Raw genomic sequence first — 288,358 nt, forward strand, 5'->3', positions numbered from 1 at the left:
CCCTAGCGTTATTTCTTCCCATGAGATTAAGCTTCTCCTGTCTTTGCCTTTTGTCCTTTGGTTCTGAAACTCAGTGTCACCACTTCAGCAAGAACACACCTGAACATGCTAATCAAGTAGGTACTCTCCAAGTTTCCAAGATTTGAAAATGTGCCAGGCACTGAGCTTTGCAATGAGCCTGTGATTGTGACTGTTGACATGGATTTATCGTGAAAGTGCTAAGGCATAAAATTCAGTGTCCCCTCATCTGCATGAACCTTATCTAAGACTCTTGGAAAAGTCATAGGTATCATCACTGGGTGAGATGTCTTTGCAAATGTGTAACTGCAGTGGTTCTCACAATGTTTTCTCTATGTTCTGGTTTATTCTTTACCAGGATGTCACTAATGATTCCAACTATCCACAGTAATCGCTGTCTGTACAGGTTCTATTTATTTTCTTAAAGAGAACCCATAAAACTCAGACATACGTGGGATGAACAAACCTATCATAGTTCATGCCTTAAAGTATATAACAGTACAGTTTAGTGAGAAAGACATTAAGCAATGAATAATACATATTAGTGCAAAAAATGACTTTGCTGGAGAGGCATATGATAGCATGAAGACTTAAGTAGGAAAGATTAACTAAATCACTTAAATCTGTCAGGTAAACATGAGAAAGATTATCACCAACTCTTTTAAAAATAATGAATCATACATTGAGAATATAGTTCTACTAGAAATCAAAACAATGCAAATTAAAATAATGCCTATGATTTATCTATCAAATCGGCAGGATTGAAGGATAACATTACATATTGGAGATGTAGTTATGTGACACTAGCTCCTAGAGTTGAGAGGACCTTGGCTGTATGCATCATGAACTTTCAAAGATTTTATAGACTATGGGTCTACCAAGGGTTGGAGAGGAATTTATGTGCAAAAATCATGTATTTCAATGTTCTTATTTACAATAGCACAACTTTGATAACTGTGAATTGAGTAATGGAGAAATGGTTAAATAAATTGTGTCAATCCATATGACAGTCAAGTCACATTTTAATTTGTAAGATGAATTAACAAGAGAAAACACACATGATGTTAGACAAAATAAAAGAGATAAAAAATCAACATATACAGGTATGATCTAAGTGGTGAATAATTGCTGGAGACAAGTGTACCAACATGATGGTAGTTATCTTTAGGCAAAGAGATAATGCATTGCCTTTAATTTTCCATTTTTAACTTTCTAGATTTCAAATTTTCTATAAAATATATTATTTATAGATTAGGACACAAACATTGTACCAATATAAGTACCTTACATCCTTTCATTAGAGAAAACATGCTCAGAGGACTTCTTGGATCAAAAGGAATCTGAATCCATTCGAGAAGCAGGGTTGAAAGAAGACAGATTCATCTTGAGGGATAAACCCTCCCTCTCTCTAAGGGGCTCTTCTTTGATATTCAGATGGTGGCTGGCCATTAGCATGATGCTTAAAGATGCAGACAAGACGTTCGAAACAAAGTTTTTGAATTATTAACAAAATTGCAAGGGCAGCATCAAATGATTCAGTGGAACTCAGGATTTTAGAAGAGACCAATAACGAACACTAAATTTTAATGAAGTCCACAGTAACGCTGAAATGCGTCATTTCATTTGCCGTTAACCTTTCTGATAGCTACTCAGAGGTCTTTAAATTCTGAGGACAAGGTGCCATTTAACGACAAGGACAGGTGACTGTTGCATTTAAATGATCACTAACTAAAACATGGCAGACAGAGAAAATCAGGGAGGAATATATGGGAAGAGATATGGGAGATTTAGAGGAAACGATTTGAGGCAACAAAATGCAAGTGAAGGAACGTTTGCCCAGAATTTAGCAAACCAGTGATACTTCTGTACATTTTAGATAGAACATGTCGTTTTTGTTCAGTCACTAAGTTGCATCCAACTCTTTGTGACCCTATGGACTGCAGCATGCCAGGCTCCTTTGTCCTTCACTGTCTCCTGGAGGTTGCTCAGATTCATGTCCACCAAGTCAGTAATGCTAACCATCTCATCTTCTGCCCCCCACTTCTCTTTTTGCTTTCAGTCTTTCCCAGCATCAGGTCTTTTCCAATGAGTCGGTTCTTTGCATCAGGTGGCCAAAGAATTGGAGCTTCAGCATTAGTCCTCCCAGTGAATATTCAGGGTGGATTTCCTTTAGGATTGACTGGTTTGATCTCCTTGCTGGCCAAGAGACTCTCAAGAGTCTTCTCTGGCACCACAGTTTGAAAGCATCAATTTTTCGAACTTTTTAAAAAACAAAAACAGCAATAACATTTTTCAAATGAAGAAGTCTTTTATAGGTATCTGACAGGAAACATAATCAGACTGCATCAAAGTTTCTTCCAGTATTTATTCAAACAAAACCCAACTCTTTTAATATTTCAAGAGATGTCCTGTTTAGGGAGCAATTCAGTGGTGAGATCTGACTCAGAACGCAAATTGTCAGAATCCAGCAGTGTTCAAAAAATAATTCTGCAGCATCTTCTCTAACACATTTCATGGCAACAGAATATTGTGAATTTCAGAGTTACACTTCACAGCCCAGGTTCAGGAACAGCCAGGTGGTATAGTAGGATGATAGATGAATCCCAAACCCTGGGCACTATTCCAGCACCAAACCCACAGTTTTGAGTTGATTTTATTTTTAGCTGTGTAGTTAATGTCCCTAAGAATTCAAAGACAGTGCTTCCAGTTGAGAGGAAAATAAATGTACTAATAACCTTCTCCTCTCCCTGGTCCTCCCAGCCGGCCCCCAGACAGGGCATCTGATCCATTCTCCAAGCCAGGTTCTTCCTAGAATCCAGCTGACTCCATGCAGTGCCTGTCTCCTGGAGCAAGGTTATTTGTTCTGCGTGTGCTGTTTTAAGAACTTTCCACCAATACAGGGGTTGAAAATCACACAGATCCATCACCTTGCAGTTTCTGTAAGTCGGAAGCCTAGTGAGTTTGAGTGGATTCTCTGCTTAGGGTCTCACAAGCGTGAAGGTGGTGTTGGCAGAACTGAGTTTGTCATTGGAGTCTGTCTGGGAATATCTGCTCCCAAGTTCATTCAATCACTGAGGTTGCAGAACTTCAGTCTGATTCTTGTTTGCTGCCCACCAGAGGCCAGTCTTTGCTTCTAGCAATTGTCCCTATGTCCCTTGAGGTTTCCACGTGGCTCTGTCCAAGAATGGGAATAAGACCTTCATGCTTCAAGTCTGTCTGATTTCCCCTTTTGCCTCATCTCTCTGATTCCAACTAGAAAATTCTCTTTCTAAAGACCTTTGTGGAGACCCAGATAATACAGAATAATCTCACCATTTAAAGTCAGTGACCTTAAAAAAATAAAAAAATTAAAAGATAAAGTCAGTGACCTTCATTAAATATGCAAAATTGCTTTTGTCATGCAAAGTAATATATTTGCAGAGATAAGGACACAGGCATCCTTAGGGGGCCATTCTGCTTATTACACAAAGCTGCTGGCTGGGTGCCAGGTAACTTATTACTGACTTTTGTTTTTTAGTGTGTAAACTGAATTTACAAATAGTTAGAATGAATGGATGAAATTCAATCAGTCCTGTAATGCTTTGTATCTTTTCAGAATAGCCTTAATTGCTTGGTCATTTAGGATTTATCACAGCTTTTTAATCATAAATTCATCTTATCAGTCAGAACCACAGGATTTCAGAGAAAATTTATAGCACTTGCTGTTTCATTTATCAGTATTTTGACAAAACCAACAGGCAAATCTACTGTCAAGAATCAATCATTTCTTAGGCACTGCCTTTCTGTCCTTAAATTCAAGAAATCAAGCATATATTGATCCAATATTTTATTAATTTCTCTCTACAACAAAACCTTTTCCAATTGAGTTAAAATATATTAGAAAAATGACTAGCATGTATTCAAGTTTGAAGTTTAAGGCTGCGTTTTTGAACACAGACCATTTCTGTAATAAGCATCTGAGAGCATATATCATGCAGGTTGGACCATATAATTATTCTGCTAATGTAGAAAGGTTTGCCCTTAGCTCTGGAACTGACCCATCTCGGGGAAAATCTGAAACCCTTTGTACCAAGTGTCTTAGCATCAGTTCAGCTTGCTTACCACTCCACCTCTCTATTCTGATAGTAAGTGAGTCCCTGCTATTTTTCCCCTTTGAAGAAGCTATGCCTTCAAACTAAGTCATAAAATGACTAAGATTCCAGAATGTTTGCTCATGCTTGCATCTTACCCACAGAAATTTCCTATCATTGTTAGAGCAAATGACCACCCATGTAGTGACTTAAAATCAGAGTAAATTGTAGTTCTGGAGGTTAGACGTCTACAATGGGTCCCACTGGGCAAAAATCAAATTGTTTGCAGGACTGCATTCTTTTCCAGGGGCTCTAAGGGAAAACCCATTTCCTTGACTTTTCCAGGTCACCCACATTCTTCTGCACGTGGCCCTCCATCTTCAAAGCCAACAAGGACCGGGGATGTGAGACTTCGTCACAAGATATCATCCTGACACTGCCACCCTCTTCCACATCCAAGGACCACTGTGATTATATGGGGCTTGTTAGTATCATTGAGAATAGTCTCCTTATGTTAAGATCAGCTCTTGAGCCACGTTAATTCCTCTTTGTCATGGAACCTAACACCTCCACAGATGCTGGGGATTTGGACTTGGGCAACTTTGGAAAGCCGTCATTCAGCCTTGATACGAATGTTAGAACATTTTCTGATAATGAAATTTTCTTATCGCCATGAATAAGATATTCACCTGTAATAAAAACATGTATTCAGAGAAAAAAACATTAAAAAAATTTATGTTAAAAATCTATCACAATTTAGTACCTTGTTTATGAGCATCTGGAGAAGGCAATGGTACCCCATTCCAGTACTTTGCCTGGAAAATCCCATGGACAGAGGAGCCTGGTGGGCTGCAGTCCATGGGGTCGCTAAGAGTCAGACATGACTGAGCAACTTCACTTTCACTTTTCACTTTCATGCATTGGAGAAGGAAATGGCAACCCACTCCAGTGTTCTTGCCTGGAGAATCCCAGGGACGGGCGAGCCTGGTGGGCTGCCGTCTATGAGGTCGCACAGAGTTGGACATGACTGAAGTGACTTAGCAGCAGTTATGAGCGTCACTGAATATCTTCACTTGTTTTTTTGTTTTGCTTCATTTTTTTCTAGCTTAGACCAGCATCATCCATAAACTACCTCCTCAGTTATGGATCCTCAGCCAAGTGAGGGAAACAGACATTTATCACTCATAAACTTTGCAGATACAATTTTTTTGTGAAAAGATCAAAACTAGGCAGTTGTCTTAATATTTACTCAAAATGATTAAATTGAGCAACTCCCTTGGGAATTTCTTTTTTAATTCTCCTAATCCCAGATATATTCCTTTTTTCTGCCATTATTATCTTTTAAATTCTGAACTACTAGATGTTGCAGTGATCATCTCTCTCTCTCACATATGTCTGTAGCTATTTTAAATCTTATTCTATCAGGGGAGGAAAAAAAAAATCCTTCTAGAACATAGACAGCTCCTTCTCACTGTTAGTAGAGTAAAAAATCAGTATAATAATGTTTTACACAGTCTTTTTGGGATGGGAAAACCTGGTTTACAACGACCTTAGAAATAGGAATATGAAAGATTCATATTTGAACTACAATTCACATATGCATTAAAAATCTAACAATTGTTAAAGTATAAGCCCAGAGCACCTCTGCTACAGATGTGGGTTATTACACACTGCAGAGTCAGCAAAAGACATAATGACACTAAAGTTTCAATAAATTACATTTAACCCATGGTAATCTATCATGGAAAAAGCAAAAATTGAAACATTTTAATGAACATCTCAAGATCAGAGCAAACCCTGAAATATTCAGGAATTCCTAATTTATATCTTCATCTATCCATCCAGTTGTCAGCAGCAAGAGTCACAACGAGCATTCATAGGAGAATATTGATATAGAATCCTCAGGAAACATCTTTAAACACTTCAAAATTATGAACACCTAGTTTAAGTAAACTTTAAAAACTGATTTATTCTTTTTTTCCCTGTGCTATACAGCAGATCCTCTATAATTAACTTTCACTTTTCACTTTCATTCATTGGAGAAGGAAATGGCGACCCACTCCAGTGTTTTTGCCTGGAGAATCCCAGGGACGGGGGAGCCTGGTGGACTGCCGTCTATGGGGTCGCACGGAGTCAGACACGACTGAAGCGACTTAGCAGCAGCAGCAGCAGCAGCAGTGCATATATGTCAATCCACCCCACCCCCAAAAAAGGAAGTACAATTTATAGGACATATATTAAGTTACCCTTTAAAATGCATTCCAATATACATTAGGTACAGACAAACACAATTTGATTCCACTTATACAAGGTACTTAGAATAGGCAAATTCATAGTCAGAAACTATACTGGTAGGTGCTGGGGACCAGGGGCTGGGGGAAGGTGGGATTTGGGAAAGAGAATAGACACTTAGTGTTCAGCGGGGACAGTTTTGGTTTAGGAGGGTGAAACATTCAGGAGATGGATTATGGTTAGAGTTGTATAACAATGTGAAGGTACTGAGTGTCACTGAACTGTATGGCTAAATGTGATTAAAACGGTACATTTTATATTATGTGACTTTTATCACGGTAAAGGAAAAAAAATCTTTTTTTTAAGGAATTCAAAACCAAGCTTAAAAATAATTTGTTTTATATTTAATAAAGAGCCAATGATTATAGTTAATGTTTGTGGATATATTAATATTTTAAAGAACAAAATGAATTTTTGGCCACTTTCTGGCCTGATAACAGGATGCTCCTTGACAGTGGCAAGCAGATAAACTGGAACCCTGAAATAGAAAAGCCCTCATTTGAAACATGTACTTATTTCTATGATGACATATGCTCACCAGGGCTGATTTCATGCTAGCCACATGATCTCCACATGCCATGGCTGAGCAGGCTGTTGAGAACACAGGAAGGCAGTCTGCTCTCCTGAGCGAGCTGGAGCCAGCTCCTGTAAACCCCAGCCTACAGCCAGGTATCATATCTGGAGAAATATTGTTCTGCTGTTAGTGTGTATCCATCACTGTCAAATTCCAGGGTCAGACAGACTTGGATCAATAGTCCTACTTTCTTCTGTGATATCAAACAATTGAACACTGTCTATTAACCAATTAACTCATCATTTAAGGATACCTTCTAAAATAGTTTTTTTTTAATGTAAATAGACTAAATGCTTTAATTATGTAAGAAATAAACTAGATAAATAACAAAGTCCAGTCATAGCTGATTACAAAAGATTCAGTTTAAATGGAGATAGTACAATCAGTTGAGTAGCTCAGTTGTGTCCAGCTCTTTGTGACCCCATAGACTGCAGTATACCAGGCTTCCCTGTCCATCACCAGCTCCTGGAGCTTGCTCAAACTCATCTCCATCAAGTTGGTGATGCCATCCAACTATTTCATCCTCTGTCGTCCCCTTCTCTTCCTGTCCTCCATCCTTCCCAGCATCAGGGTCTTTTCCAATGAGTCAGTTATTCGCATCAGGTGGCCAAAGTATTGGAGCTTCAACTTCAGCATCAATTTTTCCAATGAATATTCAGGACTGATTTCCTTTAGGATTTACTGGTTTAATCTCCTTGTAGTCCAAGGGACTCTCAAGAGTCTTCTCCAACACCACAGTTCAAAAGTATCAATTCTTCAGCACTCAGCTTTATTTGTGGTCCAACTCTCACATCCATACATGACTACTGGAAAAATGATAGCTTTGACTAGATGGATCTTTGTCGGCAAAGTAATATCTCTGCTTTTTAATATGCTGTCTAGGTTTATCTTAGCTTTTCTTTCAAGGAGCAAGCATCTTTTAATTTCCTGGCTGTAGTCGCCACCTTTTCATCTTGTTTATATTGCTGTGTTTGGGGTAGCCTTTCTGTATTCTGGCAGTTGGTGTTTCCTCTTTATTGTGGAGGTTCCTCGCTGTGGGTGGGGTTGGACGGGTGGCTTTTCAAGGTTTTCTGGATATGGAAGCTTGTCTCGGTGTTCTGGTGAGTGGAGCTGGATTTCTTCTCTCTGGAGTGCAATGAAGTGTCCAGTAATAAGTTTTGAGATGTCAATGGGTTTGGTGTGACTTTGGTCAGCCTGTGTATTGAGGCTCAGGATTATGTTCCTGTGTTGCTGGAGAATTTGTGTGGTATGTCTTGATCTGGAGCTTGTTGGCCCTTGGGTGGTGCTTGGTTTCAGTATAGATATGGAGGCATTTGATGAGCTCCTATCAATTAATGTTCCCTGGATTCAGGAGTTCTCTGGTGTTCTCAGGATTTGGACTTAAGCCTCCCGCCTCTAGTTTTCAGTCTTATTCTTATTCTTATTCTTATTCTTGGAGAAGCCTCAAGACTTCTCCATCTATACAGCACCAATGATAAAACATCTAGGTTAGTGATGAAAAGTTTCTTCATAGTGAGGGACACCTGGAGAGGTACACAGAGTTACATGGAGAAGAGAAGAGGGAGGAAGGAGATAGAGGTGACCAGGAGGAGAAAAGGGGGAATCAAAAGGGGCGAGAGCAAGCTAGCCAGTAATCACTTCCCTATGTGCTCTCCACAGTCTGGATCCCTCAGAGATGTTCACAGAGTTACACAGAGAAGAGAAGAGGGAGGAAGGAGACAGAGGTGGCCAGGAGGATAAAAGGGGGAATCAAAAGGAGAGAGACAGATCCAGCCAGTAATCAGTTCCCTAAGTGTTCTCCACAGCCCAGAACACACAAAGAGATTCACCGAGTTGGGTAGAGAAGAAAAGGGGGAGGGGCGAGATAGAGGCAGCCAGGTGGAGAAAAAGGAAAGTCAAAAGGGGGAGAGAGCAAAAGGGAGAGTGATCTCACTCCCAAGTGAAAATGGGTACTGAAGATTGGGTTCTTAAAGGTACAAAGTTGATAACAAATACCAAAAAACAAAGATTAAAAATCTTGAGTAGAGGTTAGATTCTCAAAAATACAGTATTAAAAAACAAACAAAAAAACAAAACAAAAACAAAAAAAACGTACAAAAGCACAGAAATTATAATATATATATATGAAGTTTGCTTTAAAAATAGGTTCTATTTTTTTTGCAAGGTAATAGTAGGTTATAAAAAAGAAAATTAAAAAGTTATAGGGACTTAAAAATAACAAAAAAAATATAAAAAAATGTTTTAATTAAAAAAATGATAATAGTAAAAATATATCTAAGACTTTCTCTGGAGCTGTTGCGGACAGTGTGGGGTCAGTTCATTTTCAGATAGTTCCTTGGTCTGGCTTATACTTCTCATGGTCTATAGGCCCCTTCCTATGTAGTCGGTGCTAACTACAGGGTTTTAATCTATTGCAGGTGTCACTTCCAAAGCAGTTCCCTCTGCTTAGTTTAGCTTCCTCTGTCTGCTGGTCTCTTCAGTATCTAATTTCTGCCCTGACACAAGGGGCACAGTGGTGGTCACTTCTGTTTTGTTTTTTTTTTTTCGGGCGGGGGCTCACTTGTTCAGTCGTGCTTTGGGGAGGGAGGAACACTGCAAACAAATATTACTGGCGTGTGTTCACAGTGATTCAGCCACACTGGGTTTGCCCCCACTCAGCATGTGTGCTTTCCCAGTCTACACTGCTCAGACTCTAGGTTGCTCTGCCAGGAACTGTCTGATGCGGGCCGTGGTTTGCATGCACTTCCAGGTCTAAGCTGCTCAGGTTCAGGTTCTCTGGTACTCCACAAAGGTGCAGACTTGGTTGGGCCTGCGTTTGCACCCGTTCCAGGTCTGAGGAGCTCAGGTGACCAGTTCCTTGGTACGCGTAGTCGCCCCCAGTTGAAGGCTGTGACTTATCCCCTCCCCAGTCCCAGCCGCTGGTTTTCTGGGTGTGTAACGGGCGTGCCTTGTGTCTCTTCTAGGAAGCTGATCTCTGGCTGCGACCCTCCCGGTGGATGTCAACCATCCAGAATCCCAAGAAGTCTTGGTTAGCAACGAAGTCTCCTTGCAGTTTGATATAGGATGCCTCTCTGGGGCCGCGATTGCCCCCTTGTGGCTCTGGCTGCCCTTGCCTGCCTGTCCCAAGTAGGGGATGGGCCGGTCCACAGCAGGCTAGCTCTGCTCAGTGCTTTGTTCTGTGAGTGTGCCTGGAGGTGGTTAGGACTTTTTTTCACAGGATAGCTATCCCACAATCTGGGTTGCTATCTCAAGCTAGTTCCCTCAGATTGCCCTCAGGGTTCAGGCCTGGTCCTTATCATAAACAATGCCGCCTGCTCCTCCCTGTCCCTTCCCTGCTTGCTAGTGGGGGATGTGAGCGTCTGGGCTGTTGCACCACTGGGAGTTGCTGTTAGGCACGTAATCTGTGGGGTTTAATTATTTATTTATTTTTCCTCCTGGTTATTTTGCCCTCTGAGATTCCAAGGCGTGCCACAGACCCGCTGGAGAAAGTGTTTCCTGGTGTTTGGAAATTTCCTCTCTTTTTTAAGACTCCCTTCCCGGGATGGCTGTCCATCCCTACCTCTTTTGTCTCTCTTTTTATCTTTTATATTTTGTCCTACCTCCTTTCAAAGACAATGGGCTTCTTTTCTGGGTGTCTGATGTCCTCTGCCAGCATTCAGAAGTTGTTCTGTGGAATTTGCTCCGCTCTCAAATGTTCTTTCAATGAATTTGTGGGGGAGAAAGTGGTCTCCCCGTCCTATTCCTCCACCATCTTAGGACTGCCTCCCTAAAATAGTTTTGCTGTGCAGGTTAAATTACGTAACATAGGTGAAGCATAATATCCACAGGTGCATAACAAATATTTATCAGTGTTGTTACAGATATGTTGTTATAGACATGTCCTAGAGAAATGATGTAGCCTCGGATTTAACATGCTAAAGACAAATACCGCAAAGTAGAAGAGTCTCTTAACATAGCATGATATAAAGAAAATTCCTGTAGCTTTGAGACTAATATACACTCAGGTACACAAACCTTAGCACCTTCAGAAGAACCGCTATGCAAGTGCCTCTAGTTATCAGCTGCTTTCAACACTCCGACATAGAAAAGGATGATGAACATAGTTATTTATAAGCATCTTATTTCTTACTAGGTCATTTGAACTGTTGCTCTAAAACATATGAAAGCTTTACTGAGCAAAAGATACTTGGATTAAACCATTCAGAAATGGTTTTATAAAAATCACTAAAAGGAATAAGATGTGAAGTTTTTTGAAAATCATCTTTTATGTGAACAATCTGAAGCATACATAATCCTATGCTTGAAAACATAGACTACATTTCATGAATTTGAATAACTCACTTTGCTTGAAAGCAATCTGCATTTTGTTTTGTGAAAGGAAGAGTGTGACATTTGCAATAACCCCTATTTGAAGTTTGGGGCCACATGCATGCGTATAGTTATAATATGTAAAATATGTTACGTATTAATCTAAATCTATATAAATATATTAATTGGATTCTATATATATGATCATCATATGTAATCATAATCTGGGTGCTACAATATGATACCATACTAAAATGGAATACAATAAGCATAAGAGAAACAGTACAAATACTTATTTGCTTATAGATGAAGTGGGAAAAATTTGTTGTGTTTTTTTTCTGGAATCTCATTTCATTGGTCTACATTAATTTCTTCTCTAAAAAATTTAACATGACTTGTAAGATTTATTTCATTCCAGAAGGACTAGTCCTGATACTGATTAATGAATAAAGCATAATATCAATCCTTTACAAATTTTCCCAATATTCTTTTTTATTTTCTTATTGGAGTGTAGCTTCTTTACAATGTTAGTTTCTGCTGTACAGCAAAGTGAATCAGCTATATGTATATACGCATCCCCTCTTTTGTGGATTTCCTTCACATTTAAGTCACCACAGAACACTGAGTAGAGTCCCCTGTGCTATACAGTAGGTTCTCATTAGCTATCTATTTTATAAATAGTAGTATATATATGTCAATCCCAGATTCCCTATAAATTCTACTCCCCCATCCCTCTCATTGTGTCCATAAGTTGGTTCTCTGTCAGTATCCCTAGTTCTGCTTTGCAGATAGGTTAATCTATACTATTTTACTGCTCTTCCCTAGTGGCTCAGAGGTTAAAGGGTCTGCCTGCAATGCAGGAGACCTGGGTTTGATCCCTGGGTTGGGAAGATACCCTGGAGAAGGAAATGGCAACCCACTCCAGTATTCTTGCCTGGAGAATCCCATGAATGGAGGAGCCTGGTGGGCTACAGTCCACGGGGTTGCAAAGAGTCAGACGCGACTTCATTTTCACTTTCCTTTCACTTTCATACCATTTTACTAGATTACACATATATGCTTTAATATATGATATTTGTTTTTCTCTTTCTAACTTCACTTTATTGGACAGTCTCTAGATCCATTCACACTTGCAAACAGCACAGTTACATTCCTACTTATGGCTGAGTTGGGCTTCCTGATGGCTTAGCAGTAAAGAGTCTGCCTGCAGTGCAGGAAATACAGATTTGATCCCTTGGTTGGGAAGATCCCTTGGAGAAGGAAATGGCTACCCACTCCAGTATTCTTACCTAGGAAATCCTATGGACAGAGGAGCCTGGCAGGCTACAGTCTATGGGGTCACAAAAGAGTTGGACACTACTTAATGACTAAACAACAATATTCCATTGTGTGTATATGTATATACATATATACTACATCTTTTTTATCATTCTTCCAGTGCTGGATATTTAGGTTTCTTCCCTGTCCTGGCTACTGTAAATAATGCTGCCGTGAACATTGGGGTGCATATATCTTTTCTAATTATGCTTTTCTCTGGGTAGATGTATCAGGATTGGGATTTCTGAGTCATATGGTAGTTCTGTTTTTAGTTTTTAAAGGAATCTCCATACTGCTCTCCATAGTGGCTGCAGCAATTTACATTCCCACCAACAGTGCAAGAGGGCTCGATTTTTTCCACACTCTCTCCAGTATTTATTTTTTGTAGATTTATTGATAATGGTCATTCTGACCAGTGTGAGGTGATACCTTATTATAGTTTTGATTTGCATTTCTCTAATGATTAGTGATGTTGAATATCTTTTCATGTGTTTATTGGTCATCTTTGTGTATTCTTTGTATAAATGTCTATTTAGATCTTTTGCTCATCTTTTGACTGGGTTGTTTGATTTTTTGATATTGAGCTACACGAGCTGTTTGTGTATGTTGAAGATTAATCTTTTGTCAGTTGTTTCATTTGCAGATATTTTCCCCTATTCTGAGGGTTATCTTTTCATCTGTTTATGGTTTTCTTTGCTGTAAAAAAGCTTGAAGGTTTAATTAGGTCCAATGTGTTCATTTTGTTTTCATTTTCATTATTCTAAGAGATAGGTGATATGTGATTTATGTCAAAGAGTGTTTTGCCTATATTTCCCTCTAGTTGTTTTATAATATCCAGCCTTACATTTAGGTCTTTAATCCATTTTGAGATTATTTTTGTGCATAGTGTTGGGAGTGTTCTAATTTCACTCTTTTACATGTATTAGTATTAGTATAGTATTAGTCTCTCAGTCGTGTCTGACTTTTTGCGACCCCATGGACTGTAGCCCGCCAGGCTCCTCTGTCCATGGGATTCTCTAGACAAAAATACTGGAGTGGGTTGCCATTTCCTCCTCCAGAGGACTTCCCAAATGTACATAAAGGAGACTTCATTAATTACATGTAGCTGTCCAGTTTTCCCAGCACCACTTATATTCTTATAGCAACAATATAAATTTGTTATATTGTTATAACAATATATATTTTGTTATATTGTTATATAAATATGTGTATCCATCACAATCTGAATTATTCCACCTCAAAGTTTGATTAATGAGTTCAAATGGTCTATTTAGATTATAGAGAAAATTATTTCATTAGTGAGACCTAAATATATCAAGCAATTCATCTAAAAATGTACTTGATTCAAAATTTGAACAGTGATTCCTGAAACTTCAGTTAATAATAATAATAACCCTTATTATTACTTGCTAGTCAACTCATGCAAAGAGTTGACTCATTGGAAAAGACTGATGGTGGGAGGGATTGGGGGCAGGAGAAGAAGGGGATGACAGAGGATGAGATGGCTGGATGGTATCACAGACTAGATGGATGTGAGTTTGAGTGAACTCTGGGAGATGGTGATGGACAGGGAGGCCTGGAGTGCTGCGATTCATGGGGTCGCAAAGAGTCGGACACGACTGAGCGACTGAACTGAACTGAACTGAAAGGCTCTTGAGAAACCCATATGCAGGTCAGGAAGCAACAGTTAGAACTGGACATGGAACAACAGACTGGTTCCAAATAGGAAAAGGAGTACATCAAGGCTGTACATTGTCACTCTGCTTATATGCAGAGTACATCATGAGAAACGCTGGGCTGGAAGAAGCACAAGCTGGAATCAAGATTGCCGGCAGAAATATCAATGACCTCAGATCTGCAGATGACACCACCCTTATGGCAGAAAGTGAAGAGGAACAAAAAAGCCTCTTGATGAAAGTGAAAAAGGAGAGTGAAAAAGTTGGGTTAAAGTTCAACAGTCAGAAAACTAAGATCATGGCATCTGGTCCCATCACTTCATGGGAAATAGATGGGGAAACAGTGGAAACAGTGTCTGACTTTACTTTTCTGGGCTCCAAAATCACTGAAGATGGTGATTGCAGCCATGAAATTAAAAGACACTTACTCCTTGGAAGGAAAGTTATGACCAAGCTAGATAGTATATTAAAAAGCAGAGACATTACTTTGTCAACAAAAGTCCATCTAGTCAAGGCTATGGTTTTTCCAGTGGTCAGGTATGGATGTGAGAGTTGGACTGTGAAGAAAGCTGAGCACTGAAGAACTGATGCTTTTGAACTGTGGTGTTAGAGAAGACTCTTGAGAGTCCCTGGGACTGCAAGGAGATCCAACCAGTCCATCCTAAAGGAGATCAGTCCTGGGTGTTCATTAGAAGGACTGATGCTGAAGCTGAAACTCCAGTACTTTGGCCACCTCATGTGAAGAGTTGACTCGTTGGAAAAGACTCTGATGCTGGGAGGGATTGGGGGTAGGAGGAGAAGGGGATGACAGAGGATGAGATTGCTGGATGGCATCACCAACTCGATGGACATGAGTTTGTGTAGACTCTGGGAGTTGGTGATGGACAGGGCGGCCTGGCGTGCTGCAGTTCTTGGGGTCGCAAAGAGTCAGACATGACTGAGCAACTGAACTGAACTGAAGAGCTTCCCTGGTGGCTCAGATGGTAAGGAATCTGTCAGCAGTGCTGGAGACCTGTGTTTGATCCCTGGATTGGGAAGATCCCCTGCAGAAGGGAATGACTAGCCACATCAGTATGTTTGCCTGGAACATTCCATGGTCAGAGGAGCCTGGTGGGCTACAGTCCATGGAGTCACAGAGTAGTACACAACTGAGCAACACTTTCACTTTATTACTTCTTATGTGCAAACACTCTGTTAAATACTTTGTATCATTTAATTCTCACTGGAATCTTATGATTTAGTGATTATACCAGCACTCTGTTATAGATAGAACAACTATAGTGGAGCAAGGTGAAATACATTTTTCTTCAAAATACAAATAACACATGACAGAGCTATGTTTCAATCCTTAAGTGTTTGTAACTTCAAAGTCCATAATATAAAACACATTGCTAAGTTGTCTGTAGTTTCATCTGAGAGCCTGTGCTAGTGCATTTTGTGACATAACCCAATAGATCCACATCATATGTTAGTATTCATCTATTCTAAACTATCTTCTAACTGCTAACTATGCAACAATTAGTGCTTAATTATATTTGGCATAGCACCTGCTCTTCAGATGCTTGGAACAAAGTATACAGATAACTGACAAAGCCAAGTTGCAATGGCAGTATCTTGATCAGATGTCAGAGATGGTTCAGAAGTCTCCCAAAGGACTTTCAGCTAAGCTTTGAAAGATAAAAAATAAGCAAGGAAGTCAGGGTAGGGGGCCATGAGGTAAACGAAACAAGAAATACAAATCAGAAATGTTTGAAATGACCTGACTCATTTGCAGATGGTTTCTACCAAAGAGTCATAAAAACAGAAAGCACACTAGAAATTTCAGGTAAAATATTATTTAATGTGGAAAATAAGAGAATTACAAAACTTTGGAAGACCTGAATGAGCTTTCAGCAGGGCTAATACAGGAAATCCAAACATCATAATATTTGCATGAAATTTTGCGTGAAACTAACACGAGTGACTTCAAGTGAATTCAGCACTTCAGTGGGTATCTATAGCGGATATGAGAGTCACTGTTAAATCTCTATTGTCTACTGAATGTCACACATCTGCCGGTCTACATTAGAGGACTTGATGTTCCTCCTTGTATTCCTCCAGTCCAATCTTGTGCCAACCTCTTACACTAACAGTTTCCAAATGGTGGGATCAGAGAAGTGTTATTTCTGGCCTCTGAGCTATAGAGAAAGGCCTGATTACAAGTGTGGGCATGACACTCAGTAACAATGTAACATTTTCAGTGCATCCAGCACAGAGGTTCAGGGTACATGCAGAGTAGTGGTGGGAGAAGAGGTGGAGAAGCCACTCATGTGGCTACTTCACCTATTAGTCTCTTGTGTATGAAGAGGTTTTATTTTAGCACGGAAATTATAAAAATCTTTTGAAGGATTTTATGCAGAAAACTGCCACGATCAGATTCACATTTTAGAGAATCATTACGGAAACAGATTTCAGGTTGAATTGCTTGGGCTGGAGTTTGGGAACAGATTGGATATAGGAAAACTCATCAAGGTGTTATTATAGTAATAGTCATTTAATAGATAAGAAACTAAAATAAGATATAATTCCTGATTCTAGATAAAAGTCAAATATATATATATATTCCAGGTCTTATCAAGAAAGAACATATCCTACCTGGGGATTTGGTGGATGAAAGGAAGACTCTCTGGCAGCCCCGGTTTTTAGGCTGTGTGTTGGGTTCAGCTGTGTTCCACGTCTCTCTCATGCAAGTTGTCAGCCCCAAAGATGCTGTGGCTACTGGGGCAGGTTCTCTTGACTAAGTGAGCCACTCAAGCCTATTTAAAACCTCTGCTTGTATCAAGTCCACTCATATCACACTGGCTAAATGAAGTCATGTGACTAAAGCCTTAATTAATAGTTGGTTTATACATACTTCTCCCATTTAGTGAAAAACCCTGCAAAACCACAGGGAAAAATTAAAGATGCAGAATTCTACAGGAAGAAAGTGAAAGGTTCAGGAAAATAATCTGATAAAGCCCGTGCGATTTGCTCTGTAAAATAGCGACTCTGTTCCACATGGCCATGCCCGCAGACCTTACAATACTTGGCACATCAGTCATATTTTTTAACAATATGAAGAGTATTCATTGAAATCTACGTATATTAACAAGGCTTTTTTGACCGAAAATTAGTTGGAGTAACCTTCTGACTCCTCTTGATCATTTTTGTTTTGTATTCTAAATATTAGATGTTCCTTTACTCAGATATGGATAGATCACCCTCCAAAATGGCCAGTCTTTAACACTGTCTACACTGTTCTTTTAAATAGATCACTTTGCATTTGATTTACTCAAACGTATTTATTCTTAGCTTTATGTTATAAGGTTTTTATTTTGGTTTTGGTCTTGTTTAACCTGTTCTTTACCAGTGTAGAACACAATGACAATCTTCTTAAGGGGTTATTAGCTCTATAGTAATAGTTGTCACGGTTCAGTTCCTGTCTCTCTGAAATCAAGAGAAAGGATTATGTTTTCATTTTTTTCCTTTTAACAAATGAGTTTTCCCTGAATATGTAATACTTCAATCTTTCCTTTTGATTTGGGGTCACTTTATCATAAACTGAAATGTAGTAAACTTATATTATTAAATCATATCTGTCACTCTTCTGATTAGACCCTCCTAAGCTTTTATATAGTTTAAATGGTGGATTCTTTACTGTGGAATTTCTTCCTTTATTTATTCCAAAAGCATTAGTTGAACTTCTGTGTGTTAAAACTGTGTGTTAGAATTAAGTACTCTCTCTGCCTTTGTGAACTTGAATTATGCTACATGCTAATCTGTTTCATGATTCCTGTGTATCTAGATATAGGTTCCATACTTAGATAAATAAATCCATATTTATTTAACCATTTGATTTTCTACAGAGCGGTTAAAAACACCCCTTTTAAGTGCTAAATGATAGGACTGCATAGGATTACAAAAATTATGAAAAACATTTTGAGGTTGAATTACTTTTAAAAAAGCTTAACTATGAATACTATTTGGCCCTTAATAAATTCCTGTGGTAATAATGAATAGGATAAACAGGGCAATGATAATTCAGAAATCATGGAAGGTATATAATGTTAACAGATATTTGAATCCCAGGGCCAGACATAAGTGAGAACTCATTTATACATTATTTTTGAGCTTCGTACTCTGTGTGTTTACAGTTTAGATGCTGAGAGACATACGTCGATAAGTCAGCCCCATGTATCCCTTAGCACCTGCTTCTCTTTCCTTCAGTTGTTTCCTCTGCTCAGCGGTAGATCAATTGCTACTCAGTTCAAACAGAGAATCAAGCACCAAGGGACCATGACTACCGTGCAGTGTTAAGAGGTCAGTGTGAATCATAGCAGCTGATTTGGACCTCCACACATGAAAACAGAAAAGATAGACAACCTATCCATAGTTTTCATATCATACCAGAGTGGAGGATTAACAAGTATAGATAGGTATTTGATGTCATGCCAAGCATTTATTTTTCATCTCCATGAAATTTCGTATAAGCATAAGTGAAGATAACATTTTCTGTTGCTATGGCGGTCTTTGGAGAGCAGTATGCAAAATGCGAAGAGCTGCCAAGACGTACACCGGAGAACTGAACTCATGCCTTTAGAGGAGGAGAGGTAGGAGACGTGCCCGTTGGCCAGAATCAAGAATATATGAGATTAAAAAGACAGAATTGAGGTTTTAGAGACTTAAGCCTGCAACGGCATTCAGGCAGTATTAATTCTGAAGTGAGAGTAAAGGAGAAATCCAGCCACTGGCATTATTTATACATCATACATGAAGAAATAGAGATAATTTATAGTGGTTAAAAGAATATTTGTGCTAAAGTCTAACATGAAAACCAGAGGACGTGAACTGAGATGGGAAGAGTGCTCCAAGAATGTGAATATTTTTCTTTTCAAATGGGAGCAGCCAACCTGTGATGGAACTGACTAGAAGCAATTAGCATAAAGAGTTTTCAAATGCTGTTAAATGATCATAGTATTCGAAGGAGTCATAAAGGTTTGATCATTATAAGGACTATATACCGCACTTACATATTTTCAATGCACTTTATGGTCATTAACTAGTAATTAGCAGAAAAGGTTTCTCGCTCCAGGGAAATACACTGAAATACATTCTGCACCTTCCTTACCATATAGCATCTCCCATGTTATTTCTCTTAGCTTGTAGTGTATTTAATTTCTTGTCTCTCTCAGTATTTAGTGGAGATCTAAACCTTTATGATTTGTAGTAGTGTATTTACAGATGACTTAAAACATCCTTAAGAAGTTATATTCAAACATCATTAAATATTTAATACTAAAGGGATCTTAAAAGTTATCTTCTGTTCTACAAGAGAAGCCTAAAAAAAGCACAGCAAAATTTATTAAAACTGTAGAATGAGAGCAGAACCAAAGTGACAGAATCAAAAATTCAAATCCTTGTCTCACAGAAGACCCTAGCCAATGAAATATACTAATCATGGTCTTGCAAATAAACTGCTTTTATTGCAAAGCATATAAACTCACCACAGGAAGTACCTGAGGATTATAGTAAGGAGAAAAACCAACATGAACATTTCATCTCACAGTAATAATTTATTTATTTATTTATTTTTAAATATAAATTTATTTAACTGGAGGGTAATTACTTTACAGTATTGTATTGGTTTTGCCATATATCAACATGAATCTGCCACAGGTGTACACACGTTCCCCATCCTGAACCCCCCTCCCACCTCCCTCCTCATACCATCCCTCTGGGTCATCCCAGTGCACCAGCCCCGAGCATCCTGTATCATGCATCGAACCTGGACTGGCAATTCGTTTCACATATGATATTATACATGTTTCAATGCCATTCTCCCAAATCATCCCACCCTCACCCTCTCCCACAGAGTCCAAAAGACTGTTCTATACATCTGTGTCTCTTTTGCTGTCTCGCATATAGGGTTATCGTTACCATCTTTCTAAATTCCATATATATGCATTAGTATACTGTATTGGTGTTATTCTTTCTGGCTTACTTTACTCTGTATAATAGGCTCCAGTTTCATCCACCTCACTAGAATTGATTCAAACGTATTCTTTTTAATGGCTGAATAATACTCCATTGTGTATATGTACCACAGCTTTCTTATCATTTAAAGTTAAGTATTATTACATTGATTTACAGATGGAGAAACGGAGACTGAGAGGTTAACTGAATAGTGTGAAGGAGAGAGTGCGGCTTCCCTGATGGCTCGACAGTAGAGAATCCACCTGTAATGCAGGAGATGCAGGTTCGATCCCTGGGTCAGGAAGATCCCCTAGAGTAGGAAATGGCCATCCACTCCAGTATTCTTTCTTGAAAAGTTCCATGGACAGATGAGCCTGGCAGGCTACTTTCCATGGAATTTCAAAGAGTAGGACACGACTGAGCTCAAAGCACAAACAAAAAAACTGCAAGGAGAGAGTACATGGATGTCAGAATAAAGATTCTAAGTTCATCTGATTTGAAATATCATAATTTTTTCACTGCATCTTTTCTACCATTTTGTTATGTGCATGAACAGTGTCTAACGCTGTCATGCTCTAAGGATTCTGTGCTCTGAAAAAAATGTCATGTCTCTAAATCCTCTTAATACAAACTACAAAACAAGTATTTTCTAAATGAGTAATGGAATAAAGAGGGAAAAACAGAATTCTATTGCTGTTGAGAATTCAGCCTTGTGGTAAAGCATAGTGATTTTTTTTTTATCGTATTTTGTGCTGTTTATACAGACAGGAAGACAGGCACGTGCAAATAGAAAACTGGGATATTATACGGTGCTTTGGTAATGATTTGAAGAAGGAAATGGCAACCCACTCCAGTACTCTTGCCTAGAAAATCCCATGGACGGAGGAGCCTGGTGCCCATGGGGTCACAGAGTCAGACACGACTGAGCGACTTCACTTTCACTTTCTTTGGTAATGATTAGTCATTTGCCAACAGTAATCCACATCTATTCATTCTTGAAGTGCCTCCCGATTGGCTTAAGTCTTATTGTTGTTAGTGTATGTTCATGCTCTTGACATGTTGATCAGAGTTCCCATTTATATACCTATCATTTCTCAGTATATTGAAAGCCACTAAGTATTAGAATCAACTGTACTGACTTTACAATTTTATTACAGTATCTTGAATTGGATTCTTTGAGATTATTTCCAAATCGTAAAAGGAATAAATATAAACTATGTCTGAGATGTAAAGAAAAGTTAGTGGATTTACTTTAAATTGAAGTTTTCAGCATTAAAGTTATTTCTAAGTTGGTATTTACATACACTCTATAGGTTGATGACTAGCTAAGGAAAGCAATTAATATTAGGATGAAAATATTAGCCCATTCACTGGCTTAAATTTTTTTAGGAAAAACCCATTTAAACTGATTTTGCAAAACATAATATTTTGCTATGCCCTCATGTACTTATCCTAAATTTGATATCATGCAAGTTTCCCATTCATAATGATTTTGACCCTGTCTTTAAACAGGATTGATCCAAAGAATTTTGTGTAGGGCATCAGTTGGACAGACTCACAAGACTAGTATCTGAATGAAACTAATTAGTCAGTGGTAGACATTTGCCTAGGTATTTCATTTTATGGTCATCTCAGACATTTGGAGTAACAAAGTAAGACTATTTATAGCAATGGTTCTCAGTTTGGCTTGCTCAGAATCACCTGGAAGGCTGTTAAAAGATGGTTGGGATAAATCGTAATGGAAAAGAATATTTTTTTAAAAAGAACTTATATATGTATAACTGAATCAATTTGCTGTACAGCAGTAATTAATACAACATTATAAACCAACTACACTTGTATAAAAACATTTTAAATGAAAAATAATAATTTAACCTGAAAAAAAAGATTGTTGGGTTTCACATTCAGATTTTCAATTCTATAAGGTCTGAGTGAGTCTGAGCAAACTCTGGGAGATGGTGAACCATAGGGAAACCTGGCATGCTGCAATCCATGGGGTCGCAAAATGTGGGACACGACTTAGCGACTAAAGAGCAACAATGAGGGGATTGAAGCAGAATTTGAATCTCTAAGCAGTTCCCTGCAGAAACTGTTTCTTCTGCAAGTGACCATACTTTGAGAACAGCTATCTAGAGAAAGTTACTGAACGTGTTCAGCCATGGGAGTATTCCGTAAAGTATTCCATAACAAAATATGCCAGACCTGTCATAGGAAAGTAACTGTGAACCCATATTCAAAGCTATTCTGTTTTAATGAATAATTTATAATCCACATGTAGTTATTTCAAAAGACTTTACCATTAGGTGAAGACTTTTCATGATGTGAATGTTGTTAGTGGAAGTGATGTGAGTGTATCATTTAAGTATTCTTTGAGCTGATCACACAGATAAATCTATTCAGGCCATAAGATAAGCTAGACCTAATTTATTTAAATTAAACAATGAGGCTGAAACATTGGGATGCGTGAAACACAGAAACCTGAGTTGTATTCTGTTCAACCTTTCGTCATTATGGGAAAAATAAAAGTGATAGTTGTTTATTTCAGCCTCTCTGAGATGCTTTATAACCTTATAGCCTGACAAATTTTGATCCTCTGTGACCTCTTGTATGAATCACCCACTTCAGACCACTCCTTCATGGGAGATAAAAATGGTGGAGTACAGAAAATAGATCAGACATCAGTGATAAGCAGACTCTTCCCTCATATATATTTGACAATGATCAATATGACAGGATTTGATGAAAGAAAACTTTCTCAGCTTATCTGTGTTAAAACGGAAGGAAGTGATATGGAAACATAACAAAAGTGGCTCACTAGGGAAAAATATTAATTTGTAATTCTATTGCCTTAAAGTGAACTTATACAGTTTATTTTTGCTTTGAAACTCTGGAATGGCAAGTTAATGAAAGAAACCTGATAAAATCATAATTCAGCTAAAGGTGAATGAAAAACATGAAAATTCCCTTTGGCCAAATAAAAGGCAAATTATGGGTTAATTATACAGAAACCAGACCCCAAACAGGAAAAACATGTTTAGGGCACAGAACACAATGTATTGCTGCTGTTGTTGTTTAGTAGCTAAATCATGTCCAGCTCTTTGTGACCAAATGGACTAGATAGAGCCCACCAGGCTCCTCTGTCCATGGGAATATCCAGGCAAGAATACTAGAGTGAGCTGCCATTTCCTTCTCCAGGAGATCTTCCTGACCCAGAGGTCGAATCTGAGTCTCCTGCATTGGCAGGCAAATTTCTTTACCATTGATCCACCTGGGGAGCCCACTTAATGTATAGTTGGTCAATATTGTGGGAAATAAATTTAACACCCTAAACAATGTATAGTTAAGAAGCTTCTGGTTGATTTTCTTTTACTATTGTATTCTCCTCTTCCTGCTACTGGTAATGATCAGTTTTAAAGTTTGCAGTTGTAGATATGAATTCATTTCCTCAGGATCACCCAGCTCCCTTTCTATATAGTCTATATAGTCTTACAGTGTGAAACCTTGACTTACAGGGATAAAGGGGAACAGTTAATAAAACATTTGGGACCTCCAATGAGGTATATCTATGGATTCACATATATACATATATATCTCTCTCCCCTGAGTTGAGGTGGGTCATAGCAGATTAACCATGGATGCTAATTATTAATCCCCAATCATTTTTTTTGGACCACATGGGAATACGGTCAACTATGGAAAATGTCAAACTATTCAAGTGTAGTAATTAGAGAAGACAATCAATGACTTGAAACAAATGCTAATTATAGTCCTGTGAATAGATCCAAAGTTGGCATCTGGGGAAATGTGTGCAGATGCAGTACAAATGTACAGGGTGACAATTGCAGCAGTATTAGAGTAAATCCATGTCTTTAGTGGCAGAGAAGCTTAAATGTAGAAACCACAAATGAATTTATTTATATCTCAAGTCTGAGAAAGTGCATCAGCAAAATAAAAACATAATACCGCCTGTAGAAGGGGACAGCCCATGAGACCTTTTAGGTGGCAGGGCTGAGAAACACGTAAGGCAAAAAGTGTGTGTGTGTGCGCATGCTCGGTTGTGTCCAACTACTCTTTGTGACCCCATGGGCTATACATGCCAGGCTTCTCTGTCCATGGGGTTTTCCAGCCAAGAATACTAGAAAATGAAAGCACTAAAATGCTTACTTAGTTCTAAAGGACTGCTATGTAGATAAAATATACGTGTATTCATTTCATGGCAAGAAGGATAAAAATTGTGCAGATAAATCTTCTATATCTCACAAGGGAGGGGACATATGTATATTTATGACTGATTCATCTTGATGTATGGCAGAAACCAACACAATATTGTAAAACAATTATCCTTCAATTAAAAATAAATAAATTTTAAAAACTTCTATGTCTATGAACATGTGTCATTTTGAATTATGGTTTGCTCAGGGTCTATGCCCAGTAATGGGATTTCTGAGTTGTATGGTAGTTCTGTTTTTAAGAAACCTCCATAATGTTCTCCATAGCGGCTGTATCAATTTACATTCCTACAACAGTGCAAGAGGATTCTTTTTTCTCCACCCTCTCTCCAGTATTTATTGTTTGTAGATCTTTTGATGATGGACATTGTGACAGGTGTGAGGTAATACCGCACTGTCGTTTTAATTTGCATTTCTCTAATAATTAATTGGGTCATTTGTAGAGATGTGGATGGACCTGGGTCTATCATACGAATGAAGTGAGTCAGAAAGAGAAAAACATTAACACATATATGTGGAATCTTAAAAAATGGTACATGTGAACCTATTTCCAGGGCAGGAATAGAGACACAGACACAGAGAATGGACATGTGGAAACAGGAGGGGAAGGAAAGTGGGAGACGAATCCAGAGATTAGGACTGACATATATATATAAAATAGATAGGTACTGGGAACCTGCTGTATAGCACAGGGAGCTCAGCTCGGTACTCCGTGATGACCAAGAAGGGTGGATGGTCAGTGGGGTAGAAGGGAGGTTGAAGAGGGAGGGGGGATATATGCATATATATATATATATATATCAGATATATATATATATATCTGATTCCGGAGAAGGCAATGGCACCCCACTCCAGTACTCTTGCCTGGAAAATCCCATGGGCGGAGGCGCCTGGTAGGCTGCAGTCCATGGGGTCGCTAAGAGTCAGTCACGACTGAGCGACTTCACTTTCACTTTTCACTTTCATGCACTGGAGAAGGAAACGGCAACCCACTCCAGTGTTCTTGCCTGGAGAATCCCAGGGACAGGGGAGCCTGGTGGGCTGCCGCCTATGGGGTCGCACAGAGTCCGACACGACTGAAGCGACTTAGCAGCAGCAGCATAGCTGATTCACTTCATTGTGCAGCAGACACTAACAACACTGTACAGCAATTATACTCCAATAAAATCATAAATTAAAAAAAAAACTGCTTCTGATCAAAATGAATAATAGTAGTGACTAGATTCACTCTCTCACCTGAAACAATTACAAAATCAAAAGTGCAAATTAAAATCACAATGAACTCTTACTGTGCATTATTTAAATGTCTAACCCTGAGAAAGACTGACCATACCAAGTATTGGTAAGGATATGGAGCTCCTGGAATATTCATCCCCTGCCAGGGATTATGTAAAATTGTAACACTATTTGTAAAACAATTGGCGTGCATTGGTGCCCAGTCATGTCCTACTGTTTGTGACCCCAGAGACCGTATCCCACCAGGCTCCTCTGTCCATGGAATTCTCTAGGCAAGAATACTGGAGTGGGTTGCCATTTCCACCTCCAGGGGATCTTCCTGACCCAGGGATTGAAACTGTGTCTCCTGCATTGGCACGTGGATTCTTTATCACTGAGCCACCTACCACATGACATAGCTATTATACTCTTAAAGAAGATGAAAGCATATGTCCATATAGGCGTTTATGCAAATGCTTGTAGCAGCTTTATTTGCAATATCCCCAAACCAAAAATATCTAAGATGTCCATCCTCAGGATTATGATCTATTGGTATTATAAAACTATATTCAACAATAAAAGAAAGAATGTATGAAAAGACACAGTGACATCGGTGATCATTCAAAGATTTATGCTGAATGATAGAAGCTTGATAAGAAATGAGCCCATAGGGACACCAGTTCTCTAAAAAAGTTGATAGATTAGTAACTGCATATCCCTGTTTGAGGGGCTTCCCTGATGGTTATCCAATCTTGGGCTTCCTTTGTAGCTCAGTCAATAAAGAGTCTGCCTGCAATGCAGGAGATCTGGATTTGATCCCTGGGTCAGGAAGATCCCCTGGAGAAGGAAATGGCAACCCACTCCAGTATTCTTGCCTGGAAAATCCCATGGATGGAGGAGCCTGGCGGGCTACAGTCCATGGGGGTCACAAGAGTTGGGCACGACTTAGTGACTAAACCACCACCTAGAGGCTAAGATGGTAAAGAATCTGCCTGCAATGCAGGCAGGAGACCTGAGTTCAATCCTTGGGTCAGGAAGATCCCCTGGAGAAGTGAACAGCTACCCATTCCAGTGTTCTTGCCTAGAGAATTCCATGGGGTCACAAAGAGCCGGACATGACTAGTGACCAACACTTTTACTTTCATCCCTGTTTGAGAAATCTACCATTGGCATTGCAAAAGACTTGTATATCAGCTTTTGAACTAATAACAATTTTTCCAGTGCTTTAATATAGTTATATACAAACCATGATCATAAAAGTGTCAAAGTCTAAATCATAGGCTAGAGCTAAGGAACAATGACACTTTTTTACCCTATGCCATTTTTATGTTTTTTGCAAACAGATAAAATACCTTCAAAGCAAGTGCAAAGATTTTGGGTGCTTGTCAATGTGCTTGCTTAGGAAACCCTTTATATTTACAATCCACTATTTTTGAAATCCAAGAACATATACTCTGAAGCACTGCGTTCACAGAGGTATGGAAGAGAAGGAAAAGACTTATTCAGAATAAATAAGTAATTGCTGTTGACAGCTGCTGATATGCCCACCATGAGCTAAGATCATTTTAAAAGTGTGAACACATTGATGCTAATAATGGAACAAGGTCATTAAATAGAAACATTTATTCATTGAAATCACCAGGCAATAAGAAGTCTCCCAGGAATAGCAGGTCTCAACAGTAAAATTTCTGATGGCTGAAAGTTTTCTTTACTGTTAAACTGTTGCCAACTTTTTAATCCTATTTTTTCTTAGAAATAACCCTTCTGAATCCCTTAGGGAGTCTTGTTCTTATCTTTTAGTTATGTATTTTCTGCTACTTTTAAAATGTTGTTTTTGAAGCCCTGTTCAGTTTTAGCCAGGGAACAAGAGAGCCTTAAAGTTCTTTGTTATATATCTGAAACCCAAATTTAAATAAAAGTCTATATTTTATCTGCTACCCTAGTTTAGAAAAGAAGCTGCAAGAAGGGTAAGAGAGACTGAGTGTGGAAGACTGATGTCATTAACGCTTCACATCTGTCTTTGTCAGTGACCTTTCTCTGTGATTTTGGTGTTTCACTGATATGAGCAGAATACATTTCTTCCTCATGTGACCCTCTATTATCAACAGGATGAAGTAGGAACACTGGGGCTACCGTACAGAGCCCATGCATCAGAAGCCTGTCTGTTTCTGTCTCCTCTCTTGTGTCTTACACATCACCATGAAGACACACTGGAGAATGGCAGATTGGAGCTAAGCTGAATCTGCTAGGTGGTCCCAAGTGAGGCCCACCCAGATCACCTGACAGCCAGGTGATCCCAGATATGGCAGCAACCCCGGGAAAGCTCACGGGGAATGCCAATCCAGAGGCCGTGTGTCATCAGGCTCTAGGGAAGGTATGTGGTGGTTTGGCACACAGCTTCCCTGGTGGCTCAGATGGTAAAGTGTCTGCCTGCAATGCGGGTGACCCGAGTTTGATCCCTGGGTCAAGAAGATCCCCTGGAGAAGGAAATGGCAACCCACTCCAGTATTCCTGCCTGGAAAATTCCATGGACAGAGGAGCCTTGTAGGCTACAGTCCATGGGGTCACAAAGAGTTGGACATGACTGAGCGACTTCACTTCACTTCACATTATTGTGGCAATAGTAACTTGTACACTGGTTTATAAAAAATCATATCCCTGTCTAAGGACTTAGAGCATCATTCCATAAATAATGACTCACTAGGGTCATGGAGGTAAAAAATGGAGGGGACTACTTCTTAGATTTGGGGATATCTATGATGAAATAACAAAGACACTCCCCCTCCCCAATCTAGACTTTGTTTATTTAACTTTTATTGAAACTAAAAAAAAAATCACTTATTTCTTTCACCCTCTGTCTCTTGTCACCACCAATCTATTGTCTATATCTATGAGCTTGTTTTTATTTTGATTTTTTTAAGAACCCATGTACAAGAGATTATATGGTATTTGTCTCTTCGTGTGTGATGGATTTCACTTGGCATAATGGTCTCAATGTCTATTTGTGTTGTGGCAAATGGCATGATGTTTTTATGACTGAGTAATATTCCATTGTATATACATTTACTCACACCACAATTTCTTTATCCATTCATCCATCAGTAGACACTTGATTGTTGCTGTATCTTGGTTGGTATAAATAATGCTGAAATGAACATATACACATATGAACATATATATCTTTGCTAATTAGTGTTTTTACTTTCTTTTGGTAAATACCTATAAGTGGAACTGCTGGATCCTATGGTAGTTCTATTTTTACATTTTTAAGGAACTTCCGTTGTGTTTTCCATAGTGGTTGTGCCAATTTACATTCCACCAACAGTGTCAAGGATTTCCTTTCTCTTCGTATCTTCATTGCTATTTCTTGCCTATTTGGCAGTGGTCATTCCAACAGGTATGAGATGATATCTTACTGTGATTCTGATTTACAATTCCCTACTAATTAATTATGTTGAGCATCCTTTATATACCTGATGGCCACCTATATATCTTCTTTGGAAAATGTCTATTTAGATCTGCTCCTTTTTTAAATTGGGTTGTTTGTTTGCTGTTAAGTTGTATGAATTATTTATATTTTTTGGATATTTTATAGACTTTGAAGTTGTGAAAACATTCCTAGGTAAAACAGAATTTGGTGTCATATTAGATAATGAAGTTAAGTAAAATAAGGAATTGCAGTCAAAGTAAAGGACTTCATCTTTGATTACATGAATGAATGGTATTGTCATTAACTGAGTTAGGAAAAAAAGAAATAAGCTTGGGGCACAAACATTTATGAAGTTAATATATTTTTCAAAAGAAATTTTCTATCTGAGATTTTTATTTCAACAGCCAAATTCTCTCTAGTTTGATCTACCTTTCTGTACCTTCAAATGACTTTTCATGTATTTCTAGACTGTGTTACTGTTATCTATAGGAAGACTTCCTTGACATAAACTATTCCCCTATTACAGAAATGGAAGTCCTCATTTAGTGCTGTACACATTATTGCATGGATTAGAATTTTAAGAACATATAACAAAACAACATTACCAAATATCTCTAGCCTGGTATTAGGACTACTCCATATATACAATGTGAAATTAAATGTGTATGTGTATTTATTAATATGATGTTTATATTAATTCTGGAATTCACTCCTTTGATATTCAGATTTGAATGAATTTTTAGTCATTTAGAATTTTTATTCAAATTATGTTAATAGCCTCACCTCTTTCTCTGCTAGGTTGCTGGTTCAAAAACGATAAACTTCAGGTATATGCTACATGCAACTTAGAAGTATGTCATCATGCTTACTTAGTGCAACAGATTACAAAAGAAGGCATCTTCTTTTTCCTAAAGAAGTTTGTCATGTAGCTGAAAACATCAAAACGGGTTAAACCAGCTTTCAGATTTTTTAACCCAAATAAAATGTATTGTACAAGGAAAGTGCAAATTTATTTGTCATAAGGTTTGTAAAGGGTACAATTTCTATCTTAAACATATTATTCCATCTTCTCCTACTCTAAATTACTTTTGAAACTAGGACTTTTGAAGACCACTCACTACTTTCAATAAAGTAAGTTTAGGATCCATGCAAAAGATATATTGAAAAACCCTTTTTAAATTGAAATGAGGACTTCAACTTTTTGAAACACATTTATAGAAAATTCTCAAGACCACTGAATTGGAAATTCACATTTTGACATATTCTGTTTTTTCTAAGCTCTGTGGATACATGTGCATCTCTTAATAATGTGTATATTTGTGTGAAGAAAGAAGAGAGTGTAACCTATAACTTCTATGGGTTTATCTGTTGTCTAACATCACAATTATCTTGATTTTTTAAAAAAAGAAACACACTTCTACTATGCATTTACCTTTTGCACTATACCTAGATACTTAACTGTTGTTGCATGGTGATTATCATAGAGCTAAAGCATTTGCATGGACAAATGAATTTAAAATATTCCATCCAGAATTGAAATATACCTGGTGGATATAGCGAAATCTATAGAACACAGTTTTCTACTCTAAATAACGGACTCTCTGGGTACTTCTAACTATTCTGTGTACAATTTTTGTCATTATTCTTCAGGTTGATGTGAATTTCTTCTACATGATTATCTAATTTGTTGATACTGCACCATCAGAATGTAAGCACAGTTTCAGAATGCAATTTGCATCACACACCAAACTCCATTCCTGTTTAACACATTTTATAGCATGAACATCAGATGTATTAATTCAGCTTTTCGCTGACTGGAGTGCAAAAACCTCATATAAAAGGTGAAAGAGCACCAGACAGAGCAAAAGAATGATGGGTCGTGTGAACCACTGTATATTTTCAACTTTCTAAGCGGACAGGCAGCCTTGTAAAACTAGCGATTGCCCTCGAAATGGTCTCTTTTCATCCCTCTGTGTATTTTATGCTTATTTTAGAGGCTCAAAAGAGTTGGATTTATTTGCTTGTAGAATACAATTTATATTTTAGTCTCCTGTGTTCAATTTTACATTTTCCAAAGTGCACTAAATTTAATAAATCTAAGTTAACAGTTCTCCAATGAATAGAGGCAATTGCCAACACAACATCCTATTTCTGAGCTGTTCAGAGGTTATGGCACAAACTCTATGACACTGGGCTGTATAAACACATTATTTAAAATGTCTTTCTGTTTCTGGAAAGCGAAGTGCAATTAAAAATTAAATTATTTGAATTTTTTTTTAGTTTTAAGTATAATGCTTGGAAAAAATACAAAGAACATGTAGATAATGAAGGTCAAAAGCTAAGGATACCTGCAGAAGTACTCAAAAAATATTGTACATTTTGAAATACCTCTAGAACCCCTGGATTAAATCTTGTTTTTCTGCAAAAAAATAATAGGTACTCTACTATAGACAGCATGTACTTTATATGGAACAGAAACATTTAAAAGAGAGCCATAACCACAGCTTCAAAACAAACTTGAAAAACAAAAACAGAGGAGTTCCTTTTGTATTAATATAGAGAAAGATTGAAGGCAAAAGGAGAAGAGGGCGGAAAAGGATGAAATGGTTAGACAGCGTCACCAGCGCAATGGACATGAAGTTGAGCAAAGTCCAGGAGATAGTGAAGGACAGGGAAGCCTGCTGTGCTGAAGTCCATGGTGTCACAAAGAACTGGACATGACTTAGCAACTATAGAGAAGTCCCTAGAAAAACAAAGATTCACTTAAGATCATTCAGTGTGGTATGAAATTTTATGCCTAAAGGTATAAAAAGTCCTTAATAAAAAAGTTCATTCCATGAATGCCATTAGATAAATGTCTTTTTTAGGAATAAAAAATACCAAGATATCTTCAGGGAATTATTAACAAATATTGTTTACATATTTCCCTTTATACTCATGGGACCCAATTCAGTAAATAGGGGTGTGAGTTTGCTTTATTCTTCCTGAATGATAAACACTTATCTTAGTAGTTTCCAAAAGAGTGATAATATCCTATCCTGTACAATATTCCATTGCTTACTATTCAAGACTTGACTCTTGTAATCCAATTTTAGTATGCTGCTGCTGCTGCTAAGTTGCTTCAGTCGTGTCCGACTTTGTGTGACCCCATGGACGGCAGCCCACCAGGCTCCCCCGTCCCTGGGATTCTCCAGGCAAGAACACTGGAGTGGGTTGCCATTTCCTTCTCCAATGCATGAAAGTGAAAAGTGAAAGGGAAGTCTCAGTCGTGCCCGACTCTTCGCAACCCCATGGACTGCAGCCCACCAGGCTCCTCCATCCATGGGACCTTCTAGGCAAGAGTACTGGAGTGGGTTGCCATTGCCTTCTCCAAATTTTACTATAAGGACAATGTAAATACATAAACAAGTATATACCAACACATATACATACATACATAAGGAGATAAATATTTGACAGCTAGCTTCTTGCCATCCACTAGTAATTCAAGCACTATTTAAAACTCTTAAAAACTTTCTAAATCCCAGTGGTTTGCACAGTCTAATATTGCTAAAATAGTGCATTGACTCTTTAAGTATCTGTAGGCTACCAAAGTAAAACTAATTCGCAGTGTTAAATATTTGAAATAACTTTAAGTTGCCTTTGATTTCTTTATTCAGATTATATTTCCTATCTTTAATTTGTTTTTCAGAAAGGTACTTTTCTATAGTTTAGAAAATAATTCTTTTTTCCTGAAGACAATCTCCTAAGCTCACGTACTCTCAGAGTGTGAAGTTATTAAATAATTATCTTTACTCCAAGATTTCAACTTAGCTATCTAATTAAATCTATATTTATTCTGTATATGCAAAAATGAATGACTGATTATCAAGAAGCTTAAAATAATCATACTTTGGTCATCATCTCTAGTCTTGGCAGGGCAGTTGGTATAGAACACAAACAGACCTTGTTCAAACTTTTATTTGTTCTTGAAAGAAAAAGAATGTCTTAATTTCTATACAATTCACAAATCCTTACAGTGTCCTTGACTGTAAAATGCAATGTAATATCACACAAGGTAACTTTTATTTCTCTGTGGGTATTGCCTGTAAAGCAAGGCAGAATTCTTTGAGAAGCAAAGGAAAGCTTTGAATGGCGTTTTTAAAGTTAAAAGAACTCCATCACTAATACTTCCCATCGAACATATCTCCAAAGAGAGAGGAAGATCAGTGCAGTTAAATGCCCTGTCATATTTTAATAGAAACTTATTTCTCCTGGGTGGATTTCAGTTCTTCCTGTGAAGTTTCCTGGCAGTTCTCAGGCTCTTTTCTTGGTCTTCCTGCTTTGCTTCTGAAATAGATGAACTTAGACCACTTTAATTACTGCCATCTCCAAATACCTTCTTAATAAAATTATCACACAATGGTTTACTTCTTTCAAGAAGATGTATATATTTGGAGTGCCAGAGTCAATAAAATCCCTAAGAGAAATCATTTCTTTTAGAAGTCTGGTTATTTGAATTTTTATAGATTTGAGAAGAAAGAAATTTCATTCTATAGATCTGGTCTTTCAAGATTTCACAGAATCCATGAACACAGATTGTTAAAACCTTTAGCCATACAAAAACAAATACTTAAGCCCAAAAGGCTTTAAAAAAAGTATCTCAACAATTTAAAATGCAATATTAAACCTGGAATAGTCAGACAATGATGAGTAGTAATCTGGGCTTTCACATTGGGGCTGTCTTTTGATAACTCAAAATAATTTTTAAAGACATGTCAGTAGATATATGCAAAATAATAAATTCTCCTTGGGGCTTAATTTTGGTAGTGGGTGTTGCTAGTTTTTGGACAATACCATCTCAGAATTTTGATCTCTCTCTGATAAGGAGACAATAAGCTATTTTTAATCTTTATAATTCACCAAATATCTAACATATTAATAACTACTTTATTATTGTCTGGAGCTGAAATTTTTTTCAACTTTTCAAACATGTTTCTATCAATACTTTTCTAGATATGTTTAAAAAAAAACGATGCAAAAAAAAAAAAAAAACCGATGCAAGAATATTTGGGCCAATGGAAAGAGTTCTTTCATTCATAAATGGCTTCACAGTGAAATGATGTAAGTCACTCAAATTGCTAACAGTGACCTAGTCCACAAAGACCGTCCCAGATGACCACCAGAAGTAATCCTGTTGCTAAATAGGCCATGAAGAGATGTTCCTTTTATTGGTTCACCCATTTGACTTTTTCCAGGCAACTCAGGAAAATAATGATTTCAGTTTGGTAAGATTTCTATCTATTTAACAAGTGAATCATTAGCTGATGTTCTAAATGCTTTATAAGCATTGTCATATTTAACTCTTTTTTTTAGCATCTATAAAAGTTGATTGTATTGTTATGGTCACTACATACATGAAAACCTTGAGCCAGAGAGGCAGATCTCTTGCCCAGAATCACTCAGGTAATTGGTCCCCTAGTGGCTGTGCCAAGTGGTGCCACCCTGTCTCTCCTGACTCTGAAAAATCCATCCCAAGTTGTGTGTGTGTGTGTGTGTGTGTGTGTGTGTTAACAACTTGATAACCTTAGTAAATCAGGAATTACAAGGTTGATATTCATCTTTGTTTAAAAATTATATTGAGTTTGCTGGGGTTTGGGTAAACAAGAACAGCTTTGTTTGCTTCCTGGTCATGATCCATAAGGTCAAAGGTATTGAATCCTTACTGCTGCCAGAGTGCATATCCCATTTCTCTAACCCTCTCCATTTTCCTTCTCCCTAGAAATATACCTCTTCTCTCCTCAGTCATCAAGATGTCTCTCCCCCCCCCCTCATTTTCTGCTGATGACTCCACCCTCTGGTTCTGAAAGAATAGCAGCAATTAGATGAAAACTCCTATATATTTCTGCTACACCTCTATCAAGCTACCTATGTTGGTATCAATATGCCCAGTTTCCCCTCATAACATTATTTATGGACTACCTTATTCCCTGTCTACGGCCAAACTCTATGTACGTGACCACTTTACCTCTCACCGCAGAGATATCACTTAAATTATCTCTCTTGTATCAGATGACACATAGAGTCCACTGAAGTCCCATCTTTGAAAACTCTCCCTTGACCCTACATTCTCTTCCAACTACTTCCTCATTTCCCATCATTGTCTGCAATATAAGCACTATTAAGCATAACAGCCAAAGACCACCAGTAATAATCCTTTAGTTCATCAAAGTTGGGTTTAATTACTCATTACAAAGGAGAACACAGAATTCAGAGCTGTTGAGCATATCAGTAAGAGAATATCAGAAAAGACATTACTGGAGTTTGTTTGGGACAAGTTCAAGAAATCTGGGATTTGCTATTAATTAGATTCTGTCAGTGAGAATAATTCTAGGATTGAATATCTTAATAAATATTATCTAAGGCATGAGTAACAGAAGTTAAGCCATTGGGTACATTTTACATAGGCTTCCACATAGATCTACCACATAGATCAGTGATAAAGAATCCACACTGAATATCTTAATAAATATTATCTAAGGCATGAGTAAATGGAAGTTAAGCCATTGGGCACATTTTACATAGGCTTCCACACTGATCTACCACATAGATTAGTGGTAAAGAATCCACCTGCTAATGCAGGAGATGCAGGTTTGATCCCTGAGACGGGAAGATACCCTGGAGGAGGAAATGGCAACCTACTGGAATATTCTTACCTGGAAAACTCCATGGACAGAGGAGTCCAGCATGCTAAAGTCCTGTGCATGCTCAGTTGCTTAGTCATGTCCAACTCTTTGCAACTCAATGGACTGTAGCCTGCCAGGCTCCTCTGTCCATGGGATTCTCCAGGCAAGAATCCTGGAGTGCGTTGCTATTTCCTCCTCCAGGGGCTCTTCTCAACCCAGGGATCAAACCTATGTCTCTGCACTGACAAGCCGATTCTTTACCACTGAGCCACCTGGGAAGCTAATGCTACAGTCCATGGAGTTGCAAATAGTCAGACTTAACTGAGCATGCACACACGTTATGTATATTGATAATGTAAACAAGGATTAGGAGATAATTTAAGCTTCAGGGGAAATGTTTAACGTTATTAGTACTAATTTCATATAAAATCATAGTTGTCTTTCTTTTACCAACCATTAAAACAGATAAAGCTGAAACTCCAGTACTTTGGCCACCACATGCGAAGAGTTGACTCATTGGAAAAGACTCTGATGCTGGGAGGGATTGGGGGCAGGAGGATAAGGGGACGACAGAGGATGAGATGGCTGGATGGCATCACCGACACGATGGACATAAGTTTGAGTGAACTCTGGGAGTTGGTGATGGAAAGGGAGGTTTGGCGTGCTGTGATTCATGGGGTTGCAAAGAGTCGGACACTGAGCAACTGAACTGAACTGAAAACAGATAAAGTATGGAAACACCCCCCACATACTCTTTATTGTATTTTGTTAGTGTGTACTTTGTCAATTTTAGCCTCTGACTCTATAATAACTTAAATTTTAAAAAGTATTTTAATACACAAAATGCTTCACTCACTCTATCAGATAATTAGGAGAGCTTTTGACAGCAAACTAAACACCTACTTAACAATGGTTTAAACCATTAGAACATTTGTGGTTTTTTTTTTAAGTGTAATGAATGATAAATAGACCATCATCATGTTTGTTAGGGCAGCCATAGTTCCACAGTTTAGCATTTTCTAAAGAAAAATTATAATCTTAATACAAAAATTCCCACTAAGTTAATCTTAGATACTCTGTCATTCACATCATAGGGGAAAAAAAGTGATAACACTTGTCATCAACTTTATACAGACACTTGAAAAATTAATGGATTTATAGGAAAATTAGCTATTGCCAACTCATTCTATTGGTGAATATAAATATAATGTATCTTTTAAGATTTTATAACAAAAAATACACGGTCATATGGAAAAGAAAGTAGTGATTAGCAACAGTTTGGCAATTCGCATAGAAACTAATTGCAAGCTGGCACTGATGTATTAGCATTGCCCTGTACCTGTGCAAGTCTCTTAGTAGGTTTGATTCAATTATCTATTTTATCTTGGGTACTAGATAATGCCATCTCTATTTAATATTCTATTTCTATTGCTATCAAAGATTCCATTTGCCATTCACAAAATGCATAAAAAGGATTTCACTTTTTGGTCTGGCAGGAGCTGCATTGGCCTTCAGGTTATAGTTACATAAGAATATTTGAAAAAATGGCCTTCTAACTGTGAAAGTAGATGCATTACATTTGCATGTCTTTATTTTCCTTTAATCTGGAACATTCTCTAGCTTTTTAAAAATTTGTTGATCTTAACATTTTTGAAAAATATGGATTCACTGTTTTGGAAATTATTTCCTGATTTGGGTTCACACCATGTGTCTTCTTGATTATAAACAGGTCATTCATATGTTGGGATAGAGAAAGCAATGGAACCCCACTCCAGTACTTTTGCCTGGAAAATCTCATGGATGGAGGAGCCTGGTAGGCTGCAGTCCACGGGGTCGCTAAAAGTCAGATATAACTGAGCGTCTTCACTTTCACTTTTCACTTTCATGCATTGGAGAAGGAAATGGCAACCCACTCCAGTGTTCTTGCCTGGAGAATCCCAGGGATGGGGGAGCCTGGTGGGCTCCCATGGGGTCGCACAGAGTCAGACACGACTGAAGTGACTTAGCAGCAGCAGCAGCATATGTTGGGAATGACACAGAAGTGATGTTATAGCTTCAGCGCACCATATCAAGTGGCACTGGATGATAATCTGTTCTTATGTAATGTCATTGGAGAGATCATTAGCTCGTTAAGGCAATGTGTCCTAGATTCTCCACTGTAACAGTATTACTTGACCTTTGTAATTAATAACTATCATGTGAAGAAACCTTGAAAATATGTAAATAATGTTTATTATTCTAGTTTTAATATCCATTTATAACTTCTCGCTTCTTTATCCAGTCAATATTTATTGGTTGTCATTCTACTGCCAGGAAGTACTTTTCTTTATGCCTGATTTTATTCTGCATTCGTTTATAACAGCAGGGACTCATGGATTTTATTTTATTTCATTCAGTAGTTTATAATTCAAATTATTGGCAGTTATTTTAACATTCAAATTCCAAAAGACAAATTACAAGGCTTCAAAACCTTCCTCACCCTTTAGCATCCACATGTGAAGAATAAAACTTGTCGGTCCCCATGCTGGAGAATCTGATGGAGGTGTTGTTTGTACCCTTGACATTTCAGAAGCTGGTATCCTGTAATGCAAAGGCTGTCACAACCAGAAATTCTCATCGTGCATCCTAAAGCCTGTAGGAATAAACTTTCTTAACAAGAATGCCACTACTTAGTAAGAATGGCTTACTACAGATTAGATAATGCAGGAGTCACATTCAGAGAAGACTGTCTAGCAGATGTTAGTAATGCCTAACTCACTGTTCTCTGACCACCTATCCCATAGCAGACGCTAAGTAAGCACCTCGAAAATGAACGGATGATTAGACTTAGGAAAGTTGAATTGAAGAGGGGGAGGAATTTTGACTTGAATTTTGGCTAATTTGAATAATAATTTTTAACCAATGCTTGTAACAATTTCTGAACCTCTTCTTAATGGTATTAGAATGGATTCAGGGACTGTAAACATCTTTGCCTATTTTTTGTGTATTAATAGTCTTCAAGGGGATTTTAATTACAAACATGTATTAAGGCAATTATTGTAACTAAACTATCTCTTGCCTATTACTGGTAGTGGAACTTGTTTTTAAGTTGATATGTTCAGTACTGGATTAGAAGTCATAGCTTCTATGTCATAGCTTTTAATTAGAAGTCATAGCTTCTCATTCTAGCATCTATCCATAACACTTTAGTCCTTTACACCTCGCATTTCCAACTGCCCAAATTACTAATGTCAGGAAGTCCTGTGCAGTCCTCTTTGACTTGTGATGTAATAAAGGTGAGAAAATAATTAAAACTTAACAAAGATTTCCCTTCATGACTGTGACTATAATCCCATTTCACATGTTTTCTCACCCAGATTAGAGCTAAGGATAGTTTTAAGGATTTTTCCCCTCTGATCACATAATAATCTGGTGGTAAATTAATAAGCTTTAATTATTGATGATGTTTCCTTGGATAAGTTACAATTGTTCTGGGCTTCATTTTTTTTTTTTTTTTTTTTCCATTAAAAAAAGGTACACTATTGTTTGCCTCTCTTGGGTAATCACTGGTTTTATAAGCAACTTGAAATCACATACTGGATTGGATTGCTCTGAAAGTTAAAATGACACATCCACGAAACATTTTTCTTAAGATGATTTTATATAAAAATCAGTCACTCAGAAGGAAACATGAAATTTTCATTACAACAGGACTCATTTCCTGTACTAAGTTGTCAGAAGGTATAAACTGGAAGCCACGTTGGCATTGACAGTCACAGTTGAGATTCAAGATGACAGAAATATCCACTACAGGGTCTCTTGGGTCTTTTGAGTTGTTAGGTTTTGGGGGGCAATTTTTTTTTTTTTAATAATTTAATCTGCAACAATGTTTCTTAACTTTTTTAACATAACAAAGCACACATCTAGAAAACATGTCAACAACCTGAGCATATATCACCCTGTGGTTTTCTGACTTGATTCATACTTGTTATGCACTTTGTATATACAGATACACACCAGTATCCTTCTGAAACAATACTTTATTTCCTCTATCAGCTAAAAAAAAAAAAAAAAAACTCAAATCCTTAGTACTCTAAGAGAGTGTCTGCCTGAAATGGAGTGCTTGAGCTGAACAACAACCATCTCTTCAGGTTCTGACATAAACGCAGACCTCCAGTTTTTTCTTACTGATTCATTCCCAAGGTTAAGTCAGTTCAGTTCAGTCACTCAGTCATGTCCAACTCTTTGCAACCCCATGGACTGCAGCATGCCAGGCCTCCCTGTCCTTCACCATATTTCAGAGCTTGCTCAAACTCATGTCCATTGAGTTGGTGATGCCATCCAACCATCTCGTCCTCTGTCATCCCCTTCTTCACCTGTCTTCAGTCTTTCCCAGCATCAGGGTCTTTTCTAACTGGATTTCCAGGATCCATTTTGCAGTCAATCGAATTAGCAGTTTTGACACTCTTATATCTATGTATTCAAGTAACTCATTTAAGCAGAAACACTGCAGAAAATAAATTTTTTTAACATAATTATAATAGAGCCTCAAAAATACACAATAATAGATTCATTGAAAGTTATGCTTCATACTTTATATAAGTGAATTGCTCATCTCTAAATTTTGAGAAAGAAATTCTGAAATCTATGGTAAAGAGCATCTATATCGATGCACAGTATTCTTTTAACACAGCCACATAATTTAATTGTAGACGGTGGATCTGACAGTCATAATTATCTTTAAAAAAAAAAACTAAATTTTAAATGCCATTACCTTCACTTTAACTTTTAGCCTCAAATTATGTGTGTGCAATGTGTATGTGAGTATGCTCAGTGTATATAATGTCCAAGATATGTAATATATGCAATTTGAAGTCTAACATATATTAAACTTGGGTAGTTAGTTCTTTTTCCTTTGCGTTTTTTTGCTTTTGTTAGGTAGTTAGAATAAGAAAATGAGTCCAGAATGGCAGTGGCTAAAAAACAAAGGGCAAAGCCTGAGAAAATAGAACAAAGGAAGGTCCGAGGACTGGAGTGAGGACCTCAGGTGAAGCAAACAACCTCCTGGCTAAACTAGTTTACATAGGGCATGCTGAGAAGGAGGAGAAAAAACATATAAAAAGTGGAGCCAAAATTGAGCCAGGGGCTTCTCTTCTCTTCGCGTCTTTTGGGTCGGCCCACCCTCACTCCGGAGAAGGCAATGGCACCCCACTTCAGTACTCTTGCCTGGAAAATCCCATGGATGGAGGAGTTTGGTGGGCTGCAGTCCATAAGGTCTCGAAGAGTCGGACACGACTGAGCAACTTCACTTTCACTTTTCACTTTCATTCATTAGAGAAGGAAATGGCAACCCACTCCAGTGTTCTTGCCTGGAGAATCCCAGGGATGGGGGAGCCTGGTGGGCTGCCGTCTATGGGGTTGCACAGAGTCGGACACGACTGAAGCGACTTAGCAGCAGTAGCAGCAGCAACCCTCACTCCTCGAGGATATATTTCCCTTTGCTTGTCAAATAAAACTGTGCTGTAACATGGAGCTGCCAACACTGGCCCATATTTCGCTTCACGTTTTTGCTGCGACCAAGGAAATTTACACAGGGCTGTAACACTGGTCTGTCCATTGCTTCAAATTTTTGCTGTGGCAAGACAGAAACGAGGAAATTACACACTCCCCTGACATATATGTGAAAGTGAAAGTGACTTCCCTGGTGGCTCAGATGGTAAAGCGTCTGTCTACAATGCGGGAGACCCAGGTTCGATCCCTGGGTTGGGAAGATCCCCTGGAGAAGGAAATGGCAATCTACTCCAGTACTATTGCCTGGAAAATCCCATGGACAGAGGAGCCTGGTAGGCTACAGTCCATGGGGTCGCAAAGAGTTGGACATGACCGAGCGAATTCACTTCACTTCACTGACATATATGGTGCCGTTTCTTGGATTTAACCTGGCTGAAATAACCTTGGCTCAGCCCCTGCAAGGCAGAGGCCAAACACAGCAGAAGCCCAACTATGCAAAAGCTCCAGCGGTGGAAGCTGAACATGAAGAAAACCCAGCACAGGGGAAGTGACAAGAAACCCACTGTGCTGGAAACTGGGACAACACACACAAACTTGGCAGAAAGCTTACTCGGTTCAGTCTCAGATCCCAGGGGACCTCCGGTTGGGGTAGGAAGTCCTCACCCCTGTGGCTGGAAGGACATATGGCTAACAAAATCTTAATTCCTTTACAGTCTCTTGTTTCTTGTTTCCCTGAACCCCCCACAAACAGTTGAGCAGTAGTGGGTGCAATTGAGGGACTCTGGAAAGGCTACTCCCCAGTGTGTCCCGAAGGCTCCACTTTCCTCTGCTGTGCCCCAGTAGCTGTTGCCCAAGCAGGTGGGGGTTCTTCTGTCCTTAATCTTCTTTGTGCCAAGGATCAGGCCAATGAAAACTGTGAGCACAGGTCAGGTATTATTTATCTGGCAGGTTACGAAGGGGATTCGCTGGCATGTTTTCCCCCCTGCTTTTTCTTCCTGTCCTTCAGCTCCTCTCTTTTGGGACTTGAGCCCGGACAAAACCCATGGCACCTGGCTTCAGGACCTAATGAAACTCAGGCTCTGATGTTTCATTGCAAAAATTCAGTGAGAGACACAGTGATAGGTAAGAGGTGGACTTGTTTGGATTCAGGGAGGATCACACTCCACAGGGTGTGGGCCATCACAGAGGAGAGTGCGGTGGCCATGGAATGTGGTGTGGTTAGTTTCTGTGGGCTGGGTGATTTCATGTGCTAATGAGTAGGAGGATCATTCCAACAATTGGGGAACCACCCACTCCTCGTCTTTTGACAGTGCCTTGGACCTGTCCTGGCACCTCGGGGTGTGTCATTTAGCTTGCAGATTGAGGATCCAGGTTTAGTCGAATTTGACTTGTCATCTTGGACCCATTTGATTTTAATTGGTTATGTTATGCCCTTGGGCTATGTCGTTCTTTCAAAAGTTGAGCCCTGCCCCCTTCCCTCCTGTTTGCTCTTCTGAGCACAGCCACCCAGGCCCACAATGATGCCTCCACAATCTTCTTGAGGGACAACCAGAAAATAAATGGCCCTTGGGGGAGAAATACTGTATAATATCCAATCTTTCTAGATATTCAGGCCTTCATCTTCCATGTTTCTTACAACATGTGCCACAATAGCATCTCTCAGTGAACCCTAGAGGGCGGGTAACAGGCACACAATGCCTGTTAGAAGTCTATCTGGTGGCATCCCCTCAAGGGCAATTGGGCTTCCAGGGATAATGTTTGACACTTTGGGAATCAGCCCTGCAGGCCGTTTGGGCCCAAACCCTTACCATCCTTCTCCCAAAGTTACAAACATACCCCTACATCAAATCTCCACTCCACTTTTATGGAACATCTGGTCTGTTGCCTCTTACCAATTTGTTCTTAAACCACTTCCTAAATCCTACAACCAGGACCCTGCCTCCTTGTAGGCAACATTTTTCCATGCAGCTTATTATTAAAATACCCCTAATGCCCTTAACAGGACCAAATAACCCACTCCTTTGTCATTACCTCTGTTATTACCTAAAGTGGGTCTATAACAATGAAATTTTCACCATTGGAAACACCCTAAGCTGTTCTTTTGGAGGACTAGGGAAGGAAATCAGTGGTTTACATTCCCTCAGAGCAATAAGAGGATGAGGCTTATGGCTGTTTCAACAGGTTCCCAGCCTCAGGGCACAGACTTGGATTGTTTTTCATCATGATATCTATTCCCATCCTGGTGGACAAACCAGTAATGAGTTAAGAGTACAGCCCCTTAATCCTACCCAGCATTGGTCATGTTGGAGGCCTTGGGGATGCCCAACTCCAGTCCGGGGGTCCCAGAAAGTTGACCTGCCTCAATCTGCCTAGGGATCTTGTCCTCAAAAAGTTGTGATGCATCACCCTGCTCAGGGATCTGCCAGTCCAGGGGTCCCAGGAGGTTGTCATGCTTCAAGCTGCCTGGGGATCTGCACCGTGACCCGGGGACTCCTGGCTCTCAGGTTGCAACAGTACTGGGTAGGATAAGCTTCAGAAAGACTCACCCCTAAGGAAGTCCACCCATGGAAATAGAAGGAAGCCTATTAGTTGTGGGATTATGCCCAAACTCAGCAATAACTTAGGAGTGCAATGGGAACCACATTGCCTTTCTGGAAAGTCTAAAAGAGGCCCTCCAAAGTGTGATTTTAAAGGACAAATTTCTGTCTCAATGTGCATCAGACATCAGGATAAAATTACAACAGCTACAGCAGCAGGACCTATCTGCCTCTTCAGATGAGATCGTCCAGACAGCCACCAATACCTTTTATAACAGAGAATAGGAGAGGGAGGCCAGGAGAGGCCAGGCCCAGGAGAGGGAGAGAAGGAAGGAGACAAGGCATGCCCAGATGCTGGCCACCCTCCAGGGAAGCCCTAAGGCAAACCCCAAGTCCTTGAAGGACAAAGCATGAGGCAAATGCCTAATCTTTAGACAGGCAGGACATTGGGCCAAAGAGTGTGCAAACCATGGAAAGTCTTCTAAAACAGTTTGCTACAAATGCCATCAACTGGGGCTGTGGGTGGAACTCTGCCCTCGGAACCCGTGGGCCTCAAGGTCAAGTGCCAAGTCTCCCCTCATGATGGTTCAACAGGACTGAAGCCCATTCCAGCCACCCCGCCTTTCACAGATAACCATCACGGGGCTGGAGCCAACTGGATGTGGTAGGTAGGTGCAAGAATTTCTTAGTTGACTCAGGGGCTACCTACTGTGTTCTAACCTCCTATTCCAGAGCCTTCTCCTCCCAAATCTGTACCATTTGGGGTGCTACAGGAAAAACACTAACAAAAAGACTTACCTGAGCACTTCTTTGTTACTGGGATGAAAAATATTTCCCACAAGTTTCTGGTGGTCCCTGAGTGTCCTACTCCCTTATTGGGAAAAGATTGTTCCCTGCCTTCTAAATCTTCCAGCTATTGATGACTTGATAGAAGATGCTTTAAAACTCTCTTATGGGGGCAAACTATTTTTACCAGCAACCAAGTGAAACAACTCCTGAATGGGAGAGGCCATTTATGGATGTCTGAACAAAGAATCCTCAGATATCAAGTAGAACTAATGGAAAATCTAGGCCTGACTATATCCCTTTGTGTGGTTCTTAACCCAGCTAGCCTCCTGTGTACCCCCGAGGGCTCTCTCCCCTTTCACTCTTGCCTAGAAACTTTGGACCACTGGACAAAACCCCGAGAGGGGTTGTCAGAAGATCCTCTGACCAATCCTGAGGAAATCTGGTACACTGATGGAAGCATTTCTCTTGGATGGGAAAAGAAGAGCTGGATATGCAATAGTCTCCAGTTTTGAGACCATAGAGGCTAAACCTTTGTCACCAGTTTACTTCAGCCCAATTGGCTGAGCTCATAGCCCTGAATCAATCTTTAAAGCTGGGAAAAGGAAAAAGAGTAGCCGTTTACACTGCCTCCAAGTATGCCTTTCTGGTGCTACATGCACATGTGGCTATTTGGAAAGAAAGAGGCCACTTGACCACCCGAGGGTCCCCAATCAAATGTGGTGATCAAATCCTTAGCCTCTCAGAGTCAGTCCATCTGCCCACTGAGGTTTCAATCTCCCACTATAAAGGACACCAAAAAGGGGGCACAGACGTGGCATGAGGGAACCAAGCAGCTGATGAGGCAGCTAAGAGAGCAGGGTTACAGAACAATGATAAGGGCTGGCACCTTGGTTCCACAGACTAATTTGCCAGAAACTCCTTCATATACTGAAAGTGAGACTTTTTAAACTAAGAGTGAGGGTTTTCAAGAAGATTGTATGGGGTGGTTCCAAAAGGAGGGACTCTTTTTTCTGCCTGGGAACCTCCAATGGAAGTTGGTTAACTCCTTACATGCCGCCACTCATTTAGGGAAGAAGGCCCTCCAAAAATTACTAGAAAGGTCCTTCAGAGGAACAGGCCTCCAAACAACTATAAGGCAAGTGGTCTCCTCTTGTGCCACTTGCCAATTAAACAACCCCCAAGGAGCTCAAAGACCCCAGCTGGCCCAGCCCGTCCAACAACATGGGATCTACCCAGGAGAGGACTGGCAGATGGACTTCACCCAGATGCCAGTTTCTCAAGGGTACAAATACCTATTAGTTGTAATAGATACAACCACAGGATGGATTGAAGGCTTTCTTACCTAGACTGGGAAGGCTGAGGAGGTGGTAAAAAACTGCTCCATGAAATCATTCTGAGATTTGGTCTGCCAAGGTCATTACAAAGTGAAAATGGGGCATCATTTCCTTCTAATATCACCCAAGGTGTCTCTAAAGCATTGGCCATTACTTACTATCTTCATTGTGCCTGGAAGGCTCAGTCTTCAGGAAAAGCAGAAAGAGCCAAAATACAAAAGTTACTCAGTTGTGTCCAACTCTTTGCGACCCCATGGACTTAGTCCATGGAATTCTCCAGGCCAGAATACTGGAGGGGGTAGCCTTCCCTTCTCCAGGGGATCTTCCCAACCCAGGGATCAAACTTAGGTCTCCCACATTGCAGGCAGATTCTTTACTGGCTAAGCCACAAGGGAAGCCCAAGAATACTTGAGTGGGTAGCCTTTCTCCAGGAGATCTTCCTGACCCAGGCATTGAACCAGGGTCTTCTCATTGCAGGCAGATTCTTTACCAACTGAGCTATGAGGGAAATTACAAAGAAAGAGCCAACCAATTCTTAAAGTCCGTGATAAAAAAGATAACCCAGGAAACCTCGCTGGGATGAAAGGAAGCTTTACCAATGGTTCTCCTTTGCACTTGTATTGCCCCCAAGGAACAGGTTGGTCTTAGTCCTTATGAGATGCTATATGGGAGACCTTTTGTTTATGTCAATGACCTCTTCCTCGATCCAGAGCCTCAGTCCCTCTGGTCTTAAACCATGGCCATTGGGCAATTCCAACAGGATATATGCTTGTGGGGTGTCAACCAGGACCCAAAAGATTCTAAACAGCCACCAGTATATTCTCCAGTAGTCCTTTAAAGTCTGGAAAGATGGGTCCCCAAAGGCTCAACACCAGCCTACATGGAAGGGCCCCTACCCTGTAAAACTTTCTACCCCCACAGCAGTCAAGGTACCAGGACATGACTCCTGGATTCACTATTCACGAGTCAAGCCATGGAAGAAAACAGAAGAGGACATTCAATACACCTGTGAGCCCCTGAGAGAGCTCAGATACCTATTCAGGACTACAAATGAGTGCCACTCTAATGAATACCCCCATAATTAAGTTTGTGGGATAAGATTTCTCAGGACAGCTCTAAGGAACCAACACAGCTTGGCAGGAGTTGCACTCCAAAATAGACAGGAGATAGATCTCTTGTCCTGATTCCTGAACAAGGAGGGCCTTGAGCCATCTTGAATGAGATGTGTTGTTTCCGGGCAAATACCTCCAGCTAAATTAAAGAAAGCCTCACAGTACTCAAGAAAAACATTCAGCTCCTACAGGATCTCAAGAACGAGCTAGAGAGTCCTCGGGGGTGGCTACAGTCTCTCTTTGGGGGATCCTTCTCCTCAGTTCAGTCACATCAGACTTTGCAACCCCATGGACTGCAGCACACCAGCCCTCACTGTCCATCACAAACTCTTGGAGATTACTCAAACTCATATTCATTGTGTCAGGTCAGGGATGCCATCCAACCATCTCATCCTCTGTCATCCCCTTCTCCTCCTGCATTCTGTCTTTCCCAGCATCAGGGTCTTTTCAATGAGTCGGTTCTTCACATCAGGTGGCCAAAGTATTGGAGTTTCAGCTTCAGCATCAATCCTTCCAATGAATAGTCAAGACTGACTTTATTTAGGATTGACTGGTTGGACCTCCTTGCAGTCCAAGGGACTCTTGAGAGTCTTCTCCAACACCACAGTTCAAAAGCATCAATTCTTTGGCATTCAGCTTTCTTTATAGTCCAACTCTCACATCCATACATGATTACTGGAAAAACCATAGCTTTGACTAGACAGACCTTTGTTGGCAAAGTAAGGTCTCTGCTTTTCAATATGCTGTGTAGGTTGGTCATACTTTTTTTTTTTTTTCCAAGGAGCAAGCATCTTTTCATTTCATGACTTCAGTCACCATCTGCAGTGCAGTGATTTTAGAGCCCCCCAAAATAAAGTCTCCTACTGTTTCTATTGCCTTCCCATCTATTTCCCATGAAGTGATGGGACCAGATGTCATGATCTTTGTTTTCTGAATGTTGAGTTTTAAGCCAACTTTTTCACTCTCCTCTTTCACTTTCATCAAGAGGCTCTTTAGTTCCTCTTCATTTTCTGCCATGTGGGTAGTGTCATCTGTGTATCTGAGGTTATTGACATTTCTCCCAGCAATCTTGATTCCAGCTTGTGCTTCATCCAGCCCAGCATTTCACATGATGAACTCTTCATAGAAGTTAAATAAGCAGGGTGACAATATGTAGCCTTGACATACTCCTTTCCTGATTTGGAACCAGTCTGTTGTTCCATGTCCAGTTCTAACTGTTGCTTCTTGACTTGCATACAGATTTCTCAGGAGGCAGGTCAGGTGGTCTGCTACTCCCATGTCTTTAAGAATTTTCCACAATTTGTTGTGATCCACACAAAGAGTTTGCTGTAGTCAATAAAGCAGAAGTAGATGTTTTTCTGGAACTCTCTTGCTTTTCGATGAAACAGTGGATATTGGTTATTTGATCTCTGGCTCCTCTGCCTTTTCTAAATCCAGCTTGAACATCTGGAATTTCACTGTTCATGTACTGTTGAAGCCTGGCTTGGAGAATTTTGAGCATTACTTTGCTAGTGTGTGAGACGAGTGCAATTGTGTGGTAGTTTGAACATTCTTTGGCATTGCCTTTCTTTGTGATTGGAATGAAAACTGACCTTTTCCAGTCCTGTGGCCACTGATGAGTTTTCCAAGTTTACTGGCATATTGAGTGCAGCACTTTCACAGCATCATCCTTTAGGATTTGAAATATCTCAACTGGGATTCCATCACCTTGACTAGCTTGTTTGTACTGATGCTTCCTAAGGCCCACTTGCTGTGGGGAGACAGAACCAAGGAAATTACACACTCCCCCAACATGTTTTAAATTATTACAGACAAAATGCAATTGCTATGTAGTTATCTGATCTGTTGTTTAAAAAGTTGATTTCTTTTGAAGAACTGGTCATATTCAACAAACTATACATTCCATATCTTGAGATACATAAACATAGTATTTATATTCATAAAAAATATAGCATGTAGCAATAAGATAGTGAATCATATAATTTTTCCTGCTTTTAAAAATATCAGTCATTAGCAGCATAATTTCATCAGTTAATGCAACAAAAATGTAAGAGTTAATTTGAGTGTATATTGTAGCAACATTCTTAGTAGTTATATAGCTACTAATGTATTTATTTATAATGCTTGTTCATGGGAGCTTTGAATAACCAGATAACTAATTCCTGAGTAGAAGATTTTGGCGGGTACTCTTTCTGCCCCCTTCTGATGCCTATGTCAGAAGCTTTCTCTATCTCCTTTATACTTCAATAAAACTTTATTACACACACACACACACACACACAAAGAAGATTTCTTAATGCTCATTTTATGCGTAGACTAACATATCAGTAGTACCTATGCATATTATTTTTTAATTTCTGATGGCTTCTTCATTTATAAAAGGCTATTGGAAGATATTGAAAATGCTTTCAAGTCATCAAGAGTACAGAATGGTTTTCATATTAAGTCAGTATTATTCTACTCTAATTCTTTGAAGTATATAAATGATTAATTACACAAGCACCAGTCATGACTGACAGAATTATTGAATTCTCTATCAGTATGCCCATGCTGATTTGCTTAACTCTTATTAGCAGTTAAATTAGTTTGGTTTGGATCTCAACCTGCAAAGACCTTATAAGTTCAGTTCAGTTCAATCATTCAGTCGTGTCTGACTCTTTGCGACCCCATGAACCACAGCACGCCAGGCCTCCCTGTCCATCACCAACTCCTGGAGTTTACCCAAACTCATGAAAGACTTTATAAAATACCTGTTCTAAAGTAGTTGCTTCAATTAATAATATCAATTGTGTCTTTTCCCAACTTAGGATATTAATTGCATGTTTTTTCCCTTATTGCATATTTCCCAAGCCAGAAATTATCCATGTTTACCACTAAGAGGAAATATAATCAATCTTATTACATAATTTCCATAATTTTCCATAATAAAGCCTTACATTTTTACAGTGCTTTACAGTTTACACAGCATTTTCACTTAATCATCTCACAAGCTTCTAAAACAGACAGGATGGTAATTAACTCAGTTTTAATCACAAAGATATAAAGGTTCAGAGAATTAGAGTGGTATCCAGGGCACAGCCAAAATGTGCTGGAACTGACTTCTACCCAGATTTGATAACCACGGACAAGGGGTGCTTCCTCTTACACCAGTGATGCTCAACAAGCCAAAGCCTGGTGACAAGTCACAATAAATAATTCACATTCCACACTCTGTGTTGACAATGAGATGGCATCTACACAATAAAAAGAAAACGAGGAAGACAGTTATCCAGATAGTTCAGCTAAATGCTGTCCCCTTAACACCACAATCCTTTCCCAATTTAGATTCTTAAGCAAACAAAATATTGCTCCCTTGAATTTATCAGACTTTGTCTTATTGCTTAATAGGCATTTGCCAAATGACAATAATACACTGGAATTAACAAGATAATATTAGGTTATTTTTTAAGGTCGTTTCAGACATACTTTCCAATGTCACTCAATCATACACACACACCTGTTCTTTTAAGATCCAAGCCAGTACAAGGCAGCATAATAATGAAAAAGTGTCAAGAATGTTGCACACACAGGCTGTCTCCTTTTTGCTTGAAAAATTACTCCTGGAATTATACTTTATAGTACCTGCCAAGTCACAGCCTCAAATAACTCCCATTTTTCTTAAGGGCTAATCCCACTCTTCTGAAACAATTTCAATTACACTGAAAATGGAAATGCTATTATTCCTTTCTTGTTCTTTTGATTATGATGATGATTTGTTACTTAATCTTATTATGTTAGTTTTCCTAAACTTTCATATACCATGGAATATATACACAATATATGTTAATAATTTAAAAATAATTGACTATAGAAAAGGAAAGATATACCCATTTGAATGCACAGTTCCAAAGAATAGCAAAAGAGATAAGAAAGCCTTCCTCAGTGATCAATGCAAAGAAATAGAGGAAAACAATAGAATGGGAAAGACTAGAGATCTCTTCAAAAAATTAGAGATACCAGGGGAACATTTCATGCAAAGATGGGCACAATAAAGGACAGAAATGGTATGGACCTAACAGAAGCAGAAGATACTAAGAAGAGGTGGCAAGAATACACAGAACTATACAAAAAAGATCTTCATGACCCAGATAACCACTCATTTAGTGTGATCACTCACCTAAAGACAGTCAACCTGGAACGTGAAGTCAAGTGGGCTTTAGGAAGCATCACTACAAACAAAGCTAGTGGAGGTGATGGAATTCCAGTTGGGCTATTTCAAATCCTAAAAAATGATGCTGTTAACATGCTGCACTCAATATGCCAGTAAACTTGGAAAACTCATCAGTGGCCACAGGACTGGAAAAGGTCAGTTTTTATTCCAATCCCAAAGAAAGGCAATGCCAAAGAATGTTCAAACTCCCACAAAATTTCACTCATCTCACACACTAGCAAAGTAATGCTCAAAATTCTCCAAGCCAGGCTTCAACAGTACATGAACAGTGAAATTCCAGATGTTCAAGCTGGTTTTAGAAAAGGCAGAGGAATCAGAGATCAAATAACCAACATCCACTGGATCATCGAAAAAGCAAGAGTTCTGGAAAGGCATCTACTTCTGCTTTATTGACAATGCCAAAGCCTTTGACTGTGTGGGTCACAACAGACTGTGGAAAATTCTGAAAGAGATGGGAATACCAGACCACCTGACCTGCCTCTTGAGAAATTTGTATGCAGGTCAGGAAGCAACAGTTAGAACTGGACATGGAACAACAGACTGGTTCCAAATCAGGAAAGAAGTATGTCAAGGCTGCATATTGTCACCCTGCTTATTTAACTTCTATGCAGAGTACATCATGCGAAATGCTGGGCTGGATGAAGCACAAGCTGGAATCAAGATTGCCGGGAGAAATATCAATAACCTCATATATGCAGATGACACCACCTTTATGGCAGAAAGCAAAGAAGAACTAAAGAGCCTTTTGATGAAAGTGAAAGAGAGAGTGATAAAGTTGGCTTAAAACTCAACATTCAGAAAACTAAGATCATGGCATCTGGTCCCATCACTTCATAGTAAATGAGGAAAGAATGGAAACAGTGAGAGACTTTATTTTGGGGGGCCCTAAACTCACTGCAGATGGTGACTGTAGTCATGAAATTAAAAGACGCTTGCTCCTTGGAAGAAAAGTTATGACAAACCTAGACAGAATATTAAAAAACAGAGACATTACTTTACTAACAAAGGTCCATCTAATCAAAGCTATGGTTTTTCCAGTAGTCATGTATGGATGGGAGAGTTGGACTATAAGGAAAGCTGAATGCTGAAGAATTGATGCTTTTGAACTGTGGTGTTAGAGAAGACTCTTGAAAGTCCCTTGGACTTTAAGGAGATCCAACCAGTCCATCCTAAAGGAAATAAGTCCTGAATATTCATTGGAAGGAATGTTACTGAAGCTGCACTATTTTGACCACCTGATACAAAGACCTGACTCACTAGAAAAGCCTCTGATGCTGGGAAGGATTGAAGGTGGGAGGAGAATGAGACAAAAGGATGAGATGTTTGGATGGCATCACTGATTCGATCGACATGAGTTTGAGTAATCTCCAGGAGTCTGTGATGAACAGGGAAGCCTCGTGTGCTGCAGTGCATGGGGTCGCAAAGAGTCAGAAACGCTGAGTGACTGAACTAAACTGATAGATTTAAGTTCAAATAAACTACCTAGACAAACAGAAAATGAATTTTCTTATGTGTTAACTGTCACATACGTTCCATTTGTCCCCAGACATCCCTGATCAGAAACAGTTTAGAGTAAGTCCAAGCTTTCTTTCAATCAACTTTAATTAGATCTGCTGCTGCTGCTAAGTTGCTTCAGTCGTGTCCGACTCTGTGCAACCCCATAGACGGCAGCCCATAAACTTTCAAATAATGATTTAGAAACAACTTGGGTAGTTAGAACAGTTTGAAAGTCAACTTTTGTTGTTGTTCAGTCACTCAGCCATGTCCAACTCTTTGTGACCCCATGAACTGCAGCACGCCAGGCTTCTCTGTCCTTCACTATCTCCCTGAGTTTGCTCAGACTCCTGTCCATTGAGTTGGTGATGCCTGTTGCCCCTTCTCCTCCTGCCTTCAGTCCTTCCCAGCATCAGAGTCTTTTCCAACGAGTCACCTCTTCTCATCAGGTGGCTGAAGTCAAAAGGTGTCAAAATAACATGGAAAATTTGATGCTTAATATTTGTAAGTAGTACTTAACAATGTTAAAATATTTAAACAAGATGCTTTTTGCCTCTTGCAGTATATCTAACTTTATCTTAAGCTCTTTTGGATTTTATATTTGAATATGATGCTAACACTTTATTTGCATGTAAGTTCTTTGAGCATGTGCACCATACCACAAATACAATTCCTACCTTATACAACTATGCCATTTACATGAGAATAATTGCCGAAGACTGCTCGTCATCCAGTGTGGTAGATGTAATTGTGCGTGAAGTTAAAATAAATGTAAGACATTTTCAGAGGGCAGAGTGAATAGGCGGGTAGCAAAACCCTCACATTATTATTTCTTGCCTAACTGTAACTGCAGTCAGCCTCAGCTGAGCTTCCCACCAAAGGAAAAAGTTGACCAGCTTCATCTAGATGACTGCTTGTAGAAAGATCTACTCATTGCCTCTGTACAGCATCTTGTCTTCTTCTCTCCTTCCTAATTTTGGTCTGCAACTGACTTTGGAATATTGCTTTAGCATAGTGCACATCCGGAATCATAATTTAGGCTTGATCAGCAAAATTCCACTTTCTTGATAAGGTTTAGCTTTCCTATTCTTTATGCTGACTTAAAATTATCCAAGAGTAATAATCTAGAGTAGAGGCCTGAGTTTATTTCTTTGAGTTGGAAGGTAACAAGTTAAATGCAATTAATTTTAAGAAATGAAATTGTCCAAAATATGCATTACTTTGTATACCTTCAGTTTCTAATGGTGCCCCCACAGGGACAAATGGAAAATATGTAAAGTTGTTGACTTCCCAACCATTTTCTGCATCCCATATGAAGCGGGTCCCCTCCTTTCTACCTGTAGCTCCAAGGATCTGAAACTAGGAAGTCACGACTACATGAATCTGTATTTAGTAGTAGAACAGGGCACATATTGCTCTCATGTCATCATTTGATATTCTATTCATTCATACTGTATTTACAACTAGATTTCCTTTTATAAAGCAAGCAGTGAAGTGTTAGTAAACAGCTACCAACTATTAACAGTTCTCAAAAAAAGAAAAGGTAGTGTTTGCTTATTTCTGTGAAGGTCTATTACCACCATGGCTGACCTACCAAGATATTATCACTAGAAGCAGAATCGGGAAGAAATATGCAGAATTGGTACTTAGGAGCTGTTCCGAGCTGGCTCCAGTCCACCACTGAATTTTAGTGGTTAGATGATATAACAGGTATTTATTTAGACGCTTTTGGAAAATTCTGTAACTAGCTCTAACACTGATTTTTGTTCATTGACTATTCTCTGGGTTTACAACAGAGCCTCTCTCTCAAGCATGTCAGATAAACATATATAACCCTAGATTTCAGAAGAAAAAAAAGAGAACTAAAATAACATTCACTATCATTAAAAGAAGCTTAGCTAGAATACTTCATATAAATTCTCTATTAGGGACACACTTGCAGCCATCTCAAGATTTCTTTTAAACACCAATGAATCAAGTTCAATACCGAATTATCATCATCTTTCACACACAAAATGGCAATTGAGTATATGCAAGAATTTCAAATCTTTATTTAAATTAAAGCCTTCCCCCCAATCATTTACTGGCAAATATGAAATTTTTTTTGAAAAAAGAAGAAAATATATATACTTTAAAAGGAGAGAAAGCAAGATGAATGGTGTGATGTTCCTTTTCTAAAGTACATTCAAACTTCCATTTATGCAACAATCAGCAGCTGTGACATCATAACCCAAATGTACTATCTTCTTGTGGACAAGGGGATTATTATACAATCATATTCTCAGCACCTTGCTGACTTAACATTTATATCATTCCTGCCCTGCATTCTGATTTTATGGACTTGGGTGAATGTACTATGCTTTACTTTTGTAATCTGAAAAACGTATGTGATTAAAAGTCATGAACAGTATCCTTTACTCTGTTATACAATTGGTTTTGCATATGCATATGTGTATTAATACAGCAAGAAGCATGTCTAGTCATGAAACAATGTCTATAAAACTATTCAAATGAAAGAACTGTTTACAGATAATCGTATTTATTGAATTATTTATTTTGATGAAGCTGAAGGCCACTTTCACATACTTCATTTCTAAAGGTGGGCTGCAATTTTACAGAATCCTACAGAGTTTCTCCTCATGTAATCAAAATACTGATACTCTGGTTCCAGTGTTTGTCTTTCAGAAAGCACTTTTAGAAACACAATTTCCTATACAATGTCCACTATCTGTAGATTTATTAGAACCCATCAATAAACCCTTTTTAAAAGGTAAAAAGAAAAAAAAATTCATTCTTACTTGACTATATTCACATTAAACTAGTATTAACCTAGAAAATAATGTTAGGTAGAAATAACACTTTCGTCATAAAATTCTTTTTCTCAAACACATGTGATTACTTGAATTTCCTCTGCTCACTTTGGCACGTCTAAACTGGTACAGAAAGTATACACTATTTGGATAATTCTTGAGGAACATATTTGCATCAGAATTGAAAGATGGATTTTGAAATTTATAACATTACATTGTTTAAGATATATTCAAAAAAATCTGTCCATATTTTTACAGCAAAGGAGGAGGGGAAAACAAATTCTCAAAAGTTTTTGGAGCTTCTAGAACTTGTTACCTTGAAAAATAAATCTTGCATCAAAGAAAATCTCAATTCTCTCTGAAATCTTCCTTCTATAATACACTTCCTTCCAATGTTCTCTAAATTCTAATGGCTCAGACAGACAACTTCTATGTCCTTGTAGCTGTGTTCCTCTCTGAGATGTGAACAGTATTAAGGGCTCAATTGCTCAACCTTTTTTTTTCTTTCTTTCTATTTCTATGCTTCATTTCCTTCATGTAGCTCAGAGTGGAAACAAATCAACATGTTCTGATGAGCTTAATATTCCGAGGCAGGAAGATGGACCTGAATTGAGTGGAGATTGGAGCTCCAAAATAAATATAACACCATGTGTCAAATAAAAAAAGAAAAGGTAGTCTCCTGTACAAATCAGAAGAGATAATAAAAAAAAAAGGCAACGAATAGACAGCAACTTTTTTTCATACCTACACAAGTATCTCAAAAAGATTGCCAACTTTAAGAATGATTTACCTGTTGCTTATTTGGAACACTTCTGGATTTATCTGCTAAACAACGGTTTATGTTGCCTTAAACCAAATTTTATTGGCTTGTATTGGAGGACTGGGGAGGATTTTCTGAGAATTTTTATATTGCGAAATAAAATATATTTGCTAACCCACAGCAATAAAATTCTGCTGGATGCTCTAATCTAGCAAGCAGAAAGCATCACTGTAAATTAAATTTGTCCCAAGTTTTGATATGCAAGAAGTTCCAGGACTTTTTCCTGGCATATGGTGTATTACTCCCTCACTGCCGATACCATCACTGCACTACTCACTCAGAAGGCTGGGTGCCTTTGCAGGTATCTGAGAGTTGCTGTCTATTCACAAACCACTGAGCATTTCTTTTTTTTTTTTTTTTTTCCATCAAAAAAGCTTTCAAATGCTCAGAGTCTGTGGTCAGTGCAGTCCCTTGGACAAGTCTAATGAAGATTTGCTTCACCAAGGCAGAAACCTAAACAGTTAAAAATGGAGGAATATTTACAACCATTTCCCTTTAGCAAGCGGAGTTCTTGTGTTCTGCACGTCTTTTGTTTGTGTTGCTGTTTTTTTTTTTCTTTTTTTTTTTTGCCTTTACTTTTCCTTCAGTACCTTTCAAACGAAGGTCTCCAGGGCTATGAGTACAAGCTCTCCTGGCCGTTTCCATACATGTCTGCGAGGCGTTTAAAACGCGGTCCCCAGTCACTAAGGTAGTCATAATTCTGATCAGAGTTTGAGCTGATGGAATCTAGGGAGCTGAGAGATTCCGCCACCGAGCCATTCCCCTCGAAGGCGTACGTCTGCAAGGAATCATAAGGCGGGGCGCAGGGATCCACGTCGGCTTCTTTCAGTCTCTCCCAAATAAATTCCCGGAAAATGACATTATCCGGGATGCTTTTAAAAGTCGGTCGACTCAAAAACTGGATTTCCGGGGTCACATCCCTCCGGGTCTTGGTGTCTCTCATGACGTTGAGGTTTCTGAGCGCGGCCATGTCGAAGGCTTCCGTGTCTTCCTCTCCCCCACCCTCGTCGTCGTATCGGACGATGTTTTCTCTGATATCTCTCTCTTCGTCGAAAATCAGGGGCTCTTTTTTCCGTCTTCTCATGGTGACGATCAGGAGGATCAGCACTATGACAAGGAAATAGCAAAGGGACAGTTTCAGTCAACTCACCGGTTACCCCCTCCATCCTGGGGAAAGTAGGTCTCTGGTGTTGATTTCAGGTGTTTGTCCTTTAAAGGGAAATGAATGGGCTGCCTACTTAGGCGGGAACTCACAGCAGTAGATGCGCTCAAATTGCTAAAACGCCTTTAATATCAAACACTTTTTATACATCAAGAAACCCTTTCCCACACCAGTTCAGAATGATGCCACCCTCTTGAATGTAACCTCCAAAGCATTTGACAGAGCTCATGGGAGGACCAGCTCAGGATTAACATAATAATTTCAAAGCCATGAAACACAAAGGGACCTTTCTTTCTTTTTTTTTTTGGAACTCTTTTAATTGCTGGAAAGGCAAAGCGACATTCATAAATGTTTGGGGTCTAATTTAACAACTGCCGTTTCCGAGGGAAATGGATTATAGCATTTGGCTGGGTTCTTTGAAGAAATGCCTAGTACTTGTCTAGGAAACTCAGCTGTTAAATAAAATCCAGTACGTCAGACCCTATACAAACATTAAAAGCTTCCCTCTAATAGAGTCCCACTTTCAGCATGAAACACTGAACTGAGTTTTTAATGTATTATGCCTACAGGTGTTATGCCTACAGGTTGTAAGGTTTTAGCAGTAGCCAAAGATTGGTGGAAGAAATCAATCATTTCTTTAACATTAGGAGTTTTTCTTTTATCAAAACATGCATAATAAAGGAGATGTTTGCACTGGAAAACAGAGACAAACAACTACACTGGCTATACTTTTAAACAAACTGAATATACTTTTTGTAAGTTAATTTTTTTGGAGTTTAGTCGCTTTACAATGTTGTGCTAGTTTCTGCTGTATAGCAAAGTGAATCAGCCATATACATATATCTGGTCTTCTCTGGATCTCCTTCCTATTTTGGTCAACCCAGAGCATTGAGCAGAGTTCCATGTGCTATACAGTAGCTTCCTGCCAATTAATCCATTTTATACACAGTATCCGGAGAAGGCAATGGCAGGCACCCCACTCCAGTACTCTTGCCGGGAAAATCCCATGGATGGAGGAGCCTGGTAGGCTGCAGTCCATGGGGTCCCTAGGAGTCGGACATGACTGAGAGACTTCACTTTCACTTTTCACTTTCATGCATTGGAGAAGGAAATGGCAACCCACCTCAGTATTCTTGCCTGGAGAATCCCAGGGACGGGGGAGCCTGGTGGGCTCCCGTCTATGGGGTCGCACAGAGTTGGATATGACTGAAGCGACTTAGCAGCAGCAGCAGCAGCAGCATGCATAGTATCAGTAGTGTATACACCAGTCCCAATCCATCCTATCCTCCTCTTCCCCCTTGATGTCCATACATTTCTAGTCTATATCCGTGCCTCTTTCTCCTTTGCAAATAAGATCATCTACCTCGCTTTTCTCAAACTGAATGTGCACTTTTGCGCCTCTTAAGAAATACAGTTGGCCTTCTGGATCGGCAGGTTCCACATCCAAAGATTCAACCAAACTTAGATTGAAACTTTTTTTTTGTTTTTCAATTTCAGGAAGTTCCAAAGAGCAAAACTTGAATTTGCTTCACTTAGGCTACAATTTATACAACATTTACGTTGAATTTGCAGCTACTGACATAACGTTTACATTGTATTGGGTGTTAGAGATGATCTGAAGTAAAGCGGAAGATGTACATGGGTGATATGTAAATATTACACCATTTTACGTAAAGGACTTGAGCGTTCTTGACTTCGGGAATCAGCTCCCCACAGATGCAGCTGGACAACTGTATACACGAATGATGACTGTTGCTCTGCTCTGGCTACGAGTTACTTAATGCTGCTTGACTTGGGAACATATTAGATTTCATGGCCTACGAATTAAAATGAAGTAGAAAGGCATTCTTGGATTTTAGAATTCAAAAATATATAATCATTAGTGAAAGTCAGTGAATTATCTTTGGCTACAAAAAAGATATCCTTTTAACAATTTTAATCACAAGAACTGTTTTCCTGGAAGGTCTGGAAGTCCCAAAATATATACTGAGTGGATTACTGTTTGAGGTATATTACTCTCAGCAGTTTAAAAAGAAGTTTATATTTAAAATACCCTTTAAGGTTTTTCTTTGGCATTAAGAACACATTTGAGAACAAAAATATAAAACTAAGAAAGACATCAAAGTAATTTGGAGTAATTAAAGGTAATGAGTAGGGGTGAAGCATATTCCAGCCTTCACCCTCAATTTGTTTTAAAAAGCAAAATCTAAACATGAATTAATTTTAACCATTTTGTTATCGTCAATGAAAAGTATATGCTTTCTTAGGCATGTGTTTGCTATTTGTTTTCCATCATCAGTAGGAATGTGACTGACAAAAATAATCTTACTGGGGATCTTTAGAAATAGGGGGAAGCCACTTGCTTATTGCAGTACTTTTTTACTTCCTTTACTTCCTTTCCTGTTTGACCCTGGTTCCCCCACAACTGTAGGTTGCTTTACCTGCAACCTACAGTTTAGGAACTGATATACATTTCTGAGCTTTCTGCCCACTTTCTCCTGTTGCCATGGCACATAAATGCTTTTCTCTTCATCTTTCTTTCATCTTATTTACTACACTTGAATGTTTTCAACTGGCTTCATCAAAGTAGCAGATGTGTAATTCCAAAACCCATGGTTTTGAAATGAATGAGGCATCATTCATTTCCTGTCTATTCCCATAAATACTCTGCTGTGTAGAGTATTTGCTCTTTGCTAAGTAGATTCCCAGCCCTGTCCCTTTTTGTCTTCTGAATATTATCATGTCCACCACTCCAGAGCCTTTTAGTTTTCAAGCTCCATGCCAGAATGCTACAGCAAAAACATGTTCACAAAAGATCAATATGTTTCTGTTGTAACATTCTGGTATCAAACTTGAAAATTAACATATAGCTTTGGTGTCAAGCAGGCCTTTGATAAAAGTCCATTCTTTCCTGATATTAGCTGCGTGATATTTGCCCAGTAGTTACAACTTGGACAAGTCACTTAATCTGAACCTAGCCATATGTGATAGTGATAGCCAACTTCTGTGCTCACAGTGGGGACTAGAGAGATCAAAGAGATTCGGGAATCATGTACGGAGATGAGCAACAGGCCAGGCACTTGCTGTTGTGCAACAGAGATGTGTTCATAGTTATCCTGTGACCTACAAGAACATTCATGCAAACTTCTGTGAACACAGCAAGTGAAGACGTTGTGTTTCTCCCCTGAGGGAAAACCAAGAATGAAGTTAGGTAATAAGCAAAGTAGAAGGCATATCAAGCTTATGGCAAGACCTATGCCTAACAATGAAATGGGAGAGAAAAAAAAACAGTAAAGTAAGATGATGGTCTGAATGCAGAATATCAGCTGACCTTCCCAGTAATTCTCTGGAATAAGTCTTTTCCCACTAGCAGATTATCTCAGACACGAAATAATCTCTCTGTGGTCAACATGATAATCTGGGTTGAGTAGTACTCCCATCTATCTTCAAAGCCTTTGCACTTTCTCTCATGCTGTCAGCTTAGAACTTCATAGACGTTCTAATAGAGATAAAAGCTGAGAACTCAGGTAAAAGTTGCTAGAACCCAGAAAGACACATCAGGAAATTTAGATTTATATACTTTAGTTTCTGAAACTTTTTTATATGGTCTGCTAGAAACAAAAATAATTGCAGCAGAAAGTTTAACCAACAAAGACTTCTCATTAAGAAGTCAAACCGAGTTAAGACACAGAAAGCAAAGGTGAGTATCCAAAGAATTGTGATGGGTGGACTGTTGGAAGCAGTTGAAAATGAGAAATACGCCACACAAAGTGGGGCGCTGGGATGGAGCAAATGTTCAACTGAGCACAGAAGGATGGAAGAAGTGACGGCATAAGAGTAATGAGGGTATGAAGAAGGGTAGAATTAGACGTAAGAATTAGATGTTATTTTCATTTAAGTCAGTACCTTAGAAGACAAAATATTTCAAAATTCTCAATTCTCTTTCTTTCATATAAGTACAATGGATCTTGTCATATATTATCTACATCTTACAATTATTTATTATGCTCTGTTGTAAATGTATTTTCAAACTTGCCTTCTGACCTTCAATTACAGTGTTTAGGAAAAGTGAAACCTGAGAACCCATGGGTGCCTCAGCCCATGGGGACAATACCCATTTAGGATATTAATATCTTATGAAGTTTGTTGTATTTCCCAGTCTTGCCTGGGGCTGAGAATAAATGGAAAGTCTTTTAGAAGGTTAGACAGTTTAACATTTCAATGACTTGGGAGAATATTAATTTCTAACTACTTGAGCATGTATAAAAAATAAATTTTAACCTTTACGGAGAAGAAGTATTAACTGCTCTTCAGTGGCTATGGAGATAATCCCTGTATTAAAAGGAATATTTTCTGCCTAAGTAAGCACAAGATTATATATTTTAAAATGCTTTATCACATGTCTTTCTGTCATATGAACTATACGTCTGAGTGGAGACAAAAGAAAAGATTTAGGCCTAGTTGGAGCCTAGACATGCACATGTATCGTGCTTGTTCATGAATTTATACTCCACTTCACAAATATGAGTTAACCATTTAGTACATGACTTTGACATAGTTATACAATGTTGTGCATACAAGTAAACATACATTTCCTCATGGAACTTAGAATTAAAGTAAAGTGAAAGTGAAGTCACTCAGTCATGTTCGACTCTTTGCGACCACATGGACTGTAGCCCACCAGGCTCCTCCGTCCATGGGATTTTCCAGGCAAGAATACTGGAGTGGGGTGCCATTTCCTTCTCCAAGGGATCTTCCTGACCCAGGGATAGAACCCCGGTCTCCTGCATTGTAGGCAGATGCTTTACCATCTGCTCCACCAGGGAAGTCCTTAGAATTAAATGGGTGGACAAATATTCATCAAATAAAGACAACTGTATGTAAAAGAAAAACAGTGATAATTATTCCAAAAGAGGAAAATATGATCTTACAAGGATATATTAGAGCTTCCTCGTGGCTCAATTGGGAGAGAATCTGCCTGGTAATGCAGGAGACCCAGGTTCAATCCCTACGTCGGGAAGATCCCCTGGAAAAGGAAATGGCTACCCATTCCAGTATTCTTGCCTGGGAAATCCCATGTACAGAGGAGCCTGGCAGGCTACCATTCACAGGGTTGCAGCAGTTAGACACAACTTAGTGATTCCACCACCACCACCAAGGATATATTAACCTATTAGGGGAAACAGATCAGAAGCAGAAGAAGTAACAGGCTAACTGAAGCCTGAGGGTCAAGAGGTGAGATGAAAGAGTATTCTGGGCACAGTCAACCAGCGAACAAAAGTGTGAGACCAACATAGGGGAAGAGTAAAGACAGACATGGGAGGAAGCCAGGAGACGTAGGCAGTAGCAAGGGTTAAGGAGAGCATGGTATGATCAGGTTTGTTTCTAGAAGAAAAGTCATTCTGATTAGACTAAGGAGGCAGGGAAGAGTAGATGTGAGAAAGGAAGTTGGAACACTCTTAGAGCAGAAAATGTGTCATGTTGACCTACATTTCTGATTGTAGAATTCAGTTTCCTAACATTCGATTTCAACATTTTCCGAGTATCCCAGTGTGTAGGAAATAGTGCTGGGTACTGGCCAAATATAGCAAGAGTGATTCCCACATCCCAGCAGCTCCCTGTGGAGGCTATATATACACATATAAATATAGTACAAATCGTCATGCGACTCGCTGTAAGAAAATACAGGCATGCATGGGTGCCAAGAAGCAGGCGGACCGGGAGAGTACCAGTCTCTAAAGATGTAGAAAAATTTAGAAGTTCACACTGTAAGTTAGTAAACTCTTCTTTTTCTAATTTTTTTTTTTTTTTTTTGTATTGGGGTGTAGCCGATTAACAATGCTGTGATAGTTCAGATGAATAGAGAAGGGACTCAGCCATACATATACACGTATTCATGCTCCCCCAAGCCCTTTTCCCATCCAGGCTGCCACAGAACATTGAGCAGAGTTCCTTGTGCTATACAGTAGGTCCTTGTTGGTGATCCTTTTTAAATACGGCAGCGTGCACATGTCCATCCCAAACTCCCTAACTCTCCCTTCAGTGAACTCTTTTTCCAACCTTCACTGTGGTGTGTGTCAGATACACATCTAGATATTTAACCTGGAACATGGTTTTTATTGAATCACCTTGGCAGTATTTTGGTCCTACTTTTCTAACCCACTTCCCACAGGCTAACAACAGAATTATTTGCCCAGAACTTGATAGAATTCTGCAGATGTAATCTGATGACCACAAAATAGTACTAAGTTCTAAATAAGGCTACTTCTACTAAAGAACAACGTTTTCCATTCACGTATTAACATATTAAACATTCAGTCTGGGGCTCATTTTAAACCACAGTCATGTAAATTACCTTCCAGTCGGTTTTCCCCATGCTTAAAAATCTGTAAAGGATTTTTAAGGTGCATATGTAAAGCAGTTAACTATCACTTTCTTAAGTGTACCCCATTGTTTATAGACTACTTCCAAAAAGTAAATGTCTGAGTATCACTTAATTCAACAATAATTTTTACAGAGCACAGATTTTCTAAAGCTATAAGCCCTAGAAGGGCAGTGATGCTGTTCCACACAGATATACCTAAAGCAAAAGAACAATACTCGACAGTATGATTTCAATAAATGTTTGTTAAATTGACAAACAGGTAAGATACTATGGTGATATGCAGATAGCTCTTGCCATTAAGTTCAATAACTTAAATAAGAAAAAGCAATTATTATATAATGCAATAGTTACAGAGCATTATAACATATGCTAAGAATATATGGATGGAAACGTTTAGCCAGGATGCTCAGAGAATGCCTCACAGAAGAGATGACAGTAAGGTAAGAGGTGATGGATGAACCAGCCTTCACCAAGAAATATTATTTGCTCTATGGTCTTTATAAACATTCAGAATGTATTAGTCATAAAAGGCTGTCTGAATCTTCACTACTCAATGCGGCAGCCACGGATGGTGAATGAGTATTTGAAATGCGGCTATCACTATTTCAGATTGCTCTAAGTGTAAAATGTACATGTGATGTTAAAGACAATTTTTAAGTAAAATATAATAATAACTGATTACATGTTAAGATTACAATAGTTTGTTCATACTGCTTTAATATATTGTTAGCATTTATTTCACTTTAAAAACTATTTTTTCTAACGAGGTTCCCTTGAAAAGTTAAAATCACACATGTGATTCACATGTGTTTCTTCTGGACAGTCGATTTAAACAAAAGATTTGAAAATACCAGAAAAATCGTAATTGCATATGGTCTTATGATTATAGTAGGGGATTTAATTACCAAATGACATATTGAATAGTGAAATAGCTATCATACTACAATTATTACTCTATTAGGTATAAGTGAAAAACAACCTAAATGAAAAATTGTTATTAGCATAATCAGAATACAAGTTCAGTAATTAATTATAAATAATTATTCACATCAATGGGCAAGTAGAACTTAGCTTTTTAATAACTTCTACCTCCCCCTACTTCAAGTTTCCTTCTCTCCAAAATGGAGATAATATTGAAAGAAAGTATTTCACAGTAACTTTATGAAGATTAAGTGAATTTATATTTGCATCATGCTTAAACAGTGCTACACAAAGTAAGCACTATCTGATTTGGTTTAAAATGTCATTTTTTCTGAATTTCTATAATAAATTCTTACACACTCCAGTTCCTATTTCTTTGGTCTTGCTAAAATTTGAATCATATAACTGATGCACAGAATGAAACATACACTTTACCATTCACACACATATGATTTTGATAACCCTAGTTAATTTAGTGGATGTGTTTGATTAGCTACTCTCTTCCATTTAGTGGAATAACAGATACTGGGCCTATTCATGAAGAGCATAAAATGTAAAACAAATGTAGTAACATAAGTAGAATGCAATAAGTACTATTCACCAGTTCACCCCAAAATATTTTTTCTTCTGGGTGCCCTATGCTAGGCTTTGAGAACATAATGGTTTTACAAAAGAGAGATTAAGATCATTACTTTCAAGGTTTTTTTTTAAATTTGAGCACGATAAACATTTACCAACTATGATACCCACTACAAAGGAAACACACTGGTTTTGTAATAAAGAACTGTGGGCATGAGGAGCACCTAATTTAATCAGGACATTCCCTCTTTCAAAGTAATACTGAACTGGGGCACTAAGAATAGTAAGAATCCAACAGTTAGAGGAAGCTGGAAGAAGGTCTCAGGAACAGGGTGGCACATTTGAACTTCATGGAAAGAAAGGCCAGGTGGTTCTTCCTACTGGGTGAGTGAGGGATCAGTGTAATGTCATCGAGACATGAGCAGGTGTCAGAAGGTGCCTTGCTTTGTGGGCTTGAGGAACATCTGGATTTTATGTAAGTATATTTAATGCTTCTGAGATGTTTCAAGCAATGAAATAATTTGTTTTAAAAAGTGATATGACAGGAAAAATACAGGGCTACTAGTGAAGTCAGGCTGTGATCACAGAGAGATGTCATTGGAAATGACACCTAAGAAAAGATGGAAAGGATGAGAGAAGTCAGCTTACCACTTTGTCTGGATCTATGTGCTGTGTAATCAGATATATGCAGATTCCCAGAAGAGAGGGCCCACGTTTGGATTTGCACTTATGAACCCACACTTCCCAGGTAGCTCAGTGGGAAAGAATTCGCCTGCCAATACAGGAGACACGGGTTCGATCCCTGGGTCAGGAAGATCGCCTGGAGGAGGAAATGGCAACCCACTCCAGTATTCTTGCCTGGAGAATCCCATGGACAGAGGAGCCTGGTGGGCTACAGTCCATGGGATCTTAAAGTTGGACACGACTGAGCTTGCATGCATACGCACAGCCTAGGCAGAGTCACCTATTACTTATACTCACAAACAATAAAGAGCTGTAATTAATAAAATCCAAGTGTATGATTCAGATAGATATCAAACATAGCATTTTTAACTGAAATTTAAACTGCATTTTAGCAAAGCTTCTATGAAATCTCTACTACAATAATTTTTTTTTTTTCCTCTTTAGGCTGGATCTCAAATAAAGGCCTCAAACTGTAGAATATTTTGAAATGGGAATATTCAGGTCCAACAGAAATACAAATTAGGGATAATGACAAAAATCAAATGTTCTTTTCTACTACTGAGTACACCCAAACACCCATGGATTCATTTGGTATCATGTATGATATATGCCTTGTCTATGTCAGATCACGATTTTCTGAGATGCTACATATATACAATGATGAAACACTGCTCAGTCATTGCCTCCAAAAGCAGGAGTCCACCAGACGAGATAGATGAGTAGACAATCTGGTTTGCATTCATCAGCCAGGAAAGATGCTTTAAGATTGTTTTGCTGCCTTAGGAACAGCACCCCACTTGGACTCAGGAGCAAAGCAGGTTAAGTGCTGAATACAAAAAGGAGTTACTGCTTGTTGGATTCCGGGGAGAGGTATTCCAAGCAAGAGAACAAAGCTTTTAAGAAGACATACAAAACAAAAGAGGATGAGTCTGACAAAGTGCTGCTCTGCAATCTGACTAAAGTACACTGTGAGTGGAAAGAGAGAGGTTCACCTGAGAGGGAGCAGTCAGGTCATAGAAAGAAGGTGATTCTAGTCTGTAGGCAATGGGGAGCCACAGAAATTTTAAGCTGGGCGTGTTGCAATCACATCTGCTTTTAAAAAGCTTACTCTGTGTTTCCATTAGGTTGGAGCTGATAGAGACTAAGGGAGCTGCCATTAATTCGGGGGGTGGGCGAGGGGAGATGGACCCTGGCCAAAATCAGGTAGAGTATTAAGGGAGCGAAAGACACAGATTCAAGAATCAAAGTGAAATTAACAGCACTTAGGGGCTGACTGGCTACAGAGGATGGGACAGAAGAGTGCAGGCTGACCAATTCCACTCAAAAAACACACAAGTAGGGACCAAATCAAGAGAAGAGGCAGGGACACAGGAAGATTGTTCAGTGCATGATAATTTCAGACTTCTTGTGTCAGCAGTCTGGCAGAACAATGTTCTAGTTCTGTTTAAGATCCAAGCCAGAGATTTGCAAATCATCTGCATATATGAGATACTGCCTTCCAGGCCTCACGACAGGAAGAAGTCTAATCGCAACTGAAATTGATCTTACCATTCCCTAAAACAAGTATCACAAAGTTCCTCTCCATTAACTATGTGAGTTAGAATTATTTCACTTAAGGCTCATGTGAGACAGAAAAACTGACCTAAGTACAATATTTACCTAAAGACAGCTAGTGTATTTTGGTTGCCATGAAGAATAAGCTCACATTTAACATACTCCCAAGCTTGAGAGAACACATTTAAGATTGTCTAAGTGGAGGACACTTTAAATTAGACAGAGTTCACCAAAGCCCTAAAGCCACTAGGCGAAACAATCTAAGATAGACCTGCCATATATACAGATCAACAGGTGGTTCCCAGAGGCATGCAAGTCTTTCAAACTAGAAAATACTTATGGAAAAATATCTTATAAAGGATATCCCCAAGGAAGTCTGGGCTGTGTTTAGGTCTTGGCTCTGACACCTTATAATGTTGTGTATGTCTCCTCTAATATACATATAATTTTCTCATGCAAAATGTAGGCATGGTGGTGGCTTAGTTGCTCAGTTGTGTCCAATTCTTGTGACCCCATGGACTGTAGCCTGCCAGGCTCCTCTGTCCAGGGGATTCTCCAGACAAGAATACTGGAGTGGGTTGCCATTCCCTCCTCCAGGGGATCTTCCTCACCCAGGAATCAAACCTGGGTCTCCTGCATTGCAGGCAGATGCTTTACTGACTGAGCTACGAGTGAGCGCTAACGTCTAGCACTTAGTACCATCTCATTCAATGAGATTCTTTTTTTAGTATGTTTGCACTTGTTTGAAAGAGGAACACAGCTGCTGCTCTAAGTAGGCCACTGGAATCTGCCTGTTATTATCACTACGTCTGCTACGTTGTTATGTTTTATCTTTACAGATCACAATGCAGATTCATCTTTTACATATAGTCCTCACTTTTTTCTTTGCAATTTAATATTTTTACTTAAGTACTACTATCATTTATAAAGCCAGGAAAATATTTTATTATTGTACTAAATTATGAGTGGTCTCCACAGTTAAGAGCAGAGGAAAATACTGTTAAGGTCTTTTCAAGGAAGAAAAGTGAAAAGAAGCATGAAACCTAAACATCCAGCTGCCAAACCTGGACACACTGGAAGAGCACTAATTTCATGAGGTGGACAGTGATTTCCACAAATGCCTTCTAAAAACTAAAGGTGGGCCAGTCTAACTAATCTCCGTTGTGTCTGAGGAACCGAGAGCTAGAAGGGATGTTATAGAACTTGAGGTTCTTGGACCTAAAGATCCAAATAGGGAAAAAACAAAAAGTAATATAAATGCATATAACTTAATATAAATATAAGCAACTAACAAGGGATTTAATCTCCAAACAGCTCAATCAAAAAAATGGGCAGATATAAATAGACATTTCTCCAAAGAAGACATACAGATGGCCAAGAGGCATGTGAAAGTCAGACAAATATCAAGTAATAGCACTTACATGTGGAATCTAATTTTAAAGTGATGCAAATGAACTTATTTATAAAACAGACTCACAGATCTCAAAATCAAACTTATGATTACCAAAGGGGAAACACAGGGATAAGGGATAAAATAGGGGATTGGGATTAATATATACACACTATAAAAGAGAGAACCAACAAGGACCTACTGTACAGCACAGGGAATTCCGCTCAGTATTCTGTAATAAGCTATATGGGAAAAGAATCTGAAAAAGAATGGACATAGATAGATGTAAAAACTGATTCGCTTTGTTATACACCTGAAGCAACATCGTAAGTCAAAAAAACAGTACTCCAATAAAATTAAAAAAACACACATGAAGGAAAATATTTATCTTCTAGGTTATCCAGCTACTATAAAATAAACATACAAATTACCTTTTATTAACATGTTTTGAAATCTGGTAAAGAAATAATAAGCAGTTTGCAATGGTCCAATCTTTTTCAAAACTGACTCTAGTCCTTTACATTATATTCAGAATTTAATTGGGAGTTACTTGCCATTTCTAATGAATTTCTAAGTTTTGGCCATCTATATGAAGCTATAGGGAAAAAATAGCTAGTGCTCATCTAGATTTGGTTAGCTGAAGGTAATAACTTCCATTTTCATGAGATTATTTCCACAGTGTATTAGTAAGTAGGTCTTACCTTGGTTAATAGGTTGAGAACTTGCTTTATCAATAATACTTAAAATTTACTGAATGCTCACTAGATGGTTGGCATGTGAATTATCATTTAATATCCACAACAGCCTTATGAGTTTAGCTATATTATTTTCTCCTTTGAGATTAAGAAGCTAGCCTTAGAAGAACTAATGCTCCCCCTGGTGAAGAGCTCGTATATGTTCAATCAACCAGTTGAGTCACTCAGTTCTGTCTGACTCTTTGCGACCCCATGGAATGCAGCACGCCAGGCTTCCCTGTCTATCACCAACTCCCAGAGCTTGCTCAAACTCATAGTATATGTTGGAGGCAGGCATAAAAGCTAGGTTTTACCTAACTTCATAAATCTTGCTTTTAAATGTTATACAATTATGATTCTCATTGCTAAATTCTGCTTTTACAAAACTATAAATGAATTTACAAATTATATTAAACCCCAAGAAAACACAAGAGTACAGGCTCAGATGCAATATTAAATGCTTACTGTCCTTGCTGTAGGTAACTATACTTTGCCTTCACAGAATGTAAAAGAATAAATCCATTACCCAATGCCCATGTTGGACACCTTCCAATTTTTAAAAGGATGCTGCATAATCTCTTATAAAACTGCAATTCTAATATGAGTTATAAATCAAGCTTAACCACATAATAAAGTAATCATGGAAAAGTACAATTACATATGTAAATTCTTCTTGGGAAATTTTGCATTGCTGAAATTGCAATCTTTTAAGCTTTGCAAATAATAAAATGTAATTTAAATCTTTTCTGAAAAGAGGCAGGATGTAAAGTCATCATTTCTTTTTTTTATGCCCTCATATTCATTGGTCTTTTAAAAAAAATTATGACGTATTTCAAACACACAGGTAAGAATAAAGACTAACATAAAGAATGTTCATGTCTTAAGGAGTTAAGTATTAGATTCCACTGAAGGCCATGATTTCTAAAATAAGCATATTGTCAAAATAACATAGAAAAGATTCTCTCTAGTCTAATAGAGACTCCTGAACTCTAAAATAAATAGGCTGGAGCATATGGCAAATGTTTTTTAAAATCTTAAAAAAAAAAAAAAAAAACATTTTAAACAGAAGCCATTTATCTTCACTGGTGTTTACAAAATAAAAATTGACAATTTCAGTTTTAAACATATCACTGGGAAGTGTGGCCAATGGTCATTCCTCTGTGAGCCAAACACCATGGGTTAGAATATCTGCGTGTATCCTCAGAATGTATGAAAAGTTCTGACCACTGGCAGTTGTGACTGCTCTTACAGAAAAAGCATCGCAAATGGTACCTACCCAATAAGGTCAAGACACAGGCCAGAATTGCGATCAGCGCTCCGGTGCTGAGGCCAGCAGGGAGGACGTAGGCCTCAGCGTTGCAGGTCTGGGCGACCCCGTCTGCGTCACAGTCACAGACGCGGATGGTGAGGGTGTTGGTGCTGCTGAGTGAAGGCGACCCGCTGTCCACGATGAAGATTGGCAGGTAATAGACAGACTGCTCCTGTCTCCGGAAACCATTTCTCCTGGTAAGAATTGAGGCTGTGTTGTCTACAGTGAAGAGAGCAAAAGTATAGAATACAAGATTTCTGATGGACCCTGTCCTACCAAATTTCATCTGACTTAAAGTCACTCTCTTTAGCTTCTTTTGAGCCGTATTTCCAAATACTGGTTCATTTGGATACATTTTTTAAAACTTACAACGTGCTACATGGTTAAGACCAAAGAAACAGTTATAAAGTAAAACTGAACAGAAAACTGTTTATACATCATTTATCATATTAAAAGTGTATACTAGATATAATTTTTACAATCTTAAATTTCAAACCATATGCTTATAGAAAGGATAATAATGATTAACAGGGTAAATACTTTTTGCAATGTCATTGAAGAAATAGGTGAAATTTTCAATCCACCCTTTCTTTGACAATTTCTAAGCCCAATACAGAAACAAGTAAAATAAGCCACTCTTATTTTAATTAAAAAGAGTATGCAAAGATATTCAAAACAGAAATTGTTATATAATTTTTAAAAATCTATACGGTCCATAGCATTACCAAAACATCATGTATATAACATTTTATCAGTCATAAATTAGGCCATTTGAAATTAATTTATATTCAGTATTTTATTTCATCTAAACAATTAGTTACTATGAAACTTTTAACAGTGGTAAGTCTGAATGACATAGCTGTATGATATAATTTTAATTTCTACATCAGAAACAGACTTTAAGTTACCTTACCTTAATTAATAAAGGAATTTCTGTGGTTTTAAAATTTATAGCAATTAATTAAAATACAATGGAAAAGAGGGAATGCCAGGACCAGAGTTTTATCTACTGTGCTTTAATATACAGTGTTATCAAAGAATTAACAATACTCTAATCAAAGAGCCAGCTGACATCTACTATCTCTAACAGCCCAGAAGAGCATACACTCATGAGACTGGAATTACAAATGTAGCAGGAAGAAAAGTGTTTGGTGTTCAGCTGGTAGGTTTCTATATAAACAAATCTTTTATTTTAAAATGTATGAATTCAAGAGCGTTCATTTAAAAACACATGGAGTTGAAGGATATTATGTTGAGCATGTTTCTGTAACTTAACACACACACACCTCTAGTCTGCCTCCCAACTGATCAGATGTTATACATATTTATGACTCGATACACAAAGGTTTTTCAAAGTTGTAGATTTGTAATCTAACATGCCTGGCATCAAATAACACACACACAACAAATTGGGGAGTACATGCTAAAATGTCCAATATCTGATATGTGATTTTTAAATTTATAGTAATGTTCCTATGATTGGGAAAGAGATCATAAAGTTCACCGTGTTCTCTATGTACCCTCTAAAATGCAAGCCAACATATGAACCGCTGTTCCTTCTTCCTGGTCCTTATGTTTTCCTCCAGGATTCCCATAAGCAAGGGCTTGACTTGGGAAAAGCTTTTAATTGTGTGGCTGGATGAATTCCTGGAAAATCCAACCCTTTTCGTTCTGTGCTGGTCCACAATCATGGTGGTACTGGCTGATGACATGTGGGGGAAATATTTAAGGCCCTCTGAGGCCTAAACTCCCCTCTGTGCAAGTGCTGAGAATGGCCTTTTCCAACTATGATGAAGGCAGAGAGTCTGGGATTACCCACACAGAGAATGTGCTTCCTTTTATGTTGCTAACGGGAAAAGGCAATATCCTCATTAAGCAGAGAGCAGCATCAGAAAAAATATTTTCAAGAATTTTTGAGGCCAAAGCTGAATTTTCTCCAGTTAAACAGTTGGTGGCTTCAGATAAAAGCACTTGCAACGTCCATTGTCTGAAAGCAAGTCTTTTTACTAAGTCAGATTGGACTAACACATTCTACGTTTGGTTTTTCTGAAACTTGATTCACATGTTAAAACTGAAAAATTACATTTTCTGTATTGTTGGGGTATATACTCCTCTCTGGTGGCTCAGACAGGAAAGAATCTGCCTGTAATGTGAGAGACCTGGGTTCAATCCCTGGGTTGGGAATATCCCCTGGAGAAGGAAATGGCAATCCACTCCAGTATTCTTGCCTGGAGAGTCCCATGAAGAAAGAAGTCTAGCAGGCTATAATCCACGTGGTTGCAAAGAGTTGGACACAACTGAGCAACTAACACTTTGAACTTTTGATATCTCCTCTCTCTGTTTACACACACACACACACACACACATCAAAGTTAGATAATAAATAGCAAGTTCTCATACTTCCTTGAAAAGTTTTTATGATTGTCTATATACTATCTATTGGAGAAGGAAATAGCAACCCACTCCAGTATTCTTGCCTGGAAAATTACATGGACAGAGGAGCCTGGCAGGCTATAGTCCATGGGATCACATAAGAATCAAACACAACTTAGTGACTAAATACACTATCTATATGGTTATAAGTGTGTGTGTTTATATAATTGAGCAAAACCAGAAACTAGCTACAGATGTTTGAAAACTATTTCTATAATGACCTTTATAAAACTGCTTTTCTTTGAAGCAGAGAAATGGGATTTGGAATGACAGGGAATTCGTTATTCCTTTTAAATTCTGTATTTCTTTGCATTAAGAGTATATTGTTTCCATGGATTACTTTTATGCTAAAAATGAAACAGTAACTGATGTTGACACTGAAAATACTATGTCAAAGGTGATTTAGGTTGAAATGTGTTAAGTCCAATTACTTTTCTAATGTCTCAAGTTATGCCTAGGTAATATAATCCTTACTAAGGCATTTAGCTGACCCTCAACTGATCAGATACTCTGGATAAAGAGCTTTGTATACAAAAAGGAAGCAAATAGCCAGAAATAAAAGACAGAGATGAATCCATCTTCTCCCCTCTTTGGATTTAGGCCTAAAATGATTTAAGTAGCAGTTTCTTCTTCATGACAGAAAATCCATAGATAAAAATTACTTGAGGGGCTCATTTCCCTTTAATTAATGTCCTTGCTGTTATGAAAAAGAAAAAAAAAAATCCCCATCAGCATTCCTGAGTGAGAAAAAGCCCTCTTGTTCAGAAAGCTCCTACCTGTTGCTTCCTCTGGTGACAACAGTTAAACCTTACCTTTGTTGTCTTTCAGTGAAAAGTTGTGGTTGTTCGTTGCATCCGTTGTTAAGCTGAAATAAAACTGGTGGCCGTTGGCTGGCTCGTCTTTATCGACAGCACTGACTTTCTGGATAACCTAGGAATAGACAGTGTAAAGCATGACAGCATGCTGTGCGCTCTGTGTTCTAAGCAGAGAACAGAGCAGCTTAACACTGGTGATAAATACCATCCTGCACAGTGAGCTGGGGAAGGGTCAGGAGTACTGAAATGAGGACTTCCCTGGTGGCTAAGATGGTAAAGAATCTGCCCACAATGTGGGAGACCTGGGTTTAGGGAAGATCCCCTGCAGAAGGAAATGGCAACCCACTCCAGTATTCTCACCTGGAAAACCCCATGAACAGAGAAGTCTGATGGGCTAGAGTCCACGGAATCGCAAAAAGTCAGACACAACTGAGTAACTAACATACATACAGATACGAATGCAATCTAAAAAGGGCTCTGAAAATCAACTCATGTTCTTTTCAAAATTCGTATTTGAACTGACTTTTGTGAACCTCAGAAATAGCTGGTTACCTTATCAGAAACATCACAAGACACTGACAATATGGATAAGCAGACCAAACCACAAGGAGCTACTACTACCACTGCGAAGTTACTTCAGTCATGTCCGACTCTGTGCGACCCCATAGACGGCAGACCACCAGGCACCCCCGTCTACACTCCACTAAATTCATGGAACTTCAAAGTATGTAAGCCCCGCTGTGTAACGTGGGAAATGGCCCAATCGAGCTTCACATGCTATATTTCTCTTTAAAAAAGCCTAAGCCCTTAACATCTACCATGGCTTTTACAATGCTTGCCTTTCTTCTGGAGGAATTTTTTCATCATCCCAATTAAACCAGAATTTGAAAGTTCCTTTAATATTAGTTTATACTATACATCAAAGTGTTAGTTTTGCTGAAACATGCTGATGATATTTCATCTTAAAGCTGGCAGGATTTCAAAGGCAAGTACCACTGGGTATTTTTAAAGAAATCACGAACAAGGAGGCTGGTATTCTGAAGCCTCTTACCTGGCCTGGCTGGGCGTTTTCACAAACAGTGGTCTCATAGTCCATGGCAAACTCAGGGGCATTGTCATTGATGTCAAGGATAGTGATTGCTACGTAGCCTCTTCCCACTTGAGATGGATTCTCTAGTAAAGAGGAAAAGATTTTCTCATTTACAGGCACACCTAGTTCTATTGTACTTTGCTTTGAATGTGCTTTGTAGAGATTGTGTGTTCTACAAGTTGAAGGTGTATGCCAACTCTTTTTTTTTTTTTGCACTCAGACAATTCATTCAGTGGATTTACATTTATATATATCAAAAAATAGTTTTGCGTAGCTTCAGAGTTCCAATACATTTTTTTGTCAACAACTCTGTTCAGAACACAGTTTATTAAAAAAATATTTTTTGAACCAAGGCTTATTTTGTCATCTCCAGATCTCCAGAGGAGAATGAATCTGATAAGAGGATTGGGTTATATCCTCTGGGTATATGAGTGAAGCACAAGACTGAGTCACAATCATGTCTTACCAAGTGATTGGGTACACCTATTAACAACTTTTAGGCTAGAGAAATCTATTCGAAATTCGTGCCATCATTTTCCCATTTCTAGTATGTTATTAATGCTTCTTTTTTCTTACTTCATTATTTTATTTTTTTTATTTTATACTTTTTTTATTTTATAAGGTGTATGCCAACTCTTCATCAAACATGTGCATCAGGCCCATTTCTGCAATAATACTGGCTCACCTACCTCATGTCTCTGTCACATTTTGGTAATTCTCAAAATATTTCAAAACTTATATTTATTATGTGTTATGGTACAGATGATACCACCCTTATGGCAGAAAGTGAAGAAGAACTAAAGAGCCTCTTGATGAAAGTGAAAGAGGAGAGTGAAAAAGTTGGCTTAAAGCTCAACATTCAGAAAACTAAGATCATGGCATCTGGTCCCATCACTTCATGGCAGATAGATGGGGAAACAGTGGAAACAATGGCTGACTTTATTTTTCTGGGCTCCAAAATCACTGCAGATGGTGATTGCAGCCATCAAATTAAAAGACACTTACTCCTTGGAAGGAAAGTTATGACCAACCTAGAAAGCATATTCAAAAGCAGAGACATTACTTTGCCAACAAAGGTCCGTCTAGTTAAGGCTATGGTTTTTCCAGTGGTCATGTATGAATGTGACAGTTGGACTGTGAAGAAAGCTGAGCGCCAAAGAATTGATGCTTTTGAACTGTGGTGTTGGAGAAGACTGAGAGTTCCTTAGACTGCAAGGAAATCCAAGCACTCCATCCTAAAGGAGATCAGTCCTGGGTGTTCATTGCAAGGACTGATGTTGAAGCTGAAACTCCAATATTTGGCCACCTGATGTGAAGAGCTGACTCATCTGAAAAGACCCTGATGCTGGGAAAGACTGAAAGCAGGAGGAGAGGGGGATGACAGAGGGTGAGATGGCTGGATGGCATCACCGACTCGATGGACATGGGTTTGGGCAAACTCCAGGAGTTGGTGATGGACAGGGAGGCCTGGCATGCTGCGGTTCATGGGGTCACAAAGAGTCAGACGCAACTGAGTGACTGAACTGAACTGAACTGATGGTGACCTCTGATGTTGCTAATATTCTTACATCTGAAGGTTCAGATGACAGCAGTCTTTAGCATTAAAATATTTCTTAAGGTGTCAGCATTGTTTCTCTAGACATAATGCTATTTATTGCACACCTTACAGAGTACTGATTAGTATAAGTGTCATATGCACTGAAAAACAAAACGTGACTCATCACTGTAATACTCACTTTAGTGCACGTGGCTGGCATTGAACCTGCAACCTCTGATCCCTGCTTGTGCTTAGACTAAAGCTATTACTCCAATGCCATCTTTCTTAAACTTATATTATGAACCATTAGAATCAATCAAAAATGTCTGCCTCTAAAGCACAAATCTAATAAGGAAATGACCATGTTTCATGTAAAATCTAGAATCATACATTGCAGATTTTAAAGGCAGCAAGAGAAATTCTGATCCAAATGTCATATACACACAGAGAGTGACAAAGAAGCCATGAATTTAAATATTATTCAATGTTAGAGCTCCTTTTGTATGAATATGTCTATAATATATACATATTACCTGTGTGTGTGTGTATATATATATATACACAGACATCATATTATAAACATGCATACAATGTATTTGTGCATTGTTCTCAAAGTTTTTCTCATCAAGGACCAAAATTAGTTTAATATGAGAATGCACAAACTTGAGTGTCTGGTTAGAGACCAGTTGACTATTTTTGTAAGCTCCTGGACTAACTCATGGCAGCATAGATGCAGCAATGAACTGTGACCACAAGACAAGAAGAAAGCGTCTAAGGGTAAATTAGGCCCATTATTTTATGGTAACTTCATTCCATTAACTTTCTAAGTATTAGCAAACCAAGTTAGAAAATGTAAATATATTTCACACCTTGAAACCAGGGAGTTTCACAATTTTACTGAATTCAAACAAGTATCTAGTAAAATTCAAGTTGAAATTATAAACTCATGGCAGCCCATTCTCCACTCTCAATGTCCTCCATCCTAATTTAATGTTAAACCTTACAACTTACGGCTCTCCATTGCAAGGACTGTGATATTGTGAACAGCGTTTGTCTCTCGATCCAAAGATTTGGCGGTTGTAATAACTCCACTGTTGGCATCGATATTGAAGTATCTCTCCAAATCTGTGTTTCTGTCAATTGAATACCTAATATTAAAAAAAAATAAAAAAGCACTTCAATATTTATGTCTGATTATAATTTGCTCTATTTATTTTGTTAATTGCACATCAAATCACCAAATTCTGCTGACTCCACGATCTGTCACATTAACATAGAATATGCCTAGTTTAAAACTGCATCAGTGTTCTAGTTGATTCATCATCTGCTTGTCAGTAACCTCTGCTTTTCTGTCCAACAGTGCAAAATAAAAACAATCATATAATTAGCATAATTATCTTCAAAGTAGATTTGAATATGCCATTATAAACTCTAAATAGTGGTTCCTAAAAAACATTTACAACATATTTTAGTATCCCTGTTCATGATTAGAGGTCCCTCTAAAATGACATGTATGTAGACAACTCACCCATTCACATGTACTGAGTAACATCTTGTGTTTTAATAACTCCAGCCTGATCGTAACCTTTCTTCTTTTTGTATCTCTTACTCAGGGACCACAGACATGTTTCAAAGCAGAACTGTGCACCGTGCAGAAAAGGGAGCCCTGGTACACTGTTGGTGGGAATGTAAATTGATACAACCACTAGAAAAAACAGTATGGAGGTTTCTTAAAAAAAAAAAAGAACCCACTCCTGGCCATATATATGGAGAAAATCACAATTTGATAAGATACGGATACCCGATATTCACTGCAGCACTATTTACAATAGCAAGACATGGAAGCAGCCTAAATGTCCATCAAAAGAGGAATGGATAAAGATGTGGTGCATACATTCAATAAAGTATTAATCAGCCATAGAAAAGGACAGAATAATGCCATTTGCAGCAACATGGATGAGGCTTAGAGATTGTAATACTGAGTGAAGTCAGATAGACAAATATCAAATGATACAGCTTATAATCTAAAAAAAGTATAAATGAACTTTTATAAAATAGAAGGTAGAGTCACAGATGTAGAAAACAAACTATGGTTACCAGGGGAAAAGCATGGAGGAATAAATTGAGACACTGGGATTGATATATACACAATATTATAAAATGGATAACTGAGTGCCGAAGAATTGATGCTTTTGAACTGTGGTATTGAAGAAGACTCTTGAGAGTCCCTTGGACTGCAAGGAGATCCAACCAGTCCATTCTGAAGGAGATCAGCCCTGGGATTTCTTTGGAAGGAATGATGCTGAAGCTGAAACTCCAGTACTTTGGCCACCTCATGCGAAGAGTTGACTCATTGGAAAAGACTCTGATGCTGGGAGGGATTGAGGGCAGGAGGAGAAGGGGACGACAGAGGATGAGATGGCTGGATGGCATCACTGACTCAATGGACGTGGGTCTCAGTGAACTCCGAGAGTTGGTGATGGACAGGGAGGCCTGGCGTGCTGCGATTCATGGGGTCGCAAAGAGTCAGACACGACTGAGCGACTGAACTGAACTGAATAAGGACCTACTATGTAGTACACGGAACTCTACTCAAAACTCTGTAATGGTCTACATGGGAAAAGGATCTAAAGAAAAAAAAAAAATTGGATATATGTATAACTGAACCACTTTGCTATATATCTGAAACAACACTGTAAATCAACTATAATCCAATATAAAATAAAAATCTTTAAAAATACCTCAAATTACATAAACATTTTGGTGTGTTAAAGCCTTTTCTCAAAATATCTGCAATCCAAACATTAGTGAAAAACTACTGCTCTACTTGTATTCTTATTCAATTATGCTTTTTTTTTTGTTCCATATACAAAATTCACCCTTTTCTCATTAATGACTATCTTCAAATGCACTCACAGTCTTTCTACTTGGGTGAAATAAGGACTGTCATTTAAAAACAAATGAATGAACAAATAAACACACACCCAATTTCAGAAAGTATTCTACGTTTCCTGAGTACTTTATTGGTGACTATTAAATAGAATCATGTACTACTACTCAGCTCTATAACAAGATGCCAGGAACATAAAAAGGAAAGAGAAGACATCAAAAAATGTTAGCAAAAAATTGACCACAAACCAGCAAACATTACTGTCTTTAGGCAGCAACAGGTATTTGGGTATTCAGAATATTAGAAAGCTATCTAATGGATCCGTTTTGTTGATGGCATAGGAGACAAGATTACCAGCTAAGAGAGAAAGGAAAAGGTAGTTTGAGGAGGAGAGAGACAATTCCTTTTCTTAGAAGAGACCAAAAATACATATACTAGGGAGAGTATCAGAGAAGGCAGTGGCACCCCACTCCAGTACTCTTGCCTGGAGAATCCCAGGGGGGAGCCTGGTGGGCTGCCATCTATGGGGTCGCATAGAGTCGGCCACGACTGAAGTGACTTAGCAGCAGCAGGGAGAGCATAATGGAATAAGCTACACATTGTGGATTGCTCCTTTGAGACTTATGTCCATTAATTTAATGTGAAGCCAGTCATCCTATTTGTCTGTCTTGCTTGTCTGAAGATGTATGTAAAGGAGAGGGTTGGGTTTAGCCAGTTATCAACAATCAAAGGAGAAGAGGAGGATAGACTCAGATATCTACATAGGAGGAATGATAAAGAAGACCCACGGTCTCTAAACTTGTAAGAGGGAACTGAGGAAATAAGAGAAGGCAGACTGCCATGACATGGTAGCATCACCAAGCGGGAGGACTTTCTCAGGATCCAGAATTGCTGCAGTGGGAGGTAGTGGACAAGAGGGTAGATGCTTGAAGTAGATTTTCAACAGCAGCTCAGGTTAACAAGACAAGGGTATGTTCATAAGAATCTATGACAAAACTGGGGCAAAGAAACAGATCATTAAAGTCAAAAAGACTAAGAAAGTGAGAGGCCAGATACTAATCATCATGCCAAAAGTGATGGTAGAGAAAGACAAAATAATCTGAGTACTAAAAGACTCAACAAATCAGTGTGATTACTGTATATCTGGTGGTGGATAGCAACAGGAAAGGTTTTGAATCAAGTGTGGTGATGCATTCTGCCAAGAGCTGGGAGTTTGGAAGGGAAAAGACAACTACTTTGCAAATGGTAATGGCAGTACAAAGGGTACTCACCCTCACCTCCAGGATCTGTGCTACATGAAACATGAGAGGAAAACTGCATCTCAACTGAATGTCCTTATACCCTCTACTTACCATCTATTTATTGCAGCTAAGTGTCAAATCAAGACATTCTATTTAACCTGTCTGTCCTATCTGCTGACCTCAAGAACATTTTTCCTTGGGTTTGGATCCTATTCTATGTATAAAGCTTTACTGGCAGTACTGTTTATAATAGCCAGGACATGGAAGTAACCTAGATGTCCATCAGCAGATGAATGGATAAGAAAGCTGTAAGCTGTGGTACATATACACAATGGAGTATTACTCAGCCATTAAAAAGAATACATTTGAATCAGTTCTAATGAGGTGGATGAAACTGGAGCCTATTATACAGAGTGAAGTAAGCCAGAAGGAAAAACATCAATACAGTATACTAACGCATATATATGGAATTTAGAAAGATGGTAACAATAACCCGGTGTACGAGACAGCAAATGAGACACTGATGTATAGAACAGTCTTATGGACTCTGTGGGAGAGGGAGAGGGTGGGAAGATTTGGAAGAATGGCATTGAAACATGTAAAATATCATGTAAGAAACGAGTTGCCAGTCCAGGTTCGATGCACGATACTGGATGCTTGGGGCTAGTGCACTGGGACGACCCAGAGAGATGGTGTGGGGAGGGAGGAGGGAGGAGGGTTCAGGATGGGGAACACATGTATACCTGTGGTGGATTCATTTTGATATATGGCAAAACTAATACAATTATGTAAAGTTTAAAAATAAAATAAAATAAGAAAAAAAAAAAAAGCTTTACTGGACTCAAAAACATGTGTTTTTCATTAAAAAAAAAAAATTCTTCCATTTGTGTCGATTTCTTTTTGGGCCTCCATTCTGTCAAATCCATTGTTGCTTTCTCTCTTCTTACTTTCTATGTCATCCAAGTTTCCCACAATTGACCACTGACACCTCCTTAAAACACATTTTCCTTTTACCTTTATTAATATCATGTATTCTTTGGTTTTCTCCTACATTACTGCCTGCCCTTTTCAGGACCTCAGTTGGTTTACCCTCTCCTCCGTGATCTTTAATTACTTCCCCCAAAACCTTTCCCACACATCCCCTTCTCTTTGAAAAAAAACATTTTTCCTTCCATCTTATATGGCCCTGTAGATTAAGTCAATTCTATAATTTTGATGACCTGTACATTTATATAAAAATCTCCTTGGCCAACCAGACTTACTGAATTACTTGCTTAGTAGAAGCAGACATAAATAAACAATGTGAACTGAAATGTGACATTCTCAGACTGCTTTTCTGTCTCCTAAGGTCTCCCACATCACCTCCTCCCTCCCTCTTTACCACCTGAGCAAATGACATCACCTGTCACGTGGATGCTCAAGCTAAAAACATAGATTTGTTTCTCTCTCTTGTCCCTGCGTCAATTTGTCAGGATCTACTCTCAAGTGCAGTCATTCCAAGCTACCACATACGAGCTTAGATTCTGCATCATTCTACTTTTTATCAGCGTACTTCCATTCTTACCGTCTCCAATCTACTTTCCACACAACGGCCATGCAAACAAGAACAGACAAATTTTCTGTTACATAGAAAAGCCAGATCTTCTCTGAAATGTTGCTTTAGTCAAACCAGTTTATGCCATTATTTCATATTATTAATATATTCTCTATATATACCTGCGACCATATACACATATATTATATATCTAATTCAATGATAATAGAATAATTAATATTAATGTTTGACAAAAGAATATAACTTAATATCCATGCATCAATGGAGTCAATACTAAAAACCCTGAATTGTTCATTTTTTTTTTCAGTCAGCTGTGATAATGTTAGCATATTCAGGAACAAAGTAACTTCTAGATTCTTACAAAGCAAAAAGGCCTTGAACTTGCCACATAGCTCTCTAAATGAGTTCGTGTAATTCCTCACAGACTACAGTTAATAACTAAAACATCTGGCTCTATTATCAATAGTCTCAAAGCTTCCCAGGTTTAGAATAAAGGACATTAAACTCAAGAATTCATTTAATATGTAAAATATCTCCAATTTCTGTTCACCTCATAGAAAAACCCCTAAATCTTTCAGGAACAGAGTTATCACCTATGCCTCTATAAGTTTGGAAAGAATGGGTACTAGAGTTTCTATTATCCAAATATTAATCATTTCTAAATCATAAACTCTGTAGCTTCCACTTATAACTGTGTGGTAGCTCTAGTTTTAACTCACATCTGTTGTTATTTAGTTGCTCAGTCATACCCGACTCTTTGATCAGATGAACTGTAGCCACTAGGCTCCTCTGTCCGTGGGATTTCACAGGGCAAGAATACTGGAGTGGGTTGCCATTTCCTTCTCCAGGGGATCTTCTCTACCCAGGGATCAAACCCACATCTTCTGCATTGGCCAGTGGTTTCTTTACCACTGACCCACCAGGGAAGCCCTGTAACTCTCATTTAGCTCTCACTAAATAGCCATACACACACACACACACACAAATATATATGGTATTTGATAATTTGTGAATCATTTGGATATTCTTATGTCTCCCTTTCACTCATTCACATATTCAGCAATTAATCTGGAGAATGTGCCTGTGATAGTCTACTTCAGGAAATATGGTATGTAAGCAAAATATTTTGAAAGACAGCAATTTAAAAGAAGTATTCAGGAGGAAAGCAACAAATTGCTGTGCTCAAGTAAGATGAAGGGAACGAGGGCAAGAGTGGGGAACAGAAAGAGGAATTAACTTGAGAAGAGATGGAGGACTCTGGCAGGGACCAGGAAGAGACAAAGAATAGTTATTCTACTTCTTAACCACAAGGACTTGGGATCCCCAGCATTAAAGGGGCCCCTAGTTTCTACCAGCCCCTCTGGATATGCAAAAAGCAGGAGTTTCTGTATGAGACATTAGTTAATGATAAAGTTACCTAAGGAAAAAAAAAATTCCTTAACCAAGAGAAATAAAATATAGCACTTTTTAGAGTGAGTGGTACAAATTGTCTCTGAATAAGTCTGGGAGGGCTGAGTGAGGCCAAGAGAGAAAAAAACACTCTGAAGAAGTTCAGAGCCACACGCTCTTTGTAGCTCCGGATCTACTGGTTTGGGGACAGAGAAATACAATTGCCAATTAGAGGCTGAACGGGAAAGGAAAGGACTGGTGTTTCTCTAATCATGACCCAAAGTTATCTTTAATGCAACTTCTGCTGCAGTTAGTGGTGACTGCACATTCACAATGATCCTTCTAGTTTCTATAAATTACAGCCGAAAATACTTGACCTCCTTCACTGGAGGTTGGAGCGACCAATTAAAGAGATCGCTTCCATATTTTTGCAGCACCAGCAGTTAAGGTTGTGCTCTCTGTATTTATTATGCAGACGCCTCAAAAATCTCAATATCCAGTTTCAATCCTTTTCCTGAGATTTCATAAACTACCCCAAATACCGGCAACATCTTCTGTTAAAGGTCAGTATATCCAAAAGCAGATTCATTAACTTTTCCCCCAACAGTCCCTCCCCCTAAATAGACTAAGAATTTAAAATATATACATTGTTTCCTAATCCTCAAACAGCTATGTAAGGTCATGTAACACACTTTCACTTGCATGCCTAATGTTCACCTGCCCTTAATTCTTATTCATAGAAACCTGGTTATGTCAGAGGCAGGCATGTGTCCAGCTGAAAAACTATACTAGCTAGCCGCCCTGTAGATGCAGTATCCTTACATCTGTGGGCTGACCATGGCTCAGACAGTAATGAATCTGCCAGCAATGCAAGAGATCCAGGTTCGATCCCTAGGTAGGGAAGATCCCCTAGAGAAGGGAATAGCTACCCACTCTGGTATTCTTGCCCGGAGAATTCCATGGACTCTTAGCAAATGAGATGCAAAAGAAAATTTACAGGTTGGGCATCATTCCAAAACTCCTTTAAGGATAGGAGACAACTGCTAATTCACCTGGCATTTGATTTTGCCCCTTCCCCTCTATCTCACCTGGGATACGAACACACTAGAGAGCAATCCAAAAAGCATCTTGTAAATACAAGGTGATGAGTGCCTGGTATAAAAGGCCAAACCCTTGATGACATTATCCTGCCTATTTGTCATTCTTTGATTGCCTGGTACCAGACTTCTCATTGATACGTCATTAGTGTTAAGCTTTGTTCCTACCAGCCAAACACAATTTCTAAGGCAAGCAGGTACCATTACTGCTGTAGTTAAGGACTGGACTTTAAAGTCTCACAGCTGATTGTTGATGGAGCCAAGATTTAGAACGGTGTTTGTCTGCGCCATCTTTCCAGTAAGTACCATATTGCCTGTAGATGAGCTGTTAGTCTCTGCTACCTACATTTCTAGAATTCAGCTTTACATTATTTTTGTCCACTGCTCTACCTAAAATTCTAAGATAGCCACACTGATGTATTAATGGAATAAATGACAATATAGCGTGTATCTCCATTTCGGTGACTTTCCTCGTGTAGGTCCTTCTTTACTCTGATCTTTCCTCCTTCCAATTATTGCGCTCCTACTATTCCTTGATGAAAATCCTCAGGCAGTAAAGCACCAAGCCACCCCAATTATTGGATTGGCCAAATGTTTATTTGGGTTTTTCTGTAAGATGTTACAGAAAACCCAAACAAACTTTTGGGCCAACCCAATACTTTAGAAATCGCGCCTTTTTAAGGCTTGTGGTATATATGACTCAGGAATTTCACTACAAGCTCTCTGTGCTATTTATATATGCCGCCATGAACCACAGACTGGGCATTTAAAAGGTAATATTTATAGCCAGGACCCTGCCACAAACCTATTGTATCAAGTTGGACTTTTCATTCACCATTTGTATTCTTTATCTGCAAAATGAGAATATTTTAAAAAATGGTTTCTCATTTCCAGATTTAACATTGGAATTTTTTTCTAAGTTTTTGCTAAGATCTCTCCTCCTGCTAGATAGCAAGTGGGCTGGGGTTGTGTCTTCTATATCTGAATATCCCCAGTGTTCTGCACATCTGCGACAATATCAATCCTAAAAAAATGCCTGTAGTTATCGGTGCTGCTGTTCAATAAGCTATGGAGATCGATTAAAATGGTCCTCTCCGTATTCACAAGCAGCATGGTTGTCACCCAGCTATTGAGATGCACATTGATAGTCACAAAGGGAATATGGAGGTGAGCAGGCTGGATGAGCACAAAGGCTTCCGTGCTACTCCCCGGGGGGAAAAGGTAACATAATAAATAGGCATCGACAAATCTGATCAATAGAAATAATTGAATCGTTTGAATTGAAGCCTTAATCTCTTAATTTACACATGCATGTGCATGCATGTGTGTGTGTGTGTTGCTGCCAGCAATGTACAGGTTTTGATACAGAACCTGCTAAAATCTTAGAACCACATTTTCTAACTGTGTGACTGGAGTCATGTTTGTTTATAAACTGTGGAATGTTAATGCTTGCCTTCTAGGGCTTTAATGAGAAATAAATTACTTCAAGATAAGTTGTTGTTGAGTTCAGTACTTAGCGATGCCACTGTTTGCAGCCTCCTCCCCATTTTCTAACAAAGGTAACTCAGTTTTCCTTCAGGAATTTCAACCTTCTCAATCTCATGCAACCTTGATGGGCCTCACAATGAAGAAGTCCAGGACTTCCTGGATAAGAGGACACATGTCCTAAGACAGGACCTCCCATAAAAACTTTCTTAAACACAGCCATGAGGGGAAAAAAAGCGGCCAATGTCTCATCCTCTGTCACATTCGTAAGACACTGTCCGCGCATTCTTGCTACTCATAAAGAAACCTTCCTCCTCTCTTTTCGAAAGACTGGCTGTTCAACTTTCCCTTTAATTCTGTGAGAAATTCACATGTAATTTAGATTAAAATAATATGTACAAATATATGCATGTATACAAGCCACTGAAAATACAGTGAATTATTCAAACACCCAACTTGTGCTCAGACTAGTCACACTACACACTGTAATATCTGATACTACTTTATCACCTTTTATCAGAGGGAATATCAAAAAAGCCTGCTGGTGAGTATTATTATGATCCTTGAACATAAATACAACTCTAGTTCTGTATTTGGATTGTTAGAAATGCCCAAAATGATCCCCATTACTTTTTTTCTTAAGCCGGGGTATAGTTGCTTTACAATATTATGCTCATCTGCTGTACAATGAAATGTATACATGTATCCCTCTTCCTCTGGGACCCCCTCTCCCACCCACTCATCATCCCCCCAGCCAGGTCATCACAGAGGGCTGGGCTGAGCTGTACAGCAGCACCCCACTAGCTATCTATTTTACACATGGCAGTGCACACACGTCAATCCCAATCTCCCAATTCATGCCCCTGCCCTGTCATCCATTTCTCCTTAATCACACTTGTTTGCATCTGATCTTTGTAATATCATGTTTCAATTCATTGGCTATTTTAGGCAGAGGGATTTTGGGCTTGCTGAACTGCCTGCAGCAATAAGTGCTCGTTTCATAGTATAGCATTAGACTCTAAGGATATAGCTACCTAAAACATGGACTTCCCAGGTGGGCCAGTGGTAAAGAATCCACCTGCCAATGCAAGGAGACACAGGTTCGATCCCTGGGTTGGGAAGATCCCCTGGAGAAGGGAATGGCAACCCACTCCAGTATTCTTGCCTGGAGAATCCTATGGACAGAGGAGCTTGGTGAGCAGTCCTAAAGACTCAGGAATAACTGAGTACACACACAAATGCATACCTCAAACACAAATAGACCTTACATAATATTTTTGGCTTGTCCAAATCCTGCCACCCCTCGAAGTGCAGCTTAGGCTATCAATCCTTCAAATGAAGTCTCATGTTCAGTGAACTTGGAGTGATTAGTATTTTTCTCACAATTAGCCCTGTGAAAGCTCTGGTACTTTCCCCACCATGTACTGTTTAACTTCTATGGAATCTTATTTCTTCAACAAGATTGTAAGTTCCTTTAGGTCAGAGGAAATGTTTTATTCATCTGTGATTTTTTGTATTTTTCCAGTGTCGTGCACAAAGCAGGTTCTTAATGTATGTGATTCATTGATCAGTCTGTGAATGCTGACATGAAGAATTAATAGTCCATTAGACACTACACTGCTCTTACAGTTTTTCCCATGTTACTGATGAGAAACGCAGAAGCGAAGCTTTTACTATTCTGAAAAATGATCAGAATCAGCAGAACACAAATCAGTCTTTCTGAGTTCAGTAGATAAAGCCTGATATTTGGTACTTGGGGCCAAAATTTACAAGAAATGGTAAGCCACTACGTAAAAACAAAACATCAGAAACATTCTGGCCCTCGATTACCCACTTGTGTTTTCCAAATTTCTCTTTTTTTCCTAAGTAATCTCAATCACCTAATGTCCAGTTCTGGCTTAGTTTTCATATCAGGAAAGAGGAAACAAAGTATGCACGCAATGGTGAGCCGGGGAAGCCCTCTGGATGCTGTGCAAGCTGTAACAGACATAGCAATCCACAAAGCTGCTGTACTGTAGCCAATCACTGGGCTCCGGGCTCATTCAGTCTTTCACCCTGTTGTTACTATATGGCTGGATGGCATCACTGACTCGATGGACGTGAGTCTGAGTGAACTCCGGGAGTTTGTGATGGACAGGGAGGCCTGGCGTGCTGCGATTCATGGGGTCGCAAAGAGTCGGACACGACTGAGTAACTGAACTGAACTGAAACAGTTAGAATGGTAAGTTTTCAGTAGTAACATAGATGCCCTGATATTCTTTTAAGGAAAGGGCAGAGCTTTTAAGTTGTTACATTACTTGAGTTGAGTTCAGTCGCTCAGTCGTGTCTGACTCTTCGCAACCCTATGAATCGCAGCACGCCAGGCCTCCCTGTCCATCACCAGCTACTGGAGTTCACTCAGACTCACGTCCATCGAGTCAGTGATGCCATCCAGCAATCTCACCCTCTGTTGTCCCCTTCTCCTCCTGCCCGCAATCCCTCCCAGCATCAGAGTCTTTTCCAATGAGTCAACTCTTCGCATGAGGTGGCCAGAGTACTGGAGTTTCAGCTTCAGCATCATTTCCTCCAAAGAAATCCCAGGGCTGATCTCCTTCAGAATGCACTGGTTGGATCTCCTTGCAGTCCAAGAGACTCTCAAGAGTCTTCTCCAACACCACAGTTCAAAAGCATCAATTCTTCGGTGCTCAGCCTTCTTCACAGTCCAACTCTCACATCCATACATGACCACTGGAAAAACCATAGCCTTGACTAGACGAACCTTTGTTGGCAAAGTAATGTCTCTGCTTTTGAATATGCTATCTAGGTTGGTCATAACTTTCCTTCCAAGGAGTAAGCGTCTTTTAATATCATGGCTGCAGTCACCGTCTGTAGTGATTTTAGAGCCCAGAAAAATAAAGTCTGACACTGTTTCCACTGTTTCCCCATCTATTTCCCATGAAGTGATGGGACCAGATGCCATGATCTTCGTTTTCTGAATGTTGAGCTTTAAGCCAACTTTTTCACTCTCCACTTTCACTTTCATCAAGAGGCTTTTGAGTTCCTCTTCACTTTCTGCCATAAGGGTGGTGTCATCTGCATATCTGAGGTTATTGATATTTCTCCCAGCAATCTTGATTCCAGCTTGTGTTTCTTCCACTCCAGCATTTCTCATGATGTACTCTGCATATAAGTTAAATAAGCAGGGTGACAATATACAGCCTTGACATACTCCTTTTCCTATTTGGAACCAGTCTGTTGTTCCATGTCCAGTTCTAAGTGTTGCTTCCTGATCTGCATATAGGTTTCTCAAGAGGTAGATCAGGCGATCTGGTATTCCCATCTCTTGAAGAATTTTCCACAGTTTATTGTGATCCATACAGTCAAAGGCTTTGGCATAGTCAATAAAGCACAAATATATGTTTTTCTGGAACTCTCTTGCTTTTTCCATGATCCATTGGATGTTGGCAATTTGATCTCTGGTTCCTCTGCCTTTTCTAAAACCAACTTGAACATCTGGAAGTTCACGGTTCACATATTGCTGAAGCCTGGCTTGGAGAATTTTGAGCATTACTTTACTAGTGTGTGAGATGAGTGTAATTGTGTGGTAGTTTGAGCATTCTTTGGCATTGCCTTTCTTTGGGATTGGAATGAAAACTGACCTTTTCCAGTCCTGTGGCCACTGCTGAGTTTTCCAAATTTGCTGGCATATTGAGTGCAGCACTTTCACAGCATCATCTTTCAGGATTTGAAAGAGCTCCACTGGAATTCCACCACCTCCACTAGCTTTGTTCGTAGTGATGCTTTCTAAGGCCCACTTGACTTCACATTCCAGGATGTCTGCCTCTAGGTCAGTGATCACACCATCGTGATTATCTGAGTCATGAAGGTCTTTTTTGTACAGTTCTTCTGTGTATTCTTGCCATCTCTTCTTAATATCTTCTGCTTCTGTTAGGTCCATCCCATTTCTGTCCTTTATCGAGCCCGTCTTTGCATGAAATGTTCCCTTGGTATCTCTACTTTTCTTGAAGAGATCTCTAGTCTTTCCCATTCTGTTGTTTTCCTCTATTTCTTTGCATTGATCGCTGAAGAAGGCTTTCTTATCTCTTCTTGCTATTCTTTGGAACTCTGCATTCAGATGCTTATATCTTTCCTTTGCGCCTTTGATTTTCACTTCTCTTCTTTTCACAGATATTTGTAAGGCCTCCCCAGACAGCCATTTCGCTTTTTTGCATTTCTTTTCCATGAGGATGGTCTTTTCCATGAGGATCCCTGTCTTCTGTACAATGTCACGAACCTCATTCCATAGTTCATCAGGCACTCTATCTATCAGATCTAGGCCCTTAAATCTGTTTCTCACTTCCACTGTATAATCATAAGGGATTTGATTTAGGTCATACCTGTATGGTCTAGTAGTTTTCTCTACTTTCTTCAATTTAAGTCTGAATTTCGCAATAAGGAGTTCATGATCTGAGCCACAGTCAGCTCCTGGTCTTGTTTTTGCTGACTGTATAGAGCTTCTCCATCTTTGGCTGCAAAGAATATAATCAATCTGATTTCGGTGTTGACCATCTGGTGATATCCATGTGTAGAGTCTTCTCTTGTGTTGTTGGAAGAGGGTGTTTGTTATGATCAGTGCATTTTCTTGGCAAAACTCTATTAGTCTTTGCCCTGCTTCATTCCGTATTCCTAGGCCAAATCTGCCTGTTACTCCAGGTGTTTCTTGACTTCCTACTTTTGCATTCCAGTCCCCTATAATGAAAAGGATATCTTTTTTGGGTGTTAGTTCTAAAAGGTCTTGTAGGTCTTCACAGAACCGTTCAACTTCAGCTTCTTCAGCATTACTGGTTGGGGCATTAGTGGAGTAGGTTAAAAAAAAAAAATGCTGGGTAAGGCATGGATCATACGGGAAAAAGACCTCCATTTACTTGATGGAGGCAGGTGAATGCATTTCTTTTTAGAATTCTAATTTCTTGCCCCATATATCAGAAAATATTCCAAACACAAACAGCATATGCTATATTTCAGTATCACACTACAAAGAATGTCAATGAATTCAAACACTAATTATCCACTTTCCCATACTCTTTTACAATTCAAATATTATCTGGCCTAATGTTAAACAATTATGAGGAAACAAATCCTGCTTTTCCATTCCTCTGAGAACTACAATATCACTAAAGGTACAGGAGCACAAAGTTCACAATTGAAGAGTCTCCAGCTTCCATCTCAACCTGGAGATTCACTTTTCCTAGGATCTCAGCAGACTGTGGAATCCACTCGTCCACTGGCATCTGCAGAAGAGCTTATATTTTGATAATTACTTGAGCGCCCAATGCAAATATATGTTTATGTCCATTAAACAACTATGTAATATTTACTACAATATCTTGGAAAATATGTGAATACAACACAACCTTCAGTAGATTGCCGATATAGTTCCTTGTAAAATACGTCTCCCTTCATTGACTTTACTGACCTTGAAATAAAAATGGCATGAAAACAATAAACTATAATAATAGTAATGTGCAGGGATACTACTTCCTAATATTTCAGTAATGATTGACAGTTTAAAAGCATCAGTTACTTTCCCTCTCCCTTAATGTTCAAAATCTTTGGGGTAGGGCAAGGACTGCAAGTGCTGCTTTTCCTTTTTATTGGGTTATATGGAAATCTCCCCTAAAGGCACTCGGCAAACAGCAGAAGAAAACCAATCTTCTAGAGAATATTATTTCTAGAAGTTCCCCTCAACTCGCTGAACTACACAATGAGGAGACTGGCCTCTTAAAGACTATCATAAATGGACCAGGAGAAAGAAATATGTGAGAGAGATGTCCAGAAACAAACAAACTATGAGGGATTATGCTGACATTAAAAAAAAAAAAAAAAAGGAGTAAGGCAAAGCAATGTTGCAAGAATATGTGCATAAATCTAAGTCAAATTACTTTTCAAAAAGCAAAAGATATATTCACAGGCACACACAAAATAACATTTAATTCAACTTTGAACAAAATGCTTATTTGTGAGATTTAGAGATTAGAAAAGGATGTAAGAAGCACTGACCTAAACTTTCAGGATCACCTTTATTAGTTTTAAGAAACTAAAAATGAGGTAAAAATGCAGTGCTGATGAGCTGATGGAGGACACAGAGGTCTTTACTTCCAAATTCAGCAGAGTTCACCCTCTGGCCTTTTCTTTCTCTGTGCCCCAGGGAACAGACATGGAACTCACTTCATCTCTAACTCAAGTCACTACCCACTTGGTCCTACTCTCCCTTCTCCTTCCCCAAATTATTATATGATACTGCATTTTTTCAAATAAAATATTATTAAAAGTGAAATATTTACTCTAAAAGGCTCTAACAGAATGATACACAAGGAAATGGATAAAGAAAAAAATTATAAAATACCAATAAACCAAAATTTTCTTAAATCCTCTCACTAGCTTACGTAGTGAACTATCATGTATATTACTGTCTATTTTTCCAATCCTCAATTTCATGAAAGCCTTCTCTCTTTCTCCCCATTAAATTAAGTGATTTGAGCATCAGTCAGGCTCTCCTGAGCACCTGATCTATGACTACGATTGTACTGTGGTTGTTTGTTCACAGGGGAAGAAGACAAGTATGTCACTAGCATTGTGATGCCATAACAAAGCCCAAATTCACGTCTGTGCACATTAATAGGACTTAGTGGATGGAGCTGAACTTAAATCTGGGAACTTTCTGACAATACAGGCTGGGCTTTTACAGGGAAGAGAAGGCTTATTCCATCTGAGTGCATCTGGAACTCATAGATATTCTAGTGCACAGAAGGTTATATTCTTAGAAATGCTTTATGATCACTGTGTTAAAAATAATACAGCTACTACATAGCCTGAATTTGTTATATAGACAGAGAAGCAATGAGTATGACTTCACTTTTGAAATAAGTTATTTTATACAATTCTTTACTAGACTATGATATTCATGTCAAACAAAAGAGAAGGAAAAGAGAGCACTAATTACATATAACCTCTCTCTATATATATGCTGATCATTATTTGTATATTAATGATAAATTGATATTTAATATCATTAAATGTGTAATAATTTACTTATATAAATAATAAGGTTAAGCCTATTATTTTAGGGAGACAGAGGATTATGAGCTCTTAACTAAAAATCATTGTCTAATGTGTAGATGTTTTTCATGACACTCTGCAGTCAATGTCCAGACTTCTTTCGTAAGGTAGCTCAAGAGCGCTTAGCATTATTAAATATCGGTTACACCAGAGGTTCAATCAGTGGTTAGTTGAACATATCTCAATATAAAACCTTCACTAATTTTTGTGAAACGTGAAAGTACAAGTTGCTCAGTTGTGTCTGCCTCTTTGGAGCCCCATGGACTATACAGTCCATGGAATTCTCCAGGCCAGAATATTGGAGTGGGTAGCCTTTCCCTTCTCCAGGGGATTTTCCCAACTCACGGATTGAACCCAGGTCTCCCGCATTGCAGGCAGATTCTTTGCCAGCTGAGCCACAAGGGAAGCCCAAGAATACCAGAGTGGGTAGCCTATCCCTTCTCCAGGGGATCTTGCGGACCCAAGAATTGAACCGGGGTCTCTGGCATTGCAGGTGGATTCTTTACCAGCTGAGCTACCAAGGAAGCCCACTTTATAGATTTTATAATCAAAATCCAGATCATGAAATAAAAATGTGTTACTTATGAACCCAAATTAAAACATGAAATACAATCTAATTTCTAGTATATTCTATATAATCACTTAGATATTAAATATTTACTTGAAAAAAAAACATTTTACCATATGTATATGTATGTAGCTCTTAGATTATAAGACTATAGGTAAAAGGTGTGACCTGTAATGCTGTGATATTTTGGGATGCTTACATATCATTATTCTGTTAGTCCCACAGAGTTGGTTATAACAATGTTTCTACTCTCTATACAGGCCTATTGAAAGAATATTTTAAAATAGTCCTTGTATATAAATAAGGTATTATTTTATTTTTAATAAGTCGATTAGACTAATAAACACATACTATCCATACAGACCAATATATAAAAGGATCTGTTGAGAAATTAATCCCCAATTTAAATTGTTTATAAAATTAGTTTTCTAACATAAACACTTATCCTACAATGAGGACACGCATCACTTTCTCTTTGATCACAGTTTGTGTTGCAAAAGTGCTCAGGATAATGGGCCGAACAGGAACATCAGCTCTGCTTGTGGATGACAACGGCGCCTAAAGACGGTTTTGCAGGACTTCCCTGGTGGCCCAGAGGCTAAGACTCCATGCTCCCACTGCAGGAGACTGAAGTTCAATCCCTGGTCAGGGAGCTAGACCCCACATGCTGCAACAAAAAGATCCTGCATACTGCAACCAAGGCCCGCCAGAGGCAAACAAATAAATAAATATTAAAAAAAAAAAGATACAACATTGCCACACAATAATGACCTTGGATAATCAGGTGACGTATTTTGGAATTAGTAAAATGTTGAGCGGTTCTGATCCTGTTTCACTTCTGCCATGATGGCTCAATACATATTCATAACTGGTTTCTATTTGCTATAACCCCAAAGCTTCCCCAGCAGCTCAGTGGTAAAGAATCTGCCTCCAATGCAGGAGCCACAGGGAATGTGGCTTCAATCCCCGGGCTGGGAAGATCCCCTGAAGGAGGGCCTGGCAACCAGCTCCACTATTCTTGCCTGGAGAATCTCATGGACAGAGGAACCTGGCTGGCTACAGTCCATAGGATTGCAAAGAGTAAACCAGACACAATAGAAGCAGCTGAGCACTCACGATCCCAAAGCATCATAATGTAGAGACATGAGTTGTCAACAAGGGCACACTGTTACAGAATTATTGAAAAGGACAGCAATGAGCTCTTACCTCACTGGGCTGTTGGAAGAATCTGGGTCGTGAGCTGCTACGGTGCCAATAATATTCCCAACTTGGGTAGCTTCCGACACCTCCATGGGGTAAAGCGGTGCGGAAAACACAGGGGGCTCGTCCACGTCTTCCACGATTATCTTCACAGTTGTCGTGTCGCTGAAGGGTCCCAAGCTCAGAAAGCGGGGGTCGGCATCTTTGTTTGCAGCTTCTATCCGTAGCGTGTAACTTGTTTTGGCTTCAAAATCCAAGTCCTGTAAAGAAAGTTGTTAGGAAAATTAAATTGCCCATTAAATACTCAGAAAAGCAGAGCCTTTTCACGTATGCATGTCAATTAGCATAGTATGGACTCTACCAGGAAAATGTACCATCAGCATTCAAAAACAATAAATAATAATGCCAATCAGACTCCTTGTGGCTTTCTGGCTCACAGACAATGGTAAATGCTTTTGAACTAACTTAATCCACTCTGTGTAGTACACTGCATAAGTAAATGCAGGTCTTTAGAATATTACTGGAACAACTGATATGATATAAAAATCCTTTCCAGCAGGGACCTCCAGGTAGTATTCATCAACCATGTAATATCACTGCACTATCCAGGAATGCATGTTGAAAAGGGGGAAAAAGATAACTTTCAGTTGAATTTCTCATTTACAAGGTCATTTTCATTGATGTAGGGGACTCCTTTACAATCCCAAGACTTCCCAGGTGGCGCTAGTGGTAAAGAAGCCGCCTTCAATGAAGGAGATGCAAGAGATGTGGGTTCAATCCCTGGGTTGGGAAGCTCCCCTGGAGGAGGGCATGGTGGCAACCCACTCCAGTATTCCTGCCTGGAGAATCCCATGGACAGAGGCGCCTGCACGGTCCACAGGGTTGCGAAGAGTTGGACAAGACTGAAGCGACTTAGCACACACGCTTACCATCCTAAACTTGCGAGTGTTCCCAATGCAGCTGAAGCAGAAGAAGTGGCATACTGTAGTTATACAGCCAGAAAACATAGCTGATTTTCATTTTTTTTAACTTTTTATTTTGTACTCAGGAACAGCGATTAACAATGTTGTGATAGTTTCAGTTGAAAGGACTCAGCCATACGTGTACCTGTATCCATTCTCCCCTAAACTCCTTTCCCATCCAGGCTGCCAAGTAACAGAGCACAGTTCCATGTGCTACACAGTAGGTCCCTATTGGTGATCCATTTTAAATCTGGAAGTGTGTACATAGCTGATTCTTCTTGATGAAGCACCCATTCTCTCTTCAATATTCCACAATCACTATACTCAGTCTCTATTTATATTAAACAGTTGACAGTTATAATCTCTCTTCTATAATGTTTCAACAGGATTAACATGCTAACATTTTTCTCAAATACAGTGACCCAAGTCAAACCATATGGTAGCTTTAAAAATGTTTTAAGGACAGTTGCGTGTACTTGTAAAGCACCATCTGTGAAAAAAAAAAAAAAAAAAGAATCATATGCCCGACATGTGGAAGCTGTCTATGACAGTAGTATGCTTCTCTTTCTTCAAGAGGTATAGAGAGCTCCAGCTTGTTGGGACTTTCAATCTATCTCGCCACTGAAACACTGTCCCAAAATAACTGCTACATTTAATGTATAAAAGCAAAAATTTTAGAAAGAAACCAACAGAAATCGCAGCACATATATAAAATAATGTACTGTAAAGCAACTATACCCCAATTGAGAAAAAAAAACCCACAAACCTTAAAAATATGTATATATTTGTCATTTTACATGTTATTTAATTTAAAAGAGCAGTGAGAAAAATTAGCTAAATGTATTTCTGTAGAACTACAGTCTAAATTCATAGTCATGTGTATGGGCATATGTGTGCACACACATATAGCTATGTATACATTCCAATTCATTCCAGAAGGATGTGAGGCTAATTGAAGTGATGGCAATATATAAATATAAAATGTATATACACTTAATAACACACGCCATGTATATGTGTATATGCTACATGAGACATAAGAATTTATATACCACTTACATAAAATATATTAACATATATATACCTTAAACCAATACAAAAAATAGGTTTATAATATCCAGGCCAGAGAGCATTTATTGAATTATCTGCTTAACATCTGTCTCATCTAGTAAACTGTAAATTCCAGACTGTTTTCTTCGGTACTAGCATACTTAGTGCCTATTCAGAATTTGATACATTGAAAAGCGTCAATATTCTTAATGAATTAGAAAAAGATAGAATCCAGATATCCAGTCCTCAAGAACCTTGAAAATGAACTGAATCTTTGCTCCAGAGAATCCAGTAGGTTGAAGTGAGAGATGGAGGAAGAAACAGCCAGGTATATTGTTTTTCTTGACCAGAAAAACTTCATATCATTACTATGGGAAAACCAAATTTTAATTCTTCTCTGAGGTTTCACATGAAAATTCTGAGACCTCCCTGGTGGCTCAGTGGTGAAGAATCTGCCTGCCCATTCAGGAAGAACGTGTTCGATCTCTGATCTGGGAAGATCCCACATGCCATGGAGCAACTAAGCCTGAGCACTGAAACCATTTTTTGAGGCTACCATTTTTTTATTCTACTCTCGAAAAATATTTCTAGCCCAATGGTTGTCAGCCAAAGGTGAGAATCAGAACCCCTCGGGGAACTTTCTAATACATTCCTGGCCCCTTCCAAGATTTTGATTCAGCAGATCCAGGATGAGTCACAAACACTTATTTTTAAAAGGTTCTTCGGGTCATTGTGATGCAAATACTCTTCTAAGAAACTTGATGGTTCAGTGGTGGTTTAATTGCTAAGTCATGTCCGACTCTTGCAAACCCATGGACTGTAGCCCGCCAGGCTCCTCTGTCCATGGGATTTTCCAGGCAAGAATACTGTGGAGTGGGTTGCATTTCCTTCTCCAGGGCAGCTTCCTGACCCAGGAATCGAACCCGGGTCTCCTGCATTGCAGGCAGATTCTTTACCGACTGAGGTATGACGGAAGCTGAAGAAATTTGACTTCCTCGTTAAAATTTTCTTGGGCCCATACATGCAATCCAATACTTAATTGGGTTCTGCTAAAAATAAAACAAAGCATTCTTATTTACACAAATACATTCACTTAAGACACTCTCAACATACACATAGCTTAGATATGAACCTATTTAATTTGTTCTTACATTACTTACAAAACTGGTAAGTTATGAGAAAAATCCTATTTTTATATATTCTGTGACTATGTAAGATAAGACGAGGTAAAAGAAAAAAAAGAAAAAAGCCTGTTTACCATCTGCTTTTCAATCACTTCAAAACCACAACTTTTAAGATATTCATGCAGGTTTACCAAAAGGGACAGCAAGTCTTTCTGTATTCAAGTAAAAGTTTGACTGACTCATGAAAGAATAATTTAACATTTCCTGCACAAATGAATGCAATTATTTGATGGCAACTTTTATTTTTAATGTGTCTAAAAGGCAACAAGATGCAGTAAAGACATCTGGATGCTGCCAAGTCATAAAGTAACACAGGATCACGCATGAAGATTGGCTGCCTAAAAGCTATTATGAAAATAGAACCATAAAAGAATTCTTATGAGAGCCCATGAATCAAGATTCCAGACAGAAGGAATTGCCACACAGAATGATTTTCAGAGCAAATCACAATAAGCCAGTTTTCAAAGAGAGGTGTGGTGTGATAGATGGCAAATTGAAGAAATGACTTTTGCAGTAAAATGTTAATTCCTGCTTTCTCCTTCTGATTGATTTCTACATAAGCAATATATCCCATAACTATTTGACTTTGCCAACAAAGGTCCGTCTAGTCAAAGCTATGGTTTTTCCAGGAGTCAGGTATGGATGTGTGAGTTGGACTATAAAGAAAGCTGAGTGCCAAAGAACTGATGCTTCTGAACTGTGGTGTTGGAGAAGATTCTTGGACTGCAAGATCAAACCAGTCAATCCTAAAGGAAATCAGTCCTGAATATTCTTTGGAAGGACCGATAGCGAAGCTGAAACTCCAATACTTCAGCCACCTGATGTGAAGAACTGACTCATTTGAAAAGACCCTGATGCTGGGAAAGATTGAAGGCAGGAGAAGGGGACGACAGAGGACGAGATGGTTGGATGGTATTAGACTCCATGGACAGGAGCTTGAGTAAACTCCAGGAGTTGGTGACAGGCAGGGAAACGGAAGCCTGGCATGCTGCAGTCCATGGGGTCACAAAGAATCAGACACGACTGAGCAACTGAACTGATTAAACTTCATGAGCAAAGCTATACTTGGGGAATGAAAATTAAAATAATAACCAGGGAAAGAAGAAGGAAAGGGAAGGAGATAAAGGCACTGTTTAAACACAGTCTATTCAATATTTGAAACTACATACCACTGGAGACTAGATGTATTTGGAAATTTGACCAAAACACTGTTCAAGATGCAGCCCAAAAGAGCAAGAAATATGAAGGATTCCTAAGAATCTGAACTCAAAACTCCATCACTTAGACCCAAAATAGCAATGCCATACAGAAGTTGCTTTATCTGTCAAGTGTCGTCTATGTCAGAGACACTGAAAGAGAAAGCTGCTTGTTGGCCATCGTCCCTCCTAAATAATGAAATAGCATGGTATAAATTTATTGCCATCAAAAGATGATGAACTTTGGGATGAAAAAGCAAGCATAATAACTAAGACAGTGGTCAGCAACCTTTTCCTGTAAAGACCAGACAGTAAATAATTAGCCTTTGCAGGCATTATGGTTCTCTGCCACGTGAAAATGAACTAGCTTGGCTGTGTGCCAGTAACACTTCATTTACAGGCACTGAAATCTGAATTCCATGTAACTTTCACATTTCATGCAACATTCCTTTTTCTTTTGATTCTTTTTCCCAATCATTTAAAAACATAAAACTATCCTTAGCTCTTGAGTTGTCTAGAAACAAGCAGGCAGCTGTTTGCCAACCCCTGGTCTAAGAAGCCCCAGATAATAAGCTTCTCTCTCCAGACTAGAGGTTCACACCTCTTCCTCCCACCCTTTTTACTCCACGTAAAATGAATTATTCACTATATACAGCGTACTTGGTACATTTCTAGTGTGTATCATCTGCTGTTCCCTCCTTCTCTGTCTGCCATTTCTCTTATGGGAATCTTTTGGGGCGGGGGGGGGGTGGTGTGGGGCGAGAGAGAGAGAGAGAGAGAGAGAGTGAGTGTGTGTGTGTGTGTGTGTGTGTGTGTACTATAGCCTGTAGCCCTCCAGGCTCCTCTGCCCATGGAATTTTCCAAGCAAGAGTACTAGATGGCTGGATGGAGTGGGGTGTCATTTCCTACTCCACGGGATCTTCCCAACCGAAGGATCGAACCTGTTTATCTTGTGTCTCGTGAATTGGCAGGTTGATTCTTTAACCACTAGCACCACCTGGGAAACCCATCTTCTTTATGAGTGATTCCATAATAAGACTTATTATAAGACTTCTTTATATTGAGAGAGAGTTACCTTCAAACAGGAAGTTTCAGGCACATCTTTAAACTGCATTTTAAAAGATGCAAAGTTGATACTATTAAAATTAAGTAAAAGTTGCTACTACTGAAACTAGCAAAAAGCTCCAGTGAAAGACCAAGATTATATGTGTACTCAGGGGCAGACATCAGAGAAGGCAATGGCACCCCACTCCAGTACTCTTGCCTGAAAAATCCCATGGACAGAGAAGTCTGGTGGGCTACAATCCATGGGGTCACTGAGGGTCGGACAGGACTGAGCTACTTCACTTTCACGCATTGGAGAAGGAAATGGTAACCCACTTCAGTGTTCTTGCCTGGAGAATCCCAGGGATGGGAGAGCCTGGTGGGCTGTCGTCTACGGGGTCACACAGAGTCGTACACGACTGAAGTGACTTAGCAATAGCAGCCGGGGAAAACACACTATGTAAATTCTAAGCCATGTCTGCCCACCACCCATTCCCTTTCTGCTAGAACAAACAGGCATTCTCCAAACTCAAAGAGCAATAAGCACCCTGTGTTGGATGACATCATCACATCTTGGTAGCTGCCTACCTCACCAAGTAAGTAGGGTTGCTGTAAATTATTCATAAATGTAAAGCATCTAGAACAGTGATGGACACAGAGCAATCACTGCATTAGCATTTGCTGTTACTACTGTACTATTATTAGTGCCATTATTTCCTGCTAGATTATCAGCAAATCAAATGGAAAGTAAAGACTACATATTTTTCTTCTGTTTTTCCCCAGGACACCTAGGCCTATGTCTTTGGCAGCATTAGTTTATAATATTCATCTTCTGAATTAAAAATCATTAACTACCATAAACAGTGGAGTCTTATCAGTTTCTCCCTGCCACTGTTAGCTTCCTTAACAGTAAAACCTTAGTTAAAACAGCATTAAATTCATTTAATAAAATCTCTGCCCTGAATTTTTTTTCTTCTTTTTATAGCTTGGTTTCTGGTCTACAGCCAAATGCGCTCTCATGAAACTCAATGGCCTTCTTTTAGGGCTTGAACTTCTGGTCAGTCCTGTTGTTGATGTTTCAGGAACTGATCCAAGTTACATCCTTCTGGAAATTCTTCAATCTGTTCCTGTAACCATCACATGGTACCACCAGGGCTGTTCTGTGTGTCAGTGTACACGTGTGTTCCTGTCTATATATTTAGTGTCTTATGTTTAATACGGATTTTGTACAGAAGCACGGAGACCGTTCATCATCCTTAAAAGCATTTCTATCTCTGGCACTTTCAGCTGTCCTTTGGATCAAAGCATTAGACTCTGTTGCTTTCAATATCCTCCCTACTTCTTGATCAAATCAATATAAATCATTTTTACTAAGTAAATGGGCTTCAATAACTGTACCAATGGAAAAAAGAACCCACAATCATAACCTGCCCTTGATGATTATCTGACTGTAAATTAATCGACTACTCAGGAACTTAGCTTGGAAAAGCTTTCTCAGCAAAGAACAATTTTGTACATTTAAACAGTTTACAAGTTCTAAGTTTTTCCCTTTTCCAAAAGCAAAACATGCCATTATTATGCACAACTACACTGAAGCCTTCCTTTCTCCCTTCCCTGAATGGTGCCCTCAGGTTGACCAAATGCAGACAAACGTTTCCTTACTCCTGACTGTTGGGGGCCAGAGTGAGGCACTCTGCCAGTGGCAAAGGTCATGAGGAAGGAGGCTCAACATACGCAAAGGTGGGATCGGGCCTCAGGAGTCCCCCTGGAAATCCTCGAGCATCTACCCCCATAACCAGAGCCTGCCTACTTTACTACTTTGTGCTCTCATCTACACCTCTGACTTTATGGGGGGCTGTCCCCCACCACCTCTTTCAGAGAAGGAGTTAACTTAGAGCTCCAGTTAATAAAAACTCCTGTGCGTGACAAGACTGTTTTAACCTAAAAACTCCTCTGAAGGTTCTCTGGCCTGCTTGACAGGCTCGTCCGGCCACATGTGATTGCTCACAGCCTCCCAACCGTGAGAGGCACGAGATGCTTTAAACCCTCTAAAAACAGGTTCTTTAGAGAAGTTAGAAAACTATTAGTATAAGTATAGTGGGCTGATTAGAAATTGTATTGATGAAGGATTTTTCATTTGTTGAGCCAATGTTTGTTGCTAAGTCTCCACATCCCCTGCCCTTACACACATTAATGAATATATAGAAGAAATAAGTGTTAACCTTTGATATTAATCACGTTAGACCTCAGGCTAAGTAAATTCTTTCCTTAACTAAAACCCACTACACCCTCACCCTATAGGAATGTAACTTTATTTGGGTGGCGTCTGTTTTGAGAATAATCACCCCTGGAGAAATAAGTGTCCTGGTTGACTGACCGCTGTCACAAGGAGAGGGTCATAAATTGTCAGCAGGCCCCCTGGCCAGAAGATGATGTAACACCCCTAAGACCTCTGTATACATTTGTATGAAGCACCTGACTTTGATAAAAGTCAGGACTGCTGACCCCACGTGACTTTTGCATAACATCTCAGTGTATAAAAGTAGACCATGGAAAATAAAGAATTGGGATCAGTTTCTCCAAATACTGGTCTCCCCATGTCGCGCTCTCTCTCATTCTGGCTGAGTCTCCATCTGGAGCGCAGAACCCGCCATGCTTACTAATTATGCCTGGGCTTCTAAGATCCGACCAGGGAGGCCTCAGTGTCTCCTCTCCTTCGGGAGAACGGAAGGACGCCTGCAGCCTACGTAAGTGGCGCAAACTTCTTGTCTTGAAGTTTTATTGGTCTCCCGCATAAACCAAGCTACTCAGCCTCTTTTCTCCACTGAATTTTCCTGCTGAGCTATCCTCATTCTATTACTCTTTACATCTCTAATTAATATCTAATTGAAGCTATTGTATCCTGATCCTCGCCGACACCGTCCCCGCTTCGAACTCCCTGGATCAGCCGGGGCTGGACCCTGGTACCTGATCTCCCTTTTCTTAGAACCAACCTTCAGCAGGAGTCTTGCTCCAAGTTATAAAACTACCTGCTATAATGAAAACACAAGAAAACATACATTTCCTTTGTGTAAAACAAATACAGTGCAATCTAACTCACCCCATTCCACACACACATATTCCAGCCCTTAAAAATTCAAGTCTTTGTAATCTTGCTTCCCTAACTACAATATTCTTGAAGTCTGCCTTATATGTTTAACTTTGTCCAGTGACATTTATGCTTTGACAGTTGCAAGTGACTTATCACTACACACAGCTTTTGTCTTAAAATGTCTGTGAACTATAAAACCTATATCCAGATTTGTGCACTAAGTTGTTTTCCATAGAGAAGGCATCAAGGGAAAGGTGTGTTCCAAACTATTATATATAAAAATAAATATATTTAACTAATAAATAACAAATAATTATATTTAACTTATATGCAGAGTACATCATGTGAAATACCGGGCTGGATGAAGCACATGTTGGAATCAAGATTGCTGGGAGAAATATCAACAACCTCAAATATGCAGATGACACAGCTTTAATGGCAGAAAAGTAAAGAGGAACTAAAGAGACTCATGATGAAGGTGAAAAGGGAGAGTGAAAAAGCTGCCTTAAAACTCAACACTCAAAAAATGAAGATCATGGCATATAGCCCTATCACTCCATGGCAAACAGATGAGGAAAATGTGGAAACAGGGTCAGATTTCATTTTCTTGGACTCCACAATCAATGCAGATGGTGACTGCAGCCACGAAATTAAAGGAAGCCTGCTCCTTGGAAGAAAAGCTATGACAAACCTAGACAGTGTATTAAAAAGCAGAGATATCACTTTGCTGACAAAGGTCTGTATAGTCAAAGCTATGGTTTTTCCAGGAGTCATGTACAGATGTGAGAGTTGGAACATAAAGAAGGCTGAGCACCAAAGAACTGACACTTTTGAACTGTGGTGCTGGAGAAGACTCTTGAGAGTCCCTTGGACAGCGAGGAGATCAAATGAGTCAATCTTAAAGGAAATAAACCCTGAATAGTAATTGGAAGAACCGATGCTGAGGCTGAAGCTCCAATTCTTCGGCCACCTGATATGAACAGTCAACTCACTGGAAAAGATCCTGATGCTGGGAAAGATTGAGGGCGAGAGGAAAAGGGAACGAGAGGATGAGATGGTTGGATGGCATCCCTGACTCAAGGTACATGAGTCTGAGCAAACTCTGGGAGATAGTAAAGGACAAAGAAGCCTGGTGTGCTGCAGTTCATTGGGTCGCAAAGAATCAGACACGACTTGGCGATTGAACAACAACAATATATACATATATGTTCAGTCTCCAAGTCGTGTCTGACTCTTCGCGACCTCATGGACTGTAGCCTGCCAGGCTCCTCTGTCCATGGGATTTTCCAGGCAAGAATACTTGAGTGGGTTGCCTTTTCCTGTTCCAGGGGATCTTCCCAATCCAGGGATGGAAGCCACATCTCGTGTCTCCTGTGTTGGCAGGCTCATTCTTTACTATGTCACTGTTGATGCCTTCATAGATGTTCAGAGGTTAAGGGGGAGAAAAAGAAGAGCTCTGAAAGTTTTTCCAGCTCTGTGGGTGTCCTCTACAAAGTACTGAGCCTTTCCTATCTCACTGTGCTAGATTTTGAGATCTATGATAGAAGCCAAGTGTAAAATCTTACATTTGTCCAGCAGGTAATAATTGTCTGAGACAGGTAAGAGAGATTCACTGCCTGCTGAATGAAGGGAAAAAAAATTAAGAACAAATTATTTGAAACGTAGCAAAATGTGCTTAGTCATTCAGTCTTGTCCAACTCTTTGCCACCTTTTGTACTACAGCCCACCAGGCTCCTCTCTCCATGGGATATTTTTTAGGCAAGAATACTGGAGTAGTACTAAAGAAAGCTGAGTGCCGAAGAATTGATGCTTTTGAACTGTGGTGTTGGAGAAAACTCTTGAGAGTCCCTTGGACTTCAAGGAGATCCAACCAGTCCATCCTAAAGGAAATCAGTCCTGAATATTCTTTGGAAGGACTGATGCTGAAGCTGAAACTCCAATGCTTTGGCCACCTGATGCGAATAACTGACTCATTTGAAAACACCCTGATGCTAGGAAAGATTGAAGGCAGGAGGAAAAGGGGACGACAGAGGATAAGATGGTTGGATGGCATCATCAACTCAATGGACGTGAGCTTGAGTAAACTCCAGGAATTGGTGATAGACAGGGAAGCCTGGTGTGCTGCAGTCCATGGGGTTGCAAAGACTGAGTGACTGAACTGAGCTGAAGTAGGTAGCCATTCCCTTGTATCTTCTGCATCTCCTGCATTGCAGGCAAATTCTTCACCTGCTGAGCCATTGAGGAAGCCCCTTATAGCAAAATACATAAAGCAAATACAGAATAAGCAGTAAAAAATAATGGGTGGGTCTATGTCCATTTTATATTTTTATGAGGGTCATTATTTTAACTTTCAAAAAACTCCATATGTTAACAGCTAATTCTCTTGCGCTTGATACAGTCATATTTTATAAGATGATTTACACTACCTAAAAAATATCTAGTGCTTACAGGTAAACTGGGACCCTCAGAACGCTATTATGAATAGTTTCAGGAATGTTTAAGCCTAAGACATTAAATCGTGTCAAGATATTAGGAATAAGTATACATATATCAAGAATTATTATTTTTATTATCTAGGTTCACAAGTGCCCTCTGACCTCCATGAGTACTTACATTAACATTTTAACCTAGATTTAAAGATCACTGAATATTTTTTAAACAGCAACTCAAGCAGGTATACCTAACACATCTCTGTTTTGTAAAAATTTTTTTTAAAAACTTTGACTATCAACTAAATGTGTTTACATTTCAAATTGCTAATTGCACTGTCTAAAAAGAGGTAGTACCACAAATTGCTGAATATATTCCCCAAGAACAATGCATATTTATGCAGTCCTTAGCCTGTGCAGGGTATAGTTCTAAGAGTGAATTTAGGTAGGCTGTTTGAATTTTATAAGCAGAAGTTAGGAAATAAGCCTTGCAAAAATGACTGTATTTCTGCCCAACATCAAAAACCTGATTCACAGTATAGCTCAGATTGATTCCCTGCTTGCTGATGTCCATATTTCCCAGCATGCACTACTGACTGGACCACAAACTTCAGTGAAAGGATCTCCATCACTTTCAGGGAAGCTAAACCCAGAATATGGCCCAAACACAGTTTATGTTTCTCAGGGGATCTTTATGAAATAATGGCAACTACTAAACTATCTTGCTCCACACGATTACTTTGTGAGTCATGCTGACAGTGGAGAGGAGATTACAGTGGCTGTCGGCTGACCTGAGAGCCACCCTTATTTTTGCCATTTCATGTAAATGTAACCTGAAGGTTTTTTAGTTTCTCTGGAGAAGAACTGGGACCCAAGATCTTTCATCTTCTTCCACAGTATCTACAGTATTTTTTTTTTTTTTTTTTAAATAACGCCGCCGGGCAGGAAGGAGAAGAGGATCCCGGCGCCGAAGCGGCCACGCTCTCTGGGCGCCGCCATGCCACCCGCGCAGTGCCTGCCGGGCCAGCGGGGCCTCCACACCGGCATCCAGGCCGGCCTCCGGGCCAGCGCGCGCGCCGCCGCCAGGGCGCGGCCGCAGGAGCCGGGCGCGCGCGCCGCGGGCGCGGAGCTGGGCCCGGGGCTTTTTTTTTTTTTTTTTTTTTGCTGTAGTCCATGGCATGTGAGATCTTAGTTCCCTGACCAAGATTGAAACTGTACCCCCTGCATTGGAAGAGTGAAGTGTTAACCAGTGAAGAGGTCCATACAATATTTTATAGCGTCTCTGCTTCCATATGCTTCACCTCCTCACTCCTTGAATCTGAGCCACCCAGTCCTGCTTCAATCAATATGATGCAGTGGAAGTGATGTACTGTCAATTATGGAAATCAGCTTCAGGAGAACTTTCAGCTTTTATTCCTGCCATTCACGGAACAAACCCAGATTAGCTACTGGCTGACAGGAGGCATGCTTCCATCCCTTCTTATCATCCCGGCAGATAGACAGCCACCTCTACAGAGGAGCCCACGTAAGACCACCAAAAACCCACCATGCTGAACCCCACCAAATCCTGACCCATGAAATGACAACCTAAAAAACACTGTTTTAAAGCACTAGCTTTGGGGTGACTTGTTGGGTAGCAGCTGAAACAACCACAAAAAGGAAGAGAATAAGAGTGGGTGACTTCAATTTTTGACTTCTGATGGCCAAATATAAAGGGAAAATGAAAAAAAATAGACTAAACCAAATAAACTAATGGCAGAGAGGTCAGATTTATACATGGAAATTTCCATATTCTTCAGTTCAGTTCAGTCGCTCAGTCGTGTCTGACTCTTTGCGACACCATGGACTGCAGCACGCCAGGCCTCCCTGTCCATCATCAACTCCCAGAGCTTACTCAAACTCATGTCCATTGAGTCAGCAATGCCATCCAACCATCTCATCCTCTGTCGTCCCTGTCTCTTCCTGTCTTCAATCTTTCCCAGTATCAGGGCCTTTTCAAATGACTCAGTTCTTCCCATCAAGTAGCCAAAGTATTGGAGTTCCAGCTTCAACATCAGTCCTTCCAGTGAATATTCAGGACTGATTTCCTTTAGGATGGACTGGTTGCATCTCCTTGTTGTCAAAGGGACTCTCAAGAGTCTTCTCTAACATCACAGTTCAAAAGCATCAATTCCTCAGTGCTCAGCGTTCTTTCAGAGAAGGCAATGGCACCCCACTCCAGTACTCTTGCCTGGAAAATCCCATGGATGGAGGAGCCTGGTAGGCTGCAGTCCATGGGGTCGCTAAGAGTCAGACACGACTGAGCGACTTCACTTTCACTTTTCACTTTCATGCATTGGAGAAGGAAATGGCAACCCACTCCAGTGTTCTTGCCTGGAGAATCCCAGGGACGGGGGAGCCTGGTGGCTGCCATCTATGGGGTCACACAGAGTCGGACATGACTGAAGTGACTTAGCATAGCATAGCATAGCATAGCAGCTTTCTTTATAGTCCAACTCTCACATCCATACATGATTCTATTCAAATCATTGCCTTATGGATTATGCCCTGTCTTTACCATATAACACAGATTCCAGGATCCAACAATACCTCCCTCTATTGATAATATATGCAAATCCTTTTATTGATCTAAATAGGAGTTTTTATTTCCTTTCTTGATCAGTCATTTTTAAATTCTCTTAAAATACCTTAATCCCAGAAGACTACAAAAAATGCTTTTTCAGAATCCTTCTCTGCCCTGTTAACTGAAGGCTGTCAGGTTGGCCAAGTAATAACTAAAAAATTATTTTCCTCATTTTATACCCATACTTCATGGTGTTCCCAACTGTCCCCTTCATTTTAATTGCCATGCATATGCTATGACTCCCAAACCTAACTGTGTACTCTAGACTTCTTTGAGATAAAACCCTTCTTCATGACATTCTAGAAACAGTTATCTAGATGTCACAGTAACAAAAATGTTAAGATTACATTTTAATCACCTCCACATTCCCATTCTGAAGGTGCAACACATTTTTCATCTAGTTGCCCATACTAGAATCATTAGTTTTATTCTTAAATTCTCTCTCCAACTTTCCTTACATAATCACTAAATCCTCTCTTATCTATTTCTTAGATATCTTTTCCTTGGAATCCTACCCATTGAAACTAATCTAGGGAACAACAACCAGGGGAAAAGAAGGAAAATTGTACCTTATCTGTGACTTGTCCTAAGCAAAAAAAGAAAAAACATAAAAGGCTCACTGGAAAATGTCTTTGACATACACATATTCTGAAAAGATTATTCTGATAACTGCCAAAATAAAAGAAAACAGAAAATACTCCTAAGGAACAGTCTTAGTCCCTTAGTCTATCCTGTGCTGACATTCACATTACTATCAACTTTCTTCAAAGACAGTTGATTTCTTATTTTTTAAGACCTTAAATTCATCTCTAATCTTGACTATTCAAAAACAAGTACATTTATACCTTAATAAGCAGGTAACAGTCTCTATGCACACAGCCATGTTCATAAAGATTAAAATGATGTTAGGATCGACTTCTGATACACAGCAACAATGGGTTGAACAAATTGGAAAATATTAATCTGAAAATCAGACATTCACTAAATTAGTTACTGTATTAATCTTATAACATCCAGCCTTCAAAACTAAAACCCGAAATGTATGTTTTTCACAGTCAAAGGGCACGAAGATCTTTGCTCCATTTTGAGAAACGTGCATCCACAGCAGCAGGCTTAATTAAATAACATCTTTGAAAGAAAAAAAACTGTAATGAAAAGAAGAAAAATAAATTGGAAATGCTGCTGGTTTCATTTTTCTCCAACACACATCAGCAGCATTTATCAGATACTGAAATACACACTTGACTCTGAGCATTAGCCCCTCATTACTGCAAGCAGCAGACAAGGACACGTTTCAATAACAAGACAGCAACCCAGAGCTCAGAAGTCTGTGCAGCTGAGCAAGTCAACAGGACGTAGCAGATTCTAACTCTTCCTCCCCCACAGGGAATGGAGGCTAGCCATGGTGTCAGTGCCTCCCAGTAATGCTCTGTTATTTGATGGTTCTGACTTCACTCAGCCTTTTTGAGGGTATGAATATGAGGAGATTATGAACACAGAACAGTAGAATGGGCCTGAGGAACCTTAAATACGTTATTTGACAGTACAATATGTGCCTCCATAGAAGCCATCCCTAGGCCACAAACTGGATGTGTGCTTATCCTTCATAGGAAATGCATTTTGAAAATGCTCATTTTTTACTGTACTGTAACTCTACGTAGTAATCTATTTTATAGAAGCAAAACCCATATGTAATCCCAGCTGAGATTTTACACTGAAAACTGAAGTATATTAGAGGTAAGATTGCCACACTCAAAGGAAAAATGAAAGACTAAAGTTCCTACATTGTAAATTATGATGGAGAAATGTAAACAGAAAGAATTCTAGGTGGAAAGAAAGACGGTTTTCACTCAACATGGGATAATACTTATGTTCACGCTTTGTGGACGTTGAAGCCCTAGGTAACTGGTTATAAAGGTTATCATCAAATCATTCATAAATGGCCACAGAAGTAGACTCTACTTTGCTTTAACTATTTAACACTATGGTTCTGTTATTATCTAAAATATATTTAAAATATATAATCATGTCTAAATGTATGGAAAGGATCACTGAATTCTAAAAAAAATAATTATCTGGTAATACCCATACAAATCTTTAGCCTTGTAGTTTCTGCATATTTGATCACACTAATAAGCATTTTCTGTATCAGACATTAGAGCAGTAATAGCATAACTGAAGGTGCTGGTGGTCTACTCACATCTGCCTCTCATGACCCCTTAGATTGTAGCCCCTCCAGGCTCCTCTGTCCATGGGATTTCCCAGGAAAGAATACTGGACTGGGTTGCCACTTCCTTCTCTAGAGGGTCTTCCCAACTCCAGGATCAAAAGCAGGTCTCTTGCAGGTTCTTTACCGACTGAGCCACCAGGGAATCCCATACAACTGAAGGTAGTCTTTCATAATTCTGTACTTCTTTTTCTAACTAACGTATGCTTTAGAAAAAGACTGTTTTTCTTTCTCCCTGCTCCTAAATTTACCCGTATGCAAAGTACAGTATACATAGATGTTTCAAAATAGGATAATAACTTGCCCATACTAGATGAACCTCATTGGAACCATGATGGTGCACTGTTTATGAAAAAAGCAGTGGACTAAAGTTTTATTATACTATAGAGCAGAAAGAAAAACGGTTCAGATGATTATCAAGCATGGTTCCCAGGTACAAAATAACCTAATTCCAATAGAAATGACTCTATCTAAGTGGACATAAGAACACTATTATCCAAATGTGAAGTAGTATTTTAAGACACACAATAATCAGAACAAACATGTCTTGAACAAAGTGCTCACTAACATCCTAGCAGTGCCTGGTTGTAAATGTTTTCCTAAAGTTAGGAGAGCCTGGAAAACTTTTCAACAAATGATTCATTTTTTATGGACTGCCTGCAGCATTCTCTTGTTTATCTCTGAAGATCTTAACATATTCTGAGAACAATGGAAGAAAGCTTTGCCTTCTTTCAGAATTTCTTGGTTTTAGTCAGAATGCTCTTATGACTCAGATTCAGAAATCCATTCTAAATTTCACAAATGATTCTACTATTATCTGGTCAGGAAAAGAACAGTGAATTTATGGGACTCAGACGTTTTCTCAGACTCTGATCACTCTGAGGGGTCTCTGGAAATGTTTTACCTAGAACAGAATATACGCCCCCATTTTACTGAAACCTTGGTAAGCAGAACTGAAAGTCAAAATCCTGTTCTTGAGGACCATGAACAATTGCTGTTTCTTGACAGAGAGAATCATCATATCTTAAGAAGAGACTTACTTCATTCTGAGAAAACCACTCCAAAGAGAGAGACTTAAGTTTAAAAAAAAAAAAAAAAAAAAACATAAAATATGCTTCTGAAATTGAGAACCAAAATAGTGTTGGTTTCATGATGGAAAAGAATCAACCCACAACATGGGAGACCTGGGTTCAATCCCTGGGTTGGGAAGATCCCCTAGAGAAGGGAAAGGCTACCCACTCCAGTATTCTGGCCTGGAGAATTCCATGGACTGTACAGACCATGGAGTTGCAAAGAGTAGGACACTTTCATGATGGAAAAATCACTTGGATTTGGGAGTAAAGACTGCCTTTGTGAGCTCACACTGCCCACAGTTTATAAAACTTTTTAAAATAATAAAAAATAACACAGAAGGTTTAAGGATACAGACAAAAAGGATGGATATTCCACATGCAGCCCCTAGAGGGTTAAATCCATGTGGTTGGATTGAAGACAAGAGTTCATACACCTGTTCTCATGAACTATAATGAAGCTACTGATTTGAAACTTACTTTTGTAGTTATTAGTAAAAGCTCTCCTGAATTCTAATACTTTATCAATGCATTCTTTTAGAATTTTCTAAATCTATTATTTTATCAATGATTATTTTACCACTTCCTTTCAATTTGTTGTACCACTCTGTCTTAACAGTTAAGTACTATTTTATACTATATAAAGTATTTATACTATATAAAGTATATACGATTTTATACTATATAAGGTATAAAATACTTGATAGTAAAGTAGCTTCTTTACAAACTAGCTAGAATAATAAAATGGTGTTGAGTTTTGAATAGCAATTTCTAAAAAATAATTTAACTAAAAAGGTCAGATTTAAACATTAAAAAGCTAGAATTCAGACTGTGAGCTCAGAAACAATAAAAAATAGTTTCAGAGTGAAGCAGTGATAACCAACCTCAGGGGAATGCCAAAGACAATAGAAACAAAAAAACTTAAACACCAGATCTATTATGGATCAAGAAAGGACAAGAGACTAGAAAAACTTCAAGGATTTAAATTTAATGAGAATTAAAAAATAAAAAAAGTGTGCTATTTGACAGGCCAGGAAAAGTGGTAATATTTTTAATAAATGTTTAAATAAACACCATTACAATTCAGTGCTTTGAAAAGAAGAGAAATGCTCAATGAATTAGAATAACTTTCCCAATAATAAGAGTTCAAGAGAAATTAGAAAATATAACTTTCTACTCCATAGTATATTTTATAAGAGCTAAAAGTAAAATACCTTTTATTATATATTATTTGTAAGCCATTCTTGTTTGCAAAGCACTGTACATATATAACAGGGTCCTTGCAAAGGAGGCATAAAGACACCCTTTCACATACACTACACTTCATCTGGTACAAACACCCCCTTCCACACTGTACTCCAGGAAATCTGCCCTACTTTTGCTCTCTGAGCTTAACACGCTCATATGATAGCCTCTGTCTCATATGATAACTTCTGCACAGGTGGTTACCTCCACAGGAAAGTCCCCTTTTCCCTGTTAACCTGCAGAATAACACTACTGATCCACTGTGCAGCTTCTTCCTTAGGTCATGTTCAAATCTTTGAGTGACTAGCAGGGACTGACTAGCTGGCTGGCAGATGGGGCCGGGGCTCGCTTGGGCACTTCTACAGGACCTTGGCTATTTACCCAAATCATTGTGACCATAGCTAACATCTTACCCGCACCGCCCCCCCCAAAAAAAAAACCCACAGTATTACATTTTTACTAGACCAGTGCCCAACAGTGGAAAGCATGTGTGCGCTTACACCCTTCCTTGGACTAGAAAGACAAATTGTTGTACAGAAAATTTTACAACCTCTGTTTACCTATTTAGCTTAAAGAAGGAAGAATGGGAGTGATTTTCCAGTCTTGAAAGATGAGGAAGAGTAAGTGTGCAGGGGTGGCTGAGCACAGGAGAGTCCAACAGCAGAAGGAAATATTCGAAGACCCAGAAAAAAATTGACGTTGCCTCTAGGAATTAAGTGGCTTAGTGTCCACTCCAGACCACTGCCTAAAACTAGGAGTAGTGGGACATGCATCTAGCAAACACAAGTCCAAATAATTCTAGGGGGTCCAAAAGTAGCTCTCTGATGTCCAAATAAGAAGTCAGATTATGAGCTTTATTTGAGGTTTTGAGAAAGGAGAAGGCCTGGATTAATGCAAACTAACGCTGAGCTACAGTGCTAAGTGCAGTCACTTGCACATAAAAAGTGAATTGCACTTTTGAATAAATAACTGCTCAAAATGAAAAAAGAATTATGACTTCATAGTTTTTCATCTAAAAACTAGATTAATATAAATACCATAAGCAATTTTGTCAAGTGAAACAAGTTTGCTGATCACCAAGCTTGACGTGCAAAGTAAATATACCATTCCCACTGTTTTTAATTAACTCTTAGAGGAGTCATGTTTTACGTTTGTTTATTTCAGTATTGGTAAGAAGTCTGTGTTGGGTTGGTTAGGCATTAGAATGCATTAGCAGACAGTGAAAATTATAATTTTTAAAAAGGATCTGTGGGTGGAGGGAGCTTTGGAAATAAAAATTAAGTTGATGTATACCAGGTAATTACCTTGATTATCTATTATTTATGCAGAACTGTGTGGAGAGGGAGGGTAGGAGGAAAGTGTGAAGCAACACTGTTGCTATTTAGCCACTAAGTCTTGTTCAACTCTTTTACAACCCCAGACTTTATTTTTTGGGGTTCCAAAATCACTGCAGATGGTGACTGCAGCCATGAAATAAAAAGACTCTTACTCCTTGGAAGAAAAGTTATGACCAACCTAGACAGCATATTAAAAAGCAGAGACATTACTTTGCCAAAAAAGGTCCACCTAGTCAAGGCTATGGTTTTTCCAGTAGTCATGTATGGATGTGAGAGTTGGACTGTGAAGAAAGCTGAGCGCCAAAGAATTGATGCTTTTGAACTGTGGTGTCACTTTCACTTTTCACTTTCATGCACTGGAGAAGGAAATGGCAACCCACTCCAGTGTTCTTGCCTGGAGAATCCCAGGGAAGGGGGCGCCTGGTGGGCTGCCATCTCTGGGGTCGCACCGAGTCGGACATGACTGAAGCGACTTAGCAGCAGCAGCAGCAGCAGCAGCAGCTGGAGAAGACTCTTGAGAGTCCCTTGGACTGCAAGGAGATCCAACCAGCCCATCCTAAAGGAAATCAGTCCTGAATGTTCATTGGAAGGACTGATGTTAAAGCTGAAACTCCAATACTTTGGCCACCTGACGCGAAGAGCTGACTCATTTAAAAAGACCCCTATGCTGGGAAAGACTGAAGGTGAGAGGAGTAGGGTACGACAAAGGATGAGATGGTTAGATGGCATCACTGACTCAATGGACATGAGTTTGGGTAAACTCCAAGAGTTGATGATGGACAGGGAGGCCTGGCGTGCTGCAGTCCATGGGGTCACACAGAGTCAGGCATGACTGACCGACTGAAGACTGCCAGGCTCCTCTGTCCAGGGGATTTCCCAGGCAAGAATAGTAGAGTGGGTTTCCATTTCCTTCTCCAGGGATCTTTCTTACCCAAGGATCAAACCTATGTCTCCTGCATTGGCAAGCTGAGTCACAAGCAAAGCCCCATGAAGCAACATTTGCTAACACTAAAGATCTTTAGCATGAAGAAAACTAAAAGATCATTATTGCCAATTACTTCTGTGTAGATATTACCTGCACATTATAAATACTATAGGTCTATTTAAATTTTACTTTTTTCATATACAAGGCTTCGGATACCCTGTCTTAATACACATACATTCTCTTATAACGAGTTAATAGTCATTAAAATGTCACGAAACTATACAGTTTAGTCTCATGTTATCTGTTATTGAAGACTATTTTGTTTTCTGAACATAATGGTTTTACCCCAATAAGTTGTGGAAAATACATCTTCTACATGAGGATGAAACATCAGATCAATCTTCCACATTAGTAAAGCAGAGTAAGCTTAACCAACCATCTCAAGTACTACACCATTACTCATTTCTTAGTCTACAGTAATGCTTCTATACACTGTTTTACTAGCCCCAATACAATACATAACATCATGTTAGCATTCTACACCTGAGTTCTCAAGGGATTTTTTTTTAAGAAGCTCTGCATTTAACCTAAATATGATTTTTTGACCCTTGATATCTAGATGACTGACCTGGTCCTACACTTTATGGAGTTCAAAATTAACAAGATTCTCTTTATTAAACATTAAATATTTTACTGGTTATCTATGCCACAATGGTAAAACTGTAAAATGTTCCACCATCATTATTTCTCAAGATTATCCTGTATGCTGAATGTGCTTAATTATCCAAAGACAATCACTGACATTATATTAGAAGACAAAGGAGGAGAAACATTAAAAAAAATTAGACTAATAAAAATTGTCTAATAAAAATTAGACAATATTCATATATTAGAAGTCATTGGAGAAAATAAAATTCATTTTTAGTTGTAATTTAAACTGAAAGTAACAATTTTTTAAAATTTTTATTTTTAAACTTTACAATATTGTATTAGTTTTGCCAAATATCGAAATGAATCTGCCACAGGTATACCCACGTTCCCCATCCTGAACCCTCCTCCCTCCTCCCTCCCCTACCCTCCCTCTGGGTCATCCCAGTGCACCAGCCCCAAGCATCCAGTACTGTGCATTGAACCTGGACTGGCGACTCGTTTCATACATGATATTATACATGTTTCAATGCTATTCTCCCAAATCTCCCCACCCACTCCCTCTCCCACAGAGTCCATAAGACTGACCTATACATCGGTGTCTCTTTTGCTGTCTCGTACACAGGGTTATTGTTACCATGTTTCTAAATTCCATATATATGTGTTAGTATACTGTATTGGTGTTTTTCTTTCTGGCTTACTTCACTCTGTATAATAGGTTCCAGTTTTATCCATCTCATTAGAACTGATTCAAATGTATTCTTTTTAATGGCTGAGTAATACTCCACTGTGTATATGTACCATAGCTTTCTTATCCATTCATCTGCTGATGGGCATCTAGGTTGCTTCCATGTCCTGGCTATTATAAACAGTGCTGCGATGAACATTGGGGTACACGTGTCTCTTTCCCTTCTGGTTTCCTCAGTGTGTATGCCCAGCAGTGGGATTGCTGGATCATAAGGCAGTTCTCCTTCCAGTTTTTTAAGGAATCTCCACACTGTTCTCCATAGTGGCTGTACTAGTTTGCATTCCCACCAACAGTGTAAGAGAGTTCCCTTTTCTCCACACCTTCTCCAGCATTTATTGCTTGTAGTAACATAATTTTGATTCCATATTTAGCATAAGAAATTATTGAAGCATTTAGCTAACTTCTTGCCTGGAGAATCCCAGGGACGGGGGAGCCTGGTGGGCTGCCGTCTGTAGGGTCGCACAGAGTCGGATACGACTGAAGTGACTTAGCAGCAGCAGCATATGATGAATTGATAAATACTTATCAATTACTGGGCATTTATTAGGTATAAAACATTACTCAGTTGACTGCATGGGTAGAAAGTCTTCTGTATCAAAAATTTAAAATCCATGAATCTAAATGCTTATAGAATTTGGAATGTTTTTGAGTCTTAACTTATTAGACAGAGGACAATGTCTTTTTTAATACCTTAGATAGCTCCAACAATACACTACGTTTTAGTCTACTATCTGACATCTCTGTGACATATGACTGCATTTGGACAGGAATTTTCATCGAGCCTCAAAATAGATCACAAAGTGCTATCATGAAACACATTTTGATTTGGCTACTTAATATTCTTATGAACCTAATAACATTGTAATTATAAAAATACTGGGATTTCTTTGGAGGGAATGATGCTGAAGCTGAAACTTCAGTACTTTGGCCACCTCATGCGAAGAGTTGACTCATTGGAAAAGACTCTAATGCTGGGAGGGATTGGGGGCAGGAGGAGAAGGGAACGACAGAGGATGAGACGGCTGGATGGCATCACTGACTCGATGGACGTGAGTCTGAGTGAACTTCGGGAGTTGGTGATGGACACGGAGGCCAGGCGTGCTGCAATTTATGGGGTCGAAAACAGTTGGACACAACTGAGCAACTGAACTACTACTAATGCATATTATATATTGTAAAACAGTGAAGATCCAGAAACAGTTATGGTTAACATTTTAATGTTTTCCTGGAATCCTGTATTCTATAAAAATGAAATAAAATTGAAACAAAGAGTCTGTAAAATTTTGGATACTGCTTTTTACATAATATTTTATATAATCGTTTCTTGTATTAGCTAATATAGTAAGAAAATGTCACCACATCATTTTGATGATGCACAAGATTCTATAATTTGGAAATATCAAACATTATCTGTACGTTGTTTTGTTCCACATTTTATAATGATTCCATATGTTCATTGTACTTAATACCTTCATGAGATGTTGAGAAAGCAAGTTAAGATGAAGCCCTTAAATTTACCCAAAATGAATCCTAGCAGATACTAACCACTATCTAGAACAGTAGTAATAATCATTCATGTTACTTTTATATAATTGTAAGTTATCAGTAAGTTTTACCTTGTAGTTTTTTTTTATTAATTTTATGCTTTAAGATTAAATGCATTCTTATACAGTTTTCTTACAGGTTATTTTTTTTTAAATTAATTTTCTAAAACTTCTAGAAATAATATTAAGAAATTGAGTATAAAATTTTTCTATTACTGAATCAAATATCTCATATGAAATACATGTATTTGTGTTTATTTCCTCAATGATTTATGCTATCTCAATATGATAGCATATCATATTGAATCATATCATATGAAATATATGCATGTATTCAATAAAACAATTCCAATATATATTTAAAACTTCTTGAATATGAGCAGATTGATTTCAGATGAGTCTTTGAAATCTTTGAACATGACTGCGTCCCAGTGCATTCCTTTCCTTTTAGACAACAAATAAAACATTTACCAACAGTTGGCCTATCCTAGTTATTAAAACTTTTTTACACAGATTGTCACCAGCTGAGTTAAAACAGCAGCTGTCCACTGGAAATAATTGCAGAAATGTTTTGCCTATTGGCCTGAAATCAAACATATGTTTTCCTATAACAACTAAAACATAACTTTCTTTGTTGATGTGTGTTAATTATTGAGAGATGTTAATTACACAGTTATACACCTGGATTGTCACACTAGCATAGAATCCCAGACTCTTGAGTGTAGGCATTTTCATACATGCTTTAATTTTTAGTGTTTCAGACATTTGAGAAAATATGACTATATTCTGGAACAATTCCTTTTGACTTATTTTTTTAAAGATTTGTCAAAGATCATGTCTATACAGAAAAGAGGGAGCTCATTTTACCCCATATCTAATCAGAGTTGGGAGTTAATTTGCAAATAGCCTTTATTTTGGATTATAATGATTTTTTAAAATCTCCTTTGCACTTATTTTTATGATAGGTTTCATGCATTTTCCATGCTCTGTATAAATTTTTCAAATAATTTAATTAGTATAAGTGTTAAAAAAGAATAGCTGACAATACAGCTGGTGGTTTAGTTGCTAAGTCGTGTCTGACTCTTGTGACCCCACAGACTATAGTCCGCCAGGCTCCTCTGTCCATGGGATTTTCCAGGCAAGAAATTGGAGTGGGTTGCCATTTCCCCCTCCAGGGTATTGGGGATCAAACCTACATCTCCTGTGTCTCCTACATCGTCTGGCAGATTCTTTAACCACTGAGCCACCTGGGAAGCCCCTTTGGCTGATTTTAGGGTTTCATTATTAGTCAACAAAGAAGAATATTCATCTCTTCAAGTAGGTCACTTTAAATAGCACATTGGCCAGTAAGTCCTACTGTTACAGAGCTACGGATAAGGACTGTGGGTTTACTCAGAGAATAGAACTGTTAGGCCTTAATTACAAATGTTACACATTTTTTTCTCTACAGTGCCAACACTTGTAACTAATTGAGTAGCTTTTTACCCCTAAACATAAAATAACAATGGTTCCAAACTCCCATTCAATGTGTCTACTACATTATTCCATCAAAGCAGACGTGGCTTTTCAGTAATTCTCTACGATATCATCCTCACAAGAAATAAAAATAAAGAAAATATTACCTTCTGTATGGTAATGATTCCTTCCTGTGTATCTTTGTCAACAGCAATCTTGAAAATCCCTAATCCATCACCATCCACAATTTTGTAATCCATTTCAGCATTAGCTCCTATATCTGCATCGGCAGCTTTAATTCTGGCCACAACAGAAGCCACTGGCAATGATTCTGGGACGTTATATTGGTACGACCCTGTGAAATTAAGAACAAGAAATGAACAAAACCTTACACCAAACTAACCAATAAAATTTAATTATCTGGCTATCTTGAACCCTCTTTGCTTAATTTGCCTTTATGTCTTTATAAAATAAGATGATAAGGAAATATGAGGCAAATGATAAGTTTCATACAGCTTTAAAAATTCCAAGGAAACGATTACATAATAATCAATGTCAAAGACAGCCTGGGGAAAAGCATAAGAAGTATTCCATATCAGTATTTCTAGTAGTGAGAAATATACTACTTTTAATGATAAAAATAAAACTTAAATTGTAAACAGAATTAACATTGAGTCGACTGTAATTAATATGCAATTAATTTATATAAATATTTAAAATTTTATATAGTATAGCTTAGACTTCAAATGTGCAAAAAATGAGCCTAACTAGTTCTCATTCCTTAAATGTCAGAATTTCCACAATAGTATCTTTTACTGAAAAAGTTTCAGAACACTGGACAAGGAAGTTGATCAAATGCAATATTAAGTATGACTTGTACATTAAACTCAGTTGGGACACAACAGTACAAGAACAGAGTCTATGTTATTTGAACAGGAAGAGAGAGAAGCAAAAAAGGAAGAGTAACTTTTTCAAACTTTCTTTTGTAAAAACTCTTTACCATCCCTCAACTCAAAAAAAAGAGAAAGAGACAAAGAAAGAAAACCAGCTTGGGAGGCAGACGAAGAATCCTTTGAAACCAGGAAATGCCCCTTCAACACTTCCCTTTAATCATCTACTTTTTCCTGCTTCCTTGCCCTTTTCCCTTTCCTTTTGGCTGCGAACTGTGATTTGCACTTTCTTATAAAGAAAAAAGAAAGGATACTCTTTAAGAGAAACAGAGAAAGGAAATTGTATCCAAATGAAGGTACTATATGCTAGAATAAGAACCTTGGTGTTTGCAATTCTATACATTTTGTTAATTGTCACTGATTTTTAAAAAATATCACAACATCATTTTTTAGTGACCCCTTCCACATATCTATATAAGTTCCTTAGGATAATCCAAAAATTTCAAGCTTAAAATAGTAACTAAAGGGTAGACAAAGAAAACCCCAGTCAAAATGAAAAAGTTAACGATATATTTTTGGCTTTCTTCACTTTAATAAGTAGGAGAGTGTTTAATAGGCTAGAAAACTCATGCTCTATCTTATCAAATCATGACAACTGAAATCACAAAAAAATCTGTGTCAGTTCTTATTTCTCTAAAGCAAAGAAACAGCTAATTCTATTATGAGCCAAATATAATCACATTGTTTTGTTTATTCTTCCGTCTTCCTCTCCTCCCCCATTGTAAGCAGTTAAGAACACAATTAAGGCTAGATTCTTTTTTTTTTTAAATGCTAAACTTAGGATAACTTTATTTTGCCAGGATGTATAAAAATGTCTGTTGTACAATAGCCTAAATATTAAAAATATGTAAAATAAGAATAAAACATCTAAAGAAGCAGTATTTGCAGGAAAACATGGTGACCGTCATATCTCCAGAGAAAGTGTCCTTGTTTGACATAAGCTTCTCAGAAAAGCGTTTAAAGATACTGTAGTCTACACGATTCTTCTTACTTTCTTGTGTCCTAAAGAATACCACATGTACTTGGGAAAAAGGACAACTAAGAGAATAAGATGAAATGCCTTTTTTTTTTTTAACAATCAGGACACCTCTACCTAAGAAAATTTTTCTTTTTTTTTTCCTTTTACGTGGTTAAAAGAAATGCCACTTTGCTCAAAGAAACTAAACGGAGGGAATGTGGTTTTCTGGTTCTTTGAACTGGTTTCTTTTGAAACACTGAGTGTTTGCATTAAAAAAGATGTGGTAGGTAGCAAAAAGAACATTCAAGGTTCATGAACTGGTTAAAAAAAAAAGTGTGGAATGAGAAATAGAGTTCAGTACTCTTTTTTTTAATCTGTACAAATAAAGCAGAACATTTAGTATATAGAATTCATGAAGTGCATTTGAATGTTATTATTAATAATTGGGAACAACCTCAGAGCTTACAGAATGTAAAGAGCAGCATGTCTTTGACTAAAAAGATTAATACATAAACAAACTTAATAACTGTCTAGTATTCAAAGTGAACCAAAAGAAAAAAAAATTACATTTAAGACAGAATATAAGGTATAATTGCTTTTATCTGCTTCCAATATCTTTATTATTTCATATTACTGAATTAAAAATCAAGTCCCTGATAAAACAAAATTGGAGGAGAATGTAATTGAGATTAATTATTTGAGACATATTTGGGGAAATTCCTTTTTAAAGACATTCCTATAATCCGGCAAGGAAAGCGAGCATGCTTGCCAGATACCATGGAACAGCTTACTTCGAGGAAAGCGAGGTGGGTTATCGTTGACATCAGTGAGGGTCACGGTGACCGACGTGGTTCCAGAGAGCCCTCCGTTTTGACCAACCATATCCTTTGCCTGAATAACAAGCAAATACTGGTCTTTAGCCTCTCTATCCATGTTTGGAAGGGCGGTCTTGATGACTCCTGAAAAATTTCAAATCCCAGTAAAATGCATCATGAATCGCTGCATTTATACTAGCGAAGAACACTGATATAGGCAGAAATAGCTCGAGTGGTTGCCTTCTGCTGTTTTGTTTACTTTTAATAACTTTAAAGCATATTAAAGACCAAAGAGATATTAACAACTATATAAACATTACAAAACACAGAAAACACTGTAATATAGAAGACCAGGGTAGAGAGAGCATTATCTCTAGGTTTTACGGAAATATGACTCAAAAAATACCAGCTTAAATAAAATCTACTCTAGAAGACTGGGCAGTTGCCTATTAAATATATGACAATGAATCTTCTTCTCTCTCACCCTCTCCAATATCTTAATTCCCAGTGATGTGAAATCACCATAAACCCTTTCAGCTATTGTCCCTACTACTCTCCCAGCAAAGTAACTACATAGTCTATAAATGAAAGAATGTGTCATTTATGTTTAACAAAACACCATTCCAAATTATGTTGCTGGATAGATAGGCTGTATCTGTTATTATAAAAACCTGAGAAAAAGTATTAATGATGAGAGTGACTGTGTTCATGAAAATCAAGATACTAAAAACATCAGTGTGTTTTGCTGTTTCTCTCTAATCAATTGCATTTAATAAGAACCTTGAAGACTTCAGAGGTATAAGAAACTGACTTCAGAACTCCATGCTGTTTGATAAGAAAGCTTGAACTACAATCACTGCTGCAGTAAATTAATGGTTTTATATTAATAACCAATTATTATATAAATATATGAGACAATAGAGTAATTATGAGTAAAATTTAGTCTTGCTATGGTCACCCACTGATCAAGAATCCACCTGCCAATGCAGTAGAAGTGGGTTCAAACCTTGGGTCAGGAAGATCCCCTGGAGGAGGAAATGGCAACCCACTCCAGTATTCTTGCCTGGAAAATTCCACCAACAGTGTAGCCAGATGGGCTACAGTCCAGAGGGTCGCAAAGAGCCAGACACTACCTAGCAACTGAGCAAGCACACACATACATAAAATAATACATATACTCAATATAATATACTTGGGCTTCCCTGGTGGTTCAGATGGTAAAGAATCTGCCTGCAATGAGGGAGATTTGGGTTCGATCCTTGGGTCTGGAAGATCCCCTAGAGAAGGGCATGGCAACCCACTCTAGTATTCCTGCCTGGGGAATTCCATGGGCAGAGGAGCCTGGTGGGTTATAGTCCACAAGGTCGCAAAGAGTCAGACTCAATATACGCACATAGAGATCGTAACAAATGAAAACGCATCTATTCGATATTGCTCTATACAGATCTTGAAACTAGAAACAGGAGGTCATCTTTGCTAATTAGATACGGTAAGGAGTCTAGAATCCTACTTAACCATTTCTTGTACTTTCATCATTTCTGATAATGTCTTACCTACATAACTGGAACTCTTTTGTTCATCAATCTATTTTGTTAAAAGATTCTAACTTTTAGAATTTAAGTCAGAATTTAAAACCCCAATGACTCAGACCTGAGGGACAGGAACTCTGGTATCATGGACTTCTCAGGAGCAAAACTGGGCTGTCTTATAGAGGATGGTTTTTTAGGAAGAAAATGATTATAAACAAATTGGAATAAACATTCTTTTTTCTGCATGTTTGGCACAAAAATGTTTTTATACCCTCCAAATTTATAAAATGTTTTTAAAAGCTGCCATTTTAAAATGTTGTTCATGTTCAGCATAAAAATGTCTTTATACCTTCCAAATTTATAAAATGTTTTTAAAAGTTGCCAATTATTTAAATGCTGACTCTTCAATTGACACATATAATAATGGTCTGTATATATTTCAGCCCTAAGTATAAGTTACAAGCCTGTATTATATCATACATGGTCTGGCCTATTCATCACAATATCCTACGGTTCAGTAACTACTCCAGCAGTGGGAAAGAGATGAAAATATCTTTCAATAATTTAAGAATAATTTAAACAATATGTTATTGGTCCCAGTATGTTAAGATTCCTAGTTAAATAACACTCATACCATCTTAAGAAGCCACATTTTTGTTTAGTTCTGAGCAGTACCTATCAAATACAAACACACACATACACACATATACACACATATACCTGCAATGCATCAATATTTTAAGCATTTAAATTACATTTGAGTAGGCCATTTATTGCCACCTGCCAATTCAGGAGACATAAGAGATGTGGGTCCAATCCCTGGGTTGGGAAGATCCCCTGGAGTAGGGAACGGCAACCCACTCCAGTATTCTTTCCTGGAGAAATCCCATGGACAGAGGACCCTGGTGGGCTACAGTCCAGGGGGTCTCAAAGAGTTGGACATGACTGAAGCTACCTAGCACGCAGGCCATTTATTGTAACTGCTGTTTTAACAATCACTTATTCTAATACACTACACTGGACGCTGCTGCTATAACCACAGCAATACAAGATCTCTTTAACTCCTTCACTGAACTCCTTTAGTTATCTGCACACTGCTAACAGAGAATCTCTAAAACATCACTGCTGCTGCTGCTGCTAAGTCACTTCAGTTGTGTCGGACTCTGTGTGACCCCATAGACGGCAGCCCACCAGGCTTCCCCATCCCTGGGATTCTCCAGGCAAGAACACCACAATGATCATCAAAAGAAGCAGAGTCATATAGCCATTTGGTTCACTGAGAACTGTCTGAGATGTAGATATTCTTCTGAGAACCATAATGATTCTATGAATATTTCATGTCTGTTCTTCAATACTTCCCTAAACTCTAATATTGAAGACACTGAGTATTGACCTCAATAAGACTCACTGTTACCAAGCTTAACAATCTCTAAGATTCCTGGGACTTACATATCTCTACTTCTCTATGTCTTCCTTACTTTTCTTCTTTTTCTTACCTTTTTTCTTTCTCTTCTTCTTTCTTCCTATCATAACTGTATTTATGTATAATACATTTAAAATAAATTAAGCATTGACAATCTTGAATATTTGATAGTGCATTTCATAAGATGACATTTAAGGGTGTGTTTCACATTAAACACATAATTAATAGTTTCATACAGATGATAAAATATTAATGAAATTCTAAAACAATTTTCTACCCATTCAGTTTTTATTTTTAATTTCTCAGTATGTTTAAATGAGTTTGCATCCTGCACAGTTACTATAATGGAGAAAGATCCATAGCATCTCAATTAACCAGCAAAGAAAACACAGCTGCCTTATCTTCTCACATGGTTTTGTTCAGTGGTATTATTTGAAAGAAAACACAGAATTATCAGGGGAGAAGTCTGGTAGTCAAAGTTACTCACTTATTTTTCACACTTCTAATTGTCTCTTTGCAAGTGATCCTATAAATAACACTTTTCCAAAGCAAAAATCATCACAGTTTGCAAAGAAATGCAGGGGGCAAAGGTAATTTCCAAATACCTCAATTATTAAACATTTTTTTTTACAAGAGAGAAATAACTAGGCGAGGATCGAATTTAAATAAGAATATTCAAACACAATAGATTTCTAGTTCTATGGCTTTTGTGAGCTTTTTACTTTTGAGTTTAAGCTATCTACATTTGGAAAAGAATTCTCATAAACTGGATACGATCTGCATTTTGGTGAATATTATATAGAGACACACTCACAGAGAAAATTGTTTATACTGTGTCCCTAAAGTGGTAAAAGCCAGTCTTGTCTAGTCATAGCCTTACAGTTCTATGAGGCTTTCATGAGAGATAATAGCATTGTTTTAATAATCAATAATTTTAAGCCACTTATGATGAAAAGAATATACCCTGCATCTCTTTAGAAAAAAGAGACTGGCCCAGATTTTTGGCTTTCTGAATAATAATTTCTCTATGGATGTATCATCTGACCCAGTAACCCAGAGCTTCTCATTTACTTTTATATTTATAATTGATGTTCACAAAATGTATTATGTATGAAGCAAATTTATCACTGCTATTTTTCAACAACTGTCTGGTTTTTAGTCTGAGAATAAATTTTCAGATGATTTTCTAATGTCCTACCAGCCATCAATTTTCTTTCAAGCATGTTCTGTTGTCATGGAATTTCCTTAAGAATTTGTATGTGTACTACATGTAATAGACAAGAGCCATTTCTGAAGTCTGCCCTGGTTTATGGAACCAAACAATTATGGATGCATGCAGCCTACTCAGTCAAGCTCTGGGTTAGTCTCAGGAATCTAGGCAACCACATGAGCCTGGTAACACGGAGCTGGGCTTTTCACATTGTGTGGCTTCAATATACATTAGATGTTCAGGTAAATCTCTGCCTAATAAATTTTTTTTTCTTAATGTTCTGTTTAAGACTTGTATTATTTGGTTTCTCTCCCTGTAAGTGAAGCCTATCAGTTCAGTCGCTCAGTCGTGTTGGACTCTGTGACCCCATGCACTGCAGCAAGCCAGGCTTCCCTGTCCATCACCAGCCCCCAGAGCTTGTTCAAACTCATGGAAGCATATAATAGAACCATAAAAAGACGGAGAAGAGCCAACAGTAGTGAAGACAGAAGGTTCTGGAACACCAAAGGATTTCAGAGCTGGCATCACATCAAGCAGAAACAACTGAAGAAGACTGCTGTAAGCTGTGAGGGGACATCCTCAGAAAGCCCTGACTGCAGAGAGGCTCCTCCACACCGCGAGCCACAACACAGACAAAACACCCACGAGGGGTGTAAACGGAGGGAGCTCTTTGTTACGACTGTGAACGTGAAAGTGAAAGTTACTCAGTCGTGTCCGAACTCAGTCGTGTCCGACTCTTTTTGTGACCCCAGGGACTATACAGTTCATGGAATTCTCCAGGCCATTCTCCAGGCCAGAATAGTGGAGTGGATAGCCTTTCCCTTCTCCAGGAGATCTTCCCAACCCAGGGATCGAACCCAGGTCTCCCGCATTGCGGGAGGATTCTTTACCAGCAGAGCCACAAGGGAAGCCCAAAAATACTGGAGTGGGTAGCCTATCCCTTCTCCAGCGGGATCTTCCCAACCCAGGAATCGAACTGGTCTCCTCCTGCATTGCAGGCGGATTCTTTACCAGCTGAGCCATTAGGGAAGCCCGCTGTTATGAATGTAGTTCTTACCTAAAACTAGGACAGACCAAGGATGCATGCAATGCATGATGCCGGCACCATGTAGTCACACCTCCAGGTTTAACACAGAAATCCTAAATGGTATTTAACTCTCCAACCACTTCCCAAGGACTACAGCTTTGGTGTTCTGTGCAGTCACACTGGCCCTGTGTTTGGTTTCTGCTCTGCTAATGGCATTGGAAATCTTACTAATGTTAGAACAGGAAGCCTGCAGTATCATTTCAAACAGCACATCATGTAGCCAGTCCTGCCATATATGAAACATTGAAAAATGTGATCTGTGTGCTTGCAGGTTTTGGACCAGATAAACACATTAGAATAATCCTCAATCTCCCAGTAAATTGGGGGCCATTATGAAGACAGGTGATGGGAAGCTGAATGGTCCTTTTGAGGCTACATCATCATGTTCCTAGGTCCATTCTCTTTGCTTGTTGAACTGTCAACATTGTTTTTTGCAGCTATTCACATTCTTGTTTTGTGGACAGAAAAATTAAGGTAGAAAACACACTTATCCTCTGGTCATCTGGCCTGTAAGTAGAGCTACAGAAGAAATACATGCTCAGAAATTTTAGTCAGGCTAAGTTAATGACATGTGGTTAATAAATAATAATGGGTAATATGACTAATATTATTCCTTTTTTAAAAAAGAAATTAAAAGTTAAACTTTCAGAGATATATTTAATAGTGATTTCCTAGGCCTATTTTACATAATCTTGATCTGGCATTATTTTCAGCATTTTTCCTGTCTAAAGTTTTACATGCTTCTCAAAAACACTGATATCTAAAGATATGGAAAATAATGTTTTTTCTCACATAGATAAGGATCATACATCAACTAAGGAAGACTACCTCAAACTCTATGTGGCTCTTCGTGTGTGTAAGGTATGAAATTTTCCATTCATTTTTGTCAGAAAAACAGATTTTTTTGGAAAAAAATGCATTCTCTATAGTCCTTTAATATCTCTGCACTGATGACTAGAGAAACAGAAGTCCCAATGATTACCATGACTAGAGAATTAAAAACTAACAAAACAAAATTAAACAAAAAGCTTATCTCCTCTAATACACGGTCCTTGAGATTGAAAGTTAAAATGATGTTTGAAGTTCTAATCATGTGATGCCAGGATATAGACTACTGTCCAGCTGCCCACAGGTGAGGTTTTACCTACACAGGGCCTATGGGACACCTATTATCTTACAGCAAAGCTAAAATCACAAGCCAGTCACTAGTAGCAACAAAATATTTAGCCCTTGGGATTAGTACATGCTAGTTTTGGACCAGTTATATAACGCGAGAGGTGTATAATTTGTGAGCAAATTGTCAGAGGCTTGTCAATGTCTTTCTAGGCTGCAGAGTAGATATATAAGGGAACAGGTGGGTGTCTGAATTGAGGTTCTCAGATCTATCATTAAATCAGAGCACAACTTTACATTCACAGGATTCAGATCATAAAGCAGATACTTTCATTTACTTCCCCTTCAATACTTGCTCCATCAGAACTATTTCTCCTCTGTCAGACTCTTCAGGCAGCTTCCAAACTTCATCACAACACTGGTATAAAACACGCAATGCAGCCTCTGTGAACATTCTAATGAATGATGAGCTGGCCTTGAATTCGTCTGTTTTTGCACATTACAGCTGTCATTCTCAAAAGACATTTAAAATAGGTACCCCGCCACACAGTGATTTGAGAATGAATGAATACTGCCATTTTTATAATATGGAAAACGGGGTGGTGAATGGCATTAAAATATTCATTTAGGATCATAAGTATCATCAGTGATTCAAGATCATAAACTTGGCTATTTGAAGAGGCATTCTTCTCCATGATAAAGATAAAATTACTAAAATACAGAGAAATTTTGGATTTTTTCAGTGGTGAAGAAAAGCAATGGCTCACACCCACCCACACTGCCCTATACCAACAGCCAGAGAAGCATAATAGATAAAATATTATTTTATAACCAAGAAAACAGTGCTCCAAATTATAGCCTTACTGAATGTAAACCATTTCATCTTCAAAGTGAAACAGAACATCTAGCCAAACAACCACATTTTCTATCCAGGCAGTTTTGCAACCCATATTTTTTTTTCTTCTAAAATGAAAAAAAGTCATTTAATTTAGTTTTTGATTTAGCAGATCATCATCCTAATTGTTATGTTTCAACTAATTTCCCTGAGAAAACCAGCCTCTGGAAGGAGAAGCTGTAACTACTATATATTCTACTCCATGGCAGGGAGATTTTGCTGAAGATTTAAAATTCTACTGTGTGTAATTCCTATGTGAGTTAATTAAAGAAAACAAATTGAAACATTGCAGAGGTAAATATTCAACGTTTTCTTATAGAGTCAAGAGACACCAGCTGAAAAACTTTTCAATAACTCATATTTTGCTTAATTTTGATAGAAATTCTGATCGGTGTAGTAAAATATTTTTAAAAGGTGCTAATGGCTCTATAAATAATATGCTGTTTATTACCATGGTACACATTTTGAGAAACGCACAATAAAAATAGAGTGTCATCAGTTTCAACTACATTGAATCAAAATAACTATTATTAATTCTATGCCAAGAAAGAAATAATGACTTTACAAGGAGAGTCACATGTCAATGTTTACCTGTTTTGGGCTCCACTGAGAAGTATGGCTGCCCCTGAAGGATGCTGTAGACCACTCGAGCACTGTTGCCGTATGTAGGGTCGTCAGCATCCGTCGCGGTCACCTGTACCACTGAGGTCCCTACATGACAATCCAACATCAATCAGTTAAAAACTCCCAAATGCCATAAAACAAGAGAAACCACCAAACACTAAAGATGCTAGATTAATGTAAAGATATAAAGATGCTTTCCAGTTTTCATTTTTCTTTTTCTCAGGGATGTGAAAAATGGATACGTTTTTGTGTCTAAGACAAATTCCAAAAGATGATAAATGGTAATTCCTCAGAAATACTTAAGGGACACGAAAAGATGTTGGTTAAAAAAAATAGGACTGACAATGCCAAGTTAGACAGGGATATATTCTCAGAATTGGTTTCAACTTTTAGGCATCTCATCCATCAAGGTCTACAAGAGCAACCTCTAAGTCTCAATCACAGTCTAAAAAGCAGCATGACAGATTCTAGCACCTTGACACTCAAATCATGGGGCAACCCTACTGCTGCAGCAACAGAAATGGAAACTTCAGTAACTGAGTAAGTTAATAAAGAATATTTGATTGGTACATTTAACTGGATATTAGGTGGCTACTCTCTTAGTAGTTTTTTATGAAAACAACTAATTCACTAATTGACTTATAACAAAAGCATGAAATGAACACTGAAACCAAACCCTCCCAAAGGAGAAAAAAGATGATAACCTGAAAAATCACAACACTGGTTGCTTTTCTACATTTTGTATGATAGAATGTTGTATTACTTCTTCCTTTCACTATGCATTCACTTGTTCCAGATAGAAAGCATTTAGTGTGATCTGTTGTTTTCATTTCCACTTGGAATCTCATCTTAAAAAATATTAGCTATGCACATTTGCTTACTTTAAATATGTAAGCACAGGATATTTTAGCATATATGTCCTAGTTAATGGGCATGGGACAACTCCCTTTCTTTATGTATTCATTCAAGGCTCAAGTTGGTTTCTAATAAATTCTTGAAAACATGGCATTTTTCATCTAACATCTGTTTTAGATCTATTCCTATGTAGATCTTCCTTTCAAAATTTCTTAAATAAGTCATTAAATGCTGATCTTACTATAAATCTATTCTCTTTTCCACATTATGATTTCCCTAACTGATTCCATTTCCTTTCAAATTGGGTAAAAATTGTGAGTGTCATTTTTTAAATTCTGAAGATTTATTTTTTTATTTAGTAGACTTAGGAGATTGTGCCATGTGGCTGCTTGGTAGGACCAAATGGTGAATGATATATATTTAAAAATCTTTTTAACAACTAGATTTTGACTATCTTAAAATGTTAGAATCAATGATTTTTATATTCTCAATTTCCTCTATAATTCACCATCTTTACAGCAATATTTACTCTGGTGATATGCTTAAGTAACCATTTCCTACTTCGTTGGAAAACAACTTGCAACAAAATAATGAAAACTATACCTCAGTAAATTTTGTTGCATGTATTTTTTTTCTGAAAGTGAAGTTGCTCAGTCGTGTCCGACTCTTTGCGACCCCATGGACTGTAGCCTACCAGGTTCCACCGTCTATGGGATTTTTCAGGCAAGAATACTGGAGTGGGTTGCCATTTCCTTCTCCAGGAAATCTTCCCGACCCAGGGATTGAACCCGGGTCTCCCGCATTGTAGGCAGACGCTTTACCATCTGAGCCACCAGGGAATTCACCAGGAATTTTTTTTCTGAAGTGTTTATTAAATAATTTATGACACACAAATATAGTCATACAGACACACACACCCATTCTTGTGCTTATTTATGCTTTTCTGGCAACAAATAAGCAATCCTAGGGGACTATGAGGGTCTCAAATCTTATAATATGTTAGTATACAATGAACAACAAAAAAATAGCCCTGAATAATAAACATAGAGGACTTGTGTTGTATATACCACACTATTTAGTGGCTATTATAACTTTATAACTATTTGGCTACAAGTAAACACTTTGATAAACAGAGTCATGATAAATCCACAGGATATGTTTTATATAAGCATTTACTGTGCTTAGCTCAAGTTTGGATTTTTAATCCAGTGAACTCTCTCCCTGTCTAATAAATCCTGAAGACATTTGAGACTCATTTTCTAAAAAGTCCTGAGCTTGCTGTAATCGATCAAATAACTAAAATAACTTACACATGTGTATAATAGTCATCTTGTTTGATATCAGAGTGGTACCATTGGAACTAAAACTACAGCGCGTTCTTCAACCTCTGGGACAAAAAGCACGCATTAATCCAATTTGCACTGCTATCTTCTACTTAGGAAAGGAAAGCCTTATCAAGCCCACAAAAAATACCAAAAATGCCCCGGAGAATTGTAGCATGAATTGCTTACACACACCTCAAAACCTCCTGTTTCTCTAAACATTACTACTTCTCGGGAGGACAGTGTGCCTACTCTTTTCTCTAAAACCTCCCAAATCTTGTTATTGTTGCTGTCATCACAGTTGTTGTTGTTTCTGTCATTAAATGAGAGCAGCAGGAAGCATTCTGAAGGTGTGGGTGGTATTGAGAGGGTGTGAATAAGCCTGTGTGGTCAAAGAATGTTTACACAGAAGACAATTACAGGCAGCTGCTGCCACTGTGGTTCAGAACTTTTCCTGACCACAAGCACCCTTGGTTCATTTTCAGTTATTTCTTCAGCGGCTAGAATCACAGTCCCAAAATACTGTTCCCTTTCCCATCTGATAGGAACAGAAATTCAGGGTCACTAAATTGTGATTTCCCTAAAGGGTACATGTAATACACATCTTTGCAATTCCAGTTCCCTGCAGAGCGGATGTACAGATGAAAAGCTGGAATGAATGCAATGACCTTTATTTCCAGTAAAACAAATCACAATCAATAAAATAAAACAAATCACAATCAGTCAAGTATTATACCACATTGGTAAAATTTTCAGGGTTTCCCAGGTAGCACAGTGGTTAAGAACCTGCCAGCCAATGCAAGAGAAACAAGAGACATAGGTTCAATCCCTGGGTCAGGAAGATACCTTTGAGTAGGAAATGGCAACCCGTGCCAGTATTCTTGACTGAGAAATCCCATGGACAGAAGAACCTGGGCTACAGTCCCTGGGGTCTCAAAGAGTCAGACACGACTAAGCACATATATACAAAACTTTCAAGTTAAAGACCTCAGTTGAAATAGGTGTAAAAATACAAGTTCCATTATTTTTTTTTTTTTTTTTATTTTTTCTTTTGGTGCACCGTTCCTGGAAGTACTGCAATACCAGGTCGATGCGTGGAGTGGACGGAGCAAGCTCCCATTCCAACTCCCTGCTCCAAAAATCCATTTAATATACTGTCCTCGGACAGAGGACGTATCAGATATTAAACTGATAAGAACAGATACTACACTTGATCTTAGCCAAAAGGCCGAGAAGCGATTCCATTATTATTTTAAATAAACTTCCTCCTTCAATACCATAAACAATAGGAAATAAAATATATAAATCAACGGGTCTCTGTTCCAGCTTCATATTTTTTTTTTTATTATCTTGTAAGATCATCCATATCTAAGTTACATACTGGCTGAAAACTATTTCAAAGATAGCTAAACAAGTGGAATTTAATAGCATTTGAAATACAGTATATACTAAAGGTAATCTACTTTCTATTTTTCCAGTCATGGGGCAATGGTCAGAAGGCCTTTTGGTAAAACAGCCTTCATTATTCTTTTATATATCTCACACTGAGCATCACCTTACCATCATTATAAACAGTATACATTTGAGTATAAATTCTCATGCATCTAAATTTCTGGAGAAATTACAAAAAGATTAGTGGTGGCAGGTGAATGGACATTTATGGGCTGAAGCACACTCTACAAGAGATAGACTAAATGTTAGCCTGGCTACACTGATAGTCTACCCAATACCCTGGCCCTAGAGACATGCTTAGAATAGCACATTATTATCCTAACATGGGGAGAAAGAAAACTAAATCATCACAAGGATGTGTCTGGAATTTTTTTTTTTTTTTTAGTTTGATACTAAGTTTATTTGGAAGGTTTTTTTTTTTTTTTAACCTCTTAAGCATAATTTTAATTTTTTTTTGAGGTGGGTGGTGGTTGGTGAGCTATACCACACAGCCCGTGGGATCTTAGTTCCCCTATCAAGGATCAAACCCAGGGTCTGGTCAGTGAAAGCACTGAATTCTAACCACTGGTCTGCCAGGGGATTCTCTCATTTTTTAATTTTAAATATTAAATTGAAAAGGGATGATAAGACCTAGGTAATTTCTTGAAGACACTGAGCAGTATAAAAGAAGAATTTCCATACAAATAAAATAATGTGTCAAAAAGCAGAATTTAGACACTGGCTACTAACACAGCTCAAACATTCCCTCACTCAAAATAGTAATTTCTATACAAATATTAATGTGATTCTTTTTCCGGTACTTATGATGATTTAATTTTAAACACAAACCTCCCCAAATCAGATAGTGTCAGACCAACTTGCGCTTACTCACCCACAGGTGACATTTCGGGAACCCCTGCCGTGTACGGGCCATCCAAGAATTTGGGTTCGTTGTCGTTGATGTCCTGAATCTTGATGACGAACTCAGACTCGGGTTCCACGGGCTTGTTGGTGAGCCGGTCCAACGCCTGGGCTCGAAGCGTGTAGTAGGCTTGCTCCTCGCGATCCAGCCTCTTGGTAGCATGAATATCCCCAGTGTTCTCATCAATAATGAAAATGGAACTTGCCCCTTCGCCTGACAAGATGTATTTGATGGAACCATCTCCTTTATCAACATCAGAGTGAAGCTGGTGAAAAATTCATGTGAGATGAGATTAACTTACAAGAGAGTCAGCGATATGGAGATATGTAAAAATAATTCTAATGTCAGGCAGCAGCACATGAAATTTTATTGTTCTTGGAAAGATAAGCGGACCTGTATTGTGCACAGTGAAAAAGGCTATTTAGAATGTGTCAGCTTGCACTTGTGAGCAAGACAATTGCATTTCTTCTGGTACCCAGCCTCACTTCCAAAGGAATTTTTATCATTCCCAAAGTTAGAAACTCGCTGTGTGTCCTTGCCAGTTTTAGCCATCTTCCCTGACCAGAGCAGATAGTCAGTAAACTTGTACAACCAGTCAATTCAATCTTACTCCAAGCAAAAGGACTTATTCGAGCACATGAGTAAGTTTAGATCTAATACATTAAGTAAAATGCTTAGAAATCATCACATCCTTTTCGGGTACCCTTCCCTTGCACCCCCACAACTTCTCATGATTATTAAGTATGGATGGCTGTCCAGTCACTAAATGGGTCTCCAAATCCTGTTCTATATTTTAAAATTTGAAGCTGGAAAAAAAAAATTACACTGCTCTCTGAAGTAGGAATTTTAAATCAATATGTGCTTGAGACTTCAACTAAAACCTTTCTTGAAATACCAAGCACTGCATTAGATTTGCATGATTAACCCCGGCTCTGGCTGCAGGGGCAGCCCCTACTGATTTGCATTTCATATCTGGAGCTGTCCCTTCTGTGTATGTCAGAACATTATGTCGAACAGAGGAACCTGAGGAAACTCGGAAATAATTACATCTTTCCCTGAACTTCATAACCTGAGAAATGCAGCACCCAATCCAGAATTTCAACAATCTTTCATCCTCAGGAAATGCTGTGATTCTGGACTGCAAATAATACAAAGGCGAAAACCCAATTTACCAAATAGCAAGGCTGCCCTGCGGAACTATGTTAGCACTCTTTAAAAGACAAGGTGTATGGGGCTTCCCAGGTGGCTCGGTGGAATCCACTGAGTGGATTCATTGTAAGAATCCACCTGCCATTGCAAGAAAAAGACAAAGTGCGAAAAATATAGGATATGGGAAACTATTCAGGCAAGTGGGTACCCAGTCCATTTCCATCTTTAGCTGTTGAGAATACTACATTTGTACCATGAATTTCTCTGAGTGATCCTTCCATTGCACTGTAACAGCTGTGTTTATACTCGGCTTCGGAATACTTAAGTACCTGATTCATCCTTTCATTTCTGTAGTTTTCAGCCAGGACAAAATGATACAAAAAATTAATTTCTGCCAAAAGTTTTAATTTAGCTTTGTTCAGAGTGGCATTAGCGAGTGAATCACTGTGCAGCAAGATTATCCAGCATATGGAGAAGATGTGTTCTTGAAATATAATGAATTATTTAATTTTCTTAAGTCATTCTCAGGGTGTCTATTACATACATATATAACAGCTTGTATGAGGCAAGCTAAAAATCCCTCAAGTTTGACTTATTGAGTACTCCCTGTGTTCCAGGAACCACTGTTAATATTCTCTACAGAGTAACCCATCCCAGGCTCACACTGACTGACTTCATCATCCTTTTAACAGATGAGGAAACTGAGGTAGAGAAAGGCCTGAGGTCACGTGGCCAACTCCGCAGCTACATCCCTACAGGTGGCATTAGTGGTAAAGAAGTTGCAAATGCAGGAGGCATGAGAGATGTGGGTTTGATCCCAGGTCCGGAAGATCCCCTGCAGGAGGGCATGGCAACCTACTCCAGTTTTCTTGCCTGGAAAATTCCATGGACAGAGGAGCCTGGTGGGCTACAGTCCATGGGGTTGCAAAGAGCTGGACACGACTGAAGGGACTCAGCACACAGCATGCACAGGAGTATGAAAATGTCAGGCTGGTGGAAAGCCCATCCTCTACTCCTGCACTGGCATCCTGCCTCTGGGGCACGGGCTGTGTCTTGTGAGGGGAGGACATTAAAAGCTGCTACAAAGGAGAACTCAACTCAGGGCAGAATAAAGCAACCCGCCCCTACCAGATCGCCCCTCTAGATCTTAAAGATGCTCAATGCTTCCAGGGGTTTACATCAACACACTTCACAACGTGCCAGAAGGGACCTTTCTGACACCACAGAACAGCAGTAGACTCCACCACACTCAACAACACAAAGGCCTGAGTCCAGAGACAAAAGATGACAGGTGAGAATAAAGCGGGGCTCCCCTGGTGGCTCAGCGTAAAGGATCCGTCTGTCAATGCAGGAGACGCAGGTTCAATCCCTGGGTTGGGAAGATCCCCTGGAGAAGCGAATGGCTGCCCACTCCAGCATTCTTGCCTGGAGAATCCCATGGACAGAGGAGCCTAGCGGGCTACAGTCCATGGAGTCGCAAAGAGTCAAACACGACTAAAGTGACTAAGCACGAGCCCAAAGCAGAGTCCCCAGCTGCACACACCTCTCACAGCCACACTCTCAACCCCTCCTTGCCTCATCTGTTCCTCTCTGGGTCAACAGAGGCTCTCTGCTGATGGTAGTGTGAAATATTAGAAAGAGCTTCTGACCATGTGAATACATAAGTAATACCCAGGCTGCATCTTAATCAAAGGTATGGGCTCCCATTCCCGGGACCAGCCCTTGTGATTCATTTAACTAATTCCTATCAACTGACGGCCACCTTCACTGCATGGTGATCCAATATTCCTGGGGTATTCAGGTAAGGGAGGACGCCTTCCTTTCCATAAAGGAAATGACCAAAAATGACCTTCAGCCTGAGCTCTGATGCCATATTTGACATTATACAATACCGTTAGTTGTTCTCCATTACTGAGAGCGAAAGAGCTCAAAGGTAAAAACGGTTCATATTGCTTGTTTTCCCAGTCATTCAAGGATCAGCATTCTTTTCTTCTACCTCTAACTGCCACCACCATCACCAACCTCTCACTCACACACACATCCATCCACTGCAGGAGCCCTGAAATCCATCACTCTCCCCATCACTGACATTTTTCTCCTAGCTGGGACTATCACTAGACTTGTAACCACTGCCAAAATTCAGAAGCATAAAAACACTCTAAGTCTAACCCGGTGTCCTTGCGAGGTTAGTAGAGGCATCTACTGTTGAAAGTAAATGATCAACTAGGAAACATTAAGATGGAGACGAAATTATCAGTGATTCACACACTAAATCTGTGAGGCTTCGCCCACTATACTAACCTTAATAGGTGAAGTGAAACCCATGCTGTTAGGAAAAACTACTACCTTTCTGTGCTGAATAAGCATGCCCAGCAAAGAAAAATGCTGAGAAACTACTGAATGGCAATCTATCAGTGCAGTCCCCCCGCCCCCTCCACACACACATAAACACGGCTGCACAGTCTTTGTAAATGACTATTACAGACTAGAGTAGGACACTCTACAGTGAAGACCTGTGGCCAGGAAAAAAGAAATGTCTATGGTCCCAATATGGTAAGTGAACAAATTAGCAATAAATGAAAAACACCATAAAAAACAAAGATCTGCACTCTATTTGGAGCAGAGTAGAACTCATGATGTTTTGCCTATTTCATTTGCCAATATCCCCGTAAACCTCATCTTTTGATTCATCTAAATAACAAAATCTTGATTCATCACCAGAAAAAAAACTCATTTTTACTGTCTGCATCTCTATATCTTTTTCAAAATATTTGCTGTGGCTCCAAAAGTAAATATTTACATTTTTCTTTTTTTGGCAAATGAGTACACACAGTGAGGAGCACACATCTCTTAGCTGAGTCCAGCTCATGATAAGGCAACCAAATAAGCAGGAAGGTGAACCAAGTATGACGCGAATCCCGTGTCCCCGTGTCACTACTGTGTTTGGTAACAATGTAAGAAATATGAAACTGTTGGAGTCCATCATAATCTACCCAGGCCAGGACGCAAGGCACACTTCACATGCGCCTCAAGTATAATGTGTTTAATAATCCACTATGAGGAGAAGATGGGGCGAGTTGAGAGAGGAACACTGGCATAGATACACTACCATGTGTAAAACAGAGAGCTAGTGGGAAGCTGCTGTCTAGCAGAGGAAGCTCAGCCCAGTGCTCTGTGATGACCTGGAGGGGTGTGGGGAGGCATGTATGTATACACAGAGCTGATTCACACTGCAGAGCAGAAACCAAGACAACATGGTAAAGCAATTATTCTTCAGCTAAAAAACAATAATAATAATCCACTAGGCCTCCATCATCCCCCACTCAATCGAATTTCGTACTCATCGCCTGTACACATCAACCCTTTCTTCAGTCTTTCTGAACAATAATCCCAACTTGGAATCTTAAAATCTTCCACCTAGGCTATAACAAAACTCCCCAGCTACTCTTCACTTTGAATAACTCATATCATCTACACTGCTACACTGTATGTCAGCAATGATCTTCCTAAAACTATACCGAAGTACAGTATAGGATATGTCACAGCCCTCATCAAATACATCTAATTGCTTCCCATGGTCTCTGGGTTTAACCCCAGATCTTAAGCACAGAGCTCCACATGGCCACAGGCCATCCCCGAGTGTCCCTTTCCCACATCCCAGAGGGCTCTCTACGCCCCAGGCACCTGGGATCAGTCACTGTGGCCAGAGCAGAGAGATCAGGTCCATCCCTTTACAGATCCGGCCTCCATCATCTCACCCAGCATCTGACACCCAGCTCGACATAACGAAAGCTCCCTTTTACTGAAATTTTAACAATCCTATTTTCCCCACAAGACATGTTGTTTGCATTTCTCTGACAAAACGCCTTTAATTCTGCTTTCTATTGAAAATCTGGTTTCGTTGTGTTCCCACCCTAAGAGCTGGGTTCGCTTTATCATCATATTCCACATACTTAACAAACTATTGTAGTAAATTTTGTAAATTTATAATTCACTTTGTGAAAAAGTAGTGCCTGTTTTATTTCCATTTCTATGCTTTTAAGTCTTAATAGCATTAAGTAGAAAGAATAGAAACTAAACAAAAAACAGCCCATATCTCTGGTTTGTTCTGGCTAATCCTCTGAAACCAGGGAGAGGGAATTCAGAAACCTTGTTTCTATGCCCAGGGTAACACTTGCACATTGATACCTTTGTGTTCCCCAAGAGACAGAGTCCTGCAGGGACAGGCACGCTTTCTTATTCTTGCTTCCGTAAGTCTTATACAGTTCTCCACACAGACACAGACCCATAAAGAGGCTTTATAGACCGTTGGACGTTCTCAGATGGCAGAATACCATGTTCTTGATTAAAGAATCTGCCTGCAATGCGGGAGACCCGGGTTCGATCCCTGGGTCAGGAAGATCTCCTGGAGAAGGGAATGGCAACCTCCTCCATTATTCTTCCCTGGAGAATTCCAGGGACAGAGGAGCCTGGTGGGCTATAGTTCATGGGGTTGCAAAGAGTTGAACACCACTGAGCAACTACACTATGTTTTCAATTTAAGATTATAAAGAACAACAACAGATCAATGCACTGCATTCTGACATTTTTCTTGCATTTATTTAATCAACTAGGACCTGATATAAACTACTTGATCTATCACTGTGATCCATCTGAAAATGGAAAATATTCCTCAATCTACTGAGGTAAAAAAATCAATTCAATATACTGACCCACTTTTCTTCCCTCTATGAACATGTTCCGCTCTGCTTGTTTTCTGACCTAACTGTTGATCTTGTCTTTACTCTCCTGGTTCCCCTCCTCTATAAAATACCTGCACTTGAACTTCATTGAACAATTGTTACAACTACTTGAGATGATGTAGAAGGGTAAGATTAATAAATTACTATAATGTCAGGACTGTACTTATTAATGTATTGCTTTTGAAAACATTATACTTTCATATCAAAAAAAGACCAATATAGTCATAAGATGAAACTGAGACTGTTTATCATGAAAGATAATGTTTATCATGAAAGTTTTGACACTAAAAATATAAAACTAAAAAAGAAAGCCTCTGTGATTCTCAATGACGAAATACAATGATGGAAATAATTAATGTTATGTTTAACATTATAATTAACTATAATTGATGTTATAATTTTTCTGTAATGAATTTTTGAATACAAAAAAAAACACAAAATGCATATTATAGAAACAAAAGTTTATGCTGCTACATTTGTACACAAAAATGGAGTAATGATGGCTGAACACAAAATATGCATATGTTCCTTTGAACGGCATGGTAATCCATCAGAGAATGATTTATATATTGAACATTAGGCAAAAGATTTCTAAGGTAAATTTTCTACTTCTGATTTACTTATTCTAGTTTTTTTTTTTTAAGTTTAAAACTGTGTTACAGATTGTTAGAACTCATGCAGTTTACTTTTGCTAAACTTTCACAAGGTTAAAATAATAAGTATGGAGGGCAGATTTAAACAATAATTGGCAGGGGAAAAAACTGCTTGAATATACACATTACATTCAAGTTTTCTTTTCTCATTATGCTTTTAAATAGATATTTTCCACTTACCACTGGATACGATGTAATTATCAAGCTGTTGAAGAAATATTACAAATGAAAACAAGTACAAGAGTCATATTTTTTTCTGGTTGAAGTATTCCTAATTTATAATTATCATTGTGATCCAGGTAATGGAACACAATTTTCTTGTGAAGCATCTTTGAGGAACATTCGTGGTTTAAGAAGTATAGGTATTAATTACTATGTGCATGCATGCTAACTCGCCTCATTTGTGTCCAACTCTTTGCAATGCTATGGACTACAGCCCACCAGGCTCCTCTGTCTGTGGGATTCCCCAGGCAAGAACACTGAAGTGGGTTGTCATTTTCTTCTCCAGTGCATCTCCCGACCCAGGGATCGAACCCATGGCTCTTATGTCTCCTACATTGGCTGGCGGGTTCTTTACCACTAGCGCCACCTGGGAAGCCCTTCATTACTACACATAAAGGGCTTCCCTGATGGCTCAGTTGGTAAAGAATCCACCTGCAATGCAGGAGACCCAAGTTCAATTCCTGGGTCAGGAAGATCTGCTGGAAAAGGGATAGGCTACCCATTCCAGTATTCTTGTGCTTCCCTTGTGGCTCAGCTGGCATAGAATCCGCCTGCAATGTGGGAGACCTGAGTTCAATCCCTGGGTTGGGAAGATCCCCTGGAGAAGGGAAAGGCTACCCACCCCAGTATTCTGGCCTGGTGAATTCCATGGACTGTATAATCCATGAGATTGGAAAGAGTTGGACATGACTGAGTGACCTTCACTCACACACTCACAAAGAAATAAAGGAAAAGAATATGATACAGAAGTATTTAGGAAAGATTAAAATTCCCTAGAACAGTTTTTAAAAGGAAAAAAAAAACCAGTGTATTTTAAAAAGGAAGGACTACTATGAATTTTTATCCTCAGGAAAAGTTTGCCCTAATGCAGTGGCAACATTCATTCATTCTGGGGTCTCAGTCCATATTAAGCAGCAGAGTGGTATCAACAGCTAGGTCCAGGCAAAGGAGCCAGAGGTATGTCTACTGAATCTTATCTTGTTGTCTTCAGTTCAATTTAGTTGCTCAGTCATATCCAACTCTTTGCAACCCCATGGACTGCAGCACACCAGGCCTCCCTGTCCATCACCAACTCCCAGAGTTTACTCAAACTCACACCCATTGAGTCACTGATGCCATCCAACCATCTCATCCTCTGTCATCCCCTTCTCCGCCTGCCCTCAATCTTTCCCAGCATCAGGATCTTTTCAAATCAGTCAGCTCTTTGCATCAGGTGGCCAAAGTACTGGAGTTTCAGCTTCAACATCAGTCCTTGCAATGAACTGCTACTGCTGCTGCTGCTGCTAAGTCACTTCAGTCGTGTCCGACTCTGTGCGACCCCATACACGGCAGCCCACCAGGCTCCCCCGTCCCTGGGATTCTCCAGGCAAGAATTCTGGAGTGGGTTGCCATTTCCTTCTCCAATGCATGAAAGTGAAAAGTGAAAGTGAAGTCGCTCAGTCCAGTCCGACTCTTAGCGACCCCATGGACTGCAGCCTACCAGGCTCCTCTGTCCATGGGATTTTCCAGGCAAGAGTACTGGAGTGGGGTGCCACTGCCTTCTCCGCTTGCAGTGAACACCCAGGACTTAATCTCCTTTAGAATGGACTGATTGGATCTCCTTGCAGTCCAAGGGACTCTCAAGAGTCTTCTCCAACACCACAATTCAAAAGCATCAATTCTTCAGTGCTCAGCTTTCTTTATAGTCCAACTCTCATATCCATACATGACTACTGGAAAAACCATAGCCTTGACTAGATGGATCTTTGTTGGCAAAGTAATGTCTCTGCTTTTCAATATGCTATCTTGCTGCCTTGATCGAACCTAAATTCCAGTTTATTGCTACTTATAGATCAGTCAAGGCTACAGTCTTTCCAGTAGTCATGTGCATTTATAAGAGCTACATAATAAAGAAGGCAGAGAGCTGAAGAATTGATGCTTTCAAAATGTGGTGCTGGAAAAGACTCTTGAGAGTACCTTGGACAGCAAGGAGATCAAACCAATCAATCCTAAAGGAAATCAACCCCGAATATTCATTGAAAGGACTGATGCTAAAGTTGAAGCTTCCGTACTTTGGCCACCTGATGTGAAGAGCTGACTCACTGGAAAAGACCCTGATGCTGGGAAAGATAGAAGGCTAGAGGAGAAGGGGCAACAGGAGATGATTGGATGGCATCACTGATTCATTGGACATGAGCTTGGGCAAACTCCGGGAGATGCTGAGGGACAGAGAAGCCTGGAGGCTGCAGTCCATGGAGTTGCAAAGAGTCAAACATGATTTGGTGACGGAACAACAGCAACAACCAATCAGCATCCTCAGTGTCCACTTAGCCTTAAACCCTGAAGTGAGGATAAAATGAAGTAATGCATTTGTAAGTATTTCATAAAATGCCACTTTCTATCCATACGTGTACATCCACATAGAGCTGTACTGTTGAAGTACCTGCCTTCCTTAGTGGGGGAGATCTTGCTTTAGTTTGAAAAAGTTCCACGCTCATGACTATGGCGTGGTTACTCAGAGCTTCATGTGAAGAGCCCTGCCTTTTTCACCAGGGACTGAGTGAAAGCAACTCAGAGAAGCATTTTCATCCCATATGCTACATGCTACTCCCTAGAGAAAGCTCCACGGCACACATCTCATCATCTCTCGGTTGCTGTCTCCAGGACACGCATCCATACCTTTCAACCAACTGAAAAAAAAAAATCTGCCTGGAGTCAGCTTCTTACTGATCAAAACTCCTTGTCACCTAATTTCATTGTGAGAGCACAGTGTTCTCCACTTGTTGGCTCCCGCCTAAATGCCAAGTCACAAAACAGAAACAGTTAGAGAGCTGAACCCTTGGAAGGGTTCAGCTCTCTTCTCAGGAGGATGACTTTAAATTTTGCTTCTTGAAGTGGAGGTTGAGCAGAATTTTCCCACAGAAACACTGAATGTCTACTCAAAAAAATTAACAATTTCATCTGCCATATGCTTATGATAAAAATATCAGAAATACCGCAGAGTCGGACTCAACTCAGCCACTGAACAACAGCAAAGCAAACAAACTGGGAGTGGAAAGAAAACACATGATTTCAAACCTCAGAGGTTCTTCTCACACCTGAGACTCCCCTCCAGGGGATCCACAGTGGGTCACCCCCATCCCATCCCACTTCATGCCAAAGGCTGGGCTGCAGCACCCAATTCAACTACTGGAAGTGCTGGAGTCAGTCTCTCTCAGCCCTTATCACTTGCGGTAGGAAAACACCCTCTGTTGGAGGGAGATGCCTCCTTAAACACCACAGAGCTTCCTGGGGCAAGTAGAATACACAAGACCAGGAACTAGAATTATAGTGGGAATGCCCGTGTTATCCTCGTTCCTACTGATGCTTCTGTTTCAAGAGCGAGGTGATTCCACCAGGTTCCAAGTGCTCTCTGCCTTGTCCCAGGACTCCGGGGACCAAGGGACCAAGGCACAAAGAGAAGCGTTGCATCCTGGTAGGTGTAATTCATCTTGACCACCAGCAGGAGGCAGCCTTCTGTTACACAATGGAGACAGGAAGAACAGGCTCAGCATCTGGGCGCTTGGGTGACTCCCGATACTCTCTTGCCTCATTTTGATGCTACAAGGACAAGTGCAGGAACCTCAGCCTGAGGCAGGCTGGGTGATGAGAGGAAAATGGTGCATACTGATTGGAACCTGAAGACCACCTACAGCATCAGGGGCTGTAGTTCATCTTACTGACCTTCCTGTAAATCCCACCAAGAAAAGAGCTCAAATATGTGCTATAGGAGCTGCCCCCTGAACTGATGACCTCAAGCCATGGGTGGGGACCCCTCTGGCTGTCATCATGAGGTGTCATGGCACTGACCTCCCAGGTCCACTTCCTACCTGACCCCAGGAAATGCTGGGAGTGCCAGGCGCTGATGCTTCTCAGCTAAATTCTTCCCCAAAACTGTCACTCACCTGGGGGATATTTACGAATCTGGCAAATTGCAAAAAACAGCAAAGAGAGCCAGTTTACTGAAGGTAATACTTCTTTCTCGGAGGCATCCCCCAGGCAATGACAGGCTGATTTCAAGCTCCCCCTGCTCCCCTGATCCAGGTCGACTTTGAAGAGCCTTGCCAGCTGCACACATCCCCAGAGACTAGCCCCCTTCCAGGTTGCAACTGCACCGCAGTTCACCCCCTCCCGCTGCCCAGCCCTGCCTCCCTCCCTTCATTACCAATTTTGATTGTGAAAACCACTCCAATACATCCCTGAAAGGCACGGATATCCCTGACTTAGCGTCTGTTCCCCGGACGCAGGTAACTCACTCAACGACTAATGAGTGGCAGAGCTTGGCTCTCTGAGGACATCTGTGCTCACACACCCCAGGCCTCTTCTGGCAGGGGCACAGGTGGGCGAGAAGCACATTTGCACAATTTGGTGAGAGATGCGCACACGGAGACCAGAAGGGGAAGCCACTAGGAAGAAGCTGCAGGAGGCACAGTTCTTAAAAGACATTTCCCCGGGCAGAATGGCACTCGTTTCCTTCCGTCCACACCTGAAACACTCTTATTTTTCCCCTGCTCCCAAACCCTTTAATTTCTAGACACTTCACACGTGTGAATGAACCAGTCACAAGGGTAAGGAGGATTCTCGTGGGGGGTTTTTTATTTGGAAAACAGGAAGATGCAGAAGGGCCTTAACTCACTGAGCCCAGGAGCCAAAGCTCGATATGCTTCTTCTTACACAAGCCTCTCAAGTTCTCCACACCCAGGGCAAGCATCTTCTCTTCACCCAGGTGGTGAGACACCTAGACCCACCACAGAATTGGAGAAGGAAACAGCAACCCACTCCAGTATTCTTGTCTAGAGAATCCTGTGGACAGAGGATCCTGGTGGGCTGCTGTCCATGGGGTTGCACAGAGTTGGACACGACTGAAGCGACTTAGCAGCAGCAGCAGCCAGCATCCTTGCCGGGATAATGCCATGGACAGAGGAGCCTGGCGGGCTATAGTCCATGGGGTGGCAAAGAGTCGGACACGACTGTGTGCGCACACACACACACCCACCCACACACCACAGAATAGTTCGATCAGAGTATGTGCCCATGGGCTTTATCATTATTATTACTTTTAAAAGATCTCCAGACCATGCTATTATACACCCAATCTAAGATTCACACACCAAAAGGGAAGAAAGGAATACAGAAGAAGCTGAGGAAAATATTCTTCCATTTGACTAATGACATCATCTTGAAAAGGCACACAGGTTCATTAATTAGATAAAAAAGCAAAAATAAGCATGTCTGCAGAGCTGAGGCAATAATTTGCCTTCAAAGAATTCCTGGATTTATTTCAACAAACACAAAATCTTCCTAAATAAAAAAACACACCCATTTTCCAAGTCAGGACCCTCCACAGGGTATGTAATTGTCTCATGGGAAACACAGCAGGTGTAAGAAATAACAAGGCTATATTCTGACTCAGGTGACCTAAGGAGAAGACATTTTTTCCTGCTCTAAATAACATTATCATTTAAAAATAAATGAGGAAAGTCAAGTCTCTTGTGAGCCTTCTCAGCACCCAAGGCAACCAAGGGATGCCTTACCCTTCTGCTGCTGAGTCTGGATTTGTGTTTAATGCCCTAGAGGTAAGTGTCTTTAAAGAAATATAATAAAGGTAATAAAGCTATAGGAACGTAGAGGAGAAAAACTTGGCAGCCCAAAGTTTCTCTAAAAGACTCAGGAAGAAACTTTGACCTGTCCTCTAACTGCCTAAAACAATTCAGATAGGGGGTCTGCTCCCCCAGTACAGCTATAACCAAACATGCCTGCAAAGAATGAGGTGGGTGTGTGGTGGGGGGAGCTCGATGGGACCTGGGGTCCAAAGACCACTGTATACCCCAGCCCTTCTGCCTGGCCCAGCAAACATCTGCTCACCAAACACGCATGTTTATGGAAAAGTTCTCCCCTTTGAAGTCCCAAACCACTACCTTCAACATCCTCTTTTGCCTTTAACTGAAGATGGTAGTTAGGGTGAGGGGTTTAGCCCTTGTGGCAAGTTCTTCCGGGTTTCTCCCCTCTATTTCAGATTTGTCTGATTTTCTCCTGTCAATCTGTCTCATATGAATTTAGTGCTTACGCCAGCCAGAAGAACCTATAAGGGGAGAGGGAAATTTCTTTCTCCTGACCTCAGCTTGCAATTTGGTTAAACGAACTCAACAGAACTAGTTTTTTTATTTTAAAAATCTATGTCCCGAGCTTACAGAAAGTAACGTTACACAGTTTGCTAACCTAAACACAACTGTCAGGAAGGGGTGCATATGCTAAAGGAAGTGTTGTTAATAATACTTACAATTTGTCTGATATCTTATGCACAAATTCAATTAGTATCACTTACAAATATACACACTAAGAAAACCCATTTGCTCTCTTTGAGGCTTAAAATGTTACACATTTTCTCTGGGTTTCATCACATCACATTACAGGTATGTGGATTAGATGTATTATTCTATTTCAATTTGAATCACCCCAAACTCCTTGCAGCAGTGCTGTGATGATAATAATTTTCTGGTAGAAGCCTGCTACTGAGGGATATTAATACAAGGAAACCCTTCTGGAGGGCATCATTAGGGGTGGGCATTTCCCCCCAGTTTTCTATGTTGCTTTTGTTAAAAACTTCCTTTGCTACTGATCCAAAAAATTAATTTTAAAAGTGCCACTGAATCTCCTTTTTTTTATATATTATCTGTGATTTAAATAAAAAAGAAGTCCATACCAGAATAAACATGTATGGTTACATGTCAAACATAAAACAATTATTAGTAACCACTGTGGCCGACCAGTGGGTTCTGGATTGCAATACTATGTGAAAAGAGACCATTTTAATCAAGGAGAAGGAATGACAGAAAAATTTCCTGCTGACAATCAGATCCAGACTAACTCAAAACCCCATTACTTCTGTTAAATACTGTATCCTCTATTCCTTTCTGTGTATTCTTACACTTACTTTAGACTGCAAGGAGATCCAACCAGTGCATCCTAAAGGAGATCAGTCCTGAGTGTTCATTGGAAGGGCTGATGTTGAAGCTGAAACTCAAATACTTTGGCCATCTGATGCGAAGAGCTGATTCATTTGAAAAGACCCTGATGCTGGGAAAGATTGAGGGCAGGAGAAGGGGACAACAGAGGATAAGATGGTTGGATGGCATCACTGACTCAATGGACAGGAGTTTGAGTAAACTCTGGGAGTTGGGGATGGACAGGGAGGCCTGGCATGCTGCGGTCCATGGGGCTGCAAAGAGTCAGACACGACTGAGCAACTGAACTGAATACTTACTTTATCGCTTTATATGTGCAACCCTGACTTCTATCCGCCCTGCTTCACATATTGTTTTATAGCTCTCTTATTCAAATGCTAACAGTGAGAGCTAATATTTACTGAGTGTAATTATGTGCCAGACACATGGCCAAAGGGCCTTTAATTCTCCTAACAAACTTCTGCACTGGGCATTATTGGCCTAATTTTACACAGAAGGAAAGTGTTATTGAATAGGATTAAGTGCTGTGTCTAAACTTACCTAAAAGGGTCAAATTTCACTCTGAGATCTTGCCAGCAGCAAAGTCTGTGTTTTACTGAATCTCATCTACATCACGCTGCCCGCTCCTCACCTCCCATCATAAGAGTTGAATGACCTGAAAGATCTTAGATTCTTGTATTCCCCGATACAAAAAACCAACTATTAGTAAGGCAAAATGTCAGTTTATAGCTACTGAATTTCTGAGCTTTTCTTGCCCCAAGCCCCCATGCCTCCTGATCCTTTCAGCCCCACCCCCAAACAGTTGTCAACTCCCAATGTTTTTTTTTTTTGAGAGCTTTAAATATTTAACTAATTCTGCTTATTGTAGTCTATCTTAAGAAAACCATCATTCATGAAAAGATCTACATACAAGCATTCCACTGAATCATTCCCTTTAATATGGCAAAGACTGAAAATAATTTAAACATTCAATCATGTATCTTTTATGCATCCATTCAATAATGCTTTTGAAGGATTTTTAGAAAAAAGTTCACAGTAGATGAGAAATATCATGGAAAATGCTAAGCATCCAAAAGATTATATATTATGGTTACACAATCACTATATAAATACAACTATAAAACTAAGAAAGTATTCCAAAATGTTAACAGTAGTTAAGAGCGCATGACAGACCAGACCTATCCACCATGGCCTATCCACCTCAAGAGCCACCCCTACTATTGTCTCTACCTCGCCCATCACTGCCCTGAATCAGGATTTCATTATTTCTCACACACATTAACAGTGAAGCAAATCACACCATCCCCAAAATGTACAGACTCTCAACAAGTCTCCCCTCTTAAAACATCTCTAACACATATTATTATTAGGTGATTGTCCCCTGCATCTTATAGAACATTAACAGTCTCATTGCTCTCCAGCTCAAGATCATGCATGGCTTCCAATACTTTCCAAAGTAAAGACCAGTTTAGCATCAAGGTCTACCGTGGCATAAGCTCAATGACCATAAGGTGCACCATAATCACGTATTCTGCCACAAAAGAACAAGAAATCTGTATGTTATCATTTTAAGATGTCCTTATTTGTACGAGGCAAAATGTAGGGGTGGGGGGAATGCATCTTGTAATTGAGAGAATATGCTGTTCTTTGGTTCTTCTCTATTTCCTATTTGTAATTCTCCCATAATCTCCTACACCAACCCCCTTCTGCCCTGGAATGCAACAGACAAGAACACATTGCCTAAGGCTTTCTACAATCAAATCCATCAGATTTCATACCAAAATTATTCCTATTTTGCATTTATCTAACATGAAAATCAAGGCACGTCAAGTAAAAATGAAAAGAGCACATGATGCATTGAATATTATGTTACTCGAGAAAACAGTGCCACCAGCTTCAATAAGTGACAGGATTTTGTTTAGTACCGCCAAGGCATGCATTTTCTCCAGAACATCTTTTAAGACGATCTTATTTTTACTTTCTTTACAAAATCAAGTCTCCGTTGCAATCCCGCTGAGTGACAGTCTCCTCTGGTGACAAGTAGTGTGATCAAATGTTGTAAGCAGTTTATCATTACCACCATCAGCAAAAACCTTGTCTAATTCTTGCAGGACCAATCTATAGACTGGACTAAAACTGTTAGACAGGATTTTAATGCAGTGAAAAATATTTTTTTTAATAATTACATGAAAATAAGTATATTCACTGTAATTTCTCATGTGTGAGTGCTAACTCACTTCAGTGGTGTCCAACTCTTTGAGACCCTATGGACTGTAGCCTGCCAGGCTCCTCTGTCTATGGGATTCTCCAGGCAAGAATACTCGAGTGGGTTGCCATGCCCTCCTTCAGGGGATCTTCCCCACCCAGGAATCAAACCCTCATCATTAGGTCTCCTGCACGGGCAGGTGGGTTCTTCCCCACTCGAGCCACCTACATGCGCATCAGAGATCAGATCAGTCGCTCAGTCGTGTCTGACTCTTTGTGACCCCATGAATTGCAGCACGCCAGGCCTCCCTGTCCATCACCAATTCCCGGAGTTCACTCAGACTCACATCCATCGAGTCAGTGATGCCATCCAGCCATCTCATCCTCTGTCGTCCCCTTCTCCTCTTGCCCCCAATCCCTCCCAGCATCAGAGTCTTTTCCAATGAGTCAACTCTTAGCATGCGCATACTTATGCGAAAAAAAAGTCTCAAAACTTTGTGGGATGGAAACTGAGACACCCACCCCTTCCTTCCTTACAAACACTCAAGTTGTGAAGAATAATTGTTAAATCCCTCGGTATACATGAAAGGGAAAGAAAAACCAGAAGCTGGATGATTCAGGGAGGAAGGGAAAGCTATTAAACCATTCAAGGAGGGTCTCAGACATGGGTTAGCCAAGGACAGAGTTTCAGACGAGGACGGGTTCACGGCAGTGTTGAAAGGCATGCCTCCTCCCATGGCTTCACTTAAATGTAATAATTTTTTTAATACTGTTCATAGTTTTTTTAAAAAAATGCTTACATATTTTATTGTAATAGAAATCAGTAAATAGCTGAGTTTTGGTACAGGTCAAACAGAATCAGTCTGCACAGATGAGAGAGCCTCTGGAAATAGGGTATGAAAATAGTGAAGAATGCTCTCTTATCCACAGCTCTGCAGGGCCCAGAGCTACAAGATTACAATGCAACACTGCTGCCACAAAGCTGGAAAAATGTATCATTCCAGAATACAATCTTATTCCTATGCTTATCCCCTGAGGAAGAAGATACACATATTCTCCCATCTGCATTGTATGTACTTGCTTTTTAATACAAAGCAAGAAAACTAAAATATAAATGACACACAGCCGTAGGGTGGAATACTGCCTACTGTTTTACCTACAAGCTTCTCGAAGGGGTAACACCAGAGCTTTTTTAAGGCTGAGGTATTCGATTCCTTACACTGTACTCTACAGACACTGACTTCCTTTTGAGCCCAGAGGGCACATCAATTCAGTTCTCTAGAGGATAGAAACCAGAAAACCCTTCCTTTCCCTTTTCTGTGTCTTTTGTTTTTTCCAGTTCTCTTAAGATGTCTTCCATATGTTTGGCCACTCTAGAGAATGCATTGGCCGAGCAAACACCCTGGTGCTCCGTGGAATGCAGCCGGAACTTCTAAAAGCCATTTTCTCACACAAAGAATGTCAGCCTCAGGAGCACTTAGGAAAACTGGCTAACAGACCCCCACAAAACAGTTAATGTCATTTTCAAAACTCAATATCCAGTGCCATATAAACAAATTAGTGTACTAAACAGAGAACGGCTTTTCAGTCAAATGCCACTGAATTAAAACTCAGCAAAATCAATTTAAAATAAAGGCCAAAGAGAAACAGACAAGGATGAGGAGAACTGGAGCATACAGACAACTATGCAGGGTTCCCAGGGGGGGCTAGTGGTAAAGAATCCACCTGCCAATGCACGAGACACAAGAGACGAGGAAGATCCCCGGGAGGAGGGCATGGCAACCCACTTGAGTATTCTTGCCTGGAGAATCCCATGGACAGAGGAGCCTGGTGGACTACAGTCCTCAGGGTCACAAAGAGTCAGACACGACTGAGCGACTGACCACACATACAACTATTAGCCCAGAAGGAGTCCAAACTAGTTAAGCTGTATCTGCTTTCCCAGTAATTCTGTCATATTGTAAACAAATTATGAATTTGCTAACAGGATCCCAGAGTAAACACTAAATTATTATTATATATTAGATCCCTTAACATGGCCCCTAAGAATTCTAGTGGAACGTCTGGCATGAGTTTAAATGAACAGTGATCAACAGTGAGAGGGCCACATGGTCTGTGAGCAGAATGCTGGGGGTCAAGGCAGGGCCCCATTGCTTATTACTTACCTGTAGAACTTTCTTTCAGCTTTAATTTCCCCCCATAAAGAAGTTAACTAATGATAATTGTGCCCCAGTCTCAAAGAGCTTCTGTGAGACTCAAGTGAGATAATATATTAAAAGAAAAGTGATTTACAAACTGCTGCTGCTGCTGCTGCTGCTAAGTCACTTCAGTCGTGTCCGACTCTGTGCGACCCCAGAGACGGCAGCCCACCAGGCTCCCCCGTCCCTGGGACTCTCCAGGCAAGAACACTGGAGTGGGTTGCCATTTCCTTCTCCAATGCATGAAAGTGAAAAGAGAAAGTGAAGTCGTTCAGCCGTCTCCGACTCTTAGCGACCCCATGGACTGCAGCCCACCAGGCTCCTCCATCCTTGAGATTTTCCAGGCAAAAGTACTGGAGTGGGGTGCCATTGCCTTCTCCAAACTACACAACACTAAATAGGGAGCAGTTTTTATTACATTAGTAATCTATTTGACTTCTGGAGAAGGGAATGGCAATCCACTCCAGTATTCTTGCCTGGAGAATTCCATGGACAGAGAAGCCTGGTGGGCTACAGTTTGTGGGGTTGTAAGAGTCGGATATGACTGAGCATCTAAGACACAAACTATCTGGTTACGAATACCATGTAAAATAAAGCAGATATACTGTAATAAAAATTAATTTTTAAAAAATATAAAAAGACCATGTAGAAAGGATAGAGTCTCAGATGAAATTATTTTACTAATTTATATGTATGCCAGGCGCAAACTGATTAGATGTGTAACACTGAAATACACACAAATATAGATGCATGTGCACACGTGTATATACACACATACACATACAGAAGTGTCACTCCTTGGTTTTAGATTAAATCCTTCTTATTATACAGAGTGAAGTAAGCCAGAAAGAAAAACACCAATACAGTATACTAACGCATATATATGGAATTTAGAAAGATGGTAACAATAACCCTGTGTACGAGACAGCAAAAGAGACACCAATGTATAGATCAGTCTTATGGACTCTGTGGCAGAGGGAGAGGGTGGGGAGATTTGGGAGAATAGCATTGAAACATGTATAATATCATGTATGAAACGAGTCACCAGTCCAGGTTCGATGTACGGTACTGGATGCTTGGGGCTGGTGCACTGGGACGACCCAAAGGGAGGGTAGGGGAGGGAGGAGGGAGGAGGGTTCAGGATGGGGAACACATGTATACCTGTGGCAGATTCATTTTGATATTTGGCAAAACTAATACAATATTGTAAAGTTTATAAATAAAATTAAAAATAAAAATAAATGGAATCACACACACACAAAAATAAAAAAATAAAAGGCAAAAAAAAAGAATCCTTCTTAAAGCACTTTACAAACTTATAAGGCTTGTTGCTCAAGAAACTGAAATCTTCAAACATTTTTTCACATTTCCAAAAGCCCTTCTGTAAACTTTTTTTTTCTGTTCCATGTTTTTAAATAATGCACTATTACATATACCCACAATGACTCATTACACTATGTGATGATTCGTAATTATGTGGGAGCATTTTGAGCTGATAAATAGCCCACAATAACGGCTTTTTATTAAGAGAGCACTAGATCATTTAGTGCCGTATTTTAAAAAGTATTTCTGACTAGTTGGGTGAGAGGGAAAAAGAAGAAATGGGAGAAAAATAAAAATTGAAATATTGTACTTTTCTTTTTTTTTTGCCCTTCACTCCCAAAGGGCCCTGTGAATAGCTAAGTTTAAAAATCAGCTGCTTCTTCACTGAGTCATCAGTCCTACTTGCTTCACCATCAACCAGGTTCAATAAACTGTTTTTCTCACTCACCTTTCCTGCTTAGGGATTTGAGTGATTCATTAAGGAATATCTCCATGTGGATATTCTTCAGGGGACTTCAAATTATTCAACACTTTCAAACTGCAACTTAACCTGATATTTCCTGTCTTGAGCCAGAAACACTGGATTTCTCATGCACAATACAGCACTAACTACGTGGAAGGAACTTTGCTGATGCTGCAGACGTTGTTCAGTCGCTAAGTCATGTCCAACTCTTGGCAACCCCATTGGCTGAAGCATGCCAGGCTTCCTGTCCTTCACTATCTTCTGGAGTTTGCTCAAATTCATGTCATTTGAGTCGGTGATGCCATCATCCAACCATCTCATCCTCTGTCACCCCCTTCTTCTCCTGCCCTCAATCTTTCCCAGCATCAGGGTCTTTTTCAGTGAGTCGGCTCTTCACATCAGGTGGCCAAATATTAGAGAGCTTCAGCTTCAGCATTAGTCCTTCCAAAGAATATTCAGGGTAAAAAAGGCCACCTCTCTTCCTTTTTCTGTATCATTCCCAACCTTCTACACACCACACTTAACTGGAAACATCTCATAATGACTCCACTTTTTAAACAACTGTTTTTCATGTTATCCTTTTTATCCTCCCTCCCACAACCTCATTTCAGGCTCTACCACCTCTTACCTGGAATACCTAACCATCACTGAACTCATCTTCTGCCTCCATTCTTGACCTCTTCAATCTAAAACCCTTTGACACTAGCAAATCAGTTCAGTTCAGTTCAGTCGCTCAGTCGTGTCCGCCAGGCCTCCCTGTCCATCACCAACTCCCGGAGTTCACTCAGACTCACGTCCATCGAGTCAGTGATGCCATCCAGCCATCTCCTCCTCTGTCATCCCCTTCTCCTCCTGCCCCCAATCCCTCCCAGCATCAGAGTCTTTTCCAATGAGTAAACTCTTCGCATGAGGTGGCCAAAGTACTGGAGTTTCAGCTTTAGTATCATTCCTTCCAAAGAACACCCAGGACCGATCTCCTTTAGGATAGACTGGTTGGATCTCCTTGCAGTCCAAGGCACTCTCAAGAGTCTTCTCCAACACCACAGTTCAAAAGCATCAATTATTCGGTGCTCAGCTTTCTTTATAGTCCAACTCTCACATCCATACATGACTACTGGAAAAACCATAGCCTTGACTAGACGGACCTTTGTTGGCCAAGTAATGTCTCTGCTTTTTAATATGGCATTTATGAAATTCAAATAGGCTCACAACCATCACCCAACTGTATTAAAAGACAAACAAAAACAAAAAACACGAAAAAAAATTCCTTAGCGAAAATATTAAACTTTAAAGATAGGGCTCTCGATTCATGGTTTCATCTATTCTCCTTTTTGCCCTGTTCTTTGGCCATCTAAATCAATCACAGACCTTTTATAACAAACTATTTTCTCACATCTCCACGCCTGTACACTGGCTGCTCCTTTGAGACAAGAAATTTTTTCCTCTCGTCCGATTTATTCAGGGACTTTCTCATCCTTCAAGGCTCAGCTGAAATATTACCTCCTCTTTAAAGCCTTGTCTGATCTCCCCAGGCTTCTTTTACTGCTCTTTCCTTCATCGTCCATTCCACACTATAAAACCCACAATCAGACAACACTTAGATTATCTGTAAGTTTCCTCACTGTGCTGTGACCTACAGAAAGGACAAGAACCATTCTTTACTCTTTGCTTATTTATATCCCCAGTACATAGCCAACCACAGGGTGCACAGCCCACGGACTTCATAAATAACCAAAGACTAAATGAACGCACATCCTGAAAAATACTCATGATGACATGACTTCTTATAGGACCATTACAGACCATGAATTCCTCCTTTTCTATATCTTCTTTAGCATCAAATTTGGTTTTCAACCAGGCCGATTTTCTTAACTGCATGTAAAATCTGAACTTGAAGTGAAGGTGGATCTGTCCAGATTCTTGTTAAAATCTTTGACTCTCCATAACTGGCTAACCACCTGGAGATGGTTTCCATCTTAAGGAAAGCAGGTCTAACTCTGCTTCTCTTTCTTCCCTAAGGACACACAGAAATAGCACTCACTATGAAGTGAAAGTTGGACCTTAAAGAAGGCTAAGTACCAAAGAATTGATGGTTTCAAACTAAAATGCTGCAGAAGACTCTTGAGAGTCCCTTGGACAGCAAGGAGATCAAACCAGTCAATCCTAAGGGAAATCAACCCTGAATATTCATTGGAAGGACTGTTGCTGAAGCTGAAGCTCCAACAGGTTTCGGCCACCTGACACAAAGAGCCAACTCATTGGAAAAAACCCTGATGCTGGGAGAGATTGAAGGCAGGAGGAGAAAGGGGGCAACAGAGGATGAGATGATTGGATGGCATCACCAACTCAATGGATATGAGTTGTGAGTTTGAGCAAAATCTAAGAGATAGTGAAGGACAGGGAAGCCTGGCATGCTGCAGCCCATGAGGTCACAAGAGTCAGACACAACTTAGTGGCTGACCAACAAATGCTATTCCGTAGATTACACAGATGTCTGGCAAACACCATTGTGAGAAAGGTCTATTCAGTTAGGGGAGCAGTGACTTGCAGGAATCTGTGAGCCACTAGAAATTTGAGCATTTGTACTAATTGAGCAGACCAGCTGATGGCCCTGATGAGTTCTGTACTAAATTATCTCTAAATATACCTACTTACACCATTCACCAAGGCTTACAGCTGCCAAAGTGAATGCCACACACAACGTGGTAAATAGGGTTTATTCCTTCCTTCTTCCCTCCCTCCCTTTCTTCCTCTTCTCTACCTGCTGCTGCTGCTGCTGCTAAGTCACTTCAGTCGTGTCCGACTCTGTGCGACCCCAGAGATGGCAGCCCACCAGGCTCCCCCGTCCCTGGGATTCTCCAGGCAAGAACACTGGAGTGGGTTGCCATTTTCTTCTCCAATGCATGAAAGTGAAAAAGTGAAAGTGAAGTTGCTCAGTCGTGTCCGACTCTTAGCGACCCCATGGACTGCAGCCTACCAGGCTCCTCCATCCATGGGATTTTCCATGCAAGAGTACTGGAGTGGGGTGCCATTGCCTTCTCCAAATTTCACATTTTGGTGTGTCTTATTGGAGAAGGACCTGGCAACCCACTCCAGTATTCTTGCCTGGAAAATCCCACAGACAGAGGAGTTTAGCGGGCTATATATAGTCCATGGGGTCACAAGAGTTGGACATGACTTAGTGACTAAACCACCACCATATCTAAGATGAGCAGATTTGATAAATCACCTCAACACTAGCTTAAATTTAGTGCTAATGACCCCAAGTGCTTTTCTGTTTTAAAACTGTTTGGTATTTAAACTTCTTTGATGATTTGAGCCAACAATGTAGAATTTGGTATATAGTCTAGCAGAAATAGCTCTAAGTAATAAAAATTCCATTGCACTTGAAGGGAATGAAGAGTGAGAGCCATGTGCATAAGCCATGTGTATTTAATAAATCTTCATTGAAGAAGATTATGTTATTTCAGGTGCTCATCTTATACCCAATTCTGCCCCAAACCAGCCATATTCCAGACAGCTTAATACTTGATGAGTCTGAGTCAAGTCCTGATTATACACACTGGTTTCCTGTCTGTTCAAAGGTCAGAGTTCAGGAAACATATAAAAAAAACCAAACATCCTTACAGCTAATATCTGCCTTTCTTCTTAAGATTTTAAAGCACGATTTCAGTGCTTTCATTTCACTAAGATCTATCCCCCTGAAGAGCCAATGTGACTTACTTTTCTCTGTTCTTCACACTAACTGGTTACTTCCTTTGCCTTGAGTTTCACCAACTTACTCAGGAAATATGTCACCCAGATGCCTACTGAGTGCAGAGTCCTGTTAGACCCAGTCTACTCAGAAACTGTAGTTTCTTAGCCATGCTCATCTGTGAAACATATCGGACCACCTGCTCAGGGCTGAGAATGCAAAAATGAAAGACAAAGGTCCTCCCTGACAGAACCCACCCAAGAGAAGAGCCAGTCCAGTAAGCAGGGAATTATAGCTCTGGCCTTTTACACTACTCTCCTTGCCTTTATGTATCAGGACAGCCCATCCAATCTTTTACAGTAGAGAATTCAAAATTAAAGCAGCTCTAATTTTGTTTTTCTTCTATCTACACTCTTAATCACTTGGTCCCAATCTCCTGAAATTTAGACTAAGAATTCCTTAAAATATGTGACTTGTGTTGGATAATCACTCTACATCCTCATGCCTGTAAGAAAATTTCTGTTGTATCTTGTGGAATGAATGGCAAATTATGGAAATCCTTGTAAAATTACACTGAACTTACACCAAAATGACCTCCACCAGTGAAAGAGAGCAGGACCCGATGGTCCTCGCTGCCCCATGGACTCCGCCTATCTTTTGTTTTGTAGAAAAACTTTAGCCAGAGAACAAGTTTAATCAGAGAAGTGAGAAAAATGCAAAAGCAAAGAAAGCAAATAGGACAAAATAATAATAGTTTAGTCATTAAGTAAAATGAAGGACATTTTGTTCCTAAAAGGCTATAGACAGGCCATGTCCTTGAGCTGTTCTATATATCCTAAAACCCCCACCAAGTGGAAGAAATTAACTACATGATGACCTGAGTGTAGCTGTGACATAAGCTGCCACAGCTGCAAGAACTGGCCTTAAAAACATGGGAACAAATCCACCCTGGAACTAAAGATTAAAGGTACTCAAAACAATCAAGAAGACACTGATCAGACCACTGATGAGCAAGTTAAAGACGACTGTCAGAGCTGACTGTGCTGTTTCTGCGTGTAGCCCCCTCCCTCCATTGAAGTATCCCTGAAACAACCCATTGAAAGCTCTTGCCCATTGACTGTCGGGGGAGACTTTGGAACAAAGTCTGTCCTCTCCCCTCTGGTAGCCAGTCTCCAGAACAAATCAATCACCAACCCTGCCTCTCAAGTCTTGGCTTTGGAGCAGCGAGCAACCAGACTGCACTTTCAGCAGCCCCAGCGGCAACAGAAACAAGAACTCAGAGGTTAATAACTACTTCCCCTAATTAGTAATCTTCCTTATCCCACTGATCACCTAAATATGTCACATAATTCAATGAATTTAAAACACTAATAAAATGTTTTGCAAAAAAGCTCTCTATTTATATAAAAAGCATGCATATACATATATCAAATTTCTACTCAAAAACACACAATTTTTGGTAAAAATTTCTCAAATGTTTTCATGCATGACTTTCAACCTGCTTATATCAATAAATGTTGCTAATGATAATGATCTTTAATTTGTTTTGATAAAAACACTTAAAATGTAACTGTCTTTTGTCAGGAACAATGAGGTTTCATCGATGGGCATGAAACCAAGGAAATTATCTGACCCACAGAGTTATCAGTCCTGAAAGCTATCCTTTGACAGCATCATTTTGAACAAGAACCCAATCCCTTTGGAGACATTATGTTAATATATTCAATTAAACATTTCCAGTAAAGATGTACGGTTTGCTATGCTATGCAGAGGTGGGTTTACTCTGAAATTAAGGCACCCTAAGCTTTCAGGCTGCACACCTGTACAGGCCATTTCTAAGATCCAGGACCAGGGGGAAAGGCTTACCAGAACAATTACAATTTTGTGAAACACCCAAAAAGCAATCGTTGCTTTTTTTTCCCCTTGGGAAGCTTTAGAACCCACAGAACTCATATCTTTTTCTGGTTATCATCTTTTTCAAGGCTAGGTATGCTGCAGAAACATCATATATCATGTCACAATGTTGAGTTTGAAAAATACTTCCTCATCCATCTCTACTTTACCATCAGGTAAAATCACTGTAGAAACACCAGCCTGGATATGTGTTAAACGCCACAGTGAAAATTTCATCCTTACCAACTCATGTTACAGCTATATTAATGGAAAGCATTAACTCAGATTTACTCCCACCATTTACTCGTGAGCTCAGTTGCTTAGTCCTATCCGATTCTAGGGACCCTTTGTACTGTAGCCTGACAGGGTTCTCTGCCCATGGGATTTTTCAGGCAAGAATACTGGATTTGGTTGCCATTTCTTTCCCCAAGGATTCTTTCCGACCCAGGGATAAAATCTGTGTCTCATGCACTGCAGGCAGATTTTTTACCAGCTGACCCATCAAGGAAGCACCACCATTTACTTAAAACCAGGTGGTATCTCTGGGCCTAGGGAACTAGACTCTAGACACCAATGCAGGAGAATCATGTGCTTGCAATGAACACTACAGTTACAACACATTTTAAACTGAATGCTCAGTATCTTACTATGTTGCTTTAAAAAATTCTGTTGCTCTTTATGATCAAACATTTTCTTATATTTAAAAGTTTAATTTTGTGGTAACCTCAGTTCTGTTTCCTTGCATAGAAAATAACTCTTTTAAATCAAAATACTTTATAATTACAACTTTCATGTCTTTTCAGGGAACCAAAATCAGAGTAAAATTAATAAACACTTTCTCCATAATATATACAGTGAACTTTAAAACCAATGCTAGTAGGAAAATGACATATATTAGGTTCACTAAATACAACTGGGTTTTTTTTCACCAAGTCTTATCATTTGAGCTTCTTTCCAAAAATGTAGGATTTTCTCTCACACATTATATAGCATCTTCTACATTGGGCAGAGCTGTCTTGGAATGCTGGCTAAGAATTTATTGTTAACATATCTTCTGCAAGTGAGTTTTGAGTTAGAGGATGTAGTTAATTGACCACAGTTTGCCTCAAGAATGACACAATGAATTTCATGCCATCACTTTTCCCAGATGTACTCTTACTAAATTGCACTGAACACTGTATATAATCTCTGCCAGACTGCTAGCATATTTTAAGAAGACTATCCAGTATTCACGCTGCCTTTATACAGAACTGTATGCTACGTGTGCCCTTTGGTCTGAGAATTGGCCCATACAAATACACATATTTTTATGTGACATATTTCATACAGCACATACGCTTGTTTTGTGCACACCACGTTCTCTAATAACTTGTTGCCTAAAATTACGTTATATACAACACATTGGATTTGGCAAAATCATAATTTAAATGCACTGCTTTTAAGTGGATTGATGCAATAAATGACCAAATTCTAGCTAACTGAAGATCAATCCAAAAGCCATTCATTGAGCTGTGGTGGCTGCAAATATCATAAAAGAACACAAGTTCAATTTCCTTATTATCTATTTCTCCACCTGTGTGTCTACTGAATACCTTGTTCCAGAGGGATTTATGACAGCTTATAAGGATACTAAATAAATGAAGGGCAACATTAGAATAATGAATAGGGCATATACACCATTGATACTATGCAAAAAATAAATAACTAATGAGAACCTACTGTATAGCATAGGGAATTCTACTTACTGCTCTGTGGCAACCAAATGGGAAGGAAATCTAAAACACGAGGGGGTATATGCATACTTATAGCTGATTCACTTTGTTGTATGGCAAAAACTAACACTGTAAAGCAACTATACTCCAACAAAAATTAAAAATATATTAGAAGATAAATAAAAATATGGCAACACAAAAAAAGGTTTAGTAATAAGAGGAACTCAAAAGATGCTCCCAGAACTTCTTGTCATGTTGGTTTTGCTGGACAAGAAATCACACATCTTGAGAGGTCAAGGGCAATATATCTACAGCAGTCATGGGGACATGTTTCCGATGACTTTTTTCTTTTAATATGTATATGTCAACAGCATTGCCATTACATCAAAGAACACTTCACTAAGAGCAGTGACAAAGGAGGCCAGATATGCTGACCCCAGTTCCTTCGCTGTGCTCATGTTTGTTATTCACTCCTCGCCACCCACACCTGCCCTTTCTTTTGCTTCAAATGTGTCAGACCACTCTCCCCTAAATGCCTCTCTTTGGTTGCTTCCTCTGCTTGGATTTACTTTCCCCAGTTTTGTGCACTTGGTTCACTCCACACCTCCCTGCGGGCTCTGTAAAAAACACCACATTCAGTGAAGCTGACCACCCTTTACAAAGTTACAGCCTCTCTATGGACACTCTTTATATCCATTCCTTTACATATTTTTCTGTAGATGATCAGTCAGCATCTGTCACACTCTATATTTATTTGCTCTTGCCAGGGTCCCCCTCACCCCCGCCAGGACAGAAGCTCCAGTCTACTCTTGGAGTCTTACTCCATCTTCCATTTCAGTCATTATCCCCACTCCCTAATTGGCTCTGCTCCGAATTCTCACCAAATAAAATAAGACTGATAAAATGCAGCCTCTCACACTTGCAATCACTCATTGCAAAGTCTAAGTCAGGAATCCTCAAGATGTCTGCTTCAACCCACCAACATCCTCTTGAGAGTCCATGAAGAGAGGGGTCAGAATTTCCATCTGTACCACAACATTTTCCATCGAAACCCTCTGCACCACACTAAGGGCTGGTGCTGGTACCTGACTAAATTTGGTATTCACAAGTGAAAGCTAGGATGCAATTATCATTTATAGACTAACTCAACATTCTACAAGAAATCTGGTTGCCATGGCACAGGGCAGTGTTTCTGCCAACTTGCTATAGCATATATGCACATGCAATGAATAGAAAATTCCGCTGTTTTCAGAGAGGATGCTTTATCATCTGTGACATTTGGAGCTTTTCAGAATTTTCAACTATTGCTGTCCTTGCTTTGTCATGATCTTACTGTTAGTTTAACTTCAACATCATTCATTTACATTCCCCCTGGTTTGTTTATTTAGGGAGATTAGTTGCCGAGTAATTGGATGTTCAAGTGCCCACGCACTGTGGTCCAAAATATGACTCATGTCTCTCTTTTGTTGTTTCCTCTGCTTGGATTTACTTTTCCCAGGTTGGTAAATTCTATATCTCCCTTTGGACTCTAAAAATACCACAGTCAGTGAAGCTGACCACCCTTTAAAAACTTACAACCCCTCTGTGGACACGCTTTATATCCATGCCCTTACGCATTTATCTCTAGACAATCTGTCAGCATCTGTCACGCTCTATTTTTAGTTATTTGCTCTTGCCAGGGTCCCCCCCCCCCACCGACCCTGTAGGACAGAAGCTTCCATCTTACTCTTGGTGCCTCACTCCCTCTTCAGTCTCAGTCATTATCCCTACTCCCAAATGGGCTCTGCTCAGAATTTCTACATCTTTGCTAACGTAGATACAGTTAAACTTTGTTATTCCTGATTCTGTAGTCACGAATTCATCATGAGTTTGCCAACTGATGACCATTTATTCATTTGCAGTCGTTTGTGGGCATGAGCCAAGCCCCAGAAAGTTTGAATCTCCCAGTTTCCCCATTCCCATCTAAGGTTAAACACTCTGGCTTTCATTTCAGCCCTTATAAAGTAAATGTTTATTTTATTGTCTCTTTAGTGTCAGTTTTTTGTGTGTATGTTTGTACTTTCTATTGGTGTTTTTGCTATTTAAAGTGGCCCCCAAGTGCCGTGCTGAAGTGCTAGCTACTGTTCGTAGGGACAGGAGGGCTGTGATGTGTTTTAGGGGGAAAAAATATGAGTGTCAACTAACTCCTGTTAGAGCTGCTCTCTGCGAGTTCAATGTTAATGATCAACTATATATATATATATATCCATATATATCACATAAAAGTTATTTATTATATATAAAATAAGGTGTTTTAAAACAGAAACACATACAAAACAAGGCTATATGCTGACCACTTCATGGAAATGACATAGGCTCAGAAGAACCTAACTCCGTGTGTTCCCCCATGATCAGTGGTTCAGTATTTGCTCATTCAGTGTTCATGGCAACTTTGCAGAACATAATTTCAATAAGTACTGAAAATCAACTACCCATACATAGCCACCCATCAATGGAAAATTTTGCTCATTTTAACACTTTCATCATCCTTACACTTCACTTGTACCAATGAGCAGAAATCAACCACTAGGGTCCTTAGGTACCAAGGTTGTTTGCCCTGTTTATGATAGTATCTCTCTCGCTTAAGTGACAGATGCTGAAATGTGGCAGAGGAATCGTAAGGGAGAGAGAGAGAGAAGGACAGGACAGGGAAAGGTAAAAAGGAAAAGGACCTGAATCGCACATATGCTCTGCAATCCCTTCTGAAAACACAGCCTTCTAAAATATCTAAAAGATCGACTTGTAAACACAAAATTATTTTTTCTTAAGTGAAATAGCTCTTAATTTGTACCAAGAATCCATGTTCAAGTATATAAAATGCTTATAGTATAGAATAGTCATTATATGTATATTTCCATGTATTTGCATGAAATGTATATGTATGGTCAGATTACATTCATGATATTTTAGATAAAAATGTAAATGTTGTTCACCTGATTTCTTATGTAAATCAATATTTCTTTTCTCAATGACTTTTTATTATCTACTAACTGTGGTTGACATAAAATTTAGTACATCTGAAATAGCTAACCAAATGAAAGGCTGAACAGGGCCAATCTAAGCAAAGGGTTCTGAGCACCACCAACCTGAGCATTCAGAATTGATTCTCTGAGAAAATGACAATGATGTCACCATAAGACAGAATTAAACTCAAGTTTGGCAGATAGTCCTCTAAAACACTAAAGAGACTGTCAATTCCTCCCATTCTATCTCCATTTGGGGTAGTTGCTGCTGCTAAGTCGCTTCAGTCGTGTCTGACTCTGTGCAACCCCATAGACGGCAGCCCACCAGGCTCCTCTGTCCCTGGGATTCTCCAGACAAGAATACTGGAATGGGTTGCCATTTCTTTCTCCAGTTATTTATCTCTATTTTTTAGCCCCACTGACTTCCAAAAAGCACTGGTGAGGACTATTGTGTGACTCAAATGGAGAACCATAACTAGCACTGCATTGGCCAAGAAGTTTGTCTCAGTTTTTTTCTGTAAGACCTTATGAAAAACCCGAAAGAACTGTTTGGCCAACCCAATACAGCTGGATAAGGGTCAGAGATTTGGGAAGTAAAATCTTATTGGTTTATCTGCCAAAAGGCCAAGACTAGAAGCAAGACTGAAAGTGAAAGTGAAAGTTGTGTAGTCATGTCTGACTCTTTGAGACCCCATCGGCTATACAGTCCAAGGAATTCTCCAGGCCAGAATTCTGGAGTGGATAGCCTATCCCTTCTCCAGGGGATCTTCCCAACCCAGGGGTCCAACCTAGGTCTCCAACACTGCAGGCAGATTTTTTACCAGCTGAGCCACAAGGGAAGCCCAAGAACACTGGAGTGGGTAGCCCATCCCTTCTCCAGTGGATCTTCCTGACCCAGGAATTGAACCAGGGTCTCTGGCATTGCAGGAGCATTTTTTTTTTTTTTTACCAACAGAGCTATCAGGGAAGCCCAGAAGAAAGACTATTGAGGACATAAAATCTAAAGACAAATGCACTCTCAGTTGAGGCAAGTGCCAACCTTGATCTTGTGTTTCCCTGAGGAAGAGCCTTCGTAAGAGTGAGGTGTACAGGGCACAAAATTTAAAGTGGTGGCTCATTCTCATTCGTACAAGTTCTGATGGCAGAAAAATATGAAGGACGGCATGTATCGCTGGGAATAAAAATGCACCAATTTCTCTATGTAATTTTTCCTATTTGGATCTTGTAACTTAATCCATCATGTTCTGAGTTCAGGGTGTAAGTTTTTGAATCAGCATGGAACCAGCTCTTGATTAAAAAAATAACAATGGTAGACACTTAAGTATGCTTAGCATTTTGCTGTAGATCAACATGAAGTAAATACAAAGGAAAAGTCAATGACTCCCAGAAACATACAGATTAAAATCACTAAGTGACTAACGACACCTTCCATTGAGATATGATCAAAAGCAGAAACTATGAGAGAATTTACATTCTCTATGCAGACATGGTTATACCACCAACAAAGCAGTACTCATAATATCCTTATGACTACTTGTTTTTTAACATAAGACTATGGTATACTTATGTACCATATTTTATATACATTTCTAGGTTGAATAATATTTAGTTATGCTTTGGTGGTCTGTGGGAGCAGGGTATGAATTCTTAGCATTCTCACATCATATAACCAGGGGAAAAAAGCACAAGATTACTCCTAAGTTACAGGATCAAACTGTGGTGAAGTCTATGAAGCCAGAATATGTATTCTCTCCACTCTACTAGGTACCTCTATTTGGATGGATAGATTTGCTCCAAGCTGGAGAGTGTTTTGTTTTTTTCTTTTCACCTAAAGACAAGCCTCACCATAGAGACTTTATAATAAGCCTCCTATGAGCTTCTGGGTGAGTTTAACATTCATTTTATCTAGAAATCTTGAGGAGTTTCATGTTCCTATGTATAGCTTGCCCTTAAACTCATGTGGCTTTCATTTGGATATAGTCAACTGATTTGATTATTTTCGTATGTGAAGAGATACTTAGTGACAGAAGCATTTCTTCAGCTTTATATTGTAGAATTATCAATAACCTCAGATATGCAGATGACACCACCCTTATGGCATCAAATGAAGAAGAACTAAAGAGCCTCTTGATGAAAGTGAAAGAAGGGAGTGAAAACGTTGGCTTAAAGCTCAACATTCTAAAAACTAAGATCATAGCATCTGGTTCCATCACTTCATTGCAAATAGATGGGGAAACAGTGGAAACAGTGACAGACTTTATTTTTCGGGGCTCCAAAATCACTGCAGATGGTGATTGCAGCCATGAAATTAAAAGACGCTTACTCCTTGGAAGGAAAGTTATGACCAACCTAGATAGCATATTCAAAAGCAGAGACATTACCTTGCCAACAAAGGTTCATCTAGTCAAGGCTATGGTTTTTCCAGTGGTCATGTATGGATGTGAGAGTTGGACTATTAAGAAAGCTGAGCGCCAAAGAATTGATGTTTTTGAACTGTGGTGTTGGAGAAGACTCTTGAGAGTCCCTTGGACTGCAAGGAGATCCAACCAGTCCATTCTAAAGGAGATCAGTCCTGGGTGTTCATTGGAAGGACTGGTGTTGAAGCTGAAACTCCAATACTTTGGCCACCTGATGAGAATAACTGACTCATTTGAAGACCCTGATGCTGGGAAAGATTGAGGGCAGGAGGAGACAGGGACGACAGAGGATGAGATGGTTGGATGGCATCACTGACTCTATGGACATGGGTTTGAGTGGACTCCGGGAGTTGGTGATGGACAGGGAGGCCTAGCGTGCTGCGATTCATGGGGTGGCAAAGAGTCGGACAGGACTAAGTGACTGAACTGAACTGATATTGTAGAATTGCATGTCAAGAAGCCCCTCTTCCTCTACCACATATCCTTTGGATGATTTATTTCAGTATCCTGCTTTTTATTTTTTTAAAAGAAGGAAAATAACCTTTGGTCCTCTTTTTCCCTCGGACTTTAATTATACTATAAGAACACCTGCCTACCCGAACTGATTCCTCTCCAGTGGCAATTCCTAGAAGACTAACAATACTTCTCAACATGTAACCTCTGTGTCCCTCCATCTGTGTGTAAGACCATCAGAAATGCAAGATAGTTTCTCCTTATTTATTTTTCCAATGACACACACATACTGAAAATACCAGTTTCTCCAAATATTAGATTATATCAAGACGTTTAATCCCCTCTCCTCCCTCAAAATATCAGAATTTCACTACTCCAAAAATGTTAGGCAAACAGTATTAATTCTCAACACATAAGCTAGAGGTGCTTAAATGCTACTTGTATTTGGAACAAAATCAAATTAATCAAACTGCATTTCTGAATTCAGAACTTAATGGAGTGTAGTTTGGGTAAACCTTAGTGGGAGGCTTGAGCCAAACTTCAGACTAAAGGCATAATCTTGAAAAAAAAGAAAGGAAAGAAAGAAAATTAACTGAGAGATTAACAAGCTTTATCTAGTTCCATTAAGCATCACTTTTCTTTAGTAAAATCCTAATAGCACTGGAATCTCTTGCCTCCTGGGAAATTCTCAAAGATGTCATTAGCTTTCTAGTTTTGGAAAGTATTTGAGAATAAAACAATCCTGTGTGCATGCGTGCGTTCATGCATGCGTGTGTCCTGCCCTTTGGAAAGTATTTGAGAATAAAACAATCGTGTGTGTGTCCTGCCATTTCTTCAAATCTGTGGTTTGAAAAGCTGTCCTATGAAATTTAAATCTGATTTGATTCTGAATATGTAAAATTTAAACAGCAGCCAAATCCTAGAAGTGTTTTTAGGATATATATCAAGTATGATTCATCAATAATAATCAAAAGAGACTGTCCAAGTACTCTTCATCAGTAATGACCGAAAATGAATATATGTGTTGCAAGTTGTTCCTAATATTTTATAAATGTAACTCACAACTGCTTTTCCCATCAAAAATTACTGTTGTTTAGCATTTAACACATTTCAAAGCATTTCATCTGTTGGCGGTCCTGACCTCAGCTCAGTGGAGATCTGGCAACAAGCATCCATTCGTGACAGAGGAGCACACCAGGAGAGGACACTCAAAGGACTTGCCTGTGGTCACAAAGTGGGCCAACCTGAGGGGTCTTGCTTGAATTACTCCTTAGACTACAGGTTACTTTGAAACTATGACACCTGATGCAGGGCAATCACAGAAATGGACTACAAAGCAAAAATATGGATCACTATTAACAGCTAACCCTTCATGAGTGCTTCCTATGTGGCAAAGATGAAGTATTCTGCGTAGATTATCTTCAGTCCAACGACTGTGTTACATAAGATCTATTAATAAACCTCAGTGGTTCAGCAGGTAAAGAATACGCCTGCAATTCAGGAGACACAGGAGACAGGGGTTCAATCCCTGGGTCAGGAAGATCCCCTGAAGGAGGAAATAGCAACCCACTCCAGTATACTTGCCTGGAGAATCCCCTGGATGGAGGAGCCTGGCGGTCTACCGTGCATGGGGTTACAAAGGGTCAGACACAACTGAGCACCAAGCACACAAATTATTAAATCCATTTTACAGAGATTAAGTTGATAGAAGCTGTGTACAGGTGACCCTCTGAATCCATAGCTCTCACATCCCCAGGGATTCAGGCAGCTTTGAGACCCACAGATAAAGAGCACCAACTCTACTAGGCCATTTTATGTAAGGGACTTGAGCACCCTCAGATTTGGGATCCTCAGGAAGGGGGAGGGGAGATTCTAGGACCAATCCCCTGCAGATGCTGAGGGATGATATAATTCCCAAGCAGTGATGGTGAGGTTCACGCTCGCCTCTCCTTGATTTATGAATCTGTTAGGATTTAATAACTAACTAGGCTAAACTTCCTCCAGATGCACTGCCATAATGTGCCAATTCACTACCATTTGTATTAGGTAATATACCCTAAGGTATATTATGAAAACTGTCACATAATTTCCAATTCCCTAGGAAAACAAAAGAAAACAAACAAAAAAAAAGCTTCCTTTTCTAAAGCCCTTATATATGGAATCTAATCCCTATTTCCTGTTTTTAAATTTTAATTGGAAGATTATTACTTTGTAATACTGTGATGGTTTTTGTCATACATCTACATGAATCAGTCACAGGGATACATGTGTGCCCCCACCCTGAACCCCCCTCCCACCTCCATCCCCACCCTATCCCTCTGGGTTGTCCCAGAGCACTGACTTTGGGTTCCCTGTTTCATGCATGGAACTTACAGTGGTCAACTATTTTACATATGGTAATACACGTTTCAGTGCTAGTCTCTCAAATCATCCCAAACTCATCTTCTCTCATTGAGTCCAAAAGTCTGTTCTTTACATCTTTGTCTCCTTTGCTGTCCTGCATGTTGGCTCCTCATTATCATCTTTCTACATTCCATATATATGCATTCATATCAGTCGCTCAGTTGTGTCCGACTCTTTGCGACCCCAGGAATCGAAGCACACCAGGCCTCCCTGTCCATCACCAACTCCCGGAATTCACCTAGACTCACGTCCATCGAGTCAGTGATGCCATCCAGCCATCTCATCCTCTGTCATCCTCTTCTCCTCCTGCCCCCAATCCCTCCCAGCATCAGAATCTTTTCCAATGAGTCAACTCTTCCCATGAGGTGGCCAAAGTACTGGAGTTTCAGCTTTAGCATCATTCCTTCCAAAGAAATCCCAGGGCTGATCTCCTTCAGAATGGACTGGTTGGATCTCCTTACAGTCCAAGGGACTCTCAAGAGTCTTCTCCAACACCACAGTTCAAAAGCATCAATTCTTCAGCGCTCAGCCTTCTTTACAGTCCAACTCTCACATCCATACATGACCACAGGAAAAACCATAGCCTTGACTAGACGGACCTTTGTTGGCAAAGTAATGTCTCTGCTTTTGAATATGCTATCTAGGTTGGTCATAACTTTCCTTCCAAGGAGTAAGCGTCTTTTAATTTCATGGCTGCAGTCACCATCTGTAGTGATTTTGGAGCCCAGAAAAATAAAGTCTGACACTGTTTCCCCATCTATTTCCCATGAAGTGGTGGGACCAGATGCCATGATCTTCGTTTTCTGAATGTTGAGCTTTAAGCCAACTTTTCACTCTCCACTTTCACTTTCATCAAGAGGCTTTTGAGTTCCTCTTCACTTTCTGCCATAAGGGTGGTGTCATCTGCATACCTGAGGTTATTGATATTTCTCCCAGCAATCTTGATTCCAGTTTGTGTTTCTTCCAGTCCAGTGTTTCCAATGATGTACTCTGCATAGAAGTTAAATAAACAGGGTGACAATATACAGACTTGATGAACTCCTTTTCCTATTTGGAACCAGTCTGTTGTTCCATGTCCAGTTCTAACTGTTGCTTCCTGACCTGCACACAGATTTCTCAAGAGGCAGATCAGGTGGTCTGGTATTCCCATCTCTTAAAGAATTTTCCACAGTTTATTGTGATCCACACAGTCAAAGGCTTTGGCATAGTCAATAAAGCAGAAATAGATGTTTTTCTGGAACTCTCTTGCTTTTTCCATGATCCAGCGGATGTTGGCAATTTGATCTCTGGTTCCTCTGCTTTTTCTAAAACCAGCTTGAACATCAGGAAGTTCACAGTTCACGTATTGCTAAAGCCTGGCTTGGAGAATTTTGAGCATTAGTTTACTAGCGTGTGAGATGAGTGCAATTGTGCGGTAGTTTGAGCATTCTTTGGCATTGCCTTTCTTTGGCATTGGAATGAAAACTGACCTTTTCCAGGCCTGTGGCCACTGCTGAGTTTTCCAAATTTGCTGGCATATTGAGTGCAGCACTTTCACAGCATCATCTTTCAGGATTTGGAATAGCTCAACTGGAATTCCATCACCTCCACTAGCTTTGTTCATAGTGATGCTTTCTAAGGCCCACTTGACTTCACATTCCAGGATGTCTGGCTCTAGGTCAGTGATCACACCATTGTGATTATCTGGGTCGTGGAGATCTTTTTTGTATAGTTCTTCTGTGTATTCTTGCCATCTCTTCTTAATATCTTCTGCTTCTGTTAGGTCCATACCATTTCTGTCCTTTATCGAGCTCATCTTTGCATGAAATGTTCCTTTGGTATCTCTGATTTTCTTGAAGAGATCCCTAGTCTTTCCCACTCTGTTGTTTTCCTCTATTTCTTTGCATTAATATACAGTAATTTGTCTTTCTCTGACTACTTCACTCTGTATAACAGGCTCCAGTTTAATCCACCTCATTAGGACTGATTCAAATGTGTTCCTTTTATGGTTGAGTAATATTCCATTGCATATATGTTCCACGACTTCCTTATGGAACATGTAGGTTGCTTCCAGGTCCTGGCTATTGTAAACAGTATTGCAATGAGCATTGGGGTACATATGCCTCTTTCAAATCTGGTTTCCTCAGTCCGTATGCCCACCCGTGGGATGGTTGGGTCATATGGCAGCTCTATTCCCATTCCCTTTTATTCTCTACACGTTTCTTACCAGGCAGCCAACTGAAATCTTCCTGTTCTCTTTTGCACTGAACATTTAAGAAAGCCCAAAATAACCTACCTCCTTCCTCCATTCTTTTTCTATTTACTTGCTTCAGCTGAGTTTATGGCAGACTTTAAAAAAGGGCTGTGGCCATCACAGGAATTCTAGGGAAGGTCAAGTCTGTGATTTTGGCTCATCCAGGTCTATCTCCTGGGCCCCATATGTTCCCAGTGGACTAGCCTGTATCCTTGAAACAACTCAGAAACAGCAGTAGCTTTAGACTCTCCCAATACAGCCCTGAGGAAACCGTGCACACTTGGATGCTCCAGAGTCAGAAACCTATGGAAAACGCCATGTCCAGGCCTCACAGCTGTGTGATGGGTTACAGCTGCAACAGGCGCTCAGCCTGGAGACCTGCTTAGGCCAGAGTACTCAGATTTCTTAACCCTGCCCTAAAGGTTCGTCTAGTCAAGGCTATGGTTTTTCCTGTGGTCATGTATGGATGTGAGAGTTGGACTGTGAAGAAGGCTGAGCGCAGAAGAATTGATGCTTTTGAACTGTGGTGTTGGAGAAGACTCTTGAGAGGCCCTTGGTCTGCAAGGAGATCCAACCAGTCCATTCTAAAGGAGATTAAGTCCTGAGTGTTCTTTGGAAGGAATGATGCTAAAGCTGAAACTCCAGTACTTTGGCCACCTCATGCAAAGAGTTGACTCATTGGAAAAGACTGATGCTGGGAGAGATTAGGGGCAGGAGGAGAAGGGGACGACAGAGGATGAGATGGCTGGATGGCATCACTGACTCGATGGATGTGAGTTTGGGTGAACTCCGGGAGTTGGTGATGGACAGGGAGGCCTGGCGTGCTGCGATTCATGGGGTCGCAAAGAGTCGGACACGACTGAGCAACTGAACTGAACTGAACTGAACCGTGCCCCTGAACTTATTGGAACAGTGTGTGATACTCTATAGTTATATAGGCAGTGTTTAAGCCAAGTTTAGAATGACACTGTCAGTAAATAATCTGTTAGAATACAAACAAAATATTTAAGAAAAAGCCTATTTAACTTTTAAAACGAAAGCAGAATGCTGAGAGACCTGAAGGCACAAGTAAGAGAAAGCAAATACCAGCGGCATGTACAGGAAGCTTTCAGAGTGTGCTGAAGAGCAAACAGGCCCCTCATTTACCACTTTTACCTGAGGAAAACAGTATTTGGAGAAATTGATTTTGGCTTTCCTAGTTAACATGCAGTTTTACTACAGCTGCCTTTTAGCATATTCACTAGTTACGTTATTGATCACATCTATTAGTCCAAACCCTAATTTTTTTCCTATTTTCTTCAAGAGATAATAATGCTAATAACAACAACAAAAATAATGTTGGGATGGCCAAAAGGTTCATTTGCATTCTTCCTTAACATCGTATGAAAACCCGATAGAACTTTTGGCCAACCCAGTGGGTAATGCAATCATGTCTTGTGTTATGACACAATTCATAGTAAGGGGAACAAAAATCTTGGTTTTCTCTTTTTAACTGACTGGATCATTTGTAAATCATTGAGGTTTAATCCTGCCCATGACAACAGTTGCTATGGGGCTTGGTCAGTTCCAGAGATTTTTATCCTGTGACCTTGGTACAGGGCTCCATAGCCACTGCTTGAAAAAATAATAAAAAGAGCTACTGCATGACTGTTGAAGCCTCTGGAGTTGCTTAAACTCCTTCCCCCATGTTAAGTTTCTATTTCTCCTATACATTCTTTAACTCTAGATATGAGGTTAAAAATAGAGTGCTGCGAAAAACTAGCTCGATAGTGTGCCCAGAGTTTACAGAGAAATCAAACTTAGACACAAGTCAGAAGCCATAGACAGTGTGAAGAGAGTAGCACCGAAAAAAAATGAATACACACACACACACACACACACAATGTGCTATTAATCATGTGAACATCAGTCCCTTTTGTTTTTAATCATAAATCCCACTGTGAAACCTTAATTGGATCTGAAACAAAACGCACTTCTTCCTCTGACACTAACCTTTAATCCTCACTCATTTGTATGTTTTTCCATCATCAATTGTACTCACATTTCCAACAAATGATCTAATCAATGGAAAAAAACAGTCCTGTTTCAGATCATTATACTCTACAACCACTCTCCCAAATTCCGGAACACAGCTGTTGTGTCACAGCCAGAAGTCTATGTGCAGGAGCTACAATGATTAGGCAACAAGACACCTACCCTTTGTAATAAGGCTTGTATTTTTACTTTCAATGTCAAGCTTTACAATACTATCCCCTCATTTGACATGAGTCTTTGTATAAAAAGCACTTTTCCAAGGTTGTGTATCTACTCCACAATTCAAGTTACTTTCATTTTAGACAAGGCTCTGTTTCTTGATGCAGTACATTTGTGATTTCAGCATTACAAATAAGCTCTCTCAATGTTCTACAGTCATCTGATTATTTCTCATCTGTTTCCTTAGCTACTGGTTAATCATCTTTAACTATTGACAACTTCACTTTTCTTTGTGGTTCAGTCACTAAGCCATGTCTGACTCTGCAACCCCATGAACTGCAAAATCCAAGGCTTCTCTGTCCTTCACTATCTCCTGGGTTTGCTCAAACTCATGTCCATTGAGTGGGTGATGCCATCCAATCATCTCTTCTTTTCTTAGATATAATTATCATTCATTGAATCCCATTGACTTGAGCTCACTATTATCTGCTTCTGCAGAATAAGCAAAATCAGTTAGCCATCTAAATTCAGCTGTTAGGATTCAGTTGAGAAAATTACATAAACTGTGGCAAGGGGAGAGTGTATGAAATACAAACCTGAGTTTCTCAGATATGTTATCAAAAAGAAAATGCCAACTTTTTCATTTTTCACTTCAGAGAATCGAATGTGTAATCTTTTACACTGCACAAAGATTCTGCTCCAATGTGGACACTTAAAAGTCTCACAAATCAGAAAAATCTAATTTAAGCCTGGTTTGACTAATTCCACCAGTGATCATCACAAATCTTTCAAACTCGCATCTGTTGAGCATTATGTATGTGTTGTCCAAATCCTGATTGTGTGTTTTCAGTTAAATACCTTAAAACATGTCAGCATTTTAACTAAGAAGATAAGTAAATATCCTAAGGGAAGCATTCTTATCAGATAATTGTGCACTGTTTACACACAAAACTTGCTGGAATGATGTTAATCATTTTGGTTATAGTAATTACCATTCCTGTGACATAGCCCCATCTTGAGAAATTACTCTTCTGCATTTATCTTACAGCAAGACAGAATTTGAGCTGAACTAGAAATGAATATGGCCTTCTTATACTCTTGGATTTTCCCCCATATCTCTTCAGTTCACTCAGTCCTGTCCAACTATTTGTGACCCCATGGACTGGAGCACGCCAGGCCTCCATTTTCATCACCAATGGCTGGAGCTTGCTCAAACTCATGTCCATCGAGTCGATGTCATCCAACAATTCAGCCTTTGTTTCCCCTTCTCCTTCTGCCTTCAATCTTTCCCAGCTTCAGGGACTTTTCAAATGAGTCAATTCTTCATATCAGGTGGCCAAAGTTTTGGAGCTTCAGCTGCAGCATCAGTCCTTCCAATGAATATTCACAACTGATTTCCTTTAGGATTGACTGGTTTGATCTCCTTGCAGTCCAAGGGACTCTCAAGAGTCTTCTCCAACAGCACAGTTCAAAAGCATAAACTCTTCGGTGCTCAGCTTTCTTTACAGTTCAAATCTCACATCCAAACATGACTACTGGAAAAACCATATCCTTGACTAGACAGGCCTTTGTCAGCAAAGAAATTTCTCTGCTTTTCAATATGCTGTCTAGGTTGGTCATAGCTTTTCTTCCAAGGAGCAAGTGTCTATTCATTTCATGGCTGCAATCACCATCTGCAGTGATTTTAGAGCCCCAAATAAAGTCTGTCACTGTTTCCATTGTTTCTCCACCTATTTGCCATGGAGTGATGAGACCATGTGCCATGATCTTACTTCTCTGAATGTTGAGTTTTAAGCCAGCTCTTTCACTCTGCTCTTTCACTTTCATTAAGAGGCTTTTCAGTTCTTCAATTTCTGCCATAAGGACAGTGTCCTCTGTGTATCTGAGGTTATTGATATTTCTCCCAGCAATCTTGATTCCACTTTGTGCTTCATCCATCCCAGCATTTCTCATGATGTACTCCACATAAAAGTTAAAGAAGCAGGGAGACAATATACAGCCTTGATGTACTCTTTTCCCAATTTGGAACCAGTCTGTTGTTCTGTGTTGGGTTCTAGCTGTTGCTTATTCATCTGCATACAGATTTCTCAGGAGGCAGGTCAGGTGGTCTGTCCCCATCACTTGAAGAATGTTCCACAGTTTGTTGTGATCCTTCAAGTCAAAGACTTTGGCGTAGTCAATAAAGTGGAAATAGATGTTTCTCTGAAACTCTCTTGCTTTTTCAATGATCCAATGGATATTGGCAATTTGATCTCTGGTTCCTCTGCCTTTGCTAAATCCAACTTGAACATCTGGACGTTCACAGTTCGTGTACTGTTGAAGCCTGGCTGAAACAATTTTGAGCATACTTTGCTGGCATGAGAGGTAAGTGCAATTGTGAGGTAGTTTGAACATTCTTTGGCATTGCCTTTCTTTGGGATTGGAATGGAAACTGAACTTTTCCAGTCCTGTGGCCACTGCTGACTTTGCCAGATTTGCTGGTATATTGAGTGCAACACTTTCACAGCATCATCTTTTAGGATTTGAAATAGCTCAACTGGAATTCCATCATCGCCACTAGCTTTGTTCGTAGTGATGCTTCCTAAGGCCCACTTGACTTCATATTCCAGGATGTCTGGCTCTAGGTGAGTGATCACACCATTGCGGTTATCTGGGTCATGAAGATCTTTTTTGTATAGTCCTTCTGTGTATTCTTGCCATGTCTTCTTAATATCTCTGCTTCTGTTAGGTTCATACCATTTCTATCCTTTATTGTGCCCATCTTTGCATGAAATATTCCCTTGGTATCTCTAATTTTCTTGAAGAGAACTCTAGTCTTTCCCATTCTATTGTTTTCCTCTATTTCTTTGCATTGGTCGCTGAGGAAGGCTTTCTTATCTCTCCTTGCTATTCTTTGGAACTCTGCATTCAAATAGGTATATCTTTCCTTTTCTCCTTTTCCTTTCACTTCTCTCCTTTTTTCAGCTATTTGTAAGGCCTCCTCACAACTATTTTGCCTTTTGCATTTCTTTTTCTTGGGGATGTCTTGATCACTGCCTTCTGTACAGTGTCACGAACCTCCGTCAATAGTTCACTCGGTCTATCAGATCTAATCCCTTGAATCTATTTCTCACTTCCACTGTATAGTCATAAGGGATTTGATTTAGGTCATAACTAAATGGTCTATTGGTTTTCCCTACTTTCTTCAATTTAAGTCTGAATTTGGCAGTAAGGAGTTCATGATCTGAGCCACAGTCAGCTCCCGGTCTTCTTTTTGCTGACTGTATAGAGCTTCCCCATCTTTGGCTGCAAAGAATACAATCAATCTGATTTTGGTATTGACCATCTGGTGATGTCCATGTATACAGTCTTTTCTTGTGGTGTTGGAAGAGGGTGTGTGCTATGACCACTGCATTCTCTTGGCAAATCTCTGCTAGCCTTTGCCTTGCTTCCTTTTGTACTCCAAGGCCAAATTTGCCTGTTACTCCAGGTGTTTCTTGACTTCCTACTTTTGAATTCCAGTTCCCTATGATGAAAATGACATCTTTTTTGGGTATCATTTCTAGAAGGTCTTGTAGGTCTTCATAGAACTGTTTCATTTCAGCTTCTTCAGCATTACTGGTTGGGCATAGACTTGGATTACCATGATATTGAATGGTTTGCCTTGGAAACAAACAGAGATCATTCTTCCACTTTTGAGATTGCATCCAAGTACTGCATTTCAGACTCTCTGGTTGACTATGATGGCTACTCCATTTCTTCTAAGGGATTCTTGCCCACAGTAGCAGACGTAATGGTCATCTGAATTAAATTCACCCATTCCAGTCTAATTTAGTTCACTGATTTCTAAAATGTCAATGTTCACTCTTGCCATCTCCTGTTTGACCACTTCTCATTAACCTTGATTCATGGACCTAACATTCCAGGTTCCTATGTAATATTGCTCTTTACAGCATTGGACTTCACTTCCATCACCAGTCACATCCGCAACTGGGCGTTGTTTTTGCTTTGGCTCTGCCTCTTCATTCTTTCTGGAGGTATTTCTTCACTCTTCTCCAGTAGCATTTCAGGCACCTGCGGACCTGGAAAGTTCATCTTTCAGTGTCCTGTTTTTGGCCTTTTCATACTGTTCATGGGGCTCTCAAGGCAAGAATACTGAAGTGGTTTGCCATTCCCTTCTCCAGTGGATCACGTTTTGTCAAAACTCTCCACCATGACCCATCCATCCATCTTGGGTGACCCGACAGGGCATGGCTCAAAGTTTCACTGAGTCAGACAAGGCTGTGGTCCATGTGATTAGCTTGATTAGTTTTCTGTGATTGTGGTTTTCATTCTTTCTGCCCTCTGAGGGATAAGGATAAGAGGCTTATGGAAGCTTCCTGATGGGAGAGACAGACTGTGTTGGAAAAAGGGTCCTGTTCTGATGGGCAGGGCCATGCTCAGTGAATCTTTAATCCAAATTTCTGTTGATGGGCGGGGCTCTGTTCCTTCCCTGTTGTTTGACCTGAGACCAAACTATGGTGGAGGCAATGAAGATAATGGTGACCTCCTTCAAAAAGTCCCATGCATGCAATGCCACACTTGGTGCCCCCGATCTAGCAGCAGGCCACCTCCAATCCACATCTCCTCCAGAGACTCCTGGACACTCACAAGTAAGTGTGGGTCAGTCTACTGTGGGGTCACTGCCTCTTTCTCCTAGGTCCTGGTGCTCACAAAGTTTTGTTTGTGCCCTCCAAGATTCTGTTTCCCCAGTTTTGTGTAAGAGTCCACATCTCTTGGATACTATGTTATATGTGTGGTGACAAGAGAGATGAAAATCCTCAGGCTTTTGGTCTGAGAAGAATTAAGACTGGTTGAGGCCAACACAAGTATTTTCCTGGCCAGTTCCTTTTCCCTAACTGTTATTTGCTGGAACGAGTTCAGATCTTCTCTTATGTTGAATGTTAAGCCACGGAAGGACTGATGCTGAAGCTGAAGTTCCAATACTGTGGAGACCTCAGGCAAAGAGTTGATTCATAGGAAAAAAAACATAATGCTGCTAAAAATCGAGGGCAGGAGGAGAAGGGGGCGACAGAACAGTGAGATGGTTGGATGGCATCATCAACTCAAGGCACATGAATGTGAGCAAACTCTGGGAGACAGTGAAGGACAGGGAAGACTGGCGTGCTGCAGTCCATGGGTTCAGAAAGAGCTGGACACGACTGAGGCTGAACAGCAACAAGCCATGATGTACAAAAGTAGGCTAAGTTGATGCTTGACCCTACTTCCTCCATCTTCTCCCACCAGCTCAATGGAGTACGGCAGTGTACGGCCAACCAGCTACAAACATTCCTAATGTCTTTATAACCCCTTTAGGGATGGGCTAATGGTCTCCCCACTTGTTTGAAGCTGCATTTTAATCAGTTAAACTCCTTGAGTGTATTGTGTATTTCATATACCAAAAACTAGAATTTTTTACAGATGAGTTTATTTTTAATTGAATAAAAGTCCAAAATATTTTCTTTCTAGACTCTCAACAGTTCATTATTTTTCCATACTCTATGCTGGAAATTTCTGTTCCAGGATTCATTTCTAATATTTCTGAGTCCCAGCTAAATACCATTTTAATGTCTCTGTTAATTACCATGTCCTGTTACTCAATGTTCAGTTTCAAGATTTAGTAAAATTTAGGAAATAGCATGTAATACTAATAATTTGAGAGTCCACATAAAATGTATCTATTCTGTTGAATATATACCCTTTTAAAGGAAAAAGTTTGCAAAACATGTCAAAAGACCTTGATAGTATTGCAACTAAATCTGATACTTTGAAGGAAAACAAAATTATTTTCATAGAAGTAAAACAATATATTTCCAGAAATTTACTTTCCAGACTGGCCCTCTAACACTTTTGAATTGTATCTCTAATGATTGCTCCCTTACTCTACTTATTGTACTTCCAAATGCATCTATTACCTCATCTCCAATATAAGAATCCTGAGTTCAAGGCCTTTCTGAAGATTTAATCAGTACTGAATATGAATCAGAAATTTTATTGGCTTTAAGAAGAATCATTAGGAGAAATCATCTTTTCCAACATTAAACAGAATACCATTGATTGTTTAGACTTTAGCTCTTATGAATATATTAAAATGTAAGACATTCAGTTGCATTCTCTTTTACCTTAGCCAACTATACCTATTATTTTCCAAAGCAATGTTTTATTTATAATCATGAGAGTTAAACACTTGTGGCACATCTCTACAGTATAAAACAGTTCTTTATATTTTGTAAGCAATGAGAAAGAAAGTTCTTATTTAAATATAGATTAGTAGACATCTTCTTGGAATCTTAGACACCAGAGAGCAGTCTCACATGCTTCAGAAGATAAAAAAACAAAATCAATTTCTCTGAGACATCCTAAATTGATGTGCTTTCGAGAAACAAGATCAATTACTACATAAAAGTATGGCTATTACCTGACAGCATTTTAGATTTAAATTTCATCCACGTTTCAGATAAACCCACAACCCCATCCTAAAAATGGACGATGGACTTTAATGAACCATTCAATGCATATCACCAGTTATATTTATCCTAATCCATAATGGCAGCTTAGATAGTTCTATACCTCCTTCAGGATTTCAAAACTTTCAGATGTTTTTTTCAGTAGAAGAATGTGGCAGGCACCACCGTGACCAAGTGATCAAAGTCAATATCTGTAAGAATGAGCCCTGTTAGAAGCCTATGTCTCCTGAGAAGCAGCAGTGAGCAGGACACCGTACCGTTTCTGTGGCATTCCTGCCCAAACTGCATCTCCTGACATGTCTACATTAGGAAGAAACATGAAACTAACCCCGACTGTGAGAGACTCGACCAAATCACTAGTCAAGGACAACAGACTAAAGAAACAAGCCAAATGCAAGATAGGATTCAGGATTGGCTTCTACCAGAAAAGTACTCGACTGTAACAACTGGAAAATTCTGAATATGACCTGTTGATAAGTAAAGAGTACTACAGCCATGTTAACATCCTAGTTTAAATAATAGGTATAGTCACTGCATGCGTGCAAGCTCTGGAACTCAGTCGTGTCCAACTCTTTAGGACCCCATGCACTGTAGCCTGCCAAGCTCCTCTGTCCATGGTATTTTCTAGGCAAGAATACTGGAGTGGGTAGCCATTCCCTTCTCCAGGGGACCTTCCCAACCCAGGAATCAGACCCACATCTCCTGTGTCTCCTGCACTGCTGGCAGATTCTTTACCTGCTGAGCCATCAGGGAAGGCCAATATGTGTAGCCATTAGTCCTGTATGATACTGTCATTCGGAGAAGCTGGGTCCTACTTTGCAGCCTATGTGTAAGGCTGAAATGACTTCAAGATGGTTTCAAATTTTTACCTAGTTGATCTCTGTTTTACAGATGAGAAGACTGAAATGTATGCATTTTAGAGCATTGCTTAAAATAATGAGGAAATTGACAGTATAACCCAGGGTTTCTGCTTACTGATCTTTCCACTATATAAAGCTTCCCCCAGTACAGTTTTAGAAGATTCTGTCCTACCTTCTAAGGGGATAATTCCTTTTTTCTCTCCTCTAATTTGAAGACTGAATCATGAAATCAGAGTGTTTCCAGGTATCCTTGTACAAGCCTTTGTTCACGGATCCATGAATTTGTGCCTCTGGTTACCCACCTCCACAGCTACAGATCAGCTGTGGAACTGACTCCTTTCCATCGCCTGTTACCTGCTTGGTTTATCAACCAGGCAATGTTAGGATGGAGAGGCTTTATTTTTTTTAACTCTTTTATCTAAGACGGTACCTAACCTAGAGCAGGTACTTAATAAGTATTTGAAGAAGAGAAGGAAGGGGAAGAAAGAAAACACGTGACAGACTGCCTAGCATGCCAAAGATGTTAAGCATAGTTCTACAAACTATTGTTTCTCTCCAGTGATCACGATCACTATGACAGATAATCAATATAAATCAGATGAAACGATTAGGATGAAATTCCTCCCACGCTAGCACTCATCCATATACGCTTAAACCAGCAAAGCCTCAGTGCCTGGCCTGTGCTTGTCTAATTCTGTCATTTATCTTGGTGAGTCACAGAGACTGACTGTGTATCAGTGAGCATGGCATACACAGTTGGTCAGTTACACTTTTCTATAGAAAAGCCCGATAGCATCCTTTTAGCAGGAACTTTGTCTTTGCATTTAGAAATTCAACATAAACATAAAAACCCAACTATTATACACTGAATTAAGCTTTTCAAAATTTTTGCTCCTCTCACCAAATGGGTGACAACTGTGCACAAACACACACATTAAAGAAGACGGGATTTTAAATGATCTTGATCAACATAAACAATCAACATAAAAAAAGAAAATTTAGAGCCAATCTAGACTATCTAGTTTGAGTGTGTGTGTGTATTCAGTCACTCAGTTGTGTCCAACTCGTTGTGACCCCACGGGCTGTAGCCTGCCAGGCTCCTCTGTCCATGGAATTCTCCAGGCAAGAATATTGGAGGGGGTTGCCATTTCATCCTCCAGGGGATCTTCTTGACTCAAGGATCGAACCTGCACTTCCTGCATCAGCAGGTGGATTCTTTACCACTGAGCCATCTGGGAAGCCCAAGTTTGACTATAATTAGGTTTATAACTGCAAGTCCCTATCCTCCAACTTCTAGCTGTGTAATCTCACCTGTAAACTATTTGGTAGCTAATTACAACCTTCATTTCTAACCTAAGATAACTTTGAAGAGAAAATAAGCAATATTAAACTGAATTAATGGTATGTTTCTGCATTTTAGTAGCAAAATCTGATATATATTATTTTCATTATGGTTTTGAAAGAACACACAAAGACTTCGGGTTGTTGATTTTATGTGGAGAAAACACATTTACTACTTTATAGTTATACCAGAGTTTTATAAGAGCTAAAAATAACTGTCAAAAAATATTTCTAAGAGTCTGAACTTATTTGCATCCCACAGAGCTTATCCATGTCCAAATTTCTTTTGAAGCCACCAGGAGCTCCACATTTCTACCAACGAAGTAACAAGAAGATAAAAACCAAGGTCTTCACAATTCACTCTGGTTATAAAAATGTTATGAAAATGGGTTTCCTATGCATACACAGAACAAACTATTTGTTTTATTTTAAGATGGGAGCCAATTTCAGGTAATCTACATATTTAGAGGATGCTTTTGCTGTTTTCCCTCTGAAACCTACGAAATGTAATTTCTACCGTGATATACTAGGTTAGCCAAAAAGTTCATTCGGGTTTTTCAATAAGGTGTTATGCAAACACCCTAGTGAACTTATGTTCTTCCCTAAGTTCTTAATATTTTGGATTATTTTCTTTTTGTGTATCTCATATAAACTTACCCTCATGAAGGAATCTGATTTGTAACCCAATTCTCTTAACACAACCTCCCTTCAAGAGGAAAGTTTCTTTTCTGGAACAGTGAGCAGAGCTTCGGGGATCAGGAGACAGAGAAATCTTTCAGTGAGAGATATGGCTGTGAGGTGCAATTAAATGCATCAAAGACACTCAGCAACACTTTCAAGCCAGGTGAAATTGAGAGCAGAGTGAATCCCACACTACATTCCTATGTCTTTGATTCTGACTAGGGTAAGAGGCATAAATTCTCCCTGAATGAGTGGGGACGAAAGGGGAGTAGCAGAAAAGGTAAGAGTGATGTTAACAGCTCAAGAAGCAGACTGTGGAAGAAGCACGAAACACACATTTCAGTGAAAGTGATGGCCTGGAGCAGAGCGGACGCCTGGCAGCCCATTATACTGAGCAGAGATGAAAAACACTTAATACCCGAGACTCAGGCTCAGTGGTTTTGTAGACAAATACTTTTTTGTCAGATGGTTAGGGGATATTAAGTGAGAAATGCCGAGGTGAGGAAAAGACGGGACTAGAAAACTGCAGTGTGATGCGATCAGATGGCTAGACACAGCTACTTCCCACACACCTCAAAGAGCCAGGTCAGGGTGATGTAAATTCACAGGAAGAAGAGAAAAGAAGGGCATCTCTACTTCATCCTTCCCACGAAAGGACAAGAACACAGTTGTAATTAAGAAATACTCTTGGGGACCTCCCTGGAGGTCTAGTGGTTAAGACTCTGCGCTTCTACTGCAGGGGACACAGGTTCCAGCACTAGTAGGGAAACTAGGATCCCATGTGCCTTGCTGCACAGCCAAAAAAACACTTCTCTTAAGGAAAGGTGTACTATTTACTATTCTTTAAAACGGAGCTCCATATAGCACAGTGACTCTGGTTAATAATATTCTATTGTACATTTGAAAGTTGGGAAGAGAGTGGATCTTGAAAGTTCTCAACACACAGAAAAAGAATTTGTAACTATGTAGAGTGATGGATGTCAACTAGGCATACTGTCACATCATTTCTCAATTTATACAAATATGGAACCATTATATAGCACACCTGAAAATAACACAATGAGTATGTCAACTATGGGGCTTCCCAGGTGATGCCAGTGGTAAAGAACCCATCTCCCAATCCCTGGGTCAGGAAGATTTCCCTGGAGAAGGAAATGGCAACCCACTTCAGTATCCTAGCCTGGAAAACTCCATGGATAAAGGAGCCTGGCAGGCTACAGTCCATAGGGGTGGCAGAGAGTCAGACATGACAGAGAACAAATACATCAATTATACTTTAACTTACAAAAAAAGCTCCATCAGAGTAATGACTCCTTACGTAAGACTCAGCGGCTTGTCAATTTGAATGACAAGATAACAGTGAGATGCTCACGACAAATGTCAGATTCTAACCCAGCCCAGCAGTGCGTCCTGGAGGCCTCTTGCAGAGGATCTGGAGGAACTCCTGGTCCCTTTCAACAGACTGGTCTACTTTCATCTTGAGTTATCAAACTCTGGAAATTGGCTAAAATAAAAGGTGATAGCCATCTTGTGACTTCAGTGTCCTACCTTAAAGACCAAATTTCATTTAACTGTAGACTAATTTAGCTGATCTTGTTGGGCATCAGCCATTAACATGGTCTTCAACTTTGAAGGTAAAAAAATTTTAGATGTGATCTGACATTTGAAGTCCACATGTTTAAGGTCTGAATCATTCACCCACATATGTATGCCATAGCCTATTCCTATACAAGACATGTATCGCCAAGCACATCCAATATGGACCATTCCTATAACTAATTGCAATAAGTTTAAATACTATTTAATACATAAAATAATGTCTACTTTCATCTGAAGGATCACCACTATAACACTGGACTCATAAGACAATAGATTATCCACAACCTGGTTAATTTATAATTAATATGTAGTGAAATAGATAAATATGATGTCTAGATTAATGTTCCAAATATTTTATCTCATTATTTCTCAGTAAAAACAAACAAAAAAATTTGATTTACAGATATCATTATTCCTATTTTAAAGATGAGGAAACTATAATTTAGTACTATTAGGCAACTTACCCTAAGTCATACAACTAGTAGGAAATGCCTGAGTCAGCAGTAAGACTGAAGTCAATTTGACACATACAATACATACTCATTTTGTGATTAAATTAAGCTATCAAGTTTAGCAAGGTCATCATTTACATTTTCCAAATTACCTAAACAGCTCGATTTTCTCAAGAAGACTCAGAGTGTAGCCATCTAACGAGCATACGTTAAATATGCATTTGTGAAATGCATTATCTGCCTATCTATTCTCCTGCATATTAATCTAGAACTTTCTATTCTGTCTTTGAAAACTCTGGTCATAGCCTCCCTCAAGGTAGGGAAAAAAAAAAGAAATGAAAAGTATATATATATATATCTACTGTACACATCCAAGTGATAAAAACTGTACTGAGGTCAAAATTTTCCTTTAACTCTGCCCATTCAGGACACCAGCCTAAAAAGACTCATTTTATTTTCAGACAAAAAGTCTCGAGTATTCACATTCTCTACCGCCTTTTCTCAAGCAAATGTAAAATGCACCTTTTACAGCCTTTCGTCTCTCTTCTCTATAAATTTCTCTCCATCTCAAATTATTTTATTGCCCTTTTTCTGTATTTTAATCAGTTAAGTGTTTTTTAAAACCTATTTCCATCCTGAACATTTTACTGTGAAGAGCACTATTGAACTCCCAATATACAGCCTTCAAGAGATAAACACAGACTTGTTTCCTGCCACATAAAGTCTGCTAGATGATTGTCTCTAATTAACTGAAAGGAAAGTACAGAATATTTGCTACCTAATCAAGAAACCACACAATTTCTCTTATTAATAGAAAAATAGCAACAGCATTGCCCAGTACTTTTGCACGTATTTGGAACTTAAGTAACCTAGAGACATGCATTCATAACTTGAAACTGACTTAACGTGGATTATCTTGATAGAAGCAGTCTGAATTGTTATGGTGAAGGTTATAAAAATTAAAACGAGGTGGTTTTTTTTTTAATTTTAAATTATCTTGATTTCCAAATGTCAATCTCACTCAAGCAACTCCATTTAAAACCAAATTAGTACGAATATTTTAGTCATGTTTAGAAAATTTTACATTTGTGCAAAAGTGTGATTCCTACTGGGTTTCCCTTGTGGCTCAGCTGGTAAAGAACCTACCTGCAATGCTGGAGACCTGGGTTTGATCCCTGGGTTGGGAAGATCCCTTAGAGAAGGGAAAGGCTACCCAGTCCAGTATTCTGGCCTGGAGAAGTCCATGGACTATAGAGTCCATGGGGTCTCAAAGAGTAGGACACAACTGAGTGACTTTCACTTTCACAAACTGATAACTACTGATAGTAGTATTAACTACTATAATAATAACTGATCCTTTGGACTTTCCTGGTGGCTCAGACAGTAAACAATCTGCCTGCAATGCAGGAGACCTGGTTTGATCCCTGGGTTGGGAAAATCACCTGGAGAAGGGCATGGCTACCGACTCCAGTACTCTTGCCTGGAGAATTCCATGGACAGAGGAGCCTCAGTCTACAGTCCATGGGGTCACCAGTAGTTGGACATGACTGAGCTACTAATACTTTCACTTTCACTTGTCCTTTATGAAATATTTACAAATTATTATAGATCTATCCATTCAACCAAGTTTGATGAATTTCTCAAATGTTCATTAAAAATGAATGAAATTATGAGCTAGAATCTAGGTCACTATCATTACATAACATTAATGCTTTCACTTGATTTACAAGAAAATAAGAGAGATGGAAAGATTTAGTACATAGTAAGTATAAATGATGGTGCTGTGGACATAAGCAGACTGGCTCTGAAAATACACATATGCACACACAAACACACACACACAAAACTTGTGTACATCCTTTCTTGGGCTTCCCAGGTGGCACTAGTGATAGGAATCTACCTACCAATGCAGGAGACATAAGAGACATGGGTTTGATCTCTGGGTCGGGATGATCCCCTGGAGGAAGACACAGAAACCTGCTCCAGGATTCTTACCTAAAGAATCCCATGGACAGAGGAGCCTGGCAGGCCACAGTCCCTAGGGTCGCAAGAGTCGGACACGACTGAAGCAACTTAGCACACATGCATGCACATCCTTTGTCAGGACAGAAACTTGCTATGATAGGCTAGACAGTTTCCTAATCCATGTCCCTAGAAATCTTTAACATATCTGAATTCCTTTGTTACAACACAGTATCAGTATTTGTACAATGTAGAGGCATTTAAAGAAAAGAAAGAAGATATATATAATAAAGATCACCTTGGCTTATGTAGACAACTACCAACAAAAACAGATTTTTCACTCTTACTCAAGGTCTATTCAAATGAAACAATGACCTGTGAAACAAATACCGAAGATCCTCCTTCAATCATTCACACTTGAAAATACACTCAGGGATAAATTCATCAGTGTGCTGAGCTTCACTTTACCAGGAATAGATGCATAAAACTGACTAAGAGCAGACATGCAGATGTATAGATGTCTTGCAAACACATTCTACTTATAGAAACCCTTCGCCAGGGCTCAGCACCAAGTTGAAAATCTCAGGCCATCTTCACAGACGTGAACACAGCCAACCTGCATCAAACCAGGAACTGGAACATGGTACCAGGATGGGGAAAAGCCATGTGCCCTGGAGTGCACCCTTCAATTCAGCAAGTGCTCGAACGGAAACTGCTACCCAAACATGCAGACAGAAGGAGGCAGTGGTAAAGAATCTCCACTTGGGCACTACTTGGCCGCCAAATAAATACACCCCAAACTGCCCACCATTCGTCTAACATCACTTCTCTTGAACCTCGGTTCATGCTCATTTTTAACCAAAATGTTAATTTTAAAAAGGAAATTTTAATAGTCCATTAAAACAAAACCACCACTTAGAAATGTAGATTTGAACCGCTCCTGATTTGGAAACAACAGTCCCCATAATTACACTTTTGCCATTCTCAACTTCCAAGTATCAGAACAGGATACATAAGCCTCAAGTTAGTATGAGCATTATTAGCCTCGTTAACTCCCAGAAAAAAAAAATCTCAAAAATCTACTGGCTCATAGAACCCACCAGTCTTCATTTATTACTGCGGGGTCCCCGGCCTCTGGACCATGGACCAGTACATCCTGTCAAATCAGTGGCAGATTAGATGAGAAACAGAGCAGGCAATACGTGTAATGCCCTTGAATCATCCCCAAACCATGTTCTTCATCCTTGTCGGGGGGAAAAATTGTCTTCCATGAAACTGGTTTGAAGCACCAAAAACGTTGGGGACTGCTGTTGAGTAAACATTCCTGCTCTAATTTTGGAAGGACAGCTTTACTAACATGCCACCATCATGCTAAACGAGGCGTGAGTACGAGTCTCGCCTGTATCTTGGAATAAAGCATCATTCCCTAAACTGTGGCTTCACGGGATGAGTAACACCTGGATGACTGTGCCAGCGTGGCTAACTAATGCCAGAAACCTCATGACAGCTTTGTGTTTCTCATCTCCAAAGAAAAAGGAGCCGTTCTCCATTCAACCACAGACATTCACAAGAACCGTTTGTGACTTGGAAAAGCCAAATACCCTACCTTTCCTACATAGAGCGGGTCTGAACCCATGTACTCCTCCAGCACGAAGAACTGATTCCACACCCAGCTGCGCTTCGTGCGCGACCTCCCTGATTGGAAATAGGGCTTTGATCCGGACCTTGAGAGCTCCGCTTGACTCATCCCCGAAAAACACAGGAAAAGCGAGATCAGCTGAAGAAAATGGCAGAACTCCACTTTGCCCAACTTCATCTTTTTTTTTTTCTTTCTTTTTCCTGTGTAAGAAAAAAACCTTGACAAGAGAGAAGGCACAGTTCCAGTTGGCTTAGTAGCTCTTGCCTCCGGCAGGGTGTCAGCTGGGAGTGTAGAGATAATAATTTGCAGAGAGTTCGAAGGGGAGAGGTCACAAGTGCTGAATAACCTTCGCCCAAGAATGGTGTAATAGGTACCTACCAGAACAAAGAGAAGAGCTGGTGTCAGAAAGCAAAACACAGAAATACCTTTTAACTTGCACTTACTAACTCATTCTCTTTTTTTTACTTTGTTTTTAACACCAAAAACATTTTGCATTGGAGTACGGCCAATTAACAGGGTTGTGGTAGTTTCAGATGATCAGTGAAGGGACTCAGCCAGACACACACATGTATCCATTCTCCCCCCCAAACTCCACTCCCACCCAGGCTGGTCACATAGCACTGAGCAGACTTCCCTGTGTCTTTGTTGGTACTAACGCACTCTTGATCATCCAAGATATCATTATTTGCACTATCATTAAAATATGATGACAAACTTAGAAAACTGCAAAAGCTGTGGCCAAATTCACAAATGACATAAATACTGCTGATGCAGAATTATCCTGATTCCATAATACAACCTTAAAATTTTCCTGGTTCTTCTAGGGCATTCTCATTGGGAGCATATGGTTTATTTAATACAAATGGAGCAACCCATCAGTTAAAAAAAAATCATTTTAATGCTAGGCATTTTGGGGTTTTTTTGTCCTTTTCTATCACAGTTTCATTTGTTGGTATTAGAATATGAAAGCCAAGCAGCTCAAAGCAGGGATTTAACCAAATGGAAAGGACATATGCTAGTTTAAATCTCTCCTGTGAAACTGCAAAGAGAAAGAAGTATGAGATGCTTCGAAACCGGTTGATTGAGTCTAAGCCACCGAACACCAGCTGTTTTGATGTGTTCTGATTTGATTGTGATCAGCTGAAAAGCTCAGTGGTTTCCAATTTCTACCCTTCAAATTTATTGTCATGTATGCTGTGGAGCGTGTTTGGTCATTCTACTGCACTGAAGGTATTTGCCGCTTTACAAATATTTATTGAACCCTTGCAGCATGGTTTGTGCATAGTAGGGCCTTTCTCTGTCAACAATGACAGGACTGAATTATACTGATCATCAGAGGGGTGAGCAAATTCGATTCTATATTGAGACTGATTCTCGGTTCCACACACATAAGAGGTGTCTTAGCAGCAGCAAAAATCTTTTATCCTCAGGTCTAGTTATTTCAGTTACCAAATTCTGATTATGCAAGAGATAATCAGTTTACAAGGCCAACTTCCCAACACCCCAAAACACAGAGGAATGAGAATTTATGACCAAGTGCTCACTTAAATCACTGTTGCACTTTGGGTTATGAATTAATTTGGCAACTGTAAATAAATCAACAATAGGATAATTAAGGCAAATAAGATTTGCTTTCAATTTTTGAGAGGAGAAAAATAGTCTTAACAACATGAAGCCACAAGATATCTCATTATCAAAGCAGAAAATACTCTCTGTGCCAACTTTTCCATCTTTCCCCCTTCTCTCCTGTAACAGAAATGTCTGCTAATCATCAGATGATTTCTGACAGTCAAATTGCTTATAGAACATGCCATATATAGTAGAAGGAAGGTGAACTGTATTAAACATGTTAAAATAGTCCACACAACTGGAAGAAACAGGTTGCATGGACTTGAAGCTCTAGTCAAATGAACATATTCCTATTAAAGATACTGCAATAAAGTTTGAAATTTAGGATATTCCAGAATAACTCCAAATACAGCTAACTGCTATGTTCTGAGAAGCCCCAGGAAGGATAAACTATTACTGGAGCATATTAACTGCAGTCTGTGCACTGAATACCATCTCCCAGAATCCAGATCTCCCATCTGATGATCAAAAATGAATTTGGTTCATTTGAAAATCACTCTAGAAAGGTGACGGAGAAGGCAATGGCACCCCACTCCAGTACTCTTGCCTGGAAAATCCCATGGATGGAGGAGCCTGGTAGGCTGCAGTCCATGGGGTCACTAAGAGTCGGATACAACTGAGCGACTTCACTTTCACTTTTCACTTTCATGCATTGGAGAAGGAAATGGCAACCCACTCCAGTGTTCTTGCCTGGAGAATCCCAGGGACGGGGAAGCCTGGTAGGCTGCCGTCTATGTGGTCGCACAGTCAGACACGACTGAAGTGACTTAGCAGCAGCAGCTAGAAATGCAAGTTGTTCTACACTTAGAATTACAAGCAAGAAGGAACTTGGGGCAATTTACTGATATTCTGGTGAATGAAAGACCCTCAGCTAGGTTGGAAGTTCTTTGTACACTGGTCTGAGCTAATCCACCTGAGAGACAAGTTACCTCCAATTAAAAGAAGACACGTAAACACTTAAACAAGGAAATGGTGTGCTGGTGAAGGGATTTGTCTGTGCCGACCGGGACTCAGGGCCAGGAACTCCTGGTGAGCAGCCTTTAGTAGGAAGCACAGGGACCTCCTTCACAAACCAGGTTCCTGGGGATGGGGGAGGGGGGACCTAGGGTTGTGGTGACCAGACTGAGTCCTGCATGGGAACCCTTTGGCCAAAGGACATTTCAAGTTTCACTGCTCTCCTTCCTCAAGAAAGAAGGAAACTGCGCCTAAAACTACCGCAGAAATATTTTGGTCCCTAAGACCAAATGTTTTAAAATGTGATATGGACAAATGATGTCAATTTCAGTTCAGTTCAGTTGTTCAGTCCTGCCCAACTCTGTGACCCCATGTAGTGCAGCACGCCAGGCTTCCCAGTCTGTTGTTCCATGTCCAGTTCTAACTGTTGCTTCTTGACCTGCACACAGATTTCTCAAGAGGTAGGTCTGGCATTCCCATCTCTCAAACAATTTTCCACAGTTTGTTGTGATCCACACAGTCAAAGGCTTTGGCGTAATCAATAAAGCAGAAGTAGATGTTTTTCTGGAACTCTCTTGCTTTTTCGATGATCCATGATGTTGGCAATCTGATCTCTAGTTCCTCTGCCTTTTCAAAATCCAGCTTGAACATCTGGAGTTCACGGTTCACGTATTGCTGAAGCCTGGCTTGGAGAATTTTGAGCATTCCTAGCCTGTGAGATTCGGAGAAGGCAATGGCACCCCACTCCAGTACTCTTGCCTGGAAAATCCCATGGATGGAGGAGCCTGGTGGGCTGCAGTCCATGGGGTCCCAAAGAGTTGGACAGGACTGAGCGACTTCACTTTCACGCATTGGAGAAGGAAATGGCAACCCACTCCAGTGTTCTTGCCTGGAGAATCCCAGGGACTGGGGAGCCTAGTGGGCTGCCGTCTATGGGGTCGCACAGAGTCCGACACAACTGAAGCAACTTAGCAGCAGCAGCAGCACCAGCAGCCTGTGAGATGAGTACAACTGGGCATTCTTTGGCATTGGCTTCTTTGGGATTGGAATGAAAACTGACCTTTTCCAGTCCTGTGGCCACTGCTGAGTTTTCCAAATTTGCTGGCATATTGAATGCAGCACTTTCACAGCATTATCTTTTAGGATTTAAAATAGCTCAACTGGAATTCCATCACCTCTACTAGCTTTGTTTGTAGTGATGCTTTCTAAGGCCCACTAGACTTCACATTCCAGGATGTCTGGCTCTAGGTGAGTGATCATACCATCATGATTATCTAGGTCATGAAGATCTTTTTTGTATAGTTCTTCTGTTTCAATTCTGTGTCAACTTAGGCTACTCTATAGATTAAGGGAAACTGATAACATTGTTTCTGTGTGAAATTGTACCCAACCTCTAAAAAACTAGACAACAAATGAATTTTTTCAGAATTCTAGATTTGGGGAGTTCTTATAATTAAATTGGTTTTCCCTGGTGGCCCAGATGGTAAAGAATCTGCCTGCAATGCAGGAGACCCAGGTTCAATCCCTGGGGTCAGTTAGATCCCCTAGAGAAGGAAATGACAACCCACTCCAATATTATTGCCTGGAGAGTCCCTTGGACAGAGGAGCATGGAGGGCTACAGTCCATGGGGTCGCAGAGTAGGAAACAACCGAACGACTAAGATCTGAGTCTGTCATGTCTCAGCTACACAATCTTGGACAAGATACTTAAATTCTAAGAAAATAAGTTCCAGAGATGAATCTTCAAACCTCCCACTTATAAAATGAAAATGTAAATAATTGCATCTAAGTCATAGGATTAAATAAGCAGATCATAAAAAGCTAAGGATAGTGCCTGGCAAAAACTAAAAGCACTAAATACATATATACACACACATATATGTAACATAAGTAGTATCAAAAATTATATACATATATACATTTTAAGTTTGATACTACTGCTGCTGCTAAGTTGCTTCAGTTGTGTCGGACTCTGTGCGACCCCATAGACGGCAGCCCACTAGGCTCCCCAGTCCCTGGGATTCTCCAGGCAAGAACACTGGAGTGGGTTGCCATTTCCTTCTCCAATGCACGAAAGGGAAAAGTGAAAGTGAAGTTGCTCAGTTGTGTCCAACTCTTAGCGACCCCATGGACTGCAGCCTACCAGGCCCCTCCACCCATGGGATTTTCCAGGCAAGAGTACTGGAGTGGGTTGCCATTGCCTTCTCCGAAGTCTGATACTACTTATGTTCAAATTAAAGTTATTGTGTGATGTTTTCATTTTCACGTTATCTATAAAACGTTTCAGAAAACTCCTAACACTTAGTGAAAACATTTTTAGCTTTTTATTTTGTATTGGGATATAGCCAATTAACAATGTTGTGATATTTCAGGTGAACTGAGAAGGGACTCAGCCACACATATGCATGTATCCATTCTCCCCTAAACTCCCCACCCTATCCAGGCTGCATTGTAACATCGAGCAGAGTTCCCTGTGCTATACAGTCGGTCCTTGTTGGTTCCCCACATTAAGTAGAGCAGTGCGTACATGTCCATCCCAGACTCCCTAACCATTTCCTTCCCCCATCCTTCCTCCTCCCTGCTCCCCTCAACCATGAGACATTCTCAAAGTCTGAGTCTGTTCCTGTTTTGTAAGTAAATTCAATGAAAACATTCTTAATAGTTCAAGTCAGTGCCCAGACAACTACGTAGATTATAAAAGGAAGCATCTAGATGCGTACAAACAATGGCAACAAAGTGCTTTCTTAAAAAAAAAAAAAAAAAAGTAATATTTTCTTTCCTAAAGCCACGTTCTCTGTCATTCTTATAAGTCAAAGACTGGTATTGGTATTGGATAACTTTGAGTTCACTCAGGATGTTCACTGATAAGAAAGAAACACAATCTGGACTGGAAATAGATCACATGACCCTCCATCATTTCCTGTAATGACCTTGGATCCCTTTGGGCCTTCATGTTCCATGTGTGCAAAATGTGGGGGCTGAGCTATATCATTTTATAAAGTCTGTTTGTACAGCTAATTATATAAAATTGCTTTTGTTGTCTTTTTTTCAGTTATGAAAAAGTACACATTGTTAATAATTAAAGGTAAAGGGTAGAATGATTAAGGAAAGCAACAGAAATATAAAGGAAGCATTCGACGTGTTTACAGAATCGAGCATGAATTTTACCAAGACATGTTTAAATTACTCTTTTTGCCTCTTGATTATTTATTTTCCATACAAGACTGTGGAGTGATGGAACAAGCTAGAACACATAAAACAACAGAGTGACAGAAAACGCCATGAGTTATTTTAGAGTCATTGACATGATAATATCTGCAGAGGAAAGATACCTGAGAATTCTATACTTTCCTATTTAAACCAAGGGTTTTAAGAGCAGTTAGTATTAACAGAAACCTTGATGAACAGGGATGATTTACCCTATTGCTGGATCCTAATATCTAGAACGGAAGTAGGCCCTGGAACTGACATTCAGAAAATGTTTATGGGATGTTTCTTTTCATTATAATCACTCTCATGTTTAATATGAAAACTTAACCATAGAAGTCAACACGGAAATCCTTGACTACTCTACCATGTTCAGAAGTCACAATCACTTTGAGAACAATTCCATTACATTTCTCTGCAGGATTTGAAGTATTTGCCAGTCTCTTGAGCCAAATTTTCTTTACTTTTCTTGAAGGTCGAGAGGACAAGGATACTTCAACTGGCATTGTGTACATTCCTGGAGGATGAAATTCTCTTTCATGAAGCAAATAAATGCCTCTAGAACATGCTTTGTACAGTGTGCTGGTAAACATCGGAAAATCACATATGAAGAGCTGGGATCTGAGTAGGGTGTTTCATGATATGTACATCAATACTTTGGAGAGCTACAAACCCTGCCAGGAACATACACTTGATAACAGAAGGAGGAAGTGGTGTGGCAAGGGTCAGATGTCCCCTTTCTTCACCTGTCCCCCCCAAATCCTTGCCTTGCTTTCCGGACAGATCTGGTTTTTGAGGTAAAGGCCAGAACAACAGCTCGACCCAGCTCACCCTCCCTGGATGAGTTGGGTCACCATGAAAGATAGGAAGGCCCTGAACCCTTAGGAAAAACTTTCAGTTATCTGTGGTCATCAAATAGAAGTAATTGAGACTTGCCCTTGAGATTTCCTGTCCATAACCTCACTATTCAGGCTTCCCATCTTCACACAAACGTCAACACATCTAAAGGCACCAACCACAGTAACGTCTTTGCCACATAAACGAACTTGAGCACCCAACACATTTCAATTGTTGACTTTGTGCACAATGGGTTAAACAAGGCCTCATGAATCTGTGTCCCAAAACAGAACTCTGCAACCTCCTTCCTCAGATGTCTGTGTCCTCTTCTCCCTTTCTTCTGCCTCCTCTCCTATCTCAGTTTCCTATACAGGCAGGAGTTAACCAGGGGGATGTTACATCAGAAATGAGCAGAGACCTCTGTGCCCAAGCTGTGTCACGTGCCAACATGTGGCCCAAGGGAAAACTTAAAAGAGTGGCCCTCTGGAAGGCTGGACCGCTGCCTAGGGTCACTATGACCAACTCAGAAAAAAAAGAGACGGTGCAGAAAAATAATGTATTGGCATACAGTTAGGTAACTTCTACAGATCTGCGTCAACTTCTGGACAGTTACAGATGTTCACCATTACAACACTGAGGACAGAAACAGCAGGAATAGGTTGTATCTGAGGAGAGAAGAGCTGAATAGAGGCCAAGCACAGACATTTCAAAAGCCAAAGCGGAGATGGCTACTGGATTAGTAATTAATCTAAAATCTAAAAACTCTGGGTAACATTTCAAAAAAAAATTTTTTGCTCTGATATTTTAAAGCTAAAATTTGTCATTTTTAAAATTTGTAATGTTAGATCTCTTTTTTTTTTTTTGGCCAAAGCAAAAATACATGAAAATCACGACAAATAATACTGTGATTTTTGTCAAAGGAATGCAAAATGAAGCCTCACAAAGGAAATCTTAAAAGGATTGGAGCAAAAAAAAAAAAATGAGAAAGAGGTAAGAGTCAGTCAAGCGCTATTTACTAAATCAACATCATTTATTGACCTGAAATCACTTTATCATGCTACTTTTTTGTTCCAATTATTTTTGTTCATCTAAGTGGCAAAGAATTATTTCCAAGTAGATAGTTTAGTATTCATTTAACCTTAATACCTAATAATACTTTACCCAAACGAATTCATCATTATAAAATTTTCTTGGATTTTCTGCTCCACTAATACCTCTGTGAAACTACTTTCAAAAATCAGATCAAGTGACCATCATGCTCTTAATCAAATGTTTGTTCAGACCTAAAAACAATGACTAAAAAAAAACCCTTCATAACAAAAAATGTATTTTTAATGCATCAGTGAGCAAAAGGGCAAATCTTACAGAGCCTGTTCCATCTAAAGATGGCATGCTAAAAACACTACAAGTAGCACAAAATGTATCCTATTCAACCACTCACATTAATATAGAACCGTAAAAGTAGTTAAAGCACATGCTTAATTACCAACTAATTTATATTTGCTAAACTGCTTTTTTAAAAGGCACACAGGACTATCTGCCTTTGAGAAATAAGGAGCTATAAACTATGACTATCAATTATATTAAAAGGAGATATAATATTACTAGTTTAGGTTTTCTGGTACTTAGTTAAACTGGAAGTGGTTTTTGCAGTGCAATATGAATAAACCAATGGCTTACCTCAGTTTAAGACTCTATACCATCAATTTCTCTCAATCATAGGCAAGAAACAGATGCTCAACCTGAGTCTGGAGTTGCATCAGATACAAGTCTTCTGCAACTGCTGTGAAATATACTTACTTTATAACACACTAATAGGTAGTATACTACTTACTGGTAATCTAAAAACTAGAAGACAGCCTGCTTCTCTTTTTAAAATGGGTCCAGTTTGGGAGGAAGTTGGACTTCCCTGGTTAAGACTCCACACTTCCTATGCAGGGGTGCAGGTTCGATCCCTGGTTGGGGAACTAAGGTCCTGCAGGCAGCACAGCTCGGCCAAAAGGAAAAAAATAAAAAAACATGGTCCAGTTCACAATTACATGGAACATGACAGTTTCAGAATAAATTCAGTAATTTGCACTTTCTATAAAAACAAAGGTAAGAATGACATTTAAGGACTGCCAGTGAACTTGATAGAAAATAATCCACGAGAATCAGAAATCTCTTAACAGGTAACCACCAAACACCTTTAGAACATTCCCTGAGACGTTCTGTTGGATGGTTTATAAAACACAGTAGTACAAGAAATCACAGTTGTAACAATAACAAAATGGGAGAGAAAAAAAAAAATCTTGCTGCTGGCCTATTGGGAGGAAACTGTCATTTCCAGGATTGCTTTAAAGTTGAACTGCTGGGCTGATCAAAAATGTTGTTCAGTTTATGGGAAAACCTAAACAACCTTTTTAGCCAACCTGATACATTTTGACAAGCAACATGTTTTTAATGAATGAAGACTGAACAACATCCATGTTTAAAAGTGGAAATGATACCACTTCACAGCAGTGGTCAGAGGATACTGTGACCATATCACCATTGCTTTAAGCACAACCTTCATGAATGAGCTCTGTAGTTTGGTGAAAGAAGCCTGCTCCCTTTTGGATACTCCTTGGGTATTAAATGGCATTATTCAAACTCAACAAGGGAAGACTGCCTCCTGATTTCATGTCTCCATTAAAGACCTTCATTTGCCCTTGCTTTCCCCAGGACTGCAGCCACCTGTCTCCACACAGGTCTTCACTATTGCCACAAAGGTAGAGTGGGCTGCTTTGTAAAAAGGATCATACTGTTCACTGTTAAGTTCACTTGTTTTTACAGTAGATTCACTGAATATATTTTGGGGAATGCAAAAGTGGGGAACGATCTGTTCTAACCTCCCCTTCATCAGTGAGCAGAGGCTGTGAGTGACAACAGAAAGTAATCCAAGGTCAAGGAGCACTTCAAGAGCTATGGCCACGCGTCAGTTCCAACTATCACACACAAATAGAGCTTTCAGAGATGACATCTAAGAGAGAGAGAGAATGAGGGTCATTTAGTGCCAAAGGAGGTAAACGCTTGCTTTTCTTGAGCATTCATGTTGGGGAAAAATAAATGAATCTCCAACCCACTCAAGAGGTAGAACCACAGAAACAGAACCTAAGGCAGTCTTTTCTTTCTTTACTAACGAAAACAAAAGTCTACGGTTGTGCAGTGCCCAAGGTCACACAGCTAGTTAACAGATGGAATTGGGCATGACTGGGATGCAACGGTCATTTAAAGTATTTGTTAAATATTTCTCAATCTGATCATTAATATCTTTCTAATTTATTACCTTTAGAATTTACTCAAATTTTTAATATAACCATGAGCTTGAATTTTCAAAGTAGGGGACCATCAGGATTCCATTCAGAATGTACGAGAGAGAGGACAGAATGTAAGATACTCAAGAGATCTCTTGTTCAGGATTGTATGTTTATATATTACCAAAAACAGTGAGCAGTACCCAATTTTAAAATTGCCTTTTCCCTTTGAAACAACTCTAGCATCCATAATAACTTCCTACAACACTGTAATGCTATGGTAGTCAACTATTTGCACTGATATTTGAATACTAGTCCATTGGCTGTTTTAGAAATTGGGTAAATTCTGATTTCCCAGGAAAATACCTTAGGATATAAGAATGTACATGGATGGTTATTTGGTTGTTGCTATAAATCCTGTATTTCAAGATGCTTCTCTGTTCCTAACTACCCATTATAATCATTCTAGATTTAATATTTCATCTTCAGCTTTTAGGATAGACATATACTGTCATTTGTTCTATCTCTTTACCATTAAAGTTTAGCATTAACTTCAATAATTTTAATACTGATGAAGCAGCCCTCTTCTTTTCTACTTAAAAGGTATAATTCTTTACATTTTAATTAGTAAGGCTGGGGACCTCTGTGATATGTGACTTCTCACATAAAGAAACTGTGATCAAACCCATTAGCTCCCTGGGCCAGATAACATTACAACCACAGACCACAACCTCCTACCGTTAACTGGCCTAAATATTCAGGCAGGGGCCCTGGAAATGAATCACACAGCCGGTAGTCTGCCTCTGGTTATCAGACATGGAATGAAAACTTCTCTAAGTGGATTACAGAGTCAATTTCCACGAAGCACAAATAACTTCTGCCATGGGTGAAAGGAATGAAAAAGAGAAAACAACCACTGTTAACAATTAACTAGAAGCAGCCTATGTAAATTACAAAGAAAGTGACAAAGCACAGTCCTTCTGAGCTCTTTATATAGTATCAAAATGGTCAAATCATACTTACAGGGTTTGTTTCTTTGTACTTTTACAACATATTTCAGTGGGATCAATTTTCACTTTTAATTTACCCTTGCATTTACACTGAGATTTACTTGACTTCAATAAAAGGCAACATGTTTCAATAAGCAGTCTGCAAAACAGTCAAAAAGAAATTTCTACTAGAATGAAAATATGAAATGAACGTAAGGACATGCATGCCTGCATATTCATCTGCACTGATAATTTTGTCCGTGAGGAGTCTCGCAGAACCAGGGGGGGAATGTTTGCAGGGGTATCTTTCTGCAAAACCAGCAAATTCCCAGAGGAGGCACTCGAGTACTGCTAGTTACAGCTAGATCAGCTCTGCTTGTCAGAGGCTGAGGAGATGGTCACACACAGGACTCTGATCACATGCCTTCCTTGTCCTCAGCTCCCCTTCATCACCCCATTTAGAAGCAACTGAGTCCTTCATGCAAAGGAGAAAAGCTCCCATCACTGTCCTCTTGCAATCAACGATGGTGCCTTGGCTATTTTAGAAGTTTCTGAGACTCCCAATTTCAGCTAAAGGCTCTGAAGCTCTCCAAGCCAGTAAAAAACCTTTTTACACGTGAGAGAGAGAATTGTGATGTGATAGGAGCTACTAAGGCAGTAAGTGCAAAATCTTATAAAATCAAAGAAGGATGGAAATCACTGAAGCATACATGTTAACAACTGAACAACTGATGATGCTTTACAAAAGATTTATAAAAGACTGACAAAGTGTTGAACTTGACTACAAAGATGTAGTCACTTCCTCATATCACTATACATTCTGAGAAGCTGTTATCAGCTCTGCCCTCAAAAAAGCTAAAAAGGAGGAGAGACAGTGGGTGGATTTTTAGACCTAGGGAGGCAGAACAGTGACCCACTCAGGGTGCACCCAATCCTCTCTCCTTCACTGGACACTAAAAACCAGAGTCAATTCAAGGGTAAACCACAATAATACAGATGCTTTACAATTACCCTTCTATAAGAAAGGGAAAAGCGCTGTGCTATTAAATCAATAAAAGTCTACTTAAGAAGAGGTGTGAGCCTGTCAGCCAATTGTTAACACAATTCTAATCACCTATTGCAGCCCTTAATTACAATAATATCTCAAGTTGTAAGAGCACAATGCCTTTTTCTTAAGGCTGCAAACCTTAATGGCTTCGAGCAGGGTGATGGTCTACACTACTGATTATTGTTTTCTTTATTTTTCTTTCCACAGACAGACTTTCACAGCTAGTTTTACCAGATAAGACTATTAAGGTTGGATGCTACCTAATTGCTTCTGCCACTCCACTTCATATGAAACACTAGCGGAACAAGCCAGATGTCTACAAAGTTGCCAGTTTGACTATCTGTCTCAATTCTTTAGCATTTTAATCCATACTGTCCCAAAGAGCCCCAAAAGGAAGAAAAGGATTCTTAATGGATTGCCCTTTATGTACTAACAAGAGAACAGCTTGTGTAAACAAAATCTAACTAGTTCTTCTTCAAAGAAGTAAATCTGGTGAGTTACTGAAAGCTTCCAATACAATTATTTTCTTCCTTAGCTCTTCACTACCAACTTGTCTTTATAAAGACACACTTAAAACTCGTCTGATATCGCTGCCGGACAGTGTATCATTGTGAACTTTCCTTTAAAAAACAACAACAAAAAAGGCTACTGCTTCCCCTAAACTCTTAAAATATACATTTTCGTGCTGTTAACCTGAAATTTTTTTAATGCATACTGTCACTTACCTCAAGCCATATACTAACATATAAGTTACTTTTTTTTTTTTCTTCTATTTTCCCCCATAAAGTTCTGCTTGTCTACTTTTGAATGCAAAATAATCTGAATACCTGCCGGGTTACAGGAATTATGAAGGAAGAGTCTTTACTTAAAGATGTTTCACCTAATAAGTGCTGCAATCAAGAGAAGATATTTCTTGCGAACGCGTTTTAAGTATATTCGGGCTTCAGTGCTCAGATCTCCAAAGCTACCCAGTCCTTTGCTTCACAGGTTCTCACCTGCCCACTGCTGGGTAATTTAGTACCAATCTCCACTCACCTGCACTATATCTAAGAAATCCTTGAAGTTAACGATGTAAAAGGTGAAGCCAATAAAGACCATAGGTCCTTCCTCGTGCATCCACCCGCAACCAGCCGTGGACCAGGTGCGCCCACAAAGTCCACCAGACAGTCAGAGAAGCAGGGCGCCCTTAGAACGACGCGCACCTAGGGTACCGCGGGGCGGAGCGGAGGCGGGATGTCTCGCAGAGGCCAGCCCTGCGGATGCAGGGCACCACCAGAATACTAATTACAGGAAAAAGCTAAACACCCTTACAGGAGCTCCACCGTCCAGAAAGGTAAACGGAGTACACGCAGTCAGTCAGATGGACGCGCGGGCACACGCCCCCTCGCAGTCTCAGACCGCCGCAGAAGCCGGCAGCCCGGCCAGCGCGGAGTTTTCCCCGCATGTATCCTGGGTTAAAAACAGCCCCTCGTGCTCCCGGTGGAGGAGAGCAGACCGGACTGCGTGCTGCCCTGCACACGGACAACGCCGGGATCTGCTCGCTCAACTCGCCAACTCGCGTCGCACCCGGTGTCCGTCAGCACCAGCTTGCCGGCCCAGCTCCCTTCGCCCGCCCACCCTGCCCGGCGGAGCCGCAGATCAGGGCCACCGAACGGTAACTTGCGGACGCCAGGGAAACTCCGTGCGGATCTCCCCGCCCGCTTTCCGCCTGCCACGGAGTCCCGCTTCCCCGGGCGCACCGGAGGGCGCACTTGTGCCCAGCTGCGCCTTCCCCGGGCCCCCCGCAGGCGCACCCACTCACCTGGGGGCTCGCTGCCCTCTCCGCGGCGTCCCGCGCCAGCCACCTGGGCGTTGGCATCCGAAAGGGCGCGCGCTCAGCAGCCGGGCGCCCGCGGGCTCCTGGGGACCCAGGGCGCGCGGTGGGGCGCACGGGGCGGACCCGCGGCGCCCGCTCGGATCACAGCCCTCTCCGCGGGACGCGGGCTGCGGGGACCCCGCGCGGGCCCCCAGCGCCCCGGTCCCGCCGGCTCGGCCGGCTCCCCGGGGCGGCTCAGACGCTGGGTCCGGAGCGAGAGAGCGAGCGGCCGCACGTCCGGAGAGAGGGCGAGGGGGCGAGTGGGCGGGCGCAGAAGAGGCGGAGAGGGCGCACTGGGCCGGGCCAGGTGGGCGGGCGGCGGGGAGGAGCGGGTGGTCGGCGGCCGGCGCTGGCAGACAGCGCTGTGCGTGGCGTGACCCGGAGCCGCCGAGACTCTGGCACCTCCCGGAGCCCAAGTGAGGGCTCTTGGCACCGCAGCCGCTCCGCCGCCGCGCGCGCACCCCCGCGCGCGCACCCCCGCGAGCCCCTCCTCCACCGCGCTCCTGACAGCTCCGCGCAGACCGAGTCCTTCTCAGGAAAATCCAGGAGAGCGGTGGAAGTAGGAGGGGCAGCAGCCCATCCATCTCCAGGCGAGGTATTTGCATCTGAAAACGCCGAGCTGGAGGAGAGTTTGGAGAATTTTTTTTTTTCCCAGCGCCCTCCCCTCCCCACCCCCAACCTGTCGCGGAATCCGTGATCAATGGAGCTCCTGAGGCATGAAGGCAAAGTCATAAAACTAATCAGAACTTACAGTTTTCTTGCGTGATAGTTTTGCCCTTTCAATCTCCTCGGACTGCCCTAGTTCTACTTTCTGTACTTGCAGAAAATTTCTTCCCCTGCTGGGCTGGCTAATGCAAAACTTCCGAGGTGTGTGATTTACGCGCTGGGTGGGAGAGAGGACCCTCGCGAGGTGGGCAAGGGGGTCTAGTCTTTTTAGGACGCGCCGCCGCCGGTAGAGTTGAGCAAGCTTTGTGTGCTTCTGCTCTGGTGCTTGATTTAGTCTGATGCCTAGCTGTTCCGTCGTAGGGGTGAGGAAGGTGAATAAATCGTTTCCAAGCGCGTTCGTTTTCATTTTTCTCATTCGGTCAACGGAACTGGCCCTGCGTCTCCCATCCATCCGTAACGGAGATTCTCCAGATACCCGGCTTGTGGGCTTGGCTGGTCGGTGTAAGCACCTCTGCTTCCTGTATCCCTCAGGCACACTTACCCTCCCCCCAGTCCAGCTCCTCCAGTCCGCTTAGCTTGCTTCTTTTTTTTCTCTCTCTCTCTCTCCTCTACTTAGTCTTTAAAACTGGATTCTGTGCTAATCATTCTAACAGAAAATCTTTTTGAAGCGTATTCATTTCCAAATACCGCGGCTCGCTATGGTATTTACTTACAATTGCTTCATTTTAAAAGTTGTCTCTTCAACCCCAAACCTCTCCAGCTCCAGGTTTGCTTGGAGGACCATTTCACGGTCCATTTCCATTCAACTATCAGCCATCCCTCAAACTCTGTACCTTTAGAACAGACCTCTTTATATCTTGCATAGATACCGCCTTGGGTTTCCCAGGATGTACTTTCTTTCAACTCCACCATCATCATTTTCCTGGTAGCCAGACCTTAAACCTTGGCTTCATCTTGAAGGACGTTGACAGGATTTTATCTGTGAAAATCCTCAATTATTCCAGCTAATGTTCACAGTCTAGAACTTTACATTTTTCTGGTGGCCTTCCTTTGTGTAAATGAATTTGCTTCTGGGATGGGACCTATACTTATAATTGCTCTGGACCAAACGTTTCAGGAAAGCAAAGAGGAATATTCACTATGATTAAGACACAGCACATGTTTAACCCACACCAAGTATTTGTTGAATACAAGAAGTGAATGGTTGTATCCCATCCAGTATTAACACAAATCTGAGCCCACCTGCCAGTTTTTAACCAGCTCATTGACTGCCTGGATCTTTCATCTATAAGGGATGATGTGGGATCAGGAATTTGGTACTATACCATATATATTTATTAGCTCATTTTAATCAACGGCCGCCACATATGAAAAGGGAAGGAAATGGAGGTTTTGTTTTGTTTTGTTTTGTTTTTTTGGTGTTATTTTGTTTATACTTTTCCTAAAATTGTCCTCAATTATTTATTTTCTGGTCCTCTGCATAAATACTGATCATCAGTTTGGGCTTTCATCCTGAACCAGATGTTTCCAGACTCCTTGCCTTTCTTTTTAAAAAATACCCTTAAACTGGCACCGAAAAGGGACCACTTCCAGGGCTTGAAAGTGTCTAACACATGGAAATGAATTGTCGGAGGAGACACACATGCTGACAAAGCAAGAAACTTTGGGAAGGGGCCCCGGGCGAAGAGCGGGAGGTAAAGGAACCCAGGAGAACTGTTCTCAGTCTCCAGTTTCATGGTGATGGGATTAGTTTCTGGGTGGTCTCTGGCGGATCATTCTGACTCAGGGTCCTTCCTGGGGGCACATGCATTGCTCAGCCAAGATGGATACCAGCGAGGATTCGGGGAGGTGGTAGGACATGTGACGTCTCCTTTTTACCTTTCCTGAACTCTTCCAGTTGGTGGTGGCTTCTTAGTTCTGTGTTCCTTACTAGGATCTCCTGTCGTAAGATAATTCATGGAAATAGTTATGATGGTGCCTGGGCAGGGTGGGTGGTTTTAGTCAGTGTGCTTCCGCTAACAGAAACTGTAACCTTCACCTAGATTCTAGAAGGGGTGAGTTACCCAGAATACCAGTTCTGGTTCTGTTCCTCATAGAGGAAGATCTAGGCTCCTCTCCAGCCAAGTGCAGTGCAGAAGGCAAGGGTAGGAACAGAGGGTGCTTCAAACAGTAACTGAGGGACATCTAGTCATCTGGGGAGGTCCTTTTCCAAGGAGGAGGTGCTTAAGCTGAGACATGGTGATGAGAAGAAGTTGGACTTGAGAAACCCTGAAGGAAAATGGCCTGGGCAGAAAAAACAAGGGCAAAGGTCTGCAGAAGGTCTGGAGAATGAAAGAGGCAAGTGTATTTGAGAAACAGAGAGCACAACGCAAGGGGGAGAGTCAAGATGGGTTATACTGGAGTGGTGGGCAAGAGACAAATGTTGTAGCGTCTTCTAGGTCCCTAGAAGGTGTTTGTGTTTTATTTTTAGGAGGGAGCCCAACATTAGGAACAATAAATAAAGGAAATATTCCACAGGTTTACACTGTAGTCAAGTCCAAGGACATGTTTTTTAGATCCTTTCTCCTTTTCCTATAAATGTTGGTTAATTAGAGAACCTCATTTCCTGAGAAACACAAATAAAAAGACACTGTACTAGATAAATCCCAAGATGATACCAAATGTTTAAGATTCTATGACATACAAACATAAGTCATCACTGCAGATGCTTATTTATGAAATGTCATGCTTCCATTATTTCCAAATTTATGCTTTAATATTTATATTCTAATATAGAACAATCTTTTAAAAATCCTCTCAGTTGAAGTTATTGTTTCTTTACTGTCATATAATGTACACAAATCAATATGTCCCCCTTTTTTCCTACTTTAAGAAAATACTTTCAATGTACTTTCACTCTTGATTAAACCAATAAAACTCTCTTTTGGAGAAGGAGGAATCAGAAGAGGTAAGAGAACTTTGCCATAATTCCTGTTGCTGTGGAAAGTATTTCCCTACACTTCTTATTTCCCAAAGCAAATTCAGTGCAAAAGTACAAGGTTTCTGATGAGATTGATGGTTCAATTATATTCATATTCATTCCATCCTGATCTTACTCTAAAACCGTGGCTTGAGTATCTGTCAGCTGAGGGCAGAAAAGAGCTAATCATGAGGTCTGCACAGTTCCAGCAATTCTGGGGAGCCCTGGGCAGGAAAACATAGATGTGGCAGAAGGTAGGAGGCTCTCACATAAGGCAAGCTCTCAAAAAGATCATTTATAGTTTCCTGTGAAAAATCTCTCCCTGATATAAATGTGTGGATAATCATAAAAATGTATCTTTTCATTATGTGATGCTTAGAGTTTCCCTGAGTATGTCTATTCATCAATCTGGTTCATCTAATTAGGTTTACATGCATTTTCTAGAAAGGAAAGGACTAAGTAGGGCAGACTCCTAGATCTTTGTTGTCCTTTACTAACTTTTTAAATAGTAACTGAGTCCCTGCTGTCCGATCCTTAGTCTAGAGGTTGAGAACACAAAGGTGAAGGCGCAGTTCTTATCTTCAGGAACCTTCCAGCCTGTTGTGAAAATAAGAAGGTGGACATCTCCCTGCACCACGATGAGCATCGTGACGAGGTAAACAGAGCATCGGGCGTGGGAGCACATATCATGAACAAAAAGCCTCAAATGGGAAGAGCCAACATTTGGGTTGTACCCTGAGAGCAATGTGAGAGCATGAGGAACTTTATGACGGGAAACTGTGATGCTAATTGCACAAGAAGGCAGCTGATTTAGGTCAGCTTGGCACTGAAGGTGAGGAGGTGTTCAGGGAATTACTGTAGAAATCCAGGTGAGAAAAATAGTAGCCTGGACTCTAGTTCTGGCATTAGTGCATGAAAACATCTTAGATATAATCAGAAAATAGAAGTAGATTTAAAGATATCTTGAATGCTGCTTCTGCTGCTAAGTCACTTCAGTCATGTCCGACTGTGCGACCCCATAGACCGAAGCCCACCCGGCTCCCCCGTCCAGGCAAGAACACTGGAGTGGGTTGCCATTTCCTTCTCCAATGTATGAAAGTGAAAAGTGAAAGCGAAGTTGCTCAGTCGTGTCCGACTCTTCGCGACCTTATGGACTGCAGCCCACCAGACTCCTCCATCCATGGGATTTTCCAGGCAAGAGTACTGGAGTGGGGTGCCATTAAATGCAGTTATCAATAAAAACATAAGTGATCATAGAGAGAATAAAGATGTTTGCTAGGATTAGCATCATGATATCAGCACACACACCCCGACCCCTGACAACATCTCACTGGTGACTGTGCCCCTCACAGGTACTAGACAGGGAAAATCCGAAGTATGCAATGACACAATTTCACTGCTTAAGATGTTCTCAAGGGCTCCTTGAATATTATTTAAGCAGTCAGTCTGTCCAAAAGTGAATACTTGGAGAATATACTATTTAGTTAAGGGGCTTGAAGATATTCACAGACCAGGGGAGCTGCTGAGACAGCATAGAAGGCAAGGATGTCTAATGAGGTCTAAGGAATTATCTCCTTAAATGTTCTCCAGGGTGAGGAGAGAAGGAGAAGGGGTGACAGAGGATGAGACGTTTGGATGGCATGACCGACTCAGTGGACATGAATCTGAGCAAACTCCAGGAGATAGTGAAGGACCAGGAAGCTCTGACTGCAGTGCATAGGGTCACAAAGAGTCGGACATGACTTAGTGACTGAACAACAACAAGGGTGAGAAGGAGGCCAATGGACCTTTCAGGAGCCACAGTAAGGACACAGGACTAAGATCTCATTGAAAACCGCCATCAGGCTGAGTGGTCTAAGATCTCATATTAAGCAATGAAAGAGCCCAAGCATGAAAAACCTTGATAGCATAAATAAAATGAGAAAGAAAAAAACCAAAAGTCCTTTGCAAACTCACCTACGCTAAGATGCATCCCAGCGGGTGGTACTCAGATTTCTGGGGTGATGCAATGATACAGATGGACCAGTACTGAGGTTTCCATTCCCTTCAAATATACAGTATAGAGAACTTCGCTGCACAAGCATGATAAGCACTGGGACTTCCCTGATGGTCCAGTGGTTAAAACTTCACCATCCAATGCAGGGGGTGTGGGTTTGATCCCTTGTCCAGGAGCTAAGATCCCACATGCCCCGTGGCCAAAAAAAAAAAAAAAACATGAAATGGGAGCAATGTTGTCACAAATTTAATAAAGACTTTAAAAATGGTCCACATCAAAAAAGGAAAAATCTTAAAAAAAAAAAAAATGGTGAGAGCTAATGGTGAAACAAAAGCAGAAACAGAAAGTTTAGACTTTTAAGTCTGCCTACTTGTATATATTGTGCTTTAAATTACTGGTAGTTTACTCCTCACCCCAACTACTTAGAAAAAAAGAAGGAAAATGGAAAGAAAATGACATATCTTTGCTAAAGCAAAGATGAAGAATGCATTTTTTCCCCTGTTCTAGGCAAAGGAAGTTGTCCCGGCTATCTTTCCAGAACTCTTCAGATATTGAAAGCTTCTTCATGGGGCTTGAGAATATCTGAGATATTGTGGGTGCTTGGTTATCATTTTAAATAAGGAGAGTTTTCTGTTGCTACATGTCAAATTTATCAACATTTTCTTTCTGATGAACAAACTCAAACAGATAAACATCTGACCTGGATTTGGTGTTAAACGCCAAGGCAAGGGAACTCTTACTTAAATCGTGTATGATACCGTGGCTGTGCAATTGTATCTCTGGATTTAGAATAGTTAGAACACAAATCACTTTTTTAAAAGCATCTCAAATGAAAATTGTCAGAAATAATATAGCTAGGCCTGTGTTATCTCTTGAATTATAGTTGTTCCATAAAAACCTTCTAAAACCATCATAGAGAAAAGTGATAATGCAAATTTCTGCTAAACATTGCTCTATCACTCTGTGATAAACCAGAGAATCTTCTGCAGGAAAATAAAAGTGGATTTTCACAATAAACTCATTTCAAAAGTATTTATTGAGTATGTGCTTGTGTACCAGGTTTGATGCCACAAATTGCAGGAATTACAAAGGAAAGTAAGGCCGAGTCCCCACAGAATACTCCAGGCACATTCAGAACTATTAAAAAAAGAGAGATGAGGCTAAACTCAGTAAGAGAACAGTAAGCAGCAAGGTACAAGATTTGAAGGAGGAAGACATTTGTTAATGGAGAGTCCTAAAAACATAAACCAGGCTTCCCAGGTGGTTTAGTCATAAAGAATCTGCCTACCAAGAAGACATGGGTTCAATCCCTGGGTTGGGAAGATCCCCTGGAGAACAGTCTCCAAGGAGCAACAGGATTTAATAGGGGATTTTTGTTTTTTTATATAAAATGAGATGCTTACAGAGGATCCTCTGCTTGCCTAGACAGAAAGGCCTCCCTTGTTCACCTTGGGCTGGGACGGTGTTTCTCTGCCTGTTGACTAACCTGATGTACAGACTCAGAGAGCTGGCTTGCCCTGGGTTCTGCAGGCTTTATAGCTGGTGCCACTCAATTATATTTAGTGCTCTCCTAACACGCATGAAATGTACATGGAGGGATGACCCTACTTCCAGCCGCTGCACGGAACCAAAAGTACGGCTCTCAGGAGTATGTGACTTTGAGGCTAAACTCATATTCAGAAAGCAAATTCAGGAAGAGAAAACAAGAAGAAACAATACACCTTAGGAAGAAAGAGAAAATGAAATGAGCCAGTTTTTTTCAAAGGCAGGTAAGCATGCTTAATGAAATATTGAAGAGCTGCCACCCTAGAAGCTACTTGTGGTTAAGAAGCACAGTCTTTTTATGAGCTTGAACTACTCCATTGACAAAGGTGATGTCTCAAGCAGTCATTATCTCTGTGAACTGCAAGTGGTTTCCCTTTTCACTTTCAGGATTGAGTGATTCAAAAGGGATACAATCAGCATTTCTCCTTCACTTCCTCACCCATCTGGCCAAATGGTCACTCTGCACCCCAAGCTAATGAGGGTCTCTCACTACAAAATAGTAAAGAAGAAAACTAAATCAAGACCGATGCCATGTGTGAAGACCAACATATGCAGTCCTTATGGACAAAATAAGGCGCAATAGTTTCTAATGTATTTGTCTGTTAGTGTGAGAAGATGTTGCGGTGGAAATCAATGCTCATTATGCTTCATTTATTTGGTTAGGGCTTTGTAGATTTAATGCTGACAGGAAAATGTTATACATATCGTGAGGAACTTAAAGATCTCCTTCCAAATAAATCTGTGGATACAAATTATGGTCTGAGAGGGTTAAGGGGCCTCAGTAAGCAACTGAATTACCACCAGTCACAGAAGATAACACCTTATGCGTGAAATGACCTAATAAGACACGTTCGATGACACGTAAGCATATTCCCTCATTTTATCCATAATGAAACTGAAATTCAGGAAGATAAGGAGATTGGTTCATAATCTCATGGCAAACCCAGGTATGTGAATAAGAATCAAAACCCACGGGGCTTCCCTGGCAGTCCAGTGGTAAAGACTTCGCCTTCCAATGCAGGGTGTGCAGGTTTGATCCTTGATTGGGCAACTAAGATTCCACATGCCTTGTGGTCAAAAAAAACTAAACATAATGCAGAAGCAATATTGTAACAAATTCAATAAAGACTTTAAAAATGGTCCACATCAAAAAAAAAAAAAAGAATCAAAACCCAGAAAGGAAAGCATGCCAGTTGGTCGACAGGGCAACAGCCAATGCGGGAGTCCTAAAAATCCTAGACATGCAGACATGATTATTTGCTATTTTGCATGTCAAATACCAAGAAGGATTTTTGTTATTTCATAGCTTTCCTAAGCAGTGGAAAAATAATTTGGTTGTAGCCATTGTCACTTTTAATCTGACATTTTTTAATAGTTTGGATTGTTCTGGATTTATAATGATATGAATGGAATGTATTTTCACAAATAATTCTGTAGACATGGCTTCCCATATCACACCTTAAAATTTTATTTAAGGTGTAAATGTAATGTAAATCTACTAAAGTAAATCATCATTCTCCTTCTTAGAACAATAAGACTTAAATGAGTCCATCGCTTTAGGCTAAAAAGCCTATATTTTGGATAACTATAAGGTCAAATGAATAGCTCATGGCAAGAAAGTAATTTGATGTTACAATCTATATTGATGGATAATTCAGTTCCTTTATCGAATGAAATATCAAGTAGTTCCCCCAAAACTTAAACAGCTACATCAGTTCAGTTCAGTTCAGTTCAGTTCAGTTGCTCAGTCATGTCCGACTCTTTGCGACCCCATGAATCGCAGCATGCCAGGCCTCCCTGGCCATCACCAACTCCCGGAGTTCACTCAGACTCACGTCCATCGAGTCAGTGATGCCATCCAGCCATCTTATCCTCTGTCGTCCCCTTTTCCTCCTGCCCCCAATCCCTCCCAGCATCAAAGTCTTTTCCAATGAGTCAACTCTTCGCATGGGGTGGCCAAAGTACTGGAGTTTCAGCTTTAGCATCATTCCTTCCAAAGAAATCCCAGGGCTGATCTCCTTCAGAATGGACTGGTTGGATCTCCTTGCAGTCCAAGGGACTCTCAAGAGTCTTCTCCAACACCACAGTTCAAAAGCATCAATTCTTCGACGCTCAGCCTTCTTTACAATCCAACTCTCACATCCATACATGACCACTGGAAAAACCATAGCCTTGACTAGGTGGACCTTTGTTGGCAAAGTAATGTCTTTGCTTTTCAATATGCTATCTTGGTTGGTCATAACTTTTCTTCTAAGGAGTAAGCGTCTTTTAATTTCATGGCTACATAAGTTTATTTAAACCATAGGTAATGAATAAAAATAGCTCTACTACTTGTTAAAAAATTACTAGGTACTCTTTAAATGTTTAAATATTCCCTATAGATTAAGACAAAATATATCTTTCTAAGTTTCTGAAAGACAGGTCCTTAACCAACCTTGCAAATTTGCCTAATATGAGAGTCATGTTTGAATGAATACATAAGAGAGCAAGGCAAACAATGTTTCAGGTGTTTTCATTTGTTTAACCAAGGTGGGTCAAGTCAGTGCCCCTCTCATCACACCCAACCAGCAGTCAAGTTGGGCCCACAGAGTGAGTTTATTTTTTTGTGTTTCTTTCTGTGTTTGTTACTGGAAGGTTATACATATATATCTCTGTTTCTGACTTCTCTCCCTTTTTTCATAAATGTTGACTATATATCTGGCTGTGCCACACAGCTTGAGGGATCTTAGTTCCCCAACCAGGGATTGAACCTGGGCCCCTGGTAGTGGCAGCATGGAGTCCTAGCCACTGGACTGCCAGGGAATTCCCTCTGCTTTCTACACACTGAAAATCTGACCACACCTACAATTTCATACTGTAAAGTATGGCAACATGAAGTCTTTCTGTTCCCTTGAGATGGGCATATGCACTCCATCTTGCCACAGTCAGCTTACTCCTTAATTTACTGTCAGGCCTTCATAGGTGTGTAAATTTATAATTCCTACTGTTGAAGGTCAGACATCTTAGTCTGCTCCCACTTCTGTAAGAAAATACCCGAGGGACTTCCCTGGTGGTCCAATGGTTAAGACCCCACCTTCCAATGCAGGGGCACAGGTTCAGTCCCTGGTAGAGGAGCTAAGATCCTATATGGCTCATGGTCAAAAAAAGGAAAACAGAAGCAACATTGTAACAAGTTCAATAAAAAGCTTTTAAATGGTCAACATCAAAAAAAAATTCTTAAAAAAATACCTTAGTCTGGGTGGTGTCCACAACAAAGGCTAATTTCTCTTGTGTTGTCTGGAGTCTCCACATGTGAAATCATGGTTGGACAGGTCCAGTGCTGGTGAGAACTCTCTTCCTGGGAGTAGACGGCCTTCTAATTGCTGAGAGTAGACAGCCTTCTAATTGCAGTGTCCTCACGGTCAAGCAAAGGTCTGTCTTCATCCTCTAATGTGGTCACTAACTCCATTGTGAGGGCTTCACCCCAAGACCCCATCCAAGTCCAATGGTGTCCTAAAGGCTCTGCCTTCAAACACCATCACATGGGGGATTAGGGTCTTATCATACGCATTCTGGGCTTTCTTAGTGGCTCAGACGGTAAAGAATCTGCCTGCAGTACAGGAGACCCAGGTTCAATCCCTGGGTCAGATAAGTCCCCTGAAGAATGAATTGGCTCCCCCACTCCAATATTCATGCCTGGAAAATTCCATGGACAGAGGAGCCTGGTGGTCCCAAAGAGTCAGAGACAACTGAATGATTAACACTTTCACTTTCATATGAATTTGGGGGGAAGCACAAACATTTAGTCCAAAGCACATGTGCATTAAGGCGTGCTCAGTCAACTCTTTACAACCCCGTGGATTATAGCCCACCAGTGTCCTCTGTCCAGTGATTTTTCAGGACTAGAGTGGGTTGCCATTTCCTCCTCAAGAGGATCTTCCCGACCCAGGGATCAAGCCTGTGTCCCCTGTGTCTTCTGCATTGGCAGGTGGATTCTTTACCACTTGCCAGTGCCACCTGGGAAGCCAATCCACAGCACAAGATATGCAGATAGGCAGATTTCAAAGTCCAAAGCTTTATTTTTTCCTCCCATTTACCCATTAGACATAATTAGATCTTGTACTTCTTATGCGTGGAAGCTATCTACATGGTGTATTCAGAGTGAATGGAAACCTCATGCTACGTAGCTGAATCCTTTCATTACCTGGAAAACCTCAGCACCACCCGTTGGACTGTATATGTGAGTTGGCAAATGGCTTCTGATTTTTTTCTTTTTTCTTTTTTTTCTCATTTAACTTATGCTATCAAGGTTTTCCTGGAGTAGGAAATGGCAACCCACTCCAGTAATCTTGCCTGAAAAATACAATGGACAGAGGAGCCATGGTGGGCTACAGTCCCTTGGAGTTGTAAAGAGTCTGTCGCGACTGAGCACTCACATATACACATCAAGGCTTTCCATGCTTGGGTTAAATGGGATCTAGCAGTTAGATCGGAGAAGGCAATGGCACCCCACTCCAGTACTCTTGCCTGGAAAATCTCAAGGATGAAGGAGCCTGGTAGGCTGCAGTCCATGTGGTCACTAAGAGGCGGACTCGACTGAGTGACTTCCCTTTCACTTTTCACTTTCATGAATTGGAGAAGGAAATGGCAACCCACTCCAGTGTTCTTGCCTGGAGAATCCCAGGGACGGGGGAGCCTGGTGGGCTTCCATCTATGGGGTCGCACAGAGTTGGACACAACTGAAGCGACTTAGCAGCAGCAGCGCAGCAGTTAGATACGCACAAGGCAATGGCAACCTATTCCAGTACTCTTGCCTGGAAAATCCCATGGACAGAAGAGCCTGGTAGGCTGCAGTCCATGGGTCGTGAAGAGTTGGACATGACTGAGCGACTTCAATTTCACTTTTCACTTTCATGCATAGGAGAAGGAAATGGCAACCCACTCCAGTGTTCTTGCCTGGAGAATCCCAGGGACAGGGGAGCCTGGTGGGCTTCCGTCTATGGGGTCGCACAGAGTCAGACACGACTGAAGCAGCTTAGCAGCAGTAGCAGTTAGATAAATCTATTAGAGTGACAAATTTATTAAAAGCAAGAATAAGTACTAAGTCGCTTCAGTCGTGTCCGACTCTTTGAGATCCCATGGATTGTAGCCCACCAGGCTCCTCTGCCCATGGGATTTTCCAGGCAAGAATACTGGAGTGGTTTGCTAATTCCTTCTCCAGGGGATCTTTTCGACCCAGGAATCGAACCCATGTCTCTTATGTCTCCCGCATTGGCAGGCAGATTCTTTACAACTAGCGCCAGAAGCAAGAATAACAAAATATGTCTTATTCTATTTCATGAAGACTAGTTATGAAATAATCTTAAGTAACTTTAGCTGTCCCTATCTTACCTGAGTGATTTAGATGTTAATACTCAATTTGTAAGGATTTCTTTCTTCAAAAAATGCAATTATTTCAATTATGTCCAACATATTTTTCCATATTTATAACACATGATCTTTATATTCCTAAACTCTACTTCTTATACTGAATTTGTTTTGTTATTTTTATTTTGGCTTAAAAATAAGGAAACTTGTTAAACATTAATGAGAGTCATAGAAACCATTGTTACAATACTACAGTTTTATATTTTACTCACACATCTATAAACAGTATTGGAAGTATAATAATGCAATTAAACTAAAAGCAATATTTTTAAAGCCTTTGAAGCATAAAATTTTTAATTTGGGGATAAGATTCATTAAACCCACTTAAATTAATACATTTAAAGAGCATTTAAAGCAGCTCTTAAATATGTCATGCATGAATGTACTGTGTTTGTACAAGACCCATTATTGAAGGACCCCTTATGTCTTCTAAAGAAATGTTTATAAATTCAGATATTTTCAGAAATATTAGCATTTCCTTTTTATAGTAGAACATGGATTATAGTCATTGAAGTCTACCCAAATCTATCAATCTCTTAATAGACATAAATCTACATCTATAGATTCTTCTTTCTAGTGTTTTTTTTTTTTCTTTCCAAAATCATGTCAAGGATTCTAAAGACATATACCATCAATAAAGTTGAGATATTGGCATTCACTTTCATCTGTTCATTTGTTGGTCTGAAGAAACAGAAGACTGCAGGAGGCACACACATATCAGCTGCATCACATCTCATTTGTTGGAAAGGATGTCATGGTTAAAATTGAACAAAATTGCTCTGAAAAGCATCTTGCAAAAGAAGCAGATAACTGTCCCTATATGAATTATCTAAATTGAATGCTTCCTGCTGCCTAAAGTCAGGTAATCGGCGTCAGATGAACAGATCAAATTTAAGGGAAAAAAATGTGTGAAATGCTCATTTCAAAAAAAAAAAAAAAGTACAAACCTAGCAATTGCCCTCCTAACTGTCTGGACTTAGTATAAAAGTTAATCAGGAATCTAGAAAGGAACAGATGTAAAAGAATGCCAAACATACATTCTCCCACACTTTTGATTAACTGAGCTGAAGATGGAGGTATTGAGAGATGTAACTTTTCCACCATTCTTTAAGTCCATTAAGCACTAATTGTGAAAGTTTTTTTTTTTCTTCTGAAGAAAAGGAAAGAAGAGGGAAAAAAAAAAAAAAAACCCTTTCTTCCTACCCGTTCTGACAGAAGACACAAAAGCCCTGAACTGTGAGTGGGGCAACATGTCCACACTCCTTTCAGCGGAGAGCTTTTATTTCCCGCCTGTCAACAGGAACTCAGGCCCTTTTTGGAAACTTATTGTCCCCAGCTAAGACCCTTGTGAAAGGCAACAGATGTTACTAAGATTACACCAGCCTGTCCACTATCCTGTTTCCTTTTTCAAGGAAGAAAAAAAGAGAGCCAGCAAGAGAAAGGAGACCGAGCCTTGCTTGACATCGCGGCACCGGTCTGCACTTGAGCAGGTCCGTTTGCACACGCTCGGCCGGCCGCGCAGAAAGGGCTGCGCGCGTCTATTCAGCCGGAGGTCACTCCTAACGCGCTCCTCAGCGGGCCTCACGTCTTTCACACGGAGCAGCTGCCTCCGATTGCCAGAACAAATTGAGGTGATTCAGGCCACCAGCGGGGCATAACTATAACTTCCATTCACTAGGAAGGGAGGAAAGCGTTCAAAGCAGACCAACTGGGGTTGCCCACAATAAACCGTAGGATTAGATTTGATACACTGGATATTAAGACACGGTCGTATTGAAAAGTGGGCCATAATGACATAAGAGACTACAAGATAGCTATGAGTGACAATAAGGAAAAGAACTTGGGCATTTATTAAGTTACAGCTAATTATCAAAGGCCCTATATTTCTGTGTCTTCCTGTGTGTGCCTCCTCATTCCTGTCTGACTCTGCGATCCTGTGGACCCTAGCCAGCCAGGGTCCTCTGTCCATGGAATTTCCCAGGCAAGAATACTGGAGTGGGTTGCCGTTTCCTGCTCCAGGGTCTTCCTGATATCTGAGGAATTCTCATCATCCCCTAGGGAGACAACAAAATCCTCAGGTGCACTTGACTCGTATGGAAGGCTGACAACATTTATTAAACAAAACACCCATTGAGCCAGGAAGTGATCTGAAGCAAAGTGATGGTTAGACAAAACTCGAGAGATGATCTTCCGATTTAAGCATAGCGTTACATGAGTTGTTTAAAACTACTGAGATAGAATTATTCCAAAAATAAAGCAGGAAAGGAAAATGTGTTCAAATGACAATAGAAATTCATTACATAAAAAACAGCAAGAACGTGAACATCACTCAGTCATGTCCAACTCTTTGGGAGTCCATGCATAGTTCTCTAGGCCAGAATACTGGAGTGGGTAACCTGTCCCTTCTCCAGGGGATCTTCCCAACCCAGGGATGGAATTCAGGTCTCCCACATTGCAGGCAGATTCTTTACCAGCTGAACCACTAGGAAAGCTCAAGGGTACTGGAGTGGATAGTCTCTCCCTTCTGCATCAGATCTTCTCAACCCAGGAATCGAACTGGGGTCTCCTGCATTGCAGGCAGATTCTTTACTAACTGAGCTATCAGAGAAGCCCAAAAAGCAGCATGAATTGATACAAAGGATTTTCTCATTTTTAAACAGGGCCTTTGAAATTTTTAAAAGGACCTGTTTTGAAGATCCCATATTTATGTTAAAAATAAAATATCCCTAGTCCAGCCAGAAAGATAATATCAGGCAAACATTATTTGAGTATAGATGAGGTTCTTTTTCTTCTTTGATGGAATTATATTTCTTAAATTACAAGTGTCATTTCCACATTTTTTTAGTTCCCAACCTGTATGATCGTGTTAAAATTCAGGATAATTATTTCCTCAGTCCCATTCAATCATGACCACCCATTCATAGGTAGTGATGAGATTTTTGCATGTTAGAATTTTTGCTTCGGAGTATTTCTTATCTTATCCCCACCAAAACTGCAGTTATAGAGAGCAGGTAATATTCTTTGTTTATATTTGAAGAACTTAGAATAGAATTTTGCATAGCATAGGATCTCATTCAGTAAATGAATTATGGTTAAATATTAATTTATACTCTTTAATATGTAAAACATCACAAAAAATAAACAAATGCAAATATATGAAAGACACTGCAATTTGTCCAGTGTCATAAATACAATAGCATACTTTTCAAACAAGATAGTCATGTCCTAAATTACAAGGGGCAAATTATTTTGTCAGTGAGAACTCATTGGCCTTTGCTTTGCCAATGTGAACATTGACCTTTAAGTGAATTCCACGGTCATTTAAATAGGGATGGACTCCTATTTCTGAAAGGATGATCTAAATTCTCAGTGGTATTTAATATAGAACTCTTTCTTCCATGTGGCCTCTATATTTTATTCTTCTGTGTAGCCCTTCCCCTGATGGGCAATTTATAGATTCTGCAACTCACTCCTTTCCTAATATATCTTAAAACTATCTTCTGCCAAGAAATTATGTCCCTAACGTCCAGAATTCACATGGACTTTGGAATTTGGCCACTCGTTCCTTTGATGGGTTAGATGCAAATAGAAATTATTCTTCAAGATATACATGCTATTAATAAAGCAGATAGGGAATGCTATCTCGGTTTGGGAAGTTAATTACCCTGCTGATACTAGTGCTAATAGCTCCATAACAATTATAAATTCAGTGTATTGATCTGCTAGAGGGCAGTCCAGAGGGGTCTGGTACCACAATGAAATTTACAGTGAAATTAGCAGCAAGGAAGTTAGTGCCTGACCATAAACGTCACAGAAAATCAACAAAGACATTTGGCATAGGGGAAATGGAGCCAATGGATATATCTGAGGGGAAAAAAATAGTTTATTAATGAACCTCTCAAACCACTGAAGGCAATATGAACCATAAATAGAACAGTTTAAAAAAAAATCAGGTGACCTGAAAACAATGTATTAAACACTCATATGTGCTTCTTCTTCTTCTTCTTTTTTTTTTTTTTTTTTAGAATAACATTCAAGGATTGGCAGCATGTTTAACCTGTGTAACTTTAGGCAACAGGATGTGAATAAGAGAAAATTATCCTAGAGATAATTAGACTTTCGTATGGGGAATAGAACATGCAGTTACAGTCCACTGGCTGGACAGAATCATACCAGCTCTTCATCTTCATGCTTCAGGCAGAAACTGCTCACCAGATGGGTCAGGAAGACATCCCCCTTCCATGGTACAGTATTGAGAAATTGTGTTGTGGGAGCTTTATTTCTCTTAGTGCAACATCTGGTGTTAGCTCCTGGATGAAAAGTACCCTCTGTTCAGGGTGGTAGCTCCTATTCTTTTCTCACTAAACAATTGTTTATGTCAGTGGAAGACATATGATCTTTACCTTCAGGGCATTATCTTCAATTCTTAAAGAACTTCCTTGCGTTTTCATTGACCGCCCAAAGGGTGATTCAGGAAGTATTAATTATCAATTGTTACTGAAATTTTGTTTGTCTTTATTGAATCATAATGATAATGGGAATACAGGTAAAGGATGAAAAATATCTGCAACGTCAATGTATGCCGCCAAGATTGGCAGCTGCCAAACAATATTGATCTTACTCTTGTTTGGGCATTTGTCAGACTGCCTGGAGCTACACAAGGTCAAGATCCCAAATGCTCCTGGATGGAGTGTGTGTGGGACTGGTGTGTGTAAATTTTGCCTCACTTACTACTACTACTAAGTCGCTTCAGTCGTGTCCGACTCTGTGGGACCCCATAGACGGCAGCTCATCAGGCCCCCCTATCCCTGGAATTCTCCAGGCAAGAACACTGGAGTGGGTTGCCATTTCCTTGCCTCACTTACTCAAGAGGAAATCCCTGCCTCAACTGCCCTGCCCCTCCTCCTTCCCAGGTCTGAAAAGACTGTGTCCAGGGACATCTTAGAAGCTACATGGCAAACATGGTAGAACCCTTGTTTGTCTTTGATGCTGAATGGTTTTGTGGCTCAGAACCTACTGATCCTCCCTGAAACATCATCTGAAAGACAAGCAGACTTCTGTCTTTTTGGTTCGTTTTCCTTTGGGTTCTCTCCATCATTGCAATTTGCCTACCTAAATGCATCAACAATTTTTATTTTCACATGTTCTGTTTCTCTTTCATAGGAACTCAGAATCTCTAAATAGTTTATAAGGAAGCATAGTATAAGTGTATTTATTCACTTTTAAAATTTAACATTTGAAAGTGTATTAAATATGTTAGGTAGGAAGTTAGGCATGAACAATGAGGAGTAGCATAGCCAAAAAAGATTTAGCTGATCTCTAAAGCCCACCTTAGACACACTCCAGTGCAGTCCCAAAGAGCTCACAGATATACTACAAAATAACCGCACTGTTCTAAATCCAGTGCAAGCGGCCTAGCCTCACAGTGGATACAAACTAACCACAGGGACTTCTCCAACTCCGCAAGTGACTTGTGTCCTCAAGTGACCTTGGGTAGCCTGGAGCCTATTAAGGGCTCATAAATATTCTACACATATTTAAATTTGATTAAAACAGACTGAATTATGGGAAAGACATGCCCAATAGAGCCTGATGTTATTTAACTTTCAACCGTCAATCAAGACCGTTAGCCCTTGCTCACTGAGATGAATATGCAAGAGCCCTGTCTTGAAAACCCCTACACGTCATCACGTGGGGAATAGTGCCTTACTTGGCTTGTCCCACCTCTCCCTTGAGGTGTTCTTTCTTCAGTAAACTTGCTTTTGCCATGGATAAGACCTCAGATTCTTCTTTGTGTCTTTACCAAGAACCCAGGCCCACAAGGAAGGGGTCCTCCTCAACTCTCCCTGCTGCTGCTGGTGCTGCTAAGTTGCTTCAGTCGTGTCCAACTCTGTGCGACCCCATAGATGGCAGCTCACCAGGCTCCCCCGTCCCTGGGATTCTCCAGGCAAGGACACTGGAGTGGGTTGCCATTTCCTTCTCTAATAACCAATAACAAATACAAATAACATTAAATTTAAACACATCCTATCCAATTTGTTTGAGTACCACCTTTCTAAAGTCCTTTCCCTTCAAATTTGTTTCTGCTAGACAGAGGTGCTCTTAAAATCCCATCACTAAACTGCCTAAGGACTAGGCAAATGTTAAAAGTCACTAAAATTGGAAGACTCTACTTCAGATACATCGTTGTGTCTGTTAATATGTTAGAAGCCAAGATGTGGTGTACACAACTTAATTCTTGTCTGTGATTTACATTGTTGGAGCCACTTATACTGGAGCTTCACTCTTTGGATTCGATCTTAATATTACATTTTATATAATCATTGCTATCATGATGGAAAGCAACTTTAAATATGGAACTGATTTTTAAGCATCAGGAATTTGCTGTTGAGCTTAAAATTGTTTTTCTATATTTATTCACTCACATTTGTATGTTTTAACTTTAATTAATTCCAGTTTAAGAAATTTAAAATGTGCTATTTGATTCCACATGATTTATAGCAGCTGTCTCCATCTGTAAAGTGCACTCAGAGGAATCTTTTCCAGAAAATGAAGTCAAAACCCAGACATCTCACTTTGCTTATCATGGGCACTTCAGCTTGACTGTTCTCAGTGATGATCCCCAAGTAGAGATAATCAGGAGATAAAGAGAAATCCAGTGTAAAAATAGCACAGTGTTGGTGGTGGTGGTTTAGTCCCGAAGTCGTGTCCGACTCTGTGACCCTGTGAACTGTAGCCCACCAGGCTCCTCTATCCATGAGATTCTCCAGGCAGGAGTACTGGAGTGGGTTGCCATGCTCTCCTCCAGGGATATTCCAGACTCAGGGATCAAACTCGCATCTCCTAGCCTTCCCTCACTGCCCACACGCAGTACAAAATAGCATTTTCACTCCTATCTGCCTTCCTTGGTCCCGAACTCCCATCATCTAACTGCTGGGTTATGATAGAAGCAGCTCTCCGTGAGCCCCACTGTCCCTGTTCTTTGTATTGGCTCCTCTCTTTAATCCCTTCCCCTGCTGCTATTCATTTTTCTAAACTAGTTTGGAGGTTGCCAATATCTTCTCCTCAAAACATATAGGATACCCTTATTGTCGAAAAAGACAGGTCAGCATTCCTAGCCCGTGGCTTTCAGGACTCTCCATGCCCTGCCAAGTCCCACCCGGCAGCTCCATCCACAAGTACATGCCGCTGCCTGTATTGACTACTTTTTATTCCCTGAACGTGGCCACATTTTTATGCCAATTAACTTTGCTCAGACTGTGTGCTCTCCTACTATATTAAAACCCCACGCGACCTTTACGTCTCTATTCAAATGTTATTTCTTTCATAAGCCCTGCTCTGAACCCCCTTGTAAGAACTCTTTCTCCAGTGAGTCCACAGCACGGCGTTGGTTTCCTGATACAACACCCGTGCCTTGATGCTTTATGTTCATGTCTCTTCTTTCCCCATCAACCATCAGGACAGCCGTCTGGACACAGTGACCGTGGGTAGACTTGGAACACAACTTTTCACATGTGTTTTCAGTAAATGTTAGCTGAGCAGATTATTGTCGGGATTGGAAAGGGAACCACACTGACTTCAGACATTTTTGCCCCTGGGCTTTCAATCTATCTGTGAATAATTAAAAAATCTATTGACCTTCTAATCCTGGGAAATCAAGGAGATGGTTAATCAAGGATTAAAGGAACACTGGAGCTAAGGGAGGCATCACTCATCCAACCTGGAAAGCTCCTCCTAGTCAATAATGTGAGTTATTTCACGCCAGTGGGCCAAACTTCTGTAAGACCCGAAGATTCCTTTTATATTAAATGGTTTAGAATGATCATTTAATATTCTGAAATAAAGTTCCTAGATAATAAACTATCATGCCACTTGAAGCAACATAGATAGACCCAGAGATTATCACACTAAGTGAAATAAATCTGAAAGAGAAAGACAAATACCGTAGGAGATCACTTATATGTGGAGTCTAAAATATGATAGAAATGGACCTGTCTACAACAGAAACAGTCTCACAGGCATAGAGACCAGATGTGAGGTTGCAAAGGGGGAGGGCGGAACGGGAGGAGTGGACTCAGAGTGCGTGATTAGTAGATGCAAACTGTTTACATTAAGAATGGATAAAAAACAAGGTCCACCATACAGCACAAGGACCTATATCCAAACTCCTGGTATAAATTGTAATGGAAAAGAATATAAAAAGGAATGGACAATATATATGTGTATCACTGAGTCACTTTGCTATACAGCATAAATTAACACAACGCTGTAAATCAACTATACTTCAATAAAAAAAAATAGATAATAAACCCCTCTACACACTTACAATAACTAAAACAACAAAAAAAAACAATATATTGCCCCAACAGAAAAATAAAGGAGATAAAATACAGCAATTTATGTTACTAACTACAACAGTTGTTTAGTTCCTAAGTCATGTCCGACTCCTTTGCGACTCCATGAACTGTAGCCCACCAGGCTCCTCTGTCCATGGGGATTCTCCAGGCAAGAATACTGGAGTGGGTTGCCATTTCCTTCTCCAGGGGATCCTCCCAAGCCAGGGATCGAACCTGCAACTCCTACATTGACAGGTGAACTCTTAATCACTGAGCCACCAGGGAAGCCCAATTTGTGTTTAGATAATGTAGATCTCAGTACATAAATGCCTGTATCACTGATTTAGATGTGTCTTGAAAGGGCAGAGGAATCGTTTCTTTGGGGCATCTGGAAAACATGTCCCTGGTTTCTGTTATGCTCTCAAAAGAAACAAAGTGATAAACAATTGAGTCAGTTTCAAAAGCGGAGTGTCCTTTCTTTTTTTGTTGTTAAATTTAAGAGCAGAGATGGGAGCTGATCAGCATTTGATTGGAGAGGATGGTGTCTCCTAAAGTTCGAATGACCAGAAAATCCGGGAGGAAAACAGTATGTCCAGAAACATAGTTCAATTGTCTTAAAGAATGTGCTGTTACCCGTTTGTTCATTCAAATCTGTAGTCTAAAACCTGGGGCTTTAAAATCAAGAGGTGTCTTTTGCATCTTATTTTTTTCTTTGATCTATTTCCTCAGAATCTTTTTTTTTTTTTTTTAACGTGAATTAACTGCAAGGCAGATAAGTCGGAATAAAGTAAGAGCCTCATACTACTATTACTACCAGCTGTGATGTTGAAGGTATAAAAGAATTTCAGTCTGAAATGAGACTGGAGGATATTAAATGGGGACTCTCACAAATTCACCTGCAGGAAAGCAGAACTTCAGAACCGAGAGCCTGGAGCTTCCCTGGTGCTGCAGTGGTTAAGACTCTGCCCTTCCTCTGCAGGGGCCATGAGCTCCACCCCTGGTTGGGGAAGTGAGATTGCAGGTGATGAGCAGACAAAAAATTAAGAACAAAAACAAACAAACAAAAAAAAACCTGAAAGACTGATTTCCTATGATTGCCTAGTTTCTAGACCAAAGCTTATCACCTGACCAATGAACACCCACCAGGAAATCTCCCCCCATGCTTAAGTCAATGAACTTCCTGCTTGGATCTGGCTGGTCCAGCTGCTCTTTGCACACCGTGCCCTAAATACAGCCCACCCCAAACCCTCAACAGACTTGTCTGTAGCTTGCTACATTTTGCATTTTCCAAACTACAACTCCTCTGCTATTCCCAGCTAAATTAATTTCCGGCAATTGGAGTTTGCCTCAGCTTATCTCTTGATTTAGGTTGACAAAGGTTTGGCACAGCCTCCATGACAGCATGGAGCCTGGGATTTCTCCCTTCTTTGAAGAGCCCTTAGCAGTGATGTGCACGCGTGCGTACTGTTGCTTCAGTCGTGTCCAACTCTTTGCAACCCTATGGACCATAGCTCACCAAGGTCCTTTGTCCATGGGACTCTCCAGGCAAGAATACTAGAGGGGGTTGCCATGCCCTCCTCCATGGGATCTTCCCGACCCAGGAACTGAACCTGCGTTTCTTATGTATCCTGCTTGGCAGAAGATTCTTTACCATTAGCGCCATTTGGGAGGCCCAGGAAGCCTGTCAAAGATCACTTCCTAATAAGATTTGAAATACAATTAAATTCTAGGGTCAAAACTTTTTAGAGTTGGTAAATCCATTAGAACCTTATATAAATCAACCATCTCATTTCGCATGTAGGGAAATAAGTTTCAAAGAGGTCAAGGGACCGCCCCCCCCCACCCCCCTGATCTTTTTCTTCCCCCAGATCTTTTAACTTGCTAGTGTCTGAGACTTGCCTGGAACCCATGGCAGCTGCCTTCAGGCTCAGGACTCTTCTCCTCATAAGTCTGTGACTCCTTTAACCATAGGAAGCTTTATTTCCTCCCAAACTCTGCTGGCACACAAAGCCCTTGTAAGCCACCTTTATTTCTTCAAATACTTTTCTTCCCATGGTTCCCCTCTGGGTGCATTTTTTCGAGTACCCCCTAGAACAAAGATAAATATAAAAAGCCAGGAATCCTCATCTCAGTTGGCCTCCGGAACATCTGTCTTTCTTTTCCCTATGTATTTATATTCTTTACTTTCAGCCCGTTCTCCAAGTCAGCTGGTCTGACTTGATAGAGGGAGCACTGACACCGTTTCCTACCTTTAGGCTCTGTCCTTTATTGGGCATGTGATTATTGTTATTTTGAGTTTCTATTTATTGATGTCTACAACAGGGTAATAATATTTGTATCTCCCAGAGTTCCTGGAGGAATCAAATGGTAGAATGGTGACACTCTGTAAACTGAAGGGCACTGAACAAGTACAAAATATCTGTTTTCTTACCTTCCATTTCATAGTCACAATAAATGCATTCTGGAACCTTCCCTCAGTCACTCAATTTCTGAGTAATCTTGGGCTAACAGCACTTTCTCACTCTGCTGCTTTCCAACCTGCTGAAATTTTAAAAAGTAAAATAAAACCTGTATTTCAGAATTAAGGGGACCAGACATAAGGAGTAGGAACCTGTTAATACAGGGCCAGGCACATAGTTCAAGAAATGGGATTTGCATGATTTTAAGTATTATTATTTCCCTAAAGCCTCATTTGTTTTCTGGTTTTCCTGACCCATGTCTTGATACAGCATTTCTGTGATATATTTGGACGAGTCATTTTGTTTCTATTTTAGAATTGCGTCATCCTGACTCACGAAGTTGTTACTGTGAGATTGCTTAGTGGTCATGAGACTGAGGGATAATCATGCTAAGGTGTTGCTTTATCCATTCTGTTGCAATAGAACAGGGAAAACAGTTGAGTACAGCCTGTCTGATGGCTCAATGCAATTTTTGCCTATTTTCTAATACTTTTAATAACATACTTAAGCAAAATGAGATGAATATGGAAAAGCTGGATCTCTTGCTTGCTCACTATGTATGTATCCTGTTATTCTAAATCCCAATACCATAAAAGAAAGAATTTAAAAAAAGAAAGTAAAGGGACTTCTGAAATACATCATCTTAAAGCTGGTTGTTGTTTAGTCACTAAGTCACGTCCAACTCTTTTGCAACCCTATGGACAGTAGCCTGCCAGGCTCCTCTGGCCAAGGGATTCTCCAGGCAAGAATACTGGAGTGGGTTCCATTTCCTTCTCCAGGGGATCTTCCTGACCCAGGGAGCGAACCCACGTCTCCTGCACTGGCAGGTGGATTCTTTACCACTGAGCCACCAGGGAAGCTGTTTAAAGCTGATATTTTTGACCATAAACAAATGAGAAGGAAAATTGTAAAGAAAAGAAAAAATATCATGAACCTTGCTTTCTTTTCTTTTTTCAAACTGGATGCTTTAATTATCTCTGTACCTTCTCATCACATTTAAAAGAGAGTAGTCTTACTTCTCTGACAAAAAGAAAAGCACAAAATTTTTAAAAAAATCTAGAAATATCATTAAATAATCTAATTTCAGATTTGATACTGCATGTTTGTTGTATTATCATTTTCAGTTGTTACTTCCAAACTTGTTATAAACATACAGGAAAAAGAGGGCCTTCTTTTATATGTGAGACTCTTTTTAAAGTAATTTTTCCACATCGTCTAGACCTCTAGAAAATCTGAAGGGATGAAACTTCATTGTACTGGATTTTCAGGTATTGAATCCTTTAAATGGACTACTATGTGATACTATATTCCACCTGAATATAGCATTTGTCTAATGTACTCATTTAAATTCTTCATGGTTACAAGCATTTTCTCCAGTCTAAAGAAAAATCAGACTAGGCGCAAATCCTGCAAGAAATCTTAAGGTAGCAAATGACTCATCTGTTTTGAAACACTAAGGCTCACTCTTTCCCTCTTTAAACACTCTAGCTAAGGGCTAATTCCCCTTCATTCTCTTTAAGTGATGATAGATATTGAACGGGCCCAATTATATTGCTGCATATGAATGTGGTGTTTGATGAATGTAACTACAACAATCACAAAGCAACAGAAGTTAGAGGGAAAAATGCCATAAACTATCATTTTTTAAATTGCCCCATAGGAGCAGAATTACAACATACACACTCAGGAAGGTTTAAAAAAAATGTCTAGCAGATAAGATCTATTAGAGAAAAAATTTTACTATAAATGGAAATATAACTTGGTATTCTACATTCTACTACACAAATGAACGATCATGTCTAGTCCTTAAACTGTGTGGGGTGTGTGTATGTGTCTGCCTTTCATATGTATAAGGGCTTCCCTGGTGGCTCAGACAGCAAAGACTCTGCCTGCAATGCATGAGACCTAGGTTTGATTACTGGATCAGGAAAAAGCCCTGGAAAGGGAATGGCTACCTATTCTAGTATTCCTGCCTGGAGAATTCCATGGACAGTGGAGCCTGGAGGGCTACAGTTAGTCCACTATGTATAAGGATATATGTAATTAATAAAACATTATAGAGGAGGTATGCTAGATAACTGGAGAGGGCAATGGCAACCCACTCCAGTGTTCTTGCCTGGAAAATCCCATGGACGGAGGAGCCTGGTGGGCTGCCGTCTCTGGGGTCGCACAGAGTCGGACACGACTGAAGCAACTTAGCAGCAGCAGCAGCATGCTAAATAACGAAAATGAGACCTTAGCTTGGAATCTGAATGTGAACTTTCCAATTTGCTTCAAAAAATGAACTTGGCAAAACACTTGTCTTTATTATACTTGTCAATGAAGTCAATATCCTCTTACTAAGTATGCACTTTTGCCCCACCCAGTGGCTGCCTCATAAACAGCCAGTGTTCTCAAAAGTCGGAGAAGTCCTCCAGGAGGATTTGGGACCAGAGACACAAGGGCAGAGGCTCTCCTCACAGCTGACATTTGTACAGGAGGCTCCCGTCTCCATCAGCGATCCTGCCATCTGCACTGAGCCTTGGGGTAAACCCACCGGCGCACCAGCAGTTTCAGGGTGACCACCAGATGCTTTCTCAGACAAGAAGCCTACAAAGTCAGCTGTGCGGCCATCAGTCGTAAGAAAGAGGAGCCACACAGCTAGGGCGGTAAGATTGGACTGGTGAGAGGAAGACAGGAGAGACAAGGTGATGAAGGGAAAAAGGGTACAGATCCAAGAATTTTTGCTCAATGCTAACTGTATGAATTTGGACAACTCATTTAACCCCTGATTCCATATCTTTAAGACATCTCTGTTGTTTGGTTGCTAAGTCATGTCTGATTCTTTTGCAACCCCGAGGACTGTAGTTCACTAGGCCCCTCTGTCCATGGAATTTTCCCAGCAAGCACACTGGAGTGGGTTGCCCTTTCCTACTCCAGGGGATTTTCCTGACCCAGGAATCGAAACCTGCGTCTCCTGCGTCTCCCAAATGGGCAGGCAAATTCTTCACCACTGAGCCACCTAAGAAGTCCCTTTAAAACAAGGATAGTTGTATTTTCCTGGCTTATACATTAATTTAAGGAGAAAAATAGCAAATGCAAATAATACAGTACCTGGAAAAAGGTAAAATTTACAAAAATTACAGGAAAATATTTTATATCTGTATTTTTCTGTGTGTCTTTTACATGCATGCATGTGTACATATACAAACTCAGACTTAATTTTATGATCAGTACAAAACCTTAAGAAAATAGTAAATTAAAAAAATGTATTGATATAATCACCTTGTTAGGGCAACCCCTGAAGAATATGTAAGAAGTCTTACTATAAGATATCTAGTTGTGTGAATAGAGTGTTCTTGTTTTTCACTGTGAGAGATTTTTTTTATTGTTGCTCCCTACAATATTATCTCAATTTAGGAAATTATTTAAAAAATACACTTTAAATTTAAATACTAAGATTCGTATAAAAGCAATGCTATTATTGCTATCACAATGTTGTTGCTGTTAGTTGCTAAGTTGTGTCCAACACTTTGGTGACCTCATAGACTACAGCCTGCTAGGCTCCACTGTCCATGGGATTTCCCAGGCAAGAATACTGGAGTGGGTTGCCATTTTCTTCTCCAGAAGATCTTCCTGACCTAGGGATCAAACCTGCATCTCCTTGCATTGACAGGCGGATTCTTTACCTCTGAGCCACCTGGGAAGCCGGCAATTACATTAGCAAACTTTAGAAAAAAAAGGAAGAGACTCTCCTTTTAACTGTCTTGGATATGTAAATGAATACAATATTCTCAGTTGCCATTCTTCGAAATCCTCTCAGAACATGGACACTCATATTGTCTCCAAATCTCACAAGAAGAGGTGGTATTCCCTTTTAAGTATTTTCCTTTATCCATTCATTCAGTTAAGCATTCCTGCAGTCTTTAAAGAGTTAATTGTACTCTTAACTTGTGACTTGGTCCTTAGTAGTGGAAAGACGTTTCCCCTACCCCATAAGGTCTGGCGTCGTGATGAGGGAAAGAAAAGTAAGTAGCACTGATTATGAGAGGGTAAGGGTAGAGGTGACCCAAGGTTTAGTGGGAAAACAGAAGCATTGATGCTGTTGCCAAATAGGTACCTGCGTTGCGGCCCCATGGACTGTAGCCCACCAGGCTTCTCTGTCCATGGAATTTCCCAGGCAAGAATACTGGAGTGGGGTGCCACTTTCTACTGCAGGAGATCTCGACCCAGGGATCAAACCTGTGTCTCTTATGTCTCTGCATTGGCAGGCGGATTCCTTACCACCATCACCACCTGGGAAGCCCCCCAAATAAGTATACTTCTGATTTCCTAACACATGTCATCCACATTAAGTCCCAGAGACTGAGAGTAATTCTAGGTTGAATCTATACCTATTGTAAATGATGGGGTCTTCCCTTGGAAATTTTCAATCCTTCAATAGACCACAGAGTTCCAAAATTGTTAGTTCCAAAATTGTTCCCAAATCTTGGTGGGGAGACAGTTTTCTGGTGCTTGCAACTCTGCCATCTTCCCATAATCTTCCTATTGCATATGTTTTTAATCCTTATATATTCTTGATGAACTGACACTTTTATCAACATATAATATCCTTCTTTGTAACCTTTTTCCTAATAATCTGTTTTGTTTGATATTGGTATAGTCATTCTATCTCTTTTTTAGTTACTATTTATATAATATGTTATTCCAACTTGGCAGTTTTAATTTTTTGTGTCCTTAGATATAAAATAACCCTCTTATAGACAGCATAGACAGCATATATTTGAATCAATTTTTAAAAAATTCATTTTACCAATCTCTGCCTTTTGGTTGGAGAGTTTAATTTATTTCTATTATAGCAATTCCTGAGAAGGAAGGAATACATCTGCAATGTTGCTATTTATTTTCTGTATGTCATAGTTTATTCCTTTGTTTTTTTTTAACCTCTCATTTCCTATATTAATGCCTTCTTTTATGTTTAGTTGATTTTTTTAGTAAACCTTTTGTTTCCCTTCTGTTTTCATTTTGTGCATATTTTTAAAATATTTCATCTGTGCTTTCCATGGAATTATATTTATCATCCTAAAGTTGTAACAGTCCAGTTCAAATAGAAACCAACTTAATTTCAATAACACACAACATCCATGCACCTGCACAATTCTGTCTTCCTGCTCTCCTCTATGTTGTTATTGTTACAAAGTATATCTTTACAAATTATGTGTAAAGTATGGATGTGAGAACTGAACTATAAAGAAAGCTGAGCACTGAAGAATTGATGCTTTTGAACTATGGTGTTGGAGAAGACTCTTGAGAGTCCCTTGGACTGCGAGGAGATCCAACCAGTGCATCCTAAAGGAAATCAGTCCTGAATATTCATTGGAAGGACTGATGGTGAAGCTGAAACTCCAATACTTTGGCCACCTGATGTGAAGAGCTGACTCAATTTGAAAAAACTCTGATGCTGGGAAAGATTGAGGGTAGGAGGAGAAGGGGATGACAGAGGATGAGATGGTTTGATGGCATCACTGACTTAATAGACATAAGTTTGGGTAACGGGCGTTGGTGATGGACAGGGATGCCTGGTGTGCTGTGGTTCATGGGGTCGCAAAGAGTTGGACACAACTGAGCAACTGAAATGAACTGAACTGAACTGAACTGAACTGAACAGATTTATCATTGCTTTATATATGTATCTTTAAATCTTGTACAACATTTTAAAAAATGTTACTTATTTCTTTTACTGAGAATGGAGTGTTTCATAATTTCTGTAAACTAATTTTTACAACACTGCTCTTTGAGAAAAATCAGCCATTTAATATTTCTCACTGGAATAAATCTGTAAAGCTAATTGTCTTGTCATTTTTTACACAATCAGGTCTTAAAACTGAATTGGTCAGGAAGTTTTTGCTTCTAGTTTATTGTCTATTAAATATAATTTCATATGCATTTTCAATATCACCTTACTATACATAGACGAGTGAACTGAATTATCAAGTACCATGAAACTCTAAATATTATCAAATAATAATTTTCCATTTTAGAGAAATGTATCTTAAGGACTTCTCAGGTAGCTCAAGTTAAGTAAAGAACCTGCCTGCCACTACAGGAGATGCTGGAGACCTGAGTTCGATCCCTGGGTTAGGAAGATCCCCTGAAGTAGAAAATGGCAAACCACTCCAGTATTCTTGCCTGGGAAATTCCATGGACAGAGGAGCCTGGCAGGCTACAGTCTATGCAGTTGCAGAGTTGAACATGACTGAGCACATAATGCAACACATTTTCAACCTTTTTTTACAAGTTGTTCAACCGATAAAAGATTAAAATGAAAACTGCATTATCATGACACTGTTGATAAATATATCATTGACTTTTGAATGAAAGAGTATTTTATGCCTTAGTTTCTCCAGATTCAAATCAGTAATTATAACAGATGTCTATTAAAAAGAGAAGATAGCACTATCTCTAGATTAACATAACTTTTTCATTCTAAAGTCTTCATATATAATATATGGCATTTTACTGAGGCTCAATTGTTGTGATATTATGATTGATATTAAAACATTTATAAACTGAAAACTTTAAGTGCTTGACTGATGTCACTTTTATTGTGTAAAACCTTTTCCTTTTGTCTTTTAACATTAAAAGCACACTGAAAATAATTTTAAAGGCTAAGGCAATGTTTAAGTCAGGTAGACTCTTTCATGAGTTTTACAACCATAAAGGATTTCATCTTCATCTGTAAGATTTTTCTTACCCAAGTCCACAGATTCCAAACTTTCAGTTGTTCCTTTGAGCTTGTCAGTAACTGTAGGCTCCGTCAACAAAAGGCTCCTACTAAAATACAACTCCATGAATTTGGAGTTTTGTGGGTGGGGAGTGTCTGTTCTGATATACTTTTGGGATTGATTAGTCTGATTAGCTGTTTGCCATTCATGGAGGTACATAAAAGAATCCTGATTGAAGAATAACGGTGTGAAGTTAGCAGTTAATATCTTACCTTGGTGTCTGGCAGCATAATAGGCACCTAATTATATTAGATTTTCTCTTTTTTATTGCTTGTAAAATAAGCACATGCACATTCATGTACTCAGAAAAGGAATAAAAATGGTATTACAAAACCCTAGTACAATCTTCCCCGAAATCCTAAAGTTTTCTTCTCTATATGAAAAAGTAGTTTCAGATATTCAGCTTTTAAAAAGCACTTATGCTACTAATAATAACTATTAATTATTAGTTATAATAATTAGTTATTAGTTATAATTAATAGTTATTAATAATAGCGAGTTGTGAAAGGAAACCTGTCTATTCAAATAGAGCAAAGCGCTTGATCCAGTAGAGGACACGTGTGTACCTCTATGGATACTGGTGCTTAGCCCACTATAGGAGCAGAGCAGGTGTAAGTCTTATGTTGGTGAACCTTGGCAGAAGCAGTTCAAGCCAGCTCAGCTCTGTGGTCTGATGCCAGCACTTTCCTCAGCGACTGCAGCTTGCTTGATCCTCGTCATGGTGTAGACTTCACTGCATAGCTTATCTAATTATTCTGCATTGGGTGTATCTCTCAGCATACATTTTGGACTTAATTTGCATTTCTAACAGATAATTTATTTCCACTCTCACTTTTCAATGCTGAGTACATGAATTTCCAAATGTATCAGAACCAAATCTGAACCATTTCCAAGGAAAATAACTGTACTTCATATGAAATATATTGTTAATATTATGAGACATTATATTATATTTATATATATAGATATTATATTGTTAACATTCATATTGATAACATTTATGAGAAAGTAGTAATTGCAAGAATAACCTAATGACTCATAAATCACCAGTAGAGATATAGATGGTGATTATATCAAACCTTTTTTAGTTAGGATTGAAATTAGTCAATCTGTTTGGATTTCCAATCCAAATTCTCAAGTAAATATGAAGGATTTGTGTACTGATCTGTTAAGATGTCCTGTGACTCCATTCTAGTTACTTAACTTCTCTGAAATTCATTATTTCCTCATCTATAAAGTGGAAATATTTCATCTCATTTAAAACATAGAAAGTTTCCTTAATCTTTCCCTTTGCACTGAGAACCATTTATGCCCAATTTGTAAAATCCATAAAATGGGATATTATGAAGGAGCTTTTAAAAAGGAAAGCATAGGACTTCCCTGATGGTCCGGTGGTTGAGACTCTGAGCTTCTGACCCAGGGGGCACAGGTTCAATCCCTGGTCGGGCAACTCAGATCCCACATGCTGCATGCCATCACCAAGAAAACAAAACAAAACAAAACCCAAAAGCAAAGCATAGCTTTAAATCCTCTTCAGGAACACGCCTAAGAGCTGTCAGGTGGAGGAAAAGAAGTGCTACATAGAGACACAGCAGGCTGACACGTCAGTGTGACCACATGGAAGCCACCGGCCACCAGGCACAGGCCTCTCAGCATGTAACACATGGACGGTTCAAATTAAGATGTGCTCTAAGTGTAAAACACACTGATTTTGAAGATAGTATTAAAAAGTAGAAGGAAAAAGGGAAGAGAGGAAAAAAGATGGAAGGAGAGAAAAAAGGCTAGAGAGTTAGAAGGATAAAAAAAGAAAGGAGAGAAGGGAAAAAAAGAGAGATGAACAAAATCTTCAATCCTAGTTTTCTCTCCCCAAATGCTTGACCTCCCACTCTGTCCATGTGAAAGGATACAAAGAGCTCAGGGAAGTCATCAAGGAACAGTGTGAGGCCCATGCCATCATACTTTGGTTTAAGTAATATGTTATGTCTTGGGTCTGGAGGACAAGCCCCATATTATTTACCCTTAAACCACTGATTAAACTCCTGTCTCCCCATACACCACAGTGCCTGCTTGTCTGTGACAAGGCCTAAAAGTTCTATCCAGATACTGTGTCTCTGTGTTGGTAACTGTGTTCTCACCGAACAGGAGTTTCTACACTCCCGTCCACCCTGCATCTGACACTGATTGCTCCTAACTTTTGTCCCATCCATGCCTATCGTTTTGTTATCTGAATCTCAGCACACTCTGCTTGCTCTTTCCAACACCAAGTGCTACAATCCTGGTTTTACAAAAACACAGAGAGCTTTTGGGACAAATCACTTTTTAAAACATTTAATAGAAATGAATATTTGCCTGGGTTTTTAAAAACATTGTTTTTATTCTTTTATTTTAAAAATATATACTCATATCTAACATTTACATACAATCGTACTGTGTTTCCCCGTTATGTTAAATCTTCTACAAGATCAACAATTTTTTTGTGGAAATCAGATTCTGTTTTTTTATTATCAAAATAATTCTGCAATAATTACTGTTGGGTGTATATCATTTCACGTCACTTATTGCCATGATAACATCTTAGCAGTTTAACTACTGAGTTGAAAACAATGTGTATGTGTATGCTCGGTCATGTCTAACTGTTTGAGACCCTAAGGACTGTAGCCTGCCAGCTCCTCTGTCCATGGAATTTTTCAGGCAAGAATATTAGAGTAGGCTGTCATTTCCTACTCCAGGGCATCTTCCCAACCCAGGGATTAAATCCTTGTTTTTTGTGTCTCCTGAATTGGCTGGTGGATTCTTTACCACTATGCCACCTGGGAAGCCCCAAACTTCTAGGCATATTACCAAATAATTTTTCACAAAATTATACCCATTTATACATTTACTAGATATGGAAAGAAATGCTTGAATCACTGTAATTTTTCAGTCTTGAATAGTCTCATGAAATAACTGTTTTTCACTTATTTATTGTGGTAAAAACACTTAATATGAGATCTACCTTCTGGGAAAAAATATAAGTGCACAATACATCACTGTTAACAGCACAATGATGTAAGCAGATGTCTAGAATCTGTTTATCTTCCAATATTGTATCTTCAAAGCATTTAACTAGTTTAAATCATTCTAAACCCACCACTTTTGGCGGAACTTCTGTCCACTTTTAATTAATCAACATAATGACTGTGTAGAATGTGGTAGATTATCAGGGCCACTTACTGAATTGTTGAACATTTCCCTTGTTTCAGAGGCATATGTGTGTGCTGAGTTGCTTACTTCTTCGTGACTCTTTGCGACCCTGTGGACTGTAACCCACCAGGCTCCTCTGTCCTTGGGGATTCTCCAGGCAATTGATTCAGAAGGAAATAGTGCCAACTGAGTAAATTATTGATTTCCCCCACTTTATTTAGCCACTTGTAGACTATATAAAAAATCCATAAAACCAATAAAACTTTGATCAATTACTTGGAATTTGCATACTACTTTATCTAATTTTGAAGCTACCTTATTTTAGCATCCATTCATAAAACTCTCTTCCTATTAATGAATATTTCTCATTTAGAAGGTTATATTTGAAGGAGTGAAAACTTTTCTATCTAATATGTGAAGTCAATCCAAAAAAGATTTCCTGTGAAGTAAATAGGAAGTGTCTAGATCAACTTTGTAACATTAAGACCAACATTTTACAATGTAAAATACTGCTATTTATTTCCTGAATAGTCTATAAAAAAATCTTATATTTTATACTAACTCCCTCTCCAAATAACTTTGTTCCAGTTTGAAATCATCTTACATTTATTTAAAAGAATATAAAATTTCATAATTCACATAAACTTTCATAAGTATTTCCTAAACTACGTGCAAATATTAATATATGAGTGTTGTCTTATTTGTAAATGAAGTAAGTTATAGTGACAAAGAACTGAATATATACACTTAAACCATTTCCTCAAATACATATTCATTTATTGCATACATAATGATTAGAATTTATCAAAAACTTTTCTCCAAAATATTTTTAACATGTTAACATGTGCGGCTGGACAACAACCACACAAACATATTCATTTACTGTATCCAAAATAATTGAAATTCATCAAAAATTCTTTTAAAGCACTCAACGTGTCATTACTAATATCTAAATTTGTACCATTTTTATTCAAAATAAATTTAAAAAATAAAGAGGAACCAACAATAGAAAAATAAATTTACATGTTAAAAAGGCCCACTCTTTAATGGGTTTAGTCAGTTTAGACAACAAATTTTATTATCATAGCTAAAAGAGATAAGACTGTGAAAAAGATGATTAAGATGTAAGTCACAGTCTGTGTTAAACATTGTTAAACTGCTTTTCAGCCCAAACAGACCCCTATAGAAATACACAATGGCTCACTTTTCTTATTGTTGATATGAGCACAAGGAACTCATTAAATTCACCACAAGCCTGTGAAGCCCAACCTACACAATTACTCAGACACTGCCTCCATTGTCCTTTTAAGGGTTCTCTTCATTTGGAAGACCCTACACTTTTTGGGATAACAAGATGGTATGTCATCACTTATTCTTATACCTAAAAATTATTTTACAAAAAGAACTGCACTTGCTAAGTGAATGAAATGGTTAAGTAAATTAAATAATGAAATGTGTTTAATCAGAGTTCCAAAAAAAAAATGGGTGACTAAAAAGTAAAATGGTAAAGTATTAAAATGACCAAGAAGAACATATCTATGTTTAGTATTATTAAGTATGGTGCACTATTGCAAAAAAAAAAAAGACTACTTAAGAGTATTGCTTAAATACATAGTGTGTACACTGTACATTAGCAAGTAAAATATAATAATGTCATGTTGGAATAATTTGGGAAAATATAAATATTTTGGAGACAAAAAAATTCAAACTCCACTTAAAGACAACATATGCAGTGGGATACCACTCTCAGTAACTTAAGAGTGATTGAGTTCTTTATCAGAGCCATTAGGGAAGCCCAGGTAATGGTGAAATATTTAAATGAACGTTGAACAATTTAATCAGTCATGTCCATATTTTATTCTATAAGAAGCCAAACTATTGGATTTTGAGACATTTCCTTCAGAGGTTTGATGCTCTACAGACAATATTAATAGAAATATCACTTACACTAAAAAAGGTGTTCTTTCATTCTAAAAGAAAATAATTTTGATTAGCATGAGTAAATAATCAGCTTCATCTCAATCACAAATATATTTACTACTATTTTTATATTTAAAGAAACAACTTTGCTTGAGATTGGTAGGCAAACTGTAAAATGTCTCCCTGAACACTAATTAGATTAATTATGATTAACACTAATTAGCCTATAAGATTCACAAAAAATTTTATCATTTATTTATTTACTAAAAGTTCTGCTGCCATGATAAAAGAGAGTATTCAAATTGGTAACCTCTCTTGGGGGGCCATTAAATAATAGACAATCAACCATTTCTTCCTTTTGCATTTTGCTATTCTTTTAACAATGCTTCATTCTGAGGTCTCGTTAAGAAAAAAAATTCAAAATTGTACATATCCACACATTTCTTTTATGAATAGTTATATTTGATTGCTTCATAAATGACATATACTGTGAGGAGCACAGACATCCTTTGAGAAAGTTTTGCAGTGCTTATAAACATTTAATTGATGGGTAAAATACAGTCTTCTCTAAAACAGATGGTTCTCCTACTTCTCATTTTTAAGGCTTCATAGAGGGGTGCCATCTCCCCATTCTTTATGTCACCACTCAATACACCCACAGTCAACTTGAAAAAAAAAGATTTGATCTGCAGTTCAATCTTTATAAATATTGGATTTATTCTGTAGTCTCAATCTTCTGCAATTGGCAAATATATTATTTAAATAAATGAGTAGTTTTCTACTTTTTAATAAAAGTGTTACAATAGAAATAATCCCATTGATTAATGAAAATTTCAACTGTGTGTCTATAAACATTTGATTTCAGATATTCACAGTCCTTACATACTTAAGAACTAAAGTACAATGATGCATAATAATGTCATATATGTATTATGCTTATAATATATAATAAAACAAAACATAAAATTAAGTTTAAAAATATAAATAGAATATAAATATCTAACTATACAAAAGAAAAATAAGAGGAATACTTTATAGCTACTTTATAAAGTAAATTTTAAATGCCTATCTAGAAATATTTTATTTTTGCTCTTTACATTAAAACAACAATTTCTAACTTTTAACTATAGGAAAGTTGCTTAACATTTATATTCTATTTAAAGTTTATTAAACAACCTTGAATTAAAAATTATAGTTCCTTTATAATATTTTACTTTTGAATGGATATTTTGATTATTCTAAACTTTCACTATTATAGAATATTTTACTGTAAAAGATGGGCTTCCCTAGTAGCTCAGGTGGTAAAGAATGCTGCTGCTGCTGCTGCTAAGTCGCTTCAGTTGTGTCCGACTCTGTGCGACCCCACAGACGGCAGCCCACCAGGCTCCCCCGTCCCTGGGATTCTCCAGGCAAGAACACTGGAGAGGGTTGCCATTTCCTTCTCTAAGGTAAAGAATGCAGGAGACCCCTTTTTGATTTCTGGGTTGGGAAGATCCCCTGGAGAAGGGATCGGCTACCCACTCCAGTAATCTTGGGCTTCCCTGGTGGCTCGATGGTAAAGTATCTGTCTGCAGTGTGGGAGACCTGGGTTCCATCCCTGGGTTGGGAAGATCCCCCAGAGGAGGGCATGGCAACCCACTCCAGTATTCTCTCCTGGAGAATCCCATGGACAGAAGAGCCTGGAGGGCTGAAGTCCATGCAGTCACAAAGAGTTGAACACGACTGAGCGGCTAAGCACAGCACTGTAAAAGACTAAATATTTTCATGTTTGGAGAAATATCATCTTTCTTGTGACAAATAGTCTAATTGTAAAGGTTCTTTTAGGGCATGGGCTACTTTCACACGAAGACTGTACTATTAACTATACCAGGAATAAGAGCTATTCACGACTATCATCACTTAGATATTAGACAGCATGGTGTGAGGTTGTTATTAGTAGTTATCCCTTCTTTTACATCCCTTCATTCAGTTCATTTCAGTTCAATCATGTCCAACTCTTTGTGACCCCATGGACTGCAGCATGCTAGGCTTCCCACCATCATCAGCTCCTGGAGCTTGCTCAAACTCATCTCCATGGAGTCAGTGATGCCATCCAACCATCTCATCCTCTGTCGTCCCCTTCTCCTCCTGCCTTCAATCTTTCCCAGCATCAGGGTCTTTTCCAATGAGTCAGTTCTGTGCTTCAGGTGGCCAAATTATTGGAGTTTCAGGTTCAGCATCAGTCCTTCCAATGAGTATTCAGGACTCATTTCCTTTAGGATTAACTTCATTAGGATCCCTTCATTAATAAATGGCTAAATCTACCACCTCCCCAAATATTAGATCAAAAGTTACTTTCTCAATTAGGTCTATGCTGACAACCCATTTAAATTACAAGTCTCTGTCTAGACTCCTTACTCCTCTTACTTTGCATTAGTTTTTTGTATAGCCTTTATCATTTCCTCACATACTACAAATTTATTATGGGCTTCCCAGGTTGCACAGTGGTAAAGAGACTGCCAATGCAGGAGACGCAAGAGACTCACATTCAATCCCTGGGTCTGGAAGACACTTTGGAGAAGGAAATGGCAACCCACTCCAGTATTCTTACCTGGGGTATCCCATGGACAGAGGAGCCCGGTGGGCTACAGTCCATGGGGTCACAAAGAGTTAGACATGACCGAGCATGCAAACACACACACACATACATATTTAAAATAAGAAATTAAATTTACTCTTGATATTTATAGTAGCTTCACCTCTGGAATGCTCAGCAAATTACACAGCTACAAAAAATGATGGGCTACACCTAAACCTATGTTCCACACTCCCATCATTAGAAACAGATTTTTCACATATTTGATTTCCAGAGAAACATTTGAAAGTTGTGGCAGGATATGAGACGTTTTCGATGAGGGGACTTCCCTAAATATTTTAGAACTTCTTGTTTCACTGATTTCCAGCCAACAGATGCTGGTGACATTCATCCATCCCCACAACAACTAATGGCCACCCTCTAAAATGTCCAGTTCCTCTTGGGTGTGGCCCTGCTCATACTGTGTGTCATTTCTTGGACAGGAAAGACACTTTGGCATCTACTATAGGAATAAATGCATTCTCATAACATTAGTGGTGCTCTTTAAGCTTGATGATAGAAAGTGGAATGTGTTTCCATCTGATGGGCACAATTTAATTTGTAAAGCAAGGTCCTGTGCTCAGAGGAAGGGGAAATTGAGAGACATGTAAGAGTGGAGAAGATACATATTCAGATCAGTCGCTCAGTCGTGTTCGACGCTTTGCGACCCCATGAATCGCAGCATGCCAGGCCTCCCTGTCCATCACCAACTCCTGGAGTTCACTCAGACTCACGTCCTTCGAGTCAGTGATGCCATCCAGCCATCTAATCCTCTGTCGTCCCCTTCTCCTCTTGCCCCCAATCCCTCCCAGCATCAGAGTCTTTTCCAATGAGTCAACTCTTTGCATGAGGTGGCCAAAGTACTGGAGTTTCAGCTTGAGCATCATTCCTTCCAAAGAAATCCCAGGGCTGACCTCCTTCAGAATGGACTGGTTGGATCTCCTTGCAGTCCAAGGGACTCTCAAGAGTCTTCTCCAACACCACAGTTCAAAAGCATCAATTCTTCGGTGCTCAGCCTTCTTCACAGTCCAACTCTCACATCCATACATGACCACAGGAAAAACCATAGCCTTGACTAGACGGATCTTTGTTGACAAAGTAATGTCTCTGCTTTTGAATATGCTATCTAGATTGGTCATAACTTTCCTTCCAAGGAGTAACCATCTTTTAATTTCATGGCTGAAGTCACCATCTGTAGTGATTTTGGAGCCCAGAAAAATAAAGTCTGACACTGTTTCCACTGTTTCCCCATCTATTTCCCATGAAGTGGTGGGACCGGATGCCATGATCTTCGTTTTCTGAATGTTGAGCTTTAAGTCAACTTTTTCACTCTCCACTTTCATCAAGAGGCTTTTTAGTTCCTCTTCACTTTTTGCCGTAAGGGTGGTATCATCTGCATATCTGAGGTTATGGATATTTCTCCCAGCAATCTTGATTCCAGCTTGTGTTTCTTCCAGTCCAGCGTTTCTCATGATGTACACTGCATAGAAGTTAAATAAACAGGGTGACAATATACAGCCTTGACATACTCCTTTTCCTATTTGGAACCAGTCTGTTGTTCCATGTCCAGTTCTAACTGTTGCTTCCTGACCTGCACACAGATTTCTCAAGAGGCAGATCAAGTGGTCTGGTATTCCCATCTCTTAAAGAATTTTCCACAGTTTATTGTGATCCACACAGTCAAAGGCTTTGGCATAGTCAATAAAGCAGAAATAGATGTTTTTCTGGAACTCTCTTGCTTTTTCTATGATCCAGAAGATGTTGGCAATTTGATCTCTGGTTCCTCTGCCTTTTCTAAAACCAGCTTGAACATCTAGAAGTTCACGGTTCACATATTGCTGAAGCCTGGCTTGGAGAATTTTGAGCATTACTTTACTAGTGTGTGAGATGAGTGCAATTGTGCAGCAGTTTGAGCATTCTTTGGCATTGCCTTTCTTTGGGATTGGAATGAAAACTGACCTTTTCCAGGCCTGTGGCCACTGCTGAGTTTTCCAAATTTGCTGGCATATTGAGTGCAGCACTTTCACAGCATCATCTTTCAGGATTTGGAATAGCTCAACTGGAATTCCATCACCTCCACTAGCTTTGTTCATAGTGATGCTTTCTAAGGCCCACTTGACTTCACATTCCAGGATGTCTAGCTTTAGGTCAGTGATCACACCATCGTGATTATCTGGGTCATGAAGATCTTTTTTGTACAGTTCTTCTGTGTATTCTTGCCATCTCTTCTTAATATCTTCTGCTTCTGTTAGGTCCATACCATTTCTGTCCTATCGAGCCCATCTTTGCATGAAATGTTCCTTTGGTATCTCTGATTTTCTTGAAGAGATCTTTAGTCTTTCCGATTCTGTTGTTTTCCTCTATTTCTTTGCATTGATCGCTGAAGAAGGCTTTCTTATCTTTTCTTGCTATCCTTTGGAACTCTGCATTCAGATGTTTATATCTTTCTTTTTCTCCTTTGTTTTTCGCTTCTCTTCTTTTCACAGCTATTTGTAAGGCTTCCCCAGAAGATACATATAATACCACTCTATTGTGTGGAAGAAGCAAAAAAAGAAAACAGGATGAAAATAAATGCATACCTACATGTAATACATGTATAAGATCACATATATGATATATTTACATGCAATGTAGATACAAGGTACATATGATTTATTTTTATGCCTTTTGCAATTAGTATTTTGTAAAATCATTCTGAAGACCTAGTTTAGGGTTCAAAAATGCAGCTGTTGGGTCTATTCCACTCTGAACTTATTCCAGGTCGCTATAACTAGTGAGAAAGAAAGCTGAGGTCAACCACTGGGGCATATACACAGAGAAAATAATAATTCAAAAGAATATATGCACACCAGTGTTCACAGCAGCACTATTGATAATAGCCAGGACATGGACATAACCTAAATGTCCATCAGCAGTGGAGTGGATAAAGAAAGTGTGATACATATGTACAATGAAATATTATTCAGCCATATAAAGGAATGAAATTGGGTCATTTGTGGAGAAGACAATGGCCCCCCACTCCAGTACTTTTGCCTGGAAAATCCCATGGACGGAGGAGCCTGGTGGGCTGCAGTCCATGGGGTCGCTAAGAGTCGGACACGACTGAGCGACTTCACTTTCACTTTTCACTTTCACGCCCTGGAGAAGGAAATGGCAACTCACTCCGGTGTTCTTGCCTGGAGAACCCCAGGGATGGGGGAGCCTGGTGGGCTGCCGTCTATGGGGTCACACGGAGTCGGACATGACTGAAGTGACTTAGCAGCAGTAGCAGCAGCAGTAGAGAAGTGGATGGACCTGGAAACTGTTATACAGGGTGAAATATGTCATAAAGAGTAAAACAAATATTCTATATTAATGCATATATGTGGAATTTAGAAAAATGGTAGAAGTGATCTTATTTGCAAAGCAGAAATAGAGACACAGATGGAGAGAACAAATATATGGCTACCAAGGGGGAAAGGAGGTGGTGAGATGATTGGGACTGACATATATACACTATTGATACTGTGTATAAATTAGGTAACTAAGCAGAGCCTACGTATAGCTCAGGGAGCTGTAGTCAGTGCTCTGTGGTGGCCTAAATGGGAAGGAAATCCAAAAGGAGGGGTGTCCATACTTGTGGTTGTTTCACCTTAGGTACAATGGAAACTGGGACAACATTGTATAGCAACTATGCTCCAATAGAAATTAATTAAATTAAAAAAAGAAGAGCTGAAGGTATTCACAAGAATAAGCTCAAGGAAGAAACCCTGAACTCTGTGCTGGAAAAAAAAGTAACATTTGAAAAAAGGGGTTAGAGGAAGAAAGGAGAGGAAATCAGAGTTTTGAGGTCTCTGTGATGAAAATCCAGAGCTGAGGCAATAATGGAACATAACAGTTGGAATAACCAGACTGTGTGATCATAGAGGATAACTGATTTTATGACTTCATAAAACTAAGCAAATTTTGTAGGCAAAATCTTTCTCTGAATCTTAAAGCTACTTTACTCATTATTTATTGTTCTTTGATTTTGAGTCTCGTAGATTTTTGATCTTGTTTACTTGTCTTGGAATGAAGAGTTGTCTAGCACATTTTGTGCTTCTAGAAAAAAAATGTTATGGCTTGCCCTGTGTTTACTCTCTGTCCATTGGGTACACTTAGATAGCATCAGAAAAGGATTGCTGGACGGAAGCCTTACGTTTTTATATTCAAGCGGCAATTTGGCGGAGTTTGTGCGGCTCAAGCCAATGGAGTAAGGAAGACTGTTTTAGCATAAGACTGCTTATAGCATTTGTTTGTGTTCTAAACAGAAAGCTCTCACACCACCCAGCTTAATAGGGAAGAAAAAAAAACAAGCAAACCTGAGCTTCTCCATTTGTATGCATTAGATTGATGAGAGGATCCCTAGATCCATTTTCTGGGCTAGGAGATATTTACATAGTATAATACTGCTTGATTGAAGTACAATGGTCTCAAGAAAAAACCTATGACATCTTTTTCTGTCACGAGGCTAAAGGAATTCAGAAAAAAAACTTTAATCCCCAGTAAGGTACAGCTTGAAGCACAACATGCTGGTTCAACACCTCACGGGATACAATCTATCAATTCTAGTGTCTGTTTTCATTCTTCCGTAGAAAATCTTACATTATGCATAACGAGTGGTACTTGAGACAGAGCAGTGACTGGAAAGCAGGTAGACTATGATCCCCAGAAAATCTTATATCTATGCAGTAGGAGGGCGGTTTCCAAGTTTTTTGTTGGCATTGATTCTGATCTCTTACCAGGGGGAAGTTGTGGCACAGAACCAAATCATATTCATACCATCTGCTCCAATTGGCAAAGCTCATGTCAGCTGCCAATTGTGATTCTCAATTCAGCCCCTTAGGTCTTGTACTTCCTCTCAGATTATTGCAATGTTTTGTAGTTTTCAGTGTTCTTGTGAGATTTGGTGATTCTGAGTCATCATAGATGTTTTAAAGAAAAGTTAGTGGGAGCTTAGTACATTTTAAATTAAAATTTAGATGGTATAAATATATCATTTAAAGATACTATGTTTCTTCTTAGGTTGCTATTATTGTTTTATATGTGAATGTTATCAATTTTTATGAAAAAATATATATTTTTCTCTAGTTTCCTTCTAAAGCTTTCAAGTTTAGAAAAGTATTCCCACAAGAACTAATAAATACTTATTACTTCCTTGCCTTACTTTTGTTCATTTGGTTGTTTTGTTTATTTGTTTACTATAACAATATGAAAAGGCAAAAAGATATGACACTGAAAAATGAATCCCTCAGGTCAGTAGGGGTCCAATATGCCACTGGAGAAGAGTGGAGAAATAGCTCCAGAAGGAATAAAGAGGTTGAGCCAAAGTGGAGAGATGCTCAGTTGTGGATGTGTCTGGTGGTGAAAGTAAAGTCTAAAGATAAAGTTTCAATAATAATGTTCACTAAAAAGATTCAATAATGTTCACTAAAATTATATTCCCTGATTTATTGGCTATGTAACCTTGAGTATGTTACTTAAACTTTCCAAGACCTTCTACTATGGATTATAAAATCTACTAATTCCTGAGCTTTACTAACTCCTACAGTTACATTTCAGTTTTAAAATTACTTGACCTATCTGAAATATCTGACAGAAAGACAATCTTGTCTATTGGAATTTGTTTTTGCCTCCACTATAACATGCCATCCCGAGCATTTATTCTGCATATGCTTTCTTATATTCTCTTTTTTTCCACCCGTATTTTAAATATTAGTGTTCTGTAATATTCTCTGTTGTTTCTTTTCTTCCTCTGTTTGTTCTTCCTGAGTAATCTTAATTGCTTTTATGGGCTGAATTTATAGAGTCTCAAATTCATGTCTTGACTCTTTCATTTCTCATTCATATCACAACCTAGGTATATCCCCAGATGAATTTATCTGACTCCCCCAAACTTGCTTTTCCTCTTACTTTATATATGAGGACTCACCATCAATGAATTAGGTACTAACCTGAAAATCATCTTTGACTCTTTTTATTCCCATTTATCATGAATGAAGTCATTAACTCCTCCCTACCTTGATCTCTAAAGGTTCATCAGATCCTTTCATACTTTTCAGCTGGACTATGGCAATAGCAAACTCTCTTGTCTCCAAACAGTAGATGGAGCCACACCATTCCTTCTCCACAAGGTCAAAATTCTGAGAACATTCTTTAGTCATATCACTGCACTGATTAAACCCTGTCAAAATGTCTCCACCTCAAGTAAGAATAGCTTTAGGGTAGGGTGGTTTTCTAGAAGCTCCATAAGGAAGGTAGAAAATAGTTATATGATAAACAGAATGCTGTTGTTGATAGAAAGTACTGTTTTCAGTCTCTTTGGGGGGGGTGTTCATATGATGTTGAATAATTAATTACTAATGAAAAATAATGGTAAAGTGAAAGAGAAAGTGTAAAAATCTGATATTATAAAGAAGATGAAAAAGTACATGTATTAAAGGTTACAAAGACAAAATCATTCCATTAATAAGTAGAAAAATAAAAAGTTATACGAATAGGTTGTAGGGTAGTACTATAAAATATAATCCAATAAACACTACTTTGAGTTCAATACAAAGAGAAGAAGCTCTGAAAAGTCATTTTAAATCCAAAACATAATTATTGACACAAACCAATTGACAAAAAATCACTTCATATATTGGAGAACAATCTACAATGAAGTTAGGAGGGATTATTTTGAAATAAATTTTGTCAATCCCCAGAAGAATTTTTAGATTAGAGCATTAGTAAATAGTTATATCTGCCTAGAAGTATATATGCTGAAATGAACAGAAATATTGTAAAAGGTGGAATAATGACCCTGCAAAGATATCAATATCATGACCTAATCTCTGAAATCAATGAAAACATTTTGCTACATGGTCGAAGGGAATTAAGGTTGCAGATGGTTAAAGTTGATAGCTGACTTTAAGATTGGCACATTATACTCACCCAAGTGAGCCCAACATAATCACTTTGATCCTGAAAAATGGAAGAGGAAAGCAAGAAGGTTGGTCAAAGAGATATGGTCATGGAAGGGACAGGAGAGATGGGCTGAGAGAAGGATTTGACTCTATTATTTGCTTTGAAGTGGAGACAGCCATAAGCCAAGAAACATGGGTGGATTCTGGAAGGTGAGAAATGACTTCAGCCACGGAGGAAATGGAGATCTCATGGCCAACAACTGGAAAGAACAAAAAAATAGATTCTGCCCTAAAGTATCCAGAAGGAAACAGTCCAGCTCACATCTTGATTTTAGCCCAATGGGATCCATGTTGAGCTGATGACAGGGGAATTGGTATGTGCCTACTCAGAGTTCACCTCTATATTAGTATTTATATTGAGTACCTATACTGAGACTGCCTATTTGTTATGTTGCCTGAGTCCAGTAAATCCAAAATATCAAGCATGTAGTATACTTTACTGACAGAATGTGGTCCACTGGAGAAGGGAATGGCAAACCACTTCAGTATTCTTGCCTTGAGAACTCCATGAACAGTATGAAAAGGCAAAATGATAGGACACTGAAAGAGGAACTCGCCAGGTCAGTAGGTATGCAATATGCTACTGGAGATCAGTGGAGAAATAACTCCAGAAAGAATGAAGGGATGGAGCCAAAGCAAAAACAATACCCAGTGTGGATGCGACTGGTGATAGAAGCAAGGTCCGATGCTGTAAAGAGCAATATTGCATAGGAACCTGGAATGTTAGGTCCATGAATCAAGGCAAATTGGAAGTGGTCAAACAGGTAAGAGTGAACATCAACATTCTAGGAATCAGTGAACTAAAATGGACTGGAATGGGTGAATTTAACTCAGATGACCATTATATCTACTACTGCAGACAGGAATCCCTCAGAAGAAATGGAGTAGCCATCATGGTCAACAAAAGAGTCTGAAATGCAGTACTTGGATGCAATTTCAAAAACGACAGAATGATCTCTGTTCGTTTCCAAGGCAAACCATTCAATATCACAGTAATCCAAGTCTATACCCCAACCAGTAACCCTGAAGAAGCTGAAATTGAACGGTTCTATCAAGACCTTTTAGAACTAACACCCCAAAAAGATGTCCTTTTCATTATAGGGGACTGGAATGCAAAAGTAGGAAGTCAAGAAACACCTGGAGTAACAGGCAAATTTGGCCTTGGAATACGGAATGAAGCAGGGCAAAGACTAATAGAGTTTGGCCAAGAAAATGCACTGGTCATAACAAACACCCTCTTCCAACAACATAAGAGAAGACTCTACACATGGACATCACCAGATGGTCAATACCGAAATCAGATTGATTATATTCTTTGCAGCCAAAGATGGAGAAGCTCTATACAGTAAACAAAAACAAGACAAGGAGCTAACTGTGGCTCAGACCATGAACTCCTTATTGCCAAATTCAGACTTAAATTGAAGAAAGTAGGGAAAACCACTAGACCATTCAGGTATGACCTAAATCAAATCCCTTATGATTATACAGTGGAAGTGAGAAATAGATTTAAGGGCCTAGATCTGATAGATGGAGTGCCTGATGAACTATGGAATGAGGTTCGTGACATTGTACAGGAGACAGGGATCAAGACCATCCCCGTGGAAAAGAAATGCAAAAAAGCAAAATGGCTGTCTGGAGAGGCCTTACAAATACCTGTGAAAAGAAGAGAAGCCAAAAGCAAAGGAGAAAAGGAAAGATATAAGCATCTGAATGCAGAATTCCAAAGAATAGCAAGGAGAGATAAGAAAGCCTTCCTCAGCGATCAATGCAAAGAAATAGAGGAAAACAACAGAATGAGAAAGACTAGAGATCTCTTCAAGAAAATCAGAGATACCAAAGAAACATTTCATGCAAAGATGGGCTCGATAAAGGACAGAAATGGTATGGACCTAACAGAAGCAGAAGATATTAAGAAGAGATGGCAAGAATACACAGAAGAACTGTACAAAAAAGATCTTCACGACCAAGATAATCACGATGGTATGATCACTCACCTAGAGCCAGATATCCTGGAATATGAAGTCAAGTGGGCCTTAGAAAGCATCACTATGAAGAAAGCTAGTGGAGGTGATGGAATTCCAGTTGAGCTCTTTCAAATCCTGAAAGATGATGCTGTGAAAGTGCTGCACTCAATATGCCAGCAAATTTGGAAAACTAGAAGTGGCCACAAAAGTGGCCTGGAAAAGGTCAGTTTTCATTCCAATCCCAAAGAAAGGCAATGCCAAAGAATGCTCAAATTACCGCACAATTGCACTCATCTCACACGCTAGTAAAGTAATGCTCAAAATTCTCCAAGTCAGGCTTCAGCAATATGTGAACCGTGAACTTCCAGATGTTCAAGCTGGTTTTAGAAAAGGCAGAGGAACCAGAGATCAAATTGCAAACATCCGCTGGATTATCGAAAGAGCAAGAGAATTCCAGAAAAACATCTATTTCTGCTTTACTGACTACGCCAAAGCCTTTGATTTTGTGGATCACAATAAACTGTGGAAAATTCTGAAAGAGATGGGAATACCAGACCACCTGACCTGCCTCTTGAGAAATCTGTATGCAGGTCAGGAAGCAACAGTTAGAACTGGACATGGAACAACAGACTGGTTCCAAATAGGAAAAGGAGTATGTCAAGGCTGTATATTGTCACCCTGCTTATTTAACTTCTATGCAGACTACATCATGAGAAACGCTGGGCTGGAAGAAGCACAAGCTGGAATCAAGATTGCCGGGAGAAATATCAATAACCTCAGATACGCAGATGACACCACCCTTATGGCAGAAAGTGAAGAGGAACTAAAAAGCTTCTTGATGAAAGTGAAAGAGGAGAGTGAAAAAGTTGACTTAAAGCTCAACATTCAGAAAATGAAGATCATGGCATCTGGTCCCATCACTTCATGGGAAATAGATGGGGAAACAGTGGAAACAGTGTCAGACTTTATTTTTCTGGGCTCCAAAAATCACTGCAGATGGTGACTGCAGCCATGAAATTAAAAGATGCTTACTCCTTGGAAGAAAATTTATGATCAACCTAGATAGCATATTCAAAAGCAGAAACATTACTTTGCCAACAAAGATCCGTCTAGTCAAGGCTATGGTTTTTCCAGTAGTCATTATGGATGTGAGAGTTGGACTGTGAAGAAAGCTGAGCACTGAAGAATTGATGCTTTTGAACTGTGGTGTTGGAGAAGACTCTTGAGAGTCCCTTGGACTGCAAGGAGATCCAACCAGTCCATTCTGAAGGAGATCAGCCCTGGGATTTCTTTGGAAGGGATGATGCTAAAGCTGAAACTCCAGTACTTTGGTCACCTCATGCAAAGGGTTGACTCATTGGAAAAGACTCTGATGCTGGGAGGGATTGGGGGCAAGAGGAGAAGGGGACGACAGAGGATTAGATGGCTGGATGGCATCACTGACTCGACGGACATGAGTTTGAGTGAACTCCAGGAGTTGGTGATGGACAGGGAGGCCTGGCGTGCTGTGATTCATGGGGTCACAAAGAGTCGCATATGACTGAGCGACTGAACTCAACTAAAGTGTACTTTACGTTTATATCACCATGCATAGCACCAGAGTCCTGGGACTCTGTTGTGTGTGTGGGGGGGGCAGGGAGGTGGGTCGGGGGGTGGCCTTTGCCAAGCAAGTCTGGTTGCAGAGCCTGTGTGCAGCTCCCATGGAATCACTCAGAAATACATGGTTGCCTTTTTTTTTTCCTGTTTCAAAAAATTAAGGTCAAAGTTGTGCCTGCTTCAGTTCAGTTCAGTTGCTCAGTCGTGTCGCACTCTTTGTGACCGCTTAGACTGCAGCATGCCAGGATTTCCTGTCCATCACCAACTCCCAGAACTTGCTCAGACTCATGGTCATGGAGTCGGTGATGCCATCCAACCATCTCATCCTCTGTTGTCCCTTTTTCCTCCTGACTTCAATCTTTCCCACCATCAGGGTCTTTTCAAATGAGTCAGTTCTTCACATCAGGTGGCCAAAGTATTGGAGTTTCAGCATCAGCAACAGTCCTTACAATGAATGTTCAGGAATGATTTCCTTTAGGATGGACTGATTGGATCTACTTGCAGTTCAGGGGACTCTCAAGAGTCTTATCCAACACCACAGTTCAAAAGCATCAATTCTTAGGCACTCAGCTTTCTTTATAGTTCAACTCTCACATCCATACATGACTACTCACATCCATACATCCTACTTTTGTAGGAAATAAAAAAACATAGCCTTGACTAGATGGGCCTTTGTTGGTAAAGCAATGTCTCTCCTTTTTAATATGCTGTCTAGCTTGGTCATAATTTTTCTTCCAAGGAGCAAGCGTCTTTTAATTTCATCATCTGCAGTGATTTTAATTAGTTAGTTCAGTCACTCAGTCGTGTCTGACTCTTTGCGACCCCATGAATCACAGCACGCCAGGCCTCCCTGTCCATCACCAACTCCTGGAGTTCACTCAAACTCACATCCATCGAGTCGGTGATGCCATCCAGCCATCTCAGCCTCTGCCGTCCCCTTCTCCTCCCGCCCCCAATCCCTCCCAGCATACTGGTTTAGTGGGAAGACAGCATATTGGTAATCATGTATAAGTGGCACTCCCTGCCGGAATTTGATTTGTTCTAATAGATGAGTCATCAATTCTTGTCAAAGAAAAAAAATTATAGCTTAGGTATGGGCTATATTATAAGAATATACTGGATGTTTTATACTTTAATATTAAAGATAATTCCTTGCTATCATGGCATCTAGCCCAATCACTTCATGGTAAATAGATGGGAAACAATGGAAACAGTGAGCTGTTTTTTGGGCTCCAAAATCACTGCAGATGGTGACTGCAGCCATGAAATTAAAAGACACTTACTCCTTGGAAGGAAAGTTATGATCAATCTAGACAGAATATTAAAAAGCAGAGACATTACTTTGCCAACAAAATCTGTCTAGTCAAAGCTATGGTTTTTCCAGTAGTCATGCATGGATGTGAGAGTTGGACTATAAAGAAAGCTGAGCACTGAAGAATTGATGCTTTTGAATCGTGGTGTTGGAGAAGACTCTTGAGAATCCCTTGGACTTCAAGGAGATCCAACCAGTGTATCCTAAAGGAAATCAGTCCTGAATACTCATTGGAAGGATTGATGCTGAAGTTGAAACTCCAATACTTTGGGCACCTGATGCAAAGAACTGATTCACTAGAAAAGATCCTGATGCTGGGAAAGATTGAAGGCGAGAAGGGGCCAACAGAAAATGATGTGGTTAGATGGCATCACTAACTCAATGGACATGAGTTTGAGTAAGCTCTGGGAGTTGGTGATGGACGGGGAAGCCTGGAGTGCTGCAGTCCACGGGGTCGCAAAGAGTCAGTCATGACTGAGTGACTGAACTGAAGCAAACTGATACCTATCTATGATCTACTAACATATCCACTTAATGTGAAGAGAAATGAATGATAAATTGATCACAAATTGGCCATAACTTCTTGAGACTTGGCCCCTATGAAGCATCACTTGTATTCTTGTTTAATGTGATGAGTACACTTCTTTATTATTTCCTCAGTTAACTATTTATGAAATTTGAAAAAAGTTCAACAGTTATATGATCGATCTCAAATGTGAATGTTATTACAATCAAAGTTCAAATCTCTATTTTAAAGAAAAAGGAAGAAGCATTGCTAATTTCTCAAAGTCATCCAGCTCTTCCTTATCTATGTCCTCAATTGGCATCAGTTTTTTTCCCACCAATGGAGGCAGTGCATACTAGATGCAATCTCCATGCTTTCACCCACTGCTCAAATGCTTCCTAATTCAGCTTTAAAGAGAAGAGCTGGCTCACTCTATTTGAATAAGCCCTGGTTTATTACAGGCAACAGAATGATCAAATAAAAGCCCAGCTGAATCTCGCTCATAGACGAGATCTATTCATTTATTCTGTGCACTTAAGTGAAAGCTGTGTCAGCGTATGATGGTAGTGAAATAATACTAATCTTGATAACTCATTATATTTTTACAACAATTATCTCTCTGTTAGACATACAAGTAGACTTGTTAATCTATCCCAGATTAAAAAACAAACAAAACAATTTTCTTTCCAAGAAGATTAATAAATTTGCCCTTGTAATTAAAAGAGAAAATAGTATGTAACACAAATCAGATAAATACAAACACTGCTCTAATTCGATGATATATAAACACAATTCATTCCTCAATTTAATCTAAGGATGCTGACCAGCAATTTTACTTCTGAGTGAGAAACAGTGGAATAGAAGGATTAGACTTTCTCCTTATTGTACCTTGTTTCTATGAATAATACAAACTCAGTAATGCTCTGTGCAATATATAAAAATCAATGAATACTGTTTCAATCTCTTGTCCACCTCCTAACCAAATGGTAGCCCAAATATTCCTCATTTATCATAATTAATCAGTTCCTGAAAATAGACTGGATGATGAATTTTTGATAGTGGGCTTTTATATACCATTCACTAAAATAGGAAAAATAATAATACATTTCCAGTCTGTACGTGTGTGTGTGTGTGTGTGTGTATGTTTGCTCAGTTGTGTCTGACTCTTTGTGACCCCATGAACTGTAGCCTACCAGGCTTCTCTGTCCATGGGATTTCCCAGGTAAGAATACTGGAGTGGGTTACCATTTCCTTCTCCATTCCAGTCTATACAAAATGCCAAATTTCTTTACATATCTTGAGAACATTGTGAAATCCCTATATGAAAACCCACAGAGGAATTGTAGAACACATATTAAACTATTATTTTTCGATGAATGGACTTGGGTGGTTATTATTTTTTTGGCATAACATGATCCTGTACACAGTATCAAGCACAAATCCATTTTTCTCTAAACCGCAACAAATATTTGCTATACCTATAATGACTATGTCTTTTAAGACACAAACTCCATGTTTTGAATGTAAGTTGGTGTGATATTAAAATTACATAAGGACAACAGTCATAAAATGTGATGGATGGTCATTCAAATCTGTTACTAAGAATAAAAATATCATGATAAGAATAGATAAGGAATTCAAATAACAGGGAGCAAAACTGCTCCTTATCAATAGAGGGTTTGTTTAAATGAGGCTTGGTAATGAGAGTACAGGGCTTCCCAGGTGATGCTAGTGGTAAAGAACCTTCCTGCCAATGCAGGAGACACAGAAGACATGAATTCAATTCCTGTATCAGGAAGATCCCCTGGAGAAGAAAATGGCAACCCACTCCAGTATTCTCGCCCTGAAAATCCCATAGACAGAGGAGCCTGGAGGGTGAGAGTCCATAGGGGCGCAAAGAGTCAGACACAACTGAAGCAACTTAGCAAAGTAAATCAATGAGAGGGCAGAGCTGAAGGAATCAGTAGCCTTGTGTACAGGCAGCTGGTTAAAGTTCATTCCAGTGAAGGATGTGGGGCAACAGTGCTGACTAAAGGTTCATCCATTACCAAATCCAAGAAACCCATATGCTTGACTATAATAACTCCGAGAACCCTGATAGAAGACCAACTTGTCATTACAGTGTATCTTTTTAATATGACACATCTGCTCATATTATAATTAGGCTCACTAACAAGATCATTTTTGCATAACCTAAAATTTCAACTAAATTTTTGGCATCTAGTATTCATAGCTACTTATCTTCCTCTTCCTCCGATCAGTGAAGAGCATGAAAATGAATACATTAGGAGGGAGTGCTTTATTATCGGATCTGACAGTTCTGAGACATTTTCACTGTTCACTAAATCCTGGCCTTTCCAGAAGATATTAATATAAGATATATCTAATCCTTTGAGAGTGAAGCAATCAGACTGTACCCAAACACCTTGGAAATCAGCAAGAAAATGGTAAAAACATTTTTCTCCCCTTCTCTATTTTTTGCTGTGAAACTTTCAAGCTTGAATGTCTCCTCGATGCCAAAACTCTTTCATGAATCCTTCATTGAATCCATATCGTTTCCATCAGCACCCTGAAGCAGACACTGCTTAGAATATGCTGGGATGGTTGTAAGACAATCTGGTCCCAAAAGTTTCAATAATCATGTATTAGGAAGCATACAATTCATTTATCACCTCCATAAATCAGTGGATGCTTAGTTGTATCTGATTCTTTTTGACCCTATGGAATATAGCCCACCAGGCTTCTTCTGTTCATAGGATTTCCTAGGCAAGAATATTGGAGTAGGTTGCCATTTCCTTCTCCAGGGGATCTTTCTGACCCAGGGACTGAGCTTGCATCTTCTGCATTGGCACTCAGATACTTTACCACTGAGCCACCTGGGAAGCCCCTCCACTGATTGGTACTGCTGCTGCTGCTAAGTCGCTTCAGTCGTGTCCGACTCTGTGTGACCCCACAGACGGCAGCCCACCAGGCTCCGCCGTCCCTGGGATTCTCCAGGCAAGAACACTGGAGTGGGTTGCCGTTTCCTTCTCCAGTGCATGAAAGTGAAAAGTGAAAGTGAAGTCGCTCAGTCGTGCCTGACCCTCAGCGACCCCATGGACTGCAGCCTTCCAGGCTCCTCCGTCCATGGGATTTTCCAGGCAAGAGTACTGGAGTGGGGTGCCATTGCCTTCTCCGATTGATTGGTAACTCCTCCCTAAATCAATCAATTCATGAAGAGTTGCATATTATCAACGAATGCTACTTGTAAGACTTTCCTATTGTGCTACAAATTTTTCTAGTGTTAAATAATCTCCTTTCTCATTTAGGCTTTATGATTTGAATACTCTACAACAGGAAATACCCTCTCAACATTAACTTAAGGGCCTGGAGTTTTGGGAGTGATATACTAACAAAGGTTTTACTTCTATCTTCACAATTTCTACACTAGAGCAAGGATGGGACTATGTTTGAGCGCTGAAGGTGCCAGTACTTTTAGTCATCTGAAATGATCAGAAAAGGTGTCATTTGTTTCCAAACAGCCCTTCCCATCAAATCAGACTATCTGCAATGTAGCTAACTTGTTACCAGGAAAGTATGATGTAGTGTTATATTCTAAATAAGTTGCTTCATCTGTGATCTTCAAGTTACAGTCATGAACTATACTAAAATCTCCCAAGTCATTTGAAAGTTGCTCTGTAACTTAGTCCTTTCAATCATCTCACTCTATCTTCTTTTTTATCCTCCAACACTTTCTGCTCTATCAACAAGATGCTCCATGGCAAACACCCTGCCTATGGCTTCTCAATCTTCTGCAACAATGTTTATCTAGTACTTCAGAAATATTACACAGTGCTCAAGTATCCTGCATGGCAGAGCTTATGGTTTTTAGCATACATACACCTTTCTTGGGCTCCCCTGGTGGTTCAGTGATAAAGAATCCACCTGCCATTGCCGGAAACACAAGAGACGATGATTCTATTCCTGTTTCGGGAAGATACCCTGGAGTAGGAAATGTCAACCTTACCCCAGTATTCTTGCCTGGGGAATCCTATGGACAGAGAACGCTAGCAGGCTGTAGTAACTGGGGTCACAGAAGGTTGGACGTGACTGCATGACTAAGTGCAGCAGCAGACGTCTCTCAATAAATTTCGATACCAAAGTTTCTATTATTGAATTTTTTCCTAGGCTTCTTTGGCTCACCTACTTTCCCCCCAGGATTTTACAGTCTGTATAAGACTTTCTTTTTAACTTAAAAGTGAGGAGCCTATACAAATGATGATCCACAATTGCAAATAGAAGACTCGATCTCATTAGGGTACAGCTGAGATCCAAGGGTAACTCACCCAGCAGACTCGCACTTAGACTCACACAACTCAAATGTTTGCTCTTGTAAGAACGAGCAGATTTGTCATAGCAGACATAGACTTTTGGGAAAATTTCAGAAGTTGTTATGGCAACTAGAAGAGTTAAGATAGTAAGGAGTTCCTATGCATTTTATTTCAGGAGTTTCTAAGTGAATTCTGAAACAAAGTTGAAAGGCATTTGGATGAAGTTAATTTAATCTTTCCAAAATTCAAACAACTATTTGCTGCCCATATTCATGTCATAAGGAAAAATAAAATCCAAATGGTCTTTTTGCAGTTCAGTCACTGAGAAACTTGTCAGCAACTGGGTGGGGAGTAACTAGATGACCTGAATGATTTCTTCCAATCCTGAGAGTTTTCAATACACTGACCTTTGATAAACCATATAATCTGATATCTTTCAAATGTAATGCTGGATTAAACTACAAAAATCTCTGACATTTTGCCATTTACTTCTTTAGTAACCGAGACCGTATTAAAAAGTATGCTGTTATACACTAACCCTGAAATTTAGAAAATAGTATAGAAATGAGATTTTGGTTTGTTTGACAAAAATTGTGTTCACATGTGCCATTCATGTTCTTACAAATAGAATACATATTATTTAAAATGGCTTATTTATGGTAATGGCTCATTTTGCCATGATTATGTTTGTTCATTTAATGTGTAACATACTTATAACCGCCTGCAATGTGGGAGACCTAGGTTCAATCCCTAGGTTGGGAAGATCCCCAAGTGAAGGGAATGGCTGCCCACTCCAGTATTCTGGCCTGGAGAATTCCATGGACTGTATCATCCATGGTGTCGCAAAAAGAGTCGGACATGACCGAGAGATTTTCACTTTCATGTATCTTTTTATGCATAAACTCTTAGAAATGATGAATTATACAAAATGCTCATTTCTGTCTTTCATAGAGCCTCTTCTATTACTGAACAGGGAGTCAACCTGTATAGTCCTTGGTTTCTTCATTAAAGTGGTGGAGGGAGGAGCTTGAGGGAGAGGATATATGTATACTTATAGCTGATTCACATTGCTCTACAGCAGAAACTAAAACAACATTGTGAAGCAATTATCCTCCAATTAAAACAAAAAAAAAGTGGGGTTTTTTTGGTTACATGATTTCAGTTCTCCCTAAATCTGAAATTCGAGTCTATCAATTACTTAAATCAATTAGTTGCTTTTTATGATTCTTAAAAGTTTTACAAGAAAGAGGTTTGAATCATGTAATACAGAAAATAAGAAAATAAATGTATACTAAGGCTGATCATTTGCCTTATTTGTCGATAACAAAGGTAAATTATGGTTTTATATATTCTTTTAACACTTATTAGAAATGATCTACATAAGTCTGTTAAAGTGATTCACTCATAGTAATTAAAATATGCCAGAGTATCTTATCTTCTATTCACAGAAATGATAATTACTTAAAGGTATTAGGTATTTTTAAGTGTTTTTAGTACTTTATAAACACGACATAATGCTGCTCATTTAACAACTGATGACAAGGAATATCATTGAAAAATCTTCATATTTTAGCTCATATTATTTCTATCCAAACCAGTTCTCTGTAGGAAATAATGCCAAACAATAACACTATTATATATGGTGGAATTCTTTCAAGCAAGTCTATTCAGGAATGATATTTTAGGGTATCTTTTTTTTGTAACTGAAGAGAGCAGAAAATGATTGAATTTTTCTCAGTGCCAGTAATGCCACAGCTCAGCAATAATTTGCTGAAGGTCTGCAGTGACTCTTACAAAGGTTTTACTTAACAACAAACGTGTAAACTTGATGTTATTCCATGCACTTCCTGTGACTTTAAACCATGACAACAGAGAAAATTGGAAGAGAGGGAAGTTATTAAGAAAACAACAACAACAAACTGCACCGTGTTTCTAACTGATTTAGAACTTGTGAGTTAATTATTATTATTTTTAAGTAATCAGCATGGCTTTTTTATTCTCAAGCTATCCAAATAACTGGACTAAATCTTTATGTTACACTTTTTATGCATATTATTAATATTATGCATTATGCCATCCTGCATGATTTCAGGGAAAATATAAATGAATTGAATTCTGTCTCTCCCCAAATTCATGTGTTGAAGTATTAACCCTCAGTACCTCAGAATGTGAACTTTTCTAGAGATAGGATCTTTAAAGAGGTAATGAAGTTAAAATGAAGCCATTAGGATGGTTCCTAATCCAATATGACTAGTATCCTCACAGGAGAAAGAAACCTGGACACATTCAGATATAGACAGAAGATGTAAAGACATAGGCAGAACACAGCCATCCACAGGCCAAGAAGAGGGGCCTGAAACAGAAGGGATCAACCTCACTGATACGTACCTCTTGGACTTCTAGCCTCCAGAATTATGAGAAAATCAATTTCTCTTATCAGGCCATTCAGTTTGTCATACTCTGTTAAAGCAGCCCTAGCAAATTAAGGGAGAAAGTAAAGAAATATTTGTATAATTAAATGGGTTTTTAAAAACATCCAATAATGGATTAGGGCTTCCCTGCTGACTCAGATGGTAAAGAATCTGCCTGAATGTGGGAGACCTGGGTTGGGAAGATCCCCTGGAGGAGGGCAGGGCAACCCACTCCAGTATTCTTGCCTGGAGAATCTCCATGGACAGAGGGGCCTGGCAGGCTACAGTCCATGGGGTTGCAAAGAGTCAGACACCACTGAGTGACTAAGCACACAGGGATAACGCAATGGAATCTCCACTCACTACTGGGGCTTCCTGGGTAGCTCAGCTGGTAAAGAATGCACCTCCAATGCAGGAGAACCCAGTTTGACTCTTGGGTTGGGAAGTTCCCCTGGAGAAGGGGTGGGCTACCCACTCCAGTATTCTTGCATGGAGAACCCCATGGACAGAGGAGCCTGGTGGGCTACAGTCCAACTGTTGGCAAAGAGTTGGACACAAACTGAGTGACTAAGCACAGCACAGCCACTCAGTATTGGTTCAGGAATTACTTTCTTCTTGCTTTTCTTGTTAATGACTCTACCTTCTTTCATCTTTCTGTTCAGTTCAGTTCAGTTGCTCAGTCATGTCTGACTCTTTGCGACCCCATGAACCGTAGCACGCCAGGCCTCCCTGTCCATCACCAATTCCCAGGGTAAACACAAACCCATGTCCATCCAGTTGATAATGCTATCCAGCCATCTCATCCTCTGTCGTCCCCTTCTCCTCCTGCCCTTAATCTTTCCCAGCATCAGGGTCTTTCCCAATGAGTCAGCTCTTCGCATGAGGTGGCCAAAGTATTGGAGTTTCAGCTTCAACACCAGTCCGTCCAATGAACACCCAGGACTGATCTCCTTTAGGATGGACTAGTTGGATCTCCTTGCAGTCCAAGGTACTCTCAAGAGTCTTCTCCAACACCACAGTTCAAAAGCATCAATCTTAGGTGCTCAGCTTTCTTCACAGTCCAACTCTCACATCCATACATGACCACAGGAAAAACCATAGCCTTGACTAGATGGATCTTTGTTGGCAAAGTAATGTCTCTGCTTTTTAATATACTGTCTAGGTTGGTCATAACTTTCCTTCCAAGGAGTAAGCATCTTTTAATTTCATTACTGCAATCGCCATCTGAAGTGATCTTGGAGCCCCCAAAAATAAAGTCAGCCACTGTTCCCCATCTATCTGCCATGAAGTGATGGGACCAGATGCCATTATCTTCATTTTCTGAATGTTGAGCTTTAAGCCAACTTTTTCACTCTCCTCTTTCACTTTCATCAAGAGGTTCTTTAGTTCTTCATTTTCTGCCATAAGGGTGGTGTCATCTGCATATCTAAGGTTATTGATATTTCTCCCAGCAATCTTGATTCAAGCTTGTTCTTCTTCCAGCCCAGCATTTCTCATGATGTACTCTGCATATAAGTTAAATAAGCAGAGTGACAATATACAGCCTTGACATACTCCTTTTCCTATTTGGAACCAGACTGTTGTTCCATGTCCAGTTCTAACTGTTGCTTCCTGACCTGCATACAGGTTTCTCAGGAGGCAGGTCAGGTGGTCTGGTATTCCCATCTCTTTCAGAATTTTCCAGTTTATTGTGATCCACACAGTCAAAGGCTTTGGCATAGTCAATAAAGCAGAAATAGATGTTTTTCTGGAACTCTCTTGCTCTTTCAATGATCCAACGGATGTTGGCAATTTGATCTCTGATTCCTCTGCCTTTTCTACAACCAGCTTGAACATCTGGAAGTTCATGGTTCACGTATTGCTGAAGCCTGGCTTGGAGAATTTTAAGCATTACTTTACTAGAGTGTGAGATGAGTGTCCTTTCTGTCCTTCCTTTTATTTTTTCCTCCTCTTCCTCAGGGACGCTTTTGTTTTCATGCTTCTTTTATTTTAATTTTACCCCCCTTATATTTGTAATATACAAAAGGAAGTGTCTCAGTGAACTTATGGTTGCTTTTGGGAAGGATGAGGGGAAGGGATAGTTAGGGAGTTTGTGATAGATATGTACACTCTGCTATATTTAAAATGGATAACCAATAAGGGCATACTGTAGAGTACAGGGAACTCTGCTCCATGTTATGTGGCAGCCTGGATGGGAGGGGTTTGGGGGAGAATGGAGACAAATATATGTATGGCTGAGTCCCTTCCCTGTTTACCTGAAACTATCACAATGTTGTCTATATTCCAACACAAAATAAAAAGGTTTTTTCTTTTCTTAAAAAAGAAATTGTCTTAAAAAATAATGTCTGTAAAATAAGAAATTCTATGGAAACTCATTTTTCTTACCCTGCATTTTTGAAGAGTAATATACTAGGTGTTACTTGTATCTAATTTGAACTTATTAATAATTATATTAGCAAGCATGGATCAACTTCTTTGATGATGACTTTTATTAGCTTAAAAGATGCATACATCTAGATGTATTTTTAAGAAGTCTCTATGTAATTAGTAACACTTTATTTCAATCAAGGAAAACTAGGTCATCCTCATTAGAATAACAATGCAGATGAAAACATTTAAGTGATCAAATATGTACTCTTGTGTACACAGGAGTAAGTATGTACTATTGTGCCTTGTGAGTACCTAGAGGTTTATACTTCTATGAACATATCAAAACATCTGCATGTAATCCAGTGAATAGCGATATGCATGGTATTTGATTCATGTAATTTTTAAAAGGAAAACAATGCAATATTCAGAAGAGATTTAATGTAGTATAAATGGTTCTGTACTTCTGGAAATTTCTGTTCTAAATCACAGAATAACTAAACTAACATCATAGATTTCATCTATTTCATTCATTTTTAAAGTAATCTAAGATTTTACAATTTTGTTCTAAAGCACAAGATGACCTCTGTTACAAAAAATCAGTATTATTTGAAGTACGGGCAGTATTTGGTCTTGGCAGAATGCTTTTGTGACTCTCTTGCTGGTTATCTATTACTACATGACCAAAAGATAATGACATTTCTGAGAAACAGTGAGCCCCTTGTAATTCAATTAAGTTCAATTAGTCATAGCATTCCATATGTTCTTGTAACAGGCAACTATAAATAGAATCTACAGAAAACCCTTATACTTCATGTCTCTTCTGAAAAGAAATTCAAGGCAGCAAGAAATTCTAGTCACAAGTATTAAATGTTTAATTCTCAGGCTATGTCTGTATGTGGTATTTATTACCTGCTGCTGCCAAGTTGCTTCAGTCATGTCCGAGTCTATGGGACCCCATAGACGGCAGCCCACCAGGCTCCCCCATCCCTGGGATTCTCCAGGCAAGAACACTGGAGTGGGTTGCCATTTCCTTCTCCAATTTATTACCTAAATGTGCTTAAATATGTCTGTTTGAATTACCTTGTATTGTCCAACATTAAACAGTGAGAAAGCATATTTTATTTTCCATGTATGTATATCATTATTGTTTGAAGACTTAAGTGGGGACATGAATAGCTACAGGAGTGGTTGGCTTTTAGCTATTATCTTGTAAACCCAACAAAAAGACTTAATTGGTAGTTGTGAAAAGGCCTCTGATTAAATTGGAAACACCTGTAGTGAACTATTGGCAAACTGGATAACCCAGTGTTTAAGCATTTTTTGCAAAGGATGTCTGTAATTTTTTACTGTTGATTTGGGGTTATTCAAATTCAACACATAAAATAACAACTGTAATTTTGCTATTGATAGTATTTCAAATCCATTCGATTTGATCTACTAGTCAATAAATATCTTTGTCTAGTACGGAAAAGATCTATGCTTAGATTTAACAGAGATTTATAATTACTATTAAGACTTTTAATAAAGTGAAATTGTGAGCAAAAAAAATCTAACACTGTGGGGTCCTGTGGAAGATTTCATAATAACTCACTGCCAAATGAAAGTTCGGGCCTTATAGAGGCAGCTATTAACTTTTGGAAAACAAACAGAGAAATAGTTAAGCCTGACTTTTGCTTAAATCACTCCAAGCTCATAAAGAAAACATGGAAATGGTACTGGGGCTTGTCTTGTTCAGAGAATTTCAGTTAATAAATTACTTTCCATGAATTTCATTGTTCTTGCAGTTAAGGGTCAATACAAAAAGAAGAGTAAATATTTCTGTTATAGAACCAGTATACAAAGATTTCGGAATATGTATCTTTCAATGTGATCTCACCAAACTTTTGTCATCATCAGCCCTTTAGCAAGCTGTTTCATAGGCAATAACATTGTTTACTGGAAACTACTTGTGTTTGAATATCAATCACATCATTATCACCCAAGAAAGGAGATGCGAAGACATTGCTCTTAAGCATCCATCTCTGCTGATGAGACAGAAACAGGACAACATAACATACCAGGATGTAAGTTCAATTTCTCAAATCTGGTAGGATGTTTGTACTTTGTGGTACACAGAACAATACTCCTTGAAAAATATCCACATCCTATAATTCCCAGATCCCGTGTTATGTAACCTTAAACGGGATATTAGTTTCCTAAGGCTTCCATAGGAGAAAACAATGGCACCCCAGTACTCTTGCCTGGAAAATCTCATGAACAGAGGAGCCTGGTAGGCTGCAGTCCATGGGGTCGCTAAGAGTCAGACACAACCGAGCAACTTCACTTTCACTTTTCACTTTCATGCATTGGAGAAGGAAATGGCAACCCACTCCAGGGTTCTTGCCTGGAGAATCCGAGGGACCGGGGAGCCAGGTGGGCTGCCGTCTATGGGGCAGAGTCGCACAAAGTCGGACACGACTGAAGCGACTTAGCGGCAGTAGCAGCCACAGGGCTTCCATAATAATGATCAAACTGAGGGGCTCTGAACAATAGAGACTTATTCTCTTATGGGTATGGTGATCAGAGTCTGAAAAGAAGATGTTAGCAGGGTTGAATCCTCTGGAGTCTCTGAGGGAGAGTTTATCCCACCCCCTTCCACGCTGTGTGTTTAACAAATACTTCTCCTCACTGGAATTAGAGCTCACTCTCCTCTACAATGATCTCATTTTGGGATCTTTAATTACATCTACGAAGATCTTCATTCCAAATAAAGTCATATTCTGAAGTTCCAGGTAGACAAATCTTTTGGCGGCTACCCACTACACATGGGAAAGAGACTTTGCAGATATGCCTCAGCTAAATCTCCTAATAATATTCATTTAGCTGTATATTTTTAAAGTATATTATTTGTGTTTGGCTGCACCAGGTCTTGCTTGCAGCACGTGGCATCTCCTGTCTTCACTGTGGCAGGCAGCATCATTTAGTTGTGGTCTGTGGGATCTAGTGCCCTGACCAGGGATTGAACCCGGGCACCTCACGTTGAGAGCATAAAGTCTTAGTCCCTGGACCATCAGGAAGTCTCTAAGTTTCTAGGGATAGGGAGAGTATTCTGGATGATCTGGACGGGCCCAATGTAATCACAAAGACCCTCCTAAGGAAATGGGTGAGGAGGAAAATGAGGTGTGACAATGGAAGCAAAGGACAGAAAGGAGAGAGGGATCTGAAGATATACTTTGCTGGCTTTGAGGCGGGAGGAATGAGCTGGGAGTCAAGGAATGCAGTCGACCCCTAGAAACTGGGAAAGACAAGGAAACAGAGCTTCTCCTAGAGACTTCAGAAGGAGCACTGGTCCACTGACATCTTGAATTTGGAATTTTTGAGCTGTAGAAACCTAAAATAATGAGTTTAAGCCTTTAAGCTTGTAGCCATTTGTTACAGGAGCAATAGGAAACAGATAATACCCTCTTTCTCAAATTCCCACAATCAAGAAATATTGACACTCTACCTTCCTATGAGAGGAATCTTTATAAACGGTTAAGATTCAGATTTCTAAGCCACACAGATGCTATACTTACAAATGATTACAAATTAGTTTGCTACTGAATTCTAAAATCTTATAAGAATTTGGTAATAATGTTAATTTTTCCTAAATTCATCTTTGTTGTCAACACAAAATAAACACAGGGTTATGAAAAATCTTAAAAGATTTCTAAGTATAATTTTCATGTGAAGAAATAAATTTGTGTGTATTATGTACTTATTAAAGATGGTGGTGATGGTGGTTTAGCTGCTAAGTCATGTCCAACTCTTGTGAACCCATGGACTGTAGCCCACCAGGCTCCTCTGTCCATGGAATTTCCCAAGCAAGAATACTGGAATGGGTTCTTGCTGTCTGTGGATACCGATAATGTGTTTCATCAAATTAGGGTGCCTATATGATACTAATTGTTCTATTTAACTCCATCATTTCTTTCTAATGTAACAGGATTTCACAATTAGAAAAAAAAATCCATTTTATTTCCATATCTGACAGGTTTTTGCCCCACAAAAATTTCAATTTATTTGAGCACTAACATTGTAGCTAACAACAATTTTGGGAAGTTTAGTGCTAATGCGAAAAAAGAAAATACCCTTGCAAAATTTACCACAATTGTTTACTTTCTGAAAATGAGCACTAAAACATTTGCATAACATCTGCACTGCTTGGAGGGTTGAAACACTAAGGCAATTAGCTCTGTATTCTATAATGCATATTGCAACTCAGGCAACGCTGAAGTTGAGCTAACTTAATATTTAGTTAGAAAAGAAAAGGCACTTTATTTGCCCTTCACTATTAGTGCTTCTGTAAACTGCCCAATCATGGTTAATGTGTTTAGAATCTTGTTTTCAAGACTGTTCCAGGAAACATCATTTTAAGAAAAAAAGTCTCTAAGAGACCTTCATTTAGTCTTTATAATATGTGTGCATTTACATCTATTTTGTGTACTTGAGTACTACAGATATTACAAGCAGTTATACTATAGCCTCTAAAGCTCCAGGTCTCCTATAATAAATTATAAGGAATAATTTATAACAGCAATATGCCAAAATAGCTAAGTTATTTGAGATTACGGAGAATGAAATGGCAACCTACTCCAGTATTCTTGCCTGGAAAATGCCATGGACAGCGGACCCTGGTGGTTTACAGTCCCTGGGGTCAGGAAGAGTTGGACACAACTGAAGCAACTAAGCATGCATTTGAGGTTAGGTGCACTGACCAAAACTTCTCAAACTCTAGATAAATATCAGTGCCTACAATTTTAGTTTTAAGAAAATATGCTATAACTAAGTAATCCTATTATACTTTGTTTTTGAATAGAGTCATAAGATTTGACAATAGACTCCTGGTTTCTAAATGGATTTAAATTGGCAATTTAAAATTTATTACTGTCATATCAAGTTCTGCATTAAAAGCAGAATTTTATATAATAGATTTTATTATAATCACCATGATTATATGTACTATACCTTAAATCTAGACACAGAATCCCTATGTAGCTGTATGCATTCTACACATAAACTTTAGTAATGCAAATAAAATATAAATGAGTGTTAAAAAGGTCTGATGTATTGGAAAGACATGAGTCATCTCACAGCTGAACAGGCAACATTCAAACAATTCTATAAAATACCTAAAAATGCTAACTAAATATTAATTTGATAAAAAATATTTTCATGTCTCTTGAGTGTGAAAGAGGACAGTACAAATGCTGTCTTAAAACTCATAATTCAAAAAAACTAATATAATGGTATCTGGTCCCACCACTTCATGGCAAATAGATGGGGAAACAATGAGAGATTTTATTTTCTTTGGCTGCAAAATCACTGCAGAGCGTGACTGAAGCCATGAAATTAAAAGACACTTTCTTCTTGGAAGAAAAGCTATTACAAAGCTAGATAGCACAGTAAAAAGCAGAGACATCACTTTGCCAACAAAGTTCTGTATAGTCAGTTATGGTTTTTCCAGTAGTCACGTATGGATGTGAGAGCTGGACCATAAAGAAGATTGAGCACCAAAGAACTGATGCCTTTGAATTGTAGTCCTGAAGAAGACTCTTCAGAGTCCCTTGGACAGCAAGGAGACCAAACCAGTTAATCTTAAAGGAAATAAGTCCTGAATATTCATTGGAAGGATTGATGCTGAAGCTCCAATACTTTGGCCACCTGATGTTAAGAGCCGACTCATTGAAAAAGACTCTAATGCTGGGAAAGACTGAAGGCAAAGGAGAAGAAGGCAGCAGAAGATCAGATGGTTAGATAGCATCATTGATTCAATGGACACGAGTTTGAGCCTGAAATGCTGCAGTCCATGGGGTTGCAAAGAGTTGACATGACTTAGTGACTGAACAACAATACTTGCCAGAGGGGCTTCCCTGGTGGCTTAGTGGTAAAGAATCCACCTGCCAAAGAAGAAGACATGGGTTTGATCCCTTGGTCAGGAAGATCCCCTGGAGAAGGAAATGGCAACCCACTCCAGTATTCTTGCCTGGAGAATCCTACGGACAGAGGAGCCCCGCAGGCTATAGTCCGTGGGGTCGCAAAAGAATCTGACATGACTTAGCGACTAAATGACAACAACAATCACATGCTTGCCAGAAAGGAAGGGAAGTGAGAGTTATCAGCAGTGAAGAGGTCACTGAGAGCAAGAATGGTGGGTTTCCAACTTGATGAGGAGGGCAGGTAATCCTGTCTTGGTGGAGAAGGGCAGTGATGCAGAAAGTGATTAGTGGATTTTAAAACCCAAGCAGGGGAAAGAAAAGGCATGAGTCCTCTCGATTGCAAGACGGGGGGTTAAAATGGAAACCTCTGTGAAACGTTTGGTTCCTAAAAGAGTTGTATAAACTCTACAGAGGAAAGACTCACACATCCACCTACCAGGGGCAAAGTAAGAAGGTTGACTAGGGACTTCCCCTGTGCTCCAGTGGTTAAGAGTCTGCACACCAGTGGAGGGGGCGTGGGTTCAATCACTGGTCAGGGAACTAAAATCTCACGTGCCTCAAGGCCAAAAAAATTTTAAAAAAAAGAAAGAAAGCTTGACTGAGTCATGCATGTCAATGTTCAAAAACAGTAAAATAGAATAATCTTCCCTCAAGACACTGAAAACCACAGTTACATCTCTGTTGGCTTTGAAGTTTGAATTTTCACTCCTTACATGGAGTAGTGGATAAGTGGGTCACATATTTGGCTGATTATCAAGTGCTTCCTCTGTACTCAGGGACCTTTGGAAGGCATCCACACTGCACACATATAACAGCATGTTTCTGAACGGGTTGACGTTCCTCTTTCCCCAAATCCCTCGTAACTGGAACCTAATCTTTCTCCAAATCCCTGAACAGCCAGCAGAAGCTTAGGTCACTATTCATTTCACGCTCAGATTTTACTCATCTCTCTTTCCAAGTGAGGTGAGTAACTAAATGTGCTAATCAAGGCTGATCCTGAATGGGGTAGTCATTCTGTTACTGTCATCTTGAAGTGAGTACCTGCTATGAGACAGAGTTCTCTCAAAACCAGGGTCACGTATTTCCCATTCAGTAACAGTACTCTTGCCTGGAGAATCCCATGGACAGAGGAGCCTGGTGGGCTGCAGTCCATGGGGTCGCTAAGAGTCGGATGTGACTGAGCGACTTCGCTTTCACTTTTCACTTTCATGCACTGGAGAAGGAAATGGCAACCCACTCCAAGTGTTCTTGCCTAGAGAATTCCAGGGACGGTGGAGCCTGGTGGGCTGCCATCTATGAGGTCGCACAGAGTTGGACACAACTGAAGTGACTTAGCAGCAGCAAATAGGTCACAGGGGAGTCCCCTGGAGATTCCAAAATTATTGGTAGAAGCAGTAGTCACTCAGAATTACAGTAGAAGGAGGCAAGCTGGGAGTTCTGTTACAACTGTGTGTAGCTTTAAGACTCACTTATCACTGATACAATTTAAACCATTTCTAAAGGGCCATTGAGTGCTTCTCAGCACAGGCAAATCATTTGGGGGACTCAGTAGAAATGCAAAGAATGTTTCTCAAAAGTAGAGTAGTTCTTTGGAGAAGAAGGCATGCCTTTGCTTCAAAACCCTACATGCAGCCACTTTGTTGTTCTGTTGCTCAGTCATGTCCAACTCTTGGTGATCGCATGAACTACAGTATGCCAGGCTTCCCTGTCCTTCACTATCTCCCGGAGTTTGCTCAAACTCATGTCCATCCAGTCGGTGATGCCATTTAACCATCTCATCTTCTGTTGACACCTTCTCTTCCTGCCTTCAATCTTTCCAAGCATCAGGGTCTTTTCCAATAAGTTGACTCTTTACATGAGATGGCCAAAGTATTGGAGCTTCAGCTTCAGCATCAGTCCTTCCCACGAATATTCAGGACTGACTTCCTCTAGGATTGACTGGTTTGATCTCCTTGTAGACCAAGGGACTCTCAAGAGTCTTCTCCAGCACCACAATTCAAAAGCATCGATTCTTCATGGTTCAACTCTCACATCTGAACCTGACTAGTGGAAAAAACCATGGTTTTGACCATACAAACTTATGTACAGTCATTAGGGCTCAGATATAAGTCCCTGACAAAACTTGCATATGATACTCTGTCCATTGAACACATCAACCAATCCTATTGGTTCAATGATAAAGTCCAAATGTGAAAACTGCTCACATTCTAGTGTGAATCAGATAGGTACTTTAGCTTTTTTCTTGTTCTGTGTTCAAATTAAAGTACAGCATTTTAGACCACATGTCATATCATGTGTAATATCTTTAACTTTAGGGTTTATTTCTTCTAAAATCCAAAAAGGTCTAACAAGAGATGTGTCTTTTAAAGTGATAGTGGCATATCTTCCTCTATAATATAAAAGTAATACCCAGATCATTCCAGATTATTGTAACCCTCTTCTCTGCACGGAAACTATGGCAAGATCCAATATTTTCATGGCATTCACTTCTCCCCTCTAAGCCTCTGGTATTTTCTGTTCTCTACGATCTAGCAATATGTTATCATCAATAGAATGATTTGGTTTCATATTATTTCAGTGATGAAAACACTTCAGTTTCTTCTGGACTAAGCTGTGGATACAGTCACAGATCAATGGGAGCCTGAGACAGCACAGCGAATGGAAGTGTACTGCAGGACTTGCCAGGTATAAACCCCAAACACCTTCTATTGTGGTTTCAAGACTTGTTAAGAAGGGCAAACACACATTCACCACATCACTGGCTCCAGACCAGATACTGAAGTCTGTTTATTTACTTTGGTAAAAATACATGGTATCCAGCTTCAGTTGGAGTCACCAATGAATTAACCTTAGAAAATCCACTGTTGTTTTCCATTATTCCTCCACCTACTGTACTTACAAATACTGACAGGTAAGTGGGAATGTGATAGGAAATGTGACTACCTTTGAATTATTTCAGCCCTTATGGTAATAATGAGGTCTCTCACAGAGCCCAGACATGGAAGAAACCTAACTGCCCATCAATAGATGGGTATACGTACAAAATGGAATGAGACTGAGCCAAAAAAAATAATGAAATTTTTGCCATTTCCAACAACATGGTTGGACACGAAGGGTATTATGCTTAATAGAATAAATAATATGGATAAAGACAAACACTTTGTGTTTTCATTTATAGGTGGAATCTAAAAAATAAAGCAAATAAACCAGAGGGATCAAGGTTGGCGGGGAGCAATGATATAAGGGAAGAGGATTAGGAGGTACAAACTAGTAGGTATAATATAAGATACAAGGGTATAGTGTAAGCACAGGAAATATAGCCAATATTTTATAATAACTTTATATTGAGCATAACCTTTAAAAATATCAAATCACAGTGTTGTTTACTGAACCTAAGATAATAGTCAATTATACTTAGTTAGAAGAAAAAAGTTTTGGGCAATAGTTCTCTAAAGATGATACTACAGCTTATACAAACTGAGTCAGAATTTAATAAAAAACAAGAATATATTTATAACCATTGAAAAAATTTGTTAACTGAGATAAATCATTTAAATTCTATTGATAGATCAAACAGGTGATTTGAACCTTAAAATATGAATAACATATAATCATCATTGTGGTAGCATTTATCCAGTGATTATGAATAAACACACACACACAGACACACAAATACACACACATGTCTGCAACTTGCCTTATGAATCTTATATAACTTTTATACAAAAAACAGTAGGAAAAAGAAAATTTATACTCCAAGGTCAAGAAAAATTAAGTGTAAAAACTGTAAATATTGTAATATTAACAAATATAAGCCAGCAAATCACATTTGTAAAACCTAATCATATTATATAGGATTTATCCCAGTTCATTTCAGTCACTCAGTCATGTCGCTCTTTGCAACCCCATGGACTGCAGCACGTCATGCTTCCCTGTCCATCACCAACTCCAAGAGCTTGCTCAAACTCGTGTCCATAGAGTTGGTGATAACATCCAACCATTTCATCCTGTGTCGTCCCCCTCTCATCCTCCTTATCCCAGTTAAAATATGTAAAAATTATTTGACATTAGTTCAGTTCAGTTCAGTCGCTCATTCATGTCCGACTCTTTGCCACTGCTTGGACTGCAGCATGCCAGGCTTCCCTTTCCATCATCAACTCCTGGAGTTCACTCAAACTCACGTCCATCGAGTCGGTGATGCCATCCAGCCATCTCATCTTCTGTCGTCCCCTTCCCTGCCTGCCCCCAATCTCTCCCAGCATCAGAGTCTTTTCCAATGAGTCAACTCTTCGCATGAGGTGGCCAAAGTACTGTAGTTTCAGCTGTAGCATCATTCCTTCCAAAGAAATCCCAGGGCTGATCTCCTTCAGAATGGACTGGTTGGATCTCCTTGCAGTCCAAGGGACTCTCAAGAGTCTTCTCCAACACCACAGTTCAAAAGCATCAGTTCTTTGGTGCTCAGCCTTCTTCACAGTCGAACTCTCACATCCATACCCTTGACTAGACAGACCTTTGTTGGCAAAGTAATGTTTCTGCTTTTGAATATGCTATCTAGGTTGGTCATAACTTTCTTTCCAAGGGGTAAGCGTCTTTTAATTCCATGGCTGCAGTCACCATCTGCAGTGATTTTGGAGCCCCCAAAAATGAAGTCTGACACTGTTTCCCCATCTATTTCCCATGAACTGATGGGACTGGATGCCATGATCTTTGTTTTCTGAATGTTGAGCTTTAAGCCAACTTTTTTACTCTCCTCTTTCACTTTCTTCAAGAGACATTTTAGTTCCTCTTCACTTTCTGCCATAACGGTGATGTCATCTGCATATCTGAGGTTATTGATATTTTTCCCGATAATCTTGATTCCAGCTTGTGCTTCTTCCAGCCCAGTGTTTCTCATGATGTACTCTGCATATAAGTTAAATAAGCAGGGTGACAATATACAGCCTTGATGTACTCCTTTTCCTATTTGGAACCAGTCTGTTGTTCCATGTCCAGTTCTAACTGTTGCTTCCTGACCTGCATATAGGTTTCTCAGGAGGCAGGTCAGGTGGTCTGGTATTCCCATCTCTTTCAGAATTTTCCACAGTTTATTGTGATCCACATAGTCAAAGGCTTTGGCATAGTCAATAAGGAAATATATATTTTGCTACATTAACAGAATATTATCTTAGTGCAAAAATGCATTTACTAAAACCTGATTCTATCCATGATAAATGCTCTTAGAAATACAGAATAGAAAAAAAAAAATCTTAAACATGATTTAAAAAATCGGTAGCAAAAAATCTGTAATTAAATAATCTGTGTCTGGTGCTTCACGAACCCTGGGATTGAACCCAGGTCTCCTGAATTGCGGGCAGATTCTTTACCAATTGAGCTACAAGGGAAGCCCCAAAACCAATAGTAAACATCGTATTTCATGCTGAAGTATTAGAAGCATAGCCGGCACTGAGGGGTTTCCCAGGTGACGCTAGGAGTGAAGAATCCGCCTGCCAATTCAGGAGACACAGGAAATGCGGGTTAGATCCCTGGGTCTGGAAGATTCCCTGGAGAAGGAAATGGCCACTCCACTCCAGTATTCTTGCCTGTAAAATTCCATGGACAGAGGAGTCTGGTGGACTATAGTCCATGGGGTCGCCAAGAGTCCCACGTGGTTCAGTGACTGAGCACACAGGCAGCGGGCTGGGAACCAAGGCTTTGCCTCACTTCAGAACTCTCTCTTGCCCTGATACATGAACATTCAATATGGCCATAATCTCCATATTATATGATCTTATTTTAGAACTTGAGGAAATTTAGAGCATGTGTATTTCAGCCTCTTTATTTTACTGTGAGGAAACAGGACTGAGTGGGCTTAAATAGTTTGTCTAAATTTATTCAACTAATGATGGGTGGAACCTTGACTTGAAGCCAGTGTTCTGTGAAAGGAATAAAAAGCCAGCTAAAAACATGCTGGTTTAGCTTGTCTCTAATGAAAACAGCACACACACACACACCAACTATAATCAATCTTGTTTATTAAAGTGTTCACTACTTATTTAACAAGTATTAAGTCCAGAATTAACCTTAGTCACACTTATCTCAAAATAAAAGAGAAATGGAAATGTATAAAAACATAAGGGTTATTATTAATAAAATGATATGATACCAAATTATGCTAGCAAATGTATTTTGTTACATGGAAAAAAAACGTTTAATAAAAAAGGAAAACCACTTTAAAATTCTATATAAACTATGAGTGGTCTAAAAGTTTATTAGCTTTGTTGACATATTATAAAGCCAAGAAAAATAAAGTGCACATTTCCTAGAAACCAGAAACTCAAAATATTTCATCAGAGGTCAATTATTACTTTAAGTATTTGAAAGAAATGAATATATTACATGCTCGATACAGCTTGATGCTCAGTCATGTCTGACTCTTTGTGACCCCGTGGACTATAGCCTGTCAGATTTCTCTGTCATGAAATTCCCCAGGGAAGAATAACGGAGTGGGTAGCCGTTTCCTTCTCCAAGGGATCTTCCTGACTCCAGCACTGAACCTGGGTCTCCTGCATTGCAGCGAGATTCTTTACCTTCTCAGCCACCAGTGCTATGTGCTAAGTTGCTTCAGTCATGTCCGACTCTTTGCTTAAGTCTCCTGCATTGGCAGGTGGGTCTTTTTACCACTAGTGCCACCTGGAAAGCCCTGAGCCACCAAGGAAGCCCTAATCTTTTATAAATTACCTCTAAATGAAGGCTGGAGAAGGCAATGGCACCCCACTCCAGTACTCTTGCCTAGAAAATCCCATGGACAGAGGAGCCTGGTGGGCTGCAATCCATGGGGTCTCGAAGAGTCAGACACGACTGAGAGACTTCACTTTGACTTTTCACTTTCATGCATTGGCAAAGGAAATGGCAACCCCCTCCAGTGTTCTTGCCTGGAGAATCCCAGGAATGGGGGAGCCTGGTGGGCTGCCGTCTATGGGGTCACACACAGTTGGACACGACTGAAGCGACTTAGCAGCAGCAGCAGCAAATGAAGGCTATTGTTATTCTATTTCTTCAGTTGATTCCTCTGCCTTGCTGGAATGAATATCTAGGGTTGGGAAATTACACAGTTTTCTTAAGATGCTAGAAACCTGAAAATTTTATGTGAAATTTACAGGAAAAAAAAAAAATGGGCTTCCTCGATAGCTCAGTTGCTAAAGAATCTGCCTGCAATGCCAGAGATCCCAGTTCAGTTCCTGGGTTGGAAAGATCCCCTGGAGAAGGGAAAAGCTACCCACTCCAGTATTCTGGCCTGGAGAATTCCATGGACTGTATAGACCATGGGCTCACAAACAGCTGGACGTGACTGAGAGATTTTCACTTCACTTCACTATTTGAAAATTTGTCTGATTTTTGGTGCACTGAGCAGGTCAAATAAAATCTATCCTCAAGCCTACCACCATCCAATTGTAAGCTCTCCTTTACTTGTTGTTCAGTCCCTAAGTTGTGTCTAAGTGTTTACCACCTGATGGACTGCAGCATGCCAGGCTTCTCTGTCCTCCACTATCTCCTTTAGATTATGAGAATATTAAATTAGTACTCATAACTTAATGAACTTCTTACTATATTGTATCCTTTGCAAAAGTCACACTGGGAACTTGCCTCATTTCTCTTTTCCTTTTATTTATTTTTTATTCATTCATTCATTTTGGTTTCAAGAGATGCAACCTGAACATCACAGTTCTTATTAAAGTTTTTCCCAAAATATTGAAATAGATGAGAAGACAGGCAACAATGTATGTGTAAATAGTACAAAAACAGGAGAGAGAAAAATCTGAGTAACTGATGCAAAAGCAAGACCACACTAGACATTTGTTAAAAGTGTCAAGGATGACTTTATTCAAGACTATTTCAATAAGGTCAAGTCTTCTACTCAAGATTCTTGTAGTAGGAGAGAGATTGAACTCAACTCTGCTGGAGGGAAGAAGAAATTTTAATTGCCAGAGTGAGCTTATGGAAAAGTGCTAGAGGACGTTAGGGGGAAGTCTGGTCAACCTGATGAGGCCTCTTGTGTTTGCTAATTGTCACATGTTAAGAATCTTGTTAATAATTATTCTTTTGGGGCTCTAAAATCACTGCAGATGGTGACTGAAGCCATGAAATTAAAAGACACTTGCTTCTTGGAAGAAAAGCTATGACCAACCTGACAGCATCTTACAAAGCAGAGACATTTCTTTGGCAATAATGGTTCATCTAGTCAAGGCTATGTTTTTTCCAGTAGTCATGTATGGATGTGAGAACTGGACTATAAAGAAAGCTGAGTGCCGAAAATTGATGTTTTTGAACTGTGGTGTTGGAGAAGACTCTCGAGTGTCCCTTGGACTGCAAAGAGATTCAGCCAGTCCATCCTAAAGGAAATCAGTCCTGAATATTCATTGGAAGTACTGATGCTGAAGCTGAAGCTGAAGCTCCAATACTTTGGCCACCTGTTGCAAAGAACTGACTCATTGGAAAAGACCCTAATGCTGGGAAAGATTGAAGGCAGGAGGAGAAGGGGATGACAAAGGATGAATGGTTGGATGGCATCACTGACTCAATGGACATGAGTTTGAGCAAGCTCAGGGAGTTGGTGATGGACAGGAAGCCCTGGGGGTACTGCAGTCCATGGGATTGCAAAGAGTCGCACACAACTGAGACACTGAACTGAACTGAACAATCTCGGGCTGCTGCCTTCTCACAGAGACTGGGAAGTAGGTGCATTATCTTAGATGACTAGATTTCATAGGGATAAAACCAGGTCTTTGAGCAAAACGTTTCTGGGTTGTAGAAGATTTCCATCTCACAAGAGCAGAGAAAGAATGAACAATCACAAGGTTTCTCAACTAAAATTTCTAAAGGAGTCAAGGACATATTGTCAGGAAGAAATCTGTCTAAACTTAGTCCAAGATACGGGACCCCTTCAACCCATCTTGGTTTGCAGATAACCACAGTGGAAGGATGGAATTCATGATTATCTTTGCCAAGTATATTAGGTGCTTAAAATTTCCAAGGCTACTAATTGAACAACAGATAGATATGAATGGATGACCGCACGTTCTGGTTTAGTGAAAAAGAGCCTGACTAATTTCATCAGTTAATATATCAGATTAATTCTTGTTTGTGAAATCATTGCAAGGGAAGAAGGGTTTTAAAATGCAAACTGGTTAGAATTAGGGTTAGGCTACGCGACTAAAGTGACTTAGCAGCAGCAGCAGCAGGGACTAGGGAACCAATAGAGGAAAACGATGAAAATGATTTTTTGAGTTTAATTTGTACTTACACTATTACTGAGACTCACATATATTTTATTTAATCAGAAAATGTTTAAGAAATATATACATACACACATATGTATATCCATTTACTTGAGAGTTAATTGTTCAGTCTTTCATTTTACTAGGTTGAAAATTTTCCATTGAAAGTTTCAACTGACTCCTTTGAAACTAAATTGGACCCCATCATTCCAGAGAGGACAGCATGAAATGGAACACGGATCCAGGTCTCCACATTGTTTTTAATGTTAGATGAGATGCCATGTAACAGTGACCCCTATTTTCTAGGTCTTGCAGTTATCAAACCCAAAAACCCATTGCTCAATAAAATGATATAGCTAAAATCATATTCAACTTGATTTTCTAAGTACAGGTTTCCCTACTATCTGAAAGTAGTGTTTCTATGAAGCCTTTTATAAGCCAAAATGGCATAAAGCAAAAAGGCAATTACCTTAGGACACATCTTACTAGGAGACAAAAATAAATCAAGATAAAGCATAGATGCTCACAGATGCAGCTCAAAGCTATGGCAGCTTGATGGTATTACTCAGATGCTGAGTGCAGTTCCTCGGGAAGGAGATTGGAGGAGTCACTCTCAGGGTTTGGGGTATCTACTGCCCCTACATCAGCTGCTACAAGACGAATGCCAAATGCTATTTACACTTTTTCCCATGTTTTGGTAAAAACGAAAATCTTTTCTGGCTTTCATTTGGCTATCACAAATAGGTACTAATGTGGATCGTTTGTAAAAGTGAAGTGGTGTAAAGTGAACTTTTGAAATACAGGGAATACCCTCACATAAATTCCTTCCATGAGTGTTGGGGACTTTTTGGGAACAGCATTAACTTGTTGCAAGCCTAGGGAATAATGCATTGCACAGCCCAAATGATATGTTAAACCCTGGTGGACTGAGAGTATTGATGCACTTTTAAAAAGTGCCATATTGCTCTATCGGACAAACCGGGTACTGGGAGGATGGAGATGTAAATTTCAGCATTGATTTCAGCTTCTTTGCACAACTGAAGAAGATATTTTAAAAATTCAAATGGAACCTACTATTGCATGCTAAATCTTTTCAATAACTATATTTACTTTGCATGATATGCTGCCACCTCTTTTGAATAATGTCTGTTTTTTTTTTATTCACTGGGTCTTGGATAAATCATTGTTTTAAGTGATTAAATTTTTTTTTGCCACTGCTAACCATGCAATAAAAATTGTATATAGCTTCATTTGATATAGAACAGAATTCTAATATCATAAAAATATAAAGGATTTAGTGCCCAAAGCTTTTAAACAAATTCTGTAGAATACCTTCTTTTCTCAGTATGTGTTTCAATGAAATCATTAAAACTGGACTCAAAAGATTAGCCCTTATTGTTTCTAATCAATATGAAAAGCATAACATAAATTTGTAATATAATGAAATGAACACATATGAGACATTCATACTTAAGCATATTTGAATCTGAAGAAGTTCTCAAAATTGCTAGTATCACTTGCCTAAAAATAAATGGATTTGATTTAAATTTCCCTGATGATTAACAATGTTGAGCACCTTTTTGTATACTTTTCAGCCATCTGTTTGGCTTTCTTTGAGAAAAAAGTCTATTTAGATCTTCTGCCCATTTTTTATTGACTTGTTTTCTTTTGTTTTGTTATTGAGTTGCAGGAGTTCTTTATGTATTTTGGATATTAGCCTGATATTGCATATCTGGTATGTGACTTGCAAAAACTTTCTCCCATTCAGTAGATAGTCTTTTCATTTTGTAAATGCTTTCCTTTGCTGTGCAGAAGCTCTTTTGGTTTGAGATCACCCCAGTTATTGATTTTTGGTCTTGTTTTTGACGTTAGATAAAAAAAAAATCATCACCAAGACCTATATCAGAAGCTTACCACTTATATTTTCTTCTAGGAGTTTTATGGTTTCAGGTCTTATGTGAGATATCACCTCACACCTATTAGAATGGTTATTATCAAAAAGACAGGAAGTAACAAGTGTTGTTGAGGACAAGGAGAAAGGGAGTCAGTGTACTGCTGATGGAGAGGTAAATTGGTGCAGTCACTATGAAAAACAGTTTGCAGGTTCTTCAAAAAATTAAACATAGAACAACCATCCAGAAATTCCATTTCTTAGGATATCTGAAGAAAGCAAAATCGCTAACTTAGAAAGATATATGCACCTCCACATTCATTGCAGCATTGTTTACAATAGCCAAGACATGAAAACAACCTAAGTGTTGACCAATGGGTGAATGGATTAAAAAACACTGTGGTATATTATCAGCCATAGAAAAGAATGAAACCTTGTCATGTATGACCACATGGGTGGACCTAAAGGGCATTATCCTAAGGGAAATAAGTCAGACAGAAAGACAAATACCATATGATCTCTCTTATACGTGAGATCTAAAACAAACAAACAAAAAACAAAACAAAAACCCAAGATTATTTAAAAAAAAGAAAGAAATGGAATACTACTGTTGACCATTTATCAACACAGGGATTGGGGTGCTGAACCTCTGTGCAGTCAAAAACCTGCATATGACTTACAGTCAGCCCTCTGAATATGTGCTTCCTCTACGTCTGGGATCAATCAACCATGGCATCCAGGGATTCAGTCAACCTTGAATCATGTAGTATTTACTACTGAAAAGAATCTGAGTCTAGGTGGACCCTCCCAGGTCAAATCTGTGTTGTTCAAGGGCTGACTGTAATCTCATAATCTAAATGTTAATAATGCTATCCAAAAAAGATCTAATTATCAAAATCATATTGATATTTTTATTAGAAAACTAAAATTTATTCCTTAAGCAAATTAAGCAAAAGTTCATCCATGTTTTACATGGGGTTAGAATAACTATTAATTTCAGGTTATAACCACTCATATTTGTTCAATCATATACAACCCAAATGTAGTATAAAAAATTGTTAGGATAAACAGAGTAATAAATAGTACTAAAAATAATACTGAAGAATATTAAGGCAAAGACATTCTTTTCAATAGGCCAAATTATAGCTTTAGATGCACTTTAGAGTATATGTTTGAAATTGCTCTACTAAAAATTAAAGAAAAAACTAACATAAAGCTGAAGTTATTTTAGATGATGTATTTGTTGAATTTTTTACTGAAAACCTTTAAATGCATCTTAATTTCAATGTGTTTATTAAATACTGAATCCTGACACTTAGGTACTATTTTACTGTAAATATTTTTCCTTGACCAAACATGTGTTTACCACCTTGTACATCAGGCTCAATTCTATAATAGAGTCTCTTTTCAAAATAAAAAATGCAATGAGCTTTCTTAAGAGACTCAGCTTGGAAAACACATTTTCTATAGTCTTGCAGGTTTCACAGTTAAAAACAACCAGTGGTAGAGGGCATTGATGTTATAAAGAACAGTGTTGTGGGTCATATTTTCAATTCTTTCTTTAGTCTGTTTTCTGACCAACAGCCTCACTTCTATTTGGCCTGATCTAATTTCTTCCAGATTATAAGTCAATACAGGTTAACATGACTGATGCAAGAAGCCAGAATGAAAAATACTGACGTTTTTATATAATTCTACAAACTGAAATTTACTTACAAATATGCTGCCATAATTCTAAGCAGAAGGAATTGACAGATAAGACAGAGCAACACACTTTGCCACTGGATATTAAGTAATCACATAAAATCTTATTTCGTTAGTACTTTTACCTATTAATTATGAATAAAGGTGACTTTTAAATTGTAAAAACAAGAAAAATATACAAGATTTGTTAATTTGAGGCTAACTTTTAATCATCCCTTTATTTAAATTTACAAAATTAACTCCTCTTTCATATCATTCCCATCTTTGGATGATCAATATCACATAATTTATATTGTGGAGACAACAAAACAACTTTTCCCTCTCATTATCCCGTTTTTTATTGTTTACATTGTATTTTATTTTTTTTCTTCCAGCTTTATTGAGCCTTAATTCTTTATGTTACCTGATTATTAGGTTTATTAGGGCTGATCATGTGGAAGGATTTTACCTAGTCCCAAAGAACAAAAGCGAGAAGTAAGAGAAAATATGCATAGACATGCATGAGGAGCTCTTCCTGGGAGCCCACATGACATGTCTCCCCAGGGAAGCAGGAGAAATGCCATCACTCAGCACGTGAACATCAAGACACACACAAAGCAGATGTTTTGTGGAGCAAATGGAGCGACTTGAGGGATGGGCGGCAATAAGGCTACAGAAATTGAAGAGTATGCCACCCATTTTCCATAAGAAATTTTCAAATTTCTTTATACACTTTTGCCTTAACCACCTTTAACTTCACAGTAAAATACCCTTGGAAAACATATCATTCATCTTTACACATATTTATAGCTCAAATATGTATTCAAGATTTTCCATTAAGAATAATATACTATTCTTACCTTGCCTGAATTCACACAGGAGTAATTCTCTACAGAACTACACTTCATTTACTTTTTAAGTGTATAACTCTGGGAATGATTTGAATATAATGAAAATGCTATTAAATGCACTTTTGTTGAGCAGCATTATAAACCTCACTTTAATAATCAGAATGGAATCCAGTCATTTGTCTTCTCGGAGAACATTGCACGCCTGGTGTAAAAGGTAAGGGAGCTCCGAGTGCACCACCTCTCCTATTTTAATGTCAAACCAAAGCCACGAAAGAATTACAAGGTATGATACATACATTGTTTGCTAAAACCAAACTCACAGCTCTACATTTACGCCCTGGGTGTGAAATTCCTACATGGATAGAAGCATCAGAGTAGCTTTATTTTACAACTTTATTGGGAAGAAATGCATAAAAGATTTGTAAAAAAAAAAAAAAATGGTGGAAATTCTAAGACATCTTGGGGAATAATAAAGAAAAGTACATAAAATTATAGTGTGAGGAAATTTGAGGAACATGTTTTGTGTGGCTGAATGCTGGTAAGACCCTGATGGAAGGGTGGAACTCACTTGGGCTCCTCAAATACAAAATAATAATTATTTTTCTTTGGCTTTTGTTTAAAGCTCCCACATGAAAATGCTTGGGGGAAAGCATTATTCCTTTTAGGATACTACTGAGATTTGAAGATTCAATGGTTAAAAGAATGTGGGGTTAAATGTGGAAAAATAAAAGATATCTTTTAAAAGAGAACATGACCTGTCTATTCCACAGTCTGATCTCAATCTCTCCCCAAATACAGCATAATACTATGTAATATTCTCTCAATTTAAATATCGCCTAGAAACCTTCTCCATTAGGGTTGATAATTCTTCCACAGCATTCTGTGAACTCTGATTGTTTCATTTCAAAAATATAATAAAATTGATTGCATTCTTCTGAAAAAACAAAAAACCCTAAGTTTCTAAAACAACCTGGGTATTTTCTGGCTAGGTACTCCAGTCACCCTTAGGTGTTACAAACATATTAGGAATTATATGTAACTAGCTACACTTACATTCTCCACTGCTGCCCAGACTGGAAACTGCAAGACCATATTTGACTCCACTTAGTCTCAAACCTGCACGATTCTGTCTTCATCTGACCATGGAACACCAGCATGTATGATCAGGACTGTTTAGGGGATCCATGAATTTGAGTTCTTTACAGAGGTCATTTTGAGGCACAAAAAGACATGGTTTGAATTACAGCAGGTTTGGGCTTGCTGAACATGCTAAGGCAGTGGCTTTCAGCCTTGCCAGAACATTGGAAGCACCTGGGGAACTGCTAAACATATGTCTGAATACCACCCCCAGAAATTCTAATTTAATTGGTTTGGGTTGTGTCCTAGGCAGAAGGCATTGCAAGCATTCCCCAGGTGCTTCTAATGGGCAGGAGAGCTGGAGAACTACTTTTCTTAGTTGAGAGTTGTCTTGCTGATAGGAGTGTGAGTGCAATTGGATTTTGAGGAGGTATGTGGATGAAGGAGGAGAGAATCTGAGAAGTTTTTTAGAGGCAGTTGTGATGATTACTACAGGAAAAGGAAATTTTTAGTCAGTCAATTTGTTCACTCAATCATGTCTGACTCTTTGCAACCGCATGGACTGCAGCACACCAGGCTTCCCTGTCCATCACCAGCTCCCAGAGCTTGCTCAAAGTCATGTCCATCCAGTCAGTGATGTCATCCAACCATTCATCCCTTGTCTTCCGCTTCTCCTCCTGCCTTCAATCGTTCCCAGCATCAGGGTCTTTTCCAATGAGTCAGCTCTTACCATCTGGTGGCCAGAGTATTGGAGCTCCAGCTTCAGCATCAGTCCTTCCAATGAATATTCAGGATTGATTTCCTTTAGGATAGACTGGTTGGATCTCCTTGCAGCCCAAGGGACTCTCAAGAGTCTCTTCCAAAACCACAGTTCAGAAGCAATTCTTTGGCACTCAGCCTTTTTTATGGTCCAATTCTCACATCCATACACGACTACTGGAAAAATCATAGCCTTGACTAGACGGACCTTTGTTGGCAAAGTAATGTCTCTGCTTTTTAATATGCTGTCTAGGTTGGTCATAGCTTTTCTTTCAAGGAGCAAGCGTCTTTAAATTTCATGGCTTCAGTCACCATCTGCACTGATTTTGGAGCCCAAGAAAATAAAGTCTCTCACTGTTTCGATTGTTTCCCCATTTATTTGCATTGAAGTGATGGGACCAGATGCCATGATCTTAGTTTTCTGAATGTGGAGTTTTAAGCCAGCTTTTTTACTCTCCTCTTTCACTTTCATTGAGACTCTTTAGTTCTTCGCTTTCTGCCATAAGGGTAGTGTTATCTGCATACCTGAGATTAGTGATGTTTCTCCAGGCAATCTTGATTCCAGCTTGTGCTTCATCCAGCCTGGTATTTCACATGATGTACTCTGCATATAAGTTAAATAAGTGGGGTGACGATATATAGTCTTGACTTACTCCTTTCCCAATTTGAAACCAGTCCATTGTTTCATGTCCAGTCCTAGCTGTTGCTTCTTGACCTGCAAACAGATTTCTTGGGAGTCACGTAAGGTGGTCTGGTATTCCCATCTCTATAAGGATTTTCCAAAGTTTGTTGTGATCCACACAGTCAAAGGCTTTTGTGTAGTCAATAAAGCAGAAGTAGATGTTTTTCTGGAATTCTCTTTTTCAATGATCCAACAGATGTTGGCAATTTGATCTCTGGTTCCTTTACCTTTTCTAAATCCAGCTTGAACATCGGAAGTTCTCGGTTCATGTACCATTGAAGCCTGGCTTGGAGAATTTTGAGCATTGCTTTGTTAGTGCCTGAGATGATTGCAATTGTGCAGTATTTTGAACATTCATTGGCATTGCTTTTCTTTGGAATTGGAATGAAAACTGACCTTTTTCAGTCCTATGGCCATTGATGAGTTTTCCAAATTTGCTGGCATATTGAGTGCAGCACTTTCACAGCATCATCTTCTAGGATTTGAAATAGCTCAACTGGAATTCCATCACCTCCACTAGCTTTGTTCGAAGTGATGCTTCCTAAGGTCCACTTGACTTCACACTCCAGGATGTCTGGTTCTAGATGAGTGATCACACCTTCGTGGTTAAATACAGGAAGAGGAAATTTTCAGGCTAAAAACAGATTAGAAAGGAGCATTAGGCAGTCCTTCTGTGCTGACCAGCCGTATGGTGCTCTCTTCTATGCTTTCATGCTTAGTGCACGCTCTGCAGTGTTGGTTACTTGGGAGGTGGCCATATGTTGGTTGAGATGATGTTCTGTCTCTATGAACCTACCACCCACATGTCCAGGGACCCCTTTGACAGTCCCTCCACATTCTATTTTAATTCCCTAGTTAATTGTCAGTCTCCTGCTTCATCGTGAATCTCATTGAGAGGGATTTTATCTTTTACATCACTGTGAAATCTTGCAGTGAGCCTGATAACTAACTAAAATTCAGGAAATGTTCATTGAATTAATATTGAATAATGACCAAGTTGAATGAAGAATTTAAGATTCCTTTCACAACTAGTTCAGTCTTCTTAGGCAAATAAAGAAAATATTCCCATGCAAGTACTGACTTTTTTCTTTCTTGCTTTAGGGTCTTAAGAATTAAGATTCTCCTTTAAAGTCTCAGACAAGCTCTTTTGAGACTCAGGACTCAGTTGGGGCCTTCTTTATCCCTTTAAAGAAGCTTCTGAAAGAGGTAATATGAAAAGTGACATCAAGATAATAAATATACTCTGAATTCTACAAGAGAGTTGCCTTGATAAAGCTTCTCAGACTTAAGTAGTTCATCTTGGCTATCTAAGTGCCCTTATTTGAGAGTACTTCTGCCCTTGGGAAGAACCGTTTGATGTGAAAAGATTAAAGTAGTGTGACAGTGCCAGCTTATCTGAGGAAAAATTCTCCTTCATAGCCAGCCAGGGAATATCCTTATTGAGATATAATCAAATAGTCCCATCTTCTGATTTAACGACAGGTATGCTTTGGTCTTCCAATCTGGGCTACCCTTACTGTTCCAGCTAACTGTCTTCAATGCTGTTCTAATATTTCCTCTACTATTACACTCTGCCCTTTGTCATCACTCCCCCTCTGTCAATTGGATGAATTCTCTTAGTCACCTCTAGAACCCACATTAACAATTACAAAAGATCTTCATTTCACCCTGTGCTGAAGTCTTCTAGATTCCACTGTTGTCACCCATTGACTCGAAAGCCTATCGCCTCCCCCCACATTCACTGAGGAGTTCAGCAACAATCTTGTTCACGGCACCTCTCATTCTCCTGGATCATCATTGCCACTCGATTGTACTTTTTGTCCATAACAGCTTTCCTTTCTGTCTCACGTTTCAGATAATCTCTGATCACAGACGCCCATGCTTTAATCCCATGGACGTGTCCTTTGCCAGAATTTGGAATTCCTTTCATAATTCTCTTCTGTCCCACTCATTTCACCTACTGTTGCTATTGGTTTTCTATTGCATCATTCCAACGGCTGTCTTGTTTTCATACTTAGTTGCCTCCATATCATATCTTTCAGAAGAACACTGGAGTGGGTTGCCATTTCCTCCTCCAATGCATGAAAGTGAAAAGTGAAAATGAAGTCACTCAGTCGTGTCCAACTCTTAGCGACCCCATGGACTGCAGCCTACCAGGCTCCTCCATCCATGGGATTTTCCAGGCAAGAGTACTGGAGTGGGGTGCCATTGCCTTTTCCGATCTTTCAGTTAGAATCAACCAATTCCAATGCCACATTTGTCTAGCTCTACATCATCTGAAATGGCAGCCACTAACCATAATTGGCACGTGAAATATGACTACTCTGAATTGAAATATGCTGTATGTATGAAATACATACAAGAATTCACTGACTTAGTATAAAACAAGAATGTAAAATCACATTAATTACCTTAGTTGTGATAATCAATTCACAATGTATATGTATGTGTATGTATACATACATACACATATCAAATTGTCATATTGTACACCTTAAATATATATTTTTATTAATCATCATATAATCATCATATGATTTTGTTAATCATTTTTATTAATCATACCTCAATTCAGCTGGAAAAATATTAAAAACTAAATTTACATATATGGTTTGCATGTGTGGTCTGCATCATATGTGTGCTGGAGCAATGCTAATTAACATTGTCAAGGAGCTTATGTCCTTCACTGTCCGCTCCTGAGCATTAAACTTGGTGAGAGACATTATACAACTGTGTGTATTTCTA

General features: G+C 39.4%; 1 protein-coding gene and 1 non-coding gene across 2 annotated transcripts; both read right to left on the minus strand.

The window, feature by feature from the left end:
• Positions 1-54,991: 54,991 nt before the first annotated feature.
• Positions 54,992-204,238, minus strand: CDH7 (cadherin 7). The gene is made up of 12 exons (XM_019987011.2): positions 204,107-204,238; positions 190,334-190,740; positions 135,380-135,674; positions 130,847-130,966; positions 122,975-123,142; positions 120,443-120,630; positions 95,504-95,757; positions 77,986-78,122; positions 75,399-75,520; positions 74,345-74,462; positions 71,067-71,318; positions 54,992-57,488 (listed from the first exon to the last, which is right to left on the minus strand). The coding sequence occupies exons 2-12, from the start codon at positions 190,541-190,543 to the stop codon at positions 56,995-56,997; spliced, it is 2,358 nt and encodes a 785-aa protein (XP_019842570.2). The 5' UTR covers positions 190,544-190,740; positions 204,107-204,238; the 3' UTR covers positions 54,992-56,994.
• On the minus strand, positions 134,106-134,296 carry LOC139179523 (U2 spliceosomal RNA). The gene has a single exon (XR_011563895.1). It is a non-coding gene; the product is annotated as a U2 spliceosomal RNA (small nuclear RNA).
• Positions 204,239-288,358: the final 84,120 nt, after the last annotated feature.

The sequence above is a fragment of the Bos indicus genome, chromosome 24, assembly GCF_029378745.1.
Source record: "Bos indicus isolate NIAB-ARS_2022 breed Sahiwal x Tharparkar chromosome 24, NIAB-ARS_B.indTharparkar_mat_pri_1.0, whole genome shotgun sequence".
Lineage (NCBI taxonomy): Eukaryota > Metazoa > Chordata > Mammalia > Artiodactyla > Bovidae > Bos > Bos indicus.

Coding starts and splice junctions, on each gene's coding strand:
- CDH7 (XM_019987011.2), bottom strand. CDS start 190,543: ATGAAGTTGGGCAAAGTGGAGTTCTGCCATTTTCTTCAGCTGATCTCG. Junction 130,967..135,379: donor TCCCGAAATGTCACCTGTGG/GTGAGTAAGCGC, acceptor ATTGTCATGTAG/GGACCTCAGTGGTACAGGTG. Junction 78,123..95,503: donor TCTTCCAACAGCCCAGTGAG/GTAAGAGCTCAT, acceptor TTTTAATATTAG/GTATTCAATTGACAGAAACA.